The sequence below is a fragment of the Loxodonta africana genome, chromosome 12, assembly GCF_030014295.1.
Source record: "Loxodonta africana isolate mLoxAfr1 chromosome 12, mLoxAfr1.hap2, whole genome shotgun sequence".
Taxonomy (NCBI): domain Eukaryota; kingdom Metazoa; phylum Chordata; class Mammalia; order Proboscidea; family Elephantidae; genus Loxodonta; species Loxodonta africana.
Genome location: NC_087353.1, coordinates 96,011,613 through 96,229,895, shown reverse-complemented (window position 1 = coordinate 96,229,895; position 218,283 = coordinate 96,011,613). Strand labels below are relative to the sequence as shown.

At 50.7% G+C, this 218,283-nt stretch overlaps 3 protein-coding genes, 1 long non-coding RNA gene and 1 other non-coding gene across 14 annotated transcripts; 3 read left to right on the top strand and 2 right to left on the bottom strand.

Moving 5' to 3' along the window:
• Positions 1–10,203: 10,203 nt before the first annotated feature.
• Positions 10,204–32,944, bottom strand: LOC111752445 (uncharacterized). The gene is made up of 3 exons (XR_002787367.2): positions 28,542–32,944; positions 21,191–21,359; positions 10,204–10,611 (listed from the first exon to the last, which is right to left on the bottom strand). It is a non-coding gene; the product is annotated as an uncharacterized LOC111752445 (long non-coding RNA).
• LOC111752461 (U7 small nuclear RNA) lies at positions 21,720–21,781 on the top strand. Its single transcript, XR_002787390.1, has one exon. It is a non-coding gene; the product is annotated as a U7 small nuclear RNA (small nuclear RNA).
• A 4,764-nt stretch (positions 32,945–37,708) lies between the features above and the next one.
• LOC135233012 (histone H1, gonadal-like) lies at positions 37,709–40,233 on the top strand. Its single transcript, XM_064296005.1, has 2 exons — positions 37,709–38,093; positions 40,035–40,233. Exons 1-2 carry the CDS (start codon positions 37,771–37,773, stop codon positions 40,231–40,233), a joined length of 522 nt encoding a protein of 173 aa, XP_064152075.1. The 5' UTR covers positions 37,709–37,770.
• Positions 40,234–40,284: 51 nt separating this feature from the next.
• Positions 40,285–157,490, top strand: TNRC18 (trinucleotide repeat containing 18). 9 transcript variants are annotated; one of them, XR_010323697.1, is made up of 30 exons: positions 40,285–40,471; positions 70,229–70,384; positions 72,531–72,656; positions 73,066–74,733; positions 84,168–84,270; positions 84,805–85,010; positions 85,627–85,773; positions 86,367–86,653; positions 87,904–88,327; positions 89,935–90,921; positions 97,329–97,504; positions 98,348–98,484; positions 98,687–98,815; positions 100,540–100,711; positions 102,381–102,744; positions 106,263–106,538; positions 111,762–112,007; positions 120,038–120,456; positions 129,712–129,864; positions 130,515–130,656; positions 133,927–134,044; positions 134,968–135,043; positions 135,139–135,247; positions 141,832–141,948; positions 142,795–142,959; positions 143,421–144,787; positions 153,783–154,019; positions 154,648–154,725; positions 155,761–156,671; positions 157,063–157,490. XR_010323697.1 is itself a non-coding variant. In XM_064295999.1 (29 exons), exons 1-29 carry the CDS (start codon positions 40,285–40,287, stop codon positions 155,965–155,967), a joined length of 8,880 nt encoding a protein of 2,959 aa, XP_064152069.1. In that variant the 3' UTR covers positions 155,968–157,490. The 9 variants fall into 9 exon arrangements, 8 of the variants coding, with proteins under 8 accessions (XP_064152069.1, XP_064152068.1, XP_064152067.1 ...); XM_064295999.1 differs by having other exon boundaries at positions 86,463–86,653; positions 154,651–154,725; positions 155,761–157,490; XM_064295998.1 differs by having other exon boundaries at positions 86,463–86,653; positions 155,761–157,490.
• A 2,564-nt stretch (positions 157,491–160,054) lies between these two features.
• On the bottom strand, positions 160,055–174,057 carry SLC29A4 (solute carrier family 29 member 4). 2 transcript variants are annotated; one of them, XM_064296003.1, is made up of 10 exons: positions 173,802–174,057; positions 171,846–171,977; positions 171,426–171,539; positions 170,369–170,497; positions 169,045–169,119; positions 166,507–166,757; positions 164,557–164,698; positions 164,032–164,219; positions 162,387–162,627; positions 160,055–160,980 (listed from the first exon to the last, which is right to left on the bottom strand). In XM_064296003.1, exons 1-10 carry the CDS (start codon positions 173,974–173,976, stop codon positions 160,838–160,840), a joined length of 1,590 nt encoding a protein of 529 aa, XP_064152073.1. In that variant the 5' UTR covers positions 173,977–174,057; the 3' UTR covers positions 160,055–160,837. The 2 variants fall into 2 exon arrangements, with proteins under 2 accessions (XP_064152073.1, XP_064152074.1); XM_064296004.1 differs by having other exon boundaries at positions 169,045–169,114; positions 170,369–170,460.
• Positions 174,058–218,283: the final 44,226 nt, after the last annotated feature.

The window sequence follows — 218,283 nt, the reverse complement described above, 5'->3', positions numbered from 1 at the left end:
GCAGAGCTGTTCCAAGATGCTCTAGAAGCTGGAAAAGGCAAGGAAATTGATTCTCCTCTAGAGCCTCCAGAAAGCATGCAGACCTGCTGACACGTTGGTCTTTCTTAGCCCAGGGAGACCTATGTTGGACTTCTGACCTCCAGAACTGTAAAAAATACATCTGTTTTAAACCAATTAGTTTGTAGTAATTTGTCACAGCAGCATAGGAAACTCACACACCTTGAAGGCTCCCCAGTGGCCTCTCCTGCCCTTGCCGTGCTCCCAGCCAGCCAGTGAAGTGAGGGGGGAAATCAGGTGAATAAAAGAACGATAGGAAGGAAACACCATCCACCCCTTCCTCAGATGGAACGATTTCTGGTGACCTTTAAGAAAAGTTATCTCCTGTCCTTGCCAGATGTTTCTGCAACGGGTGTGGATGAATTTGATTCTGAGATGTAAAAAGAAAACACAACCCTAAAATAATGAAGAAAGCGAATAAAAGCAATTATTATTTTTGTTAAAAAACGTGTTAGAGTATGCAGCTCTTAAAAAGAATAGGGTGGGTCCAACCGCTGCAGCCTCCACCAAACTGAGTCTAGCACAACTGGATGGTGCCCGGCTGCCACAGCTGACTGCTTTGACAGGAATCACAGTGGAAGGTCCTGGACAGAGCTGGAGAAAAATGTAAAACAAAATTCTAACTCACACACACACAAAAGACCAGAATTACTGGCCTGACAGAGACTGGAGAAACCCTGAGAGTATGGCCTCCGGACACCCTTTTAGCTCAGTAATGAAGTCACTCCTGAGGTTTATCCTTCAGCCAAAGATAAGACAGGCCCATAAAACAAAACGAGACTAAAGGGGCACACCAGCCCTGCGGCAAGGACTAGAAGGCAGGAGGGGACAGGAAAGCTGGTAATAGGGAACTCAAGGTCTAGAAGGGAGAGGGTTGACATGTCGTGGCGTTGGGTAACCGGTGTCACAAAACTATATGTGTACTAATTATTTAATGAGAAGCTAGTTTCTTCTGTAAACCTTCATCTAAAGTACAATTTTAAAAAAAGAATAGGGTGGGTCCTAATCCAATCTGAGAGTTGTCCTTCCAAAAACAGACACAGAGGGAAGACGTGAAGATGGAGGCAGAGATTGGAGTGATCACCAGCTGTCACCAGAAGCTGACAGAGGCATGGACCAGATTCTCCCTCAGAGCCTCAGAAGGAATCAACACGGGCAACACCCTGATCTTAGACTCCCTGCCTCCAGAGCTGTGAGACAATGAATTTGTATTCTTATAAGCCACCCACTTTGTGGCACTTGGTTATGGCAGCTCTAGAAAACTAGTACACAATAACCTGTTTTATTTTATCTAAAAGGAGCCCTGGTGGTGCCGTGGTTAAGCACTAGGCTGCTAACCAGGGGTTGGTGGGTAGAACAACCAGCTGGTCCATGGGAGAAAGACCTGGTGATCTGCTCTCCTAAAGATTATAACCAAGAAAACCCTACAGGGCAGTTCTACTCTGTCCTATAGGGTCACTATGAGTCAGAATTAGCAACAATTTTTTTTTTTTGTGCTATTTTATCTAAAAATATCTAAAAGTAAAAATATAGGCCACCATGAGATGAATTTATTCCCCAACCCACTAACAACCCCTCTGGGGTTGGACGTACCTGAGCTTCTATCCCAGCCTTGGGCAAGTGAAAGACTCTTTTTCTTTTTTTTTCCTTTTATCTTCAGCAAGCTTTATTTTGCTTGAGTCAAGCAAAAGGAATCAGCGGGGGACTAAGCCTCTCCAAAAGACTGACTCGAAAAGGGAAGCAAGGCTAGGGCTTATACGGGTTTGGTGGAGACAATAGAGTAATGAATATTTAGTGGGCTTCTTTCAAGGGGCGGGTACTTCTCTGAATGGCAGTGCATGTTAATTAGGTTGTGCATGCATCTGGAATCCAAGATGGAACCCACTGATATTCAAGATGGAGTCCTCTCAGCAGCCCTTGACATCACTTACTATGGGATATAGCGCAAGTGCACTGATCTTCGGCACTACATCGCCATCTTCGGAGGGGTGAGGAAGATTAAACAGTGGTCACACTTTGTTCTTCTGATCATGTGGAGCCTGTAAAGTGGGAAGGGACTAGAAAAACACTAAGAAGGAGATAGTAATTCACAGGTTGTTTCAACCTTATCTCATGTTGACAGGGTGTGCTTCCTGTTTACCCAACTTATAGATGGTAGTCTTTTAACAGCTCTTTTGTTCCACCAGCACAGTTAACCCTGTCTGTCTCAATCCCCCCCGAGAGATTTCATACTCATGATTCCTTATGACAGTGTAGGGGCGGAGGTCTCTTCTGTAACTTCTTCAAGCTGACACCAGGTTTTTGGCCTGCCTAGCAGAGTAGAAATCTCCCTATCTGGTATAAAGTTTTGTAAGGACTGGCAGTCTCACTTTCAAGAACTTTGTTTCTTCATCCATAAAATGGGGTGAAGGTGGACCCACCTCACAGGCCATTGTGAGGATTAAGTGCAGTTGGCAAATGTTTTGTGATAGATCTATTTATAACAACAAAAAAGAACAGCTTCTGAGGCTGCTTAGGTACAACCAAACACCTCATGGGATTTGGTTCCTTGTTTTGGAGGTTTAGGGTCATGATTTCATGGGACATCCCAGTTAATTGACCTAATAACGTGTTTAGAGCTTCTGTTCTACCTTCTAGTTCATTCTGTAATGCCTGGGGTCTTAAAAGCTTCCAAGCACCTATCCAAGGTACAACGATTGGTCTCTATTCACCTGGGGCAACAGAGAAAGGACAGTCAAGAATAGAAGGAGGATTTGAAATGTGTGGCAAATTGCCTCCATAACAACCGCTTCCTTTGCCATGAGAACAGAAGAACTGGATGGTGCCCGGCTACCATTACTGAAAGTTTTTATTGAAGATTTTATGGAAGAATCTTGATCAAAGCGGGGCGGGGGGATGCAGAACAGAATTTCAAATTCTTATGGGATCCAGACTTTCTGGAATCATGGAGGCTGGATGAACCCCTGAAACTATTGCCCTGAAATAATCTTTAAACCTTAAACCAAAAATATCCCCTGAAGTCTTCTTTAAATGAAACAATAGATTAATTAGTAAAGAAAGTCTTTTTTTAGCATTGTGTTCTTATAAAATGTATTTATATGGGGTCAAATTGACAGCAGCAACTCAGAAAAGTAGAGAGGAACCTTAGAAGGCAGTGAGTTTATGTAAATGGAGGAAGAACAACTTGGAAAAAGAGGGTGAGAATGGTTGCACCACTCGAAGAATGTAATCAGTGACACTGAATTGTACAATAGAAATGGTTGAATTGGTGTATTTCTCAACAACAACAACAACAAAAATAAATTAAACAAAAAAGCAGTCAAGTGGAGGGAGTGCCCAGGCCGGTGCCTGGTACACAGTAGGTGCTCAATAAGTATGAGCTATTGCCCTCACTCTTCATGCCCTCCTCTGAGCTGAGTGTCCCCCAGCTCTGGCTGCAGCCTAAATCAGACTCCCCCTGTGGAGCACACAAATTGGGGGCCCTTCCTTGAGCCAGTGTCCCCTGCCCCGCCCTCAACTGGGGTGAGCATGGGGACAGAAGCCAGAAGAAAGGTAGGCGCGAGACCAGAAGCAGAAGAGGGGCGGCTTACAGCCGACACACAGCACTTGCGTGTGGAGGAAAAACACTGTCTTTGAACAAACAAGCCTCTGAGTCCTGTCTCCCAGAAGCACTATTATCTCAGAATAGTGCTGCTTCCAAAGAAAAGAAAAAACACGGCGAGGGAGAGAGGGAGAAGGAAAAGCCGCTGCAGCCGCAGAACAAACGCTTCGGAGGTGCTGACAGGGCCGGGGCTGCAAGGGGCGAGGCCAGACAGGGCTCCCGGAGGAGCGAGGGCCCTGCAACTGGGCCTCCGCCATCAAATTACTGCCCTGGGCGGGAGAGAGCTGGGCCCTTCTGCAAGGACTTCAAATCCCATACAAACACATTTGCTTACAGGAACGGGGGCGGGGACACCATTAGTCATTGACGCATTTGCCATTTTGGCACAACAGTCTGTTTTGAAGTAGAAACGGATTTTCCCCTCTACAGCCCATTAAAAATATATATACATACACACACATATGTATATAAAATACACACATGTATAAAACACACATAAAAAATACACACGTATATAAAATACACTCATATATAAGACACACACACACACACACACACACACACACACACACACATCTGTTAACCCTTTGCAGTCAAGTCAACTTGATGTATGGTGACCCCATTGTGTCAGAGTAGAACTGCTCCACGGGGTTTTCAATGGCTGTGACCTTTTGGAAGCAGACTGCCAGGCCTTTCTTCCAAGGTGCCTCTGGGTGGGTTTGAACCATCAACCTTCCAGCTAGTAGCTGAGCTTATATATAGATATAGGTATAGATATAAATATTTATGTATGTAGTATCTGTATACACACCTGTCTGGACAGGGGCCCTGGGAAGATCTCACCCTTAGAATAACATCTACCTCCTTGGTGTAGCCTGCCTCCTTGGTGGGCCTTACCCCTCGTCCTTCGAGAGCCTCAGTCTGAGCTCTGCAGCACACTTTTCTCCTGCTCCATCGGGGACTCTCTGTTGTGTTCCCTGTCAGGGTGGTCATTGGTGGTAGCTGGGCACCATCTAGTTCTTCTGGTCTCAGGCTGATGGAGTCTCTAGTTTATGTGGCCCTTTCTGTCTCTTAGGGTAATATTTTCCTCTGTCTTTGGTGTTCTTCATTTTCCTTTGTTCCAGGTGGGTTGGGACCAAACGATGCATCTTAAATGGCCTCTTGCTAGCTTTTAAAACCCTAGACATCACTCACCAAAGTGGGATCCAGAACATTTTCTTAATAATCTTTGTTATGGCAATTGACCTAGATGTCTCCCAACATCATGAGTGCTGGGCCCCACTCATGATCCAGCAGCCCACTCCCATGGCCTCTCAGGCACTGAAGCTCCTACTGTTTTCCTGTGTGCCCCCCAGGAGGGCTGGCTGGCCTGCTGGGTCCCCTACTTCTTTTTTAAGCAAAGAAACTGACTCTGAGTTTTAAACCTCTTTTTGCGGAACACAGAAAGAAAAGTGCAATCATGGATTCATTATAAGCCCAGGGTGCCCTGTTTTCATTCATTCTGTCAACACTTACTGAGCACCAACTAGATGTCAGGTACTGTCCCCATCACCACTCCACCATCATTCACCACCTGTGCCACCTAGGCTATCGGTCCTCCTCTCTAAGCCTCAGTTTCCCCACCTGCAGAATAAAGGTCATAACAGCACCTACCTCCCAGAATTGGGTGACCACAGAGGTAACATGCTGAGTATTCACCCTGGGCCTGGTACACAGCAGCCCCTGCTGAATGGTGGAATTGTATTGTCATTAACTAGTGCTGCTGAACAAATTACTCAAAACTTAGTACTTTAAAACAACAGCAAAACAAAAACAGCCCCTATTATCTCCACAGTTTCTGGGGGTCAGGAGCCCAGCAGCAGCTTAGCTGGGTGGTTCTGGCTTAAGGCCTCTCATGAGGTTGTGGTCAAGATGTTGGCTGGAAGGCCACCCCTAGATATGTACCCAAGAGAACTGAAAACATGTCAACATAAAAACGTGTGCACCCAACTGGACAAAACCAAAAGCTAAGAAATTTCCTGAACACAGCCAAAAACTTCGAGGGACAGAGTAGCAGGGGCAGGGGTCTGGGGACCATGGTTTTGGGAGACATCTAGGTCCAGTGGCATAACAAAGTTTATTAAGAAAATGTTCTGCATCCCGCTTTGGTGAGTGGTGTCTGGGGTCTTAAAAACTTGTGAGCGGCCATCTAAGATGCATCAGTTGGTCCCAACCCACCTGGAGCAAAGGAAAATGAGGAACACTGAAGACATAAGGAAAACATTCGCCTAGGAGAAAAAAGGGCCACATAAACCAGAGACTCCATCAGCCTGAGACCAGAAGAACTAGATGGTGCCCAGCTACCAACAAGGACCACCCTGACAGGGTACACAACAGAGAGTCCCCGATGGAGCAGGAGAAAAGTGTGGTGCAGAGCTCAAATTCAGTTAAAAAGACCAGACTTAATGGTCTAATGGAGACTAGAGAAACCCAGAAGACATGGCACCCAGACTCTATGAACCCAGAACTAAAGCCATTCCCAAAGCCAACTCTTCAGACAAAGATTAGATTGGACTATAGAACAGAAAATAATACTTGCAAAGAGTGTACTTCTTAGTTCAAACAGATACACAAGACTAAATGGGCAGCTCCTGTCCAGACACAAGATGAGAAGGTAGAAAGGGGTAGAAGCTGGTTGAATGGACACAAGAAACCGGGGGTGGAAAGAAGGGGTGTGCTCTCACATTATCGGGATTGCAGCTAGGGTCACATAACAATATGTGTATAAACTTTTGTATGAGAATTGAACCTAAGCTGTAAACTTTCACCTAAAGCACAATTAAAAAAAAAAAAAAAAGTATGCACCAACGTTCACAGAAGCGCTATTCTCATAGGAGCCCAAAGGTGGACACAACCCAGGTGCCCATCAACAGATGAATGGGTAAACAAGATGAGGTCTACCCATACAATGGAGTATTACTCAGCTATGAAGAGAAATGAAGTTCTGACACATGCTATGGCATGGGCCAACACTGTAAACATCCTGTTGAGTGAAATCAGTCAGTGGCAAAAGGACAAGTATTGTATGATCCCACTTGTAAGTGATATTTAGAATAGACAAATGCATAGAAAGACAGAGTAGGTTAGAGGTTACCAAGGGACGGGGGGAGAGAGGAAGTAGGAGTTATTGCTTAAGGGGCAGAGTTTCTGTTTGTGGGGATGGAAAAATTTTGAAAAGAGATGATGGTGCTAGTTGCCCAACACGGAGAATGTAATTAATGCCGTTGAATTGTATGCTTAAAAATGCTAACAATGGCAAGCTTTATGTTAGATATAGTTCAGGATTGTGTGTGTCAGGCACTGTCTTAGGCCCTCTCCTTATATGAACTCACTTAACCCCCGCAACCTATGATGGGGTGCTATCATTGGCCCCATGTTTAGCCAGCTGACTGCCACTTTCACAGGGACCCAGGGTCATAGCTGTAGGTACCCACGCCACATTGAATGTGCTGCTGGGTTTGGTTTTGCTTTGTTGGGGGTGGTGGAGGTGAAATGCAACGTTCTTGTCTCTTGCAGCTTTTGGATCACTGACATTCTGGAGACAGGTCTGCGGAGGTGCGCCAGGTGTGCCTTGGAGTCCGCTAATGAATCAATCATTGGCGCAAGGGTACAGAAGTCAGGGCTGGGCCAAGGCCAGAGCCCTGTGGCACACGTCTGCAGACCTGTCTCTGGAATGTCTCCTGGGGGCTGCCACCAGTATGTGGGGCTCCAGGTCAGAGGCATGTGCTCAGAGAGCTCTCTAGTTGCTCCCAGGGGCAGTCAGCTCTGGCATTTTGGCTCAGCGAAGATGGTTCACCCTCTCTGCCCAGGCAGGCTCTTCTCTCCTGCTCCCCTCCATCGCAGCCCCAAATACGCCTGGGTGAAAACCCCTGTAGTGAGAGACAGGCCTTGGGGACCCTCAGCATGCTGTGTCTGGCTGTTTTCTAGGGAAGCATCAGGGGACGCCCCGGAAACACTGAGCGTACCCCCACCATTCCCCACTGTGTCGCTGGGCCCCAGGCTGCTTCTTATCAGCTCCCAGACAAACTCCAGCCAAATCCTGAAGCGGCCCCACCTGTTCTGCAGTTGGTGGTTTAGGGGTTTTTTTAGGAAGTGAAATGAACAGCACTCTTTCTGGAAGGCAAAGATAAGGCTCGGATCTGTCGGAGCGATGTCTGCTGGAAAGAAATCTCTTTCAACTTGCGGGCAACTTTCCAGCTCAGCTCGGGTGGTGAGGAAGCTGGCAGCGAACCCGCTGAGAGTTGGACCAGGCCTGGTGGTGGCACCTGGCCTTCTCTCCAAAGCAAGCAAGCCGTGGGTGTGGGCCAGCCAGGCACAGCCTCTGGAGCAGCAGCTGGAGGAGTGTGGGCCTGGGGATCTGGTGAGCAATGGGCCTGGACTCCAATCCCAGCCGGCCACCTCCTCCCTCCCACCCCCTCTTCCTCACTCCCCTGCCAATGGGGCCCGTTCCGGCCATTGCAGGCCTTGGCTGCCCAAGGACCACATTTCCCAGACTTTCTGTTGCTTCTTAAACTCTAGCTTGGTCCTCCCTGACATTGGAGAGTCATTCCCTGGTTTAAGAAACTGCTCTGTCTGGCTTCTGAGGTGGCCTCATTGTTACACTGAGTCTCTGTAGGAAACTCAGTCCCAGCCCCCTGTATCAGACAGAATGGGGCTGGTAGCAAATAACATAAACCCTTACTCAAAACAGCTTGACAATAAAGGGAATCTATTGTAATGGAAAAATGCAATGGTAGGGTTATGTAGGCTTCAGGTCAGGGCTGATCCAGCAGCTCAGCAGTGTCTCTAAGGACTCAATTTAGGATACCTACTAGCTGGACTAGGGAGCTCCTTGTTTATTCCTACCCCTGAACCAATTGCTGTGACCAGGAGTATGGGAATACCCTGATTTGGTTAGACCAGTCAGGATCCACTCAAACCACATGGCTGCTGCAGAAAAGGAGAGGGACAGATTGGATTTTGGGGAGGACACAAATTTCGCTAATTTTCTTTTCTAATATACAAGTGTAATGACTATTGTGGATCTGACGAGCAGTTCTCTGACTGTTTGCTGCAAGTCTGTGTGCTCCTTGAAAGGACGGACCTGTTTGGAGTGCTCCCCGAGAGTGCGTCCCAAGAATGCTCCCTGAGACTGCATCCCTGAGAGTGGTCCCCAAGAGTTCTCCTCAAGCCTGTACCCCTGAAAGTGCTCCCCAAGGCAGGGGGACTATTGGAGCCTCTTTGTTAGAGTTTCCAGACCAGGTTAACTTTCCAGGAAAATTCCTCCACAGTGAAGGCATGGAAGGTGGGCTCCAGCCTTTTCTTAGAATGCCGCCCTCTCCAATCCTCAGTTTCCTCGACTGTGAGGTAGAAATTGAAGCACTTGCTTTCCAGGGTTGTTTGAAGGGTGAAATAAAAAAACCCACTCCGTTCTTTGGTATTCAGGTTTGCAGTGAGAGACAGAAACTCCAGAGCAGCAGTGCCTGAAACCAGCTCTCAAGAGGTTTATATCTCTCATTTGCAGTGTGTGGAGTGTCCGTGAGCATCTGAGCTGATGAGGGGCTGGCCTGTTGTGAGGGAGGCCCCCTTCATCTTTTGGTGTCCCTGCTGGGCAACTCTCTCCATCAGTGAGTCCTCCATTGTGCAATCGGGTGCTGCCAGGGCCGTTGGGGTGGAGAGCAGGGCCCTGCCCCTGCCCCTGGGGTCCACCCCTTACTTTCCTTGGGCAACTGCCTTAATCTCGCTGAGTCTCGAATGCCACATCTGTAAAAGAGATCCCTTTCATTCGTTCAGAGTCCCTGGGTGGTGCAAACCAAACACTTGGAGGATTGAGTCCATTCAGAGGAGGTGCCTTGAAAGAAAGGCCTGGCAATCTACTCCTGAAAGATCAGTCATTGAAAACCCTGTGGAGTGCAGTTCTACTCTGACACGCATGAGGTCACTGTGAGTCGCAGTTGACTTGATTGCAACTAGTCTGGTTTCCATTCATTTGATGAGTAATTCCTTTCCTCCCTCCCTTCCTCACGGAAATCACAGTCCAGGGGGGCAGACAGACACTTAACTGGCTTTGATGTGATATTAGCCCAGCGGTCTCCAAATGGCCACCCAAGGTAGAGACTGAGACGAGGAAGGAAAACAGTAACACTCGATTAAGGCTGTTTTTCTCTAAAAACTGAGAAGAAAAAAAAAAAAAACTTCGCTGACATTAACACACAGGTTGGCCTGTGTGGCCAGGCAGGCAGCCCAGTGCCCTAACCTCAGGTTTCTCATCTGTAAAGTGGGATCACAGCTGTGCCATCAAAGGGTTGTTGAGAGACCTGAAACAGCTCGAGGTGCTGAGCTGTGGCTGTCACTGTTCCCTGGAGGGAGCGGGCATGCAGGGAGGCAGAGGACTGGGCTGAGCAGCTGACTCACCCTTTTGCTTTCAGAGTTTGGGACACTCGGAGGCTGGCATGGAGCCAGTTAAATGGATTTATAGATTAACTGAGCTAATCCTTATGAGATGGGCACATGGTTTATGAGTTGGGCACAGGGCTTAAGAAAATGCCTGCCAAATAAATAAATAAGTAAAATAATCCATCTCAGATTAGAGGTAAAAGAATCCATCTCAGATTGGAGACTGTTCTGGCTGAATAGTGTCTTCCAACAATTCCTGTCCCCCTGGGACCTCAGAAGGTGACCTTATTTGGAAATAGTGACAGAAATGTATTGTCTCACAGTTCTGGAGGCCAGGAGTCTAAATTCAGGGTGTCAGCAGGGCCAGGCTTCCTCCGTAGGCTCTAGGGGAGGATCCCTCCTTGTCTCTGCTGGCTTCTGGTGGCCCCAGGCTTTCCTCACCTTGTGGCAGCATCACTCCAGCCACTGCCTCCGTCTTCGTGTGAGCTTCTTCCCTCTGTGTGGCTCTGTGACTCTCTGTGGTACTTCGTTGGTGGCAGCTGCAGGAAATGAATGCAGAGCCGATGGTGACAACCAAGCCCAAGCAAAATCCAAACAACTGGTGAGGAGATGGAGAAGAGATCTTACTCTCCACCATCTGCCAGGGTCTAGCACAGCGCTTAGTGCTTTGCTATTGCTTCGATGATGGAAAATTATGACCCTTCTGAAAAAAGTTCAGCATCGAATTATCCTATGACCCAGCTACTCAAGAGACTTAAAAACAGGGATGCCAACAGAAAACATGTACATGAACGTTCACAATAGACAAAAGGTGGAAATGACTCATATGTCCATCAACAGACGAATGGCTACACAAAATGTGGTCTTAAATCCACACCATGGAATATTACTCAGCCATAAAGAGGAATGAAGTTCTGATCCACGCTACCACATGGATGGACCCTGAAACCGTCATGCTGCATGAAGTAAGTCAGACACAAAAGGACGAATAGTGTGTGACCCCACTTACATGAAATATCTGGAATAGGCAAGCGTATGGGGACAGAAAATAGATCAGTGGTTACTAGGGGCCAGGGGGAGCAGAGGGAGGGCTACTGAGTTTCTGTTTGGGGGGATGAAAAGTTTTGGAAAGAGATGGTGGTGGTTGTTGCCCAACGTGGTGAATGTAATCAACGCCACTGAATTGTACGTATACTTAAAATGGCAAATTTGAGGTTATATACATTTTATTGCAATAAAAAATAGTAAAACACACAACACACACACACACGCAGACACGCACACGCGACAAGGGTGTGGAGGCTCAGGGGGACCGAGGTGGCACAGCTGGGTGACAGCGTGGTGCGGACCTGGAGCTGCCTGGGCTATGAGAGGACCAGACGGAGGTGTGGAGAGGAGCTGGAGTTGAGTGGATACACGCTGGAGTGACAGAAGAGGCCGGACCTAGAGGAGCAAGTGGGGCAGGGGACGGAGGTGGCTTCCGGTCTGGGGTCCTGTGGGGGTGTCTCTGTGCCTGAGATGGGAGCCCCAGAGGCCTGGAGCAGAGGTGCAGGGCTGGGGGAGCGGCTGAAGAGGGAGGCAGGTGTGGGTTGAGGGTCAAGCGTGTGGGGTGAGGAGAGGGAGGGGAGGTCTGGGGTGCTTAATGGGAGCCATGGGAGAGTGTTTTAGAAGAGACGTGTCACCGCTGGTGGTCCCGCTGTGCCCTGACACCCTCACCATCGGCCAGGACACCCCCAGCCCATCCTTTCCTCATTGGGGGCCTGGGAGGCCCAGCCAGGGTTTCCATGGTGGTGGGACATGTGGCCAGCAGGGGTCATCAGAGCCTACAGAATGGGGTGGGGATGGAGATGGGGTGGTGCCCATGGGCCCGTCTCCTGGGGCCTCCTCCAACTTTGCCAGGAGGGACCGTCCAGTCCTGCCAGGCCCAGAGGGCCCTCAGAATGCCTGCTGCTGGGAGCCTGGGGCAGCAGCCCTTCCACCCAGCACATAGCTGAGGGCAGAAGGACCCCTGGGGGGACCGTGGTGGGCATTTGACTGGGGCAGAACCCTAGGGGGGTTTCTCTCCTCAGTAGGTCTGGTGAGAGTCCAGGCTCCAGGATCTTCTGTGAGTTCTTGGGCAAGGACCTAACCTCCCTGAGCCTCAGTATCACCTTCTGCAACACTGGGCCAAGAAGGGAGGCATGGGGCTTGCCCAGAGCAGGAGCTGATAGGAGTGCTGCTCTGGTCTTCCCCCCAGGCTCTGAAGAATCTCTGGGCCAGAAAGCACTTCGACCCAGGAAGCAAGGGCCACCAGGGTACACACCCTCACACATGTGCACAGCACACACCCTCACACATGTGCACGGCACACACCCTCACACACGTGCACGGCACACACTCTCGCACGTGTACGGCACACACCCTCACACATGTGTACTGCACACACGCTCGCACACGTGCACAACGCACACCCTCACGTGCACAACGCACACCCTCACATGCATGGGACACACTCACACACATACACAGCACACACCCTCACATGCATGGTACACACCCTCACACATGTGGACAGCACACACCCTCATACACATGCATGGCACACACCCTCACACACATGCACGGCACACACCCTCACACACCTGCATGGCACACACACTCAGACATGTGCATGGCACACACAGAGCCCATGCCCTCGCACCCTTATGTGTACCAGCACACAGGGTCCACATCCTCACACACACATGCACGACAACACAGGGCACACACTCTTGCCTACACATTTACCTACACACATTTACATACCACTGCACACATGTGCATGGCACACATGGGGCACACATGTGCACACACGTGCACTGGCACACAGAACACACAGCCTTGCACACATGCTTACCAGCACACATACTGACACACCCTTGCACACATGTCCACTGGCACTATCACTCTATCACAACCCCAACGAGATGGACTGACACAGTGGCTGCAACAACGCGCTCAGGCACAGTAACGATTGTGAGGATGGCGCAGGGCTGGGCAGTGTTTCGCTCTGTTGTGCATAGAGTTGCTATGAGTCAGAACCGACACGACAGGACCTAACAACCACGACAGTCTTGCCTCATTAACCTCAGGCAGAGATTAGGATTTATAAGCAGGAAAATCACATCAGATCACAAAATGGAGGACAACCACACAATACTGGGAATCATGGCCTAGTCAAGTTGACACATATTTTGGGAGGACACAATTCAATCCATGACATTGAGATACTCTTCAGAGCGCTACAATGGGGAAGGTGACAAGCAACTTTCTAAGCGTTTGTGGACCTGCCCGTTGGATGCAGCTGTGCCACGCCCCTTCTGAGAGCGAATAACCCAAGTGTCCATCAACGGATGAAGGGACAAACAAAATGTGTTCTCTCCATGCAGTGGAGTATTATTCAGCCATGAAAAAGAAATGATGTTCTGATACATGCTACAGCATGGATGAACCTGGAAAACATGAAGCTGAGTGAAGTCGGTCACAAAAGGACAAAGATGGTAGGATCCCGCTTACATGAAATATCTAGAGTAGGCAAATGCATAGATCTACAGTTACTAGGGACTTGAAGGGGGCAGGGATTGGGGAGTTACTGTTTAAGAGATATTGAGTTTCTGTTAAGTCCCTGGGTGGCACAGATGGTTAGCACTTGACTACTAACCTAAAGGTTAGCATTTCAATCCACCCAGTGGTGCAGCAGAAGGCCTGGCGATCGACTTCTGGAAAGATTACAGCCAAAACCCCCACAGGGCAGTTCTGCGTCGTAACACACGGGGTCACCCTGGGTCAGAAACAACCTCCACGGCAATGGATTCAGTTTTTTCAGTTTTTGAGTTTCTGCTTGGGGTGATGAGAAACTTCTGGAAATGGATAGTGGTGATGGTTGCACACCAGGGTGAAGGTCATTAATGTCACTAAATGGTAAAAAAAAAAAAAAAAAAACCTTAAAAGGGGTTAAAATGGCAAAAATTTTTGTTATATGTTTTTTATCACAATTAAAACAAAACCCTTTCTGTATAAGAAAAGCTCTCCAGCTTGGCCAGTGGGGTTCCCGTCCCCTGAGACTGGGCGGCAGGAGGGGTGGGGAGCCCCTGGCACAGGCCGGGCCCTTGTTGCTCCTACGGAGCTGAGGGAGATACCAGAGCATCGGGGAGCCTCCCGCTCAGGACTAAAAATGGTCCCAGTTAAAATGGGACCTGGTATAGCCTGGGGCCAGGAGCAGGCCTCCTCCTTGGCAGCTTTGATTCTTTTAAATCCTCAGAAAGGATGAGCCTGCTCCAGGAGGAAACGGCACCAAGGTGCCAGCTTGCCTCCCCTTTTAAGTTAGACATTCCTGCAAGAGCTCAGCCTGCCCCGGCACCCTCCACCCACCGCATCCCTTCCAACCTTCCACCCCTCCACCCCCACCCCTGCACCTCCTCCACCCCAGCACCCCCTCTACCTCTGCACCCCCTCTACCCTTCCACCTCCTCCACCCCTTCACATTTCCACCCCCTCCACTTCTCCACCCCTGCACCCCTGCAGCACCTCTACCCTCCACCCTCTCCACTCTCTCCACCCCTCCATGGTTCCACCCCCCTCACCCCTCCACCCCCCTCCCTTCCACGCTTCTACCCCTCCACACTTCCACCCCCTCAACTCCTCCATCATCTCCATCCCTCTACCCTTCCACCTTCTCTACCCCCTCCATCCTTCCACTCTTGCACCCTCTATACCCCTCCACCTCCTCCACCCCTCCACCCCCTCCATCCTTCCACTCCTCCACCCCTTCCATCTCTTCACCCCTTTGCACCCCCTCAACTCCTCCACCCCTCCACCCCTGCACCCCTCCACCCACTCTACCCCTCCGCTCACTCTACCCTCTACCCCTGCACCCCTCCACCCGCTCTACCCTCCACCCCTGCACCTCTCCACCCTTCTACCCCCTCCGCCCTTCTACCCCCTCCACCCATCCACTGTCTCCACCCCTCCACCCTTAGACCCCTCCACCCCCGTGCTCCCTCCACTCCTCCACCTCTCCACTTTCTCCATGCCCTGCACCGGCACCACCTGCATCCCTCCACCCCTATACCCCTCCACCGTTCAACCCCTGGATCTCTGCACCCCTCCACCCTTCCACCCCCTCCATGCCCTGCACCCCCGCACCCCTCCACGCTTGTACCCTTCCATCCCTGCACTCCTCTACCCCCTGCACCCCTCCATCCCTTGTACCCCTGAATCCCCTTCCACACCCTGAACCCCCCACCCCCTACCTCCTGCACTCCCTGAACCTCAGGCCCTGAACCCCTGAACCTCTCTACCCATTGTGGCCCAGGGGACAGGGTCAAAGCTGTCCCCTCAGGAGAGTCCTGGAGGCAGGGGGTGGTGGGCAGCATAGTCGCCTGGGGGGGCCTGAAGGCCACCTCTGGAAAATGCCACAGTGACTGACCTTGTTAGGGATGGACATTGTGTCCTGCAGTTGGGTATGGTTGGTGACACTTTGCATGGAATACTGTTGGGGTGTGGCAGCGTGGGTGACATCATCCGGCTGACGTGCTAAGTGCCTGTAGTGGACCCTATCCCTGCCTGACCCCTTAGATTCCTGGTTCGGGCTCTGTGGGCTCATTCCTTGCAGCTCACGCTCTCACCTTTGGACTGACGGCTGCCCGGGGTTACACAGCTGCTGCGCCTGTATGGCAGAGCCAGGGGCCAGGTCCCTGCGAGGGTCCTCTCCTCCTGGAGGTACCAACCCAGTAGGTAAGGGGTTGAAAATGTGGCTCCCTGGCATCAAGGTGGCAGGCCACATTGAGTTGTAATACATATCCCTAGGGCACCCAGTGGGGCCAGCTGGGACCTGCCTGAAGTCTCACCTGGCTTCTTCTGCTCCCTGCTCTGTCTGCCCCTTCCCTCAGCAATTTCCTTAATGAATCACCACAGCGTTTGCTTCTCAGTGTGTATCTTCCCAGAGCGGAGTAGACCTGGCCACCCCTCCCTCCTTATTCCATCATGGCTCCCCACTGCCCTCTTCTGAGGGCATGCTGGACCTTGCAGGATGACAGGAAAAGTCAGGGTGCGTGTAGGGAAAAGCATTTCAGGCAGAGGGAACAGCAAGATGAGATCTGGGAGGCTGGGTCTTAGGAGATGAGCCTGGGGAGGGGAGCACAGGGAATGGGAGTCTGAGGAGGGGCAGGTGGGCCTGGGTGGAGAGGCGGCCAGCCTGGGCAGCAGCCCTTGGGGAAGAGGGGCTGGGGCGGGGCTGTGGGGCCGCCATCTCCTCTGAGCGCCTGGCAAAGAGAAGGCTTCGAGGGGTGGGGATAGAATAAACACCCTTGGAGACCCTCCTTGGCCACCTGTCTCCCCTGGCCAGTCCTTGGTTGCTTCCAACCACAGGGTGCTCACCCCCTCTCTGAGGGCTGTGGCATTTTTGAGTAGGTCTCATTGCCTGAACATTCCATCACAGAGGACAGTCCCCTGCCTCCCTGCAGTCCTGCTGTCTTTGTCCTGGGCCCACACAGAGAAAGCCTGTGTGCGTGTGTAGGGGGCAGTGACAGGCCATGGCAAGTAAGGCTCTTCCACCAAGAAGGTGGGCTCCCGGCAAGGCAACAGTGCATGTGAGAGCTTAGAGGTGGAACAGCCACAAGGCGTTCTGGGGTCTGTCGGTCCCATGGTGAGGCCGCAGCCAGGGCAGGGGGTGTGGGCTGAGGGTGGGCGGGGCCTCAGATGTAGGCTGTGCCTTTGCTTTGATCCCGGAAGCCATGTGGAAAGGTCAGTCTGGGGGTCTCTCTCCAACCCAGGATCATGGACACAGGGCCCAGGGCACCACCTAGCATCCCTATCAGCTGCTGTTCCTTGTCCCAGACATATTCTGTCCCCCTAAGGATTTTTTTTTTTAAGGATAAGAGGTGAGTGTTCTGGGGGTCTAGAAGCTGGCCACATGCCTGTGCCTGGCTAGTTCCGCCACCAGATGGAGCTGCAAGCTGAGAGGTGTGGTTGGACTGGGGTGAGGGCAGGGGTGGGGGTGGGATGAGGGGAGGGCCCAAAAAACCAAAAAACGAAACTCATAGTGACCCTACAGGACAGAGTAGAACTGCCCCATAGAGTTTCCAAGGAGCCCCTGGCAGATTTGAACTGCCGACCCTGTGGTTAGCAGCCATAGCACTTAACCACTAGAGCAGAGAGCAGACAGGGCAAATAGCCTGGGACAACCAGCTGAGAGCCTGAGGGTGCCTGGGGATACCTGATGTGGGGGGCTCAGCTGGGCTCCTGAAGGATCCAGTCTGCACCTGGCTTGGCCATGACTTCCAGCTGGTGCCAGCCTCGATGGGCCTCATTGGGAAGAAGGGCATCTAGCTTCCCCTGGCCTTGACCAGCCCCTCCTACCTGACCACTGCTCTCAGGGGAGACACTGCCTCTTCCTGGGTGGTAGGTGGCTTGTGGGGTTTTTAGAGGGTGGGAGCTGGGCGGGGAGAGCTTGGGCTTATGGCCAGCTATAGGAGTCAGGCCCCTGTAGACACGCCAGCCGCTGGGAGTGCTTTTGTCCTTTGTCTCTTCTCCCATGGTGGAGGGACACATTGGTCCTGCTTACCACCTTGGCTTTAGGCCCCCAGCCCAGCCATTGCTCCTGGTCAGAGCAGGTGCTTGGGGCTATTTGCTGCATGTGTGAACGGGCCCCAGGATCCCCTCAACTCCTGTGGACAGCCTGGCAGGCGCCTTCTTGTCTTCATTTTGCAGATGGGGATACTGAGGAGGCCCAGAAATACAGGGTGACCTACCCCAGGTGAGTCAGCCAATCTGGACTGTGTCCAGCCAGCACGTGGCTGTGGCACCTCGTGGCTCCTACCCTGGCCACAGCTTTAGGCCACAGGGTGGAGCAGTAATGGTGGAATGTCACAGGCTTTAGTAGCAGCTGGAAAAGGCATTTGTAGAGGGAGGAGCTCAGACAGCAGCTGGCGGCCACCCCTTTCCTGCTCTCCCACTGTCCTTACCCCACCCCACCCCTGTTGCTAGCCCCTCCCAGCCCCAACCCACACCCTCCCACCCCACGAAAGCCCCTCTCCCGGACTGAGCAAGGCCTTTGAATACTCCCTATTATGAGCTGTTTGCTTTCAGATCCGGAAGGCTTTTTTAACTGAAGTCACAAGATTTGGACCTTCAATGAGAATGTTACTTCTTCTCCTACATTCCACTGGTTACAAGTGAGTCTCACGTCCAGTCGACTTGAAAGGAGACATAGACTCCCACTTCTCGATTGGGGGAATGGCAAGATTCTAGAAAAACAGGAGCCCTTGAGTTGGCTCGGACTCGTAGCGGCCCCATGAGTAACAGAACGAAATGTTGCCCAGTCCTGCACCATCCTCACAATTGTTGCTGTGTCTAAGTCCATCCTGTCAGTCCATCTCGTTGAGAGTCCCCCCTCTTTTTCGCTGATCCTCTACTTTACCAAGCATGATGTCCTTCTCCAGGGACAGATCCCTCAGGACGGCATGTCCAAAGTAAGTAGGCTGGGCGATGTTGTTGTGGCCTGCTTTGGGAAATGTTATAACCCGCCACCTATGTGTAAGGCATGGAGCTTATGTGACAGTCCTGGGCAGCCAGCCAGGAGAGGAGATGGCGCTGGGGGACTGAATCAGTCAGAGTTCTCAGTTGTAGACAAAGAACCCACTCCAGCTTGGTTAAGGAGGAAAGAAATGTCATCAAGGATATTAGTAGCTTATGGCGTGTTCTGAGAATCACCCGGCCAAGAAAGTGCCCCAGTTACCGCAAGACTGTTTCAGAAGTGGTCTGCTGCCACCCCAGTGATGTTTCACAGCACAGGTCAAGGGGTTCTCACACCAGGGCCCTGCCCCTCCTGCCTCAGGTGTCTCATCCACATCTCTGGCACACCTCTGGTGGCACACTCTCCAGAGAATGGATTCTGGGTGACTAGATGGACCCTGACAGAATGGAAGAAAAATGTGGAACAAAACCTCAAATTTCTTAAAAAACAAACAAACAAAACCAGACCTACTGGACTGGTTGAGACTGGAGGACTTCCTGACATGATTGCCCTGAGATACCCTTCAAACCTTGAACTGAAACTAACCCCCAAGGTCACCTGGTAGCTAAATAACAGATTGGCTCAAAATATAACGAATATCACCCATAAGTACTGTGCTCCTTCATAAAATCATCTATACGAGACCAAACAATAATTACTTTAAAACAAAGATGAGAATGTAAGGGGTCAGGGAGCTAGATGACTGGAAGTGGGACACCCAAAACAGACATAACGAGACTGTCATGTGTTGAGAGGAATGTAACCAATGTCATTCACCAAAAACACAATAAAATATTATCAAAAAAAAAAAAGGATTCCGTGTGACTCCAAACTGAAGTCTCATGCAGGAAAGAGTCAGTTCCTGGGCAGCGAAAACAGTTCACGTGCTTGGCTGCTAACCAAGTCCACCTTGGAAGAAGGTGTCTTGGAAGAAAGGCCTGGCAATCTACTTCTGAAAAATCAGCCACTGGAAACCCTACGGACACCCTAAATGTCCACCAACAGATGAATGGATAAACAAAATATGGTGCATACCTACAATGGAAATGAAGTTCTCGTGCATGCCACAACACGGATGAACCTTGAAAACATCATGCCGGGCAAAAGAAGTCAGATACAAAAGGGCAAATATTGCCTGATCCCACTTACGGCGACCCCATGCACAATAGAAAGAATTGCCACCTGGTCCTGCACCAGCCCCAAGATTGATTTCGGATTTTGGACCATTGTGATCCACATGGTTTCCGTTGGCTGATTTTCGGAAGTAGATCACCAGGCCTTTCTTCCTAGTGCATCTTAGTCCCGGAAGCCCGGCTGAAACCTGTGCGCCATCATAGCAGCACACAGGCCTCCGGCGACGGATGGGTGGTGGCTGTCCACGAGGTGTGCTGGCTGGGAACTGAACCTGGGTTTCGCACATGGGAGGCAAGAATTCTACCACTGAACCACCATATATTAAAAATAAATAAATACTCAAAACTCATCATTTCTTAATTATTTACTATACTTTGCTTATTTTATCTGTGCTCTGAAGGTTGTTTACATTTATTATATCATTAAGGTGAAAATAAGGCGCCCTGGTGGCACAATGGTTTAGGAGCTTAAACCCACCTAGAGGCTCTGTGGGAGAAAGACCTGGTGATCTGCTTCTGCAAAGATTACAGCCTTGGAAACGCTATAGGGCAGTTGTCCTACAGGGTCACTATGAGTAGGAATCAACTTGACAGCGCCCAACAACAAGGCAGAAATCCTATATGATGGTGTGCTACTGAACATCTCTCCCCAGGTCTACATTCAGTGATGTCACGTTGGTAGCTTGAATTCAGGAGTATTTACACCATGGAGATTGGCAAATGCTACAAATCAGGGTTCTCCCCTCCTCAACCCCTGGGAACTTGTTAAACATTTACCAATACACCATTGCTGTGGTCTCCACACAGGCAAATCTGGGAAATGTGCGAGATGGGGGTATAGTCCTATTGGAGTTTTATGAAGCATACCCCCAGAAATCCTTTTACTGAACCCCATTGTCTTAGTTTCTTAGCACTATGTTTGTTTTTGTTTTTTACTATAACAGAAATACCATATGTGGGTGGCTCTAAGTTGGTGGCTTTAATGAACAGAAATTCGTTTTCTCACAGTTTAGGAGGCTAGAAGTCCAAATTCAGGGTGCTGGCTCTAGGGGAAGTCTTTCTCTGTAGGCTCTGGGGAAAGGTCCTTGTCTCTTTCTCAGCATCTGACCCTTGATTTCCTTAGCGATCTTCATGTTCCCGTTTCCTTCTCTGTGCCTAATTTGTTCTTTTTATATCTCAAAGGTGATTGGTTTAGGACACACCCTACACTGATGTAGTCTCCTTAGCATAACAAAGAAAATCTTATTCCCAAGTGCGATTACATCCACAGGTATGGGGGTTTAGGATTTACAACACCTATTTTGGGGAGGACACAATTCAGTTCATAACACCCATGTTTTAGCTATCTATTGCTGTGTAACAAACCACCCCACTACTAGTGGCTTAAAAGCAACATTGTTTATTTTGCTCATGGATCTGAAATTTGGGCAGACCTCAGGAGGGACAGCTCACCTTTGTCCACCATGGCACCAGCTAGGGTGAGTTGGCTGGGGCTGGAGGATCCGCTTCCAAGATGTCGCACTCATGTGGCTGGGAAGTTGGTGTAGGCTGTTGACTGGGAGCTCAGCTGGGGCTCTGGACCAGGGTTCTGGGCTGCTTGGGCTTACTCGCAGCATAGTGGCTGGGTTCCAAGAGTGAGCATCCCAAGAGACAAAAAGCAGAAGGTGCCATTTTTTTTTAATTAATTAATTGGGGGGGGGGCTGAAAATATACACCACAAAACATACACCACTTTAACAATTTCTACATATATAATTCAGTGACATTGGTTACATCCTTCAAGTTGTGCCACCTTTCTTGACAACCTTTTCCAAACTATTTCACCATCATTAACACAAACTCACTGCCCCCCTAAGCTTCTCGGCTATATCCTTTTGTGTTGCTGCTGTCATTTGATCACATGCAGATAATTCTTTAACAGAGTGTAATGCTTAACGCAGATGTTCTTTTCTAACTATTATTTAGTTTAAAGGGACTTCAGGCGTGTTACAGCTCTTTTAGAATTTGTCTAGTAGGTTTTCCAGTTCTTTCCAGAAGACCCTAAGGGATAGGAAAAAAAAAAAAAGATGGGGGAAGAAAAATCAAACAAAAATTAAAAAAAATGACTTCAGGGGATGGTTTTGATTCAAGGTTTAAAGGTTTCCTCAGGGTGATAGTTTTGGGAGGGGGGTCATCCAGCCTCCATGGCTCCAGAAAGTCTGGATTCCATGAGAATTTGAAATTCTGTTCTGCATTTTTTCCCCTTTTGATCAGGATTCTTCTATAGAACCTTTGATCAAAATGTTCAGTAATGGTAGCAAGGCACCATCCAGTTCTGGTCTCATGACAAAGGAGGCAGTTGTTCATGGTGGCAATTAGCTACACATTCCATCTCCTCCTCCTACTTCTGACTCTCCTTCTTCCTCTGGTGCTCCAGGCAAACAGAGACCAATTGCCTTGCCTTGAGTGGCCGCTCACAAGCTTTTAAGACACCAGATGCTACGTTTGGAGTAGAAGGTAGAACAGAGCCATTGAAATCAATACTAAGCCAATTGGCTGAAATGCCCAGAAGTAGCCAGTTCTTTGAGGCCTGGCCCAGACAAGGCACACGGTCACTTCTGCCGCATTCTATTGGTCAAGAAGTCATGGAGACCAGAAGCAAGGGGAGGAGACACGGACCCACCTTTCAATAGTAAGAGTGTCAAGGAATTTTAGGACCATGTTTTCAAATGCCACACCCCAGGAGGCCAGATGGTCTGAAGATGTGCTTGCTAAGCAGAGGCTGGCCCTATGTTTTGGTTCCTCATTTCCTTCAGCACTCCCTGTTGCTCTTTCCTTGGGGCCGAGAGAGGGCACACAGCTTGTCCAGGCTCACCCAGGCAGTGGGTGATAACATCAGTAGATGGTGATGTGGAAAGTTCTATGTGCTCATTTTACAGATGAGGAGACAGCTCAGAGTGGCTAGCTCCGCTGGCAAGGATCACAGAGGGAAAGGGACAGAGGTGCGATTTGTTCCTGGGTCACTTCCCTATTTCCCACCCAGGTTCCTCATCCCAAGCAACTTCAAGGACTATGACCCATTTGAGACCCTAGCCTCCTCTAGCCAGAGCTGGCTTCCAGAGCATTCCAAACCTCTGTTGCTTGATGCTGGGCTGGCAGCCTCTGATTGATGGTGAATTGAGCTGACGTATAATTTGTACCTTGCATACAAAGACATGGTGGTGGCCAGAAAAGAACTGAAACCAACCATGAGTAATTCCTGTGCTTTCAACAAAAACACCAATAACTTGAAAGTTTAAATAAATACTGCTCAACCCACCCAGGTGTGAAGGGGAAAAGAGATACCTAAAACCGTCTGAGCTGGGGTCTCGAGGGCGGAGGTGCTGGGGCCCTGCTCCCTGTGGACAGGAGCAGGTCAGCAGGGCTGAGATGGACAGCCAAGGGCCACTGCTGCCTGTGCTGGCCAAGGGTGACCAGCCACCTAAGGATGGGAGGCCCTGCCTGGCCTCCACACTGCTCCCTCCCATTTGGGCCCATCATGCTACCTCCACATCTTAGCACAGGCTGTTTCTTCAGCCCAGAATGTCCTTCTCTGCCTTCCTACCTAGTAAACTTCTATTCATCTTTGAAAACCCTACCAAAAGGATGCCACTTCATTCTTTCATTCATTGAGTAGACATTCACTGGGGTCTACTGGGCTGGCCATGGGGCTGGGGAAGAAAGTGATAATCGAGCATGGTCTGGTCTTGCAAAGGATCTCATAGGTTTGTAGGGGTGACAGTTATAACAGAGGCGATGGGAGCATGGGAAAGACACAACGTGGTCAGAAAGAGTTGAGTTCAAATCCTGCCTCTATCACTATTCAGCTGTGTGACCTTGGACAAGTCACTTCCCTTGTCTGGGTCTCCATTTCTGCAGCATAACAAGACTCCACTCTTAGAGCCCCCAGGCTCCAGCCACCGCTCCTCCCTTGAAATGGCAAGGCAGCTAACTGGGCACACAGGCCCCCAACATAGAAATGCTATCACCCCCACACTCAGAGCAGCAAAGGATGAGTGGAAGGAACTCTGCGTCACGTGGTTTTGGTCTGAGTCCTGGCCCTGCCGGCTGCGGGCTGGGTGGCCTCAGCAGAGGTGGTCCTTGTTGAGCCTCTGTTGGCTTCTCTCGGGTGGAGAGTCCCTCTCGCTCTGCTGGCTTCTGTAGAGGACAGCATGGCTGGAGGCTGGGGTGAGCAGAGACTGGACTGGTGTTGGGAGAGCCACTGCCATATGTCTCAGGCTAGGTGCCCCCAGAAGCAGATTTCCAAAACAAGGATTCAAGCGCAAGTAGTTTACATGGGAGGTGACCTTAGGAAGCACCAGTAGGGGGAGTGAAATATGGAAAAAATGTAGCTAGAACATGGTGTATTTTTTTTTTTTTTAATTTACTTTTGTTGCTGAGAATATATACAACAGAACATACACCATTTCAACAGTTTCTACATGTACAATCCAGTGACATGGATTACATTCTTTAAGTTGTGCAACATTCTCACCCTCCTTTTCTGAGTTGTTCCTCCCCCATTAACATAAGTCATTGCCAGCTAAGGTTCCTATCCAATCTTTCTAGTTGCTGTTGTCAGTTTGATCCCATACAGATAGATCTTAAAAGGGCTCAATGCTCAAGGCAGGCATTCTTTATGAGTTAAGCTAAATTACTGTTTGGTTTTGAGAAGACTTCAGGGGATACTTTTCATTTAAAGATTATCTTAGAGTGATAGTTTTGGGGATTCATCCAGCCTCCATGACTCCAGAAAATCTGGATTCTATGAGAATTTGAAATTCTGTTCTGCCTTTTCCCCCTTTTGATCAGAATTCTTATAAAGCATCTTTGATTAAAATGCAGAACATGATGTATCATTAGGTGAATTACCACGCTGGGCAACTGGGGCTCAGTCCTGCTGGGGAACTCCAGGAGACAGTGTAGAACGTACAGGGGCAGATTAGCCGATAGGCAAGGTATAGACCAGATCATCTATAGCGAATGATTTCACGTTTTTCACCACATCAAAGATTCTGCTTCTAGATACGGCTGGCATCTGTCTCTCTCCCAACACCACAGCATCTTCCTACAGAATCAAAGCCTCTTTGCAAATTTACAGTTCCTGACAGGGACTGGATTACCCGGTGAACAAGGTATGGTGGAAAACATAGGCGATTAGGACGTAAGCACAGGTGAGTCCTTGCTTACCTTGTTTATTGAGTAATCCGCCCCTGAGGACATGGGCAAGGGAAGTAGAGTATTTCTCCACTTGGGTCAGTCATTGGTTGAGGGTTGCTTGGGTGCAACAATCTTAAATTTCCAGTCCTTCTGGCTTGCCTTGCACTTGACAAGACAAGCTCCCCAGAGTTGCAGGGGCTTGTGGTGGGAAGCCCTCCTTTTGATATACAAGGGAATGATATGTGCTGGGTGGATGTGGGTAGGGCACAGTATCAGTCAGGGGTCACCAGAGAAACGGAACTAGTTGTTGTGCTGTTAGGGGCCGTTGAGTCGGTTCCTACTCATAGTGGCCCCATATATAACAGAACGAGGTGGTTACCTGGTCCTGTGCCATTGTTTGAGCCCACTGTTGCAGCTACTGTGTCAGTATGGATTATACCTCAACATGAAGAAAACAAAAATCTTCACATCTGGATCAAGAAGCAACATCATGATATATGGAGAAAAGACTGAAGTTGTCAAGGATTTCATTTTACTTGTATCAACAATCAACACCCATGGAAGAGGCAGTCAAGAAATCAAATGACCTATTGCATTGGGCAAATTTGCTGCAAAAGACCTCTTTAAAGTGTTAAAAAGCAAAGATGTCACCAAACTAGTAGAATATCTGTATTTACCTTGTTGTTGTGTTGTGCCATTGAGTTGATTCCAACACATAGCAACCCCGTATGGCAGGGCAGAACTGTCCCGCAGGGTTTCCTAGGCTGTAATCTTTATGGCAGCAGATCTCCAGGTCCTGGTCCTGAGGAGCCACTGGTGGGTTCAAACCCTGATCTTGATCTTCCCATTAGCAGCCAACGATTAACCATTGTGCCACCAGGGCTCCTTATCTGTATCTATCTATATCTCCCTATCTCTATAAATAGATTCATTTTAAGGAATTGTCTCACATGACTATGGGGGCTGGAAAGTCTAAAATTCCTCAGGCTAACTGGAAACTCTCAGGAGTTGATGCTGCATAATTTTTCTCCAGGAAACCTCAGTTTTTGCTCTTAATGCCCTCAACTGATTAGCTGAGGCCCACTCACATTACCCAGGGTACTCTCCTTTACTTAAAGTCAACTGATAGTAGATTTAATACCTTCCCAGCAATGCCTTGATCAGTATCTGTTTAAATAACTGGGCCCTACAACCTTGCCAAATTGACACACAAAATTAGCCATCACAGGCACCAACATTAACCCTATACCATGAGACTTCAGTCTCCCATTTTTCATCATGGAGGGCTGGAGGATCCCATCCTTTGTGAGAAAGGGGGTTCAAGCTGTGTCCTAGTGCTGGGACAGACAGAGGGACAAGGGCCCAAGGTTGGCCTCTGTCCTGTCCTAGTCAAGAAACCTTTGGCCCTAGTCTCCTGGAGCAACAGAGGAAGGAGAGTCAGGAAAAGGAATGTGTGGCTCATTGCCTGCATGAACAACTGGCTCCTCTGCCATGAGACAAGAACTGGATGATGCCTGGCTACTATTACTGAACGTTTTGATCAAAGATTCTCTAGAAGGATCCTGATTAAAAGGGGGGGAGGGATGGAGAATTTCAAATTCTCATGGAATCCAGACTTTCTGGAGCCATGAAGGTTGGACGAACCCCTGAAACTATTGCTTTGAGATAATCTTTAAACCTTAAACCAAAAGTATCCCCTAAAGTCTTCTCAAAACCAAGTAATAGTTTAGCTTATCTAATAAAGAATATCTGCCTGAAGCACTGTGCTCTTTTAAGATCTATCTGTATGGGATCAAACTGACAACAGCAACTGGAAAGATTAGATAGGAACCTTAGGGGGCAATGTTTATGTTAATGGGGGAGGAACAACTCAGAAAAGGAGGGTGAGAATGGTTGCACAACTCAAAGAATTTAATCCATGTCATTGAATTGCACATGTAGAAGCTGTTGTATGTTCTATTGTGTATATTCTCAACAACAACAAAAATAAATTATTAAAGAAAGAAACCTTGAGCCGATGGCTTGGGGACAGGGCTGATTGTGGCCCCATATAGGACTAGTTGGGAAACCACCCTTTCCTGAGCACCTAGTCACTGCCCAGCCCCCCACTAGTGGTGGGAGGGAGGAGGTGGTCACCCTTGGGCATGGGGTTCCTGCTAGTGTTCAGAAAGATTGCCTCGGCCACCGTCTACTGAGTGTCTACAATGCACTCAATACACACACCCTCTCACTTGGTCCCAGGAAGGGGGAGATACGTTAAGCCCCACTTCACAGACAGGTAAACTGAGGCCCAGAGCAGGGAAGTGACCTTGCAAAAGTCACACATCAAATGAGCGGCAGAAGCAGAACCTGAACTCAGTCCATACCCATTCCTTTCCTTATTCATTCAATCAACCCCTACTAGCGAGGGCAGGTTGGCTGGGGATGGACAGAATTAAGTTCTAACCCCATTGTCTGTTCAGAACCTGGCTTCACTGGGCTCTGCACTGATGACACAGGGCACTGAGAGGGTTCAGGGGAAAGTGCCTGGCACTCAAAACACAGCAGACATGAGCACTGCCTTCCTGGGCCCTGGGCACCTAAAGGTGAATCAGGCCCTGACACCTGGAGGAAGGTAGAGACCCAGAAAGTAGGGGGCCATCACACGTTATTTTCTAGGATATTCTAGATTAGAAATAACGTTTGCAAAGTGCTCTACTGAATAGCCAGGGCTCAGTCTATGTCGGCTGGGACCTCAGCTGGAGCTGTTGGTTGAAACACCTACGTCAATGGTGGCTTCAGATACTCAAACTTCTAACATGGTGGCTTAGGGCTCCAAGGGTGAGTGTCCCAGTGAAGAAGGCTGAAGTGCTATCACCTTTTGTGACCCAGTCTTCCACTGCATCTGGCGATTAGATGCAGCTCCCCTCTCTCCATGGGTCAGGGTCACATTGCAGAAGGAAAGAATTGGGTGGCCGTCTTCAGAAGATACAATGTCATGGCAGCCACTGGGAAAGCCTGGTCCTATGCCCCATACTGTGGTATTTCATCTCAGTCTGGAATTGGAAAGGTGGCCTGCTATAGGTAGGGTAGAGAGAGAGGAGAGAAGACAAAGAAGATGGGGGGATGAAGGCAAGAAGAAAGGGAAAGGGAAGGAGAAAGGAGGAAAGAGAAGAAAGGGAGCCGAGGGAGGAGGGGAAAAGGAGGGAGGAGGATGGATTTGAGAAGGTGCGTGAGATCTGTGGCCAATACAAGTGCTGTGAGAAGTTTTGCCTCTTGGGCAAGGTCATGTGCTAAATCTCATCATCAGTCATTCTTGGGTCTGATTAATCCTGCCCTTAGAGCAGAGCTGGATAGGTTGAGAGTCATCTGTGTCTGTCCAGCATTATTCCTTTGAGCACCAACTCTCCCAGCATCCCCTAGTGGAACTGCCCCTTGTTCACTGCAAATCTGAGGCTGGCCAAATACCACCTTATAGGGGAAACCCACGTTTGTAGGACAGAATGGGGCCGAAGAGAGAGGGAAGTAAAACTGAGAGAGGTATGTCTTGGATCCATCTGTACCTGAAGCTGTTATACTTGTGGGCTTCCTTGTTACGGGACCTAATAAAACTGCTGTTTAAGAAAGTTGGGTATCAACTACTTACAACATCTCTTTCCTCCCCTGGATGGAGTCTTGGTCTGGGCCCCAGCACACTGCTCTTGGGGCCCCCTGTCCTCCTTGGTAGTGCTCAGCAGTGGAAGCTCTATGAGGACAGATCCTATCTTGTCCGTTTCCACCGACGACGAGCAGGTGGCCTACATGTGTGCTTTATTTTGGTCAACATAACCAAACCAGTTGCCATCAAGTTGACTTATTTATGGCGATCCTATGCCTGTCAGGGGAGAACTGTGCTCCACAGGGTTTTCTATGGCTGATTTTTCAGAAAGCGATCTCCAGGCCTTTCTTCCAAGGTGCCTCTGGGTGGACTTGAACCTTCGAACTTTTGGTTAGCAGCTGAGCACGTTAACCCTTTGCACCAGCCAGGATCAGCACAGTGTTCAGAAAAGCACCTAGGTGAAACAATTAGGACAGGTCACATTCCAGCTGTGGTAGACATTGTCCTTATTCACCATTATCTGAATTTCCTCCCCTTCTTGGGCATGGGAATACTCTATTTCCCAACATCCTTCAGTTGGGTGGAGTCACATGACTAGCTTTGGACAATAGATTGCAAGCATAAGTGACATGTGACTTCTGGAGTCCAGCAGTGAAAATTTCCTGTGCAAATCTTCCATTTCCCTTGGCGGCCTCATTCGAGTCAGACAACCATGAAATCTAATTGATTTGGATTGCCAAGTCACCACATGGAGGCTGGCTGCCCTGGAGGGCCACCCAGACTGAAGAGACAATGTGTAGATGAGAATAAATTTATGTGTTGTGTTAAGCCATTGAGATGTATGGGATTTTTGTCACTGCAGCACAGCCTAGCCCATGCTGACTGAAACACTGGCTTTCCACGAACAACAGCAGATCTGGGGAGTGTCAGCTGGAGCTGTGAGGAGTTGCTCCCTGTAGGTGCTCTCCCATTTCCGCTCATCTATTTCCTGTCTGATTGCTGTGTTGTTATTGTTGTGGTTGTCATCGAGTTGGCTCCGACTCACAGCGACCCCATGTAGAAGAGAACGGAACATCACTGGGTCCTCGCCATCCTCACAATTGTTGGTATTTTTTATTTGGAGTGCTTTCCAACCTAAGCGGCTCATTTCCCAGTGCTATATCGGACAGTGCTCTGTTGTGATCCATAAGGTTTTCATCAGCTAATTTTCAGAAGGAAATCTCCAGGCTTTTCTTCCTAGTTTTAGGTCATGGGTGACCGTGCTGGTATTTGAAATACCAGTGGCATAGCTTCCAGCATCACAGCAATACATAAGTTACCACAGTATGACAAACTGACAGATGGGTGGTGGCCCGATTCCTATAGGCACTTAAATTTGGGATGACATCCTAAAGGAGAGCCCAAGGGAGGTGGGCCAGACAAGAAAATGTGGAGGGGAAACCCAGACACTTCCAGAAGGAAAGAAGCGAGCAGGTCTTTCCTGCAGGAGCAGCTCAAGAAGGTTCTGGAAAGGCTGCCTGTGGCCACAGAAGCTGGGCAGACGTGGGCGAGAGCGTGTGTGTGCGTGTGCTGGTGGGGGAGGCCTTCCTCCTGCTCATCTCAGGCTGAAGACAGACCCAGACATGAAGAGAAAGTGGAGGGAAGTGGGAAGGGGGCCTGTCAGGCTTGATCTTTGCGGGTTTGCTCTTGACTTTAAAATGCTGGCTTTGGAAATGGATTGATGAGGGGATGAGATGGCGGCGGAAGGGAGAGGGGAGCTTTCAAAGCTGTAGCCATGGGAAATGTTTTTATTTTCAGCTTGAAAGAAAATGCCAAAGGAGGATTAAAAAAAAAAAAAGAAAAAGAAAAAAACGGGAGGGAGGGAGGTGATAGAGAGAGTGTGAGTGAGTGAGTTTTCCCTAGAGCCTGTTGGGTAGGGAGGCCTCCTGGAGATCTGGGAAGAAGGGTCAGGCCCTGCCGCTCCTCCCATCCCAGAGATGCCATCACAGACCAGGGGGTACCTGTCTCTGTTCCTACCCAGAGGTGGAGAGAGCTGGGCAGAGCCCTGGTATGGCTTGGTGGCTGCCACGATGCTGGGTGACCTTGGAAAGGTCACTCCACTTCTGAGTCTCAGGGTCCCTATGATGAGGGGGTCTGTGATGGGGCACAGATATGGGGGACAGAATGTGTGCGAAAATAGCAGAAATAGCACCTGCGTGAACACGCAGAGATTGTGTCGGAAATCAGAAATCCAAAGGGAGATGAGAAACTCCATTCTCCAGGTGTTTCCTGAGCCTGAATCTGTGGAATCTCAAGCCCTTCTGAACTCCTGCTCCTCCTACCTGGGTTTCTACCCAGCTGGTGCCTCCATCTTGGAATACCAGGTATAGACAACCATCCTACCCCTGCACCCCTCTCCCAGGCCAATCAGAGACTCCGGCTGACATCTGGGTTGCCTCGAACAGATGGAAGTTAGAGTAGGAAGGATTGATGGGGAAGGGCAGTAAACCAAGGTGCAAGGTGTTAGTGTAGTCTCCATCAGATCTGGGAGGGGAGCTGGGACTTCACACATGTATCCCCACTCCCCCACCTGGTAAGGGAAGGCAGATTGGTTGAGGGTGCTGGTTGGCTGCCACTTCCTAGCTGTGTGAGTTTAGCTGCCTCACTTTTCCTTTCTGCACTTTAGATTTCCCATCTGTGAAATGGGTATGACAGTACCCAAATCAATTGGTCAGCAAAGCCTGCCCCAAGCAGGATGCCCTTTGCCTCTAAAGGAATTTGCAGACCTAAAAAGAGGAAACTGGGAGGGCTCAGCTAAGGAAGGAGGTGGGACGGCTTGCTTTGGAGAGGCCACGTGGGTCAAGGAGGCGGGACTGAGGGGCCTCAGGGGACAGGCTGTAGTGGAATGTGCCCCACAACCCTGCACAGGCACTAACCTGCCCGGGACCGCTGCCCAGGCCCCAACAAAGCTTGGAGCGGGCGGTGGCGTGGAGGGAGCCTCTAAGCGACCAGGCAGCCCCTCCTGGGGCGCGGATTCCCCACATAGGTGCGGCGCCCCTCCCCAAATACGCGTGCAGCAAAGCCCTCCATTAGTCGCTCTCGCAGTGACATCCATAAATCCCATTAGTCACACTCTGTACACACTCACCCGCCGAACACACCCAGGCACACCCAGACAAAGGATGAGGGCCCCAAAGAGGCCTGGTGTGGCCTGCTTGGCTCTATCACCACATCCTAGAACAGTGCCCGGCGCAGGGGCAGATTTGTCGGATGAGCACAAGTACCACCTCCCCCAAACACGCAGCATCCCCAAACTGCCAGTCTCCCACAATCACAAATTCTTTCACAACCTGGCACTTTGCACCCCACAATTAACCGGTCTCCCCACCCCCCAGCCCCTCCGGGTCCATGCGGACCACAATAAACACCCACGAATGCCCTTGGCTGTCCTCTCTTCCGCCCTTCTCTGGACGGGGGAGGGATAACATTGTCCCCCCGCCCATGCCTGTCCTCGGACGGGTCTGGCAGGAAAGCCATCCCCCAAGGTCACTGAAGCCCTGCAGAGGCGCCCCCGGAGCTGATTTATTGGCGGTTTATTTGGAGGAACGCTAGCGCTCTCAGATTCCGGGGGGAAAAAAACGCTCGCGGTGGACTTTAACCTTGGGCTGAAACCGCAGCGCTTTGTTTTCCGATGCGCTTCCTGGGGCGCCGCGGTGGGGCCCGCGCCTAGCCGGGGAGGCATGGCTGGGAATGCGACCCGGTCGCCTCTCCACGCTTTCGTTGCGCTCGCGCCGGCAGGCCAAGGTCTCAAATTCCTTGGGGCCGGGCCGGAAGCCGCCGGCCCCTCCAAATAGCTTCTAGAAATTCTAGGAAGGAGCCGAAGCTTCTGGGTGAAACCATCCCCGGAGAGAGGTTTCCAAGCCCGCTGTCCCCGCATCTGCTCCGGATCGGAATTCGGTTTTTGCCCTTGGCACGTTGCAGATCTTGGGAGGTCCCCAGAAGGTGTGTGCATGTGGCTGCCTCCCGCGCTGTCCCCACCCGGAGTCCGGAGCGAAGACCGGTCCGGGGTGGTTGTCTCCGAACTGCGCACGGCCTGCTCGGTGATGGACACCAGCGGGGAAGCCCGTTCCCCGCCCTTCTAGCTAAGAGGCAAACAATGCTGGTGACATTACGCACACTTGGTGCAAATGCACCTCTCCGGGTCTGCCCCCCGAGCGCCCCTACTCTGTTCCAGTAGAAAAACCGCCGCCGCCGCCAGGCTTCTTCCACCCGCGTCGCGGAGTCCTGCTTTCCAGGCGGCTCGGCTGTTTGCGCTAAAGTGGGCGGCCGCCTAGGGCGCCGAGCCCGGGTTGGGCGGCGAAAAGCCTGGGGTGTCCGAGAAATATGGGGTGTCGAGCAAGAGGAAGCCCCCGCCTCTGGGCGCGGCGCCTGCAGATACCCCACTGAGTCCTCGAGGGCAAAAAAAAAAAAAAAAAAAAAGCCCCCTCCCCGTATCGTGCGCTCGCCGGGGGCTCTGATGGCAAAACAAGGGCGTGGAATCAGCGTAGGGGCCGCGGAGGGGGTGGCGGGCAGAGTTTTGAGAAGCCGCCCCGACCCTGACCCTAACGTCGGCCCTCAAGGGTGCAGTGGCGCCGGAGCTGGGCTCGAGCGGGTGGCCGCGCGCCCAACCCGGCCTCACTGTGCCTTCCTAGGATCCAGTGCCCGGCCCTGGCGTCCTACCCCAGACGGTGATCCAGCGAGCCCCAGGCCGCCTCGGAGTCCCGAGTTGGGAAGACCGCTCCCTGTTTGGCAAACGAGAAAGCTCCTGGTTTGACTCCCTGCGCAGTCTCGGGGCCCCCATGCCGTGACCGGAGAGCGGGGCGTCCAGCCCAGCCCGGGATGTGAGGCCGGCCTGGAGCAGCTCCGCGAGAGCAGTAGGAAGGAGGGCCTGCGCCGAGATTTATGGCTAGAGCCGGCCCCCGGCGCACCAAACGCGTCTCCGTCTTCTCCGAGCCAAACAGTGGCGTGGAAGAGCCGACCAAGGCCGGAGAAGAGTCGGGTGCCGGAGGCGGGGCGAGAGGAGCCCGGGATCCGCCGGTACTGGCCCGACCTTGCTGCCCGCGGTGTGCCCTGGTCCCCGCACGTTACGGACGCTGGTGCCTCGTCCCTGGCGCTGCCTGGCGGGCTGGGGTCGGTCTGGCCGAAGCTCGGCTCTGCGCCTAGTCGGGTCTGGACTATCGCGGCAAAAGGACGGCGAGCATGGCTTTCCTGGCACAGCCTCTCCGGGTTTTAGAGGCGCCCGGGCCGGGAGCACCTTGGCTGCTGGGCCTGGAGCTTGCGGAAGCTTGCACTTAGTTCCCGGCCTCGGCCTTCCGCGCAGACCACAGAGCTGGCGATCCTCCGGGGCCTGCCTTACACCAAGACGCCGGCGGAGATTGGGGACTTCAGTCCCCATGGGTGGGGGCGATCGTCTCAGCTGTCCGCACCTAAGAAAGGATGACTTATTTTTGGGCGTGGGGCCTAGGGGTGAACGTGTCCACGCGGTCAACAACACAGGGGTTCCTAAAAGCGCCGGATGCGCGCCCGAATAGGGCAGGATACCGGGGCGCTAGATTCCGACCTTACCGCATTTTCCCTCCCCTCTCCGCCAGCTTTCCCAGCCAGCTAAGAGCGGACAAAGGTGCGGCGGGGGAAGACGACCAGGCTCAAGTTTGGCTTGTCTTTCGGTCTTAAAACAAAGGGGCCGAGTTTTGTCAGTCCGGCCGCGTCCAGGCAGCCGAAGCCGGGGCTGGCGGCCTAGGAACAAACAAAGGCCTCGGCTCCGGCAGCCCAGGCTGGCTGCGGACCACGGCACCGGGGCTGGCGACGGTGGGCCTCTCCCGGATTTGCGGTTTGGGAATGCGAGGAGGCCCCCTCACGCCTCCAGCCGACTTTCCTGCCAGTCAGTACAACACACACACCTCACTGCGTCAACACACTTTTTTGGCCACCGATCTCACCGGGTAAACAAGTATTGAGTGGGTGTGCGGGAGGAGGGAATGCGGAAGATGGCGACCGGACAAAGTGTGCTGTGCGCTTCCACCATTCCGCGCCACGCGCTCGGGTCCTAGCTTTTATACTTAAACGTGGCCAGCATGAGAGGGGAGGACGTTTTCCCAGACTCCGAAGCACCCCAGGAATGGCGGGAGTCGCCCACTATTCCACTTGGGATCGGTCCTCCGCCCCAAGATGGCTCCCGGCCGCTGTGTACCCAGAGACTGCGGGAGAGCAGGGCGCGGACCCGGAGAGGGAGCGGTGACTCCGCGGCGGGGCAAAGATCAGGGCGCGCACAGGCTACCCTTCGACGAGGCACGCCCGCGATCCTATCCTCTCGGTCGTCCCGGGACCGGCACGGGCAGTCCAGGCTGTGCGCGCCCCACCCTGCCCCGCCGCGTCCCAAACCCCGCGTCGGGGCCAGGCTCCCGCGGCGGGAGTGCGAGGGTGTGCTGGGCGGGCGGCGCGAGGGGGCTGAGGCCACGGAGGCGACGTGGGGGTGGGGGATACTGGGAGGGGGCTCGCAGGCCGCGAACCGCGGCTCTAATGAAAAGCAGCCTCCTCGCCACGCCAACCAGGCGCATACTTGAAAAATGCAAACGCCATTGGCAGCAAATCCTGGGCAAACAGGCAGAATTTTTATTAGCAACTAAATGATTTATGGCACACATACCCCGCCGTCACAATTACGGCGTCGTGGAGCATCCAAGGGTGAAAACATTAAACATTTATAAAAATAGGCTTTTGTTTTTTTCCACCCCACAAGCCTTTTGTATTTCCCACCAGCACTCTCTCAAGATTGTATTTTTTCTCGAGCTATACTGAAATAAAAACATTCCAGAGCCTGGACGGGGATGATGGGGGGGGGGGGTAGGGATGAGTAAGGGTTGGGTTCCGAATAGTGGAAGGAAACGGAGGAGGGGTGTGTGTGTGTGTGTGTGTAGGGACTCGGCCTTGGGGTGAGTTTACTTGGGAACCGACAACGGTCTTTCGATGAGACTTGAGAGCACTAGGCGCCCACGGGGGCTGCGTCCCCCACCCCCGGCCCCTTCCCCTGGCTTCCCTTCCAGCAGCCCCGCGCAGCTCTACTGCATTTGTTTGTTTTTTCTTCAGTCGCCCCCCTCCCCCAAGGCACACAGACACAATACCTCCTTTCTCTAACCCCCCTCTCCTCTCCGTCTTTGCTCCCGGCCGTCCTGGGGCTGCGCCGGGAGCCTCTCGCCGCCCGGGAGGCAACCGAGACCCACGCGCCCAGCTCCAAGCGCGGACACCGCCGTGCATTCCCTTCGGCTTGGGCTATTTTCGTTCCTTTCTTTGCTCTCACTCCTCCCTTCCTATACCCTCCTCCCCCGACTCCAGCTTCCAAAAGAGGGCAGCCTAGAAACCAGCGAAAAAGGCTCCAGGAAGGGCAACTTGAAACTGCCCTCAAGAGGCTCAACTTTTTTTTTCTCCCTCAAATTTATCCTGGAATTAAATTAGACGCCCCCATTTCCCTCTTGAAGCTTACCCCCCTTTTTTTCCTAAAAGCGGAGAAAAGAAAATATGACGAATGGGCGCTAACTAGCTCGTTTTCCCCTTCCAGTAAAGTTCCCTTAAAAATGGATTAAAAAAAAAAATAGAACAAGCGATGCGAAAACGCTGAGTCCGCAGCGCGGGGCGAAAGAGCGGGCTTCTCTTGTTTTAATTAAAAAGGAATCGCCGCGGTTCCTCTGCGAGGCAGGATCGGCAAGGATTCCTGCCCCTCCGAGCTGCTTTTCTTGGGTATGTAATGCCTGGGCGGGCACGGGGCCCTGCAGGGCTGCGGAGAGAGGGTGCGGGGCCCCCAGGGCGGCCCCTCCAACCGGGTCCTCACCCCCCGAGGCACCAGCCAGGTAGATGTGCCGCCGCGGGCAGCTCCTGGCGACTGGACGTAGAAAGGATTTTGCTGAAAGCGCAAAATGTAAAGTACAAAGTCTGGGGGATGGAGGCTCCCCCCCCCCGCCACCGGCCGCCGCGGCCAGCCAAGCACTTTTTGGGTTTGGCTGCGGCTTCCTCTGAGCTCAACAGATTTTTTTTTCTTCCCGGTCTCGCCCTCCCTGGAGGGGGCGCGGCGGATGGAAGGCGAGAGAGGCCCCCAGCCAAGAGGTTTTTAATATTACACTTTAATAGGTTTCAGAAGGCCCTGTGGAGAAGTGCAAATAGGCTGAAATGTCACAATCGAGAGGGATTCAGTTCGCGCTCAACCGAGCTAATCCTTTTTTCTGCTTGTATTTTTGGGGGAGGGGGAGCCCACGCAGAGAGGGGCTTTGGACAGGGGCGCGCGATCCAAAGCGCCGCACCCCGGCCGGAGCCGAGCGGGGGGTGCGCCCGGTCCCCGTTTCTATAGGAACCCCTTTTAGAAGATTAGAGACTCACCCGCTGCCCGCCGCCGCGGCCTCTCCAAAATATTAATCAGTAACCATCTGACACTGCGGTTCAGGGAGGGCCCGCAGGCCGGGGCTAGGAAAACTGCCTTCTCGCCTGCCCATCCCACCCGACCGCGCTGCTGGGGGGGTGGGGTGGAGGGAATGAATCGTGGCTTTGTTTTAAAACGAGGAAAAAAAAAAAGGGGGAAAAGCAACAAGCCCTTGTCTGTTTTGGCGTCTCCACCGCGCGTTCTGGAAGGCGCGCCACAGGGGAGGTAGGGGGCCGGGGCACGGGGTGCGGCCCGCCAGGCCCCAAGCCTTTCCCGGCTCGCTCGGCTTGTCACCTCCTCCTGCGAGCAGGAAGCTGACAGGCGGCCCATTAAACCGCGCCTTGCAAAGCCCTGGATTGCAGCGACAACCATCTTCCTCTATTTTGATCACTCAGCCCAGACGCCGGAGCAAGGAGGGGGGAGGAAAAGGCAGGAGGAGGAGGAGGAGGAGGAGGGAGGAAGGGGGGGCCCGAGCTGGTGGAGGGGGAGGGCTGCCTAGAAACGGCCCGTAAAAATTCTCACCACCAGTTTGCATCATTCAGCCCCGCCGGGGGGAGCCTGGAAACCGCCGGAGCCCCTTGGTCCGTAATTGGTTTTATAAGGATGGCCGAGGGCCAAGGTGTTTACATGCGCGTGATTGGCGGCGCGCTCAGCCAATGGGTTGGCGACCGGGACTAGGGCGGGAGGGGCGGGCGCCCGCGAACAATGCGTGTTTCTTCGCCGGGAGTGCGCCCCTCCCCCCGCCGCCCCCTTCCCCCCCGCTGGGTCTTTTTTTTTTTTTTTTTTAAGATCCAGCGAGAGGAACTTGAAAGGGGGGTTGTGTAACGTACCTTTTCCAATCCCGGGCTGTATATGGAGATTTGGGATTCTTTAAACCGGCGCTACCTGGATTTTATTAAAAAGCAGGGAGCTCGGCGGGAGGAAAGCTGGCTTTTCCGGGGGCTGCGGGAGCCCGGCGGCGGGAGGGCGGAGGAGTTGGCGCGCCGAGCGCACGGCCACGGGAACAGTTTTCTACCAAAAAAAGGAAAGGCGGGCAAAAAGTGTGAGGCGGCTGCGGGTCGCGCAGGGGAGCGGCGGCCGCGGGATGGCGTGCAGCACGGGCGCCTAGCCGCGTCGGGAGCCGGGGCCGCCGGAGCCGCAGCCGGAGCCCGGAGCCGGGAGTCCCGCCGCGCCAGGTACGCTGCCGGTCAGCCCGCCTGGCCCTGGCCGGGCGCGATTTTCTCCAAACTTCTCCAGTCCGCCCCCCCCCCCACCCCGCCAAGCCCTCGGGGTGTGCTGGGGACCTCTGAGAACGAAGTGGAGGGCCGGCGTCCGGGGAGGGGTGGGGGCGAGCCGCTGCGGCCCGGGTGTCTACGGAGCTCGCAGTCCCGTGCAGCCCGCGCAGCCGGGCCGGGGGGCGTCGGTTCCCCCCTCGGTTCCCTGCAGGCGGCGGGCGAGCTGGGGGTGCAGAGACATTTCAGATTAGAGGCTGGTTTTAATTAAAAGCCGGAATTCAGCCATTTTAACTGCATTTAAGAGGGAAGAATAGTAGGGAGGATGAAGCGGATCCCCCAGATGGCTGAAGCAGAGCCTCTGCCCGAGGGAGGGTGTTTTGGGGGGCTTCACCCCGACTTCCCCAAACTAGGGCGTCTGGGCGGTCTCCGAGGCCCTTCGTTTTAAAAGAAACATAGACTCCAAGAGCTTTAAAAAAAAAATCATAGGAAGGTCATCGTCTCCTTAAGACGTGTAACCTCGGATGTGGCGATCTTAGATTTTTCCAAAGTAAACGCGGATCTGGTAACCAGAGCCTGCTGGGCGAGAACGAGGCAAGGAGGGGGTGTTTGTAACCAAAACCGGGTTAAAATAAGCACTCTTAGCAAAGTTGGGGTGGGAGCTGGAGAAGAAGGCGGGTGGGTCTGGTCGAGGGGTTTGCGGCCGACGGGTCTGCAGCCCGGGGGGCCGGGCTCACAGGGCGGGCACCCGGGGGCCAGCGGCGGCCAGGGCGAGCCCGAGCCAGTGCGGTTGGCGTGGTCCGTGGCGCTGGCAGCGCCCGAGCCTCCCCAGATCCTAGGGCGCTGAACTGCAGCGGGTCTTTGGCGTCCCCTTCTGCAGGGAAGGCTGGCTCCAAGAGAGCCCCCCTGCCCCCAGTCGGCAAACGACAAATCTTTTAAACAAACAGCTTTAAATTGGAAATACTGGGGGATTTATCAAGCGCTGGGGGAGGCGCCCCTCAGCGGGTCCGCGCGACTAAGGTCTTCTTATAGATTATTTTGGAGGGTGGGTGGGGGAAAAAGCTGGGGTAGGAGCGAGACCCTTGAACAGCTCCATTCTCCTGGACGTCCCCCAGTCCCCCGCGCCGGTCCACGTCCTCGGTCCGCGGGATTCCCAAGCCAGGGCGTTGAAAAATGAAACCAAAGCTTGTTTTGAAGGAATCTTTCCAGTCCTCAGGCGAGAATGCCACGTTTCGGGTCCTCGGACTCAGAGTCTAAGACTTGCAGGGGCCGGGGGCGGGGGTGGGGTAGGGGTAGGGGTGAGGGAACGAGCCACTTTAAAAATAATAAGTCCCCTCCGTGCCCCCCCCTTCTGAAAAACCACTCGAAAGGCCCCTACTGCGGCTCAGAGCGAGTTAAGGGAAACCAAACAACTCAGAAAAGGGAGGCGAGGGCTAAAGCAGGTTAAATATTAAACTTTGCGGCTCAGATAGTGACCGAGTGTTTGGGGGAGACCTTTCGAGCTGCTCTTGAAAAGCCTTCAGGGTTTTAAAGCCCGGAGCATGTGACGCCGAGAAATCAAACACATTTTGTAGGGTTGGATTTGCACTCCCTGGGCGCGGCCGAGAGGCCTTCCTGGTTTCGGGAGGATCGGGGAGAAAGCCGGTGTCAGTGTGGCCCAGTCGCAGCGCCCCACGGGGCACTTTTCGGAGCCGGGTCCCCAGGAGCCTGAAGCCGCCAGTGGAAGGAGAATGGATTTTTACTTTTCATGGAAAATGGGCTCTTTCTGATTTCGTTTCTGGTCACCAGAACGGCACCCCAGACTACGATCGGCGAGGCTACTTTCTGAACTTGTTTTTCTTTTTTTCCCTCTTTTTTCTTTTTTCATCTCTATTGCTCCTGCGGCCACCTCCTCTCCCCGCCAAGACGCCGCCGCGTGCGCCGCACCGCCCAGCTCCGCCCGGCCGCCCGGAGGGGCCCCACAGCCTGTCGCCTGTGCGCCCCGGGCCGCCGGCCCGCCGCCGAGCGCGCACGCCGCTGGCCGCCGCCGCCATGCCCACCGCGGAACCCCCGCCGCCCGAGGACTCTGGGACTACGCCGAGGCCTAAGTTTTAGGTCCCACTGAGCGCGGCCCGCGGGCCGGGGTGGGGGGCTGGCCGCGGCACTCCCGCGGAGGATGGATGGCCGAGACTTCGGGCCCCCGCGGTCCGTGCACGGCCCCCCGCCGCCGCTGCTGTCCGGCCTGGCCATGGACAGCCATCGCGTGGGCGCGGCCGCAGCCGGACGCCTGCCCGCGTCGGGCCTGCCCGGCCCGCTGCCGCCTGGGAAGTACATGGCCGGCCTCAATCTCCACCCGCACCCGGGTAAGTGCTGCACAGCGCCGCGCCCGCGCCTGTCCGCCCTCCCGGGATCCTGGCCCCGGAACCGGCTAGGCCGTTTCCCCGGCAGGCGATCGCGGCAGGCTCGGAAGCTCCCTCTTTCTTAGGGGTTCATGGGGGTGCGGGCGGGCTCAGCTCCTGGGGAGCAGAGACCTCTGGGCCCGGGCAGAGAGGGGCGAGCGGCACGGCGGCCTCCCCTGGCGCACGCGTTTGCCGAAATCCGAGCCACCAGGGACGACTCCAAGCCCAGGGCTTCGGGGGCGCGAGCCTGCGCTGGGATTTTCAAATTCTGGGCGAGAAAAGAACACACTAGCTTGACACCCCGAGAGACCCCTTGCTCCCCGACCTCCGATCTTTTTCTTGACAAACCCCCTGCCTGGCGCCTGTGGGCCCGGGGTCCGTTCTCAGCTCCTCCACCAGCGCCTTCCCTGGCGCTGTGCGGGGTCTCCGTCCGGCCAGTCCCGAGCGCCGCGCTGTGCGGGAGGACACCGACCCTAGCCCAGGCACCTTATTCTCCTGCGGCGGCGGGCAGCGGCCCCGGGAACCCATCCCCAGGCAGAAAGGCGGCTATCCTGGCTCCGGGGACCTCTGGGTCCAGCGGGAAGGCGGGCGCGCGGCGCAGCGGGTCTGCAGAAACCCGGCCGCAGCCGCCCGGACTCTGCGGGGAAGGAAGTGGCGCCAGGAGTGTGTCCGGCCGGGTTCCGGCGGCAGAGGGAAACCCGGTTGGAGCAGTGAACAGTGGCGGAGCGCGCCGACCAGGCCCGGCGTCTACGCCATTCCCTGAGAGGGCTGCCCGGCGCGGTGGGGCCGACAGCCGGGCCGGTCGGGCTTTGACGGGGCCATGGTGGGGGGGTCCCAGAACTGTCCTGCAGCCGCCTCGGGAGGCCTGGGCCCTCCACACCGCACGTGCCCCGGCCTCTGCGCTTGGGTTCCCACTCATCGACTTTAAAAACCCACTTGTTTCTTCCAAACGGCGTTTTAGGACTCTTGCGATTTCTTGGGAAGCTGCAGACTCTCCCCTCGGCCTTTGCGTCCTGGAAGGGCCTCCGGGCCTGGAGCGACCGCCTGGCCCTGGCCTGGTCCCACCGGCCCCGCCCTGCCTCCGCACTCGCTGTCTCCCCCCCCACCCGCCCCTTTTGATTTTTCTCCTGGAACTTTTCAGGAACCCGAGTCCGGGGGCCCGTCGGGACAAAGGGCCTTTGTGCTGCCGGGGCAGGGGAGGGGCGCGAAGATCCCCACCGGCGGGGGCTGGGGCCGGGATGCGGCCCCGGGGCGCGCGTGTGCCCTCCAGGAGCGGGGGCTGCATTCCGCCTGGGGACCGCGACGAGAGCAAGGGTTTTCTTCCGAGTGGCTCGCTGCGGGTGAAAGACAGTCGCCGGAGACCACAGGGGAAGGACTTGGAGGCGGCGCCTGTGTACAAAGGGCCGTCCAGGACGTCCCCTTTTGCGGACCCCTAGAGGTCACAGTGAATTTTTTGGCTATTTTGGGTCTTTTCAGGCTACTTAGTCCTCCCTGGCTGGCGGTGGGGGGCCTGCGGTCTGGGATCGGACCCGAGACTCCCTGGCTGGCAGAGCCTTCGCACGCCTTCTGCGGACCCCCGTGTTGGAACTGGCCCTGGCTTCGCAGAGACCAAGTGCCCTCATCAGAAGCAGTGAGAGAAGCCACGCTAATGGGGTGCTCCTAGTGTGCGCTCACCCGGCCAGGCGCTTAGCCTCAACTGCTGGTCGCCTTGCGAGGGGCTGTCTCTATTCGGGAAATGGGGAGGCCGAAGCTCGGAGAGGCGGCGAACTGGCCAGGAGACAGGCCGGACGAGGGAGCCGAGCGGGAGGTGGCTACAGAGGCCTGGCCTTGCGCATTCCGCTCTCCGCGGCAGAGCTGGGAGCTACTGGACTTCTGTGTCTCGGCGGCTGAGGTCACGGAGGAAATGGCCGGCGCGCGCCCGGAGCGCTTCTCGCGAAGGCGGCAGTTCCCGCGCCCGAGCGCTCATCCGGGAGGGAAGGGCGGGCGAGGGATGGGGCGCCCTGCTGCCCGTCTCAGTCCCCACTCGAGTGACCAGACCTCAGACCCCCAGGCCAACGCCCAGAGCGGAGGTCGGTGCTAATCACATTAGCCACGAGGCCGGGAGCTGCTCTCCATTCACTGCTTGGGGCGGGGCCCAGATTAGAAATTCCCCAGCCCAGCACCCTCCTCTCATTTTCTTTGCCGGGTGCAGGTGCTAAATTTCCCCTTCAGACGCACCGCCCCTTCGTTTTTGGCTGTGAGCTCCACGTCTCGCCAGCGTTATCAGCCTATCTTTATGCTTTTTTTTCGGTACCGGGAAGCCCGGAGAGGCTGAGTGATTTGCCCGAGGTCACACAGCGAGAGAGGGAGAGGCCACGTTTCCTTCGAGCTCCTCCTTGCCCTGCACTCCAGCTTCGGCTGCTAGAGCCTGGTGACTGCGCGTCAGCTCGGCCAGCGCTAGTGGAGGCCACCGTGATCGAGGCCGCCCTGGCAGAGGCATCTGGCTACTCTGAGAGAGCTCCGGGGCGGAGGGGACACTGGTGGTGGGACCCCATCCAAATAAGCATTGACAGAGGGTTGGCCGTGGGCGGTGGAGCCCCGTGAGTGAGCGAGGGACCCCTGAAGGAGATCTTTGTGCATTGTGGGTATAAGCGGAGGGATTTGGTCCTTTTACCTGCAGAAATCCGGGAGGGCTGGGGTTTGGGATAAAGGAAAGGATGATGATTTATTTTTCCTGTAACCTTGAGTTTTGATGTTGGGTAAGCTGTAAATGTTCACAGCCCAGCACCTGAAATGGACAGGTACATGGTAAGCACCTGGCAGGCTCGTCACTCCCTGGGCTTGGGAGCCTGGCCCGAATCCTCATCACGTTGCAATTAAAGAGCTATTAGCAGGGTTTGGTGTTTGCATGCTTACTCTCCCTGCCCCTGTACTCACGTGGTGGCCCCAGAGGTTAGTACCGAATGGAGCATCTGGAAGTGTCAACATGCTGTGGACCCGCACTTTGGACTTATCAATGGACAATAGAGGGCAATGGACCTTCTCCAGGGCCAATCGGATCTATCTCTGGAATCCAGCCCATCAGCCTGGTGGGATTGACTTAAAAAGATTAATCAGTGGGACCTTCGGGTGGAGTGATGGGAGCTCAGGATAAGGGAGATTTGCAGGGTGCTTCTTTCTTTGGTCAGAGGCAGCAAGGGAGGCCTAGGGAAGGTTCTGGAATCTGGAAGGGTCTCATGGGCCCCCTGCCTCTCTGAGCTTCTGGTTCTTTAGCGCCCAACTCCAGGGCTTTCTTCTTTCCTCACTTGTTCATTTACTCAGGAAGTAATTTCTGAGTGCCTACTGTAAGCGGACACCCTTCTGCTTTTGGGGACCCAGCGGTGAACCAGAAGCCCCCCTCCAACTTGTAGCTGTCCAGTTTTTTCTGACTCATGGGCAGTCTATTCTGACTCTATGGTGACTCCACGTGCTACAGATAGAACTGCCCCATAGGGTTTTCTTGGTTGTCGCCTTTATAGAAGCAGATTACCAGTTCTTGTTTTCTGAGGTACCGCTGGGTGGGTTTGAACCACCAACCTTTATATTACCAGCTCAGCACAAACGGTTTTCGTCAACCAGGGTTCCTCAACAGTGAACCATATAGAGAGAAGCGCTCGCCCTGGTTGGTGCTCCTGTGTTGGTGTGGGAGCCAGGTAGTAAACCCTCAAGGCAGGGCGGGAAATCACTTTAGACAGAGCTAAAGGTTGAGAGATACAACTGGGAGGGTCTATTTTTGCCTAGAGTGGTAGGGGCCTGTGTCAGCTGGGCAGACACTAGGTAGGGATCCAAGGAGCCAGCCTTTTTGGTGAAAAGCAGAGAAGTGCAATCTAGATGAGAGAAGAGCTGATGCAAAGAGCTTGGCCCATTTGAGAGAAGGATTGGGGTGACTGGGAGCCTCAGAGAGGAGATGGAGGAGGTGAGTGGTAGGGTGGGAGTCCTGCAGCTCCTGGAAGGTCAGGAATGAGGGCTTGGAATTTTAAACTAGCGGAATGAGGCAGTGTAGGGTTTTAAACAGAAGGAGTGACTCAAATAGAGGGACATTTTACAGAACAACTGGCCTGGACTCTTTAAAAATATCTCAATGGCATGCCAGACAAAGGCAAGCTGAGAAGCTGTTCCTGATTAAAAGCCACTAAAACGATGCGATAGCTGAAGGCAGTGCCTGACCTGGGAGTGGATTCTGGATCAGGGGAGAAATTGCTCCAAAGGACGTCACGAGGGCAGCTGACCAAATTGGAATATGGACGGGAGATTACCTGATAGACCCAAATCAGCGTTACCTCTTGTGAAGTTGATAACTGCACTATGGTTATATAAGAGAATGTCCTCATTCTTAGGAAATAAGAACACTGAAATGTTTAGGGGTGATGGTTGAAGGAAAAAGAAAAAAAAATTGTATATATACGGGAACCAATAGCCAAACCAAACCTGTTGTTGTCGAGTCGATGCAGGCTCTCGGAGATCCCATGTGTTAGAGAGTAGGATTGACCTCCAAAGGGTTTTTTGTTTTTTTTTTAAATTGCGCTTTAGGTGAAGGTTTACAGAGCAAATTAGGTTTTCATTAAACAGTTAAGGCACATATTGTTTTGTGACATTGGTTGTCAACCCTGGGACATGTCAACACTCCCCCTTTCTTGACCTTGGCTTCCCCTTTTCCGTTTAGTCCAGCTTTCCTGTCCCCTCCTGCCTTCTCGTCTTTACTCCTGGGCTGGCGTGTCCATTTAGTCTTGCTTTATGAGCCTGTCTAATCTTTGGCTGAAGAGTGAACTTCAGGAGTGACTTTAGTACTGAGTTTAAAGAGTGTCTGGGGCCATACTCCTGGGGTTTCTCTAGTCTCTGTCAGACCAGTGAGTCTGGTTCCATAGGGTTTTCTTGGCCATCATCTTTATGGAAGCAGATTGCCAGGGTTTTCTTCCATGGTGCTGCTGGGTGGGTTTGAACCACCCACCTTTTGCTTAGTAGTTGAGCTTAGCTCAGTAGTAGAGTCCAGGCCAGTCGTTCTGTAAAACGCCACCTAGGGACCTTCTACATGTGGGAGACAATGATAAATAACACGTGTTTTTGTTTTTCGGTGCTGTTGAGTTGATTTTCAACTCCTAGTGACCCCATGTGACAGAGTAGAATTGCCACATAGGGTTTTCTAAGCTGTAATCTTTGTGGAAGCAGATTGCCAGGTCTTTCTTATGCGGCACCACCGGGTAGCTTCAAAGTGCCGACCTGTTGGTTAGTAGCAGGGCAAAAACAGTTCACAATTGGTGAATTTGGTTAAGGGCATAAGGCAATTAGTTGTACCATATCAAACTTTTCTCTAAATTGGAAGTTATTTCAAAATAAACACTTTAAGAACTGAGTCTGGGTTGCCAGCCAGAGACTGTGGTACACGGAGAGAAGCAGGGTGGGCAGTCGGTGGTGAGAGGCTGTTAGAGGGGTGATGGAGGCTAGGGAGGGAGCCTGGGGGTGGTGAGGATTCAGGGTGCCCGTGGAGGCCAAGCTGCTCTGATAGATATGGATGGGGAAGGGAGGAGGAAGAAGGAAAAAGCGTCGCTTTTGTCAGAGCTACTTATAGAGGAATGGGGAGCAGTAGATTTGGGGAGGAGGGCGTGGGTTGGACATTCTGGTTTTGGATGAGGCCAGTTTGGGATGCTCTTGGCTGCCTATGAACTGACTTTGCTGTGACATGTCCCATGTAGCCTTGTCCTTCCACCCACACTCCAGCCCTGACACTGCTGGTATCCTTGTTTTTTGCTTTCTAACCCAGCTTGTGAGGGACCCACTGGTGCTGTTGCCAGGACAGGTCTTGGGCCTGCTCAGTCCTTCTGGGGGCTTTGGTCAGGGATCAGCCTTGCAGGGGTCAGCCTTCTAGGAAGTTAAGGCCACCAGGTGGGAGCCCCCAAAGCTCCTGGCCACCTCTCCCAGCCCACAAATGCACTCATTGTTAGTTAGCATCTAAGGTTCCTTCATGAGCTAATAAAAGTGATGAACCCTCAGTCCTGGATGGGGGGATGACCCTCTTCACACACCCTCACTAACACCTTTGCACATTTCTTGGCCTTCATGAGCTTGCAATTCCCAGATAAGAACTCCTGCCCTATTTGGAGGCAGGATAACCTGGTGAATCAGCCTTAGGGTTTAAACCTTGCTTCCCCTGCTTACTGGATGTGTGATGCGTCTCCACGCCTCGATTTTCTCATCTATAAAATGGGTACTGAGTTTGGTTGTTACAAAGTTTAAATGAATGAGGCCAAGTTAGGTGCCTAGGACAGGTACACTCTTCTGCAAAAGTTGTGTTGTTGGGTGCTGTTGAGTTGATTTCAACTCACGGTGACCCCATGTGACCGAATAGACTTGCCCCACAGGGTTTTCTAAGCTGTAATCTTTATGGGAGCAGATCACCAGCTCTCTCTCCTCCAGAGCCACTGGGTGGGTTTGAACCACCAACCTTTCAGTTAGCCAAGTGTTTAACCGTTGTGCCACCAGGGCTCCTTTTAGTTGCTGTGATTGCTGTAATTGCAGTTACCATTGTCCATGACTCACAGATCCCTCACTTAGACCTCTCTGAGGCCTCCTGGAATTGTGTAACGAGCTCCTCCGGGTGGCCCACAGGCTCCTCAGACTCAAGGATCCTGGCCCGAGCTCATCGGTTTTATTTTTCTCCTTTTTTGTATAATAAATATACTGTAAAATGCTTAAGTCTCGAGCATTTGGTTTTGTTGGGGTTTTACAAACTTCATATGCTCCTGTAACCAACACCCAGCTCAAGATCAGAACCTTCACAGAGCCCTAGAAGGCTCCCTCTGCTCCCTCCCAGAAGAACATTCTCGTTTCTGTTACCTTAGATTAGTTTGGCCTGTTTTTGAACTTTTTGTAAGTGGAATCATACAGAATGCTCTCTTTTATTTCTGGATGATTTCACTTAATATTATGTTTGTGAAAGTCATCATATTGTGTGCAGAAGTAATTTGTTATTTCTCACTGCTCTATAGTATTTCACTGCATGAATATAGCACAATTTATCCACTCTCCTGTTGATGAACATTTCGGCTGTTCCTCGTCTCTGAATAGTGCTGCTGTAAACATGCCCTCTGGTGTACAGCTGGGTTGCACATTTCTTTGGCTGTATACCTTGTTCTGGTCATTAGGTGCGGTCAAGTTGGTTCCAACTCATAGCGACTCTATGTACAACGGAACAAAACACTGTCTGGTCCTGTGCCATGCTCAACAATCATTGTTATGCTTGAGCCCATTGTTTCAGCTATTGTGCCAGTCCGTCTCATTGAGAGTCTTCCTCTTTTTTGCTCACCCTACCCTTTACCAAGCATGATGTCCTTTTCCAGGGACTGGTCCCTTCTGATAACATGTTCAAAGTATGCAAGACGAAGCCTGGCCATCCTAGCTTCCAAGGAGCATTCTGGCTATACTTCTTCCAAGACAAATTTGTTTGTTCTTCTGGCAGTCCATGGTATATTCAATATTCTTCATCAGTACCATAATTCAAAGGCGTCAGTTCTTCTTTGGTTTTCCTTATTCATTGTCCAGCTTTTGCACGCATATGAGGTGATTGAAAACACCATGGCTTGGGTCAGGTGCACCTTAGTCTTCAAGGTGGCATCTTTGCTTTTTAACACTTGAAAGAGGTCTTCTGCAGCAGATTTGCGCAATGAACTACACTTAGGTGTGGGATTAAAAATGTATTGAGCGATTGAAAGATTTAGCCAGAGATTCTAAAGAAATCCCAGTGAGTGAAAAAAAAAAAAGAGACAATAAATAACTCCAGGAAATATAAAAGGAATAAATTTTATTATATCACTTGACTCAGATGTGAATATTTGCAGAAACAAAATTGTAAGAAAACTGATGTAAACAAAATTGTATTTCACATATATCGGGAGGATGGAGGAACTAGAAATGTGTATGTGTGGGGTCACAGGGTATGTGTATGTTCAGCATTAACCCAGAGAACCCCAGTGCCGTCAAGTAGATTCTGACTCATAGCGACCCTATAGGACGGAGTAGAACTGCCCCATAGAGTTTCTGAGGAGTGCCTGGTGGATTCGAACTGCTGACCTCTTGGTTAGCAGCCGTAGCACCTAACCACTACACCACCAGGGTTTCCATGTTCAGCATTAGTAGCTGCCAGTTTTCCAAAGCAATTGCACTATTTTTCATTCCCAGTGGCAGTGCAGGAGTTCCGGGTGCTCCCTGTCTTTGCTAACACTTGATACTGTTAGTTTCTTTAAATTTTATCAGTTGTGGTGGGTATGTAGTTAAGATCTAAACATGTGCTGATTAAAAAATGGCATTTTTAACCTTTTAAGTTTAAACTTTTTTTTCTGCTCTATTTTTCTGTTTTATTGAGGAGTTATTTACATACCATAAAATTTACCCATTTGAAAGTATATGGTTCTGCTTTATGTTTAATATAATTTAAAAAAATCGAAGTTACACATAATTTAAAAGGTTAAGTAGTTTCGGGCCTGTCGTAGATGATAAAAAATAAGTAGTCTTATGGAAGCAGATCCCAGGCCTTTCTTCTGTGCTGCAGCTGGGTGGGTTTGAACTGCCAGCCTTTAATAGTTGAGCGAAAACCACTTGTGCCAAAATCCAAAACCAAACCCATTGCCGTTGAGTGGATTCTGACTCATAACGACCCTATAGGACAGGGTAGAACTGCCCCATAGAGTTTCCAAGGTGCGCCTGGTGGATTTGAACTGCCAACCTCTTGGTTAGCAGCTGTAGCACTTAACCACTATGCCACCAGGGTATCCCTGCTTGTGCCACCCAGGCGTTATATGTATGGGAGACCACTGTAGATTATAAAGAAAACCAGCAATCCCCTTTCCTATCTCTCCTGATGGCCACTTTTAACTTTTTTGGCTATTTCTTTTTTTTTTAATCCATATTTTTAGATCATAAATGTCCTGCTTCTACAACTAGTAATCTTTCAGTTTTGAGACCTTCTTTTGACTTCTACTACGGAAGATGAGGTTTTTGTATAGATTGCCCGAGTCTGAATCCTGACTCTGCCATCTCTCAGTGTGAGACCGTGGGCAAATTTCTTTACCTTTCTGGACCTTGGTTTTCTCACTATAAAACAGGAGATAATATTAGTGTCCACTTCATGTGATTGCGAGGATTATAACGTTAATACATGTAAAGCTCTTAGAATGCTTGGTATATGATTAGTACTTCCAGGAAAAAAAAAAAAAAAAACCCAAACCTGTTGCCATAGAGTGGATTCCAACTCCTAGTGACCCTATAGAGTAGAGTAGAGCTGCCCCATAGCGTTTGCAAGGCTGTAATCTTTATGGAAGCAGACTGCCATGCCACATCTGTCCGTATCCTGGGGAACGGCTTGTGGATTCAAACAGCCAGCCTTTTGGTTGGCAGCCGAGTGCTTAACCACTGCGCCACCAAGGGCTCCTTAATAAGCATTTAGTAAATGTTTATTATTATTACTGTTGCTGTTGTTGTATGTCCTCTCCCACCTACTACTTTCTCCATTCTGTCAATATATATGAAATACAGTTTTGTTTAAAATGATTTTTTTACCATTATAAGTTTTGTTAATATTGACACCTGAGTCAAGTGGTGTACTAAAATTCATTTCTTTTATATTTCTTTGAGCTATTCTCTCTCTTTTTTTTTTTGCTGGGATTTTTTAGAATCCCTGGCTAAGTTTCTCTCAATACATTTTTCATTTGGTCAAACCTATCAGATGAGCAACCCCTTTCTTTTTTTGGAGATTTCCTTCGTGGAATTTTCCATCTTCCTTCACTTTTTTTTTTTTTTCTTTTCACTAGTATGGTTTGCCTGGTGCTTGGGCATGTCGTAGAAATGTAATCCTTGAAATTTCTTTTGCCTCTACTGCGTTGGGTCCCTTGTTTTTGGATTTCCATGCCTTTCTTTTTCCTAATTTACTTCCTCGTTTTGCTGGAGGACATCCTGCGATAGCTTTATGTGAAAGGGTGCGTGAAAGGTAAATTTTTTGAGGTCTAGCGTGCCTGAAAATGCCTTTATTCTACCTTCACGCTTGAGTGGCAGTTTGGAAATAATTTCTCCCTAGATTTTGAAGGAATTGCAACATTGCCTTCTCAATTCCAGTGTTACTTTTGAGAAATGAGATTCCATTTTGATTTTTGTATGTAAACTTTTTTTGTTTTTTTTTTCCAGTTGCTTAAAATCTTCTAGAACCACATAATAATTAAGAGCATGGACTCTGGAATTCATATATGGGCTTTACTGCTTACAAGCTATGTGACCTTGGACATGTTACCTTCTATACCTCAGTGTTCTTTTTTTGTAAATGGTGCGTGCCTTCCCAAAAGGTTGGGAGGCTAACAGGTTGGTGATTCAAGTCCACCCAGAGTTACCTCAGAAGAAAGACCTGGTGATCTGCTTCCAAAAAACCAACCATTGAAAACCCGATGGAGCACAGTTCCACTCTGGCACTCCTGGCGTCTCTGTGAGTTGGAATTTACTCGACATTGACTGTTTTTGTTTTGGTACAGTTGTATTAGGATTAGATGAGTTTATGTACATAAATGCTCAGAACACTGCCTGGCACAAAGTAAGCCTCATAGTTATTATTACCATTATTATTCTTTAATCAGTAGTGTTCTGAGATTTTGTTTACTGTGTCTTGCTCTGAGTGCTTTCACATTCATTGTGCTAGGGGCGCTCCGTAGGGCTTATCATTCGGGAAGCTCCAGTCCCTCAGTCTGAATTTATTTTTGAATTACTGTTATTCTTATCAAGGAGCCTGGTGGTGCAGTGGTTAAGCGTTTGGCTGCTAACCAAAAGGTGGGCGGTTCAAACCCACCCTGCGGCTCCACAGCATAAAGACCTGGCAATCAGCTCCTGTAAAGATTACAGCCCAGAAAGCACTAGGGGGCAGTTCTGTTTTGTCAAATGGAGTCACTATGAGTTGGAATCAACTCAATGGCACCTGACAACAATAATAGCTGTATTCTTATTGTTGTTATGTTATCGTTAGGTGCCGTCAAGTAGGTTCTGACTCATAACGATCCTGTGTACAATAGAATGAAACACTGCCTGGTCCTGCACCATCCTCACAATTGTTGTCATGCTTGAGCCTATTTTTGCAGCCACTGTCAATTCATCTTGTTGAGGGTCTTCCTCTTTTTCGATGACTCTCTACCAAGCATGATGTCCTTCTCCAGGGACTGATCTGTCCTGATTAGTATTTTATAATTTCCTTCTTCTTATTTTTGCTCTTCTCTCTAGTACTCGTTAGTTGGATATTGAATCTTCCCGACCAATTATCTCATTTCCTAATACTTTCTTTTCTGATTTCTGTCTCTCTGTTTCTTCTGCTTCCTAGAAGATGACCTCAACTCTGTCTTCTAAACTTCCAATTGGATTTTACATTTGGGTATCATAGTTTTAATTTCCAAGAGGGCTTTTTTATAATTTGGATGCACCTCTTTTTTTTTTTTTTTTATAGTATTCTGTTTTTGTTTCATGGATGCAGTAATTCTCATTGAATTGGAGGATATTGTATTTTTTTCTGGAATTTTCTTCTCTCATGCCTTATATGTTTCCTCTGAGTCCCCTTTTTCTTCATTTCTGCTTTTCATATTGGAGACTTCTCTCAGATGTCTCTTCATATTTAAGAAAAAACCTGTTGCCTTCATTCAGTTCAGACTCATGGTTACCCTGTGTGTTACAGAGTAGAACTGTGGTTCATAGGGTTTTTTGGCTGTAATCTTGATGGAAGCAGATCGCCAGGCCGTTCTTCCCTGCTGCCATTGCATGGGTTGAACAGCCAACCTTTTGGTTAGTACCAAGCAAACAAACAAACCCATTGCCATTGAGTCAATTCCAACTCATAGTGACCCTATAGGACAGAGTAGAACTACCTCATAGCATTTCCAAGGAGTGGATGGTGGACTTGAACTGCTGACCTTCTGGTTAGCAGCCGAGCTCTTAACCACTGCACCACCAGGGCCCCTTTTTGGTTAGTAGGAAAGGGTAAACCATTTGCACCACTAGGGACCTTTCATATTTACGGAAGAGACGTGAACATGGGTCTTCTGCTGGTGTTTGCTTGATTGTAAAGAAATTATTTTGAAAACTGAAGTTTGGTGTTTAATTTGAAAACAGGTGGTTAGATGGTGGTATTTGTGAGTTCTTTACATTTTGTTCCATACTAGAAGACTAAATAAATAGCAAACATGGATGAAAAAGAAAAAAAGAGGCACTAAAAAAGCTCATGGAACTCTTCAGACGCAAAGGTGGTGGGGTTTATTGACTGTCGAGGAAGTTCGAGAGTGTCAGTTTCTGTCACACTTTTCTTTTGTAAGTCTCCTCTAGTTCCTGCGTTTTGGGACTTTAAGCCTCGTTACTCCTGTTCCCTGATACTCTTGTTCTAAGAATAAGGAGTTGGTACACTTCAGATTTTTTACCTATTGGCAGAGTTTATTGTCCAATCAAATGAAGATATCTCCTACATGAAACATCTCAGCCTTTGTGGTGAAGAAGACACTGGCGATAGTTCTTTTATCTATTTCTAAAGTTGTTTAAATGATTCCTTGTTCACGGCTCTCCTTAACAACTGAATGAACAGTTAGTGTCCGTATATTCGATTAAGCCTTCTCCAAAGCTATCTATCGTGGCTCTTATATATTTTTTTTTATTGTAATTGAAAAAAACCCATCTGGATCACTTAACAGTCAGTCTGACCAGTCCCTCAGCACTTGAGTTATAGACGAATTATGGAGAAATCTCTTCCACTTTTACTTTTTTGGTCAAAGAAAAGTGTGTGGTGTATCGAAGTTTAAGATCAGGTATGAGTATTTGGGAAGCTAAATGACACTAAAGCCTCACTATCATGTAACCAACCTATTGTGTTGTGGAATTCTTTGGAACATTGTGCCAGCCTGGATCAGGCTCAAGGGTTTTCATCGCCTTCATTATTTTATATTTCTATTTGTAACACTGAGGCTCCAGTGTGGGGAGTGTTGTTGTTGTTAGGTGCCATTGAGTCGGTTCTGACTCATAGCGACCCTGTGTACCACAGAACAAAACACTGCCCAGTCCTGCGCCATCCTCACAATCGTTGTTACGTTTAAACCCATTGTTGTAGCCACTGCATCAGTCCATCTCATTGAGAGTCTTCCTCTTTTTCACTGACTCTCTACCAAGCCTGATGTCCTTCTCCAGGGACTGATCCCTCCTGATAACGTGTCCTAAGTATGTGAGACGTAGTCTTGCCATCCTTGCTTCTAAGGAGCATTCTGGTTGTATTTCTTCCAAAACAGATTTGTTCGTTCTTTTGGCAGTCTGTGGTATATTCAATATTCTTCAGCAGCACCACAATTCAAAGGCTTCAGTTCTTTTTTGGTCTTCTTTATTCATCGTCCAGCTTTCACATGCATAGGAAACACCATGGCTTGGGTCGGGTGCACCTTAGTCTCCAAGGTGACATCTTTGTTTTTCAACACTTTAAAGAGGTTTTTTGCAGTAGATTTGCCCAGTGCACCGCGTCTTTTGATTTCTTGATTGCTGCTCCCGTGAGTGTTGATTGTGGATCCAAGCAAAATGAAATCCTTGACAACTTTAGTCTTTTCTCCGTTATCATGATATTGTGAGAATTTTTGTTTTCATTATGTTGAGATGTAATTCATACAGAAGGCTGTGGTCTTTGATCTTCATCGGTAAGTGCTTCAAGTCCTCTTCACTTTCAGCAAGCAAGGATGTGTCACCTGTATAACGCAGGTTGTTGATGAGTCTCCCTCCAATTCTGGTGCTCCACTCTTCATCATATAGTCCAACTTCTCAGATTATTTGTTCAGCATACAGATTGAATAGGTCTGGTGAAAGGATACAACCTTGACACACAACTTCCCTGACTTTAAGCCACACAGTGTCCCCTTATTCTGTCCGAATGACTGCCTCTTGATCTACGTACAGGTTCCTCATGAGCACGATTAAGTATTCTGGAATTCTCATTCTTTGCGGTGTTACCCAAAGCCAATAAAACACAGGTAAATATCTTTCTGGTATTTTCTGCTTTCAGCCAGGATCCATCTGACATCGGCAGTGATGTCCCTGGTTCTACATCCTCTTCGGAATCCGGTTTGAATTTCTGACAATTCCCTGTCGATATACTCTTGCAGCTGCTCTTGAATAATCTTCAGCGAAATTTTACTTATGTGTGATCTTAATGATATTGTTTGATTATTTCTGCATTCGATGGGATCACCTTTCATGGGAATAGGCGTAAATATAGATCTCTTCCAGTCCATTGGCGAGGTAGCTGTCTTTCAAATTTCTTGGCGTAGACAAGTGAATACTTCCAGCGCTGCATCCTTTGTTGAAACATCTCAATTGGTATTCCATCAATTCCTGGAGCCTTGTTTTTCGACAGTGCCTTCAGTGCAGCTTAGACTTCTTCCTTCAGTATTATTGGTTCCTGCTCATATACCTTCTGAAAGGTTGAATATCTACCAGTTCTTTTTGGTATAGTGACTTTGTGTATTCCTTCCATCTTTTGACAAGAGCCAAAGTATGACCTTGAGTATATCCCACCTGAATTTAGAGACCATCTTAAGAAGAGATGTGACGCGTTGAACATTAAGACCGAAGACCAGATGATTTGTGGAATGACATCAAGGACATCATACATGAAGAAAGTAAGAGGTCATTAAAAAGACAGGAAAGAAAGAAAAGACCAAAAGGGATGTTGGAAGAGACTTAGAAACTTGCTCTTGAGTGTCGAGTAGCTGAAGTGAAAGGAAGAAATGAAGTACCTGAACAGAAGATTTCAAAGGGTGGCTGGAGAAGACAAAGTAAAATAATAATATGTGCAGCAAAAAAAAAAAAAAAAAGATGTGGAAAGACCTGGAGATGGAAAACTGAAAGGGAAGAACACACTCAGCGTTTTGTAAGCTGAAAGAACTGAAGAAAAAATTCAAGCCTCAAGTTGAGCAGAGACTGGAGAAACCCCGAGTATGGCCCCCAGACATCCTTTAAACTCAATACTAAAGTCATTCCTGAGGCTCAGCCTTCAGTCAAAGATTAAACAGGACTATAAAACAAACAATAATACACGTAGCTCAGCTGTGTATATGAGGCTACATGGGCACACCAGCTCAGGGGCAAGTGAGAAGGCAGGAGAGGACAGGAAAGCTGGACGAATGGAAATGGGGAACCCAAGGTCAACATTGAAGGACTCTTTCGGGAAAATTTTAAACAACTCGGGAAGCATCGTAAGCAAATGGAAGGAATACACAGAATCACTATACCAAAAAGAATTGGTCGACATTCAACCGTTTCAGGAGTGTGGGTTGTAAGGGGTCAGTAAGCTAATTACCCCTTTGATGCCTTTGCCATTTGTAGGAGAATCTTACCCGTATTGAGATTTCATGAACAATAGGAGTTGTAAAAATACCAGCTGCATGAAAAGTTAGAGTCTGGGATGGCAGAGAGTTTTCATTAGCTTTATCACAGTATTCACAGTGGAGAATTACATGATAGCAGAAATACATATTTTTTATGTGTTGCTTATTAAATTTTACCTGAAGTTAAATTGTAGATAAAAAAAAAAAAAGAGTAACAAATAAAACCCATCCAAAAATAAATAAAATTTGCACTCAAGCCTCCTGTTTTCTTCAGAGCTTTGAACTGGTTCATTCTAGTTTGAACCCTGGCTGAGAGTTAGCGTTTCTAAGTTTCCAGGTGAAATTAATGTTGCTGGTTGGGGACCAATTTTTATTTATTTATTTATTTATTGCACCTTAAGTGAAAGTTTACAAATCAAGTCAGTCTCTCGTACAAAAACTTATACACACCTTGCTGTGTAACCCTAGCTGTTCTCCCCCGATGTGACTGACAGCACACTCCTCCTCTTCACCCTGTATTCCACGTGTCCTGTCCCCCTCTGCCTTGTCATCTTGTAGGGACCAATTCTGAGAACCACTAGTAGAGCAGTGGTTCTCAATATTTATTACACATAAGAATCACCTGGGGGTCTTGTTAAAATGTAGATTCTGATTCAGTATATCTGGGGTAGAAAAGCAAATGCTCAGCAGGGGTTTGAACGGGAATGAACCGGTCCAAAGCCCTGGTTTTCTTTCACTATGGTCTGCATCTCAGCCCTGAGAATTCAGCCCAGAGCCTCAGTGGTTCCATCTTCCCCCAGTAAACCGAGGACTTTTGGGGGCTCCAAATCCTTCCTCTGGGGTGAAACCAGCCTTCCAGTCCTCATCTTCTCCACACGCTCTGGCCTTTAGGGCTGCCAAGGTCCCCAGGTTCAGAGACTCTCAGGAATGACTTATTTCCTTCGTTCGTTCTTTTTTTTTTTTAATTGTGCTTTCGGTGAAGGTTTACAGTGCAAATTAGTTTCTCATTAAACAATTAATACACATTGTTTTGTGACATCAGTTGCCAACCCCGCAACGTGTTAAAACTCTCTCCTTCTTGACCTTGGGTTCCCCATTTCCATTCGTCCAGCTTTCCTGTCCCCTCCTGCCTTCTCGTGCTCGCCCCTGAGCTGGTGTGCCCATCTAGCCTCATATACACGGCTGAGCTACGTGTATTATTGTTTGTTTTATAGTCTTGTCTAATCTTTGACTGAAGGCTGAACCTCAGGAATGACTTTAGTATTGAGTTTAAAGGATGTCTGGGGGCCATACTCAGGGTTTCTCCAGTCTCTGTCAACCAGTAAGTTTGGTTCTTCTTTGTCAGTTTGGATTTTGTCCTACGTTTTTCTCTAGCTCTGTCCGGGACCCTGTATTGTGATCTCTGTCAGAGCAGCCGGTGGTGGTAGCTGGGCACCATCTAGTTATGCTCAACTCAGTCTGGAGTGGAGGCTGTGGTAGCTGTGTTCCATTAGTCCTTCAGACTAATATTCCCCTTGTGTCTTTGATTTTCTTCATCCTCCCTTGCTCTACATGGGACAGACATATTTAGATGGCTGCTCACTAGCTTTTAAGACCCCAGATGCTACTCACCAAAGTAGGATGTAGAACATTAGGAATGGCATATTTCTTTTTTTAATAATTTTTATTGTGCTTTAAGTGAAAGTTTACAAATCAAGTCAGTTTCTCACATAAAAACTTACGTACACCTTGCTACCCGCTCGCAATTACTCTCCCCCTAATGAGACAGCCCACTGTCTCCCTCCACTCTCTCTTTTCATGTCCATTTTGCCAGCTTCTAATTCCCTGCACCCTCTCATCTCCCCTCCAGGCAGGAGGTGCCAACATAGTCTCAAGTGTACACCTGATCCAAGAAGCTCACTCCTCACCAGCATCTCTATCCAACCCATTGTCCAGTCCAATCCATGTCTGAAGAGTTGGCTTCGGGAATGGTTCCTGTCCTGGGCCAACAGAAGGTCTGGGGGCCATGACCACCGGGGTCCTTCTAGTCTCAGTCAGACCATTAAGTCTGGTCTTATGAGAATTTGGGGTCTGCATCCGACTGCTCTCCTGCTCTCTCAGGGGTTCTCTGTTGTGTTCCTTGTCAGGGCAGTCATCTGTTATAGCCGGGAACCATGTAGTTCTCCTGGTCTAAGGATGATGTAGACTCTGGTTCACGTGTCCCTTTCTGTCTCTTGGGCTCGTAATCGCCTTGTGTCCTTGGCGTTCTTCATTCTTCTTTGATCCAGGTGGGTTCAGACCAATTGATGCATCTTAGACGGCTGCTTGCTAGCGTTTAAGACCCCAGGAATGGCATATTTCTTGATGGTTGGCTCCATGGTGAGGTGTCACTTTTCCCCACTCCCCACCCTGCCAAATTGCACACCTCTTGTCCATCTGCCTTCCAGCTTCCAAAATGTTGGAGTTGCCTCCTTTCCATTTTTCTTTTGTTTGTGTTATTTTCTCTTCTTTTTAAACCACATTACTGTCATTTTAGTGAGGTTCTGGCATTTGCGCCACCACCTCTGGGGTTCCTCTTAGTCTCTGCTTTCTCTGCACAGGCGCCCCTTGTTGCTGCCAGCCTCCCGGCCTTTGCCCCAGCAGTTCTTAGAAGGTTTCCATCTACCTCTTCTTCCAACCCCCTTCAGCTAACTCACCTCCTGGGGCTAGACCTCCCTTAGGGGAAAATATCAATCAATGGGGGAATCCTGTTAATTGCTTTAGAATTGAGGCCATCAGGAGCCTGGGGGCAAGGCTGGGGTGAACGTATTTGTAAGTCATTGGCCTGAGCCTGACGTTGACCTTGTTGCCTTTGGGATTCCCTTCATTTAGAATTCTTGAGCACCTACTTCATGGGCTGGGTATCTGGAGCTAGAGAAAGTTCTTGTCCGCAGGGGGCCTGTGTTTAGGGTGGGGGAGGGAGAGACTGGAGTTCAACAAAATCACCCACCTAATAGGGAGGAAGTGGCCTCTGGTGGGGAGGAACCAGGAGCTTATAGGATATGATAACCTGAGATATGCAGATGACACAACCTAGTTTGCTGAAAGCAAGGAGGCCTTAGAATACTTACTGATGAAGACCAAAGACTACAGTCTTTAGTGTGGATTATGGCTCAACATAAAGAAAACAAAAATCCTCACAACTGGACCAATAAGCCACATCGTGATGAATGGAGAAAAGATTGAAGTTGTCAAGGGTTTCATTTTACTTGGATCCACAATCAAACGCTTTTGGAAGCAGCAGTCAAGAAATCGAAGGACGTATTGCATTGGGCAAATCTACAAAAGAACTCTTTAAAGTGTTCAAAAGCAAAGGTGTCATTTTGAGGACTAAGGTGCACCTGACCCAAGGCGTGGAATTTTTAATCATCTCATATGCGTGAGAAAGCTGGACAGTGAATAAGGAAGACTGAAGAAGAATTGATGCGTTTGAATTACAGCGTTGGTGAAGAACATTGCATATCCCATGGACTGCTAGAAAAACAAGCAAATCTAATCTGTCTTGGAAGAAGTACAGCCAGAACCCTCCTTAGAAGCCAGGATGGTGAGACTTTGTCTCACGTACTTTGGACATGTTATTAGGAGGGACCAGTCCCTGGAGAAGGACATCATACTTAGTAAAGTAGAGGGTCATCGAAAGAGAGGAAGACCCTCAACAAGATGGATTAACACAGTGTGTGCAATAATGGGCTCAATCATAGCAACAATTGTGATGATGCAGGACCTGGCAGTGTTTCATTCTGTTGTACATAGGATTACAATAAGTCGGAACCTACTTGAAGGCACCCAACAACAACGTAGAATGTGAAAAGGTGCCTATTGGGATCTGAGTGCCTAGAGGGTGAGGGGTAGTTTCCAGAAGGAGTAGGGTGGGAGGCTGGAGGTAGCAGGGTGAGGGAAGTCCCTTAGTGACTTGGCCCACTGGGGAGGGGAGCCAGGCTACCCCCAGGTCAGCCCCCAGGCCTGATTGGACCATCCGCCCCTGCTTGGTCCCATTCTCCACCTTAGAGGGTGGGGTTGGAACTGGTTGATCTGGGCTGGGCCTTGGTGGCAGCGTGGCCTGATAGTATCTCTCCAGCTCAGGACCCTTTCACAGCCCAGGACCCTCACTCTACGCAAATGGGAGCTTGGGGTCCGTGGCAGCGGCCACAGGTCCCATGGCCGGGCCACAGCACCAAGGTCATGCAGGGTAAGCCCCAGCCTCTCTCTCCTTCCCTCCCTCCTCTTTGCTTCCCCCAATGGCCTCTTCTTCCTGGAGAGGTGGGTTCGAAGAAGTCCAGGACAAAGGGCCAGGCCCAGGCATAGCCTCTTTCCCTTTTATTGCCATTGTTTCGCTTTAGAGGAAAAAATGGCACCCAGAGGTTGGGTGACTTGCCAAAGGTCACACAGCAGGGATGTGTGGGATCTGGGAGCAAGGCCTGGGCTCTTGACCGCAGCGCCTGTAAAGCCAAGGGGTGGGGGGAGGTGGGTGCTTATAGGAACATTCTTTCTTGTTCCTTTTTTCTTTCTCTGCCCATTTCTATTTATTGTTTTGGTTTTTGTAAATGACGTCAGTGTGAGGGTTCTGTGAAAATTACTCAGAACGTAATATTTACCACACTTGTGTTCAGATAGCCACTGGCCTCTTTCCTTCTGCTAGTGCCCCCTGCCATTTTAAAGGAAACTTTTTGGGGTTTTAAGATACATAGGAGGACCATGTTAGTTCACTAGTAAATTTTCACCTTCCGTGTGGGAGACATAGGTTCGATTCACAGCCAGTGTACCTCGTGTCCGTGGAGGCTTATGTGTTGGCTATGGTGCTGAACAGATTTCTTCAGAGTTGCCAGACTAAAAGGGGCTAAGAAGAAAGACCTGGCAGTCTACTTCTGAAAATCAGCTAATGAAGACCCATGGATCACATGGTCTGATCTACAGCTGATGGCAGGGGTGGTGCAGGACCAGGCAGCACTTTGTTCCATTGTGCTTGGGGTCATCATGAATCCAGAGCCTACTTTACGGCAGCTGGCAACAACAAAGAGAGAAAAATGAGCACAGATCATAAATACAGTAAAACCTGTGAAAGCCAGAACCAGTGTAAGGTGGAGGCCCGTCAGAGATGGAAAACTCAAATATTTTCCACTAAAACGAGTGATAGAAAAGTTCTCAGACTGCCCCCGTCAAAGGGCAGATAACTTGTGAGACAGGGAAAAACAAGGCAGTTCCCTTGAGTTCCGGCTCTCACAGGTTTCACTGTATACAGTTTGATGAATTTTTTCACCAACTGAACACACGTTTCAGGTTTAAAAAAACCAAACCCCAGGTGTACCCCCCCCGCCCCGCTTCAGCCTCTTCCCTTGTCCCTCTCCCTCCCCCAGGGGTAGCCCTATTCCTGACTTCTGCCACCAGAGTGTTGCTGGTTGGAATCACATGGTACCTTCTCTTTTGTGCCTGGCTTCTTTCACACAGTGTTCCGGTTAGGACGTTGATCCGTGTTGTTCCATGGTATCACAGTTGATTTATCTGTTCTGCTGTTGATGGGCATTTGGGTGGTTTTCTATTTTTGATAGCATTAGTGGTAGGAAGATTCTGGAACTCTACTTTTGATGCGCAAGGAGGGCAGTGCTGGGTCAGAGGGTGTGTGTGAGTGTGTGTGTATCCTACTTTAGTAGATTCTGCCAGACTCTTCTCGCAAGTGGTTGTACGAATTTACACTCCTATCAGAAGCGTAATGGTATTTTTCATCTTTTTGACATTTTAACCATTCCGGTGGGGGTGTAGTAGTTTTAATTCACACTTTGCCCATGATTTAAGAGACTGAGTACCTTTTCATAGGTGTACTGGCTATTTGGACAGCCTTACTTATGACATTCTTGTCAAGTCTTTTGCCCATTTTTACATTGAGTCACCTATTTTTTTCTTATTGATTGCAGGAGCTCTTTATATATTGTGGATACAATTCTTCCGTTGGTGATACATATTGCAGATATTTTCTCCCTTGCTGTGGCTTACCTTTTATTTATCCTAATGGTGTGTCGTTTGAGTACAAGTTTCTAACTTTAATGTAATCCAATATATCAGTTTTACCTTTGGAGTCCCTGGGTGGTGCAAACGGTTAATGTATTTGACTGCTAACCGAAATGCTGAAGGTTCGAGTTTACAGAAAGGCCTGGTGATCTGCTTCTGAAGAATCAGCCATTGAAAGCCCTGTGGAGCACAGTTCTACTCTGATAAATATGGAGCCGCCATGAGTCAGAATCGACTCCATGGCACCTAGTAGGTTTATGGTTAGTGCTTTTATGTGGCTTTAAGAAATCTTTACTTGCTCTCGATTATGAAGATATTTTCCAGTTTGTTTTTTAGAAGCTTTCTTGTTTTACCTTTCACATTTAGATCTACAATCCACCTGGAATTGATTTTTGTGTATGGTGTGAGGTAGGGACCAAGATTCGTGTTTTGTCCCCCATGGATGTCCAAAATGACCAGCAGCATTTATTGACAAGGCCGTCCTTTGCCTGTACCTGTCTTTGTAGGTCAGTCCCGTTCTGTGGGTCTGTCCATCTCTCCTTGTGCCACACTATCTGCATTATTATTGGTGTATACGTTTGGGTAGTTGATGGTGTAAGTGCTTCCAGTTTGTTCTTCATCTTAAAGGTTGCCTTGGCTATTCTTGTTTCTTTGCATTTTTATAGAACTTTTAGAAACAGCTTTTCAATTTCTATATCCACACACACCTGCTGGGATTTTGATTGGCACTACACTGAATCTATCGATCAGTTTGGCTGTGGCGAGCACCTTTGTGAGTACATCTTTGCCCACATGTCTGATGATGTTCGTGGGAGGGGTCCCAGATGTGGGTCTGAGTATTTTTTACAGTACTTGATATGTACAGCCCAGTCACTTTCCAGAAGCTGGGTATGATGAGCTAGTTCGGTTCTTATCCTCCCACGGGCCGCTCCCCTCCCCCGGGCCGTCCACAGCCAGACCCTAAATTTGTTGATCTGATAGATGAAAACAGCACCCTGTTGCTTTAATACTTCTTTGTGTGATTACTGACATTGTACCCTTTTATCGAGTTAGCTGTGCGTGGATCTTTGCCAGTTGCTGCAGATTCTGACTGAACTGACAGTGAAACCTATGAGAGCCGGAACTTGGTGGGACCAGGTCTTGCCAGTTTTCCACCTTTTGACAGAGTGCAGGTGACCACTTTTCTGTTGCTCTCAATTCGTGGAAAATTTTGAGTTTTCCTTCTCTGACTGGTTTCTGCCTCACATAGGTTTCGGCTTTTGCAGGTTTTACTTTCCAAGAAACTGGGCATTAGCCCATTCTCAGCTTAGACATGACGGAAATCTCTGGTTCTCGAGACCAATGGGAGTTTGAAGGTCATTTTATCAGAGGGTCCTCACGCTATTTTAACTGCTGTCAAAGGAACGCCCAAGTCATATGTCTGAGCTATTTCTGGGTGATAACCCTGATTAGGTCAGATAGGGTTTGATGGCATCTTAAGGGATATACTTCCTTTGTGAGGCCAGAATGTTTTAAAATATAAATCCAAAAGGTATTTGTTCCGTGTTTGGTTGTGAAGGGGTCTTTGGGAGTGACGCTTTGCATCTTGTCGTCTGGTGGGAAGTTCCCGTTGTGTCTTGGCACCAAAGTGTCGGTTTTGGAGCCTCAACTTCCTTATCCGCAAAATGATAAGAATCCCCCTCCCAGGGCTGAGGGGGGTGGGTGGGGGAGGCAGAATGAGGCAAAGCCCTGAGTAAGAGCTACGCTGGTCGTGAAGCCAGGCTCCAGGAAAGCTCCCCACCCAGGCCCATCCTCCCCTCCTCAGCCCTAGTTGATATGACCTTGCCCCATCTCCCCACCTCTAGATATGAACTGAGCCCCTACTATGTGTCCACACTGGGGACAGAGCAAAAGCAAAGCCCACATTCTAATGCATACCACCAGGCCAAATCTGGCCCTCCTCTTGTTTTTATAAAGAAAGTTTTATTGGAACCAACCAACGCCCTCTCAGTTAAGTACTGCCCGTGCCTGCTTTAGTCGGCAGAATAGGTCTAAAATATGTATTCTTTGGCTCATTCAGGAAAAAGCCAGCCAGCCCTGTGCTTGTGGGTGGAGACAGATAATGGTAGAGGAACTAACCTACATAGTAGGACAGATAATGGTAAGTGCTGTGGGGAAAAGTAAGTCAGGGAAGGGCGTGGGGTATGGAGTGGGTTGCAGTTTAACCTAAGGTCCTTAGGGAAGGTCTCTGTCATCTACCGTCAGCTGTAAGAGAAGGCAGTGAGGGAGCCTGGCCTCTCTGGAGGGAGGAACAGATCCCAGGCTATTTCACATTCCTGAGTGGTGCGCACAGTTAATGCCATCAGTCGGAGATTTGAGTCCACCCAGGGGCACCTCTGAAGAAAAGCCTGGCAGTCTACTTCCGAAACATCAGCCATTGAAAACCCTGTGGAGCACAGTTCTACCCTGTTACACGTGGGGTCACCATGAGTCAGGGTCAACTCGACGGCAGCTGGTTTATTTCATGTTCCAGCCCAGTCCGTTCACAGTGATAACATTCCATCGGTCCTTCATGTTGTTGTGTGCTGTAGAGTCAATTCCAACTCATAGTGACCTTATAGGACAGAGTAGAACTGCCCCATAGAATTTTCTAGGCTGTAATCTTTACAGGAGGGAGCAGATCGCCAGGTCTTTTCTCCCATGGAGTGGCTGGTGGGTTTGAACTGCCGACCTTTCTGTTTGTAGCCCAAAGCTTAGCCATCTCGCCACCAAGGCCCTTTTTGGATTCTTCATACCCACAGTAATTCATCAAGTCTCCCTCCTTGCTCTCACCAGCAGACACATCACGTGCCCATCTCATAGCTTCTAGAAGAATCCACAGCGACTTTGTCCATTACAGAGGCAAAATAGGACTGCCTGTTAAGATGACATGTAATTATTAGGTGCCATCAAGCCTGTTCCTGCTCATGGCTACCCCATGTGTGCAGAGTAGAATTGTGTTCCATGGGGTTTTCAAGGCTGTGACCTTTCAGAAGCAGATCGCCAGGCCTTTCTTCTGAGGTGCTCTGGGTAGACACAAACTTTGACCCTTTCAGTTAGCAGCCTAGCACGGTAACCGCTTGTGCCACCTTCACTAGTGCCGATTACTGTCGAGTGCATTCCAACTCACGTCGACACCATGTGTGCAGAGTAGAACTTGCTCCATAGGGTCTTCCGTGACCTTTCAGAAGGAGCTCGCTAGGCTTTTTTTCTGAGGCAGGTTCGAACCACCAGCCTTTTGGCTAGTAGTTGAATGCTGAACCCGTTGAGCCACCCAGGGACTCCTTCACATCACCTAGGGACTCCAATATTAAACCTAAACTAATTAAAATAGAATAAAACGAGAGATTCATTCCTCAGCTACACCAGTCGTATCCCTCATTCTCAGCGGCCGCCGCAGTGCACGGCACAGATGATGGAACCTCCTTTTGGCCACTGTTAGTATGTGTCATTTATTTTATTTGTTTATTTTTAAAATACGATTTATTTTTGTCGTTGTTGAGAATACGGACAGTAGAAATACACCAACCCAACAGTTTCCACGTGTACAGTTCAATGGCATGGATTACATCCTTGGAGTTGTGCAACCGGTCTCACTCTCCTTTTCCAAATTGTTGCTTCCTCATTAATGTAAACTCACTGCCCCCTAAGCTTCTTATCTAACCTTTCCAATTGCTGTTATCACTTTGATCCCATATCAAACCAAAACCAAACCTACTACCGTTGAGTTGATTCCCGACTCATAGCGACCCTATAAGACAGTAGAACTGCCCCCCATAGGGTTTCCAAAGCTGTAGTCTTTATGGAACCAGACTGCCATATCTTTCTCCCACAGAGCAACTGGTGGGTTCGAACTGCAGGCCTTTTCGTTAGCAGCCGTGTGCTTTAACCACTATGCCACCAGGGTTCCTTGATCCTATATAAAACCCAAAAAAAACCAAACCTGTTGCCATCAAGTCGATTCCGACTCACAGCGACCTTATAGGACAGAATCGAACTGCCCCATAAGGGTTTCAGAGGAGAGGCTGGTAGATTCGAACTGTGGACCTTTTGGTTAGCATCTGAGCTCTTAACCGCTGCGCCACCAGGGCTTCTGGTCCCATATAGATAGATCTTAAAAGATCATGATGCCTGGATTTCATGTGTGTCGTTTGTCTTGCCCAATTCCCGTCTGATGGACACAGGTTGTGTCCAGCTTGCTTAGGGTGGCAGGCGGTGTAGCAGGGAACATTCTCTGAGCATGACTCTGTGGTCGTGTGTGACTGTTTCTGCTGGAGGGAGGTAGAGGTGGAGAGTTAGGCCCTGATGTTGGCCTGAGTGCAGATCCCAGTTCTGCCACCTGTGTGACTTTAGGATGTCATTGTCCACTGTGAGCTCCACAAGAAGGCTAGTGAGGATATTCAGTGGATTCCTGAAACCAGGAAGTAGGTTCAGTGACCCTGTGCACTGGGTGTTTAGAAGGTGTTCTGGGATTATCAGGAACCATAATAAGTAATGATGGTTACACGTCCGTGTTCTAGATTTTGATCATCCTGGGTCTTAGCTTCTAGGGTGTCAAGTGAGATTATTGTTGTTAGGTGTTGTTCAGTCAGTTCTGACTCCTAGGGCCCCATGTGACAGTAGAGCTGCCCCATAGGGTTTTCTAGGCTATAATCTTTACAGAAACAGATTGCCAGGTCTTTTCTCCTGCTGAGAGGCTGGGTGGGTTCGAACCACCAACCTTTAGATTAGCAGCTGAGAGCTTAACCACTGAGGCACCGGTGCTTCTTGTCAAGTGAGATACTGTTTTGCAGATGGCATGAAGGCTTCTAGCCACCAGGGCGCTAGGTTTGGAGGGGGCCAGGCTTTGGGAGCCCTGCCCTGAGCTCAGGCCAGGGTGGGAGGAAGGGAGACACCCCCCCTCAACCGCAGGCTGGCTTGGGGTTTCCAGCAAAGTCTGTGGAGAGGCCAGAGGGCTCCAGGCTTGATTGTCACTGCCCCCTAGAGTCCCAAGGCCTGCATCCTTGTTGGGAATCTGGGGGTGACCCTGCTGGGTCCCCAGGGATGGGTGTGAGGAGCCAGAAGGGTGTACACCTAGACCCTGAGAACGTCATAGTGGGGGCTCAGCAAACAGGCACCGATGGAGCCTCTGAGGACACGAGGGTGGGAGGTCAGCTATACCCTCTAGTGGGACCAGGTGGACAGCCTACGGGTGTGTGCTTCTGGGCTGGGGGGTTGCGTTTATCTTCTCTCCTTTTTAAGAAATTATGGTAAAATATATAACAAAAAGTTTGCCATTTTAATCATTTTTAAGGGTACAACTCAGTGGCATTAATTACCTTCTCCACGTTGCAGAGCCATCACCACTATGCATTTCTAGAACTTTTCATCACCCCAAACAGAAACTCTGTGCGCATTAAGCAATAACTCCCCATTATTCCTTCCAGCCCCGGTAACCGCGGATAAACTTTAGTCTCTATACATTTGCCTATTCTTAGATATTTCACGTAAGTGGGGTCATACACTATTTGTCCTCCTGTGTCTGGCTTCTTTCACCCATGTTGAAGCAGGTATCAGGACTTGGTTTCTCTTTATGGCTGAGTAATATTCCGATGTATAGATAGACCATGTATTGTTTATCCATTCATCTGTTGATGGGCACTTGGGTTGTGTCCACCTTTTGGTGATTGTGGACAGCGCTGCAATGATCGTTGGTGTACATGTGTCTGTTGGAGGCCCGGCTTTCAGTTCTCTTGGGTATATGCCTAGGAGTATATTGCTGGATCGTGAAATTCTATGTTTAACTTGACCGAGTCCCTAGGTGCTGTGAACAGCCAAGTCATCGGCTACTAACTGAAAAGGTAGCCATTGGAGCCCACTAGACTTACCACATAATAAAGGCGTGGTAATCTGCTCCTGGAAGGCCACGGCCGTGAAAACCCTGTGGAGCACAGTTCTAGTCTGCACACATGAGGTCGCCACGAGTCAGAATTGACTCCGCGGCAACTGGTATGTTTAACTTGTGAGTATCCGTAACACTGTTTTCCACAGCAGCCTGCATGGATTCGAATAACAGGCGTGTGATCAGTTATTCCTAGCATGGATTTGTCCTGTGTGACAGGTGGGGGCGCTGGGGAGGAGCCAGGCGGAGCCCCGTCCTCAGGCGGGCCCCCTTTATGGAGGAGAGAGGCATTAAATCTGTTATCCAGCTGATGAATCCCCATTTCCAAGTTGCCATAGAGACAGTGACTCTGGCTTGCTTGGATTGGGTGGTCGGGAGGGCTTCTCTAGGCCCAAGGAGGCCCGGAGGTGGGAGTGAGCGTGAGGCTTCTGGAAGGAGGCCTGGGAGCTGGCGCAGGTAGGGGCAGAGGCAGGAGCATCGAGGGGAGAGGAAGGCAGGCCCCAGGGCTGTGAGCAGTTGGAAATTTACCCAGTTTGTCTCTGAGATGCTCCCTCTGGCTGCGGGGTGATGCAGGGAGGAGGTGGAGGTAGTGCGTAGGTGCAAATAAATAGAACTTACGTTGTTCTTGCTGCCTGATAGCAGGCAGCCAGATGGGGCGCTGTGCCCATTTGACAGAGGAACAGCCTGAGGCTCTGATGGCAGCTGTGAGAGCCCATGGGCCTGGGGGAAGCCAGCTCTCCGGCCCCACCCCAGCCCTGGTGGGGTTTGGGCACAGTTGTGCACTGTGGCGGGTGGGATCCGTTGGTGGCATCCGGGCTCTGGAGGGCCTGGGGCTGTTGGGCGGGTTTCACAAGCCCAGGCAGGGCCAGGCTGGGGCCACTGGGCTTCCGCGAGGCCTGGGGCAGGAAGAGCTGGCGCTGATGTAAGCCCTTGCGCAAACCTCAGGCTGCCGGCTTCCGGAGCCTGCCGCACGCCTGCCTGCCTGCCCGCCAAGGAGGAAGCCAGGCCTGGCAGGCCCCGAGGCCCTGCTGCCCAGCCCAGCTGCATGGGTGCGCGGACTGGCCGCCATGGCCCTGGGTCCCGAGGGCTTGGCGCTGGAGTCGGGTGAGCCAGGCGGTGCCGGGCCGGAGGGGGTCTGGACACGGGGTGGCGGCGGGGGCACGTGGCCAGAGGGTGTCCTCCCGTTGCTCCACCTGCTGCCTTTACTCGGGGACACCAGCCAAGATGGAGGCCCTGCCCCTTGTGGCCTCAGTTTCCCCACATATACCACCAGGGGGCTGGACATCTGGGGTCCCTGTGCCCCGGGATGTGACCAGTGAGCACCTGCTGTATGCAGGCCCTGTATATGGGGCTGGCTGGGGTCTGTGAGCCACCTATGGGCTGGGTTGGGGCTGTCTGGGCTCCAAGCCACACACACCGTCTGCACGCTCTCTGCAAAGTCACTGACCTTCTGTGCCACCTGGAAGCTACCCGTCACGGGAACTTAAAGAGGGTCACCAGAGGGTGTGCCCAGAAAGCCCTCAGCAAAGGGTGGCCTGAGTCGGCACCTGGTGGGTGTTGACCTCGTGGGTCACTTTGTGCCAAGTGCCCTGCAGCTTTGGTGAATGGGCTGCTGTGGCTGTTATTACTGTCATTGTTAGACACTTTTCCCTCTGCACAATTCAGAGAGGGAGGTGTTACTGTCCCCTTTTTGTTGATGAGCAGACTGAGGCCAGGTGAGGGAAGTCCCTTGACCAGGGCTCACTAGCTTCCCTCTGGGGCTGGAGACCCCACCAGGCGGTCTGCCAGGGACTTTCCCTGTGGGCTGATGGGTGTGGTGCCCATGGCGGGTCAGGCACCCTGGGCGGGGAGTGGGAGGTGTCCCTGTCGGATGTGGGGGTTGAGCCTGGCCAAATAAGGCATGGCCGGTGGGGTGTGGTCTCCACTCGGGCCCAAGTCAGTTGTCATCCTAAGCAGTGTCCTGTTTGCTGAGATGGCCCTGTAGGCCGCCTCTGCCCTTCGCACTTGCCATGTTCATTGCTCTCATTCATTCACTAATTCACTGGGGACAATGCTGGGTCAGGTTCTGGGTTCCCACTCACTGGCCATGTGACCATGTGTCTCCGGCCCCTGAACTTTGGCTTTTCATCAGCAAATGGGGGGAACAGCCCCCTGGGTCTTGGTTTGTGGGGCCATTAGGATGGTGGTGCTCTCTTGCTGCTGGTGCTGTGTGCCCTGAGGGCAGGTCTGCTGTGTGAACTTCCTCTTGCCGTCCTGGGTCTTACCTTCCCTGTCTCAAGCCCTGGGTCTGGTGGAGTGGCCCCAGACCTGCTGCCGGGCCAGGGGAGGTCTCTTTGGCCTCCCTGCAGCGGGGAGAGGTGGGGATCTTGGGGCGGTGGGCTAGGGCGGTGGCTGCCTGACGGGCCCCCCTTCTCTCCGCAGGCGAGGCCTTCCTGGGCAGCTTTGTGGCCGGCGGGATGGGGCCCTCAGCCTCAGCCCATGGCAGCCCGGTGCCCCTGCCCTCTGACCTCTCCTTCCGCTCCCCCACCCCCAGCAACCTGCCCATGGTGCAGCTGTGGGCTGCTCATGCCCACGAAGGTAAGGAGCGGGCCAGGTGGGCGGGCCAGGGGCTGGGCCGTTGTCACCACCGTGCTGGGAATTTATATCCCCAGCACACCTCAGCTCTGTCTACTGTTCTCCCCTCCCCTGTCGCCTTGAACTGGCTCTTCCCTGTGTGGCTGTTGGGCTCAGCTGTCCATGGCCATCTACCCTGGCTTATCAGAGCGTGGCTGTACCGGCCTCCTTGCTGGTCCTCAAATGCCGCAGGGCCTTTGCACGTGCTGTTCCCGCTGCTTGCAGCCCCCAATCCTACCCCAGCCTGGCCATCTCCTATTCACCCTCCAGGGCTCAGCTCAAATGCCCCCTCCTCCGGGAATCCCCTGCACTCTCCCTTGCTTGTGATGATGGCTGTGTCTGTGATGATGGGGGGGATGTCTGATTCCCTCCAGAGTGAGCCCCGAGAGTCTAGTTCCGTTCACTGCTGGCTCCCGGAGCACAGTAGGCGTGTTAATCATTGTAGGTGCAGTGGGCTGGGGCCGCTAGGCCCCCTTGTTGCACTTCTGTAGCGATGCCCCTGAATGGGGAGGTGGGGGTCTGTAAGCCCGGTCTCCTGCAGACTAGAGCAAATCTTCGTCATTCTTGGAGCCTCGGTTTTCCTCTGTCAGGGCAGAGACTGACTGGGGGACCCCAAATCCCCCCTCTCTAGCTCTGGCAGGTATGGGATGCTGATCCTCAGTGAAGTCCCATGATTGGGTGCTGGGTACTGGGGTACTAGAGGCCCTCCTCCTGCCTCCCAGGTGGCTTATGGGTGCTCCCTGGTCTTGGCGGTTGCACCCACTGTGGCTCAGGGCTTTCCTGGGCTCTTCGGAGCTTGCTGCCTTCCACTTCCCGAGTCCTTCTGGAGTGCTCCCAGCATCCTTTTAAGCTTCCCAGATCCCGAGGGGCGAGACCATGGTCTTTTGCATTTAGCCCAGGAGGAAATGTAGGCGCTTCAGCCACACAACCTGTCCAGTTCCCACGACGTCGCATCCATTGTGAGGAGGAGGCCAGGAGGCTGGCTCCTTCCAGGCTGCTTGGGGAAGGCATCTAAATCCAGCAATGAGGGCGTACCCCGCCTCTGCTGGGGTTTACCGTGGGCCTGGGGGCGCCCTTCATGCTGGGGCCGTGTCCGCATCTCCCCCTTGAGCCAGCCTGGGTGGAAAAGCAGTGTTGTTCTGCGCTGCCTGAGACTGTTTTCTCTTCTGCACAAGTCCTAGCTAATCGTAGTCACAACGGCAAACATGGGGTGCTTACACGTGCCAGGCCCTGCCTCCCTCGGCCCCTTTATCCTCCGAACAAGCCTGCGTGCAGGCACCAAGCTTTCCATTTTACAGGTGAGAAAGCAGAGGCTGGAGGCTGACCTTGGGGTCGTGTAGGATGGTATGACCTCATGGGTACCGGGCAGTCCTCCTTGTGCTGTTGTTGTTGTCAGTGTCATTGTTTGGTGGAGCCGTGGGAGCCCAGGGTGGCAGGGCTAGGTTCTTTGTTCCCTGGTCTCAGAGGGAGTGACTGGGGACATGGGGAACCCAAGGCCCTCAGGGATCTTCAGTGGTCCTTGTAGGTCCCAAGGCCCCAACAGAGCATCAAGACCCTCCCCCCAGCACCCCATCACCTGCCTGGTCTGGGTGGGACTCCCTTGCCTGGTCTTCTGAGCCCTCCAGAGCGGCCTCTTGGTCCCCCAGCCCCCGTATGTCCCCTCAGGCATCCTGCTTCTCTCTTCATAGTCACCCTTCTCTCTCTTCTCTGTCCTGCAAGCAGGGCAAGCTGGCTTCTTGAAGCCTCAGTTTTCTCATCTGTAAAACTATCTCTCAGGGTTATGTTGAGGTTCAAATGAGAATAATGAGGGTGAAGCAGGTGATGGGCTTGGTGGGTGTGGCTCAAGGTACCATTGCCATTCCCCTCCTGATTGGAGTCATTCTGACTCTCTTCCCAGAGTATTTGAAAACCCAAGCCCTTGGGGGCTGCCCAGGATGGGAGGGAGGCTGGGAGTGCCAGGGATGGGAGGGGAACTGGTGTTCAGCCCCAGGACTCCCTCCACCAGGAGGCGGACGGCCAAAGTAGTCTTATTTCTAAGGAAAAGGGCTGGAAGGAAGCTTCTCCTGGCAGGCATGAGGTGGCCCACCTTGTTTTCTCTTCTGTCTTCCAGGCTTCTCCCACCTGCCCAGCGGGCTATACCCGTCCTACCTCCACCTGAACCACCTGGAGCCTCCCAACAGCGGGAGCCCCCTCCTCAGCCAGCTGGGTCAGCCCAGCATTTTTGATACCCAGAAAGGTCAGGGGGCAGGGGTGGGGGAGGGGGTAAAGGTGGGGGTTGGGGACCTTCGGGGGTCCTCACCACTACCTGGTATTTCAGGCACTACCTTGCCCAGATGCTTTAGCTGAGACCCCAGACCCCAAGGCCCCCATTACAGCCTTCCAGTGCCTTCTAGCTTGTGTTCATTTCATCCAGACCCCTTAAGCCCTCAGCAACTCAGAAGCAACCCTTTTACAGGTGCCTTTTCAAAGGGAGGCTCAGAAAAGTCGTAGGTGGCCAAGCTGGGCCCAGTTCCAGAGCCTGCCCTCCCTGAGGGTGGGCTGTCTGGGTCCCTCTTGTTTGCCTCTCTGGCTCCCTGGGGACACCGGGCACCCTCCCAGGGTCCCCTTTTGCCCTGGGCTCACGCGCTATATGTTCTTCTCTGCAGACGGCTTCTACCTGCCCGCCCCGGCGGCGGCGGGCGCCCTGCACTCCCACGCGCCCTCCAGGACCCCAGGCGGTGCCTCCTCCGGCGCTCCAGCCAAAGGCTCGTCGTCGCGGGAGGGAGCAGCCAAGGAGCGGACCGGCCGTGGCGGGGAGCCGCCCCCGCTGTTCGGCAAGAAGGATCCCCGGGCCCGCGAGGAGGCAGCGGCGGCGGGGCCGCGAAGCGTCGTGGACCTGACCCAGGAGGCCCGAGCCGATGGCCGTCCGGACCGCGGCCCCCCACGCCTTGCCGAGCGCCTGTCGCCCTTCCTGGCCGAGCCAGGCCCGCCGCGGGCCCACACCGAAGCCAAGGGCAAGGGCGCGCTGCCGCCCGGCCTGTGCAACGGCGCTGGGGACCCAGGCGCCAAGGAGGCGTCGCGCCAGGACGAGGGCGCGCGGCTGCGGCGCGCCGAAGCCCTGCTGCCCGGGCCGTGCCCCTGCCCCTCTCCTCTGCCGCCAGGCAAGGGCCCGCCCGCGCCCCCCGCTGCCGCCGGGGCCTTCTCCACGCCGCCGCAGCCCGGGCCCGCGGGCGTCTACACCATCTTCCCAGCGGCGCGGGAGCCGGGCCGCGAGCACCGCGTAGTGGCGCCCACCTTCGTGCCTTCCGTGGAGGCCTGCGACGAGCGCCCGGGGCCCATCCAGATCGCGTCGCAGGCGCGCGACGCGCGGGCCCGGGAGCGCGAGGTGGGCCGGCCCGGGGTGCTGCAGCCGCCGCCCGGGTCCCCGCGGCCGCCGCCAGAACGGCCGGAGGTGCTGCGCGAGAAGAACTCCGTAATCCGCTCGCTAAAGCGGCCGCTGCCGCCCGTCGAGGCCCCGCCGGGACGCACAGCGCGCGCCTCCCCAGACCCGCGGGCCTACCTCCCCTCCAAGGAGCTGCTCAAGCCCGAGGCCGAGCCGCGGGCCTGCGAGCGCGCACCCCGTGTCCCTGCCAGCGCCGCCCAGCAGGCCGCCAAGCTTTTTGGCCTGGAGCCCGGGCGACCACCCCTGCCTGCCGCCGCTGACCACAAGTGGAAGCCTTTCGAGCTGGGCAACTTCGCCACCACGCAGATGGCTGTGCTAGCAGCACAGCACCACCAGGTCAGCCGCGCGGAGGAGGAGGCTGCTGCGGCCGCCTCTGCTGCCTCCAAGAAGGGCTACCTGGACCCTGGGGGCGCACTGCCCCGCTCGGGGACTTGCGGGAGGCCCAGCGCGGACATGCACCCCGCGGCCCACGGGCCAGGCGAGGCCTCAGCCATGCAGAGCCTCATCAAGTACAGTGGCAGCTTCCCCCGCGAGGCCGTGGCTGTGCGCCCTGGGGGTTGCGGCAAGAAGAGCCCCTTTGGAGGCCTGGGTACCATGAAGCCCGAGCCAGCCCCGACCACCGCTGGAGCCCCGCGCACCCAGGGTCGCCTCCAGCACCCCGGAGGCCCCGCAGCAGGCAGCGGTCGGCAGCTGAAGCGAGACCCCGAGAGACCTGAGAGCGCCAAGGCCTTTGGACGCGAGGGTTCCGGTGCGCAGGGTGAAGCCGAGGTTCGGCACCCTCCGGTGGGCATAGCTGTGGCCGTGGCCCGACAGAAGGACAGTGGAGGGAGTGGCCGGCTAGGGCCTGGTCTAGGGGACCAGGAGCGCTCTCTATCCCTGAGCAACGTCAAAGGTAGGATTTGGCTCCACCCCTTCCCCCTTTTGCTTTTTAAAAAAAAATTATTTTTTCTGTTTAAAATATACACAGAACGTACACCAATTCAACAATTTCTACATGTATGGTGCAGTGACATTGATTACGTCTTTCAGGCTCTGTATCGTTCTCACCCTCCTTTTCCTTGGTGTTCCTCCCCCATTGACATAAACTCACTGCCCTCTAAGTTTCCTATCTAAACTTTCAAATTGCTGGTATCACTTTGATCCCATATAGATAAATCTTAACAGAATGCTTAAGGCAGACATTGTTTACTAATTAAGCTAAATTGTTGTTTGCTTTGAAAACCTTAGGGGATATTTTTGGTTTAAGATTTAAAGACTATATCAGGGCAATAGTTTTGGGGGTGTTCATCCAACCTCAGTGGCTCCAGAAAGTTTGGATTCCATAGGAATCTGAAATTTCTGCTCTACAGTTTCCCCCTTTTGATCAGGATCAGTCTATAGACTTTTTGATCAAAATGTTCAATAACAGTAGCTGAGCACTATTCCTGTTTCCTCCATTCCTTTAAATTTCTACCTGTTTGCTGATCCCCCACCCCTGCCTCTTTCTTGTGCCCCCTCTTCTCCTGGCTCCCAACTCCATTTGTCCTCTGTCCCTCTTATGGGCTGCTGCTCCTGTTTAAAGTTTATTGCTTTCTCCATTACGCACATAGGAAATGTAGAAAATAAATACAGAAAAGGAGAAGGAAGCAAAAGGAGCGTTCTATTTTCTCGACACCCTGAACACTGTTGTTTCTTTCCTGGAACTCGTTTTCCCGTGCCATTTGCCTCTACTTGCAGAGCTCTTAGCGTGCACGTACAGTCTTAGGCCTACGTTTTTCATGTCTTGGAGGAGTGTGGGCTGTCTCCCTTCACTATTGCAAACTTCTCATAAGCGTCTTTTTTTATAGCCTTTAATATTCAATTGAGAGCATGTCCCGTTGTTGAGCTAACCATTCCCCCTGGTGGGCATTTTGGTTTTCCCTTCTGTGATGTTTTGTGTTTATAACGTTGTGTTGAATATTTTTGTGCATTGCGCTTTTATGGTATTTTGAGTCATTTTCTAAGAATAGGTTCCTAGGAATAGACTAGCGTTGAGCCCGAGATTTTTAAGTACTTGAGGAGGGAATCGTGTCTTATATAACTCAGGGAGCCCTGGTGGCGCATTGGTTAAGAGCTACAGCTGCTGACCAAAACATCGGCAGTTCGAATCCACCAGCCACTCCTTGGAAATCCTATTGGGCGGTCCTACTCTGTCATATAAGGTGACTTTGAGTCGGAATCAACTCAACGGCAATGCGTTTTTTTTTTTTTTTGTATCCGTGGCACACAGTAGGTATTTGATGAGTGAGTTGAGTGTTTGAGCTCCTGAGGGGCATATACAGGGGTTCCAGTATTCTTTTTTGGGGGGGGTGAGGGGGTCAGTATTCCTGTAGGGGGAAGTGGTGGTTCAGTGGTAGAACGCTCTCCTCTCATTTGGAAGACCTGGGTTTGATTCCTGGCCAATTCATCTCTTGGCGCAGCCACCACCCATCTGTCTGTAGAGGTTTGCATGTTGCTGTGATGCTGAACAGATCTCATCAATGCTTCCAGACTAAAATAGACTAGGAAGAAAGGCCTGCTGACCTACGCCTGAAAATAAGTCGGCAAAAACCCTGTGGATCACAGTGGTCTGATCCCGTTGTGCATGGGGTCACAGGACTTGGGGCTAACCTTGATGGCAGCTGACAGCAACAGCAGCGCTCTTACGGATCTTGACGTATAACACCTAAGCGCCTTCCTAAGTAGTCAGCGATGTTCCCTGCTGGTTAGTGTCTCAGTCTCTGTTTTCAGTTGAGATGCCTTAGAATTGTTTTAATATTTTTAAAAACAAACAAATACAAAAAAGTTACAATGGTTGCTCACTCGGTGGGTGAGAATGGCGTATTTGTTGAATTGCTAGTGAGGGCGAATGTTTTGCAGGATGTGGCTGGCTGTGTTTCCTGTGTCCCTTGCACATGAGCTATTGGATCCCTTCTGGGGTTTTGGAGTGCTTGTATTTGTGGCATTTTTGTTGGAACTGGGGACTTGGTCGGCTTACATTTTGGGGACCGAGGCCAGCCCCTCTGCCCAGGCTGTGTTCGGTTTGCTGCGGGGTATGGTGACCAGACTTGGGGTGCTGGTTGTGGAAGGCTGAGTCCTGGGTTCTCCGTGCTCAGGTGACGTCTCAACAGTCTTCCTGTGTGTCTTTTCCTGCTCCCAGCCCCCAGCTTGCCCCCTTGGCCATGGACTCTGGCCTGGTCCCCATCTGGGCCCGTCGCCCGTCCCCTTCCCTGAACCTCCCAGGCATTACCTCCTGTAGGCTACGTAGGTGTCTCCAGGTGCAAGTCGCCTGGGTCTCCGTCCCTCCCTTGGCCTGGTACCCCGTGCCCACCTCGAGGTCACTCCTGAGCATCATCCCCATTCCCAGCTGAGCGGGTGAAGTACCCAAAGCCCCTCCATTGGCCCCTGATGCTGCCCTGTCCATAGCTCACTGCCCGTCAATGCCCACACTTCTGGGGTGGGCTTCAGGGGCTGGGCCATCTCGCTTGTGACATTTCACACCCATCTTGTGCCTGGCAGTCCCCTGAGGTACACTTGGCTGGAGCTGTGTCCTCCCCTACCCTCCCTACTCCTGCCTGTCAATGCCCACTTCTCCTTCAATGGCCAGTCTTCCCCGTCTCTTGGGGGCCGGCCTTGACACCATCCCCTGCTGAGCTCTGGCTGTCCTGTGTCCTGGGAGCAGCCTCCAGATCTTTGGATTTGGAGCCGGGAGGGAGGGCTGTCTGTCTCAGAATTCTCTTTGTCCAGCATGGATGGATTGGAGTGAGGGACGCTTAGCAAGTGTTTGTTGAATGACTGAAGGAGCCCATTGCTCTGTGCAGGGCCTGGAAGCCAGGGAGGCCCTGGCTCCTCTGACTTGGGGGCTTTCATGAGGGTCTCCTTATGTTGGGATGGAAGGAGTGGCAACAGCCTTTGGCTTTGAGGGGTGGCTGGGTGGTGAGCAAGCCCCTTCTACTAGCCTGGGGGTCTGGAGCAGGGGACTCCTCTGGGAGGTCTTGTGGGGTCCTGTTCATGGGCCCATGTTCATAGCTGCAGTGGCATATATGGGTGATGCAGTGTGGCCCCCCTGCTGGGGACTTGTGGCCCTCTGGGCCCATACTGGAGCCCGGCATACCTGCCTGTGCTGAGAAATGGGCCCTGTGTCCATGGGGTCATGAGTGTGTGTGCGTGTCTGTGCGTGTGTCTATGTGAGAGAGAGAGAGAATGTGATGGAGAAACTTGGGGATGAGATGAGATATTCAGGGACTTGTCTGAAGCTGACTTCCTGTTGGTGCTGATGGTTAAGAGGTAGGTAGGTAGGTGGCTGGATTCTTTCTCCTTAAAAGAAAAAAAAAATCCCATAAAAGTGGTGGTTTTTCTCTAAGCAGCCCCAGCCCCATGCTAAACACCATCTGTGTGTATGTGTTGGGGGGATTACCCCCCGTCCAGTGGGTGGTTGTCCACACCCTGAGTCTCCAGGGGTCTCTCATCCCCTGTCTACCCTGTCAGTTGCTCTCTTTTTAAGAAACCTTATTGTGGTAAACATATATAACAAAATTTGCCAGTTTAGTCACGTTTAAGCGTGTAACTCAGTAACGTTAATTACATTCACAACATCACGCAACCGTCACCCCAAACAGAAACTCAGCGCCCCATAGGCAGCAACTCCCCATCCCCCTCCCAGCCCCTGGTAACCACCAACCTACTCTCTGTCTTTATACATTTGTCTGTTCCAGGTGTTTGTGTAAGACGGGTCATACAGTATTTGTCCTTTTGTGTCTGCCTTCCTTCATTCAGCATCATGTTTTCAAGGTTCATCCAGGTCCTGGCATGTTTCGGGGCTTCATTTCTTTTTATGGCAGAATAACGTTCCCTTGTACGGGTGGACCACATTGTGTTTATCCAGCATCTGTTGATGGATGCTTGGCTTGTGCCCGCCTTTTGGCTGCTGTGAATAATGCTGCAGTGGGCATTGGTGTACACGTGTCTGTTTGAGTCCTTGCTTTCAAGTTGTCCTTCCTTTTTAAAGGGAACCCCCTGCCTCTGTCATGAGTTCAAATCCTAGCTCTACCCTTTCGCCTTCTAGCTATGTGACTTTGAACCAGAGGTTTAAGCTCTGTGGTCTTGAGGTTCCACCTTTAAAACCAGTGGATTCTGACTCATGGTGCCCCCTGTGCGTCAGAGTAGAACTGTCCTCCATAGGATTTTCAATGGCTAATTTTTCAGAAGATTGCCAGGACTTTCTTCCAAAGCGCCTCTGGGTAAACTCGAGCCTCCAACCTTTCGACTAGCAGCTGAGCACGTTAACCACTTTGCACCATCCAGGGACTCTGGTTTTCCCCTTTACTATTTGGCAGTAACCGGAGCCCCTCACTAGCGTGATGTCAGGCTGGCCGACCGACACATAGTAAATGCTTAATTAACAGCCTTGCCTTTCCTGTGCTTGTGTGGAGGGCATTAGGGTATTAGGACTCTGACCATGTGTGTGAGCCCCGGGTCCTCCTTCTGGAGAAAGGCCCATGTGGACTCCCGAAGGGTCTGTGTCCCGCTTTAGAGGCGTCTTGGGCCCAGGGATGAGCTCAGGACGGGCCATTGTCTATGCCTGTGAGCCTCCAGCCATCAGTGTGCCGGTGTCTGAGAAGCTCACCCATCACGGTAACCGTTGCCACATGGCAGCATCCCCCATGTGCAGACACCATCATGAGGACTCTGTCGGGACATGGGCCAGCCATCATATCCTCCCCACATCCCTGCTGAGTAGGAGCTGTCCCCTATGTACAGACACCATTATGAGGACTCTGTCATGACAAGGGCCAGCCGTCATCTCCTCCCCACAGCTGAGTAGGAAGACCATGGACGTGAAATGACTTGCTCAGGGTCACACAGCTAGAGAGGTGGAGTTGAGCTGGACTGTCAAGCTAGGGCCCCCTCTTCTGCTTATCCATCCCCTCTGTGGTGGAGGCAAGTTGGGGATCAGATCTGAGGAGGAGGGGAAGGGAACGGTGTCCCCCACCCCTGCCATCACACAGGGCGGGTGCCTAAGCAGTGGTGTTGGGAGGGGTGGGCCACTGGGCTGCTGCCTCAGCCCTCTAGATGGGTGCTGAGCAGTTGGCCACCATACCTGGTGAGATGCTTGGGACGGGGTTGCTATGGCAACCAGGGCTCAATCTGAGGCCTCAGGCTTAATGGCCGTGCTGTAGAGCATGTGACGCAGGCTGGCTGTCACCCCAGGGACAATGGTGGGTTTCATGCTGGGGATTCCTCCCCTGGGGAGGGGCACTGAGTGGGGTGGGGCTGCCAGGCAGTTCTGTAGCCAGATGCTGACAATGACGCTGCTAGAAAGGGCCCCCAGTGTCCCCAGAGCACTCTTTGAAGGCGCTCGAGTGGAGGTCCTGCGGGGGTCAGGAAGACAGCACTAGCCCCAGCGCTTGCTTGTTAGTTGTGGGGCCTGGGCAGGTGTGCCTTGGTTTCCCCTTCTGCAAGGTAGGCGTGAGCAATGGGCCCCCCAGGTGGTGACAGTGGAGTGAGTGAAGGCATGTGGGGTGTGGAGGACAGTGCTGGCCATGTAAATGCTTGGTCTGCATTGTTAGTGCTGAGGGTGGGGCGGAGGACCCCGGGGTCAGGGCCTGTGTCTCTGGAACCTTGGGGCACCGACCTTCTCCCTGTACCTCTGCTTCCCAGAGGAGCTGGGTCCTCTACCGGGCTGGGGTTTCCTTGGGGAGGGACTTTGGGGGACCTCACCTGGTCTGCAGCTGTCTCAGTTACATAGTGCTGTTACAACAGAAAACCACAAGTGGTAGCTTTACTGAACAGAAATTTATTTTCTCGTAGTTCAATAGGCTACAAGTCCGAATTCACCGCTCAGGCTATAGGGGAAAGCTCTGTTTGCTCTGGGGGAAGGCCCTTGTCTCAGCTTCTCTATCTGGCCATCCTTGGCATTTCTGTATGGCCTCTGTTGTCTTCAGAGAGTGTCTGTCTTCCTCCTGTCTGCTTTTTCCTGTGCCTGATCTGCCCTTCTGATATCTCGAAAGCGAGTGGTTTAAGACACGCCCGACACTGATACAGCCTCAGCAACCTATGGGAAAGAACTCTATTCACAAATGGGATCACATCCATAGGGTTAGGGTTTACAACATATATTTTTGGGGGACACCATTCAATCCATAACGCCAGCCTAGCCTGGAACTCAGGCCAGAATGGCGACGGTCCCTCTGATTCACTTGTCCACAGTGACTGGAGGGGTCAGTTCTTGTCACACCCCTGCCCTCTCACCTTGAATAAGCTCTAAAACACTTTCCCTCCCATGGCCCAAAAAGCCCTACGATTCCCCTTCCCAATCCTACTACCCCTCTTCTGTGGTCTCTTCTAGACCCTCTCTGGCTTATTCTCTAGCTGCAGTGGCCTCCTTGCTGTTCCTTGGCATGCGCCTGCCCCAGGCCCTTTGCACTTGCCGTTCCTTTTGTGTGGCTCACTCTTCCTCTAGATTTCCACATGAATCCATTGTGGCTGGCACTGTGTGGGGCTGGGGGTTAGGCAGCCACAGACAGGACAGATGTGGCCCCTGCCCAGCAGTGCACAGTCTCATGGAGGAGACAGACAGTGAACAACCAAAAAGCAAAGTCACTATGCACTGTGGTCAGTGCCGTGAGGGAGCCTGAGAGAGGAGAGGTGGTTAGGGATGGCCTCCTGGAGGAGGTGGCATTTGAGCTGGGCTCTGGTGGGGGAGGGGAGTGGGCCAGGGAGGGACACTTTGCGGGGGGCGGAGCGGTGTGTGTGTGGCCTTGGCGGGGGGAGGGGAGCATGTGTGAGTGCAGAGTGCAGGGGAGAGGGGTGGGGCACCCTGGAGAGGTGGCACGGGCTCTGCAGGAGGGGTGGATGTGAGCAGGGTCAGGGGAACAGGGAGGCACAGAATGCGGAGGGTGGAGCTGGAGCCCAGCTGAGAGCGGGGTGAGACAGAGGATGGTGTGCTGTCTTCTTGAGACCAACGGAATTTGGAGGGAGAGGCCTGAGGCTCCAGGGTGCTGGGGTGCTCCAGCATGGAGACCTCTACAATGAGTGGCATGCAAACAGGTTTCTGGTCCCCGGTGGTGGGCAAGGACCCTGAGAGAGTAAGCCCTGAGGCTGTGGGTGGTACTGGCCAGGGGAGCCGGGAGGTGTCTGGGCCGCTGAGAGCAGAGAGCTTGGAGCTGTGCTCCAAGTGTCTGCCCCTTCCAGGGTCTCCAGGAGCATCCTGCCCAGAGCCTGTCCCAGGCTCCATGATGACCCAGTGGGCATGTGGGCGGCCTACCCATAGGGCAGCCGTGGCACTGACCTGGGCCTCCTCCTTGGGTGGCTGAACCTTGGTGTGTGGGCCTGGGAGGCCGTCTGCCCCTGAGAGGGGGCCTGAGCACACGCCCTGTGATGCCCCAGTAGGTGCTGCAGATCCTGAGGTGGCCCTCCATGCCCTGTCCTGCCTGGGCCTCAGTTTCCCCATGAGCAGGGCCCCTTCCAGTGCTCGGGACTCAGGGTCCTGCTTGAAGGGGGTGGGATGGGGAGGCTACTCAGGGCTACTGTGAGACAGCAGCGTGTCAGAGTAGAACTGTGCTACGCAGGGTTTTCAGTGGCTGATTTTTCAGATATGGACCACCAGGCCTTTCTTCCGAGGTGCCTCTGGGTGGACTTGAGCCAGCAATCACTTGTCCTGCTGACTGTGATTGACTGGAGGTGGCATTGCTATTCTTCCTTCAGGATCCCTCCCGTGTTTCTGCTTCCTCTGCCTGCCGTGGACAGAGGACGGGGCAGAGCTTCACACTGGAATAAATGCACAGTGCCCCCCTCAGGGAGTCCCTGGGTGGTGTAAACAGTGAACATGCTCGGCTGCTAACCAAAAGGTTTAGAGGTTTGAGTCCACCCAGAGGTGCCTCAGAAGAAAGGCCTATTGATTTTCCAAAAACTCAGCCAGTGAAAACCCCGGTGGACACTGTTCTACTCTGACACGCATGGGGGCGCCATGAGTTGGAGTCAACTCGACAGCACCAGCCCTGGGAGCTGATGAACAGTTTTTCGTTAAGGAAGAGTCACCGCCATGTGCCCGTGCAGCCTTTGTTACCACCCGCCGCTGGTTTCCATGTCCTTGCCTGTCCAGGGGCTGCCACCATAGGTACCGGTTTACTGGGTACATCAGGACCAAGGGGCAGGGTAGGGCTTGATGCTGGGTGGCAGGGATGAGGAGGGACGAGTAGGGATGGTGGTAGGGTACTGCTACCCCCCATCCACTCCTGGTCCCCTCCTCCTTTAGTAACTGGTCGTATGCCACATTTGGGACTTGGGGACACACCTTCTCTGCGTGTGTGTGGGTGTATAGGGTGGGGAGCCCCTAGAATTTGCAGCTGGGTCCGCCATGGTGGGGGGTGACATGTATTCATCTGTACAGTGGGCTCAGGGTTGTCGTGACAGTTGAGCGCAGGTGTCTAGGGATAAGTGCCCAACTCCGGAATGTGAGGGATAGGCAAGCTGGGGCACCTCTTGCCCCAGGGCCGTGTCCAGCTCACTAAGTGGAGAATGTGCTTTACCTTTTATCTTGAGTTCTACAGAGTTAGCCGTGTGTGTCTATACTGTCTTGAGTGGGACCTCAGCCTGGCAGCTGATCCCTGGATGGGTCTAGCTGTGGTTCAGTGTGTCACCACTCTTGGGTTGTGGCTTCCCCTTCCATCTCCCCCCCACCCTGCCAAGCTCCAACTTTAGAACCCGCCTTCTTGTCATTAAAATAATATCAGCGAGTTAAACTGGGCCTCTTGGTTTATTATTATGTACTGAACAGTTTTTGTTGTAATGCTGATACCTCTGGGTTTAGTGAAGGAACGTTGGTGGCAAAAACAGTTAAGTGGTCAGCTGCTAACCAAAACGTTGGCTGTTTGAATCCACCCAGGCTCCTTGGGAGAAAGGGCTAGGCATTTGCTCCTGTAAAGATTACAGCCCAGAAAACCCTGTGGGGGAGTTCTGCTCTGTCACTTAGGGTCACCATAAGTCGATATCAACCTGGTGGCACCTAACAACAACATGAACTTAATGATCATGGCCACAGTTCTTGTCCTGTTACAGAGATGGCCTGTTTACAGGGTGACAGAGGGATGTTCCCCAGCACGGGGACGCTGGGCTGGCTTTGGAGGGTCACGGGGCAGCTGGCAGGTGAATGTGAAGGATGCCATCTAGGACACTGCAGGGTGCGGGGGCTCTGAGGATGGTGGGGGGGCGGGAGCTAAGGGAAGAGGCCGGTAGGAGGGGCAAGGTGCAGAGCCTGGAGTTAATGGGGGCAGGTAGGTGTCGGTCTCATTGGCTGGAGGCTGATGCCCTGCCTGGTCCCCTGCTCAGGGCATGGGCGAGCGGAGGAGGGCTGTGCGGATGAGCGAGGCCGGCACCGGGAGGAGCGGCTGCTGGATGGGCGGCTGGACCGGGACCAGGAGAAGCTGCTCAGGTGAGGCTTGCAGGGAGGTTGGCTCTGCTGGGTCTGAGAAGCCTATCCTGTGGGGCCTTTACTTCTTTTCTGAGTCTCAACACTCTCATCTGTACAATGGGTACAGGACAGTGCAGGGTGGGGACCTGCGCTGTCCTGACAGTTGAGAGGAGGAATTTAGTGTGCCCGGCTTAGGGGGAGCCCAGAGCAGCTGCTTGGTGAGGAGGGCACAGTGTAGGGAGGGGCAGCCTCTGCCCCCACTATGCTGGGCACCAAGGTCTCAGTGGCCGGTGGACGAGGTCCCTGCCACGTGGCCCGTCCACACCCTTCTTTTCTGGGGAGACTCTCCTGCCGTGTACCCCTGGCTGCCCCAGTGGGTGGGCCGAGGCCGTGCTGGGGCGGGTGGGGACACTGGGCACGGGTGACCAGGCCTTGGGGCAGGATAAGGCCTGGATCCCTCCCTCTGCCAGTCCCTGGGGCTACACCCTGCTGTCGCCACCCAGGCCTCGGGACCACTGGCCGGTTGGTGGCTGATGCCTCTGTACCCTCTTCCAGAGAGAGCAAGGAGCTGGCAGACTTGGCCCGCCTACACCCCACCAGCTGTGCAGCCAATGGCCTGAACCCCAACCTCATGGTGACTGGGGGCCCGGCACTGTCGGGCTCCGGCAGATGGTCTGCCGACCCTGCGGCCCACCTGGCCACGCACCCCTGGTTGCCCCGCTCTGGCAGCACGTCCATGTGGCTTGCTGGGCACCCCTACAGTGAGTAGCGGCAGGGCTGAGGGTGGGCGGGCATGCCTGTGGAGTGGGGGAGCAGAGGCAGGGCTGGGAGCAGGCACCCCTACAGCGAGTGGGGGTGGGACTGGGGTGGGGCTGGGCACATCTGTAATGAATGGGGGCCGGGGGAGCAGTTCTATGGTGAGTGGGGACTTGGCATGGTGGGGGGTGGGCCTGACTGGCTGGGTGAGTGGGCATGGCGGCCCTTCCCCTCACCTGGTGGACGAGGGCGGGGTGTGATTCGTGAGAGTCGGTGGAGATCTTCAAAGGGCTGGGTGCAGCAGTGGAGTTGGTGGGTGGTGGGGAGTGTTGAGGCGGCTCCTTATTCTTTGGTCACGTGCCCGCTCCTGCCAAGCTTCAGTCCTCTCATTTGGCCTGAGAGGCTAATTCTAGTACCAGCTTTGTGGGGTTCAGTGCTATGCCTGCTTTAGGGGAGGTGCCTGATGAGGGGAGGCTCTGGGGGCCTGTGTGCAGCCAGCCAGCACCCCTGCCCCCTCGGCTTCTTGGATGGGGCCCCGGGAATGTGGGGAAGCAGGGTGGGGTAGCCCCAAAGGCTGTGGAGTCGGCCCTAGCGCTGACACAGCCTGGATGTCTCTCCTAGGCTTGGGCCCCCCCTCTCTGCACCAGGGCATGGCACCCGCCTTTCCCCCTGGCTTGGGAGGCTCCCTGCCTTCAGCTTACCAGTTTGTCAGGGACCCCCAGTCGGGCCAACTGGTGGTCATTCCCAGCGATCACCTGCCTCACTTTGGTGAGTGGGCACTGGGGGTGGTGGGCAGGGCTGCAAGGTGGGGTGGGGTCCCAGTAGGGTGGGATCCCAGCAGGACAGGGATGGGGGACAGACCTGGGCTTGGGAAGAACGTTTGACGTCAGTGGTTTACACATGTTTGAAAGCCACAGAGGTCCTCGTTTAGATGATATCTTACCCAGAAGGTCTGTAGAAGCAGCACAGAGTGGCCCTAGGTGGGGGCCTGGACCTATCCCGTACTTCACAAGTTCCCACCCCTTCAGGGGACCCAGTTTGCAGACTTATGGGTGCTGTGGGCGAGTTTGGGAGCTGGGAGACTGGACAGTTGAGTTTAGGTCCCTGTTGGCCCCAGGACAGATCCCTGTCTGCACAGGACAGGCTCCTGTCAGCCCCAGGACAGGCCCCACAACGGGCCAAGGATAGCTCCCCCGTGGTCTCCAGGACGGGTCCCCATCATCCCCAGGACAGACCCCCCTAGGCACTCCTCGCTGAGGGTCTCAGATGCCCCCCTGGGCTGTGGACAGGACCATGCTCCCTGGGCTTGGGGGGCAGGTGCAGGTGGCTGATAGACAAGGACAGAATTTCTGGTCCCCCAGGGAGCGGGCCAGGGGCCCAGGCTGAACCTAGCCCACCGCCATGTGAAATGGGTGGCGCTGGCGTCACTGCGGCCTCACGGCCTGTCTCGCCCGCAGCGGAGCTGATGGAGCGGGCCGCCGGGCCCCCACTCTGGCCGGCCCTGTACCCGCCGGGCCGCAGCCCCCTGCATCATGCCCAGCAGCTGCAGCTCTTCTCCCAGCAGCACTTCCTGCGGCAGCAGGAGTTTCTGTACCTGCAGCAGCAGGCGGCCCAGGCCCTGGAGCTGCAGAGGAGCGCCCAGCTGGTGGTGAGTGCAGGTGGGGCTGGGAGTACAGGCACTGAGTGCCTGCTTTGTGCAGGGGGCTGTGCAGTGGAGACTCCTTCCTCCTGGGACCCCCATCGATGGTGAGGCAGAATAGTTAACTTGTCCAGTTACAGACTCTACAGGAGGGGCAGTCAGGGAGGGCTTCCTGGAAGAGGTGGCATTTCAGCAGAAATGGTGGAAATGTCTTCCCGGCAGAGGGAACAGAGGTGAAGGAGCCCTGGAGGTTGGGCGTTGTCAGCATGGACCAGTAGGGAAACGGAGGCAGGAGAGGCAGCCTCATGCACTGGGGGACTCCCTCTGTTGCCCAAGGCCAGCCTGGCTTCTCTCCATGAGGCCTCTCAGAATTGTGGAGGGCCTGGCTGGGCTGCCCAACCTGTGTGGCCTGCTCCCATTAAGATAGGAGACGCGAGGGGTCCCCTCAGTGTTGTTTGACTCACTAAGGTCCCCGGTCCTCCTGGCTCCTCGGAGGCGTTCTGGAACACCCATCCTTTTCAGTAGCCTCTCGGAGGCTAGCGGAGGCAGCGCTGGAAGCATATGGTGCTTGGGGCCACTACCCTGGGTGCGAATCTTAGCTCTGGCTCACCTGGCTGGGTGCCTTTGGGCAAGTGACTTAACCTCTCTGAGTTTCATCATCTGGAGATGTTAATAACTCCCACCTCCCTGGCTTGCTTCAGGAGGTATTATCACCACGGGAGCACTTAGCCCAGTGGGGTGGTTCTACCCTAGGCTGTGGACTGATGGGCCTCAGCAAGCACAGCCAGACTGGGCTTGACATTCTGCTCATCAAAGCCAGGGCTGGGGCTGCCGCTGCCCCGAGGGCTTTTGAGAGCTCAGTGTGGGTGCCCCCAACGTCCTGACACTTGAAGGTGTCCAGGAGGGGGCAGTGCCTTTCACTACAGGAGACTCACACCTCTACCCACCCCCTGCCTGGGAGGGTCACAGCAGGGCTTCAGGCTCCAGGTGGAGGCTCCCTAAGGCGCCTACGTCCCCCGGTCTCCCTGCAGCCGCCCCCCATCCTGGGCCTCACCCTCAGTCCTTCTGCTGGGGTTCCATGTGGAACTTTGTGCTTGTTACACGCCAACCATCCTGGAACTTCTGTGTCAGGCCTGGGCGGGGCCAGGTGGCCTGGACCCCGGACCCTGCCTGGGCTTCTCCCCGGGCAGTGGGCCCCCGGGATGAGTGGCGCCCACGGCTCCTGCTGAACTGACGCTGTCTGCTGCCCCCCTCCCCAGCAGGAGCGGCTGAAGGCCCAGGAGCACCGCGTGGAGATGGAGGAGAAGGTGGGCAGGCGGGGCCTAGAGGCAGCAAGCAAGGCCGGCCTGGCCTCCACGGGCCCCGGGCTGCTGCCTCGGAAGCCCCCCGGCCCCACGGGTGCCTACAGCAAGACCATGAGCCCACCGCCACCCCTGTCTCCCCGTGCTTCCCCTGTGGCTGCCCTGAAGGCCAAGGTCATCCAGAAGCTGGAGGACGTGTCCAAGCCACCCAGCTACGCCTACCCTGCCACGCCTAGCTCCCACCCCAGTAGCCCGCCGCCCGCCTCCCCACCGCCTGCCCCCAGCATCACCCGCAAGGAGGAGGCACCCGAGAACGTCGTTGAGAAGAAGGACTTGGAGCTGGAGAAGGAAGCCCCCAGCCCCTTCCAGGCCTTGTTCTCAGGTGAGCAGTGCTGGCCCCTCATCAGGTGGACTGGGACTTTGGGTCTTTGGCTGCCTTGACTCTGGGCAGCCCAAGCCTTCATCAGCACAGGCTCTGGCTGCTGATGAAACCAATCCCTCCTCAGCTCGTTCACTCATGCATTCATTCATTCTGTCTCTGTTGAGCACCTACTGTGTACTGGGCCTGTGTTAGGCTCTGGAATGAATGCATGAGCACACAGTCAGATGTGATCTCTTTCCAGCTCCTCATTTTAGGTATGGCTGGATCCAGGTGCCCAAACCAAGTCAACCAGAGTTTTTCTTGCCCTGCGCACCACTTCCTCAGTGGTGGTGTCAAGACAAATGGGTTTAGCATTAGAACCTGCTCAGGACCGCTTATTCTGAGCATTAAACCTTCAAGTAAGACCTGTGGAATAGCCCACACTGTCACAGTCTTGTGAGACTGGGAAATACCTAACCAGGTGCCACCTAGTTGTTTCTGACTCATGGCGACCCCGTGTGTGTCCGAGCAGAACTGTGCCCAGTAGGGTTTTCAGTGGCTGAGTTTTTGGAAGCAGATCACCAGGGCTTTCTTCCAAGGCACCTCTGGGTGAACATGAGCCTCCAACCTTTCGATTAGCGGCCAAGTGCATTAAACGTGTGTACCGTCCCGGGACTCTGCCTGGCACATAGTAGATGCTGAATTGTCGTGCTGATGATAATAGCCCAGAAATGCCCATTTTCAGCACCCCCTTTTTTATGTGCTGCCTGCTCCCGCGCCTTGTTCCATGTCTAGGGACTTGGCAGGCAGATGACTTCGGTGGGGACCGAGCTTGTGTTTTCCCTTCTTGGTAGTTATTAGAGCGTGTGTTTGCATGTAGGTAGACTTGGGTTCGAATTTAGGTTGTGGCACCATGATGCTGTGTGAGCTTGGGCCAGTGGCTCCCCATCTCTGGGGAGATTCGATGAGATGCTAATGGCCAGTGCTGAGCACGGCGCCAGCCCACGGGGTGCCGCCTTCCTTTCTCTAACCTTTATCTGGTTTCTGACCAGCACCTGCAATTGCCTAGCCCTGGGCTAGAGTGAGAGCATAGCAGAGATACCCCGCCGTCCAACAGAGAACACTGACGTGGGAGTCTGAGTACAGTAAAGGGGGGGAAGGGACCAGAACTCTATCACTTTTGAACCAATTGGATACCCCAACTCTGCTTTAATGTGTGAGAGTCCTTGGGGGAATGGGGACCAGAGGTAGTCCAGGCAGGGAGAGGGCCTCTTGGGTCTTTGTAGACTTTACCGAACATTTACTCCTGGCCCACTTGTGGTTTCAGGTATGGCTGGATCCAGGTGCCAGGGTGGGAGAGGGAAGAAAAAGAGATACCTGCCTTTTCTAGGACCTCAAGGTCATTGGGGACAAGATGGTGGCAATTTTTCTTTCTGTGACCTTTGGGCCTTTGGGATGTCCAACTAGAAGAAACCCCAGGCAGGCCAAGCAGAGGGTGGCTGATGGGTCTCTGCTCGGGGTATTACGTGGATCCAGGGGACATCAGACCAGAGCCCCCCAGGGATGTGGTGGGAGGAGGGCCCCGGGGTTTGGCTCGGCCGCATACTGACTCTCGGTATCCTTGTCAGATATCCCACCCAGGTATCCATTTCAAGCCCTGCCACCCCACTACGGAAGGCCCTACCCGTTCCTGCTGCAGCCCACAGCAGCCGCCGATGCCGACGGCCTGGCCCCTGATGTGCCACTCCCAGCTGATGGACCTGAGCGCCTGGCGCTCTCGCCTGAGGACAAGCCCATCCGCCTGTCCCCCTCCAAGATCCCTGAGCCGCTGCGGGGACCCCCAGAGGAAGAGCCACTGGTGGAGCGGGAGGTGAAGGCGGAGGTGGAGGACCTGGATGAGAGCCCCTCGGAGCTGCACCCACTAGGGTCGCCACTGGTGCTGCCTGCTGCCGAGGCCGTGCCGGCCCCCAGCCCCTCGGGCGGCTGTGGAGCTAGTCTGCTGGAAGCCCAGGTGCTGAGCCCTGAGGGGCAGGGGTGTGCAGCGCCCTCTGAGTGCCCAGACTTTGCAGAGGGGGCTGAAGCACGGACTGAGTCACCAGGCCGAACAGAATCCTGCGCGGGTGCCCCGGACCTGGGGGGGAGGCTGACGCCCGAGACACTGGTGGAGACCAAGGAGGAGCCGGTGGAGGTGCCTGTCGATGTGCCCATGGGGGAGGCCGTGCCTGAGAAAGGTTTAGCCCCAGTGGCTCCTAGCGAGCCCCGACCCAGCCTGGAATTGCCTGACCATGACTTGCCCGCCGGGGAGGGGGAGTGCCTGAGCCTTGAGGCCCCGGAGGCCACACCTGTGCCTGGCAGCTCCTGCTACCTGGAGGAGGCAGGCTCTGAGGAGTCTCTGCCCAGCCTGGAGGACCCGCTGGCCGGCATGAACGCCCTGGCAGCAGCCGCGGAGCTGCCTCAGGCCAGGTCCTTGCCCTCCCCGGGTGCTGGACCCCAGGTCTTGGAGAAGCTGGAAGCCGCCCAGAACCTCGTCCTGGAGCAGAGCTTCCTGCATGGGATCACCCTGTTGAGTGAGATCGCCGAGCTGGAGCTGGAGAAGAGGAGCCAGGAGGTGGGAGGTGAGCGTGCCCAGCCGTCAGCTCTGAGGGTTTCTCTGTGGCCATGCTTCTTCTCTCGTTCTAGTGCTGGTATCTTTTGCGTTAGCAGTCCTTTGAGTTGCAAGTGATAAAAACTCTAAACTGGCTTTAGAAAACGGTCGGGAAAGTTTATTGATGCGTGACACCAAGGTCCAGCAGTGATTGGGTGATGAATTTCAAGTATGGCTGGATCCAGGTGCTCAGATCAAGTCGTTTGAAATTTCTCTTTCTTCATACCTCCTTCCAGTCTCTCTCTCTGCTCCCCTTTTTTCTGTTTGTCTCCTTCAAGACAGGCTCACTCTCCTTGTGGTGGGTCAGCAAGAGTTTCTCCCAGGCCTGTGGGCCAGTCAGTTCAGCAGTCTCTTTCTCTCTCCCAAGGCCCTGAGTTTCCTAGTAGCTCTGGCAGAAATGCCGAGATGTGCTCTCGTTGGCTGACCTGGGTTTACGCCTTTTGCAGAAGCAAACCCTGAAGCCAGGGAGATGGAGCTGATGGACCATTCCCAGCCCTTGGCTGGGGTGTGTCACCTCCCTCCACTCAATTAGGGATGGTCCATAAAAGAATATGGGGTACCTTATCACCCAGCAGAGCCCTGGTGGCACAGTGGTTAAGAGCTGTAGCTGCTAACCAAAAGGTTGGCAGTTTGAATCCACCAGCCACTCCTTGGAAACCCTGTGAGGCAGTTCGCTATGAGTCAGAATGAACTTGATGGAAATGGGCTTTTTATCACTCAGCGATTCCACTCCTAGGTATACTCAAAAGAATCGAAAGCAGGGACTCAAACGGTTTTTTCATACACCGTTGTTCATTGTCGCGTTACTCACAGTAGTCAAAAGGTGGAAACAACCCAAGTGTCCATCAACTGATGAATGGATAAACAAGATCTAGTATATCCATACAGTGGAGTGTTACTCAGCCATAAAGAGAAAAGAAGTCCCCACACATGCTGTGACACGGATGAACACTGAAAACCCTATGCTGAGTTAAATAAATCAGACGCAAAAGGACAAAAGTATGATTCCACGTATAGAGACAAACGCATCGAGACAGAAAGTTGATTAGAGTTTATCAGGCGCTGGGGGGATGGAGGAATGGGGAATTATTACTTAAGGGGTGCTGAGTTCTGGAAATAGATGGTGGTGTTATGCCTGTGCAATATGGCAGATAATGTCACTGACTGAATTGTATACTTGAAAATGTTTAAAATGGCAAGTTTTGTTGTATACGTGTTTCACCACAACAAATTAAAAAAAAGAAAATGGGGAGCTGTCAGCAGAAGGGAGCGCCAACCGTTTCGCCCAGCACAGAGGAGGGGCCCAGACAGCCCTGTTGAAGAGATAGTGCCATGGCTAATATTTTGGTATATTTCTTCCAGAACTTTTTCTACCCACACATATGCATATTTACTTCTAAAAATCACTGTAAAGAGTGTTTTGTAACATGCCTTCTTCACTTAATATGCTATTTTTTTTATGGTAAAAATACTTACAATTAAAATCTGCTGGTTCAACATCTTTTACATGTACAGCTCAGAGACCTTAATTATGTTCTTAGCGTTGTGCAGCTATCACCATTATCTGTTTCCGGCTTTTTCATTCGCCAAATACATATTTTTTAAAATTCAGTGCTCCATATCCAGTATATTCTTCGTTAAACATGTTTTAAGGCTGTGAGTTTTACGGTCTGCCTGGTTTTGGCTCAGCGGAGAAGGACCCAGCCTCTGAGTACCCAACCCTAGAGTGTCAGGCTGTTCTTGGCCATTTTCTTGTGGCAAATCACGTGATGGTTACCCTTGAAGGAAAGTCCTGGTCCATCGCTCTGTTCTTCCTCAGGGCAGATCTCAGGTGGTTGTTGTTGGGTGCCGTTGAGGCCATTTCTGACTCCGAGTGACCCCATACGACAGAGTAGAGCTGGCCTATGTTTTTTTATAGCATTTCTAAGGCTGTAATCTTTATGGAGGAGCCCTGGTGGTGTGGTGGCTCAAGCGCTCGGCTGCTAACTGAAAGGTCATCGGTTGGAACTCGCCACCTGCTGTGTGGGAGAAGGAAGTGGTGGTCTGCTTCCATAAAGATTACAGCCTTGGAAACCCTGTGGGGCAGTTCTACCCCGTCTTTTAGGGTTGTTGTGAGTTGGAGTTGACTCGATGGCAGGGTTTGTTTTTTAATCTTCATGGAGGTAGAAGGGCACATTTTCAGTGTTCTTTGGTAGTTGTGTTGGAATTGTCTCCAGAGAGCCGTGATGGGTACAGATGCCGTTTCCCCACAGCTGATGCCTGCGCCTGTTCGTGGTGGTGTTCTAAAGTCTGTTCGTGCTTTTCTTTCACCGAAATATTCGATTAAAAAAAAAAAGTTGAGAAGAAAATTAAAATCCCCTTGGTCCTACCAACTGGTGGGTGTTAAATGGGAACTGAAAGGGGGCTGATGGGGAGCCTGGGGAGGAGTACGGGGCTGGGGGGCCAGGGAGTTTCCAGAACTATCCTTTTGGGGGCTGCTGCCCACCTTTCCTCTTTTTGCACACCTGTCTCAGTTTGGCCGATTGATTTCCTGTTTGGGGGCCCTACATTCATTATTCCTTTAATGAATACTTATTAAGCTCCTGCTGTGTGCTTGGTGGTGATCAGACAGTCCACGGCCAGCCCGTGGGAAGCTCTCTGCTGGTGACAGGTGCCAGGTAGAAACAGGCAGCAGGAAGGAGACAGGGTAGAGGTGGGCAGGGCGCGGTCTTGTAGGGGATGGTCAGGACGCTGCAGTAGAGACCAGGGGAAAGTGAGGGAGGAAGGCTTTTCTGGAGAAAACCATTCCAGGCAGAAGGCCATGAGATGCAAAGGCTCTGAGGCCCCGAGAGTGGACTTGGCCTGTGTAGGGGGAGAAGGAGGGCAAGGGGGGAGGTTGGTGGTGAGGTAAACGGAGGGCAGGTCCTGGGGGCCTTGTGAACATCATAAAACTGAATTTTACTTGGAGTGAAACGGGGAGCCAAGGGAAGGTGATTTGAGCTGGAATGATAGAGCTGGATGGAAATGGGGTCGTTTGGGTTGCCGTGTGGAGAAGAGACCATAGCCCAGCCTGGGGGCTGGCGGCTGTAGCCTGGCCAGGGTGCTGGCGCCTGGGTGCTGGCAGCTATGGCCAGCATAATGTGGTGGTGGAGCTGAGAAACCGTGGGTTCTGGATGGGTGTGGAGGGCCAAGCCCTGGTCACCTGTGCTGGCTGCTGGGTTGGATGTAGGTGGACAAGGGGGGCTCCAGGTTTTGGGCCTGACCCAGGGAAGAACAGACTTGCCAGATACTGAGAGGGGTAGGGGGGGCTGAGGGAGGAGCAGGTTTTGGGGGAAGTTGTTGGGGGTTCTGTTTGGGCATGTGAGGTTTGAGCTGCCTGTCATCGTTCCCCGCGGGGGTGTCTCACCTTCTGGGTCTGTGATCCGGAGTTTGGGGGCAAATTGGGGCTGGTTTGAGGTCTTCGATGTAGAAGTGGCACGTAACCACAGGAGATGGTGGGAGGAGCTTGGGGGTCCTCTTCCCTTTCTGAATGAGCTTCATCCCCCACAGTGTCACAGACTAGGACGCGGTTCTGGGCTGGGCTGTGAATTGCATTGGTTCATGCTGCAGGCAGGGTCTAGCCTCCTGGGGCCAGGCTTTGAGTTTTCCCATGCCTCACCTGACTTCTGGAGCCTCTGGGCCCTCCCTCTTTGCCTCTGCATGCAGCTCCCCACAGATGTGTCTGACCGGACCAGGTGACCTGGCGGGCTGTCACTTCCCTTCCTCTCCTCCTAGCTGCCCTCGGCCTCTGATGCCATCTAGTTCCACCTGGCCCTGGCTTGCAGTGTCATGGTGCCTCCCAGGGGCCTTCTCACTGGTGGAACCCCCAGGCAGGCCTAACGGTCCCCCCGGTTTTCCTTGCTACTAGCAGGGAGAACTTGGCAAGCCAGCTTTTTGGAGGGCGAGGGGGGTGACAGGGTCATGCTCGGTCTCTTGTCTGTCAGCACCAAAGACCCCTGTGACTCGGAGGAGCTGGAAGTAGGGTGGGGATGTGTAAACATTGTCGTTGTGGGGGCTGGAAGGCTTTCATCTAATACCCAGTTCTTAGTTTCCTAGTGCCACTATAACAGAAATACCTCAAGCGAGTGGCTTTAACAAATTTGTTTTCTCACAGTTCAGGAGTCTAGAAGTCCGAATTTAGGGTGCTCGTTCTAGGGGAAGGCTTTCTCTCTCTCTTGGCTCTGGGTAAGGTCGTTGTCTCTTTTCAGCTCTGCTCCTTGGTTTGTTGGTAGTCTCCGTGTAGTGGGGCATTTATCTTCCCCTGTTCCTCCTGCTTGCTTCTCTGTGCCTAATCTGTTCCTTTCATATCTGAAAGCTGATGCGAGGCCCTGCTTTGTGGCCTCAGTTTCTCTAAGGATCTAGAGGATATTAACCAGCGATTCTCAACTAGGAGTGCTTCCTCTACCCCCCCTCCCCCGCCCCTGGGGACATTTGGCCAAGTCTGGAGACATTTGTGGTTGTCACAGCTTAGGGGCAGGTGTACCACTGACATCTAGTGGCTAGATGCCAGCAATGCTATGAACAACCCTGCAGTGAACAACCCAGCAGAGAACGACCTGACCCAAAATGTCCATAATGCCGGGGTCGAGATACCCTGACCTAAACAATCACTAACGAAAATCTTAAGGAACTTACGCATTGATAATGGAGAATGTGCTTTTTCCTAAGCGCGTGAGGAGCGTGCACAAAAGTTGATCCATGTATTAGATCACAAAGAAAACATCCGTAGAAAATTAGAAGCAGCTTTCTTTTTTGAGTGCATATTCTTTAAAAAAAAATTTTTTTTTTATCTTACTTTACTTTTTGAGAGTCTTTTTTTTATTGTACTTTGGATGAAGGTTTACAGGACAAACTAGCTTCTCATTAAACAATTAGTACATGTATTGTTTTGTGACATTGGTTACCAACCACACGATGTGTCAAGTCTCCCTTCTTGACCTTGGGTTCCCTGTTACCAGCTTTCCTATCCCCTCCTGCCTTCTAGTCCTTGCCCCTGGACTGGTGTGCCCCTTTAGTCTCATTTTGCTTTATGGGCCTGTCAAGTCCTTGGCTGAAGGGTGATTTTCAGGGTGACTTCATTACTGAGCTATAAGGGTATCCGGGGGCCATACTCTGGGGGTTTCTCCAGTCTCTGTCAGACCAGTAAGTCTGGTCTTTTTTTTTTTTTGGTGAGTTAGAATTTTTTTCTACATTTTTCTCCAGCTCTGTCTGGAACTCTGTTGTGATCCCTGACAGAGTAGTCAGTGGTGGTAGCTGGGCACCATCTAGTTGTGCTGGACTCAGTCTGGTGGAGGCTGTGGTAGTTGGGGTCCATTAGTCTTTTGGACTAAACACTTCCTTGTATCTCTAGTTTTCTTCATTCTCCCTTGCTCCACACAGGGTGAGACCAGTGGGGTATCTTAGGTGGCCACTCACAAGCTTTGAAGACCTCAGAAGCTACTCACTAGAGTGTAGAACATATTTTTTGACTATGTTATGCCCATTGAGCTAGATGTTCCCTGAGACCATGGTCCCCACAGCTCTCAGCCCAGTAATTTGGTCCCTCAGGGAGTTTGGATGTGTTTATGGAGCTTCCATGATCTTGCCTTGGACAGGTTATGCTGGCTTCTCCAGTGTTGTGTATTGTCTTACCCTTCACCAGAGTTACCACTTGTCTATTGTTGGGCTGAGCCATATAAAAATCGTCAATATTCTAATGCTTTTGAGCTACAGAAATAGCAATTTTCCAAGGTTCATGGATGAAGGTGGATTTGTTTGTTATGTGCCAGCATGAAAAGATGTTAAGTAGAAAAAAGCCAAGTGTAGTCTGTATTGATTGATACCATTTATATATATAAAAAAAATAAGATGTCCATGTATGTTACATATATTTGGATATGTGTAGCCTTTTCTGGAACCTTCTACCAGTAACTGTCAACAGTGGCACCCTTCTGGTAGACACCTGTTCATTGCGGAGGAGGAAGGCTTCATATCACTTTTACAGTTTAGGGCTCTTTTTAATTTTGGGTTTGTTTTTTTCTGATGATGAAATCCATGCATATTTATCTTGGGAAATTTTAAGTACAGAAGAGCAAAAAAGAGGCATGTTCCTAGAAAGACCCTCTTGTTGGCAGTGAGCGGCTGTCCTGAGTCTTTCTCTGGTTAGCACACACTGGCTGTGCCAGGCCTCTGTCTTCTCACCTGTTCTCACCTCTTAGCACTAGCTCCCAGTCTTGGGAGGGCTTGATCCAGTTGGATCTCGGTGGGGTCCTGTGGCTCACTCCGGCTTCTGCCTCCCGCTTTGGGCCCAGAGGGGTACTGGCTGCCATGCCTTTGGGCCGGACCTCTCTGCTACATGGGCTCACCTGGCTGTGTCTGCAGGTGCGGAGCGGGGTGTGGCCACACGGCCCTCACTGGAGAGCCTGCTGGCAGCCAGCAGCCATATGCTACAGGAAGTGCTGGACAGCCCCTTTGTGGACCCACTTAAGAGTCTACGGCTGCCCCGTGAACTGAACCCCAACAAGAAGTACAGCTGGATGCAGAAGAAGGAAGAGCGGGTGAGGGTCTGGCCTGGGGTGGGCGGGGCAGGGCAGGGCAGGGTGGGGTGGGGGTTCTCTCCGGAGATGCTGTGTCGGCTGGGGCCTGTCTGGCTTTGGGGTCAGAAGGGCCAGACCTGCACCCAGCTTCTGCCCCTGACTTGCCTGGCTGCACTTCCCCTTCTCTGTGCCTCAGTTTACCCATCCGATAACCTGTTGGGCATGCCTCCCAGCATGCATGAATGATTGTGGAGAAGGCAGACCTCGGGCCAAACTTGGTTCTGCCACTTCCTGCCTGCGGGGTCCTGAGCCCCCACAGATAAAATAGTCCAGCGTACAAGGCAATGGTTGAAGGCAGTGTGCTGTGCTTTCATACGTGAGCTAAAGTAGCATTGGAACAGCCCTGCAGAGTCCGAACCATGGCCTGTCTTCAAGGTGGACTTAGTGGGTGGTGTAAACGGTAATGCATTCAGCTGCTCACAGAAGGTTGGTGGTTCAAGTCCACCCAGTGGTGCCCCGGAAGATAGGCCTGGCAATCTTCTTCTGAAAAAGCAGCCATTGAAAACCCTGTGGAGCACAGTTCTACTCTGACACACACATGGGGTCACCGTGAGTCGGAACTGACTCCACGGCAGCTGGTTATCTTCAAGGTGAGGAGTCTGCACTTTGCTCCAGGCCACAGCTAGTCAGCAGCAGGAAGGGGGGTTCACGCTGCGGTCTCTGTGACTCCAAAGCCCTTGCTCTTCACCGTGAGCCCCATGTGTCCCCACTGTGGAAGGAGGTCTGGGAGCAGGCCGGGAGTCTCTGGGTCCAGGCCGCCAGCACCTTTCATCCCACCCTCCTTCTGTCCCTCACCCTCTGCAGATGTATGCCATGAAGTCCTCCCTGGAGAGCATGGATGCCATGGAGCTGGACTTCCGCATGCGGCTGGCCGAGGTGCAGCGGCAGTACAAGGAGAAGCAGCGCGAGCTGGTGAAGCTGCAGCGGCGCCGGGACTCTGAGTGAGTATGCCCCCTCCATAGCCCCCCGCCGGGCCAGGTTAGGCAGTGCAGGGCCTGCTCGGAACGCCGTGGGTGCTGGCGCTCAGACGTGTGGTTGCGCGTGTGTGTGGACCTGGGTGATGTGTGCGCATTGTGCGCCCTTTCTCCGTGCCCCCCCTCCCGCCCTCCCAGGTTCACAGCCAAGCGTGTGATTCTCTTTAAGGGACAGGCGCGAGGACCCCCATAGAAGCTTGGCACGCAGAGGCCCTGGCAGGCCGCGGAAACGGACCCACGCCCTGAGCGCCCTGTCACCCCCCCGCAAGAGAGGGAAGAGCCGCGACAGTAGCGGAAAGTAAGGCTGGCCCCTCGGTGGGTCGGGGGCTGCACAGAGCTCGGAGGGGAGGAGACCGCCTGGGGCCCGGCGGCCCTCGCACTCCCGCGGCTGGCCTGTGGGACCTTGGGTCCCTGGGGCTCAGCCTGCCTGGAACCTAGCTCCTAAGGAGCACAGTGCCTGGGCCTGGAGGGTGAGCGAGGAATGGCGGCGGCATAGGCTGACTGAGCGCGGGAGGAAGGACCCCAGCGGGAGATTGTTTCATGCCACAACCTGAGTGCTGTGCCGCTGTCTTCCTGCCACGCCTGTGTCCTCCACGGCTAGGGACCCGCTCCTGCTCTTCTCCACACAGCACCTGCCCCCACGGCACCTGACTCGGCCTGACTCCCTGCTGCCAGGGGCACCTCCTTCGAACACCTTGACAGGCTCCTTGGGCAGCAGCAGAAGCTTCGTGTGGCACCTCCTGGAGGTTTTCCTGGACACTCCCTCCAGTGGGACCCCCAGATAGACAGGGGAGATGCTTTGATTCTCCCTGCGTATCAGGTAGCGCGAGCCAAAGGAGACCCATCAGAACAGGCCGGAGCATCCCTCAGCCTGGGACATCAGGGCGGGTGGACGCTGGGGAGCCCAGTGGAAGCTGAGGGGCCCCCAGGGTGCCTTTGGAAGGCTCAGAGGGAGGCAGTGGGGCAGCACGGGTCTTTCCGGGAGAAAACGGCCCCGTAGGCCCCCTCGTCTTGTGTGGAACCTCTTGGGATGTTCCTGACTGAAAAGAGGAAGGCGAAAGGAAGAAACACGTCATCATCAGCCACTGTTGGGAAGGGAAGGGGCTCCTGGAAAAGACAGCCAGAGGCGGGGCTGCTGGCACCGTGGGCCTCATGGGTAGTTCGGCCCCTTGAGTTGGGTGACCTTCCTGCTTTTGAGTCCCAGCTCCACTGCACCACTGATCATGACCTTGGTCGACGGTTAGCTTTTCTGAGCCCCAATGTTGTCATCTATAAAATGCACTACGTACGGCAAAGCACTGTTGGGCGGCGTGAAACATAAACTGCTCACACAGTGCAGGGCACATATTATTGTTGCGAGGTCCCCTTGAGTCGATTCTGACTTCTAGGGACCCCTTGTGACAGAGTACAACTGCCCCATAGTGTTTCCTAGGCTGTAATCTTAATGGAAGCAGATTGCCAGATCTTTCTCCCCCTGGATGGGTTTGAACCGCCCACCATTCCGTTAGCAGCCGAGGTGTTTAACCATTGCGCAACCAGGGCTCCTCAAGGACATTATGTGCCAAATAAAAACGAGTTGCTTTTATTATAATTACTCATGAAGCTTTAGCTCAAGGGCAGGGTACAGGATACTCCGATACAGGAGACCAGTGAATGGTCCTTCATCAAAGCCTCTGGGCCTTAATCCTCTCCCTCCCGTCTTGGTGGATCGTTGGCATTTCTGATCCTTGTTCTTGGCGCATTTTGGTAGAGAAGTACCTAACCATGCAGAGACGTGTGTGCGCGTGTGTGTGTGTGTGTGAAAGAGCACAAGAGAAGAGGCCGGCAGAGGATGCTGACTTGAAGTTTCTCTTTCACACGAAACTCTCATTCTGCCTCACTTGCAAATATCCCAGACCTGTCCCTGTCGTCTGTGTGTGCTGCAGCGTCCAGCGCCCAGCCCTGCAGGGCCGCGAGTGTGGCCCCCGAGCCCGTGCATGTTGCCCAGCTAGGGTGCTGACCAGCGGTGCATCTGGGTTTCAGGCTGAGCAGCAAGTCCCTGCTGACATCCGATGACTTCGAACTGGGAGCGGGGATAAGAAAAAGACACAAGGGGGCCGAAGAGGAACATGATGCCCTCATTGGAATTGGGAAAGCGAGGGGCAGGAGCCAGACTTGGGACGAGCATGAAACCTCTAATGACTTCATGAGCCAGGTCAGTGGCCCTGTCTCCTGGGTGTGCTTAGATCCTCCGGGGGGGAGGCCCGGGGATGCACTGGAGTTTACGTTTCCTTTGCAGGTCTGTTGGCCCCAACTGCAGTACAGAAATGCTAGAAATGATTATCCCAGTGTCAGAATGACTCTTGTCCCACATTCCTTACTGTACAAAAAAACCCAACCAAACCTGTTGCCATTGAGTTGATTCCAACTCATGGCAACCACATGTGTTACAGAGTAGAACTGCTCCTTGGGTTTTCTTGGCTGTCCTCTTTATGGAAGCAGATTGCCACGCCTTTCTTCCATGGTGCCACTGGGTGGGTTCGAACTGCCAACCTTTAGGTTAGTAGTTGAGTGCAAACTGTGTGCCACCAAGGGACCTTTTTTTATTGTAGAGAGGGGGAAATTAAAACCCAGAGGCTGTCAGGGACCTATCCAACTAACAGCCTCCAAGGCTGAGCTGGGACTAGCAGCTCTATCTCCTCTGACACATCTACATGACCCTTTGCTGAAGCCAAGCAAGGAGACTGCACGTTCTTAGCCAAATAATACAATTACTCTGTTGTTGAACAGTGTAATTGTTTAATGAGCAGCTTCACCATTCTGTAGTGCTAAGGAACAAGGGCTGATGCTGCTGTAATTTCCTCTGTGAACGTTCCAGGGGTGATGGGCGAGTGCCAACTCCTTGATTTTTCTTATTCCTGCGGAGCGTTGGAATCATCCACTTAAGGCCCTCATCTCTAAATACTAGTCCACCTTGTCATCCCTGCCCAGGAAGCCCTGTGGGAAGGAGCGGTTTTGGTTGATCTGGCCATCAGGAATACTCACGTAGGGAGACCAGATGCGGAAGGGGGAAAGACAGCCAGTTTGCACCTTTGGCTCCTTTTTACACTTAAATTGTGAAGGATACTTGTGTTGTTCAAATGATGCTGTCCCAGCTTTTCTCCTCCTTATGAAATGCTACCCAATTAAAGAAAATGGAGATAAAACGTTCAAATGAGAGGCATTAATGGCTTCGAAACGGCACATTTCACTTCAACAAATGGCTACCCTTGCTGGTAGAGGCGCAAGCAGGAATTTAATCTGAGAAATCTCTAATCATTCTTTCTGCTTCAGGCAGCCAAGGCACATGCGAGGCACTTCCTTGGCAGCTCCTGCCATTTAGTTGGATGTGCAGATTTAGGCCATGCAGCCATCTTCTTCAGCAGGCTTAGGTGGTTGAGATGAGCAGATCCGCCCTGCTACAGTCTGGTTTTTCCATCTTGGTTCCCTTCCTCCTCCTCTAATCCAGCTGCCTTCTCTAGCTCATGGTGAGCCTGGCTTGCCTAAGCAGTTCCCTAGGAGGCACCAGAAAGCCAGAGGGGAAGTGCCCGTGCCAATGATAATTGTAACCACAGTGGCAGCTACTTAATAAGTGGTTAGTTTGTGCCAGGCATTGTGATGAGTGCTCTGTGTCTTATCTCTATCCATCTTCAGCACAGCCCTCTGCTTCCCATACATAACGCTCCCCATTCTGCAGTTTAAGAATGAGGCAAAAAGAAGTTAAGCACCTTTACAGAAGTCACAGAGCCAGTCTGAAGGATGACGACCCAGGTTCATTTGTGTGCGCTCTGAAACCCCTCTGCCATTTTGCCCCGTATTAACCTATGACCCATCTTCCTCTCCAGCTGAAGATTAAGAAGAAGAAGATGGCCAGCGACCAGGAGCAACTGGCGAGCAAGCTAGACAAGGCCCTCTCCCTCACCAAGCAGGACAAGTTGAAGTCCTCGACCTTCAAGTTTTCGGACAGTGCTGGGGGGAAATCGAAAACTAGCGGGGGCTGTAGCAGGTACTTGACTCCTTATGACGGCCTGCTCAGCAAGGACAGAAAAGCCCTGGCCAAAGGCCTCAGCTTGTCGCTGAAAGCCTCCAGGGAAGGTAAACACAAAAGGGCGGCCAAAGCCAGGAAGATGGAGGTGGGGTTCAAGGCCAGAGGCCCGCCCAAGTCGGCCCACTCCCCATTCGCCTCGGAAGTGAGCAGCTACTCCTACAGTAAGTAGCGGAAGGGCGCTGCGCCGCCTCCGGGCCGTTTCTTCTCTTTCTCCTCCTGTTACTCTTTGTTTGAGACAGTCAAAGGCTTCTTTGTTTCCGTCTCTTTGCACTAGTTCTGCGGGTGGGGGAAGGGGCGCCGGAAGCGGAAGTGCCTGCGATTGGTGGGCACCGGTGGTAGGGAAGCGCCTGTGATTGGTGGGTCATGGGCTTCGCGGCCCATGATTGGTGGGTTGGAGCGGAAGTTTCCTGCACACCTTTGTCCTCCGCTTGTTTGCCGGAAGTGGCCAGTTTGGACTAATTGTGAGCCTCAGGGTTTGTGGTGGTCTCCGAGTGTTTGAGGGTCGTGGCGATGACTGGGCCTTGCCTACCGTTAGGAGACGCACCGCCCTTTGGGGCCCGGGGAACGTGTAGCGACAATAAATGCTACAGCTTTTGCACCATATGTATTGGTGAAAACGTATTTATTGACGCCGAGGCTAGGGGAGGGGCTAAGTAAACTGTGTGCCCTTTGGGTGGAGAGGGTTGGAGCTGCGTGAATCTAGGTCGGCTTGTTTCAACTGTCCGATAGAACTTTCTGGAAAGTCTATATTTCTGTTGTTCAATATGGTAGCCATTAGCTATGTATAGTTGTGCACTTGAAATGTGGCTCATGCAACTGAAGAACCAAATTTATTTAATTCTGTTGAATTTTTAATTTAATAGCTATATGTAACTCGGGACTACCATACTGGGGCTCCTTCACTGAAAACTCGGATTGTGCCCTTGTGGTTTTCTGGAGGAAGATGACCTTGGCTCACCCAATGGCCTCCCTCCATGGCCTTTTGAGGCCTAGAGGGTGTAGTAGGTGTGCACTAAATGTTTGTTGATTGAACACCCTACCCCCAAGACAGATAGGTAACAAGTATTTTGCAGTTACAGGAAGGCCAGGAGGGCCTTCTTGGACTCTGGATGGACCAACCTTGTTCATTCAGGCTGGAGTGCAGGGCGTTTTCCTTGGCACCTGCCTGCTGCTGTGTATCTCTAGCTTTTAACTGGTTCTGGGTGGCTCATTGGGCAGAGTTTGAATGTCAAAGTGCAAGTTAATGTTACAATAAAATGTGTTTTCTTAAGAAAACTTTTATTTATATGGAGTCCAGATATCCTTACCTGCCTGGCAGGGCTGATGTTAGCCTTAAGTGAGCTCATGTGGGTAAAGCTCACTGTGGCACCTGGCCCAGGATTACGCTGTGGCTATTTTTTCAATGTTCGTGCTCTGACTAGAGGGCCTCCAAGTCTGACGCTTAAGTGGACATGAGGCCAGCCGCTCTTTTTGTCTCCTTTTGTGCTGAGGATGAGTGCTATGGACATTTGAGGTTGATATAGCTCCTGTGCCTCCCTGATTGATATGGGCATGGTCAGAATGGTATCACCCAGACCTCAGGCCACAGTGTGGGCACAAGTAGAAAAGGAACAGTTTCAGAGACCTGTAACTATGAAGAAGAAAAGGGTTTCCTTTGCTCTTTCCATCTCAGTTGTTACCAGGCGGTGCAGAATGAGGGTGGGGAGGAGATTGCTGCTCCTTTGATCTTCTAGGGGAGCATGATCTATGAGTGTGGCCTGGCAGGTTGCTAGAGGAACCCCCACTGTCTGCATTTACAGGTGGGAATGCATGGGGTGGAGGTAGACGTGGGTGCTCTGAGGTGGTGAGTCTCCTGCAGCCAGGTGTGCGTGTGTGTGTTTATGTGTGAAGGAATGTTCACAGTTGCCTACGTGACCTGGTTATGCCTTTACCTAAAACACCAGTCTCAGCAAGAGAACTAGTTGCCGTTGAGTCAATTCCAGATAATGGTGACCCCATATGTCTCAGAATGGAACCGTACTCTATAGGATTTTCAAAGCTGCGACCCTTTGGGAGCAGGTTGCCAGGTCTTTCTCCCAAGGCACCTCTGAGTGGATTCGAACAGCCAACCTTTTGGCTAATAGTCGAGTGCTTAACCATTTGTGCCACCCACGGACTCCCTAGGAAAGAGAGATAGGTTCTAACTGTAATAACAAAGTCAGAAGGCCATCTCCAGCTAGAGGATGGCTATGGTATGCCACTACCTGTGGGTAGAGCTCTTGTCTTTGTTCTTATTTTAATTAAAAACAATTTTTTTATTTGCTCTTTTGCCTTTTTAGGCAAATTGAGAGTACAAGGTTCCAAAGAGGTCAGGGGCTGTGCCTTTCCAGTAGAGAGCTGCTGTACTGGGAGATGAGGGATGAGAGAACAGGACTTTTTTCTTCTTTCAGTCAGGGTTGGAAGGGGCAGGTGGCATGGTTGGTGGGTTCTTGTGGGAAGGCAGTTTGGTTATTGTCACTCCCAGGAGTCTCCAGCCTGGGATGTGATCTCATGAAGGGCAGGTGTTGCAGGAGAACATGAGAACTATGGTTGGGTTAGGCAGTGGGTGGCAGCTTGGTGTTATGTATCCTACCCCTGCGTTGCTAGGCCAACCTTGTGACTGGTCTTGATTGGAGCGGAAGATGTAGATGTTTGTGGAAGCAGCCAGAGACCTACCTCCCTCCCCCATGTGCAGTTTCTTTTGGACTTGGACAAGCCAGCGCTGTAGCTGCATTTGTTAACATTCCTCACGTTCTGTATGGATTGTGTCAGATCAAGAGATTATGATCTTTGGCTGTGGAGCCCTTTCTTCCATCGCAATCTTGTTTGGCAGCCCAATATGTAAAACAGATATGAAGGGTGTGAGTGGGTTTGGGGTGGGCTTGGGATGGGACTGGCACTATTCCCCTGTGGCAGTACCCCTCCCCAAAGTTGGTTGGCCTTCTGCCAGGAAAGTTTGAAAACCTTTGGCCTCAACCGCACAGGCTGAAGACTTAGGGGAGGGGAAGCCAGCAGTGGTGAGCTGGTCATCCAGCTCTCAGAAAGAAAAAAAACAAACGCCTTGACTTGTAATTGTTTGCCATTTGCCTTGGTGTAAATACTCTCACCACGGCTGGTTTCAATCCAACAAGGTGAAATCATTAATTGGGGAGTTGGAAAGAGATGTACACAATTACAGCCCACACGAGGTGGCTCCAATTTGCCCCTGGGTGCCTGTATTTTGGGGAGAAGAGCTTTGGTTGAGCTCTTTTTCCCCTGGGCTGGGCGCAATCCCTGGGGATAGGGGGCAGCCGGCAGTGATCACCATGTCCTCTCGTGCCTGGGAAAACTGCCTCACCTCTGGTGTTCACTGAAGTCACTGATGGTGGGTGATGCTGGCAGCGTCCAGACTAGAATGGGCCTGACTCTTAAGCACACAAAAGACCAGCTACGCGAGGCCTGCTGCTGGGAGGCCTCCCCAGGTGAAAGGCAAGAAGCCCTGGCCAGGGAGGAGAGCCTGTGGCATAACCAAGTTTTTTTCCATGGCCAACGGGCACCTGGACCTCTCTGCTCTGGCTTGCACCAGAATGTTTCCCAAACTTCTAAAATCAATAAAATAAAGAGACCAATTCCTCCACTAGCGTCTGTGACTTATCTCTATTAAAAACTACTTTGACTGCAGATACCGACTCCGAGGAAGATGAGGAATTCCTGAAGGATGAGTGGTCTGATCAAGGCCCCTCCAGCTCCAAATTGACATCTTCCCTTCTGTGTGGCATGGTGGCCAAGAACAACAAGCCCGCCGGAGGCCCCAAGCTGTCCAAGCGGGGCCTAGTGGCCACCCGGACTCTGAAACCCAAGCCGGCCGCTAGCAGGAAGCAGCCATTTTGTTTGCTGCTCCGAGAGGCCGACGCTCGTTCCTCCTTCAGCGACTCTTCGGAGGACTCGTTTGACCAAGGTTACTAGCTCAAAACACAAAATACCTTCCATGTTTTATAGCGAGAGAGTGAGTGAGAGCGAGAGAGAAAGAGAGAGATCGAGAGAGCATGCCCACAGGAGAGAGATGGCAGACACTGAGGTCGTCCATCTTGGATGGCCACAGGAAGGGCAGCCATCTTGGTTCTTGGCAGCGTAGCCTGCCTTATTCGCCTAATTATTTTTGTTTTTAGTTGTATCATTGTGATAATATCATTGGCTAGCTCTTTTTGAGCTTTTCTATGGACTGGTTTTTAGTCTTCACTTTTGTCCACTCTCCCTCCTCTCCGCCCCTCCCTTACCGCACCCTAAGTTCCTTCTCACTTTTTTTGCCCACCTAGACAACAGGCTTGGGTTGGGTTCTCTTTTGGCATGGGCGGCCCGGTGGAGGCTTCCTGAGGAACATTTTGTAAATGGAATTCTGTCGTGTGGGCGTGTGACTTGATGTCTGTACCGCAATTTTGGTAATACCAAGCTTTATTAAACATATCGAGTTCATTTTTAACTAAACCCGTGTGCATTGTCTCTCTTGCTGTGTCTTTACTAGACAATTAGGTTGATGCTTTTCTCCATTTTGTTCCTCTTCCCTCACCCTCCTCCTCACCACCCCAAAAGGAGTAGCGATGAAATTAATGCAGCCTACTGCTTTTCTCTATTATTCAAATATCCCTGGTTGCTATTGGCATTCATTCCATTTTGCAGGTTTAAAGTCAACTGCTTTCACCGCCAGCATCATCTTTTTATTTTTTTGAGCTGTTTGCTTGTGTTTTATTTTTTTAAGCTCTAATTCCTACCTAGCACTGGTTAAGAACTATTTATTTGCCAAGATTTGTGTTCCAACAGGGATTTCTGTTTTGAAAGGCATGTGGGCAGTGCAGGGGCAAGACAGTTGGACATCTCTCGCTTTTTTTAAATGCGAAAGCATCGGCTTCATGGCCATGCTGAGGGACACAGTGTGGGGCTTCAGAAGGAGCACTGGTCTGGGAGTCCAGTGGCCTGGTTTGGCCTCCGCTCAGCCCCTGCCTCAGCCGGGGGGCCTCTGTCGCATCCTTTATAAAAAGCAAGGGTCAGACTCGGTAAGCTCTGAAAACATTTTGGCTCTGACTTTTTCTAATCTAAGAATTGGACTTCTCAGGTTAGAAATGTCTGAGACCCTTCAGATCCTTCAATCAAAAATGTTCCAAGAAGAGGGAGCAAGTGAATCCTGGGAAATGTGTCCTAGGTATAGTTTTAGGGTTTGCTTCAGGGCAGAGTCTTGTTAGGGCTGGAGGAACCCCCAGAGCCTGGGGAGCAGCACCCAGATGTCAGATTCTTGACCTTTGGTGCTGCTTGAGCCAGGCTGCGGGGTGCGTCCTGGCATATCTGGACACAAACTTGCTTGGGCAAGATGTAGAAGAGGTCCCTGGGGCTGCACGGCTCTGTTTTCCAGCCTTGTTCTCATATTCCTGGTCTCTCTTCTCCCTTTCCATACTTCCCCTCCAAATTGGCAAAGACCGATTTGGGTGACCAGGAAGTAGCACAGCATAGGCTCACGGTTTCCTGGGCTGCTGCCAGGGTGAGAAGAGAGGCCACCACGTCTCCATCCAGCCTGGTTTCTGAGGCCTCCCCCAGCCTGGAGCCTCGGAGTAGGGGGGGAGTCTGGTTGGTTCTCCATCTCGCTCTCTCTTCATGCCCCTGAGCCTTACTTCCCAACCTTGGCTGAGTGCCCATGGCTCCTCCGCCATGCACCGTTTTTTTCCTTTTCTTCCAAAGCCAGGGCTTGGCTCCCCGGTTTTTGCACCCTCTTGCCAGAGCTCAGCTCCCACATTGAAGCAGATGGCCCCCCCAAGTTTTTAGGAAGAAGTGGGTAGAGGGAGCTGGGGACCCTAACCCAGAGGTGGACATGGCAGTACCAGGGGACAGGGCCTCTGTTTGCCCTGTGAGAAACCAGATCCAGGAGCAGAGGGAGTGGGGTGGGGGACAAGGCCCCTCGGCTTGAGATGCTGACTTGGTTGCCCCCTTGCAAACAGACCTTTGGTCAGGTCTTGAAAAGGGATATTTGGGTAATAGGGCCTTAATAATCCCCAGTACTAAAACCCTTAATTGGCTTGGCTTTTCTAGTGTGTCTGCTTCTCCCCCAGCAGCTTGACCATCCCTTCACCCTTGACCCCTACCCATGATGCTTTGAATGTCTGTTTCGGTCTCTTGCATTTGCTCTCACGCTGCACTCTGGACGCAAAGCGGAGGCTGGGAGTAGGCAGACAGCGCAGCAGGTCCCCGAGCTTGAGCCCCAGCCCGGCTCGTTGCTCCGTAGGTAGGCAAAACCCTTTTCTTTCTGTCCCCTTACACCTCCCCTCCTTGGGGTGTGCCCCCACTGGGTATGGCAGCAGGAGGTTGCCTTGGCATTTTCTTGGGTTTGGGGAAACCAAACCAAGTTCTAACAGCCAACCCCACACATATGGATCCAAGATTTAAATAAAACTTTTTCTGGATTTCCTTGGGTTTCTTTGTTGGAGACATTTTCCCCCCACCCTTGGCTAGCTCTTTTGCCTCATATGTGGATAACTCCAGAAGGGTTTTTGTGGTTCCCAGGCCCCTCTCCCAGCTCCCGCGTGGAAGAGCTAAGATATTGCAGGCTCCCAACCTCCCTGGCCCACACATGACACTTGCCCCTGAAGACGAGCCACCTCGGGAAGCCTGTTGCACTTAAAAAATGGTGCCTCCACTTTGCGGAAATGCCGCCCATTTTTTTTTTTTTTTTTGGTCTCCCAAACACTCTTCTTCCATTCCAAGGCGCTGGGATCGGGCTGCTCCTGGCTTTCTGGGATCTGATGTCAAAGTCTCATAACCCTGCCCATGTTCTAAATTTCTGGGCGGAATGTTCCAGGGCCGGAGCCAGCCCTCTCCCTCCCCTCTCCCACAGTTCCTGGAGTTCTGGAGTCTCCACACTTGAGCAGCCAGGGAAGGGGGTCTTTGGCAGGGAAACCTTCTGGCCACAAGTCCAGCCCCACGCCTCCACCCCAGGCAGCCCCCCACCAGCCTCCCTTCTCGAATTGGCCAGGCCCAAGCAGGACTGATGGGAGAACCCAGGTGCTGTGGGAAGTCTGCCCACACTTAGCCTGCTTTGCCGCTGTGGCCCGCTGGGCGGAGACGAACCATGTGACGTCGCCATGTGAATGGATTGCACGTGTGCACTGTCTGCCTGCCCCCCTGCCGCCTGCCCGCTGGCCTCTCCATCCTGTGCCATCCATTGCTCTGGGGATTGCTCCCCTCCCTGCCTCACGCTCCTCCTAACAGACCCCCCTTTCTGCCTCTTCCTCTCTCCACTCCTTGATGTAATCCTTCAGCTCATCACAGCAGGGACCTGGGCTTCCTCTGTAACTGGGCACGCACAAAGGGCCCCCGTCCTCATTGGCACCCCTGAGGGTGTCAGGAGAACGTGAACTTGGCCGTCTCTCCACGTTTCCATCCCCCAGAGCCAGCCAGCTCCCTGTCCCAGAGACAGCGCAGAGGGGAGGTAGTTCACACTCTCTGTCCTGCCTTTTCTGGCAGAATAGTCACTGTTCAGGTCTCGAGCCTGGGCCCTGCCCATGGCGTCTAGCTTGTGAGCCACCGTCCCCACCCAGGCCCGCAGGGCAGGTGGGACCCTGTAGCGGGTGCACAGACCTGAGTGTGGCACCTGCCCTTCAGCTTCTCCTGACAGGACCCTGGCTGTGGCATGTCACACTTAGACTTAGCCCCTCAGATGCTTCTCACTTACCTACCGTTGTCAGGTTCATTGAGCGGCCTGCCTGCCTGCCTCAGATCAGAAGCAAGTTTCCACCTTAAGACAGTCTCTTTTTTTGGTAGTGGATTTGTCTTGTTTGCGGGGCGCACTGCCCTCCGTTGCTCTCCCCTGCAGGCCCCACTGAGTTGTGGTCTGTGTCCTGAAAGCCCCAGTTGGGCTCAGGGAGGCAGGCCCGATGGCTGAGGAGAAGGCTGCCTTGTCAGCTGCTCACCAGATTGAGAGATGGTTGGTTGCATCAGGGTGTGAGCAGGGTGGCTGCATCGACCCACCACTCCGAAGCCCCCTGCTGGAGCTTTTTTTTTTTTCCAGGAATGGGTTTTTTCATTAGACTATGGGTAAGCAAGGTCCCTGGGTGCCGCAAACAGTTTGCACCTGACAACTAACCTAAAGGTTGGTGATTTGAGCCACCCAGTGGTGCCACGAAAGAAAGGCCTGACAGTCTGCTTCTGTAAAGATTATAGCCAAGAAAACCTCATGGAGCACAGCTATTCTCTGTAACACATGGGGTTGGCATGAGCTGGAATTGACTTGACTGATTTGTTTTTTTGTGGGTAAGCAAGCCTTGGGTTTAAGTCCTTGCTGGCTCTTTTTGAGTCAAGAGTGATATCCAGCTTGCAATTCCGATGGCAGTGGGGACAGTACTGTTACTTTTTGGCAGACTGAGGGGGTGGTCCTGTTATTGTGTTTCCCTTGGAGCCTGCAAAGCCCTTTCTCATAGGATCGTATTTGAGCCTTCCCTTTAGCTGAGTGGGGAGGCCGGGAGGGGCACCCCCCCTGCCACAGAGGAGAAATAGGGGCTCAGAGAAGGCCAGTGGCTTGGGGGGTGTTGGTGGGAGTCGACTTTGGACTTGAACCATGGGGGTTTTCCACCCAATCCCCGAAGAGACCAAACTTCACCTTCTCCTGCCAGTCTCCAGCTCCTTCGAGGATGCCCGCACCCAGAATCCCCAGCCGTGCCCCAAGGACACCTCCCACCCCTCGTTTCCCTCAGCCTCCTCTTTCCTTCTCTTCTCTTCTCTCCTGCCTCCTTCTCAGCCTTCATGTTGTGTGTTGGGGCGTGCGTGTGTGTGTGTGTGTATGTGTGTGAGACTGTGGAGAAAGCTGTCTCCAGTCCTTGTCCATGTATCTGTCCCCCGCCCGAGCTGAGGTGCATGTTGGTGTCCCCCTTACAGATGCCCATTCTGATACCCACAGCCCTGCCATCTCTAGGCCGCTCAGGGCTTTCTCGTCTTGGGCTCCATGTGATGGGGCAGAGGGGACAAGGGTGGGAAACACCGGCCAGTTCTGACCACTCCCCAGCTGCCCCAGGGGAGGAGTTTAGGAGCCATGGCATCTTGGGCTGGTGCCACACCAAATGGTGGCTCCGGGCCTGGGTGGCGGTGGGTGGTGATATGCGCCAAGACCACAGCGCTGACTTGCCCCCTGTTTTCTGCACGCCAGATGAGAGCTCCGAGGAGGAGGAGGACGAGGGGCTGGAGGAGGAGGAGGACGAGGCTGGTGGCGGCTATAGGCTGGGGGCCCGGGAGCGGGCCCTGTCACCAGGCCTGGAGGAGAGCGGGCTGGGCCTGTTGGCACGCTTCGCAGCCAGCGCCTTGCCTAGCCCCACCGTGGGGCCGGCCCTGTCGGTGGTGCAGCTGGAGGCCAAGCAGAAGGCGCGGAAGAAGGAGGAGCGGCAGAGCCTGATGGGTGAGCACTGGTCAGCGAAGGGCAGGGAGGTAGGAGTCTCAGGCCCATTCTGCAGGTGGGAACACTGAGGCTCGGAGGAGAGAGGAGCAGAGCTGGGGAGCCAGCCTGTCTTTTGGGCCTGCCTATCTTGAGCGTAATCTCCACCTGGCCTGCTGTTGCCGAGGAACAAGGCCCCCCCCTCAACCAGCTCTGCAAAGAGGGACCTCTCTGGGCATTCATGTGCCCCCTTCAAGCAGTTTTGGGGAGCAAAGAGTCCTCACAAATGTGTCTGGGGGACTGGGGGGAGACCAAGGAAAGGCCCTGTTCCAGCCTGGGGGTCTGGGAGGGCCCTGCAGGTTGGATACACCCAGACTGAACCATAAGCAAAAAGTAGAAGCTGACCCAGCTTGTAGAGAAAAAATGGTGCAGCCAGAAGGGACAGCTGTGTGCAAAGGCTTGAAGGGAGGGGCTCCCCAGAGCGGGAGGTTTAGAGGCGGTGACTCGGCAAGAGGGCCTTGGCCCAGCTGGGCAGGCCTCGTGGGGGCTGGGGTTAGGGCCTGAAGGAGGTCAGAGGTGGGGTCGCCGACCCAACTTCCAAACAAGGCCATGTTCACAGGTACAGGGGTTAAGACGTCGACCCATCTTTCTGGGGGAGCACCATTCAACCCCATAACACCATGTGATCGTCTCAATAGATGCAAAAAGAAAAATTCGTTGACCGCTTTCAATACCCATTCGTGGCTTAAAGAAATGGAAACCCATAGAAAGGAACTTCCTCAGCCTGATGGTGCACTCGTGGCTGCATTTGATCTTCCCGGCCACTCTGTCTGATCGGCCCATTGCTTGGATGGAGGATAACGGCGAGGTCTTTCTGCCTCCCCCTCGACTCCCTCCTTCCTGTGTCTGCATCTGTCATTACATCCTGGGTCATCATCTTGTCTTGGAACAGATGGACCTCGGGACCCTCTCGGGCCCCACCTCCACTCTTCCCGGGAACTTGCGTCCGTGCTTGGCCGAGCCCAGCCTGAATTTGGGGTTGGTGTTTGAAACTGAGGATCCTGCAGGGTCCTCCCCGCCCCTCTTGTGCTTTTCTCTGTGCAACAGGATAGGCCTGAGGCCCTCCTGTCAGGGGCTGGGACAAGGGAAATAGGGCACTGTGGTGCCACCCGTGTCCCCCTACAGGCCTCCACAGTCACACTTGGCTTCATAGCAACCTTATAGGACAGAGTAGAACTGCCCCATAGGGTTTCCAAGGCTGTAATCTTTCTGGAAGCAGATTGGCACATCCTTCTCCCACAGAGTGGCTGATAGGTTTGAACTGCCGACCTTTCGATTATCAGCCGAAAGCTTAAGTGCTGCACCGACAGGGCTCCTTTGTTAGGTGTAGTGTTCTATAAATACCCGTCCGGTCAGTGTAATTGACACTGTTGTTCAGATCTTGTATACCTTTGGTGATTTTTTTTCTCTAATCCTTTCCCTAGTTGCTTATAGAGGTGTGTTTAAATTTCCAGCTATGATTGCAGAAATCTCTATTTCTCCTTTTAATTTAATTTAAATCAATTTTTGCCCATGTATGTGACGCTGTATTATCAGGTACATACACACTTGATTGTTTCCTCTTGAATTGACTCTTGTTATGACGTGTTCCTTTTTATCTTTGGTAATGTGTTTTGTTTGGGGATTCATTTTATCTGGTATTAGTATAGCCATTCCAGCTTTTTTATGCTTCCTGTTTCCATGATATATCTTCTTTCCAGCCATTACTCTCATTTTACCTGTGTCTTTTATTTAAAGTGAGTCTCTTGTAGACAGAATATAGGTGGGGTTTTTCTTTTATGCCTCATGTAATCTCTGCCTTTTGAGTATTTAATCTATTAATATTTAATATAATTATTGATAAAGTTTGGTTTGATTTTATCCTTTTAGTTTCTTAGTAACAGGTTTATTGAGATATAATTCATATACCATAAAACTAACAACTTGAAAGATTTAGTGGTTTTTATATATTCACAGAGTTGTACAGCCATCATGACTGTCTAATTTCAGAACATTTTCATCATCCAAAAAACAAATGCCATACCCAGTAGCAGTCACTCTCCATTCTCCCTTTTTTCCTGGCACTAGGTAACCACTAATCTACCTTCTGTCTCTATGGATTTGCCTGTTCTGCCCATTTCATATAAATAGAAGCATGCATAGAATATGTGGTCTTTGGAGTCTTGCTTCTTAGACTTAGCATAATGGTCTCAGGGTTCATTCACATCCTAGCAAGTGTCAGAACTTCATTCCTTTTTATGGCTGAATACTATTCCCTTGTATGGGTGGACTGCATTGTGTTTATCCCTTCATCAGTTGATGGACATTTGGGTTGTTTCCACTTTTTGGCTATTATAGATAAAGCTGCTCTGAATATTTATATACAGGTCTTTGTATAGAAATATGTTTTTAATTCTCTTGGGTACATACCTAGGAGTGGAATTGCTGGGTCATATAGTGATTCTGTGTTTAATATTTGGAAGAACCACCGAGCTGCCTTCCAAAGCGACTGCACCTTTTTTACAATTTCACCAGCGATGTGTGAGGGTTCTAATTTCCCCATATCTTCTCTAGTACTGGGTATTGTTTGTGTTTTTTATTCTAGCTGCCCTATTGTGTGTGAAATGTTATCTCATGGTGGTTTTGATTTGGATTTCCTAAATGATGAATGATGTGGAGCATCTTTTCATTGCTGTTGGTCATTTGTGTATCTTCTTTGGAGAAATGCCTATTCAAACCTTTTGCCCATTCTTTATTGTTGAATAAGAGTTCTTTATGTGTTCTGGCTACAAGTCCCTTATCAGAGATACGATTTGCAAATACTTTCTCCCATTCTGTGGGTTGTCTTTTCACTTTCTTGGTGGTGTTAATTTGAAGCAGAAAAGTTTTTAATTTCATCTAATTTATCTCTTTTTCTGTTGCCACTTGTGCTTCTGGTGACATGTCTAAGAATGCATTGCCTAATCCCAGGTCACAAAGCTTTACTCCTGTTGTTTTCTAAGAGTTTTATAATTTTAGGCCTTACATTTAGTTCTGTGATTGTTTTAGTTCATTTTTACATATGGTGTGAGGTAGAGGTCTAACTTAATTCTTTTGCATGGGGATATCCAGTTGTCTCAGTACCATTTGTTGAAGAGACTGTTCTTTCCTCCACTGAATGGTCTTGGCACCTTTGTCAAAAATCAATTGACCATGAATGCAAGGGCTTATTTCTGGACTCTCAATTTTGTTCCACTAATCTATCCTTATTATAGCACCACATTGTCTTGCTTACTGTAGATCTGTAGTAAGCTTTGAAATTGGGAAGTGTAAGTCCTCCAGCTTTGCTCTTTTTCAAATTTTTTTGGCTCTTCTGGGTCTTTTGAATTTCCACATGAATTTTAGGATCAGCTTGTCAATTTCTGCAAAAAAGTGAGCTGTGATTTTGATAGAAATTGCATTGAATCTTTAGGCCAGTTTGGGGAGTATTGGCATCTTAACAATAGTAAGTCTTTCGATCCATGAATATAGGATGGTTTTGTGTTTATTTGGATCTTCTTTGATTTCTTTTAGCAATGTTTTGTAGTTTTCAGTGTAAAAGTCTTGTACTTCTTTTGCTAAATTTATTTTTAAGTATTTTATTCTTTTTTAATTCTGTCTTAGTTATCTAGTGCTGCTATAACAAGAATACCGCAAGTGGATGGCTTTAACAAACAGAAATTTATTTTAGCACAATTTAGGAGGCTAGAAGTCTGAATTCAGAGTGCCGGCTTTAGGGGAATGCTCTCTCTCTGTGTGGGCTCTGGAGGAAGGTCCTTGTCTCTTCAGCTTCTGCTTCCTCGTTCCTTGGAGATCTCTGTGTATCTTGGCATCTGTCTTACCCCATCTTTCCTCTGCTCACTTGTTTAATTTCCTTACCATTGGGATAACTGGTATGCCAGTCACTTTTTATGCCTCTGGATCTCAGAGGTAAGGTGTTATTCTGTTCTAATGTACTTAGCGTCAAGGTGGCTCCCTTTTGAAATGTGTGAAGCTCAGCAGACTGATGTTGGAGGCTTATTGTTGTGTAAGTTGAGCATTCTATTAAGTGATGCCTCCTGGATGTGCTAGTTTTATAAACTTTTGCATTTTTTCCTTTACTTCTGTGAGATAAGGACTGCAAGCATAATTATGGCTTTCCCATGTGATAGTTAGGGAGCCCTGAAAGCTTTGTTTTGGTTTTTCTGTGCCATATTTGGAAAGCCAGAGGTTCTCCATGTAACCTAATTGAAAAAAGGCACCTGCAATAAATTACTTATCTCTCACTGGTATATCGTCGTACCACAGATCAGTGGTGCCAAGGTGCCACTTGCCTCATTGGTGGCTTCTATCACCAGATCATATTTCCCAAAATCCGTATTAAAAAAAAAAAACAGAAATTTAAACACACTCGATTAATAAGCATGCGTTCCAGTACTGAAAACGCATGCCATCAAAAAAAAATTTTTTAAGGAGAAAAATGTAATAACGAAAGGGTTACACACCCTACACTAATCCTGCATCATTAACGTAACAAAGACAACCCATTCCCAAATGGGATTATAATCACAGACATAGTGGTTAGGATTTAAAACGTATTTTTGGGGGACATGATTTAACCCATAACAGGTACTTTTGAAAATAGCATATATTTTGTATATTGATCTTGTATCTTGCAATCCTGCTGAACTCATTTATTCATTCTAATAGTTTTCTAGTAGATTCTTTAAGATTTTTTTACATACAAGATTAGGTAATCTGCAAATACAGTTTAACTTCTTCCTTTCCAATCGGAATGTTCTTATGTCTTTTTCTGGCCTGATTGCCCTAGCTAGAACCTCCAGTACAATGTTCAGTACAAGTGGAGAGAGCAGACATTCTTTGCCAACACCACAGTTTGAATGCATCAGTTCTTCTGTCTTCTTTTTTCACTGTCCAACTTTTGTATTCATCTGAGGTGATTGAAAAGACCATGGCTTGGGTCAGGCTCACCTTAGTCATCATCAAAGTGACACCTTTGCTTTTTAACACTCTTCAAAGGTCTTTTGCAGCAGATTTGCTTAATGCATTACGTTGTTTGATTTCTTGACTGCTAGTCCAATCGAGTGGAGCCCTGGTGGCCCAGTGGTTAAGAGCTACAGCTGCTAACCAAAAGGTTGGCAGTTTGAATCCACCAGCCACTCCTTGGAAGCCCTATGGTCCTCTACGGTCGCTGTGAGCCGGAATCAACTCAACAGCAAAGAGTGTGGTTTTTTGGCTTCCAATCAGTTGTCGTTGTCAGGTGCTGTCGAATCATTTCCAACTCATAGTGACCCCATGTGACAGAGTAGAACTGCCCTATAGAGTTTTCTTGGCTGTCATCTTTATAGGAGCAGAGCTCCAGGTCTTTCTCCTGTGGAGTCACTGGGTGGGCTCAAACCCCCAACTTTTTGATTAGCAGCTGAGCACTTAAGCATTGTGCCACCAGGGTTCTTTCCTTAATCATGTCCACCTAGCTCTTAGTCCTTTTCAGTTAATTTTTTATTTCAGAAATCATATCTTTCACTTATAGAATTTCCATTTGGTTCTTTTCTGTTGTTGCTATTTTTTTGCTGATACTTCCCATTTCTCTGGTGAAATGTTTATGCATTGAAATAATTTTGTTTTCCTTCATCGAGGGTAGTTATTATGGTAGCCACTTCAAAATTTTTGTCCATTAGTTCCAACATCTGGTTTCTTCTCCAGGTCAGATTCAGTTGATTTTCTTTTCTCTCCAAAATGTTACCCATTTTCTTGGTTCTTCATTTTTCAAGTAAATTTAGATTGCATATCTAAATTTGGACATTATGAAAATTAAGCTGTGGAGAGTCTGAATTCTCTGATTTTTCTCAAATGAGTATTATTGCCTTCGTTTCAGTGGATTTTTCCTTGGCAGGGCTTGACCACCAATTTCTTTTTCTTGGCAGCAGCTCTGGTCTCTGTTCAGATCTTTTTTTGCCTTTACCTGGGTGGCTTTGAGTCTGTCCTATGCATGTGTGGTTCAGGGATCTGTGAGAGACGTGGGTAGGTAGAGTTTGGGGATCCCTCCGCCTCTTTTTTGCTTTCAGTTTCCGGACTTTTCTTTCTTGGTTTTTGAGAACATACAGACTTCTTTTTTTTTTTTTTTTTCCATGAGTGCCCCAAACCAAACCCGTTGCCGTTGAATTGATTCCGACTCATAGAGACCCTATAGGACAGGGTAGACTTGCCCTTTAGAGTTTCCAAGGCTGTAATCTTTATGGAAGCAGACTGCTGGATCTTTCTCCTTCGGAGTGGCTGGTGGGTTCAAAGTGCTGACCTATCAGTTAGCAGTCAAGCACTTAACTTCTGTGCTACTCGGGCTCCTTATGGGTGCCCCAGCCTCCCAAATATTCGTGCCAAGAAGAATGCACTTAGCCTCAGGGTAGAAGCTTCAGGATGGGATCTTTACCTGTATAGCTTCCAAGTGAGTGTTTGCTCCCCGCTAGAGGCTCACTGTTTCTGCCCTCTCTCCAGCACCGTCTCCATACATAATGCACTACAGGGTATTTCCTAGATCTAGGCTCTACGCTTGTTTTCTGCAGACAGGAGGTGCCATCAGGTAGGGTCTTATTCCGTCATATCTGAAGCAGAGCTCTCACGCTTGTGTTTCACGGCCCTCGCCCTAGTCAACCGCAACCCCCGCCCCCAGCTGCCTCCCTGTGCATCGGGAAGTCTGTCAATAAAAGATTAATTAACGGGATCATTAAGCTTTGCAAGTGGATCTTTCGTGCTAAGGGGCCCCAGACAGGTCCCTGCTGCTGTGGCTGTGTCTTTCGGTGCCATGGGGCCGGGTCTCCCAAAGCAGCTGTTGACAGGCTGCTGCCCCCCAGGAGTCCATAGGCTTGGGGGTTGGAAGTGGCTTCTCTGCTCTTGTGCTGTGGGGCCGCAGGGCAAGTTGCTGGGCCTCTCTAGTGGTGAGTGCTAAGGAGCTCTGGAGATGTATCATCCAGAAATCTGGCTGGAGGAGGCGGGCCTTCTTCATGCCCTATGGGCTGAATGCCCCTTGAGGCTCCTGGCCCCGGGGAGAAGCACCGCCAACCCCCATCACATACTCTCCCTAGGTGCCAGCTTTGGGCCAGCTCTGAGCTATGCAATACCGGGGGCTCCCGGGGAACTTGGGGATTTGGGGGCAGGATGGGACAGGCAGAGATACAGAAATTCTACATGGCAGTGCATGTCTCTTGTGACAGAAGGTGGACACGTGATTGCCAGGGGACACTGAGGCAGATCTTGTCACAAAGGACACAGCAGTTTTCCAAATAGAGATTGGAGGAGAGACAGGGGTCCGGGTAGAGGCAACTGCAGAAGCAAAAGTCTGGGGGGTCCGAAAGGACTGAGTAGAACTGGGTGGGTGAGAGCCCAGGCAGGACTGAGGCTTTGGGTCAGGGCTGCCCTTGGGCGATGGGAAGCTGCTTCCTCAGCTGTGCTGTTCTGGGGTCTCTGCCTTCTGTGGGTAGGTTCACTGTATGAGGGCAGGGGGCGGCTAGGGGCCTCCCAGCTCTGAAAAGTGGCACCAGGAACGGGGAGAGGAGGCCTGGAGGGCTTGCGGGTTTTGTGGGGCTTTCCCAGGTGTGAGGCCCTCACTGCTCACCTGGCCTGGCTTCTGGGATTTCCATGGGAGCACCCAGGGGAGGCTCTTGCTGGGCTAAGCACTAACCTTCACATTCCCAGACGTTGCTCTTGGGGTGAGGGCTCCTCTTGGGGTGAGGGCTAGGAAGCCGAGTCCGGGCCACAGAGGGAGGTTTAGGGTAAAAGTGAGGCCTGTACCTCACTCTTACTCCCAGCAGTGAGTGCTTGCCTTTCTCTGGGCCCCAGTTACCCCCTCTGGAAATGGGGAGAAACGCCCCTACTCACAGAGCAGTACCTTGGAGGGTGGACCCTGCCTGTGGCCTTTTTGCTGGGGACCAGTGAGCAGGGTGGGTGGGAAAAGGGGCCCCAGAGGACCCCTGTCCACAATGCTTCCCGCCCCCTGTGTCCAGGCACAGAGTTCGAGTACACCGACTCGGAGAGCGAGGTCAAGGTGCGGAAGCGCTCACCTGCCGGGCTGCTGCGGCCCAAGAAGGGGCTCGGGGAGCCGGGGGGCGGCCTGGCCGGGCCTGTGCCTAGCACCCGCGGCCCTGCCAGCCCTGACAAGGCCAAGCTGGCAGCAGAGAAGGGGCGCAAGGCGCGCAAGCTGCGCGGCCCCAAGGAAGCTGGCTTTGAGGCGGGGCCCGAGGCCAGCGACGACGACCTGTGGACACGCCGGCGCAGTGAGCGTATCTTCCTGCACGACTCGGCCACGGCAGCCCCTGCGCCCGCAGCGGCTCCAGCGCCCAAGGCCACGCGCGGTGCCAAGGGCGGCGCGCTGAGCCCGCGCAAGGACGCCGGCCGCGCCAGGGACAGGAAGGACCCCCGCAAGGTAGGGCGGCAGGTGTGGGCGGCGGGAGGGGATTGGGGTGCTGGAGTGCCCAGCCCCGGCCCCTCCTACCTGGGTACTGTGGTCACTGATGGCTGCCCCTCTCGGGGACTTGGCATCCCTCCTAAGCTCTTTTTTTGCGTCATGGACCCCCTTTTGCAGTCTATCTTAGAGTAGCTTTAAAAGAATTGATTTCATTGCAATAAACTACGTATAACGTAAAGTTTGCCCTTTTAACAATTTTTTTTCCTAAATTTTATTTAGTTTGCTGTTGAGAATATACACAGCAGAACATAACACCATAACAACAGTTACATTCTTCCAGTTGTACAACTATTTCTCACTTTCCTTTTCTGAGTTGTTCCCTCACTGACATAAACTCACTGCTCCCTAGGGTTTCCATCTAACCTTTTCAGTTGCTGTTGTCAATTTGAACCCAGATAGATCTTAAAAGAGCATAATATCAAGGCAGACATTTTTACTAGTTAAGCTAAGCTATTCAGTTTTAAGATGACTACAGGAGATATTTTTGGTTTCAGGTTTAAAGATTATCTCAGGGCAATAGTTTTGGGGGTTCATCCATGCACCATGGCTCCAGAAAGTCTAGAGTCCGTGAGAATTTGAAATTCTGTTCTGCCTTTTCCCCCTTTTGGGTTTTAACAATTTTTAAGTATGCAATTCAGTGACATTAATTGTGGTGCAATGGCAAAATACTCAGCTGCTCATGGAAGGGTTGGTAGTTCAAACCCACCCAGCGACTCCAGAGGAGGAAGACCTGGTGGTCTGCTCCCGTAAAGATTACAGGCTGGAAAACCCTACGGAGCAGGTCTACTCTGTCACAGGACAGCATCTAACAACAATTACACTCACCACATTGTGCAGCCATCAGTACTGTTTCCAAATATGTTTCATCACCTCAAACAGAAGCTCTGTGTCCATTAAGCAATAACTGCCATTCCCCTCTTTCCCCCTCCCCTGGTAACCACCAATAAACTTTCATCTCTAATTTGTCTGTTCCGGATATTTCTTATAAGTGGGATCCTACAGCAGTTGTCCTTTTTGTGCTTGGCGTATTTTGAAGTTCAGTGTAACGTTTTCAGAGTTCATCCAAACCATAGCATGTATTAGTACGTCATTCCTCTTTATGGCCAAATAATATCCCATTGCACAAATATACCACATTTTGTTTATCCAGTTGTCTATTGATGAACACTTGAGTTGTTTCCAACTTTTGACTATCATGAATAATACTGCTATGAACGTTGGTGTACAAGTGTCTGTTTGAGTCCCTGCTTTTAATCCTTTTGCGTATATACCTACGTAGGGAATTGCTGGGTCTGTAGGGTCACTATGAGCTGGAATTGACTCAATGGCAACAAGTTTGTTTTTTTTTTTTTTGTTTGGCATGACGACTCTCTTTAACAGAATAACATTTTAAAATGTGCGTAAAATACACAGGCTCACAAGGGAAAACAGTGATTTTGAAATGTGATTGTCAAAATACTTTAAAAATGAATTTGTCATCTCGTCCCCCATGTGTTTCTTTATGAACGTAGTTAATAAGGATATTTGGCAACAGCTCTAAAAACTGCTGTAATTTTGAAGTAGCGATGATGAAATAAGCATCAATCATATTTCAAGGTATCTGTAATAACTATCATGTGATATGAGCCTCTCTGGTGTCTGTTGGTGACAGTCACAAGCCTGGCACATACTGCCGTGGTTTCTGTGCAAACCCAAGGGAAAGGCTCATTTCTTGAGAGGTTAGTGGAAACAGAGATGGAATTTTCTCCCTTCCAAGTTCACAGATTCTCTGAACCTCTGTAGACACCCACATTACCAACATTTGCTTTTCAAGAACTCTATGATGATTAGACCTATTTCCCTTTTTGCACTGGCTGCTAGGAAGCTGAAAGCCAGTGTTCCCCTTTTAGACGGTTGTCTTCAGACTTAACAGCCAGCCCTCAACAGGAGTCTCTGACTCAAGCCTGTCCACCCTGTGTCCCAAATGGAATATTTTAGTCCCCTGGGACTGCAATAACTAAGTATCCTAAAGTAGATGGCTTTAAGGAATAGACATTTATTGTCTCACATCTCTGGAGGCTAGAAGTCCAAATCAGAATCAGCCATGTCAATTTCTTCTGAGGGCTCTCAGAGAGGAACTGTCCCATGTCTCTTTCCTAGCTTCTAGTGGCTGCTAGCAATCTTTAGTGTTTTTTTGCTTCTTTGTGGATGTATCTTCACATAGTGCCTTCTCCCTGTGTGTGACTCTGTCTCCATGTCTGTCTTCCTGTTTTATGAGACACCAGTCATATAGGGTTAGGACGCACCCTACTCTAGTTAAGAGTCTCTAGGTTGCACAAATGGTTAAGCATTGGATTACTGACTGAAAGGCTGGTGGTTCAAACCCACCCAGAGGCACCTCGGAAGTAAGACCTGGTGATCTGCTTCCAGAAGGTCACAGCCTTGAAAACCCTGTGGAGCACAGTTCTACTCTACACCCTTGGGGTCTCCATGAGTTAGAATCAACTTGATGGCAACTAACGACAACATCTACTCTAGTAAGACCTCATTAACTTCACTGGTAACATCTTCAAAGAAAGACTTGAACTCCGAACAAGGTCACTGTCTTAGGCTGAATTCTCTAGAGAAGCAAAACGTATATATATAAAGACAGGCAAAATGTATGTGTATATGTATATAAACATATAAAGAGAGATTTACATCAAGGAAATGGTTCACAGGCCCCTAGAGGCTGTAAGTTCAAAGGCTGTAATTCGGAAAAGAGGACTTTCTTGATCCACGTAGCCGCAGGGGCTGGTGAACCCAAGATCAGTGTCGCTGTAGGCTGTGAAGATCACCAAATTCAAGGTCGGCAGGCAAGACCTCTGGGAAGCTGCCAGCCAGAGGAACAGAGCAAGCTGTAGAACCTGGAACAAGCAAAAAGCCAGGGCAAGGTGAGCAAGAAGGAAGTAGGCAGAGGAGGGCAGAGGGATGAAGGGTGAGGGGGCGGTGAGCCACCACAGGCCCCACCTCCACCAGTACTACTCAGCAGATTCCGTTCTGGGGGTGACGGTGTATCAGATTTCAACAGGATAGTGGTCACAACATTGTACAAGGCCAAAACACTGAGAATCGTGGCCCAGCCAAGTTGACACGCGATCTTAACTATCACAGTCACATTCACAGGTACAGGACTTCAACATATCGTTCGGGGGACACAGTTCAATCCAGAACACGGAGGATGAACCCTCAAATACCAGTGAAGGATGAGATTCAAGCGTTGAGCTCCAGACAACAGGTGGTAGGGAGGATGGGCTGCGTTTGCGTGTCATCTCCAGACACCTCGGGTTTGTACCCATCTCCTGTCTCCTTTGTCCCTCAGCCATGGCTGAAACCGTCTCAAGTTTTCAGGGCCTTGGAGATGAAAGTGCCAGAGTAGTAAAAATAAAATGAAGATGACCCTACCAGCTGACCCATAGTAGGGCCCAGGCACTGTGCTAATGGTGTCACCCATATACTTAACTTATTGAATACTTAGCAATTCTGCTCCTGGGCATGTACCCAAAGGAATTGGAAGCAGGACTCAGATACAGGCTCACCGGTGTTCACTGTAGCACTACTCACAATACCTAAAGGGTGGAAACATCCGAAGTGTCCGTCAACAGAAGAATGGATAAACAAAACATGCCCCATCCATACGTGGGAATATCACTCAGCCATAAAGAGAAATGAAGTCCTGATACAAGCTACAACATGGATGAACCTTGAAAAACATGATGCTGAGTGGAAGAAGCCAGACCCAAAAGAACAAATGTTGTATGACCCCACTGGAAACCCTGGTGGCATAGTGGTTAAGTGCTACAGCTGCTAACCAAGAGGTCGGCAGTTCAAATCCACCAGGCACTCCCTGGAAACTCTATCAGGCAATTCTACTCTGTCCTCTAGGGTCGCTATGCATCGGAATCGACTTGACGGCAGTGGGTTTTTTTTTTTTTTTTTCCACTTTACATGAAATATCTAGAATAGGCAAATGTAAGAACGGAAAGTAGATTAGAAGTTACCAAGGGCTAAGGAGAGGGGAGAGGGGAGTTACTGTTTAATGGATAGAGTTTTTGTTTGTGCTGATAAAAAGATCTGAAAATAGTTAGTAGTGATGGTTATACAACCTTGTGAATTCACTGAACACCACTGAATTGTATACTTGTACACTAAAACATTTTCAGTGTTAAAATGGTAAATTTTATGTTGTATATATTTTACTACAATTTTTAAAAAAACCATGGGTGATAGGCTACTCATGTTACAGGTGACACATGAAAGGATAAGTGGTTTGCCCAAGGCCATAGCAGCTAATACTCCTCAGAGCTGAGCTTTGAACCTGGGGGGGAGTTGAACCCCAGAGCTGGGCTTGTATCCACTGAACCACACTGCCTCTGGGCCTTGCTCAAGATGGTACCCTTTCTCTTGTTAACTGTACAATCACCACTGCCCCTCACCCCAAGTCACCTCAAGTCCCCCCTTGGATCTCCCCCTGGAGCCCCAGGTTTTCCATTTCCTAGTGTCTGAAGAGCCAGAGCCATTAGGTAAGAGGACCAGATCAAAAGCAAAAAAACCCACTGCGGTGGAGTTGATTCTGACTCATGGCAACCCTATGTGCTTCAGAGTAGAACTGCTCCATAGGATTTTCTTGGCTGCAACCTTTACGAAAGCAGACCACCAGGCCTTTCTTCCACAGTGTCACTGGGTGGGTTTGAACCTTCAACCTTTATGTTAGTAGTCAAGGGCAAAACGTTTGCGCTACCCGGGAACCTGAGAGGACCAGGGGCCCACACAATCCCAGCCTTTTGATGATGTACCAAGAAACTAGAGAACAGATTAATTGTCCAAAAAAAAGTACAAAACACCCACCCAAGGAAATTACCCCACATCTCATCATCCCAAGAACAACCCCCGTTAACATTTTGTTTTGCAATATGCTTTTATTTTCAGCTTTTTAAACTTAGCGTTATATCACATGCGCGTCCAGATCTTAGGAGCTTTTTTGTAAACACTGAGTAACAGCCCATTGTGGTCTGCTTTATCTCCCTGTTGACCAGGCTGCCTGTAGGTGAGTTGGTTGATGATAGTATTTTGCCATTATAAAGAACCATAGCAGTGAGCATCTCTGTTCTATGCGCAGAATTTTATCACATTTGGCATTATTTTCTCATTAAAAAAAAAAAAAAGTCTCAGAAATAGATTTTCTGACCAAAGAGAAAGGAAGTTATCAGTTTTATCTGATTATAACGGTAGTTTGGAAAATGAAGATAAAGAAAAGGAAGGAAGTAAAGTCCACTCAGAGACAATGTTTTCTTTCTTTTTCCTGTGTATATAGGTGCAAGGACGTATCCCATAAAATGAACTCTCTTTTATAACAGACGTTAGAGGGAAAAGGAAATTTAACCATGCTAAACGTTCATTCAACCCTTAGAATGCCTCATGCTGTCAGAAATATGGATATGATTAAAATGCTCATCAGAACTGAGAAAATAATACAGTGTGTGTGTGTATACATACACACACACACACAAATAAACCCGAACCAAACTTGATGCCATCAAGTGGATCCCATCTCCTAGCAAGCCTATAGGACAGTGTAGAGCTGCCCCATAGGGCTCCCGGGGAACAGGTGGTGGGGTCAAACTACCAGCCTCTTGGTTAGCAGCCGAGTTCTTAACCACTAAGCCACCAGGGTTCCATGTATATACATATATATATTTTTTCCAAAATAGAGATTAAGCTTTTCTATTAAAGATTTTTCCAAAATGGAGATTACCTTTTATCCTTATAACATTTTTGTTTTTTGTTCCCTTTAATGCAATTTTGGTTTGTCTAATATGAACGTGGTGGCTTCTATTGTTGTCTTGATAGCCATTGCCCAGTTATCTTTTTCTGTTTATTTTCAACCTCCCCAGGGCCCTTTCTTTGGTCGTTTTATTTTAGGCAGGTCTCTTTCTCTCTTTCAAAAGCATAAAATTATATTCCTCTGGAATCTGAGAGCTTCCGGGTTATGCTGACTGTAGTTCTGAGTCCTGCTTTTTTCACGAAGTATCATCCTTCCCGTTTCCCACGCTGTTGGCAGCTCTTGAGAGCCGTGGCTGTTGGCAGCTGTCATAAAAGCACGTAACTGCAATGTGTGGACGGACCTGAGTTTCCCCAACAGGTCGCTGGACATTTAGGTTGTTTCCAGTTTGGGGATTCTGATGAATAAAGCTGTATACTCTCCCTGTGAGAATGCCTTATTCCCGTCTCTGATGACTCCTTAGGACACATGGTTGTGGGTTTTGTTTTAGTTTTTAATAGACTTTGTCTTCTAGAGGAGTTTTAGGTTTATAGAGAAACTGTGCGGAAAGTAAAGCTCTACATAGCCTCTCTCCCCTCCACCCGTATCGGTAGCCGGTTGCCATGGAGTCAGCTCCGACTCATGGTGACCCCGTCTGTGTCAGAGTAGAACTTTGCTCCACAGGATTTTCAGTGGCTGATTTTTTGGAAGTAGATGGCCAGGACTTTCTTCCGAGGGGCCTCTGGATGGACTCAAACCTCCAACCTTAACTGACTGCGTTAACCATTTGCACACCCAGGGGCTCCAGTTTCCCGTGTTAGTATCATCTATTCCTGTGGTATATTTGTTACAATTAAGGAACCAGTATTGACATGTTATAATTAACTAAAGCTCGTAGTTCACATCAGGGTTCCCTCTGTACAGCCCTTTGGGTTTTGACAGATGCTTAATGTCATGGAACATATTGTTTTTACTGTGACAAAATATAAATAACATAAAATTTGCCCTTTTAGCCATTTTTAAGTGTGCAACTCAGTGGCGTTAATCACGTTCACCAGGTTGTGTAACCATCACCGTGATCCATTTCCAGAACTTTTTCATCTCCCCAAACTGAAACTCTGGGCCCCTTAGGCAATAACTCCCATTCTCCCCTGCCCCCAGCCCCTGGTAACCTCTGGTCTACTTTGTCCAGGGCGTCTTGTTCTTTAGTAAGAACTTTTTTTTTTTTTAATTGTGGTAGTTATATATGTAACAAAACATTTGTCATCTCAACAGGCTTCACACGTACAGTTCTCGTCCCAATTGCCATGGAACCAATTCCGACTCATAGCAACCCCATAAGACAGAGTAGAACTGCCCCGTGGGGTGTCTGAGGCTTTAAATCTTTATGGAAGCACACTGCTGAGTCTTACTCCCGTGGAGCGGCTGGCGGGTTCAAACCGCTGACCTTTTGGCTAGCAGCCAAGTGCTTAACCCCTGCTCCTTATATACATACAGTTCAGTAACGTTCATCATGTTGTTCGGCCATCACCCTTTTCTGTTCCCAAAATTATATCATTACCCTTAACAGAAGCTTAAGGAGCCCTGGTGGTCCAGTGGTTAAGCGCTCAGCTGCTAGCTCAAAGGTTGGTGGTTTGAACCCAGCAGTCGCTCCAGTGGAGAAAGACTGACAGTCTGCTTCCGTTGAGATTACAGCCTAGGAAACCCTATGGGGCAGTTGTACTCTGTCACATGGGGTGGCATGAGTTGAGATCAACTTGATGGCATCCAACAACAACTGAAGCTCAGTGTAGGATGTGGTGTTTTTAAAGAGGCTTGTTTTTTTTCTTGGACCAGTTTCCACACCCACCTGCAGTGGGGGAGAGCCCCCATCTCACCATGGTGGGGGTGACTTTGAGGTGGGGGTGCGTGTGGCCCTGCCCTCGCTGCCAGGCAGGTGGAAATGAACACAGACATTCTGGAAACAGTTTAGAGGCTGTAGCTAGTAGACGGTTTTACATTCCCCTCCCAGGAAGAAGGTTATAGAACTAATCAGTAATGTCATATTTTTCTGGCATCATTTAGAAGAATGAAAAAATGGAGACAGCCTACGTGTCCCCCATTGGGGGCATTAAATGAATTATGGTTCCTCCATACCATGACAAACTTGGCCACTAACCAAAAGGTCAGCAGTTCGAATCCACCATCCGCTCTTTGGAAACCTTAGGGCAGTTTTACCCTTTCCTGTAGGGTTGCTATGAGTTGGAATCAACTCTGCGGCAACTTTTTTTGGTTACACCATGGCACACTGGTCATCTGTTAGAAAACAAACACGAAGCTCTCTGTGTATATCGGACATGTTGCTAGTTGCAGTTGAGTTAGTTCTAACTCATGGCGACCCCATGTGTGCAGAGAACTTGCTCCGTAGGGTTTTCAAGGCTGTGACCTTTGGGAAGCAGATTGCCAGGCCCGTTTTCTGAGATGCCTCTGGGTGGGTTTGAACTGCCAACCTTTCGACTAATAGTTGAGCTCTTAACGGTTTGTGCCACGCAGGGAATCTGGTACCAGGCATACTGCATTGGCGGGGGAGGGAGGTTGCAAAGCAGGACTTTCAGCAAGTGCCCACTGGTATTTAAAAAAAAAAAAAGTACTGCCTGTGTATAAATGTGTTCACATATACCTGTTGCCTTTGAGTCGATTCCAACTCATAATGACTCTATAGGACAGTAGAACTGCCCTATAGAATTTCCAAGGCTGTAAATCTTTACAGAAGCAGACTGCAAGCTTTCAGTCAGCAACTGAGTGATTAACCATTGCACCACCAGGGCTCTTTTGTGTTCGTATACTGTTCGTGTTTATGTGGTTGTGTGTGCTTGTGGAAATCTCTGGAAAAAATTGTCACTAGAGGTTACCTCTGTGTGGCTGGTAGGAGAGTTGGGGAGGAGTTCGCACAGCTTTATATACAGTTCAATATATATATATATATATATATATATATATATACATATATATATATGTTTTTGCAACAAGTAATATAGAGTAAGTGGTTAAGTGGCGAAATGGTTAAGCGCTAGGCTGCTAACCAAAAAGTTGTCAGTTTGAACTCACCAGCAGCTCCGTGGGAGAAAGACCTGGCTATCTGCTCCTGTAAAGGTTACAGCCTAGAAAACCCTATGGGGCAGCTCTACTCTGTCATACAGAGTCCATATGAGTTGGAATCAACTCGACAGCACCCAACAACAACGACGATGTAGAGTAGTAATAAAACAAGATTAGAAACAAATTTGCAGGGAGAGAGGGTGGTTGGTCCTCTCACAGAAAGACTCCTGGGTGTTAGTGTGGTGTGGAAAGGAGGGTGAATAGGTGGGTGTGGGGGCTGAGGCTGGGTTGGGGCGGGGGCCGAGGCTGGGAGGGATCCCGGGCCTTCCTGACGCTCTGCCTTGTTTTTCCTGCAGAAGAAGAAGGGGAAGGAGACGGGGTCTGCAGCCTCCTTGCCGCCACCCCGCACACCTGCCCTGCCCTCTGAGGCCCGGGCCCCTCACACCAGCTCACTGGCTGCCACCAAGAGGAGCAAGGCCAAGGCCAAGGGGAAGGAAGTGAAGAAGGAGGTGAGGCTTCACACCCTGTATGAGGTGGGGTGCAGGTGGGACAGGCCCAGGTGTGGGGTATAGTGTCATGTGTTCCCAGGGCTGGGCTGGGGTCCCCTCTGTGCTAAGGGGCTCTCGTTTGGACCCTTGCCACAATGGTGGTCCCAGAGGCAAAGGGACATGGCTAAGTCTCTGAGGATAAATAGGACTCAGCCTCTGCCCCCAAAATGAGAGGTGCTGGTGACCCCCACATGACATCTGAGTGAGGGGGCCCACAGCGCTCCCCCAGGCCTGGGCGAATTCCTTTGCCCACATGGCAGATTGGGTGTACCTGTTCGTGTCTGCTCCTCGTTCCAGCTAGTGCCTACCTGGGCCCAGTTCCCACCTTCCATCTCCCAGGGCTGCCAATGTGCCCTTTGTTTTCTCTGTGGGGAGCTGAGGTGCTTGCATGATGGTCACTTCAGCACAGCATCAAGGCCTGGCCAGGGGCTCATGGGCGTGGCCTCTGGGCTGAAGTCCCCCCATGCAGATGGCCAGCACAGTCCGCAGAGCACCTACTGGACGACTCTGTAGCCTGACCCAGGATCCCAGGTTTTCAGGGAGCCTCCCAGCCCGGCAGGATGGCATGCCCTCCTCTGAGCTGGGGTCTGCTCTCCTCCACTCTGTTCCAGAACCGTGGGAAGGGGGGCGCTGTGAGCAAGCTGATGGAGAGCATGGCTGCCGAGGAGGACTTTGAGCCCAACCAAGACTCCAGCTTCTCAGAAGATGAGCACCTCCCACGTGGTGGGGCTCTGGAGCGGCCGTTGACGCCAGGTGGGTGCCTGTACTGGGGGTGGGGCTTCTGGGCTGCTCAGACCTGGACAAGGGGCGAGGCAGGAGGTTTCCCTGGGTCAGTTAGATCTGAGCCAAGGATTGAGAGAAGTAGGGGTGGAGCTGGCAAAGGGCCAGGGATGGGGGTGCCTTAGGGAAGGGCATGTGCAAAGGGCCTGAGGTAGGGAGGAATATAGTCCCCCAAGATAAACTGAAAGAAGGCCAGTTAGGCTGTGGCTTAGGAGGTGAGAGAACGGCCTAGGGAGGCAGAAGTAGGTCCACACAGTTTCGTGGGCCTTGGTGAGGAGTTCTGTATTCTCCTGAAGAAAAACAAGAAGCTGTCTATCAAAAGTTGTACATGGGGGAGTGGCGTAGTTGGATTTGGTTTTGAAATGATCCTTCTGGCTGCTGCACATGGTGAACTGTAAGGGCCCTGAGGGGAGATGGGAGTCCAGTGAGGAGGCTCTTACAAGCATCCGGGCAGGATTTGGTGGTGACCTGGGCTGCTGTGGGTGTAGCAAGGATAGAGACAGAGGGTGTCTTGGTGTTCTAGTGTTGCTGTAACACAAATACCACAGGTAGGTGGCTTGATAGGACAGAAGTTTATTTTCTCACAGTTCTGGAGGCTACAAACTCAAACCAAAGCCTCAGCTATGTCTATTCCTTCCTTGTTAATTCCTTCCTTGTTGGTTGCCCTGGACATTCCTTGGTTCCTTCGCTTGTAGAACACCCTCACATGGTGCCTTTCTTCCTTCTGTGTGTCCCTGTGTCTGTTCTGCTCTTTTTATAACTCAGAAGTGATTAGGTTTAGGACCTACCCTACATTGGTATGATGTCATCTGATAGTTAATTACGTATTACATTACATTGCATTATGGAAGGTGATTACATTACATCACATTAGACATGTGGTCATCACATTTCATTAGATAGCATTGTGGGAGGTGATTCGCTCTCCCAAGGCGAACTGATTTCATCTCGTGATTAATTGTAACAGCGTATGTCCAGAATTTCGGTCTGTAATTTTGGGGGACACAGTTCAATCCATAATAAGGGGTGAGTTTAAGTACATTAGCAGGTTGGGATGTGGTGATGGGTTGTGTGAACAGATGAGAGAGGAGACGGGGGCAGCTGGTGGTGGCGCAGAGTCCCCAGTGTGGCTAGGGGGATGGTGGGAGGCAGCCACTGAGACCGGGGTCACAGGGAAGGAACGGAGAGATTGTGTACTGGGCTCTGATGGGTAGAGTGTGGGGTGCAGGTGGACGTCCCATGGAAGTGATGTCCAGGAGGCACTTGGGCTTGGGGGTCTGGAGCGCAGAGGAGAGACCACAGGTGTGAATTGGGACATGTCAGAGCAGGGGTAGTTATTGATCCTTTGAGAGTAGGGTGGTGGACATGACCATTCTAGCAGGTAGCATGCAGTGAGAGGAGGAACAGGGCCATCCCTGAGGTATTTGGTCACCTGGGGAAGTTGGTCAGTCAGCTATGGCTGCGTAACAAACAACCACCACATCTCACGAACAACAAGGCATGCTCTCTGCCAGGTTGCCCCATGCAGTGGCAGGCTGGGGACAGACTGGGCTGGGCTGGCTGGCTTGGCTCCATGGCTCACATGTCCAGTGAGCTAGCCTCAGGCCAGTGAGCTAGCCAGGATGTCTTCTTCTCATGGTGATGCTGCCAGGGCGGAGCGAAGATGGAAATGTGTGTGGCCTCTTGGGGCTAGGTTCAGATTTGGCACTCTGTGCTCTACCTTGTGCCATTGGCCAAAGCAAGTGGTGTGGCCAAACCCAGATCAAGGGACGGGAGGTGCAGTCCTTGGAGGACGAGGCCATGGCCAGGGTGTGGGAGGGATGAGGAAGTGGGTGGTCATTCCATCTGCCCCAGGAGCTGGTCTGCAGTGTTTTTTCTTCATTTTAAAAAATTATTTCTTTTTTTTATTATCGTTGAAAACATGCACAGCAGAACATACACCAACCAATTCAACAGTTTCTACGTGTACAATTCAGTGACATTGATGGCATCCTTCGAGTTGTGCAACCATTCTCACCCTCTTTTTCTAGTTTTTTCCTCCTCCGATAACATAAAATCACTGTTCCCTAAAGTTCCTGTGTCATCTTTCACAAGTTGCTGTTGTCAACTTGATCCCATGTAGTTTTTAAAAGAGCATGATGCTCAAGGCCGACGTTCTTTACTAATAAAGCTAAACTATTGTTTGGTTTTAAGATTTCAGGGGATATTTTTGGTTTAAGGTTTAAAGATTATCTTAGGGCAGTAGTTTTGGGGGTTCATCCAGCCTCATGACTCCAGAAAGTCTGAATTCCATGAGAATTTGAAATCCTTTTCTGTATTCTTCCCCCCTTTTGATCAAGATTCTTCTATAGAATCATTGATCAAAACATTTAGTAATGGTAGCCAGGTACCATCCAGTTCTGCTGGTCTCATGGCAAAGGTTTGTGGTCTTCTTCCCCTTTTATATCATTCAGAAGGGATTAGGATTAGGGCCCACCCCACTTCAGTATGACCTCATGTTAACTGATAACATCTTCAGAGACCCTATTTCCAAACAAGGTCACGTTCACAGCACCGGCGGTTAGGACATCAACATAAATTTTTTGGGGGATATGATTCAACCCATAGCAGGGAGTATGGTGTGCAAGGGGTCCAAAAAGAGGTGGTTTAAGGCAGAGAGTGGTCCATGGTGTTAAATGCTAGTGAAAAGTCAGGAGAGCAAAGACTGAACAATAGCCTTCGTGGGGATGACACCCCTGGTGGCTAGGCGAGAGCAGTTTTGTGGGCCTGAGGGGGTAGACTTGGGCCCAGGGGTGAGAGAGCCATTTGGGAAGTCTGGCTAGGAGGATTGAGGAAGGTGTTCCAGGTGAAGAAAAGGCCAGTCTGAGGTTCTGGGTGTAGCTTCGGTCAGCAGCAGCAAGGGGTAGGTGGGCCTGGAAGGGAGAGGGTCCCGAACTTTGACCTGAGTGGAAGGTGAGTAGGTTGATGATCCAGAGCTTCATGTCTGGGCACAGGGCCTGTGGGTCTTTGGGATTAGGGGCTCCCTCATGTCTGGGATCTTTCTGAGGGCTGAGAAGAGGGGTGGAGGGAGGCAAGGGTCCCAAGTACCTGCTGGCATGCACACGCACGTGCTTCTGTGCAGACACGTGCACCAGGGGTGCACACAGGGCCACAGACTCAGTAAGGGGGCAGGGCAGGCCCAGGAGGGGGACCATGCAGAGGAGGGCTGCCCCACTCTACCCACCTCACTGCTCCCTCCTGCAGCCCCCCGCTCCTGTGTCATCGACAAGGACGAGCTCAAGGATGGGCTGCGTGTGCTCATCCCCATGGACGACAAGCTGCTGTACGCCGGGCATGTGCAGACTGTGCACTCGCCGGACATGTGAGTGAGCATCAGGGCGGGGGGTGCCAGGCCAGTGTGGGGGACCTGCCCCTGGCCTGCACCAGGGCCCTCCTGTGCCTCTGGGCAAGCTGCACCTGCTGTCCAAGCCTTGGCTCCCTTCTGTCAGATGGGGTGAATGAAGGTGAAGCCAGGTTCCAGGGAGACAGGAGGAAAGGCACTTGGTGGGTCCCTGAGCAGGGGGCCGGTCACAGGGTCACAGTGGGAAGGGGAGAGAGAGAGAGAGAGTGGTGGCCTCCCTTGGGATCTGGGTTGGACAGGTTCAGCTTGCTCTACCGCCGCTGCCAACGGTTGCCATCAAGTCAGTCCAGCTCGTGGCAACTCCGTGCGTGTCAGAGTAGAACTGAGCTCCGTATGATTGTCAGTGGCTGATTTTTTGGGAAGTAGATTGCCAGTCCTTTCTTCCAAGAATCCTCTGAGTGAATTTGACCCTCCAAATTTTAGTTAGCAATTGAGTGCCTTAACTGTTTGCACCACCCAGGGACTCCAAAAATCATGGAGTCGATTCCCACTCACGGTGATCCCATGTGTGTCAGAGCAGGACTGTACTCCACAGGGTTTTCAGTGACTTATTTGTGGACGTAGATCGCCAGGCCTTTCATCCGGGTACCTCTGGGTGGACTTAAACCTCCAACCTTTCAGTTAGCAGCTGAGTCCATGAACCAGTTGCACCACTCAGGGACTCCATCTTACCCTAGCACCCCTCATTATACAGACAGAAACTGAGGCTTGGCCTCCCACTTTCTGCAGCAAATCAGCCAACCTTCAGTTTCTGATTTCCTGGCCCAGCACTCTGAGGGAAAGAGCTAGTGGTGATGGGCCTGGGAGCCTAGGCCTGGGGAAGACACCCAATGGGGGGGTCTTGGGCTTCTGCCACCACACCCACCTTTGACCTGGTCTTGCAGATACCGCGTGGTGGTGGAGGGCGAGCGCGGGAATCGACCCCACATTTACTGTCTGGAGCAGCTGCTGCAGGAGGCGGTGAGGGGGGCGGGGCCGGGCCTGGGAGGGTTGGCAAGGAGGGTCAGAGGCTAAGGCTATGACTTCTTTCCACCTCATGCGTGTACTCTCCTCAGATCATCGATGTGAGGCCGGCCTCTGCACGCTTCCTGCCCCAGGGGACCAGGATTGCTGCCTACTGGAGCCAGCAGTACCGTTGCCTCTACCCAGGCACCGTGGTCCGAGGTGAGCTTGCCCTCCCCGGGGCTCTTCTGTTCCCTGACATATCACTATGGCTTCGTTTGGTCACCACAGTTACACTCTAACTGGCTGTCTCCGTGTCCCAGTGCTGCTGTAACAAAAATACAAGTGGGAGACTTTAGCAAACAAAACTTTATTTTCTCACAGCTCAGGAGGCTACGAGTCCGAATTCAGGGCACTGGCTCCAGGGGAAGGCTTGCTGTCTGTCCACTCTGGGGAAGGATCCTTGTGTCTTTCAGCTTCTGTAGCCCTGATGTTCCTCAGTTCCTTGGTGATCTTCACATGACATCTACTTTCCACCTGTGTGTGCTTGCTGGTCTCTGTGTGACTGATCTGCTCTACTTATATCTCAGAAGTCACTAGGTTTAAGATACACCTTTCACTGACCTGGCCTCATTAACATAACAAAGATTAAACCCTAGTCTCAAATGGGATCACATCCGCAGGTATAAACCCGTTGCCATCTAGTCGATTCAGACTCACCGTGACCATATAGGACAGAGTAGGACTGCCCTGTAGGGTTTCCTAGGTTGAAATCTTTATGGAAACAGACTGCCACATCTTTCGCCCACTGAGTGGCTGGTGGATTCGAGACACTGACTTTTAGTTCGCAGCAGAGCGCTTAACCACTGCACTACCAGGGCTCCTTTTGCAGGTAGAGGGATTAGGATCGCAACATATATCTTGGGGGGGGGAGCACAATTCAATCCATAACACTGGCTTAAGCATAAAGAATTTTACCAGCTCACGGGCCCAGATGTTATTCAAACGATGTCATTAGGATTTAGCTCTCAACACCTTTCAGCAATGCTCTCATGTGTGCTAGCTTCACTCCCAGGCAGGCACGGGTGGCTCTCAGCACCTTAGGGACTGTCTTTGCCATTTCAACAAATCCTATGATCCAAGAAGTTCTTGCTCCCCAAGTTTTCCCACACACGATGGTGTCACACTGAACTGACTTGAGTCGTGTGGTTGTCACTGAACTCTTCACTGTGGGTCCTGACTAGCCCTTGTTCATGTTCTCATCCTTGAAGCTAAGAATTGAAGTCAGCTTTCTCTTGCACGTGGCAGAGGGAGATGGGGAAGTTGGCTTCCCAAGGAAAATTGGGATGTTGTTACCAGAATAAGAGAGAATGGATGCTGGGTAGACAGAAATAACAGGTACTCCAGAAGACATAGGCAGAGAAGAACAGCAGATACTCAAAATGGTACATCTTTAGCTCTAGCGAACCCAACACATCCAGAAGATGGCAGTATGGAGGAAGTTGGTAAGAAAAACAGAAACTCGATGCCAAATACAGTCCACCCCTTGGCTACCGACCATCCACACATACAATCAATTCTAGTTATTTATAGTAGCTATGTTCTATAATGTCACCATGGACACTGAATTATTGAGTACCAGTCTCGCTTGACCTCAGCTGGGAATGAGCATGTTGAACGACTTGAGTTTTTCACACACTGTGCACGTACATGTCCATGAATGGCCACAAAAGCACCCCAAGTATTGATTATGGGGGTACGGATAATTTTTAGTGAGTACACAAATTTGCAAACACAGAATCGGCAAATAATGAGGATAAAATGTATATGGGAAAAGAGATAAACCAAAAAAAACCATTGCAGTTGATTTGATTCTGACTCAGCGACCCTCTAGGACAGAGTAGACCTTATAGGACAGAGTAGGAAACCATCGGGTTTTATAAGAGCAGATCACCAGGTCTTTCTCCAGTGGAGCCACTCAGGAAGTTCAAACTGCCAACCTTTTGGTTAGCAGCTGAGCACAAGCACTTAACCATTGCACCACCAGGGTTCCTTGGGAAAAGGGATACTAGCAGGCAAAACAACAGATGTCTAATTCTGTCTCAGATGTCTGACACTGGACGTCAGGCTAGGAAGGCTTATTTTTCCATTGAATAGTTACTAATTTATCATCAGACTCTTCCGAAAATTCTGAAAGCGCTGTTAATACAGTAAAAGTTTGTCTTGAGTTCATGTCTCTTGAAGTTTTCTGTCCCTCTGTACCATTAGGGACTAGTTGCTTTCTAGGCTGGCCACACAGCTGTCATTCTTGGAACTTCCCCAAGAGAATTTCCTCCTTCTGATAATTCCTTTTACCTCCCTCTTGTGTGGAATCTCATGTATTTCTCTTTGTGCATTTCTTCATTTTAGTAAGGGATCTTTCTCAAGTACTTGGATGTCTGAAATCTCTGGGTGTCAGCATACCCAGAGACAGTTGATCTGGGTATAAAATTCTAGGTTGCAAATAATTTCCTCTCACCATTTCAAAATCATTGTCTGGAAACTTTTAGGATCTTGTCATTATCCCTAGATCTGGAGTTTCACGTGGTTTTTCTGGGTGTGCGTGTGCGTGTATGTGTTTGTGTTTTCATCATGCTGAATTTTGAGGTGGAGGACTTGGATTTTGAAGCAAATTTCCTTTAGCCCTGGAAACTTTTCTTGTACGCTGAAACCTGTGAGAGCCAGAACTCGATGGAACTGTCTCGTTTTTCTGGTTCTCACAGGGTTTCTGTCTTTAATAGGGTTCAGTCTTACTAGTTTTCTGTCGCTCTTTATTAGTGGAAAATATTTGAGTTTTCCCTCTCTGATAGGTTTCTGCTTTACACAGGTTCTGGCTTTGGCAGGTTTTACTGTATTATACCTTGGATAGTTTCCTCCCCTAGTTTTATGTATTTTCCCTGGATTGACCCCTCAGTGTTTACATATTTTTTTTTTAATTAGTATTTATCTCTTTATCTTTTTGTTTAACCTTCTGGGAGATCTCATCTTTATCTTCTACTCCTTCTATTTAATTAAAAAAATTCTGCCATCATTTAAAAAATTCCCAAGAGTTCTTTCATATTGTCTGAATTTTTTTTTTTTTTTTAAATAACATCTTATTGTTTTCTGGATACATTGCCTTACAAAAAGATTTTTTTTTTCAAATGATAAATCTTTTTCATTGTATTTTTCTTTAGTTTACTCTATTATCTGTTTGTTCTACCTTCTTTTTCACTTCTGTTAGTTCTAGGTTCTTTTTTTCCTTAGAGGCTGTCCTTAAGTTTCTGGTCATTCCTAGCAAAGAAATTTTTTGAGCAAAGAGTGAGACATTAACAAGAGGAAGCTGTTGGTGGGTGGGGCCTCATGACAGTGAGCAGACAGGAATCTTTCAGTGGGGGACTCCTAGATGCCAGCATCTATAGGCCTTTTCCCTTTACATTGCAGTTAAGTCGATTGCAACTCACTGCGTCCCCATGTGTTACAGAGTAGAACTGCTCCATAGAGCTTTCTTGGCTGTAATCTTTTACGGAAGTAGATTGTGAGGCCTTTTCTCCACAGCGCCACTGGGTGGGTTCAAACAGCCAACCTTTAGATGAGTAGCTGAGTGCAAACCGTTTGCACCACCCAGGGACCTTCTTTTCCCTTTCACCAGCCAGGTTCCCCAAAATCTCTATCTTTGGGGCTTTAGTATTAACATCCGGCATCTGGGAAAGGGATTGGGTGTCATCATTCAGGATGCAAAATTCTCTATTATCCATGATTTGGGTGTGGTGCCTGTCCACCATCCTCACCTGTACCTTCACCTGTACCCTTGCCTGTACCACCATCCTCACCTGTACCCTCACCTTACCTTCACCTGTACCACCATCCTCCCCTGTACCTAATAGCCTTCAGTCCAGAGCCCCTCTTCAGCAGTAAACTTCCTAGCTCATGCTGGCTCCATGACCATTAGCCTGATCGCTGTTTGGCGCCCCCAGCACCCCTACCTCCAGAGGTGCCAGATGTCTTCTTGTTGGCGTCTCTTCCCTTCAGGCACCAAACAAAGCAGAGAACACTGAGTCAAACGCCAGTGACCACTTGTCCATGGCAGTTCCATCTTTCTAGATGCTGCCACCTCTCATGTGCTGCTAGCTCCTGGCCTGGTTTCTCTGTCTTTGGGGTCTAAGCCCATTTGATTCCTTTACTGTTATTTTGGTGAGGCTCTTGGGCCTTCAGTGGGTGGGGCAGGTGGGCAGCTGTCAGCTAGAGCAGGAAGTCCAGGACACACACTCTGAAACGTTTGCGTTGACTGAGCTCACTCGGCTAGAAAGGAGGGAGCCAGTATCCTGCCAGGACTGTGTCGTTCTAAAGCTCACATTCTGCGCCATTGCATACCTGCCATGGGTGTCCCGAGATCAAGGCTGCTTAAAAACCTGTTGCTGTCAATTGGTTCCGACTCATGGTGACCCATGTGTTAGAGTAGAACTGCTCCATAGGGTTTTCTTGGCTGTAATCTTTATGGAAACATTTCCAGGCCTTTCTTCCTCAGTGCTGCTAGGTGGGTTTGAACTGCCAGCCTTGAGGTTAACTGTTGTTGTTATCATCGAGTTGATTCTGACTCACGGTGACCCTAGTGTGCAGCGTAGAACTGTGCTTCATAGGATTTCAAGGCTATAACTTTTCAGAAGCAGATCGCCAGGCCTGTCTTTCAAGGTTCCTCTGGGTGAATTCAAACTGTCAACTTTTTGGCTAGTAGTTGAGTGCTTAACTGTTGGCTCTATCCAGGGACTCTTGAAGACCCATTAAAAGCCAAAAAACCAAACCCGTTGCTGTCAAGTTGATTCTGACTCATAGTGACCCCATAGGGCAGAGTAAAACTGCTGCGTAGTGTTTCCAAGGCTGTAAATCTTTATGAAAGCAGACTACAATATTTTTCTTCCACGGGGTGGCAGAGAGATTCAAACAGTTAGCAGCCAAGCGCTCGAAACACTCCATCATCAGGGCTCCTGAAGACCCTTAAAAAACCAAAAACCAAACCTGTTGCTGTCAAGTTGGTTCCAACTCATAGTAACGCTATAGGACGAAGTAGTACTGCCCCATAGGGTTTCCAAAGAGAGTCTGGTGGACTTGAACTGCTGACCTTTTGGTAAGCAGCCAAGCTCTTAACCACCGTGCCAGCAGGGCTCTGAAGACCCATTGTTGTTGTTAGGTGCCGTCGAGTCGGCTCTGACTCACAGGGACCCTATGTACAACGGATTGAAGCACTGCCCAGTTCTGTGCCATCGTCACAATTGTTGCTATGCCTGAGCCCGTTGTTGGAACCACTGTGTCAATCCGTCTCATTGAGGGTCCTCCTCCCCTTCGCTGACCCTTTGCTTTGCCTAGCATGATGTCCTTCTCTAGGGACTGATCCCTCCTGACAACATGTCCAAAGTATGTGAGACACAGTCTCACCATCCTTGCTTCCGAGGAGTATTCTGTTTGTACTTCTTCCAAGACAGATTGATTTGTTCTTTGGCAGCCCATGGTATATTCAGTACTCTTCGCCAACACCACAATTCCAAGGCATCAATTCTTTGGTCTTCCTTAGTCATTGTCCAGCATTCTCACGTGTATGAGGTGATTGAAAACACCGTGGCTTGGGTCAGGCACACCTTAATCCTCAAGGTGTCACCATTGCTTTTTTAACACTTTAAAGAGACCTCCTGCAGCCAATTTGCCCAGCACTATGTGTCTTTTGATTTCTTGACTGCTGCTTCCATGGCTGTTGATTGTAGATCCCGGTAAAATGAAATCCTTGACAACTTCAATCTTTTCTCCATTTGTCATGATGTTGCTCATTGGTCCAGTTGTGAGGATTTTTGTTTTCTTTATGTTGAGGTGTAATCCATACTGAAGGCTGTGGTCTTTGATCTTCATCAGTAAGTGCCTCAAGTCCTCTTCACTTTGATCAAGCAAAGCTGTGTATCTGCTTATCACAGGTTGTTGATGAGTCTTCCTCCAGTCCTAGTGCCCCGTTCTTCATATAGTCCAGCTTCTCAGATTATTTGCTCAGCATACAGATTGAATAGGTATGGTGAAAGGATACAACCCTGACACACACCTCTCCTGACTTTGAACCATGCAGTATCACCTTGTTCTGTTCGAACCACTGCCTCTTGATCCGTGTACAGATTCCTCATGAGCACAGTTAAGTGTTCTGGAATTCCCATTCTCAGCAACGTTATCCATAATTTGTTACGATCCACACAGTTGATGCCTTAGACCCATTAATCCTGACCAAACCTGCTGCCGTCAAGTTGATTCCAACTCATAGCAACCGTATAAGACGGAATAAAGTTTCCAAGGAGCACCTGGTGGGTTTGAACTGCTAACCTTTTGGTTAACAGCTGCAGCTCTTAATCACTATGCCACCAGGGTTTCCTTAGACCCATTAAAAAATAAAAAAAATTTTTTTATGTAAATAATAATTTTAAAAGTATCGGATTTGACTTAGTAATTGTTTCTGTTAGTTGCCCTTGAGTTGATTCTGACTCATAGTGACCCCGTGTGTTACAGAGTAGAACTGCTCCATAGAGTTTTCTTGACTGTAACCTTTATGGAAGCATATCGACAGGACTTTCTTCTACAGTGCTGCTAGGTGGGTTCGAACTGCAAACCTTTAGGTTAGTAGTCGAGTGCAAATTGTTTGTGTCACCCAGGGACCTTTGAGGTTACTTAGGGACCAGTTACTGCCACCCCTCACTCTCATGCCCCACGAGGCAGCCAGAGGTTCAAGGGCCCCCCTCATTCTGCCCTTCCCCCACCAGGGTTACTTGACCTCGAGGACGATGGGGACCTCATCACCGTGGAGTTTGATGACGGAGACACTGGGAGGATCCCCTTGTCCCATATCCGCCTCCTGCCTCCCGACTACAAGATCCAGTGTGAGTGCTGAGCCTGCTGCCTTCTGGGACCTGCTGCCCTGGCCTAGGGCAAGGATCCCCCACTGGTCAGCTCCCTCAGCCCGGCTCTAGGCTGTGGCTGCTGGCCCAGGAGCCTCTGGGTTGCCTGCCCTGGGCCCCACTCATTTGACCCACTGGAGATGGAAATGGCAGAAACCATAGGTGGAGGGTCCTCAGAATGGGCTGGGAGAGGGCGTCCCGGGGCACCTCTCTTCTGTCCCATGTGTAAAGCCCTGGCTCCCCCCATGGCTTGTTCTCGGGTTCCGTGGTCCACAAGGGCAGCCCCAGGCTGGCAGCTGGACAGCAGGAGGCTGAGCACTGATTGTTAGCTCTGGGCCCTGCATGTCCACAGATCACCGAGTTCCTGCCTTCCTCCTGTGCTGCTGGGGCTCCCATCTCATTTGACTGACAGTGAGGAAATTGGGCTTTGGAGGGGAGGGAGACGTGATTTACCCAGGGCCCACATCCGTAAGGGGTAGGTTTGGGCCTGGGACTACCCGACTTAGAGAGATTGGTACCTCCAGTCGTTTTGAACGTTTACCAGGGGAGCCATGGAAACCACAGAGGACTCCATTTTGGGCCCTTGCCCCTTAATGTCCGTGAGCACTGATCCAGCATCCTGTGTGTGCAGACAGCTCTGAGCCGCATCCCCTCGGACATGGCTGTCCTGCCTGACCTCACAGCCTTTTGGGAAAGCAGGCACGAGTCTACTACATGGTGTCATCTGTTTCCCCCGATAGCCCTGCAAAGGCTGTGCCCCCTTGACACGTGAGCAGGGGTAGCCTACTGAAGGAACCTGCCTGAGTCTATGTCTGCTGTGCCCTGCAGGTGCTGAGCCGTCCCCAGCCCTCCTGGTGCCGAGCGCCAAGCGCCGTATCCGGAAAACCAGCAAAGACACTGGGGAAGGCAAAGATGGGGGCACAGCGGGGACAGAGGAGCCCGGAGCCAAAGCCAGAGGCCGTGGCCGAAAGCCCAGCACCAAGGCCAAGGGCGGTATGTGGGGCAGATGCGGAACAGGGGCCACACCAGGGACGTGTCCACGGGGGTGGGGGCGGCCAGGGTCTCCGTGTGGGCGACCACTTCCGTCTTTGTTAGAATCCTGCTTGCATGGGAAGGGCTGTGTGGAGCAGTGGACAGATTTGGAAACTGAGGCTGTAGGAGGGAAATTGGTCTGTGGAGGGTCGCTCCAGGTTGAGAGGCAGGAGGGAGGTTCTAGCATAACCTGAGCGCGTTTGACTCTGGAATTGGGAAAACAGGGTTGGGACTAAAAGCTGAGGCCACCAGGGGGTGACGTTGGGTCCACAGGAGTTAGGGCGCTTGTGATGAGGGAACCACAGTCTTCCTGAGGCTAGGGGGCTGTGCCCAATCCCGAGCCCCACGCGGGAGTCACTGAAATGAGGTGATCCCTGCCTCGCCCAACAGCAGCCCCTGCTACGTTTTCCTCTCTCTTTTAGACAAAACTACTGTCCTGGAGGAGGGGGGCTCCACAGATGAGGTCCCCAGCACCCCTTTGGCTCTGGAGCCCATCAGCACCCCAAGTTCCAAGAAGAGCCCTCCAGAGCCCATGGAGAAGCGCCCTAAAGCCCCCAAGGCCCGCTCATCACCCCCCCAGCCCAGCCCTGTGCCCCCCAGCTTTGCTGGCTGCCCGACTCCCGAGCCCTTTGGGGAGGTGCCTGTGCCCCCCACGGCTGTGGCCCCGGCGCCCCTTGTGGCAATGCCCCTCACCATGCCCGCCACCCGTCCCAAGCCCAAGAAGGTGCGGGCAGCCGAGGAGCCGGGTGCCAAGGGCCCTAGGAGGTCCGGTGAGGAGACCGAGCTGCTTGTTAAACTGGACCACGAGGGCGTGATGTCACCCAAGAGCAAGAAGGCCAAGGAGGCCCTGCTCCTCCGTGAGGACACAGCCACAGGCGGCTGGCAGGAGCCCAAGGGCCTCCCGGGCCTGGGCAGCTTCCCCCCTGCCACAGGCGGCGGTGAGCCCAAGCCTGGGCGGCCCAAGGCCCTGGACGGTGAGCTGGCCCCGGAGCCTGGGCCGGGGCTGCAATTTGAGGACTCGGGGGGCCCCGAGAGCCCGGACAAGGGCCAGGCTGAGCAGGATGGCGCGGAGGAGTCAGAGAGCAGCAGCAGCAGCAGCGGGGACAGCAGCGGCAGCGGAAGCAGCAGCAGCAGCAGCAGCGGCAGCAGCAGCAGCTCGGAGACAGAGGCCGAGGAGGAGGGCGGGAAGAACGGGGAGGAAAGCCGGGGCGGCGGGGGCCGGGCCTGCAGCGCTGCCAGCTCCAGGGCCTCCTCTCCTGCCTCCTCCTCTTCCTCCTCCTCCTCCTCTTCCTCCTCCTCCTCCTCCTCTTCGTCCTCCTCTTCGTCTTCCTCCTCCTCCTCATCCTCTTCCTCGTCTTCCTCCTCCTCCTCCTCCTCTTCTTCCTCCTCCTCCTCCTCCTCCTCGTCCTCCTCCACCACCGACGAGGACTCCTCCTGCAGCTCGGACGACGAGGCCCCTCCAGCCCCTGCAGCTGCCCCCTCCCCCCAGCCTGCCCTCCCCACCAAGGCCTCCAAGCAGGCGGGCAAGGCAAGGGCTGCAGTCCATTCCCCTGGCAAGAAGGCCCCGGCCCCCCAGCCCCCGCCGCCCCCACCGCCGCAGCCCCCGCAGCCCAAGGCCCAGGCCGGGGCCGGTGGCAAGAGCCGGCCCAAAAAGAGGGAGGGCGTCCACCTCCCCACCACCAAGGAGCTGGCCAAGCGGCAGCGCCTGCCATCCGTGGAGAACCGGCCCAAGATTGCTGCCTTCCTGCCGGCGCGGCAGCTCTGGAAGTGGTTCGGCAAACCCACACAGGTACCCCGGGCGTCGGGGGGTCACCTGCGCTGTCTTCCTCCGTGTCCTCCCAGCAGGTCCGGTGGAGGGGCAGGCGGGGGGAGGGGGTGTGGTGGAGTCCCACTTTACGGATGCCCACGCTGAGTCTCCGAGTGCCCAGGGACCATGCCGTGTTGGCTACTGTTGTTAGTTGCTGTCGAGTCGATTCCAACTCCCGGCAGCCCCGTGTGTGCAGAGTAGAACTGTGTGCCATAGGATTTTCAAGGCTGTGAACTTTTGGAAGTAGATCGACAGGCCTTTCTTCCGAGGCCTTTGGGTGTGTTCACACGGCCAGCCTTTCAGTTAGTAGTTGAGCATATAACCATTTGCATCACCACGCAGAGGTGTATCTAAGGTGTGGCAGGTACGGCACATGCCCTGGGTGCCACCTGAAGGGGGGGCACCACTGAGCAGTTTCAGTTAACCAGGTACAGCCCAACATCCTTCCCTAAACACAGTAGACACAGAAGGGTAGTGGGGTGTGGGGGTCAGGGGGCACAGAGGGGGGCGCTTGCCTCCAGGCGGAAGTCCAAGGGGGCACCAGATGAAGCGCAGAATGACTATTTGAGGTGTCACAAATATGAAAGGCGCCTGACTGAGGCAGCCGGACAAGATGGGGACAGGTGTTTCTGTGAAGCGTCGCTGCTACCAACGTCTGTTCATCTTGAAATGGGGGGGTGCAGCTTAGATTGCTCTGGGCACTTGTTACCATCCTCCTGGCCCTGTCGGGGCGCAGTGTCCCTGCTTGGCACCGGCGCTGTTTTCCGTAGATAGACCTGTGCACCCAGGGACTCTTACTGGTTTCTAAGGGCTGCCATACAAAGTGCCACGAACCGGACAGCTTCAAACAAAAGACACTTATTGCCTCCATCCTGGAGGCCAGAAGTTGGAAACTAGTATCCCTGGCGTGGAATCAGTGTCGGCAGGGCCATGCTCCCTCTGAAGGCTTACGGGAGGATCCTTCCTCGTGTCTTCCAGCTTCTGGTGGTTGCCAGCAGTCCTTGGTGTTCCCTGGCTGATGGACGCCATTGCTCCGTCTCTGCCTTTGTCTTCACATGGCCCTCTCCCCTGTGCGTCTGTGTGTCTGTGTCCATAGTTTCCCTCTTCTTATAGGGATGCCAGTTATTGCCCACCCTAATCCAGGATGTCCTCATCTTAATTAATTACACCTGCAGAGACCCTAGTTCTAAATGTAGCTACATACATGGGTTCCAGATGGACATGAATTTTGGGAGACACTGTTCAACCGAGCCCAGTGCCCTTTACAGAGCAGCTCTGCCCTCTCCCGGCTGGGACCCAGATCCATCCCACATGGAACCCAAATTCAGGAAATCTGGAAGAACCAACAGAGCCGCCTTGGTGGTGGTGGTTGGCTCTGACTCATGGTGACCTCGTGTATACCAGAACCAAGTGTTGCCGGTCCTGCTCCATCTTCATGGTTGTTGGTGTGTTTGAGCCCGTCGTTGTGGCTCTTGTGTTGATCTCTCTCATGGACGGTGTGTCTTAGTCACCTAGTGCTAACAGACATACTGCAAGTGGGTGGCTTTAACAAAGACAAATTTATTTTCTCACAGTTTAGGAGGCCAGAAGTCCAAATTCATGGTGCCGGCTCTGAGGGAAGGCATTCTTTGTCAGCTCTAGGGGAAAGTTCTTGTCTCTTTGCAGCATCTGTAAGCCTGGTGTTCCTTGGCTACTTGGTGATCTTCATGTGGCGTGGCGTCTGTCTTCCCCCAGCTCTGCTTGGTTCTTGGTTTATATCTCAAAAGAGATGAACTAAAACACCCCCTGTAATAATACTGCCTCATTAATATAAGAAAGAAAACCCATTCCCAAATGGGATTTTAATCACAGGTATGGGATTTACAACACATATTTTGGGGGAACACAATTCAAACCATAGCAGATGGTTCCTCTCATTTTTGTTGACCCTCCATTTTACCAACCACGATGTCCTTCTCTAGTAACTGGTGTTTCCTGATGACATGTCTAAAGCAAGCAAGCTAGCCATCTCATTTGTAAGGAGCCTTCTGCTTCTATTTTTTTCTAGGACTGTTATCCAGTCTTATAGAGAACAGTTCGCGCTAACAGGTGTTTGTTGACGACACCAAAGGGTCTTTCAAGTCCTCTCAGTCAAAGAGCCTGTTTTTCTTTGCCGTAGCTGTATTTTCCCCTACTCTTTAACTTCATGGGGGCAAAATGGCTCAGGGCTCCCAGCCTTGCCGTTGAGGAGTCCCGCAGAAAGAGTTTCTTCCCTTTTATTTGCCAGCAGAAGTCCAGGGTTGGGTCTCATCAGCCTGACCTAGATCATGCCTGAGTGATCAGGGTAGCCAGAAGGACAGGAGTTTCTGAGTAGCCAGGTCTCTGTCACCTGTCCACCCTTACAGTGGGAGGAAGGGGGTGCTTCTCCAGAAGGAGCCCTCCCCATCCACGGTGGGGGTCCCTAACACCCACACGCACACACTTCTTCCCGCATACAAAAACGTTCAGCCCAGCACCTTGGTGCTTCTGCCTAACACCAAGCACCTATTTCTGGAAAATCAGCCCCTGGAAACCCTGTGGCACATAGTTCTCCTCGACACCCATGGGTGTCCATGTGCCGGAGTCGCCTCCATAGCAAACCTGTTTTTTTTTTTTTTTTAATAATTTATTTTATTTTTTTGTTGTTTTTGAAATTGTACTCAGCAGAACGTAGACCAGTTCGGCAATTTCTACACGTACAATTCAGTGACACGGATTACCTTCTTTCAGTCGTGCAACCATTCTCATCCTCCTTTTTGAATTGTTCCCAACTGTTTGTTTTTTAAATAGTGTTACCCCAGACACAGAGCCCCAGTGGCGCAGTGGGTAAGAGCTCGGCTGCTAACCGAAAGGTTGGCAGTGTGAATCCATCGGCTGATCTTTGGAAAGCCTATAGCGTTGCTATAGAGTCGCTGAGTCTACAGATTTGGTTATTTTTTGACCCCAGACATACCCGCTCTCTCTCCTAGAGACTGCCCTAGCAGGGTGGCCAGCTCCAGACCATGGCAGGCCCTCCTTTATCTCTGGGTGTGGAGCCAGCCCCAACACGCTGGGCATGCAGTGGTGGAAAAATGGGGGGCAGCTATTCCAAAAGCTTCCGTGTGGAGAAGGGGAATGACCCTCTGTGGCCACCAGTCCAGGCCAAAAGCTCTTGGCTGGCAAGGGGTCGAGCTCCTTGTGGGCTGGCGCGCCCAGCCCTGGCTTTGCCCACGCGCTCTGTCCGGGGTCCTCCAAGCCACGTATGAGAGATGGGCTTTGAGGGGATGCTGTCCTGGGCATGAACCTCTTCTTTTTTTTTTTTCTTAATTGTGGTAGAATACGTAAAAGCATAAAAACTGCCATTTTAACCATTTTAAGTGCACAATTTAGTGACGTTAATTACCTTTGCCATGTTGTACGACCATCACCACTATCCATTTCCAAAACTTTTTCATCTCCCCCTTCATCGGTGACTCCCCAGCTCCTGGTAACCTCTAACTTACTTTCTGTCTCTCTGCATTTGCCTCTTCTAGATGTTTCCCATTAGTGGGATCATACAGTATTTGTCCTTTTGTGTCTGACTGATTTCACTCGGCATGAAGTTTCCAAGGCTCATCCATACTGTAGCATGTTATCAGAACTTTGCTTGTTTCTCTTTATGGCCCAGTAATATTCCATTGTGTGGATAGACTACATTTTGTTAATCCTTTCATCCACCGATGGACACTTGTGTTGTTTCCATCTTCTGGCGACTGTGAACAGTGCTGCAGCGGACACTGGTGTACGTGTATCTGTTTGAGTCCCAGCTTTCAAGTCTCTTGGCATATACCCAGGAGCAGACTTACCAAGTTATATGGCGATTCTGAGTTTGCATTACTGAGGAACTGCCAGACCTTTTCACAGCAACTGTAGCATTTTACCACCCCTGAGCAATGCAGGGAGCCCTGGTGGCACAGTGGTTAAGAGGTTGGCTGCTAACCAAAAGGTCAGCAGTTGGACTCCACCAGCTGCTCCTTGGAAACCCTATGGGGCAGTTCTACTCTGTCCTGTAGAGTCGCTATGAGTCAGAATCGACTTGACGGTAACGGGCTTGAGCAGTGCGGGAGGATTCCAGTTTCTGTACATTGTAGTTCTGTGACCGCTCAGTTCCTGCCAGTGTGGGCTTGAGGGCTTGGGGCTGACAGTGACAGGCATTGCAACTCTTCAAAGTTTGGGAAGTTCCTGGCGTATTTACGTCAACTCCTTTGGGTGATTCAAAGGAGAAGTCGTGGGGTGTTAGGAATTGAGAATAGCCTGTGGGTTTCTGTCTCCTAGCAGCCGCCTTTTAGGGCTCTCCCGCACCAGCCAGGCGCAGTTTGAAACCCCCATGTGGGAGGATGGCTTGATCTGCCCCACCCCGATGGAGGGCTCGTTGTTGTTGTTGTTGTTGGGTGCCTTCAAGTTGATTTTCGACTCATAGCGACCCCACATGACAGAGTAGAACTGCCCCGTAGGGTTTTCTAATCTGTAATCTTTAAAGGAGATAGCCAGGTCTTTCTCTCAAGGAGCTGCTGGCTGGGCTCAAACCCAGCTCAGACCCTTTCGGTTAGCAGCTGACTGAGCACTTAACGATTATGCCACCGGGGCTCCTTGAGGGTTCTTTAGAAGGGGGGTTATTTCCCCCTCTGTCAGGCAGAGGAGCGAGGGCTTGGCTTCTCCCCACTCTCTCCAGGTCCAGCTTTGTTTTGGGCCTCCCTGCCTTTGGAGCCCTAACCTGAACTTGGGGCAGATCACCTGGCTCCTCCAACCCTACAGGGCACAGGATTGTCTGAATTTAAACCCTCTAGGATTGAGGCAGAAAGAGCCTCTCTTGGCAAGGCCAGGCCACAGTTTCCAAAGGCCACCTTGAGCTTGCAGATTCTTGTAAGCTCTTTCTGGAAGGCACTCCAAACTCCTGGTATTTTAAAACCAAAGTCCCTAGAGCGCTAAGCCTGGCAGGCACTTGATGGAGGAGTGACACGATTTGAGTCGATCATAGGGCCATCCCACCGTCCTCCCCCCACCTTGATGTACCCATTCCTCGTTTTAGCATCTGCCATTCACAGGTTTCAGTGCCAGGATCAACTGATGTCTCTCACTGCTACAAAGGATAGAGACCTAACTAGGGAAATGAACTAAAGCACAAAGTGAAATTGATTGGCCTCTTTAACAGAAAAGTCCAGGGTGTCTGGCTACAGGTACAGCTGGACCCAAGGGCTCAGAGGGTGTCTTCAGACTCATTCTCATGTCCAAATGTCACTCTTACCTCCTTCCTCTGTGCCAGCTTCATCTCCCCTCTTATGACAAGAAGCTCTAGCTGCTTTCAGCTCAGTCTAGCACCTAGAAGTGACACCAGGAAGTAAGTTTTTCTTTCCTAAACGGGTCAAGCTAAAGTCATGAGCCCATCCCTAAACCAATCACAATGGCCAAGACGATGGGATGTTCTGATTGGCCAGATCAAGTCATGTGCCCAGTCCTGGGGGTGGTGATTGGGTACTGAGTCCATCCCCAAACCAATTACAATAGCCAGGAGGATGTTGTTGTTAGGTGCCTCGGAGTCAGATCCAATTTATAGTGACCCTATAGGGCAGAGTAGAACTGCCCCATAGGGTTTCCAAGGAGCCACTGGTGGATTTGAACTGCTGACCTTTTGGTTAGCAGCTGAGCTCTTAACCACTGTGCCACCAGAGCTCTGTTAGCCAGAAGGATGGGCTCTTCCAATTTCCTGGACCAAGTCAGGTGCCCACTCCCCAAACCAATCACAATGGCCAGGAGGATGGGATGTTCAAGTCATGTGCTCACTCCTGGGGGTGGGGATGAGGGTATGTGAGAAAGGGAGAGAAGGCTGGCTGGGAAGAATATAACTGCTTTCAAAGACGAATGGGTTTAGAAATCTCGGCCAAGGTAATTATGAGCCCAGGAGACAGAAGGGGCCACATAAATCAGCCTGAGACCAGAAGAACTTACATGGTACCCGGCTACAACCAGTGACTGCCCTGATAGAGAACACAACAGAGAATCCCTGATGGAGTAGTAGGAGAGCAGTAGGATGCAGAGCTCAAATTCTCGTAAAAAGACCAGACTTAATGGTCTGACTGAGACTAGAAGGACCCCGGAGGTCATGGTCCCCAGATCCTCTGTTAGTCCAATACAGGAACGATTCCCAAAGCCAACTCTTCAGACAGGGCTTGGACTGGACTATAAGATAGAAAATGATACTGGTGAGGAGTGAGCTTCTTGGCTGAAGTAGACACATGAGACTATGTGGGCAGCTGCTGTCCTAAAGGGGAGATGAGAAAGCAGAGGGGGACAGAGCTGGCTGAATGGACATGGGGAATACAGAGTGGAGAGAAGGCGTGGGCTGTCTCATTAGGGAGAGAGCAACTAGGAGTATATAGCAAGGGGTATGTAAGTTTTTGTATGAGAGACTGATTTGATTTGTAAACTTTCACTAAAGCACAATACATATATACATATATATATTTAAAAAAAATTACAGTCAACAACAACAAAAAAGAAGTCTTGGCCATCCCTCTCCCACCTTGAATTTATACTGTGCTTTGAACTGAAAAGAATTTGAGCTCTTCTAGTGAGATGTACATTATGAAGTCCAGTCACTACTAGGGACCCAATAAATTAAAAGTAAAAAGCAGAGTATTGAATGAGGTAGGAAATTTGCATGTAGATTTCCCCAATTTAGAGGAAAAAAAAAAAAAATTAACTTCAAGCTGCCTGGCAGCCAAAGTGAAAAGGGAAGAAGGAGTTTTTAGATCTAGTTTCTTGAGGAAAAAACCTGCTGGTTCCTTGGGTGGGCCGAGCTTTGCTTAGCCCTGGGTGCTTAAAGAAATTTCTCCTCTAGGACAGTGACAGTGGAGGCAGGCAGGTCCCTGAGCCACCTGGTACTGGGGGTGGATTTTTTATTCTGACAGCAGATCTCTCCTCTGAGCCTCAGGGACCAGAGAGAGCTGTGAGTCTATCCCCTTGCAGGCCCAGGTTCGGGCACGGAGGAGGGTACAGGAGATGTTTGTTGAGTGATTAAGCAAACTCCCAACACAGTGCTTGAAGCCTAATGCCCAGGCGGCTGTGGGTGGGCTCCATGTACTGCACCTGTCTCTGGCTGCCTGAGGTGTAGGGAGGAGCAGTGCCTGTGGATTCACGACCCCACCTCACCACATCCCTTAGCCCATGCCTGCGGGGGTGGGGGCAGTGGTATAAACCCCCCAGCTCCCTCGCAGCTTCTCAGGCCACCCTGGAAGTGGCTCAGACTGTCTCCCCAGCCTCCTGCTGGTAATCTCTCTCCCTTGGCTTCCTGCCCTTCCTGGCCCTACTCCCTGACCCCTGACTCTACCTGCATTTCCCGGGAACGCTTCCCAGTAAGTCACCTTTGCCCAAATGGCTTGTCTTAGAGTCTGTGTCTGCGACAAGGGTCCACTTTTAAACATCATGTGAGTGACCCCATCCTGGAGCCATACCGTTTGTACTGTCAATGGAGACTGTACTACGAGGGGCAGAGGGTTCCATGACCCAGTGGCATGTTGAGTGCATCTTTATTTGGTGGCCACCCACACAGCATCTGCTACACTTGACACGGTTGTAGGCCTGATGCTGGGCTCTGTCCAGAGACACAGTGATGAGTTCCCACCTGTCTCCTCCTTGCCCCCCTCTTTGCCTGCCTGTGAAGTGGGGATAAAGCAGGGGCCCGGCTGCAGTACGCCCAATACGCAGTAGACGTGGAGTCCCTGGGTGGTGCAAATGGTTAATCTGCTCAGCTGTTACCGGAAAGATTGGGGGTTCGAGTCTTCCTGGAGGTGCCTTGGGAGAAAGGCTTGGCAATCTACTTCCCACAAATTAGCCACTGAAAACCCTATAGGGCACAGTTCTGCTCTGACACTCATGGGGACGCCCTCTGTGTGGGGATCTCTGGACCCTGGGAGGCTTCGTGTGGCCATGCTGCTCTGGAACAGGGAGTTGAAAGTCCATTTCAGATCAGGATCCTTAATTGAAGGTTTCAGTGAAATCCCTCTTGGAGGCCCGGTATACAAAAGACATGGGAGTAGAGGCCCAGTATACAAAAGACATGGGAGTAGAGGCCCAGTATACAAAAGACGTGGGAGTGGAGGCCCAGTATACAAAAGGCATAGGAGTGGAGGCCCAGTATACAAAAGACATGGGAGTGGAGGCCCAGTATACAAAAGACATGGGAGTGGAGACCCAGTGTACAAAAGACATGGCAGTGGCTTCTCCGTTACAACAAGTCAGAGGTTTCCTCCCCCACCCCCAGAGAGCCCCCAGATTTTTAAAATTTTTGTTTTATTTTTTGTTGTTGCTGTTGAGAATATACACAGGAGAACATACACCAATTCAACAATTTTCACATGTAGAATTCAAGGACATTGATGCCATTCTTCAAGTGGGACAACCGTCCTCACCCCCCTTTGCGAGTTATTCCTCCCCCATTAACATGAACTTACTGTCCCCGAAGTTTCTTCTCTAACCTTTCGAGTTACCGTTGTCAGTTTGATCCCAAGTAGGTAATTCTTAAAAGAGCATGGTGCTCAAGGCAGACATTCTTTACCAGTTAAGTTAAACTATCGTTTGGTTTTAAGACTTCAGAGGGTATTTTTGGTTTAAGTTTAAAAGGCGATCTCAGGGCAATAGTTTCAGGGGTTCATCCAGCCTCCATAGCTCCAGAAAGTCTGGATTCCATGGGACTTTTAAATTTTGTTCTGCATTTTCCCCCTTTTGATCTGGATTCTTCTGTAGAATCTTTGATCAAAACATTCAGTAATGGTAGCCAGGAACCCCCAGATTTGACAGAGGTGACTTAGCGAGGCCGAGGTGAAGGGGCTCCAGGATGTAGGATCTGCCTGGGCAAAGGCCGAGGGGCATGGTGTGGCCCCAAGGGGTAAGTGGAGGGCTGCCTGCGCTGACTGGCCTTCTCTGCTGACTGCCCCCCCCACAGCGGCGTGGCATGAAGGGCAAGGCGCGCAAGCTCTTCTACAAGGCCATTGTGCGTGGCAAGGAGATGATCCGCATTGGGGACTGCGCCGTCTTCCTTTCGGCCGGCCGCCCCAACCTGCCCTACATTGGCCGCATCCAGAGCATGTGGGAGTCCTGGGGCAACAACATGGTGGTCCGTGTCAAGTGGTTCTACCACCCTGAAGAGACCAGCCCGGGCAAGCAGTTCCACGAGGGCCAGGTGAGCCCCGCAGCCCAACCTGTGTACCCCTGCCCACGGCCTCAATGTCCAGGTACCCTAGGGCTGACCAGGGCTAGGTGAACCTAGCAATCTGGCTTGCGTCCCCTGCCCAAGTCCCAGTGCTCGGGTGCCCTAGGAGCAACCAAGGCCAGGTAAGCCCTGTGGGCAGGTAAGCCCCACGGCCTGTCCTGTGTCTCCCTGCCCATGGCCTCAGTGTCCGGGTGCCCTAGGGCCAGCCAGGACCAGGTGATCCCTGTGGCCAGGTGAGCCCATGGCCAGGTGAGCCCTGCAGCCTGCCCTGTATCCCTCTACCCAGGTTCCCAGTGTCCTGGCGAACTCCAAAGGCTGGGTGATCCCTGTGGGCCTAGCCCACATCCCCTTGCCCAGGTCCACAATGTCTGGGTGATACAGGGCTGACCAGGGACAAAGAACACCTGGAAGTCCCGGGGGCCAGGCAGTCCCAGGCATTATAGGACAGTGGACAGTGGCCTCTTGCAGTGGCCCCGACAGAACAGGGAGGTTCTGGACCCAGGCCCTGCCCCATCTGCCCATCATGGGCCAGCCCTGCCCTTGGGCTGAGGACCAGGTGAGGCCGGCCTGGCTCACGCCCACCCTCCTGTACCACAAGCAGCCCTGGGACCAGAAGTCGGGCCGGAGCCTCCCCGCTGCCCTGCAGGCCTCCAGTCAGAGGAAGGACTTCATGGAGGTAGGAGGACTGCCAGGAAGCGGACGCCACCTCCAGACCCTCCTGAACATAGCCTAGGGGAGCTCTGGATTGCACTCAGGGGGTGGGGTCCAGCAGCCAGCTGTGTCCAAGTTGTGTCCTGCTCTCCTCCTCCCTCGCCAAATGTCTTGTCACTGTGACTCTCGACCTTTTGTTTCCTGGTCCCCATCTCTGCGTCCTCTATGTTGGGCTCCGCCTCTGTGCCTCAGTCTCTCTTGGTCTGCCTCTCCTTGTCCTCAGGACTCCTCTCTGCTCTGCCGGTCTATACATCTGTCTCCATCTCTGTCTCTTGGATCTCTGTCTCGTTCTCTCTCGATATCTCTCTCTCCTGGTTTCTTTGTTTTAGTCTCTTTCTCTTGGTTTATCTGTCTCTATCTCTCTGCATCTCTCCTTGTCTCTGTCTCTCCCGGTCTCTCGATCTCTGTCTCTTCAGATCTCTGCATCTGTCCCTGCCTCCCTCCATCTCTGCCTCTCCCAGGCTCTGTGTCTGTCTCTGCCTCTTTAGATCTCCACATCTGTCTCTCTCGATCTCTGTCTTTCCAGGGCTGTCTCTCCCTGTCTCTGTGTCTCTCTCAGTCTCTGTCCTTGTCCGCAGTCCCCCCTCTGTGTGTCTCCATCTTTGGGTCTTTGCTCTGAGGCCGTCTCTGGTCCTTCTACTCCAGGAGCGGGGTCTGGCCTCTCTTCCCTGCCCCACCTACCCTGCACCCCCTGACCGTTACCTGTCCCATACCCCTTCGCCCAGTGCCCCTGACCACTACCTGCCCGGCAGCCCCCGCCCTGCGGCCCCAACCCCAACTGCCTCGTCCCCCCTGCGACCACACCCCACACCTTGTCTGCCCTGTGCCCCCTGACCCCTGCCCTGTGCCTCTGACCACCGCCCACCCACCCCATGGCCCCTGCTCACCCCGTGCACCTCCCCCACTGGCCCTGTGTCCCTTGACCACTACCCACCTGCCCCATGGCCCCTGCTCACCCCGTGTTCCCTGACCATTTGCCCGCCCGCCTGCCTGCCCGCAGCGTGCCCTATACCAGTCCTCTCACGTGGACGAGAACGACGTGCAGACGGTGTCGCACAAGTGCCTGGTGGTGGGCCTGGAGCAGTATGAACAGATGCTGAAGACCAAGAAGTACCAGGACAGCGAGGGCCTCTACTACCTCGCGGGCACCTACGAGCCCACCACAGGCATGATCTTCTCCACCGACGGCGTGCCCGTGCTCTGCTGAGCGCCGGCCGCCCCGGCTAAGGGCTCCATCAGCTGCCTTGCCCCCCAGGCCCCGGGGACTGCTTACATCACTGCCACGGCCAGAGGCCACACATGGGCTGTGCAAGCCCTGATAGGGCATGCGCCCACGGCTGAGTGCATGCAGTGTGCCCGTGGGCGTGTGCGTACGCCCACGGGGGTGTGAGTGCGATGTGTACATGTGTGTGCCCGTATGCATGCACGTGTGTGCACACATGTGCACACGCCTCCAGACCCCCTTTCTAGACCCCTTGGTGCCCCCCCCCCAGACAGGGGCTTCTCCCAATGATCAGGGTATAGCTCTGCCCACCCCCACCCCAGGCCTCCCCAGCACCCCTTAAGCACTTGGCCCTCCAGGCCCCAGGCTGCTGCGTGGAACCCAGGTGCCCCCAGGCCCACGCCAGCTAAGTATCCAAGACTCGGACTGGGGACTCGGTTGGGGAGGAAGGGGTTTCTAAGGAACCAAACTGACGCTCTAGGGTGTTTCCCCCCACATCGGACCCTCCTGGGGCTGCCAGGGTCCAGCCACCTCAGCATGGAGCCCAACCCAAGGCCTCCTACCATGGGAGGGGGCAGCTCAGCGCCAGCCAGTCTCACCAACGGTGCCAGGCCTGCTCCTGGGTGCCCTGCCAGGAGCCTGGGCCTCCGCCCTCTCAGGACGGCCTGGAACTTGGGGAACGCAGCCAGGTGAGGGCAGAGCCCTGGAGCATCGGCAAGGCACCAGGTGGAGGCCAGGCGCTGGCCGCACCTGGCCCAGACCCTCACACTACAGACAACCCCTATGGTGCTGAAACCTTTGCCCCGGCCCAATCACACCTGGCCGCTCCACGGCCAGGCCTTGGCCACCCCGGGAGGAGGCAGTTCTTAACCTGTACAGTTTTATTGTACCAAGAGACTCTAGCCCCGCCCCTGTATCATACGCCTTTAAATGGAGTCAACTTTTTAATTATATATATAAAGATAAATATATATAAATATATATAAATATAAACTTTTTAAAACTGTGAAAAATAGCTATGAAATTATAAAAAGCGAACACATTCTGATGTGCAGAATATTATTTTTTATTTCCTGTTAGATTGTGAGTGCCAAACAGCCGGCGTCACGGATCCCCACCCTCACCCATGTCCCTACGCACACCCCTGCCTGCCCGGCCCTCCTGCCCCCCAGCTCCCCCCCCGTACTGTATTTGCCCCCCAGATGGATAAGGAGCTAGGGAAAGCAGAGAGGAGACTCGAGCAAGGGAGAGAGGGAGGGAGCCGGCCCAGCTGTGAGTCCCCCCCTCTGGCCCAGAAAGCACTTACTCAGCCCCCTGGGAACAGGAGAGCTTGCCCAGACAATCTTGAGGGAAGGAAAAGCCAGACTTTGGTTTTGTTTTTTGGGGGATTATTGTTTTCTTTCTTTCTTTCTTTTTTTAAGTTTCTTTTGGAATTTTGTTTGTTGGCGAATTCTGTGTGATCTTTTTCATAAAAAAAGAAAAGAAAAGAAGATTTCATTGGAAAAGCACTGTTGTCTGAGCGATTTATTTCAGGGGCTGGTGGGGTTGGCATTGGGTGTTTAGGATAGAGGTAAGGCGACACAGTGGCTCCTGGTGTTGGAATGCGCCTGCCAGGCAGGCTGACATCTCAGGACACCAGAGGCCTGTTGAGGACTGATCACTGGCCACATGTGGCTATTTAAATTGGAATTAATTTAAATCGGTAGTAGAATTCTCACCTTCCATGCAGGAGACCTGGGTTGGATTCCTGGCCAGTGCATCTCATGTGCAGCTGCCACCTGTATGTCTGTGGAGGCTTGCGTGTTGCTGTGATGCTAGACCGGTTTAGCAGAACTTCCAAAGACACTAGGAAGAAAGGCCTGGAGATCTACTTCCAAAAATCAACCAGTGAAAACCCTATGAATTACAATGGTCTGATCCTGTCATGCTCGGGGTCGCCACGAGTCAGAGATCAACTTGACGGCAGCTAACAACAGTTTAAATGAAAGAAAAAAAGTTCAATTCCTTGGTCTCGTAAGCCACATTTTCATTGTTGATTTGTGACTTTGGAGGCTCCATGTGTCACAGAGTAGGCTGTAATCTTTACTGAGGCAGACGGCCAGGTCTTTCTCCCATGGGGGTGCTGGGTGGATTTGACACAACAACCTTTTGGTTACCAGCTGAGTGTAAACTGTTTGCACCACCCAGGGACCTTCCCTAGCCACACTTTCAGTGCCCAACAGCCACATGTGGCTGGTGATTACTGTATCGGGCAGTGGTGAAGTTCTAGAACATTGCATCACTGCACCAAGTTCTGGTGGACAGTGCAGGGTGGGAGGGCTTCCATCTCCTATTTGTTCTTTTAAAATGCAGAGCCGGGCGCTCCTGGCCAGTGCCCACACTGCTGCTGTCCATGCCTGAAGGAGGCATGGTCTGAGGCCATGATGGGGTGGGGTGGCCCTCCTGCAGCCAGGTCACTATGGAGGAGGGGCTGCATGAACTGCTCTCTTGGTTCAACCACAAAACCCAGTTGCTGTGGAATCTGTTCCAACTCATGGTGCCCCCATGTGTGTCAGAGTAGAACTGCACCCAATCGGGTTTTAAGTGGCGATTTTTTGGGAAGTAGGTTGCCAGGCCTTTCTTCTGAGGTGCCTCTGGGTGGACTCGAACCTCCAACCTCTGGTTAGCAATTGAGTGCATTGACTGCACCACCCAGAGTCAGAGTGGAGATTTCTCCCCCGCTTGTGGAACCTCAAGAACCAGCAAAAGTAGCTTCTACAGGAAGGGGTTCTCTCTGTAGAGGGTGGGCAGACCCCACCAATGTCCTGGGGCCCCACGAGAAGGAACTGCTGGCCCCATGCTCCGGGGAGCCCAACACAGGCACCAGGCCAGGCTGGAGCTGAGTGTCCTAGGGGCAGGGAGGCCATTGACACTCTCGGGGGAGGGCAGGGAGGGGAGGGAAGGCATTTGCTTGGGCCTGAGGCTGGCTCTGGTCCTGCGCTGCCACCCCTTCATCGTTGAGACCTTGGCTCTTATGGAACCCGCAGGTGCAGCCCTGGGAGGGTGGGGTCTGGTCAGTGTGGATGACCTTTGCTGTTCAATACTTGCGTGTCCAGGGCAGGCAAGGACTGTCATGACAGATGATTAAGAGTTCACACACCAACGCACAAGCCCGCATTTGGCCGGGGACGGGTCTGCCTGGGCTCCAGGACCAGCCTCCAAGTCCCAGACACGAGTACGTGGCGGCGGCGGCCCCGCCCACACGCGGATCACGGGAGAGCAGCGCCACCAGGCGGCCGCCTCGGGCATCGCCCTTGGGTCTCCGCCCATGTGGTGGCCACTGGGGTGCCCGCTGGGGTCCCCCGTCCAAAGATGCCTACCCGGGGCCAGGGGTCCCCTTCGGCCATCTAACCCCCCTCCCTGCCCACGGCTGGGCATTTACTTCTCCCAAGTAGTCCTCCAGGGGACTCCCATCAAAGAGAATCTGGAGTGGACCAACCCCTCTCATTGAGGAAATAGTTCCAGAGGGTAAGCTCTGAACTTTTCTCCTCCGAATGCGTTCGACGTAACGTTCTCCCTGGATTGTGGTGAAGTCTAAGGGGGCCCGAAGTGGTTCCCCCCTCCATGCCTCCGCGGTGCGTCCCCTCCACACCAACCAGGTATGTGGAGACCGTCCCACTACCTGATCCACCCACACCTGCCCCCTAGAAACTTCTGGCCTGGGTGCAGGCAGGGCCACTTCACGGGTGGGAGGAACGAGGCCCTGGGTATGCAGGGTAGGCCCGTCCTTCCCGCTTCCCCAGGGCTAAGTCAGGATTGCCTGGTCATTCGCACAAACGCTCCATGGAGGCAGCGGTGGGGCAGCCCCAAGGCCGTCCATCTTTAATGGCCAGTGCGGTAGTTAGTGGACAGACAAATGGACGTGACACAGCTGGGGCAGAGTGGTCACAGCAGAGTGGTGAGTGTGGGAAGGCAGGCCTTTGAGTCCTCCTGCCCCAGGGTCCAGACTGGGGCTTGAGTCCAGCCCCCTACCTTTCAGGGCCTTCCTTGCAGGGTGCGGGGGCCCTTCCTTTGGTTCCCCAAACTTGTCCCATCTCCTGTATCACCTGGAAGTCAGGGAAGGCCATGGAGGTCCCCCAGTCAGGCCCAGTGCCCCCTGGCTCATCGCATCAGGTGGGTGCTGGGGGGCTCTGGGCATGTGGCAGCTGGGGTGGGCGTGCCCAGGACACACAGTTGCCACGGTCCCCAAGAAGCCATTGCAGACGGCGGTCTGAGTCTGTTCAGACCCAGGGCTGCAGTTCCTTCATCACAAAAGTTTAGGATAACCAGGATTTCAGAGGAGGGGCTGGAGGGGCAGCGGCCCTTGGAGTGACAAGGCTGGAACTGCCCTCTCTGCTGATGGCTCATGAGGGGACTTCCTGGTGAAAGGAAAACTGTGGCTGGTGTGCCCAGGGCTGTGGGGCCCTCAGAGCAGAGCCTGGGGTGGGTCACCAGGTGGGGGACATTGTGTGCCCCGGCTTCTGGCTGGGGGTCTCTCCTGGGTGGGGACGTCTGAGAATCTGACCCCATGGAGCACTGGCCTGGGTACAGTGGGGGTCACGGGACATAGACGGACAGTGAGGAGCCAGCTGGAGATGGAGAACACAGACCACAGTGCTGGGCAGAGCCCCGGGCCCCACAGAATCTGGCAGAACTCTGGGGCCAGAGTGATGGGTGCGCTGGACCCAGCGAAGGTGGTGTGATTGGCACAGGAGGAGGCCGGGGGCCCCCGCAGGCACTGCAGGCAGGGATGGGGAGGGGCCCTCAGGCCTGGGGGTGAAGAGGCTGAGGCCTGAGCCAAGTGGCCCTCCCTTGGCAGGGGCCAGCCCAGGCCCAGTCAGAGGCCAGTGGGGAGGGAGCCGTTGGTGATGTCAGTGTGGAAGCAGCTGCTGGGGGCATCCCGTGTGAGGCTGTAGGTGCAGTAGGCCACAGCAGAGCCCAGCGTCAGCCCTGTCATGTAGGACACGGTCATGATGTTCCCTGTGGACAAGAAGAGTCCTGAGCTGTGGAGGACAGGGCAGTGCCGCCCTCTAGTGCAGCAGCCAGGACCTGAGCCGACATACTATGACCACCTCACCCATATTGTCACCATCATCCAGGCTTCTCATGGGTGAGGCGGGTGGTGACTCCAGCTCCCAGGAGGCGGTGACTGGGGAAACAGGACCGCTGGTGCAAATACTGGCCATGGTCTGACTCGCGCCTCACCCCATGGCCCCGAGCTCCTCCTGGGAACCCCCTCCAGCCTAACTGACCCAGCAATTGCCCTCCATCTCCCCTGGGGTTTCCTATTCCTCTGGCTGCCCCCATTTTATCTCCAGACTCCAATCTCCAGCTGCCTCCTTGTCATAGGCAGTGTGGCCTGTCCAGTGGGTATCTCAAGCATACTACGTCCATCTCAGACCCAACTCCCAATGACCCTCCATCAACGCCCCTCTCCTCATTGCAGTTGTGGGCAATGACATTATTTCTGCCCTGAGCAACAGGCCCCAAACCTTGGTGTCCTCTCTGACTCCACCCAACCCTACTACCATATCCCAATCTCAATGTCAAAATAGATCCAGAAGCCTCATGAAAATAATCAAGAACCCAGCCCCTTAATCCAGCCCCTTCTCGCAGCTCCACAGGCCCACCTGGTCCAAGCCTGTCCTCACTGGGTCGGACCATTTCAGTAACTACCTCACCTGCCTGCCTGCCTCTGCCCACGACCTTCTTTGTCTGTCTGGACAGCAGCCAGAAGGATCCCTTTTAAACACTGTCTGACCCAGCCCCTCCTCTTCTGCACTCTTGAGGCAGCTCCCTTCCCATACCCAGAGCACATGGGCCTTCTGCCTCAAGGTCTTTGCAAGTGCTGTTTCCTCTGCCTAGAACAGCTCTTCCCCTATACCTCCACGCGGCTGTCTCCTGATTTCCTCCAGGTCTTTCCTTAAAAGACACCTCCTCAGGGAGGCCCTCCCAGACCATTCCATTCTGCATTTCCCCCATCCCATTTCTCTGTTAAGTTCTATCCATAGTACTCACCACCATCCAACACACTACCTCTTTTTGTTATTTGTTTATTGTCTGTCTCCACCTCTGGAATGTCAGCCCCACAGCCACGGGGATTGTTCTTTTGTCTGCACTGTTGCCTTGGCTCCTAGAACAGTGCCTGATGCACAGTGGGGCTCCAAAAGTAGTTGGGGAATGAATGAATGAATAAGGGATTGAAGAATGCCCACACACCTACAACCTCCCTGCGTTTGACCTGACCCCTGAAACCGAAAGGCACCTTCTCGCCGGGTGGCCTTGGCTCCGATGGGCCTCGGTTTCCCCTTCTGGCAGTGGGGTGCTACCAGTCCTGTGGATGTCAAGCTGCTGGGAAGGCACCCTGAGATCCAGCAGGGCCTTACCTGCCAGTTCCCGCTGCTTGGGGCTCACTTTGCCAGCCGCCAGGATCATGGGCACGCTGCCGAAGTAGCCATTGCTAATGCCCATGAGCAGGGAGAAGACGCAGGGCCAGGCTGGGTGGCGGAGGGCGGGCGTGCCGCTGGGGTAGACGCACAGGATGAAGAGGGGGATGAAGATGACGCGCAGGCAGGAGCAGGCCAGAAGATGGGTGCCCCGCCAGTCCACGGGCAGGGCCGCCAGGATCTGCGGGGAGCCAGGCATGTGGGTGCTGACCCCACTCGCGTCCCCTGCCTCTCCCTGAGCCAGCAGCCTAGCCCCCAGCCCACCCCCAAGCCTTCCACAACAAACCACTCAATACTACTCTTGTGAGCTGCTGTTGGGTCGGTCCTGACTCGTGGCCGACAGAACAAAATGCTGCCGGGTCTTGCACCATCATGATCGGCTGCAGATCGGACCACTGGCTGATTTTTGGAAGTTGACCGCCAGGCCTTTCTAACTAATCTTAGTCTGGAAGCTCCACTGAAACCTATTCAGCATCATAGCAACATACGAACCTCCACTGCCAGACAGGTGGCGGCTGTGCGTGAGGTGCATTGTCCGGGAATCGAACCCGGGTCTCCTGCACGGAAGGAGAGAATTCTACCCCTGAACCACCAATACCTCAAATACTACCAATGATAGCAACATGCTTGCTCTGTGCTGGGCACCGTTCTAAGCACTTCACGCATGTTTCCTTATTCAATGCTCACGGTTCCCCTGCGGAGTGGGGCTACTGACCCAATTTAAGAAATGACGACACCAGGGCCCAGGGGAACTTTCGTTGCCTCTCACAGCTAGGAAATAGCAGGATTAAGATTTGGACCCACTCAAGGAGCCCTGGTAGCACAGTGGTTAAGTGCTCGGCTGCTAAACCAAAAAGTTGAGGGTTCAAACCTATCAGCCACGCTGAGGGAGAAAAGACCTGGTGATCTGCTCATGTAAAGACTACAGCTTTGGAATCCTGTGGAACAGTTCTACTCTGTCCTATGGGGTCACTATGAGAATCGATCCGATGGCAACAGGTTTTTTGAAGCCTTGCTCCCTCCTGAGGCATAGACTTGAGTTCTTCAGACATCTCAGCTGTGTAACCTCAGGCAAATGGCTTTCCTTCTCTGAGTCTCACTTTCTTCACTCAGTAAGAGAAGACTCATGTCCAAAGCACTAGAAATGGCAGCTTTGATCTGGCCCCGGCCCTGTTCTGCCCCCATCCCCACCCTCAATTGAGGCAGACAGTGCTCTGCCCAGATTCTTCGTAACTGTTGCTGGTGCCTGCTGCCCCCTCAGTGGACTCCCAGAGACTGTGGGGTGGTCTTGCTCCCTCTTGAAGCCCAGGCTTGAGTTTCTCTGCTCTCTGAGATGCAACTACACTCCAAGGACCAGGATGAGGCCACGTTCTTCAGACATTGTCTGAGATGGGACCATCGCCTGTCCCCATGCCCCCCGGCCCCACACCTGGGGAGCCTTAGCGAATGGCCTGCACATACACCCTCAGCTCAGGGGCTGCATCCAGGGACCCCAAGCTAAGATGGGCCCCTGCCCCAGATGGGCTAGTGCCTCCCCAAGGCTCCCACATCCACCCCAGGGCAGGAGCTGGGGTAGGTGGCCCACCTTGCCCACAAAGTCCGAGAGGTTGAAGATAGCCATGATGAGGATAGGCAGCCACTCGCCCAGGACACAGTGGCGGATCTCAGACTCGAGGCCGGGGAACAGGCACAGCGTGATGAAGTAGGTGACGGCGATGGAGAGCATGTCGGCCCAGATGACGCGTGCCACCATGTAGCGGTGCAGCAGCAGGGCTGGGGGGAGGAGGCGGGGATTAGAGGGCAGTACTTATCGGGGGCAGGGCCCCCATACCTGCCTCCTCCTCCAGCCTGAGCACCACCTGCTTCTGTTGGAGGGGCTGAGGCCCACAGGGGTCTAGCCCAAGGATCGTGGAGGGGGCCTCAGACCACAGACGTGGGATTACCACAGGGGAGGGGAGCCTTGGGTTACAGGTGTGGGATTACCACAGGGGAGAGGGTCTCAGACCACAGACAGGGATTACCAGAGGTGGGTACAGATGGACCACAGACATAGGGTTACCATGGGGGGGGAGCCTCCAGGCTGCTCCCTGTTAGGATGGGGTCCCCTCACCTCTGAATGTGGGCCAGTTCCGCTTGACTCTGGGCGGAGGCACATCGAAGCGCACGTAAGCCCCTCCCCTACCACTGGTCACCTCATGTGCTGGGCTGTCTTTTGGGGACCCGCTGTTGGCCAGGGTTGGGGCTTGGTGCTCCTGGAGGGAGGATAGAGGGGTAGGTCAGGTTTAGGGGAGCAACAGCTGCTGCCCTCAGGAACCCCATGGCCTGTTGCAGCTGAGTGGGGCCTCAGACCACAGAGGTGGGCTGTCGCAATAAGATGGACACCTTAGACTGAAGAACATGGGCTGTTTCAGAGGACCTCAGTGGGTGGGGGTGGTGGATGGGAGGAGCTCAGCACTGGGGTGTGCTTGAGGACACCTGAGCCCAGTCAGAGAAGGAGCCATACTCAGAAGGACGTTCAGTTAGCACGTACTGTGCATCTCACTTCGCCAAGGTTGCTCAGATTTCTGGGGTGGCAAATCCATCCTGTCATTCCCATTAAACCTGCCACCAGCTTCTGACCAACAGAGGACCGTGTCCCACTTTCTTACCTTGCCCAGATGTGCCACAGGGCTCTCCTTCACCCCTCACCAGAGCCACATTGGCCTCCTCGCTGTCCCTCCACACACTAAACTCCTCAGCCTTTGCACATGCTATCCCCTCTGGCCCTTCCTGCTGACTTTCACATGGTTCTTGAAAGCCTCTCCCTGGGAACCTCCCTGACCATTCAGAGGCCCCATTTCTCCCTCTCAGCCCTGTCCTTTTCCATTGTGGGCCTCCCCACATGCCCTGTGATCCGTCCCTTTATCTGTGAGCCCCTGAAACAGATGGCCTTTCTGGCTCACTGCAGTGTCCTCAGGTCAGGGCCTGGTGACTGGCTGTCCAAGGCCCACGTGACCATCCTGGCTCTGCTGATGAGAACACTGAAGAGCCATGGTCCACTTAGGAGCGAGTATCCCTGGCTTGCCCTTCCCTGCTCCTGGACTTCACCTGGCAGGTGTCCTGGGACCTCCACACCAGCTGCCCCCTGGGTGCCTTTGCAGCCCTGCACCACCAGAGGGCGCCGAGCTCCCTAGGAAGGCTCCGTGAGGTCCTGTGGGGCCTGCCAGTGCCCATGGAGAGTGTCGTGTGGGGCCACCACCATGGTGTCTGTGTTGTGACGCCAGAAGGAATGTGACTGAGGAGGGGAGAGCCCAGCACAGTCAGCCCCAGCTGGGCCCTGACCTCAGCAGACCAAGGGGCCACAGGCCTGAGTTAGTCTCTCACCCTCTCTCTGGCTCTCTTCTGGTCCCATCTGCCAGCCCACCCTCTTTCCTGGCTGGCTCCAGTGTACCCTCCTGTGAGGGTTTGGGGGCCCTTCTACACCCCGTTGGCTCTTCTCCCCTGACCCTGGTGGAGCCCAGGGTATAAGTGGGCCTTGATTTCCCTCTTGATATGTTCATCTCTAGAAAACATGGACAGTGAAGGTGGGGGAAAGTGTGAGCTACGGAGAGTTGACCATCTGGCTGAGGCAGCAGAACACAGCCTCAACGAGGGCAGAAGGAGGGCTGTCACAGCAGGCTGGGACAGTGCATCTAGGATTGTGGGATATGGTAGCTGGAGGGGCTTCCGACCAGAGACATGGGATTACCACAGAGGATAGGGCCTCAGACTATAGAATGTGGTCTTACCCCAGAGGAGGTACCCTAGGACCACAGACGTGGGATTACCACAGGGGAGGGGGTCTTCGATCAGGGACAGCAGGAGCAGGATGAAGCCTCAGGCCACAGATGGCACCCAGACTACCCATGGGGGAAGAGTCATAGCTGGGGAACTCTCAGCGACAATGTGGATTGGGAAGCTGAGCCCTGGAGGTGACACCCATACCTAGAGCTGCTCTCTAACTCCTGAGTAATGCTCTCTGCCCTCCCCCATCTCCTGGCAGGGACAGATGAGGAAACTGAGGCCGAGGGCATGGACTTACAAAGTGGATGTCCCCGGTGGCCACGTCGTGGTGTACGCAGTAGCCTGAGCCCCGGCGGTGCGTGCGACTGTCACGGGGCCGGGTGGTATGGTAGCGCACGAAGCGGCTGCGCCGCACCAGCATGTGCAGCAGGAAGCAGAGCAGCTCCAGGCCCACGGAGACCAGGAAGAAGATGAGCGTGCTGGCCCACTCGTCCGGCAGCAGCAGCTTGGTGAGGATGCGGCTCAGGGAGATCATCACCCCTGCTGTGCCTGCAAGTGGGCGGCCAGGGGCTGGGATGTTGCCAAGCCCAGGTACCCGGCCCAGCCCAGCCCTGCTTTGCCCAGCCCAGCTGTGCCCAGCGCAGATCAGCCCAGCCAGGCTGTGTCCAGCCTAGCCCTGCCCAGCCTTGCCCAGCCCAGCCCAGCCCTGCCGAGCTCAGCCCAGCTGGACAGTTCTAATCTGACACACATGCAGTCACCATGAATTGGAATAGACTCAGTGGTAACTGGTTTGGCTTTTTGATTGACCATACTGTATAAATAACCCGAATCACCCCAAATCAGCAAATAGCACCACTCTGGCAGCCCAGTCTCACTCATAGCCATAAATGTAATAGACTGGCCAGCAGAAGCCATCCATGTGCCCAGCTGCCTTCCTGAAACCAGGGCCCCGTAGGCATGAGTCTTGAAGTTCCTCAGGGCATCTGGTCAACCTCATGGCAAGGTAGAAGTTAGAGAGTATCCCAAATGGGGAGAAATGGAGGACAGTGTCCGTGTGGGTCCTGGCCTGGGCTCAGCGCTTCCTGCTGGGTACCACTGCTGAGAACATTTGGAGGAAGCGCAGGCCAGGGCTAAGGGCAGTGTTGCCGCCGTGTAGAGAAGGGTGGGGGCAGGACCAGGGGAGATGAAGGGCAGTGAGAGGTTGTCCAGGGGACAGTCAGCCGCCTGGACCAGGGGCTGGTTGAATAGCATCCCCCTAAAATTCATGTCCACCTGGAACCTATGAATGTGGCCTTATTTGGAAATTAGGTCTTTGCAGATATACTCTTGTTAAGATAAAGTCAGGCTGGATTAGCGACCAGAGACGAGACCAGCTGGGATTCCTTCCTAGTTATGGTAATCCCATGTGTGTCAGAGGAGAACTGTGCCCCATAGAGTTTTCAGTGGCTGATTTTTTGCAAGTAGATCTCCAGGCCCTTCTCTGAGGCAACTCTGGGTGGATTCAAACCACCAACCTTTCATTTAGCAGCCGAGCACTTAACTGTTTGCACCACCCAGGGGCTGAGTGGATCAGGGTAGGCCCTAAATCCAATCCCTGGTGTCCTTTTAAGAAGAGGGAAATTTGGACATGGACACAGAAAGGAGAAGGCCATGTGGGTATGGAGGGAAGGTTGGGATCATGCTGCCACAGCCAAGGAGTCCCAAGGATTGTTGACAACCACCAGTAGCTAGGAGAGAGGCATGGAACAGATGCCCCTCTGAGTCCCCAAGAAGGAACCAACCCTGCTGACACCTTGGGTTCAGACTTCCAGCCTCCTAAACCCTAAGAGAATACATTTCTGTTGTTTTAAGCCCTCAGTTTGTGGTATTTTGTTACAGCAGCCACAGTGCACTCATACAGAGACAGACTAGAAGTCAGTCTGGAGGCAAATCCAAACAACCTGGTGGAGGACTAGGTGTCTGGTGAGTTTCGGGCTTGAGCAGCGGGTGGGGGGCATTTGCTAGGAGGGGCAGGAAGGGAGATCACGGGGTTGACTCGGGAGGACTGAGTTTGAGAAGCTATAGTGGTGCAGCAAGTGGGGGATGGCTTGGGGGTCCAGGGCTCCTAAGAAAGTTTGAGTATTGTGCGGATGGGTAACACCTCGACATGCACGTGCACAGGCACAAAATGGATGATAGACAGATTGAGGATACTATTTCACAAAACCTTATAAACACACACATACACACCACGTATGAATATGTGTACTGGGTCATAACATAAAATGTATTTCTTCCTAGTGATAGATATATAGACAGACAAACATATGATAGCTAGGTAGATAGATGACAGACAAACAGATAGATGACAGATAGATGTATGATAGATAGATGATAGGTAGATAGATGATAGATGATTGATAGTTATGGATGGATGGATGGATGGATGGATGGATGGATGGATGGATGGATGGATGGATGGATGGATGAAGGAAGAGAATGAAAGTGGCAAAATGTCAGCAACTGGTGAATCTAGGTGAAGGGCATGCAAGGACAATCAAGACATACCCACTGGGCATGTGCTTCTCACGTCACCCAGGAGCCCACACTTGGAGAAAGGCACGTACATCACAGTCCCAGAAAACAGCACACACATGCGTTTGCACACATGGTCCTCTCACCGGTAAGTCCACCCCACCTCTCCCCCAGCCAGGCGACGGAAGACGGTGGCCACCGTCCCCAGCCCAGCATCCCCAGAGTTCATGGACCCAGCTATCCACCCAGGGATACCCCTTCCAGAGCCCACGGCAGCCCGGCAGCCCAGCAGCCCCTCCCCTCAGCATCTGCTGATACTCACTCTCCCCGGTCATCACTCCCTGTGTGTACCTCTTGGGTAACATTCCCGTGTACCCATAGAAGCTGGATTGCTGCACTTAAGAGAGATAGAGAGAGAGATAACTGTGAGACACTACTTATCATCTGTTAGCTTGGAAAAAATGCACATTTGAGAGTAGTGTGTTGGCAAGGATGCAGGGAAAATAGATTTTAACGCCACTAGAGGCAGAAGGATTTGATACAACCATGCTGAAAAGAGAAGAATAAAACAGGCGAGAACAGAAAATATCTCAGCAAGGTGCCTGGATTGGGGTATTACTTCACAAAACCTTGCTTTCACTTATAAACACACACATATACACACACATATAAATGTGTGTGCCAGGTCATAACATAACATATATTTCTCCTTAGTGGTCAGAGTCAAGAAAGTTTGAAAGTCTACAAAACAACTGGTCTGGACCCTTGCAAAATGCCAATGCCATGAAAGACAAAGGAAAATTGAGGACCTTTCTGGGTGAAAGTGCAGTGAAAGATAGATATGACAACTAAACCAATGGTTCCAGGTTGGGTTCTGGATGAGAAAAAAAAAATTGCTGCAAAGGACATTATTTGGATAATTTCTGAATTTGAATATGGATGGTAGATTAGATAATAGTGTGGTGTCAATGTTAAACTTCCTGATTTTGGTCACTGGCATGTGGTTCTAGAAGAAATGTCTTGGTTCTGAGAAAATGCATACTGAGGTATTTAGGGATGAAATGTGATGACCACTAACTTAATGGTTTAGAGGGGATAGATGATGATGGATGGATGGATGGATGGATGGATGGATGGGTGGGTGGGTGCGTGGGTAGATGGGTGGATGGGTGGATGGGTGGATGGAAGAACGGAGTGAGAGCAGCAAAATGTTGGCAATTGCTAAATCTAGGTGAAGGGTATATTTATTGTATTATTCTCACAATTTTCCCATATGTTTGAAATTTTTTCAAAATAAAAAGTTAAAAAAACAGTTTGGAAGCCACTGCCCAAGGGCAACAGTGACATGGGCACAGTCCTTGAAGCCCAGTTTATAAGGGAGAAACCCAGGCACCCGCCTAAACGTCTCTGTGGGCGTATGCAGTATCCATGTTTGCATGCACAGCGTGCATACCTGACACTGCCTATGCTCAGCACACATGGGCAAGTGTGGGTATACAGCGTGTGTGCACATGTGAAGGGTGTGCACCATGCTTTGTTCAGCTTGTGTGTATGCCACCATGGGGGCCCGGCAGCAAGGATGGGGGTAGGGTAGGATGGGATCTCGAGCCCCTGTCCCCACCCTCCCATCTCCAGCCCCTCCCTACCTGTGCAGCCGAAGGCCACGGTGCCCACAGCGGCCAAGTTGATGGCGTAAGCCTGGTCATGGGAGAAGAGCTGCAGCCAGACATCACAGATGCTGATAAAGAGGAGGGGGCCCAAGGCTAAGAGGTAGCCTGTAGGGGAGAGGTCAGTGAGGGGGCAGTGGGCCGGCTGGGCTGGGTGGGGCTCCCCTTATCCCACCCCTCCTGTAGAGCCAGCTCTCTCTGCCTTTGCCCCTTACTACTAGGGCATAGGTTTGAAATTTTTTCAAAATAAAGTTTGAAAAAAAAAACCCAAATATGGAAGCCCACTGCCCAAGAGAAACGGTAACATGGATATAGTCCTTGAGGCCTAGTTTATATGAGAAACCCAGGCACTTGCCTAAATGTCCCTGTGGGTATGCGTTGTATGACACTCTCCTGTTTTTTTTTTTCACTGAACCCATAACGTTCTTAGGAGGTGTGCCCATTTCATAGCTAGGGAGAATGTGGCTTAGAGGAATTGGGTAAGTGGGTGCTGGGCTGGGTGTATGTAAGCTAAGCCCCAGTGGGCAGGTATGACCTGGCAGGGTGGGGCGAGATGTATCTGCAGTGATCCCGGTGTGCAGAGAAACGGGGTAGGTGGGTATTGGATGGGCCAGAAATCTAAGTGGGGCAGCCTGGAAGACTTCCTGCAGGAGGTGCTGTTTGAGCTGGCCTTTGAAAAAACCTTTGAAGCTGGATGTTATTGTCATGAGGAGTGAGGAAGGAAGAGCACACCAGGCAAAGGAACAGCTTGGGCAAAGGCCCATGGACAGAATGTGGGGTCCACAAAGGCCCCCAAAGGTGCCTACATAGACCAGGAAGATGATGCTACCATTTATTGTGCACCCACCACAGGCTGACCCTTAACTGAGTGTTGTTTTTTTTTTAATTGAACCCCACAACATTCTCAGGAGATGTGCCCATTTTACAGATAGGGAGAGTGAAGTTCGGGGGAATTGAATAGGTGGCTGCTGTACTGGGCATGTGAGCTGGGAGCCCCAGTGGGCAGGTGTGACGTGCCAGGTGGGGCCAGGCGTACCTGCGGTGATCCTGGTGTGCAGGCTCAGTCTCTCCACCAGGACGTTGTTCAGGAGCACAGCCACCAGGGCCACCAAGATGTAGGTAAGGCTCATGTCAAACACAATAGAGGTCCCTGTGGAGGGTCAGCCAACAGCAGGTGCTCAAGGAGGGAGCCCTTACCTCTGTACTTATCCCTGCCAGGAGCTAACTCCTCACTCTACCAAAAAGGGACTGAATGCCCAGAAAGGGTAAGTGGCTGCCCAACGGCCACTCAGCAATTCACAGCTGAGCTAAGGTTTGAACAAATGGGCTCCCCGAGCAGGGTGCTGCATACCAGGGTTCCTGAAGGCCACAGGCCAGAGCTGAGGTGCTGTGACAGGAAGTGTCCATAGAGTCGCCTGTGTTGGTGGGGGAGGGGGAGAACCATGGAGGAACCCACCTGGGTACTTGTGGTGCAGGTAGTCCACATCGGTGATGAAGCTGTTGTACGGCAGCAGGAAACCCACACCAGCCAGCAGCATTGCAAAGTAGATTGCGTGGTAGCGGTCATCTGGCACCGGCTCCTCCACCACTAAACCCAGAGACACCAGGTGAAAAGCAGGCAAGCCCACTCACAGCCACCACCTCCACCACCAGAGCTACCGCCCACCACCATGGCCATCACTATAGACACAGCGTTCCATCCTTCCATGCCACCTATAATCACCACTGTTGCTACACCAGAGTCACTGCTTCCACGGCCACTACCAAGAGATACCACCACGAGGGACATCACCATCATGGTCATTACCACCATGGACACTACTGCTATGGACTCCACTGCCATGGACACCACTGCCATGGAAACCACCCCATGGAAACTGGTACTATGGAAACCACCATCAGGGATACCACTACCATGGGAACCACCACCAGGGACACCACCACCATGGAAACCACCACCAGGAACGCTACCACGATGGACACCACCACCATGGACATCACCATCATAGATATCAGCACCACGGACACCAGCACAATGGATACCAACAGTGTGGCCACCACCACCATGGACATCACCATCATGGTCATTACCACCACGGCCTCCAACACTATGGACACCATTGCCATTGACACCAGCACCGTGGACACTAACACTGTGGACACCACCACTGTGGACATCACTACCATGGACACCACCACTGTGGATGCCACCACCATGGACGCTATCACCATGGACACCAGCACCATGGTGGATGTCACTGTTAATAGAAGTGGGGCATCCACGTCTATGCCCACAGCTGATGCAGCCACTGCTATGATGTTGTCTGTTACCACACTAGCCCAGGAGAAGTCTAGCATTTTGAGAATTGGCCTTGTACTGGCTCCATCTATGCACAAAGGAGCAGGGAGGTTACCTCGACCCATCACAGGGCTGGCCAGAACCTCTCCCCCCCATCTGCAGAGAGTGGATGCAACAAGAGACCCATATTTCTGAGCCTGGAGTGATACTAGTAAAAACAAGTACGAACCACCAGAAAATTGTTATCACGTACAGGGTACCTATTCAGTGCAGGGGACGGTCGTACACAATGCTTTATGGATTTTGTTGCACTATATTGAGGTTGGCACCAGTATTCTCCTTTTCCAGATGAAGAAACTGAGACCCTGAGAAGAGCAGTGACTTGCCCAAGGTCTCCGAGCTGGCAAGGGAAATGGGAGCTGGGGTTGAGCCCAAGCCTCTGTCTCCGAAGCCTGCATGCTGCCCACTATGCAAGTCTGATCTCACATTCAATTGGCCCATTTCCTCAATGTGGGGAAATTGAGGCACAGAGAGGTTTAGGCCCTTTCCCAAGGTCACACAGCTGGGCAAAAACCAGGTCTTTGAACCTTATACCCAGTACTCGTCCTCTTAGGCACTTTCCCATCTCCTTTGATGTTAGGCGTGATTTGCTTTGACCAATGAATGTGACCAAAGTGATATGTGTCACTTCCAAATAGAGGCTTTCTGGTCAGTGCATGATTCACCAGCTGTCCTTTTACTTGCTTTAGGGATAGTGAAAGCCAATGATGAGATGAAGCCTTTTCGGCCAGGATCCAAGAGTGGCGCCCCCTCACATACTGGACATGTAGCATTAGGGTCAAGACACTGCGAGGATGGGCTTGTTTGTTGCTGCAGAAGATGAATCCACCTAGACAGGTACTGCCTCAGGTGCTGAATTGCTCCCTGAGGCTTTCCACCCATGTGGATTTCCACATGTCTTTTGGGGGGACATGCTTCAATCTGTAACACCCTAGAGGAGCCCGCCCACTTTGAGGTATTTTGTTACAGTAGCCCTGGGAAATGAAAACAAGGGGGCATTTGGCCAATCCCTGCTTTGGAGTAGATGCACCCCTTTCCTGCACCCTCACTCACTGGGGTCCATGAAAGTTGGGACTCCCCTGGTTCTCTTGCCCTGGCCCTGAACTGCCCCTGCTGCCACCTCCTCCTCCGGCTGGTAACTGTCGAAGCTGAAGCTCACGGCCCTGTTTTTGTCAGGAGTGGCCGCCAGGCTGGGCTCCTTGAGACGCTGGCTTCCAACCTGGCCCATGGCTGCCGATGCTGTGGAGAAAGGAGAGGGGGAAGCTGAGAGAATAAATGAGGATGGACACACTCACTGCCCCGTCCCCAAGCCTGCATCCCTTAGGGGACCCTCCTTCCTATTCATTCCAGCAATTTCTAAACAGTGTAATGGAGAACACAAATGTAAGCAGAGAACGATGTTGTGTGATTTAAGTTCACCCTGAACTTGTACATGAATGTCCATAGCGTCATTAGTCACAACAGCCAAAAGATGGAAACAACCCAAGTACCCATCAGCAGACGAAGGATAAACAAACTGTGGTCTAGCTATGTGGAGTATTATGCGGCTATAAAAAGGAATGGACTCCCTGGCTGGTGCAAATGGTTAACGTGCTTGGTTGCTAACCAAAAGGATGGGGGTCCGAGTCCTCCCAGAGCTGCCTCGGAAAAAAGGCCTGGCGATCTACTTCTGAAAAATCAGCCACTGAAAACCCTACAGAGCGCTATTCTCATACACGTGGGGTCACCATGAGTCAGAATCGACTCATTGGCAACTGGTATAAAAAGGAATGAAATTCTGTTACACGCTATGACGTGGATGGTCCACAGAAACATTACGCTACGTGAAAGAAGCCAGTCACGATTTTATTCATATGAAAGGCCAGAATATGGAAATCTATAGAGACAGAAAGTAGATTAGTGGTTGCTTAAGGCTGGGGTAAGATGGGGGCTAGGGGATGATAGCTAAAGGGTACGGGGTTTTTTGGAGGGTGATGAAAATGTTCTAAAATTAAGAGCGTTGATAGTTACACGACTCTGTGACTGTACCGAAAACCATGGGATTGTACGCTTTAAATGGGTGAATTGTATGGTATGATAATTACATCTCAATAAATCCACCCTAGATGCTCTGGAGAAGGTGTGGGAGGGAAGAGAATGGAGCCCAGGGGACCAGCACGGAGGCCGCTGCAGAATCCAGGGATGCAATGACAGTGGTCTGCGTGGAGATTGTGGCAATGGGCCTGGACAGAAAACGATGGATTGGAGAAATAATGGGGGTGGAATTCCAGGACCTGGTGAGCAGTCAGAATCACCAGGTGGCATTGTTGAGCCCTGACTGTGTGTACCCTGGGCTGGAAGTTCCCTGCGCGCCAGTGACTCTGGGAGGAAGAGGCTGCTATTCACTTATCTTACAGTCCAGGGAAGTGAGGGTTGGAGGGTAAATAACCCCCCACAATCTCAGGGGAGGTAAGAGGTAGGGCCTGGACCCAGGTCTGTGTGATGCTCTGAGCCACCTTGGCCCTTAGTTCTGGGGCCAACCACCTACAGGGCCAGGAAGTTCTTTCTTTGGCTTTGCCTCAGTATTTCTTGCTTCAATTCAAATTTGCTAGCCCTTAACTCTGGAGGGGAGCCCTGGTGGCACAGTGGTTAAGAGCTCGACTCGTAACCAGAAGGTCAGCAGTTTGAATCCACCAGCTACTCCTTGGAAACTCTATGGGGGCAATTCTACTCTGTCCTATAGGGTCACTATGTATCGGAATCAAATCGATGGCAACGGGTTTTGGTTTACCTTTGGAAGGAAAGGAAGGAGCTCACCAAGCCACAGTGAAGAGATATCCCCACTCCATAGGCAACCCTCTGTGTATATGGGGGCATCGTAACTTTTTCCACCTAAAATATTTATGGACTTATTTTTCTACTAGCATGTCTTCATTTATCTGACGGATACATGCTCATTGTTGAGGACTTGGGACAAACACAGAGATGGGACTCTGAAGCCTGGGGCACTGAACGTGGTGCCTTGATTTCCCTGGCCCCAAGGGCGTATGTGGGAGAATTCACCAGAAAAGCAGGGTGCAGGTTCCACTCTCCAAGGGATCCCACGTGCTAGGATCCCCACACCACCTATGCCTGCCCTTGTCCCATCTCCTGGCCCTTATTTCCTCCAGCTCCCCTGCCTCAGTTTACCTCCTTCCCATCCTGGATGGGTTGTGCCAAGCAGTTACCAAGTGTCTCTGGCTGGCTCCATGTTGTTCTTGTTAGCTACTGTTGAATCGGCGCTGACTCATGGCAACCCCATGCTCAGTGGAACAAAAAGCTGCTTGGTCCTTTGCTATCCCCATGATCAGTTGTGATCTATAGAGTTTCCTTTGTCTGATTTTCAGAAATAGGTCACCAGGCCTTTCTTCCTAGTTTTTCTTAGTCTGGATGCTCTGCTGAAACCTGTTCAGCATCATAGCAACAAGCAAGCCTCCACTGACTGATGGATGGTGGCTGGCCTAGAGGTGCACTGGCCAGGAATCGAACCTGGGCCTCCCACATGGAAGGTGAGAATTCTACCATTGAACCACTAATGTAACCCCTGTCTGGCTCCATACAGAGTTTTAATTGAGGCAAGGGAGAGGGACCCAAGGGCCAGCTCCTGGGGTGCTGGGGACATCCTGCCTCTGCCTGCTGGGGCTGAGCCAGCTGACTGGTACACAAGACCAATAGGAAAGAGAAGGCCCCCATGAGCTGTGCCTGGCAGAACCCCCAACCAGGCTCAATATACTTCCCGAGTACCCCCAACCTCAGCCCCTCCTGCCATATCTGGAGCTTGGGTGTTGAGAAGGGCGTGGGACAGAGCTTGGGCTAGGTTGGACTGATGGTAGCCCAGTTCGGTGGCCTGCGACAGGACCAGCATGTGTGCCTGGGGCTCTTGTTGGAGTTGTCCCCCCTACGGAGCCAGGGGACAATGGAGATGCTCCTGGCCCCCTTTCAGCCCCAGCCCACCCGGAGGTGAAAAAGCGTTTACAAAACTCAAAGGCTCCTTGCCTCCAGCCCGCTGAGGATGTCAGCTTTGTCCTGGAGGGCATCTGAACTCTGAATGCGGCTCAGCAGGGGCTCCGGAGATACCGTACAACAACACACTTCTCCCTGAGAGCTGAGGTTTCCGCCTCACTGGGCGACCACACTGGCTGGAAGGGCAGACGTGCTTAGCATGGGGCTGGGAGGGGCACCCCTGCTCACTCCAGCTCAGCCAGAGCCAGCAGGCACCTGCCACCCCACTGCCTGTCTCAGCTGCCCTGGCCTCCTCTAGGACCCCTCCTGGGGTGGGGCTCCGACTCCTGTTGCCCCCGCCCCATGACCCCTAGGCCTGTCATTCTCACACAGTGGTCACGGTGCCCTCTGCAGAGGCTGCCCAGCCTCTCCTGGGTCTCAGGCTCCAGTTTTCTTCTCCCCAGCTCCCTCTCCCCCCACTCACCACCACCACCCCTCTCCTCTTCCTCTGTAATTAAAATAAAAATAAAAATGCATACAGGTTTAAACATCCAAGAGTTCACAAGGTTCTCCTCAGGTTCGTCCACCCTGAGTCTTACCCGCCCCCCACAAAGCTGTCGGGGCCCCTGATGCCTGCCCAGGAAGCCAAGATGACAGTGGTCATTTCTTTGACCTCCAGGGCACTGGGCCACCCGTTTCCCCCCTCCCACACTATGGTGAGGACCCAACAGAAGATGGAGAGAAAGTAGGTGCCAGGCTGAGAGGTTTGCAGGAAAGGCTTGGCTACACACAGTAGGTGCTCAATAGCTGTAAAAGCCACCACCTAAAGAGCCCTCATAGTTCTGCAAAGCCGGGCTTGTGCTTTGTTTTGCAGAAAGGGTGACAGGCACTGGGAGGTCAAGTCAAGGCTCAGGGAGAATTGGAGCCTCCTTGACTAAGTCCTTCCCCATTTCAGCTGGGCCCTGGGATCCATCAGATTGAAGAGGATGTTGGTTCTGAGATGTGTCCCCAGGGTGGTGTGGGGGCACTGAGCAGCTGGCCTGTGTTGGGGCCCAGCTCCACCCAGAAACTCAACTCAGTTGGGAGAGCCAGCCAGCACCCTGCCTTCTCAGAGCCTCGCTCAGGATGCCTCCGCCATGGCCCAGCTTGTCGGCTCCTTGGACACTGGGGCCCTCTATGCCGCTGCCTTCTCTGAGCCACAAGCTCCAGACCCCTGAACTCCTTCCCATCTGCTCTACCCGAAGACGCTCCCACCAGCCACTTCCCAGAGCCCTCAGAGCGCTGAGGAAGGAACCCACCACATAGGCTGGGCAGGGCCAGGCAGTGCCCATGCAGTTCCCCCCGGCCAGGACAGCCCAGGCCACCCAGGCAGGCCCGCCTGGCCCTGGTTCCTGGGGAGCTTAGATGCTCCGTAGCCCCTGAAGGCTCCACCTGCCCCCTGCACGACCCCAACAGCAGCAAAGTTGCTGCGCCCCCAGGCAAAGAACACGGCCCCTTAGGCGACGGCCTGTCCACGAGGTGACCCCTGGGAACCGACCCCGCAGTCTTCCAGCGCTTCTCCACCAACCAGAGGGGGCTGGCCGGGGAAAGGGGCGCGCTGGGGCGGAGGGGTTTTGAGAAGGAACTTCAGGGGCAGGACTCTTGGGGTGTGCCCGGGAGAAGGGGTGGTGCCAAGGCCCGGGCATGGCCAGGACCCCGGAGTCTGCCCCTTCCCGGGTCTGAGTTCTGCACCCTCAGACTTGGGGGGGGGCGGGGCTGGTGGTCCAGTAGGGCCATGCGACCGGAGGCGGCCCAGATGCTGGGTGGGACCGGGATCCTTTTCCTGGCGTCCCGGGTCCTCGAAGGTCACGTCTCCCCCCGCCCTGGCCGGGTGCCCCTAGTCGGCGCGGCGGCAGGGGGGACGCGCGGGCGGGCGCCGCAGACAAAGGCTCCGACAGGTCCCCGCGCTCTGGCTCCCGCTCCCCGCTTACCTTGGCCCAGCCCGGGCTGGGGTCCTCGGCTCCCGCCCGCAGCCCGCGCCCCGGCCCGGCAGCGCCCGCGCCCCGCGCCCGCACCAGGCGCACTAGGCTGCTCGGGCCGGGCGCGGCTGGGCGTCCTCCGCGGTCCCAGCCGGCCACCACCGCCCGGCCGCGCGCCCCCGGCTCCGGAGCGCGTCTGGGGAGCGCAGCGGCGAGCACAGCGAGGGCCGCGCCTCGCCCCGCCCCGCCCCCCGGAGCCCGGCCCCGCCCACCTCGCCCCTCCCTCTCCCCGCCCGGCCCCCTGGCCGCCCCTCCTCCCCCCGCCCCCCACCTTGGCCCCTTCTACTCCTCCCCTTCTTGTCCCCTTCCTTCCACACCCTGCCCTCCTCCTCCTCCTGTTCTCTCGCCCCTGCCTTTCCCCACCCCATCCCTGTCCCTTCCCTGTCCCCTACCCTGCCTGTCCCCCACCTTTCTCCCTTCCCTTTCCCCCCTCTTTCTCTCCTTTCGCCCCTACAAGCCGCGCCGGCTGGCAGGTGCGGGGGGCGGGATTAAGGTTGAGGTCGCGATTCTGACACTTCAGGGCGGGACAGGGCGGGGTGTGGTGACCCCGGCCACCCCGAACACCCCACACCTCCCCTCCTCTTCTCTTCTCCCCTCCCTCCTTCCCCTAGGCGCGGGGAGGTGGGGCGGGGACGAGGTGGGGCGGGGACCGGGCAATCCCCGATCCCCCAGCGAGATGCGAAGCGTGGTGGCCAGAGGGACCTCCTGGTGACCCCACCCGACGCCCCCGACCCCTCAGCCTTAGTGACCAGGCCTCCGCCCCCACCCAGAGTCCGCGGCCGGTGCCGGCTGGCGAACAGTCGGAGTAGGAGCGACAGAATCTAAGTTTTGAGGGATGGGTAGGAGAGCTCCTGGCCAGAGCACGGATTCCTGCCAGGCCTGAGGGCTGCGGTGCCCCCTGCATCGCTCCCTCGCTAGGGCCCCATCCCTGCCCAGCTCACCGCAGCTCTGGGTGACAAGGTCGCTGCCCATTACTGAGCCTCAATTTTCTCACAGGCAAGTGGGAGTTAGAACTCTCCCTCCAGCATGTAGAGCCAGGGGCGCGCACTTCTCTCTGAGCCTCAGCTTACCCATCTGTAAAATGGCCCTAAGAGGGACAGTGCTGAGCCTCAGGGGAGGTCTCAGGAAGCGCCCACACAGGTCCCGGCACGGGAAGTGAACCAAGGATGGGGACGGTGTTACCTGGGTTGGGGTGACCCAGCCTCAAGGGGAGATCCGAGACCAGATGGGAAGCTTTTTGCTGACCTCCCTCACTTTCCATCAAGACTCAGGTCAGCTGTCATCATCCCTGGGAGGCCTGCAGAGATGCTTCTGCCTATAGCTGAGGCCAGCGCTCCACCAGGACTCCCCTGTCTCTTCCAAAAGACTGGAAGCCCACTCAGTGCAGGGGGCTTTATTTCCCTCTGGACCCTTCAGCAACCAAATACAGGTTTGAAGGGTGGACTGAATTTGGTGCTGAGTAAGGGTGTGTTGAGTGAAATGTAACTGTGCTGGGGAGGGTCCTGGGTGAACAGTGTCCCCCCACCCTTCATCTGGGTGCTGTCTAGGACAGGGGAGATGGCCAGTTGTTTTAACTAACTACATCTTTTTTTTAAATTATTGTGATAAAATATATATAATTTGCCACTTTCACCATTTTTAAGTATACAATTCGTTGACATTAATTACACTCATCATGTTGTACAACCATCACCATGATCCATTTCCAAATGGTTTTCATCACCCCAAATAGAAACTCAATGCTTCTTAAGCAATAACTCCCCCATTTTCTGATCTCTCAAACTCCTGGAAACCATTAATCAGCTTTAGATTCTAGGCATTTGCCTATTCTAGATATTTCCTATAAGTGGGACCATATAATATTTGCCCTTTTGTGACAGGTTTATTTTGCTCAGCGTAATGTTTTCAAGGTTCATCCACGTTGTAGCATGTATCAAAACTTCATTCCTTTCTTTGGTCAAATAATATTACCTAGTACGGGTTGACCACATTCTGCTTATCCATTCATCTGTTGATGGACACTTGAGTTATTCTGACTTAGGTTTTAAAAATTTTGCTCTTGCTGGGTTGCTAGGGGGAATGAAAATTGGAACAACCCTTCCAGAAACTAAAAAAAACATGTTTACCCTTTGATATGGAAAATCTAGCCCAAGGAAATACTTCTAAGTACAGAAAAGGCTTTCTACACAAAGATGTTCATCATAAAAGCCAAACATCGCAAATAGCCCAGTTGCCCCAAAAGAATGGATAAGTGGTATTCCTCACAGTGGGGAACAGATGACATGATTGTTACATCTGAAAAACTCAAGAAAATCAGCAGAATAATGTCTAACCCTGCAGAGAAATTCTATGTCACCACTGCAGTATATGGTTGTAGAGTACTTATAACATGGAAAACTGCTTGTGTGAAAATATTAAGTAACACGAAAGCAAGAAATGGGAAGAAATGCAAAAGATACTTTGCACTCCATGTAAAAATATTGAAAAACCTAGGTAAAATGATCTGGGAAAACATAAATGAACAGAAAAGCTGCCATCAGAAGAGAAAGAAATCTAAATAAAACAACCACTAGACAGGAAAATGACAAATTTGTTAAAGAACTACCATCTCCCTCTCCCAACACTGCACCTACCCAAAGAAGAGAGAATGACAAGGGAATTTAAGATATTGTTGTGGATTGAATTGTGTCCCTCCAAAATGTGTGTCAGCTTGGCTAGGCCATGATTCCCAGTATTGTGTGATTGACCACCATTTCATGATCTGACATGATTATCCTATGTGTTGTAAATTCTAACCTCCATGATGTTAATGAAGCAGGATTAGAGGCAGTTGTGTTAATGAGGCAGGACACAATCTACAGAATTAGGTAGTATCTTAAGTCAATCTCTTTTGAGGCATGAAAGAGAGAAGCGAGCAGAGAGGAGGGGGTCCTCATGCCACCAAGAAAGAAGCTTGAGGAGCAGTGCACGTCCTTTGGACCTGGGGTCCCAGAGCTGAGAAGCTCCTAGACCAAGGGAAGATGGATGACAAGGACCTTCCCCCAGAGCCGACAGAGAGAGAGAAAGCCTTTCCCTGGAGCTGATACCCTGAATTTGGACTTCTAGCCTCCTAGACTGAGAGAGAATAAATTTCTGTTTGTTAAAGCCATCCACTTGTGATATTTCTGTTATAGCAGCACTAGATGACTAAGACAGATATCCAGAGCAAAAAAGAAAGAAAACAAAATCTTCCTAAACCTGATAAAGATTACACTTGGCCTCACCCATGAATATTAGGATCAAATCCTAAAATAAAATATCAGCAAACAGAATTTAGGAGCAGTGAGAATCCTCTATACTAAGTCAAGTTATGCTCCAAAGGAAAGGATAGTCTCCTATGAAGAATGCTATGAACATAATTCATCATATTAATAGATCACAGGAAAAATCCTCTGATCATCTACATAGTGTTAAAGAGGCATTTGAAAAAATACAACATAAAACTTTCATAAAATAGGAATCAGTAGATAGTCTCTCCGTGTGTAGCAAGTCAGAAGATAGTTTCCATTAAACTCAAGAACGAGACTTGAATATCTATTCTCACCTTTGTTATTTAATCCCGGAAGAGCCCCTGCTGACATAGTTAGATAAGAAAAGAAAAAAAAAAGACTGTATACAAATTGGATAAGAGAGCTTAAATTGTTGTTATTTGTAGATGACAAGATTCTATAGCTACAAGATTCAAGTGACCCAAATGAAAAACTTATAATGGATTTCAAAAGCCTTCCTACACAGACACAATTAGCAAATGTAATTAAAAAAAAAAAAAAGATTGATTTACAGTGCCAAGAAAATAGATACAATTTTCTACAAAATCCTAATTAGAGATGTTCAACATCTATATGAACAAAAAATGTAAAGGGACAATTTAGTAGTATTTTTTACAATAGCCAAAAAGTGGAAACAACAGATGAATAGATAAAGTGTGGTCTATTCATACAATGGAATATTACTCAACCATAAAGAGAAATGAAGATCTGATACATGCTATGAGGTGGCTGAACCTTGAAGACATTATGTTGCTTGAAGTAAAACAGACACAGAAGGACAGATAGTGCATAATCTCACTTATAGGGAATAGGCACATATATAGAGGACCAGAGGTGATTTGTGGTAGCGAGGGGCGGGTGAGGGGGGAAACAACGAGGTGTTCCTTAAGAGGTGCTGAGTTTCTGTTATGGGTGATGGAAATGGACGGATGGTGGTGATGGGAGAACAACATGGTGGAAGTAATTAACGTCACTGCGTTGTACACATAAAACAGTTGGAATGGCATTATGAAAAACATCATGAAGGGCAGGAAGGAAGACTGGAAAAAATGGGAACATCCACCCTGTTCTTGGAGAGAGAGATTAAAAATGTGACCAAGATTTCATTTCTCCCTACATCAGTCTATTTATTCAACATCATCCCAGTAAAAATACCAGCAAGATAGCCTTCTTTTGGAACTAGACAAACTGATTCTGGAGTGCATATGGAAAAACAAATTTGCAAGAGCCAGGAAGAGATGGAAAGAAAAAGAGTAATAAGGAGAGAGAATTTGCTATGTGCAAAGTATATAATAAAACTCCTATAATTGGGCCAACAAGGGAACAGAAAGGAATCTCCAGAAGTCAACCTTAATGCATGTGTTGATGAAGGCAGATTTTCATGTTACAGGGGGACAATGGAGTATTCTGTAAATGGCATTTGCACAGTTGGGTGACAATCTAAAAAAAAAAATGGGTCCCTACCTTGTATGCCCCCCCAAAAATTCCAGACCAATTGTTCCGTTCTGATAATCTTGTAGTGAGGTCTTTCTAAGCAAGATACAAAACTCAGAAGCCACAAGGAAATGACTATTTCATTAAAAATGTAAAATCAGTGCAGGGTAAAAACCATTATTTGCATCAAATGACAGGTAGTAGGCTTACTTCCTTAATATATAAACAGTGCCTACAAATAAAGAAAAAGACCACAACCCGATGGAAAAGATGGGTAAAGTACGTGAGCTGACAATTTACAAAAAAGGAAACATAATGGCTTCAACATATGAAAAACCGCTCAAATTTATACCTAGTAAGAGAAGAACAAACTAAAGCTAAATTGTTGTTAGGTGTAGTCGAGTTTGTTTCGATTCATAGTGACCCTGTGCACAACAGATGAAACACTGCCCGGTCCTGCGCCATCTTCACAATTGTTGCTATGCTTGAGCTCATTGATGCAGTCACTGTGTCAATCTACCTCGCTGAGGGTCTTCCTCTTTTTAGATGACCCTCCACTTTACTTTTTTTTTTTTCTACTTTACCAAGCATGATGCCCTTCTTCAGGGACTGATCTCTCCTGATAACATGTCCAAAGTATGTGAGACAAAGTCTCCCCATCCTTGCTTCTAAGGATCATTCTGGTTGTACTGTTTCCAAGAGAGATTCTTTTGTTCTTTTGGCAATCCATGGTATATTCAACATTCTTTGCCAACATCACAATTCAAAGGTGTCAATTCTTTTCTTTGGTCTTCCTTATTCATTGTCCAGCTTTCGCATGCATATGATGCGATTGAAAACACCATGGCTTGGGTCAGGCGCACCTTAGTCTTCAAGGTGACATCTTTGCTTTTCAACACTTTAAAGAGGTTTTTTGCAGCTGATTTGCCCAGTGCAATGTGCCTTTTGATTTCTTGACTGCTGCTTCCATGAGTGTTGATTGTGGATTCAAGTGAAAAGAAACCCTAGACAATCTCAATCTTTTCTCTGTTTATCATGATGTTGCTCATTGGTCCAGTTGTGAGGATTTTTGTTTTCTTTATGTGGAGGTGTAATCCGTACTGAAGGCCGTGGACTTTGATCTTCAACAGCAAGTGCTTCAAGGCCTCTTCACTTTCAGCAAGCAAGGGTGTGTCATCTGCATAATGCAGGTTGTTAATGAGTCTTCCTCCAATCCTGATGCCCTGTTCTTCTTCGTATAGTCCAGCTTCTCAGATTGTTTCTCAGCATAAAGATCGAATAAATATGGTGAAAGGATATAACTGTGACACACACCTTTCCTGACTTTAAACCTTGCAGTATTCCCTTGTCCTATTCAAACAACTGCCTCTTGATCCATGTACAGGTTCCTTATGAGCACAATTAAGTGTTCTGGAATTCCCATTCTCTGCAATGTCACCCATAATTTGTTATGATCTACACAGTCTAATGCCTTCGCATAGTCAATAAAACACAGGTAAACATCCTTCTGGTATTCTTTGCTTTAAGCCAGGATCCATCTGACATCAGCAATGATATCCCTGTTTCCACGTCGTCTTCTAAATCTGGCTTGAATTTCTGGCAGTTCTCAGTCCATATACTGCTGCAGCCATTTTGAATAATCTTCAGCAAAATTTTGCTTGCATGTGATATTAATGGTATTGTTTGATAATTTCCACATTCGGTTGGATCACCTTTCTTGGGAATAGGCACAAATATAGATCTCTTCCAGTCAGTTGGCCAGGTAGCTGTCTTCCAAATTTCTTGGCATAGACGAGTGAGCAATTCCAGCACTGGAAGCTACACTGAGAGACCATCTTTCTCTCGGCATATTGGCAAAGATTAAAATGTTTGAAGTCAGTGTTGGCACAGTGAGGGCAAGCAGGCCTGCCCATGCATTACAGTGGAAGTATAAATTTATACAACTTCTATGTAAAGAAATTTGACACACCAATCAAAATTTAAAATGCTTTCAAATTCTCATGGAATCCAGACTGTTTGGAGCCATGGAGGCTGGATGAATCCCTGAAACTATTACCCTAAAATAATCTTTAAACCTTAAGCCAAAAATATCCCCCGAAGTCTTCTTAAAACCAAACAATAGTAAACTAAAACTAGTAAAGAATATCTTCCTTGAGCATTATGCTCTTTCAGGATTTATCCATATGGGATCAAATTGACAATAGCAACTCAAAAGATAGGAGCCTTAGGGGAAAGTGAGTTAATGTTCATGGGGAAGAAACAACGAAGAAAAGGAGGGTGAAAATGGTTGCACGACTCAAAGAATGTAATCAATGTTACTGAATTGTACATGTAGACATTGAATTGGTGTATGTTTTTGCTGTCTATATTCTCAACAACAAAATAAAATAAATTATTTTAAAAAATTAAAATGCACAAATCCTTCATCCCATTAGTTCTATTTCTAAGCATTTGTACATTATATTTGCATAGCTGTTCAAAACTGGGACAGTTGTAACAGCAAAAGATTGGGTATAGTAGTTTCTGTTTGGGATAATAAAAGATTTGGGCATGTGAAAATTGTTGAAATATCAAATATACAAACATACATATATATATATACACTTTTATATGTGTATGTGTGGGTATATGTACAGGAGCCCTGGTGGTACAATAGTTAAGCGCTTGGCTGCAAACCAAAGGGTCTGTGATTTGAACCCACCAGTGGTTTCACGGGACAAAAGACAGGGTGATCTCTTCCCATAAGGATTACAGCCAAGAAAATTCTATGGGGGCAGCTCTATTCTGTTATATAGAGTTGTTATGAGTCAGAATTGACTTGACGGCATACAACAACATATATGTACACACACATATACATATTGCATATATATGTATATATATACACAGACACATATGTATACGTACACATATTGCATCACAGGAATCCCTGGAGCAAATGGTTAAGTGCTGGGTTACTAACTGAAAGATTGGTGGTTTGAACCCACCCAGAGGTACCTCACAAGTAAGACCTGCCAATCTGCTCCTGAAGCGTCACAGCCTTGAAAACTCTATGGGGAAGTTTTACTCTGCACACATGGGGTCGCCATGAGTTGGAACTGACTCGTTGGCAACTACACAACAGCATCTACGTATTTATCTATCCCCCCCAAAAAAACCTGCTGCCATCGAGTCAATTCCAACTCATAGCAACCCTATCTACACCATAATTAAAAAGAAAGAAAGAAAGATCTAGAAATAGTGGAGATGGTTATACAACATTGTGAAGGCACTTAATGCCATGGAATTGTACACTTAAAAATGGTTAAAAGGTACAACTATTGTTCTCTATTCATCAGGAGCAGAAGAGAAAGAAGGAAACCAAAGTCTCAGAGAAGAAACAAGTCTACAGGGCTAATAGCCTACACGAGCCATGGCCTCATTGACCCTGAGGCCAGAAAAACTAGATGGTGCCCAGCTACCACTACTGACCTTTCTGATCAAGGCCACAAGAGATGGACCCTGACAGGATGGGAGAAAAATGCAGAATAGAACTCAAATTCTTAAAAAGACCAGGCTTTCTGGACCATTTGAGACTAGAGGACTCCCTGAGACTACTGCCTTGAGATACTCTTTAAACCTTGAATGGAAACTATCCCCTGAGGTCGCCTTTTAGCAAAATAACAGATTGGTGGATAAAATAAAGGATATTACCTATGAGTACAGTGCTTCATTTAAAAAATATATATGAGATCAAAAGGTCAACAATTGCTCTAAAGCAAAGGTGAGACAATAAAGGGGCAGGGAAACTAGAGTACTAGAAATGGAACAACCAAGACACAAATAAAGAGAGGAGTGATACATTGTGAAAAATGTAACTAATGTCACTGAACAATTTATGTAGAAATTGTCAAATGGGAACCTAATTTGCTGTATAAACTTTCACCAAAAACACAATAAAATATTGTTTTTAAAAATGGTTAAAAGGGGCAGATTTTATATTATGTATATTTAACCACAATAAAAAAATTTTTTTAAATCAATAGATTAGAGGATCTACTCTTTTGATCAGACACTGGGGAGGGCTTTAGAGAAATGCATCTTGAGTATCAGTTAATTAATGCAAAACATTAAAGTCTACTCTGTTTCAAATTATAAGCACTAATACACCAAGGCTGTGTGACCCTCCCTGTGCCTCATCTGCAAAAGGGCTAAAGAGTGCCAGCTTATAGGACTTCTGTCAGGAGTAAAAAGATAACTCACTGCGCCCTCAGTGAATATTAAGGACAAAGCCAAAGCCTGCTGCTAGCACTTTGCAGACATGCTTCCACTGGCATCTCCCAACTATGTGGCACTACTACTGTCATCCTGCATTTTGCACATGAGCAACCTGAAGCCCAGCAAGGCCCCTGGCTGCAATGTCAAATCCGGGTGTTGAATCTGGGTCTTGAGGCTCCAAGTCTTGTGTGTTTGCTGTGAGGTGCAGATGCCTCTTTGGGGGTGGAATGCAGACTAGGGGGAGGGTTCTCAGAGAGGTCCCAGGAGGGCTAGGCTCAGGGCCATTCCTGCTGTCACTGCCAGTGACATCCATTCGCCCAAGCAGCCCTCTTTGCTGACAGAAGCAAAGGCTCTGGTAATCGATGTTTGTCTTCCCTCCCCTGTTAGCAACTCTCCCTTGGAGAACAGCCATTTGCCAGGATGAAAAATGGATCCAGTTAAGGGCTCATGGAATGAGCAGGTGACAGGCTGAGGCAGGGACCTAGGGAGGGGACAGTAGCCCACCAGTGTTTTGTCATCTGGGCTCATGCAGGGTAGTTGGGCTGGTGGGGGAGAGCCTGTAGTGGGGTCTACATCATGGACAAGGTGATCAGGGGGCTTCTCCTGCTGGGGACCAAAGCACCGGCTCTTTCTCACCTGGCAAGTGCCGAGTTCTGTTCTAAATAGCCTCAGACACTCTCAAGAAAATGATCTCACTAGGATGGCTGCCAAGATCCCCTCCTTGGCCTCTTGATTTTCCTCAGTACACCCTCCCATCCATCTTCCCTATACAGGCAGGGAGAGTTTTCCAAAAAGCAAATCTAATCAGGTCTTCTTCCAGCTTAAATCTCTCTTATGATCCCTCAGTGCCCGCAGGGATAAAACCCAAAGCCCAAAGTGTTCAATCTCCTGCTGATCTTTTCCACCTTTTTCCCACCAGGCACTCAATTTTATGAATGGAGGGTAAAGGTGGGCAGGTTAAATTTCAGCTTCCTGTATCTCAGGCCCCACCATCAGGGATTCGGCTTGCCTCTGTTCAGTCCAAGCTGATATAATTCCTTTAAAAACTTTGTGGGCTTCCTGTGTATCAAATTATAAATACACTCCATTTGATAAAAGCCACATTCACAAATCTTTTTTGAAACTTCCCCTCTCTGCCTTAGGCAACAAGTCATGGTACTGTGAGACAGACCCTTAAAATTTTTGGAATCCTGTTAGTCTAACAGAGAGAATATAAGATGCATGCTTTTTAAGACTCTTAGAAGACTTTTTGCAACCCTATGTGTGTCAGTATAGAACTGTGTCCCATATGATTTTCAATGGCTGATTTTTTTGGAAGTAGATCACTTCCAGCCTTTCAGTTATCAGCCAAGCATGTTAACTGTTTGCACCACTATGGGATTGACATGAGTTGGAGTTTTTTTGTCTAGCTGAGAAGGTTTTGAGCACTGCCTGAAATATTTAGTAACAAGGGCCTTAGAGTGCACTCCTGAGATCTTGCTTAATATGAGACCATGTTTTATTGGCGACACTCTGAATTTGATCTCGCCCTTAAGGTGAATTCTTTCCCAAGAGGCTCTTAGGTTTGTTATTTCTAGTGGCCCATCCAACTGATCCTCCAGGTGTATGCCCTTGTGCCTGAATCCCGGGAGAAGACACTCTGGGTAAATTTGGACTTTCTAGAATAACTACCAGCTCCGCTGGTGCACTGGCTAAGAGTTTGGCTGCTAAGCAAAAGGTTGGTAGTTCGAATCCACCAGCAGCTCCCTGGACACCCTATAGGGCAGTTCCACTTTGTCCTATAGGGTCATTATGAATCAGAGTTGACTTGAGGGCAATGGGATTGCAGTGACAATGGCCACCATCCTCCTTACTCCTTGTCTTTCCCTCCCTGAGGGACAGGAGCTGCCACATATCATCTTGTCCCACCATGCCCACCAAGACATGCCAACCAAAGACCAATGACTAAATTAAGGTATTTTTCCTATCCCCTCCAGTTGTAGTGTGGTCTTTCTGAAAAGTAGAGTTGTCTTGTTTGGGAGAGGAGAGAGACTCAAGATAAGTTTAAACATAAAATGAATGTCCACAAAAAGACATGTATGTACAAGGATATATGTAGACATTTTATTCATAATAGTAAAAAGCTGGGAACAGCCTAGGTGTCCATCAAGAGGAGACGGTACAGCCATATCATGGATTACTGTTGTTGTTGTTAGGTACAGGGGAGTCAGGGAGTGTTCTGACTCATAGCAACCCCATGTGACAGAGTAGAAATCTCTCATAGGGTTTTCTAGGCTGTAATCTTTATGGGAGCAGATTGCCAGGTCTTTCTCCCACTGAGCTGCCAATATGTTCGAATTGCCAATCTTTCGATTAGCAGCTGAGCACTTAACCACTGCACCACCAGGACTCCTCCATGGAATAACTACTCAACCATAAAAAGGAACAAGCTATTAATACACCAACAACTTGGATGAATCTCAAATGTATTTTTCTGAGTTAAAAAGACCCAAAAGAACACATACAGGGTTCTATTCACATGAATGTGAAAAATAGTCAAAGCAAATCTAAGGTGATCAAGATGTTGATTACCCTTGGGGGCATTGGGGGTGGGCCTGACTTGGAAGGAACATGAGAGCACACTTGGGGTAATGTGATGGTCTAGATTTTGATAAGTGTTTGGCTTACAAAGATTTCTGTACTTGTCGAAAGTCAACGAATGTTCAGTTAAGATATGTACATTTCACAGTTCATAAATTTTGCTTTTACCACCTGTCTGTCAGTCTGTCATACTGTGGTGGCTTGCAGCTCTCATGGATTGAATTGAATTGTGTCCTCCCAAAATACGTATCAACTTGGCTAGGCCATGATTCCCAATGTCGTGTGGTTGTCCTCCATTTTGTGATCTGATGTGTCATAAATCCTAACCTCTGAATGTGAATAAGGCAGGATTAGAGGCAGTGATGTTAATGAGGCAGGACACAATCTACAGGATTAGGTTGTATTTTGAGTCAATCTCTTTAGAGATATAAAAGAGAGAAGCAAGTAGAAAGGAGGAAGTCCTCATGCCAACAAGAGAGAAGCACAAGGAGCAGTGCTTGTCCTTTGGACCCGGGGTCCCTGTCCTGAGAAACTCCTAGACCAGGGGAAGATTGATGACAAGGACCTTCCCCTAGAGCCGACAGAGGGAGAAAGCCTTCCCTTGGAGCTGGCACCCTGAATTTGGACTTCTGGCCTCCTAGACTGTGAGAGAATAAATTTCTGTTTGTTAAAGCCACCCACTTATGGTATTCCTGTTATAGCAATACTAGATAACTAAGACAATGAGTACGGACCTCTAGCTAATGATACACGTGTTTAGGGATGAAGGATGCTGATGTCTGCACCTGACTCTGAAATGTGTAAAAAAGTAAGATGGATTGATGGGTGGATCTGGAGATGGAGCAAAGGGAGCAAAATGCTATGTAGAATCCAGGCCATGGGCACAGGGGTGTTCACTGTACAATTAGGAGCCTTGGTGGCATGGTGGTTAAGTGCTCGGCTGCTCACCAAAAGGTTGGCAGTTCAAACCCACCCAGCAGCCCTGAAGAAGAAAGGCCTGGTGACCTGCTTCCATACAGATTATAGCCTAGGAAACCCTATGGGGCAGTTCTACCCTGTCACATGGGGTCATTAGGAGTTGAAATCGGCTCGACAGTACACAACAACAACTGTACAATTCTTTCAACTCTTCTCTATGCTTAAAATTTTCACAATCAAATGCTGGGGTCGGGGGAGAAAAATAAAGACAGGTCACTGGTGCCCCCTACCTCTGCCCTCCACTGCTTGGCAGGGTTGTTCCAGGCCATCTGTTTTCTGCAGAGCTCAAACCTAATTTATTCTCAACTTATTAACTTAAAGCCCATTAGAATCTTTCCCATCAACCTGCCCATGCGGCTGAGAGCCAGACAGAGACAAGGGGGCCTGCCCAGAACAAGGCCAGCCTTGGCTGCGGGGTGGGGGGTGCGGGCAGGGGGAGGCCACCCTGGGGCCGCCCCAGCAGGATCTGGAAGGGTGAGGGTCTTAACTTCCTCAGGTACCCCTGGGTGCAGGGTACAGCCTCCACAGATGCCATCTCCTCTAATTTTTGCAGGGGCCCCGGGTACCCCAAGAGCCCCTTCTCAGACGAGGAAGCCAGCTGGTAACTGAGGAGGCTGGGATTTGGACTGGGTGTGGTAGGTCTTATACCTGCAACACTAGTCATAATCACATCAATATCAACAGCGTAGCACTCACAGAGAAGAGACTCCAACCTGGTATTCTTGGGCCACTTTAGGGTGGATCCAGGGATCCAGGGCTCAAACCCAGGTCATGGGCTTCAAAGCCTGGTTTTCTAACCAAGGATAGAAATGCCCCCAAAACTCCCCAGACCTCATTTCTGCCTTCTCACCCTCCATTCAAGGACATGGAGTCAAACTCACAGGAGAACAAGAGACACAGCCATCTGGGTCCAGAAGACAAATCAAATCAACAAACAGAACCTATGATTCTGTCCTCAGAGGACAAGGACCCGTGTGCTGCGGAGGCACCAAGCAAGTGCTGAGCAGGACGGGTTGGGAGCTGGCGTTTATTGGCACCGGCTACACACAGGGCTCTGTGCCAAATGCATGATGTAGCCGGACCTCACGAGGGCCCCGGGAGGAGAAACTGTCACAGAAGAGGCAGCCATGGCCCCGAGAGGGGACGCGCCCAGGCCACACAGCAAGGCCAGGGGGGCGTGATCCCCCCAGGGCCCATGTCTGTCCAGCAGGACTAAGCTGCCTAGACCTGGAGGTCAAAGGGCGCCAAACCCCAGGTCCCTAGGTTTCTGGGGCCCCAGGTCGTAAGCGGCCTCATGGGCTGTCTCCCAGGACATTCAGGCCAGGGAGGCTGGTGAAGGCTCCCCCTGGGTTGTGGGCAGCTGCTGGAGGCTGGCCCAGGCCTGAGGAGCTGGCTGGATGGGCGCCAGCAGCTTTAAGTAGGAAAGATCTCTTCATTACCGGCTGCTGGGGACCGAGGTTGGCAGGCGGGGAAGGAGGAACCTCAGGGGACTCCAGGCCTGCTGCACCTGGGAGTCCTTCCCTCCTCCTCTCTCCAGCTGGATCCCACCAGTCCTGGGCCCAGCACCTGCCCCTCCCTCAGCCCCAGGGGATTCCATGGGGTTCCCCATCTCCTGCCCACCATGAGGGGTCTCTTTCCCACTCAGTACCGTCCACCTGGACTCCCTGCCCACTGCTGCTCACTCACCTCCACGCATGGACGCCTATGCATGCTTCCAATCTCAGGGCCCTGTCCCCTCCTCCAGGAAGCCTCCCGGGGATTCAGGCATCCTCAAATCCCCACCTCTGCCTCTGAGGGAGGCACCATGGCTCTCCCATTTCCCAACAGGGAGGAGGCTCAGAGAGGTGAAGGCACTGGCCCAAGGCCACACAGCTGAGAAGGCTTGGCCTCCAAATCCTCCCAGGGGCCCGGAACAGGGCAGGCTGTGGAAGGGGCTCTTAAGTGTCATTGACAAACGCTGGTGACCAGGGCTTGGGTGAAAGGACTGATGTGGAGGTGAGGCAGAGTGATGCAGGCCCAGGCCTGGCCCCCCCTGTGCCCACCTGGAGGAAGGCAGGACGGGCAGCCAGGCTCCTACAGACAGACCCACTTCCAGAACCCCTATGGGACTTTCCTTTGGAATGTCGTTGTTGTGTGCCATCGAGTTGATTCCGACTCATAGTGACAACGTGTGACAGACTAGAACTGTCCCATAGGGTTTCCTAAAAAAAAAAAAAAAAAATTCCTAGGCCAGGTCTTTCTCCTGTGGAACCCCTTGTGGGTTTGAACCGCCAACCTTTTGGTTAGCAGCTGAGCACTTAACCACTGTGCCATCAGGCTCCTTTCTTCAGAATGAGAGCTCTCCATTTCACAGGTGAGAAGACTGAGGCAGAGAGCCCAGGTTTCCCAGGCAGCGAGTGGCCCCACTCTATATGATCTGCCAACTATGAGGCTCCTGGCCTCACCTAGTCTTACCTGGCCTTACCTGGCCTCTCCTGGGCCTTTCCCAGGCACCCTCAAAAGCTTCTCCCTGTGGAGTCAGAATTCGCTAGTCAGACAGGCTGTGCGGAGGCGCCTTTGTACTCTCTATTTACAAGAGGAGGCTTGTGAGCAAATTAGCAGGGTAACCAGGGAAAATGTTTGGCTTCAGTGGGAGGGAGTTGGAGCCATCTGTTCCAGGGTGCTGAGAAAACACGGGAGCTGAGGCTGGAGCCACAGCGCCTGCTGAGCCAGAAGAGCAGCAGGCTGAGGGCTGTGTGGCCTGGGTAGGGCCATGCCCTTTCTGGGCCTCAGTGGGGAGAGCTGTAAAACCAAGGGATCTGTCCACCTCAGGAAGCCCCCACTTCCTCCCTTCTCCTCTTCGATCCCCAGCCCCACTCTCTGTGCAGACCAAGCCACCCTCAGCCGAGTAGAGGAAGGCAGTCAACTGCCAAGAGGACTGGTGGATTTTATTGCCCATCGGACCCGTGTGGTTCTAAGCCTGAAACGGCTTTATTGTTTCCTCTGAATATAAAGGTAGTAATTCAGCAGTTCAAATCCACCAGCTGCTTCTTGGAAGCCCTGTGGGGCAGTTCTACTCTGTTCTGTAGGGTCAGTATGAGGCGGAATCGACTTGATGGCAATGGGTTTGGTTTTTTGGTTTTTCAATTCAGAAATTCATGATGCAGAAAGGTAAACCTGGGGAGTAGCATCTCTCCTTGGGTGGAGAGATACATCTGCCCAGTCCTCTCTGTGAGCAGCTCGCTGCTTCTGGGTCCATGTATGGGGTGAGATCGTCCATGGGGGCGGGGCAGACTACCCAATAAGCAAGGTAAGCGTGGTGGGCTTACTTGTGCTTACTTACAAATCTGTTGTGAGCAATTTCACATGGATTTCACCGCATCTTTGCTAGAAAGAGAGAGGGACAGAGGAAGGGAGAGGAGAGAAGAAGAGAGGGGGCAAGAGATAGAGAGAGGGAGGGAGGGAGAGGAAAGGAGAGAGGAAGAAGGGGAGGGAGGGAGAGAGAGAGGGAGACAGGACAGGGAGGGAGAGAGAGAAGAGGGGAGAAAGAAGGAGAGAGAGAAGGATGGAGGGAGGGATAAGAGAGATGGAGGGAGAGGGGAAGGAAGGAACAGAGACAGAGGCAGAGAGGGAGGGAGGGAGGGAGGGAGAGAGAAACATAGAGATAGACAGACAGGTAGATAGATAGACATATAGATAGAGAGGCAGGCAGGGAAGGAAGCCGGGAAAGGAGGAATGGACAGGAGAGGGGAGAGGGAGGAAAAGAGAAGAAGGAGAGAGAGAGAGAGTGAGAGAGGGAATTTCCTACTCTCACCCCAGAATCCTGGGAGGTTCCCTGGAAGCTTCTAAGCCTCAGGGGAGGAGGCTCCTGTAGATAGGTGCTCACACTCACCACCTTCGTCCTTTTCTTCCCCCTTGGGAGCGTGAAGGTGGAGTTCCAGCTTTGCCACCAGACAAACAGACCTAGGTTCTAGCATGGCCTGGCCACCTCCTAGCCACAGGTTCCTTTGCTTCAATTTTCTCAGTTTCCTCACCCGTGAGGTAGCACAGATGCCCTGTCATAGAGTGGTTGCAAGTTAAATTAAAATTGTGTGGCTGTGGCTGAGCTTGGGCTGGCACTGGACCAGTGCCTGGAGCTGTTTGCCCTGTCAGGAACATTGGCAATGGACGGCCAAGGGCAGCCCTTGGACCACCCACCCACGGGCCCACTGACCTGTGGCCTGTGTGGCCTGAAACCAGCAGGATGCCCCTTCCCCACTGTTCCAGTCTGCAGGGTTGGGGGACAGACGGCCAGGGCAAATCTGAGCCGGGAGTCCCATTCACCTTGTCACAGTGGCAGGGCAAAGCCCAGGCTGGGATGCTGGGGTTGGCACAGGAAGTACCTCCGAGGTGGGGGGGGGGCGCCCTTCACCTGCTCATGGTCACAGAGGGCGTGTGGATCCAGCTGGCTCTGACCACATCATGTCCATGTTGCTGTCTCTGAGGCGTCTTCCATGCCAAGGTGGAGGACAGTGGGCATTCCCTCTTTAAGAGCCCAGGACTGCCTCCCCCAGGGTGGGGTGCAGGATGGCCTTGTCTCCAAAGTGAGTGAGGTCAGGCTGTGGTCAGGATCTGCGGGGTGGTTGCCATTTGGTGGCCAGGCCCGTCCCTCAGGCAGGAAAGGGGGCTGGATATGGCCGTTGGGAGGTGGGGGCCCAGTCCCACTTACCTCCCATCCCCTGGGATTTAATGAGAGAATATTCCAGACACCCCAACTCTACCTATCCAGTGCTGTGCTGGCCCCCACCAGTTCTGGAGAAAATTTCCTGAAAGGAAAGGAAATTTTGCAGGAAAGTCATTAAACTCAGTCGCTGTTAAAAAAATTCAATTACAGAAACGTATTTTTTTTTTTTATAAAGGTAATATATACGCAAACCCCGCTGTCTCCCGATTATTTTACCATTATCTGTGCTCCTGAGGCAGTGGTGATTCACTGGCAGAATTCCCTCCCTCCGTACTGGAGTCCCCGGTTCAGTTCCCGCCCCATTCACCTCATGTGCAGCCACGACCCACCTGTCGGCGGAGGCTCATGTGTTGCCATGATACCGAACAGGTTTCAGCAGAGCTTCCTGGTGATCTACTTCAAAAATTCAGCCCATGAAAACCCTATGAATCACAATGGTCCGATCTGTAACCAATCATGGGGATGGCGCAGGACTGAGCAGCATTTTCTTTCATTGTGTGCGGGGTCACCATGAGTCAGGGTGAACTGGACAACAGCCACCAACAACAACAACATGCTCTGGAGGTTCTTTGTGTCCACTGTATCTGTAGATAACGGGGTGTGACTGCACATCTCTTCCCAGCTGTGTTCAATGATCATGCTGGTAGCTTGAAATCCGCCCTGGTGGGACTATTTACACCGTGGAAATTGGCAACAGCTACAAAACAGGCTTTTCCTACCCAAGAGACGGTTGTTAAGCATTTGCCAGCACATCACTGTTTCAACTTGACCCCAACCCTACGTCTGGAGCATCCTGCAGACCTCTCCTCTGAGGGGCCCTCAAGCACATCCCAGATTTTCCATCCCCTCAGCTCCAGCCTGGGGTCTCCTCTCCATCACATTTTCTCCTGGACAACTGGAGCAGCCTCCTCCTTGGCCTCTTGGACCTCTCTTCCCCCACCCTCAGCCCTGTTAAGGATTGCATTGTGTCCTCTCAAAATATTGGAATCCTAACCCCTATACCTGTGGATGTAACACAGTACGATGTAATGTAATCAACTTCCATAATGTTATCTGATGTTATGTTAATGAGGCCATACCAGTGCAGGGTGGATACTAAACCACACTTCTGAGTTATAGAAAGTGCAGATTAGACAGAGAAGTGATGCAGGGGGAAGACAGGCTCTATGTGATGACAATGGAGGCAGACAAATCTATGGGCCCAGGAACTTCAAGGATTGCCAGCTACTAGAAGCTGAAATAGACAGAGAAGGACCGCCCCCTAAAGCCACATCCTGAATTTGAACCTCTAAGCCTCCGGAACTGTGAGAAAATAAATTTCTGTTCTTTAAAGCCACCTATTTGTGATATTTGTGTTATGGCAGCACTAGGTAACAAAGACTACCCACTTCTCCCCACAGCCTCCAGAGGCATCTCCTCCAGGACAAAGCTGACTATGCCACCCATGGCTCCAGAGCCTTCCATGGTTCCCTCCTGCCTTCAGAGTAAACCCAAGTTCCTTAGCCAGGCTGGTCACTGCCAGCCCCACCCGCCTCATTGTTTGCCCTCCACATTCTGCCAAATGGATATAGCCATAAGGAACTGCCTGTAAACCTAGGATGGGGCCCCGCCCTAGGCCTCTCTCTGGTCTTCCCGGGACCCTAGAATTCCCATCCAAATAGCCCCAAGTCAGCTTCCAGGGCCTGCACGGACGTTGCTCTGAGGGAAGGTCACGTGGCTGGTGTGAGCACCCATAGACCCGAGGGGGCCACGGTGTGTGTTTGAAGGGAAGAGGACAGGCAGGCTGGGACACCTGCATGCATGCACACGTGATGTCTCGCTGTGAGCATGGAGCTGGCAGAGATGGGGAAGAAGGAAGGTGGTGGCCACAGTGGGCCACCATCGGGAACTAGAGGTCAGAGGCCAGCAGGGTGTCACTTGCCGCCATTATGTTCTGGCAGGAAACTCAATTCACACTGGCCTCCCAGGTGATTAGAAAGAATTTGAGGATAGAGCAAATCTGTTCACAGTTTTGTTCACTTGGTTTCTAAGTCTCAACTACTGAGACCTGTGTGGGCTATGCCCAGGCTGTAAATTCAGGGGTGGGCCTGACCCTATGTTCCTGATGCTTATACCTTCCCTCACGTTGTTTTGTCTGCCCCCTTGGAAGCCTCCCTACACCTGTCGGAATAGAAACTGTGTTTGTGATTGGTATAATGAGGTGGTCCTTTGGCCTGAGTGGACAAACACTCTGAGGCGTTTACTGTGGGGCTCATTCCCCACCCATCCTAAGGGGGTTAGTCCAGTTCAGAAGGAGGGCAGGGTTGGAGAAGGCAGCTGTTTCCTACCTGGAAGGAGCTTATCTTGACTGAATTCTCCTAATCCTCTTGGAGGATTAAGGAAACTCAAAGCACGCTCCCTTGATAATGCTATTTGAGGATTTAATAGGCTTCGGCTTTCCAAGGAAAGCACCGAATGAGGGATTTAAAGAACTTGCTGCAGCTCCAGACTTTGCTCCTAACTCACTATGTGACCTTGAGCTGGCCGTCTGTCCCTCCAGCTGTAAAGAAGAAGGGTTGGAGGTGGTCTGGGTTCCCCTGAGATGGTGTGAGGCTAAGGGGGTAGACTGTGGTTGCTATCATGTGTGTCTGTTTGGAAAGCTTCATCACCCCAACTGCTCCTGGAGAAAGGTGGGGCTCTCAGTCTTGAAGCATGATGTCACCACCTTCTGCTCTCAGGGTTGGCCAATCACGGAACAACATCCACTGAGGATGGGCACAGACTCCAGCCGGCCCATCAGAGCCGTCCTCCGAACTTCCACTGGCTCTCCCTGTGTGAGTCGTGTTCTGTGATGCCTTTTAACTTGGGAGGTGTCTTAGTTACTCAGTGCTGCTGTAACACAAATACCGCAAGTGGGTGGCTTTAAAGAACAGAAATTTATTTTCTTGCAGTTCTGGACAACGGAAGTCCAAACCAGGGTCTCAGCCATGTTGATTCTTTCCTTGTTGGTAGCCCCAGGCATTCCTGGGTTCCTTTGCGACCCTCACATGACACCTGTCTCCCCCCGTGTGTCTCTGTGTCTATTCTAGTCTTTGTAACTCAGAAATGATTAGGTTTAGGACCCACCCTACACTGGTATGACCTCATTAACATAACAAAAGAAAAATCCTGTTTCTAACCAGGATCACATTCACAAGTTCCGGGGCCAGGAATTCAACATGTATTTTTGGGGGACACAATTCAATCCATAACAGGGAGATAAGATAAAGCTACTGCAGGCCAGCTGCTTGTTGTGTGGTCTGGGCCACCCACAGCTCCTGGCTCACAGCTACCTGCCTTCATCTCCCAAGAAGGCCTGATCTGCCTCTTTTGATTCCAATGTGAGAAATCCCAGGGAAGAATTCTGCTTGGCCCAGCTTGGGTAACATGGCTGCCTGGTGGCTCGAGGGTGGCAATCAGGTGGGCAGCCACATGGCTGGGGAGGAGTGAGTGGCTCTTCCTAAGAAAGAAGTGTTGTTTCCAGAACTGGGACTGTGCTGGTAGTCAGAATGAAGAAGGATCCGCCTACAGGGTCTAGAATATTCTTCAGAGAGAGGAGAGAGTCTAAGGTTGAAGAAAAGGATTCCAAGAGTTAAGTGGGAAGCAGAGCTCTTGAATCTATTCTGGTCCCTTTGATCCTTGTAGGCATTGCCAATCCCATGACAACGAGGGGATAAGCTCTTTTAAGCCATGAGTGATTTTTGTAAACAACAAAGTTTATATTTTTACCTAGGAATCCTTCTTTGCTCCCAAATGATTGCCTTTGCAAGGACCGTGGTCTCCTCCAGGGCCCATCGTGCCTGCAGGGGTGGGGGTAGGCCCAAAGGTCTTGGGGCACTTCATCCAGCCACTGACTTAGGAGCCCCTGGGATTCTGCTACCCCACTCCATTCTGCCCTGGCGCTGCCTCTGTCTGGCTCCCACCCTGCCCCCTCCTTTCCAGTGGCAGCCTCTTCTCCTTTCTTCCCCTCCGCCTCTTCAAAGGCACTTGCAAGCAAATTGGAGCTTTGGAGTAGAGGATGTCACCCCCTATGCTCAGCCTCGTTTTCACTGGAAACCATATCTTCAGCTCGAGAGATCACACACAGTGCCACACACACTTGCCTGCATATGCACGCACACGCATATACGCTCTCAGACACACAAACACATACACACAAATCACATGCAGACACACATATAAACACCAACACACAGTCACACACAGAAATGCACATACACTCAGATACACACAGAGACAACACACACATGCATACACGTACACACACTCTGATGCACACTGACATACACACCACACACGGATTCACACACATTCTGATGCACACTGACACACATACCACACACAGACACACATACACTCTGACGCACACCAACCCACATACCACACAGAGACACACACACACTCTCTGATGCACACTGACATACCCACAGACCCAGACACACAGACGTACATAGATACACACCCGGACAGACACAGACACCAACATACACAAAAGTCAGAAACACACTCAGACATACACCAATACACACAAGTTACACGCATGTACTTTCAGATACACACCAGCATGCACAGAGACACAGGCATGGACACACCTAGACATGCAAGGGCACATATGCACACAAACACACACATACAGAAACATCCACCTACGCATGAACCCATAGAAGCATAGGCACACACATACACTCAGTCTCACACAGACACACACTGGTCAGTGGTGGACTGCTTAGTAGTTAGCCACCAGTTGCTTGATTTGCTGTGTTTACTGACTCCCATGGTGTGAATACTCCCAGTGTAGCTGGTTCTCAAGCTATTGTGGTGGTGTTGGGAAGAGCTGTACACAGTTGGTTGTTGAGCTGGCAGGGGCCAGTTCCAGCACTGCACTGACACTGATACACACACACACACACACACGGACACTCCTAAGAACAGACACATTGATAAACACACACACACACACACACACACACACACTCACACACCTGCTCTTCTGACAAGTCTTTCCACTCTCTGAGGTCAAGGCAGTCCTGGGTTCAAACTCTGGCTCTGCTGTGTATATAGAGGTTGATGACAGTTTTCAACCTCTCTGAGCTTCAGATGTCTGGTATTGGAACATTATCATTCGATTTATCAAAAGAGTCACTTATACTATGAATGAATGGGTAAATTTTTTTTCCATTATTAATATCATTCTTTAAAATTTTTATTGTGCTTTAAGTAAAAGTTTACAAATCAAGTCAGTCTCTCATACAAAAATTTATATACACCTTGCTATATACTCCTAGCTGCTCTCCCCCTAATGAGACAGCACACTCCTCCTCTCCACCCTGTATTTTCCATGTCCATTCAGTCAGTTCCTGTCCCTCTCTGCCCTCTCATCTCCCCTCCACACAGGAGCTGCCCACATAGTCTCATGTGTCTACTTGAGCCAAGAAGCTCACTCCTTACCAGTATCCTTTTCTAACCCATTGTCCAGTCCAATCCCTGTCTGAAGAGTTGGCTTTGGGAATGGTTCCTGTCTTGGGCTAACAGAAGGTCTGGGGACCATAACCTCTGGGTGAACGGGTCTTCTTGTTTTGCTTTGCCTTGCTCATTAATGTCAACGAATATATCACCCAACCATCATAGTGGACTAGCTCAGAGGGCAGGTTGTTCAGTGTTTATTTACCAACACATTACAACTTCAAACTCTCTCTCCAGCACTTGCAGACCAGGAGGAGGGTCCACATCCACAGATATGAGCTGGTGGCCATGGACCCCCCAAGTCTACACGATAGAGGAGACCCCGGGTCCTGCCTCTTCCTCAGGACCAGGAATCCTCCAGGCCATGGAGTGGACGCAGCAGAGATCATCTGGACAGGACCTGTGTCAGATTGATCCGCTCTGGGTCACAGGCCTGTCCTTTGGCTGGAGGTGGGTGGGGTCAGGTTAGGGTCTCAGATGACCGTTGTTATGAATTGTGTCCCCCCAAAATTTGTAACGACTTGGCTAGGCTATGATTTCCAGTATTGTGTAGTTGTGATTATCTATTTTGTGATCTGATGTGATTATCCTATGTGTTGTAAATCTTAACCTCTATGATGTTAATGAGAGCCCTGGTGGTGCAGTTGTTAAGAACCAAAAGGTCAGCAGTTCAAATCCACCAGCCTCTCCTTGGAAACCCTACGGAACACTTCTACTTTGTCCTATTGGGTTGCTATGAGTCAGAATCCACTCAACAGCAATGGGTTTATGATGTTAGTGAAGCAGGATTAGAGGCAGTTATGTTAATGAGGCAGGACACAGTCTACAGGATTAAGTTATATCTTGAGTCAATCTCTTTTGAGATATAAAAGAGAGAAGCAAGCAGAGAGGAGGGAGTCCTCATGCCTCCAAGAAAGAAGTGTGAGAAGCAGAGTGCATCCTTTGGATCTGGGGTTTCTGTGCTGAGAAGCTTCTAGACCAGAGGCAGACTGATGACAAGGACCTTTTCCTTGAGCTGACACAGAGAGAAAGCCTTCCTGTAGAGCTGGCACCCTGAATTCAAACTTCTAGCCTCCTAGACTGTGAAAGAATAAATTTCTGTTTGTTAAAGCCATCCACTTCGATATTTCTGTTACAGCGGCGCTAGATAACTAAGACAACTGTATCCGCTGGAGGGAGGCCATTGCCCATAAAACATCAGGGGCCTCTGGGAAGGGGGCAGTGGCCACAGCAGCTCCGGGGGACTCAGAGAGAGCTGTGAAAGTCTTTACAAGCCAAATCATGGGGAAATTGAGGCCTGGGATATACCCAAAGCATCCCAGCACAATGACACTTTACATATTCCAGAAGGTTGCACTCTGCTCTGGGATGGCCTGGTTCTAGGGCACAACATGGTGACTGTAATAGTGTCACTGAATCAAACACTTAAAAATGGTTAAAATGGCACTTTTTTGTTGTATATATATATTTTACTACAGTAAATAAAAAAAAATTAAAAATTGCCCACATCACCCTGAAGCTGGTGTTCATCACCATTTCACCACTCTCAGCCAAGGGCAGGGCTAAGAGAGCTTGCCTGGGTCTCACCCAGCAACCCACAGACTCCTGAATGCTCGGGAATAGGGGCCAGCTCCCTGCCTGGGGGCTGGGACACAGACGGGAAGCGGCTCCTGGGGACGTCGTCACCCGCTGGGCATGACTGGCACTGTCACTAATGAGCCCTGATTGCCAACCTGCATGGCATCTGATTAGCAGTGATGCACAATTAGGCAGGTTTGTGTCTAAGACAATCAGCAGTGGGAGCAAATGAAGAGGCCCCCTTTGCAGCCCCAGGTGCCCTGCTGACCAGGAAGCCTGTCATTCAACACACATGAACACCAACTGTGTGCCAGGACTTGCTCTGGGCACCGGGGACACTGGGACAAAGCAAATAGGATTCCTGTCTCCAGGGAGCTCCCAGAGGGTTGGGGAGGGTGAGTGACGGGCCAGGAGGAGGGGCCACAGAGTGGGGACAGCTCTGGGGTCAGAGACTGGCTGGTGCTTCACCCTGGTTCTCCCATTCTCTTGTGTTATTTCCCCTCTTGGTGCCTCAATTTCCTCATCTATTCCTGCCAGTGTGGCCACTCCACTCCCAGCAACTTTCTGTATCCTTGGCTAATTAAATGGGCAAATGTCCTTGGGCATGTGGGTTTTATCTCTCTTTCCACCTGTCTGTTCCCCACCTGAAGCTCCAATGCTTGGCTCATTAATAGTTTTCCTTCCTATCTGTATGAGTGTCCAAGGCTGCTATAACAAAATACCACAAATTGAATGGCTTAAAACAATGAAAATTTATTATCTCACAATTCTGGAGGCTGGGGGTTCGAATTCAGGGTGTCAGTAGGACCACGCTGTCTCTGAAGGCTCTAGGCAGGGATCCTTCATTGTCTCTCTGTTTCTGGTAGCCCCCGGTGTTATTGACGTGTAGATGCACCTGTACATGACCGTCTTCCCTGTTTGTGTCTTTGTGTCTCTTCTCTCTTACAAGAACATCACTCTGCCAGGATTAGAACTCACCCTACTCTAGTATGACCTCATGTTAACTGATACCACTTTAAAAACTTTATTTCCAAACCACGTCACCATTCAGGTAGATAGTAGGGGTTGTCGTTAAGTGCTGTCGAGTCGGTTCCAACTCATAGCGATGTCATGTATAACACGATGAAACACTGGCCGGTCCCGCACCACCCTCACAACTGTTGTTATGCTTGAGCCCATTGTTGCAGCCACTGTGTCAATCCACCTCATTGAGGGTCTTCCTCTTTTTCGATGACCCTCTACTTTACCAAGCATGACGTCCTTCTCCAGGGACTGATCTCTCCTGATAACATGTCCAAAGTATGTGAGATGAAGTCTCGCCACCCTTGGCTCTAAGGAGCATTCTGGTTGTATTTTTTCCAAGACAGATTTGTTTGTTCTTTTGGCAGTCCATCGTATATTCAATATTCTTCGCCAACACCACAATTCAAAGGCATCAATTCTTCTTTGGTCTTCCTTATTCATTGTTCAGCTTTCACATGCATGTGATGCAATTGAAAAGACCATGGCTTGGGTCAGGCGCACCTTAATCTTCAAGGTGACATCTTTGCTTTTTAAGATTTTAAAGAGATCTTTTGCAACAGATTTACTCAATGCAATGTTTCATTTGATTTCTTGACTGCTGCTTCTATGGGTGTTGATTGCAGATCCAAGTAAAATGAAATCCTTGACAATTTCAGTATTTACTCCTTTTATCATGATGTTGTTTATTGGTCCAGTCGTGAGAATTTTTGTTTTCTTTATGTTGAGGGGTAATCTGTACTGAAGGCTGTGGTCTTTGATCTTTATCAGTAAGTGCTTTATGTCCTCTTCATTTTCAGCAAACAAGGTTGTGTCATCTGCATATCACAGGTTGTTAATGAGTCTTCCTCTGATCCTGATGCCTTGTTCTTCTTCATATAGTCCAGCTTTAGTAGAGGTTAGGACTTTAATATCTTTTTTAGGAACACAATTCAATCTATCTAATGTATGTGTTTAAGGCTATGAATTTTCCTCTAAGTACTGGTTTAACATCATCCCACAAGTTTACTTTTTCCTTCCAAATGGAATACAGACTTTCTGGAGCCGTTGAGGCTGGATGAACTCCTAAAACTACTGTCCTGAGATAATCTTTAACCTAAAATACCTACCTCAAAGGGCTGTTATGAGGTGTAAACCAGTCATTCCACATAAAGCACTTTAATGGTGACTGGTACACTGCTGGTGCTCTATAAGTAAGAGCCATCATGCTTAGGACCAGAATGTTGAATGGGCATGTAAGAAGGTATGCCTATGGCCCTGGAGTGGACAGAGGTCACAGAGAGTGGGCCTATCAGCTGAGGGCCTGGCAAAGCTGTGGCATGAAGGCCAGGCATGGAGAACTTGAATAGGAGTCTTTCATTGCAGTGCCCAGCTTCTGAGTGGGCCTCACTAGGTTCCCAGAGAAACTGCCCTGACTGGGAATGAGAAGGGAAAGTGTGTTAGAAACACGTTTATAAAAGGAGTTTCTCCCCCTCACTCATGTAAACCTCCTGAAGTGTTCATATCCACTCCTTGGTTTTCTAAGGAACAAACTGGGTACTTGAGAACAAAGAGGGAGTCAATTTTGCAAATACAGATTTTTCTGGAAAAGTTTCAGACTGACTGCTTGTCTTAGTAACCTAGTGCTGCTGTAACACAAATACCACAAATTAGGGGCTTTAAAGAACAGTTCATAGTCTCACAGTTCTGGAGGCTGGAAGTCCAAATCAGCTCTCAGTTGTGTTGATTCCTTCTAGGAGCCTCTCTCCTAGTTTCCGGTGACTGCTGGAGATCCTTGGGGTTTCCTTTGCTTGTAGACAAGTCCTCACATGGCACCTGCTTCCCACCCCCACCCCATGTAGCTCTGTGTCTATTCTGCTCTTTTCATAACTTGGAAGAGATTAGGTTTAGGATCCACCCTACTCTGGTATGCCCTCATTAACATAAAAAACCCCATTTCCAAACAGGGTCACATTTGCAGGTACAGCTAGGTATGGTTAGGATTTCAACACATATTTTGGGGGGACACAATTCAATCCGTAAGACTGCTATAAGGCTGTTCATAGTATTTTCTTAGGAGTTCAAAAAAATCTCAACTCGACTTTTTTTATTCCTAATGCTATGAGCTTGTGCCTTCTTTTTTTCTTGTTGAGTCTACCAGATATTTTTCAATTTATTAAACTTTTTTTAATGCTTGACCTTCTCTGGTGCTTCCTTTTTTTTACTTTTTCCTTAATTCCTACTTTTATCTTTCTGATCTCTGTAGGAAAGTGGAAGTATGACCGTGATCCTTGGAACAGACTGAGTTTCACAATGAGCCAGACAAAAGGGTTTAAATTGGGATCCATGAGTGGGCTGCAGGGAGACAGGCGTTCTAGAACATACTGGAGAGTTGGCATAGACACAAGTCAGAGACGCCAGAACCCTCCCTGGGTTTCCTGCCACCAGATGACGACGTGGCCTTGCAACATCTAGAATTCTGCTGGGATGGAGAAGATGTGGCCTCAGGTACCTGGAGTTGGGGAAGACCAACAGCTTTTTTCTATTCCTTCCCCCTTACCATCTTCAGTTTCGGAGGTGCTCCCCAGCACTTCCCAGTTCCAGTATAAACTGTTTTGGACCTCAGTTTTCTTACTGCTGAATTAAAATTTGGCATTCTCAGGTCTTCTCAGTAAGATCTCACTCATCCATCTATCTGTGTTATGGATTGAATTGTGTCCTCCAAAAATACATGTTGTAAATCCTAACCCCTATACATGTTGCTATAATCCCATTTAGGAATGGATTTTCTTTGTTACGTTCATGAGGCAATATTGGTGTTGGGTGTATCTTAAATCAGTCTCTTTTGAGATATAAAGAGCAGCTTAAGCAAGCAACCAAGCATGCAAGCACAGATGTAAAAGAGATGCCACACTACATGAGGTCTCCAAGGAACCAGGGAACAGAAGCTGAAAAGAGACAAAGGACATTTTCCCAGAGCCAACGGAGAGAAAAAGACTTCCCCTAGAAATGGTGTCCTGAATTTGGACTTCTAGCCTCCTAAACTGTGAGAAAACAAATTTCTGTTTGTTAAAAACACCAACTTGTGGTATTTCTGTTATAACAGCAATTAAATAAGACAGTCTGCTTCCCAGCTTCCAAAATTTTAGAGCCATTCTTTTTCTCACCTTTATGGATTTATGTCTTTAGAAAAAAACCAAAACATCTTATTCTATTTTTAGTGTTTTTTTCTTTTTTTAAAATAATTTATTTTATTTATTTTTTGTTGTTGTTAAGGATCTAGACAGCAGAATGTATACCAATTGTCATGTATTGAATTATGTCCCCCCAAAAATAGGTGTATCAACTTGGTTGGGCCATGATTCCCAGTATTGTGTGGTTGTCTTCCATTTTGTGATTGTAATTTTATATTGAGAGGATTAGGGTAGGATTTTAACACCACCCTTACTTAGGTCACCTCCCTGATCCAAGGTAAAGGGCATTTCCCTGGGGTGTGGCCTGCACCACCTTTTATCTCTCAAGAGATAAAAGGAAAAGGAAGCAAGCAGAGAGTTGGGGATCTCATACCACCAAGAAAGCAGCACCAGGAGCAGAGCACATCCTTTGGACATGGGGTCGCTGTGCCTGAGAAGCTCCTTGACCAGGGGAAGATTGAGGACAAGGACCTTCCTCCAGAGCTGACAGAGAAAGCATTCCCCTAGAGCTGAGGCCCTGAATTTGGACTTGTAGCCTTATAGACTGTGAGAAGATAAATTTCTCTTTGTTAAAGCTATTCACTTGTGGTATTTCTGTTATGGCAGCACTGGATGACTAAGACACCAATCCAACAATTTCTGTATGTAGAATTTAGTAACACTGACTACATTCTTTGAGTTGTACAACGATTTTCACCATCCTTTTCTGAATTGTTCCTCCCCCATCAACATAAATTCACTGCCCCCTAAGCTTCCTACCTAATCTTTCAAGTTGTTATTGTCAATTTGATTCCAAATAGACAGTTCTTTAAAAGAGCACAATGCTTAAGGCAAATATGCTTTATTGAATTAAGCTAAACTATTGTTTGGTTTAAAGAAGAATTTGGGGTTTATTTTTGGTTTAAGGCTTAAAGATTATCTCAGGGCAATAGTTTCAGGGGTTCATCCAGCCTCAATGTTTCCAGAAAGCCTGGATTCCATGAGACTTTAAAATGCTCTTCTGCATTTTCTTCCTTTTGATCAGGATTCTCCTATAGAAACTTTTGTCAAAACATTCAGTAATGTTAGCCAGGCACCATCCAGTTCTTATCTCATGGCCAAGGAGGCAGTTGTTCATGGAGGCAGTTAGCCTCACATTCCATTTCCTCCTCCTGTGCCTGGCTTTCCTTCTGTTGCTCCTGGTGAATACAGACCAAGTGTTGTACCTTGTATGGCCACTTGCAAGCTTTTAAGACCCTAGGCACCATGCAACAAACTAGGAGGTAGAAGAGAGTATTTTTGGTAGTTTTTATTTAAGTGGGGTCAAAATTAGATGTATGTTTTAAATTACCATCTTAATCTGGAGGCTGGCTTCTCTTTAATCATTCTATACACTATTATTTTATAGTCTCAGATGGTCTTGTTCTTGCTAGTTATTGGGAGGTCAGTTTTGTACATGCTGTTGCTCCTTCATGGTAGTTTGTTTTCTTGTGTGATGTGTGATTTTCTACTGTGAACTCATCACCAGTTGGATTTTTTTTTTTTTCCCCTGTGTGAGTACCACATGCTCTGGGTTGCGTAAGTGTTTGCTGTAGGGAAGATGTGCATTTTCATTACCTGGACTCCAGAGATCTCTGGGTCCTGAACCGAAGTTTGCTAATTTCTCAGTGCGGGATTCCTGCTTCATGTGGGTAGCGTGAATCCAGACTCCATATCCTCTTGCTGTACAAGTTTGGGATTTTATTTCTCACAGAGGACTTTTTTTTTTTTTTTAATTGTCCCTTCTCTTTTACTGAATTTTTTTTTTTTTTTTGGTGAAAATATACCCAACAAAACATATGCTCATTCAAACAATTTTTACATGCACAGTTCACTGACAACCCATTATGTAACCGTTCTCACTATCTCTGCCCCTATTGTTCTACTGCTGTTAGCTTAGACTCTGCCCATTAAAGTTCCCATCTGTGCTTTGGAGTTACACTTGTCATTGCAATATAGGTAGTTCTTCAATAGGGCACAATGCTCAAGACAGACATTATTGAGCTAAAATTGTTGAGCTAAACAGTTTAAAGATGGTTTCCTGGGATAGTTTCTGCTCAAGGTTCAAAAATTTTTTCCAGGCAATAGATTCAAGGATCCTTTCAGTCTCAATGTGTCCAAGAAGTCTGGTTTCCAATAAGAATTTGAATCACAGGGGATTAAAAAAAAAATTAATTCCACCCAACACTCCTTAAGATTGCAACTGTCCTGAGTCTTCTTCAAGGCTGGTGTCCAGAATTTTTTGGTCCATTTTCACTGGGCAGTTCTTTAATGATTCTAATTTTGTGCAGTCTCTGCTCCTGCTCTCCATCTCAAACAGATTCAAGGTGAAGTCTTCCCTGGAGTAAAACATTAGCACTCCATCCCCAAGCTGAGGGACAATATCTAGGGTTGACACCCCAAGCCACAGTGCATAAGCCCAACCTGACTGTTCTAGCTAGCTGCAAGTTCCTTTTACTCTAGAATTTCTGAATATACCATGGACTGCCAGAAGAATGAACAAATTTGTGTTGGAAGAAGTACAGCCAGAATGCTCCTTAGAAGCATGTACTTTGGACATGCTACTGGGAGGGACCAGTTCTTGCTGAAAGACATCACTCTTGGTAAAGAAGAGGGTCAGCAAAACAGAGGAAGACCCTCAACAAGACGGATTGACACAGTGGCTGCAACAATGGGCTCAAACATAGCAATGATTGTGAGGATGATGCAGGACCAGTGTTTCGTTCTGTTGTACATGGTCATTCTGAGTTGCAACCAACTCGACAGCACCTAACAACAACATGTCAGCTCTACAAATTTGGTGTATATAGCAGGAGGACCTGTGTTCACGTTCATTCCTGTTGCTAAAACCCTCCGTGTTCTTTCCCACGAGTCCATGTAGCCACCTGTCTTAGTTATTGAGTGCTGCTATAACAGAAATACTACAAATGGATGACTTTAGCAAACAAAAGTTTATTCTTCCACAGTCTAGTAGGCTAGAAGTCCAAATTCAGGGTGTCAGGTCCAGGGGAAGGCTTTCTGTCTTTATCAGCTCTGGAAGAAGGTCCTTGTCATCAATCTTCCCTTGCTCTAGGAGCTTCTCCAAGCAGGAACCCTGAGTCCAAAGGACGCGTTCTACTCCTGGTGCTGCTTTCTTGGTGGTATGAGGTCCCCTGTCTCTCTGCTCGCTTCTCTCTTTTATATCTCGAAAGAGATTGGCTCAAGACATAATCCAATTTTATAAACTGAGTCTTGCCTCATTAACATAACTGCCACTAATCTCATCTCATCAACATCATAGAGATAGGATTTATAACACATAGGAAAATCATATCAGATGACAAAATGGTGGACAATCACACAATGCTGGGAATCATGGACTAGTCAAGTTGACAGGTTTTTCTGGGGGACACAATTCAATCCATGTCACCACCCATAGCAATTTTTCCATTCACAAAACGGAAGTAACAATGCTTACCTCCCCCATACAGGAGCTGAGACTCCCAGCTGGGCCCATCTCTTTTGACAAGCGACTACTGTAGATATTCAATTACCAGTTTAAACATCCAGTCAGGCAACCGTTTAAGAGGATTGGAGGGCCTAACATGAATTTTAAATGACTGCTGGGTAATCAGGTCTTCTCTGAACTGGCCTGTTTCCTTCCCAGATTTTATTTTAAGCGCTCCAGAGCATTTGCGTTGCTATTGTGAACCTATTCTCATGGCTCATTCCCAGCCAAGCTCTCCCCCGGCTTATGCAAATATAAATCCCCCAGAAGGCAGCCCCCACACTGCCTGCAAGTGACACAGCCAGCCAATTCCACAGGAGGCCCTTAGGATAGATTAGACCCGGAGGTGGGGGCTGGATTGGGGGAATGCAGCCTGTCTACTGATCATTGCTGCCCACAGCGTCCTTAATTCAGTTCTCCTGCAGTGGAGTTGATGGATTCCTTCAGGCTTAAGGGCACAGTGGAATGCTTCTTTTCTTGCTGATAAAGGATAAAATCAAAACGGAAGCATCTGACCTGCTTGTAAAATGACTGAGCTAACTCTAAAAGCTCCACGCAACCTTTCCCCCAGACTTTACCTTTGTTGCCTAGAAACCAACCTCTCTTATTGTTAAGAAAATAAATTTCTTGACGGTCAGGCTAAAGAATGTGAATATGTCATGAAAACTCATTTATTTGTTCGCTGATGGAAATTCTTTGTTAGCTGCTGGAAACTCTTTGTTCCCAGTCTCACTCTGAGCAAGGCAACTTTTAACAGACTAGTCCTGAAAACTTCTGTCATGTCATTGTTTTGTAACCAACGTGACGCCCCTCCCTACACCTTGACCCCATGTCTTTCAATTATGTCTTTTAGCCAATCAGTGTATTTGTATAGCCAATAATGCCAAACATTATGCTTTATTTGGTCTTGCCTTTGACTGACCTCAATCACTGTAAGCCAATCAGAATACTGCGTTTTGTACTTCCTCCTCCAGTCCTATAACCATGTACTCCCACTTGCTTCCTCTTGGATTCCTGTGTTCCATTTGCCAGGCCTCCACGTGTACCCATTTCAATGTTCTTTTGTTCTGCAGCTGTCCCTATTCCCTCAGTAAGACTCTTTACTTTCAATTTTAACCAGGCTTTGTGATTTTTCCTCTAGGACATTACTTAGTGTCAGACATGTGGGATTTCGAAGATGTCCTGCCTTCTACAACCCTGGGGAGAACAGGGGTCCACCAGCAGAGCCTTTTGGCTCACCGCTTTCCCAGATTCCCAGGTCGTCTAAGGTAAAGTCTCTCGAACCCAAGCTCGGCCTTCATTGCATAGAGCTCTGTGACTTCTATTGAGGATCTGCCTTTGCTTTCATTTTTGGTTCAGTCTCTGAACATTCTGATGAGTTCATTGCCAAATTCAGGTTGGTAGGGCTGTTCCTACAATATTCCCAGGTCTACTCTTAGAGGTCAAGGTTCCAGCCCATTAAGTTTGAGTTCCTTTCTCTTGCCTAGCGCACTTTCAAGTTACCGCGTGCATTCAGGTTTCAGTGCACGTTTAGTTTTTTTTTTTTCCCCCACTTGCAAGTTTGAGTTAAAGTTTGTTTGACCTAGGTCTGGTGCACGTTTGAGGTCGCTCGCAATTTAGCATTGTGGAAGTTACTTTAAGGGGTGAGAGACTGAAATAATGCTTCTCACAACCCCTTTTTGTTTTTCTGTGTATACATTTGTTCTTATTTTACAGGTTTTTCAGGTTAGCTGGCCTCACAGATGGATAAATTATATAGTTTTTCTGTTTCATTTTAACTTGCTTCTAGTCTAAAAAATTGTGTCTATATGTCTTGGATCAAATTAAAAGCCATAGCTAACAATTACTGTCTTTTTTCCATAAAACTGTTTTCGCCTGCCTTGTTATCTAATTTTTTGGTCAGCTACTCTAAGAAACTTTAAGATAAATTAGTGTATTTGAAAAGTGCACTGACCTCCTCTGTGTTACCAGGCAACCAAGCTGAACTCAGGTTACTTGCTACTTGCATTTGAAAAGGTAGAGGTGTAGTTTTACAAATGACTGAGGGCTTCATCAGCTCTGCCTAAGTCTTCTAGTTTTCAGAAATGAAAACAGTTATATGTCTCAGATTTTTAGATACCATTACAGAAGTGACTATAATTTTTATAACACCTGACACCAAGATAAAGAAAACTTTTGAGTCTGAAGTAACTATTATTGAGACCCTTGCCCAAGCTCGACTGTAGATCCAAAAAACCCAGCTCACTGCCGTCGAGTCTTCCGACTCCTAGCGACCCTAAAGGACGGAGTAGAACTGCCCATAGAGTTTCCAAGGAGCACCTGGCGGATTTGAGCTGCCAAACTCTTGGTTAGCAGCTGTAGCACTTAACCACAACATCACCAGGGTTTCCTGACTATAGATAAGTCCCTTCAAAAACTCAACAAATCGCTTTTATATTAATGATGTAATATATTAATGTATGCCTTTGTAAACTTTCACCTCCAAGCCTTGATGAAAATTGCTGCAATTTTTAGAAGCACATAGAAACTAGAACATAGGCTATAGCTAACAGCCTGGTCATTCAATCTGGCCACTAACCACCCACAGACGACCTAACATACAAAGCAAGCCCCTATGAGGCTAAGACATGCAGATAAAAGTCAGCTCTGCTCCTGATGAGTTTTTGTTATTCATATAGACAGTCACCAAAAAGGCCCCTTCCAACCAAATAAAAACATTCTTTTTTTTTTTAAATAATTTTTATTAAGCTTTAAGTGAATGTTTACAAATCAAGTCAGTCTGTCACACATAAGCTTATATACACCTTACTCCATACTCCCACTTACTCTCCCCCTAATGAGTCAGCCCACTCCCTCGTTCCAGTCTCTCCTTTCGTGACAATTTTGCCAGTTTCTAACCCTCTCTACCCTCCTATCTCCCCTCCAGACAGGAGATGCCAACACAGTCTTAAGTGTCCACCTGATACAAGTAGCTCACTCTTCGTCAGCATCTCTCTCCAACCCATTGTCCAGTCCCTTCTATGTCATGTCTGATGAGTTGTCTTCGGGAATGGTTCCTGTCCTGGGCCAACAGAAGGTTTGGGGACCATGATTGCCAGGATTCTTCTAGTCTCAGTCAGACCATTAAGTCTGGTCTTTTTATGAGAATTTGGGGTCTGCAGCCCACTGATCTCCTGCTCACTCAGGGATTCTCTGTTGTGCTCCCTGTCAGGGCAGTCATCGACTGTGGCCAGGCACCATCTAGTTCTTCTGGTCTCAGGATGATGTAAGTTCACGTGGCCCTTTCTGTCTCTTGGGCTCATAGTTATCGTGTGACGTTGGTGTTCTTCATTCTCCTTTGATCCAGGTGGGTTGAGACCAATTGATGCATCTTAGATGGCTGCTTGTTAGCATTTAACACCCCAGACGCCACATTTCAAAGTGGGATGCAGAATGTTTTCATAATAGAATTATTTTGCCAGTTGACTTAGAAGTCCCCTTAAGCCATAGTCCCCAAACCCCTTCCCTTGTTCCGCTGACCTTTGAAGCATTCAGTTTATCCTGGAAACTTCTTTGCTTTTGGTCCAGTCCAGTTGAGCTGACCTTCCGTGTATCGAGTATTGTCCTTCCCTTCACCTAAAGCAGTTCTTGTCTACTAACTAATCAGTAAATAACCCTCTCCCACTCCCTCCCTCCCCTCCCCTTGTAACCACAAAAGTATGTGTTCTTCTCAGTTTTTACTATTTCTCAAAATCTTATAATAGTGGTCTTATACAATATTTGTCCTTTTGCCTCTGACTAATTTCGCTCAGAATAATGCCTTCCAGGTTCCTCCATGTTATGAAATGTAAAAACATTCTTAAACAACAGAAATAATAAAAAATTTAAATAGAGACATAGACTGTTTAGACAAGCTTATTTCAACAATGATTCTGTTTTGTAATACATGGATTTAAATTAATTTCCAGAATTTTTTAGTAACTTACTGATATTAAACTGGGTTGGTAGATGTTCATTATAATTAAAGTTTATGCCACAGGGAAAAAAATTTCATTTTTACAAGAAATTTAAAAGGTTTATTAAAAAGAAATTTTATTTGGTATGGTTAAAGTTCTTATTCTTATTTAATTATTTGACTTATAAGAATTTTTAGGAGCTTTAATATTAAATAACACATAAGCTAAGAATTGGGTTTCTTGCTGTTAAAATAATAAAATTTTCTGTAAAACTAAAGAATTAATTGTATTTTTTTAAATGCAAGCTGCCTGAAAAGTAAAAGTTCAACAGAATAAATTCCTAAATCAAAAACCAAGCCACATTGCTTTGGAAAAACTAAGATTTTTACCTTTAAGATCTTTAATTAAATGACTCAAATATTGTTTCTCAATAGCCTGTAATAAACTCCTGACAACTTTGAAACCTCATAAAAAGTCACAAAAGATTTATTTCTGTTTCATAAAGAATAAAGTGCTGAAAAGTTTTCTTTAATATATTGTAACTTATATAAACACCACGTTGTATCTTGCAGTTTGTCATACTGTGGAGGCTTTCATGTTACTGTGATACTGGAAGCTTTGCCACCAATATTTCAAGTATCAGCAGAGTCACCCTTGGTGGACAGGTTTCAGCAGAGCTTCCAGGCTAAGAATGAAACTCTGGTGGCATAGAGGATAAGTGCTATGGCTGCTAACCAAAAGGTCGGCAGTTCAAACCCAGCAGGTGCACCTTGGAAGCTCTATAGGGCAGTTCTACTCTATCCTATAGGATCACTAGAGTCGGAATTGAATTGATGGAAACGGGTTTGGTTTTGGTTTTGGCTCAGGCTAAGACAGACTGGGAAGAAGGACCCAGCAGTCTGCTTCTGAAAAAACAAAAATTAGCCAGTGAAAACATTAAGAATAGCAGTGGAACATTGTCTGATACAGTGCCGGAAGATGAGCCCCTCAGGTTGGAAGGCACTCAAAATACGACTGGGAAAGAGCTGCCTTCTCAAAGCAGAGTCGATCTTAATTACATGGATGAAGTCAAGCTTTTGGGATTTCATTTGCTGATATGGCACAACTGAAAATGAGAAGAAACAGCTGCAAACATCCATTAATAATGGGAATGTGGAACTCACGAAGCATGAATCTAGGAAAATTGGAAGTCATCAAAAATGAAATGGAACGCATAAACATTGATATCCTAGGCATTAGTGAGCTGAAACGGACTGGCTTTGGCAATCACATGGTCTACTATGCTGGGAATGACAAATTGAAGAGGAAAGGCATCGTGTTCATCATCCAAAAGAACATTTCAAGATCTATCCTGAAATACAATGGTGTCAGTGATAGGATAATATCCATACAAAGCCTGCAAGGAAGACCAGTTAATACGATTATTGTTCAAATTTATGCACCAACCACTAAGGCCAACGATGAAGAAATTTAAGATTTTTTTTACCAACTTCTGCAGTCTGAAATTGATCAAACATGCCATCAAGATGCATTGATAATTACTGATGATTGGAATGCAAAAGTTGGAAACAAAGAAGAAGGATCGGTAGTTGGAAAAAATAGAAACTATGCCAGAGATCGCATGATAGAATTTTGCAAGACCAATGAATTTCTTGTTGCAAATACCTTTTTTTCAGCAACATAAACGGTGACTATACACTGGACCTCGGCAGAAGTACACAGGAATCAAATCAACTGCATCTGTGGGAAGAGACAATGGAAAAGTTCAATATTATCAGTCAGAACAAGGCCAGGGGCCAACTGTGGAACAGATCATCAATTGCTCATATGCCAGTTCAAGTAGAAGTTGAAGAAAATTAGAACAAGCCCACAAGAGCCAAAGTACAACCTTGAGTATATCCCACCTGAATTTAGAGACCATTTCGAGAACAGTTTTGACACATTGACCACTAATGGCTGAAGACCAGATGAGATGTGGAATGACATCAAGGGAATCATACAGGAAGAAGGTAAAAGGTCATTAAAAAGACAGGAAAGAAAGAAAAGACCAAAATGGATGTCAGAAGAGACTCTGAAACTTGTTCTTGAACATTGAGTAGATAAAGCGAAAGGAAGAAATGATGAAGTAAAAGAGCTGAACAGAAGATTTCAAAGGGCAGCTTGAGAAGACAAAGTAAAGTATTATAATGAAATTTGCAAAGACCTGGAGATAGAACACCAAAAAGGAAGAACATGCTTGGCATTTCTCAAGCTGAAAGAACTGAAAAAAAATTCAAGCCTCGAGTTGCAATATTTTACCATATGAGGAAAATATTGAACAATGCAGAAAGCATCAAAAGAAGATGGAAGGAATATACAGAGTCACTGCACCAAAAAGAATTGGTCGATGTTCAACCATTTCAGGAGGTAGCATATGATCAAGAACCGATGGTACTGAGGAAGAGGTCCAAGCTGCACTGAAAGCATTGGCAAAAAACAAGGCTCCAGGAATTGCTGGCATACCAATTGAGATGTTCCAACAAACGGAAGAAGCACTGAAGTGCTCACTTGTCCATGCCAAGTAATTTGGAAGACAGCTACCTGGCCAACCAACTGGAAGAGATCCGTATTTGTACCCAGTCCAAAGAAAGATGATCCAACAAAAAAAAAACAGAATGCAGAAATTATTGAACAATATCATTAATATCACACACAAGTAAAATTTTGCTGAAGATCATTCAAAAGTGGTTGCAGCAGTACATCAACAGGGAACTGCCAGAAATTCAAGCTGATTCAAAAGAGTACGTGGAATCAGAAATATCATTGCTAATGTCAGATGTATCCTGGCTGAAGGCAGAGAATACCAGAAAGATGTTCACCTGTTTTTTTATTGACTATGCAAAAGTGTTCGACTGTGCAAAATTATCCATAACAAATTATGGATAATATTGCAAAGAACAGGAATTCCAGAACACTTAATTGTGTTTGTGAGAAGCCTGTACATAGGACAAAAGGCAGTCATATGAAAAGAACAAGGGGATACTGTGCAGTTTAAAGTCAAGAAAGGTGTGAGTCAGGGCTGTATCCTTTCACCATATTTATTTGATCTGTATGCTGAACAAATAATCTGAGAAGCCAGAGTATATGAAGAAGAACAAGGGATCAGGATTGGAGGAAGACTCATTAACAACCTGCAATATGCAGATGACACAACCTTGCTCACTGAGAGTGAAGGGGACTTGAAGCACTTACTGATGAAAATCAAAGACCACAGCCTTCAATATGGATTACACTTCAACATAAAGAAAACAAAAATCCTCACAACTGGGCCAATAAGCAACATCATGATAAACGGAGAAAAGATTGAAGTTGTCAAGGATTTCATTTCACTTGGATCCACAACCAACACCCATGGAAGCAGCAGTGAAGAAATCAAATGATGCATTGCAAATCTGCTGCAAAAGACCTCCTTAAAGTGTTAAAAAGCAAAGATATCACCTTGAAGTCTATGGTGCACCTGACCCAAGCCATGGTATTTTCAATCACCTCATATGTGTGTGAAACCTGGACAATGAATAAGGAAGACCGAAGAAGAGTTGATTCCTTTGATTTATGGTGTTGGCAAAG

What these genes read in the sequence shown, in the direction of transcription:
- LOC135233012 (XM_064296005.1), top strand. Translation starts at nt 37,771, where the DNA reads ATGGAGATTTGGGATTCTTTAAACCGGCGCTACCTGGATTTTATTAAA. An exon ending in CGGGAGTCCCGCCGCGCCAG is followed by an intron (nt 38,094 to 40,034) that starts GTACGCTGCCGG and finishes CTCCCCGCCAAG; the next exon opens with ACGCCGCCGCGTGCGCCGCA.
- TNRC18 (XM_064295994.1), top strand. Translation starts at nt 40,285, where the DNA reads ATGGATGGCCGAGACTTCGGGCCCCCGCGGTCCGTGCACGGCCCCCCG. An exon ending in CGATCACCTGCCTCACTTTG is followed by an intron (nt 85,774 to 86,366) that starts GTGAGTGGGCAC and finishes CTGGTCCCCCAG; the next exon opens with GGAGCGGGCCAGGGGCCCAG. An exon ending in TGCAGAAGAAGGAAGAGCGG is followed by an intron (nt 97,505 to 98,347) that starts GTGAGGGTCTGG and finishes CACCCTCTGCAG; the next exon opens with ATGTATGCCATGAAGTCCTC.
- SLC29A4 (XM_064296003.1), bottom strand. Translation starts at nt 173,976, where the DNA reads ATGGGCCAGGTTGGAAGCCAGCGTCTCAAGGAGCCCAGCCTGGCGGCC. An exon ending in GCACACCAGGATCACCGCAG is followed by an intron (nt 170,498 to 171,425) that starts GTACGCCTGGCC and finishes TCTCCCCTACAG; the next exon opens with GCTACCTCTTAGCCTTGGGC. An exon ending in TCTCGGACTTTGTGGGCAAG is followed by an intron (nt 162,628 to 164,031) that starts GTGGGCCACCTA and finishes GGCTCCCCGCAG; the next exon opens with ATCCTGGCGGCCCTGCCCGT.